The sequence below is a fragment of the Sander lucioperca genome, chromosome 11, assembly GCF_008315115.2.
Source record: "Sander lucioperca isolate FBNREF2018 chromosome 11, SLUC_FBN_1.2, whole genome shotgun sequence".
Taxonomy (NCBI): Eukaryota; Metazoa; Chordata; class Actinopteri; order Perciformes; family Percidae; genus Sander; species Sander lucioperca.
The window spans coordinates 19,870,888-20,159,245 of NC_050183.1; the positions used below are offsets into that span (position 1 = coordinate 19,870,888).

General features: G+C 39.3%; 15 protein-coding genes and 4 long non-coding RNA genes across 30 annotated transcripts in view; 11 read left to right on the top strand and 8 right to left on the bottom strand.

Annotated features, from left to right (window-relative positions):
- The window catches only part of stxbp3 (syntaxin binding protein 3), an 11,390-nt gene extending 4,011 nt beyond the window's left edge, over positions 1–7,379 (bottom strand). The window contains exons 1-16 of the mRNA XM_036007514.1: positions 7,279–7,379; positions 5,990–6,039; positions 5,717–5,798; positions 5,526–5,602; positions 5,313–5,385; positions 5,073–5,173; positions 4,493–4,638; positions 4,007–4,094; positions 3,558–3,682; positions 2,962–3,060; positions 2,807–2,870; positions 2,650–2,715; positions 2,283–2,363; positions 1,353–1,488; positions 374–480; positions 1–97 (exon numbers count right to left, since the gene is read on the bottom strand). The exon at positions 1–97 is cut by the window's left edge and continues 2 nt beyond it. Coding sequence (XP_035863407.1) covers positions 1–97; positions 374–480; positions 1,353–1,488; positions 2,283–2,363; positions 2,650–2,715; positions 2,807–2,870; positions 2,962–3,060; positions 3,558–3,682; positions 4,007–4,094; positions 4,493–4,638; positions 5,073–5,173; positions 5,313–5,385; positions 5,526–5,602; positions 5,717–5,798; positions 5,990–6,039; positions 7,279–7,324 — 1,438 coding nt within the window. The 5' untranslated portion in view covers positions 7,325–7,379. The remainder of the gene's footprint in view (positions 98–373; positions 481–1,352; positions 1,489–2,282; positions 2,364–2,649; positions 2,716–2,806; positions 2,871–2,961; positions 3,061–3,557; positions 3,683–4,006; positions 4,095–4,492; positions 4,639–5,072; positions 5,174–5,312; positions 5,386–5,525; positions 5,603–5,716; positions 5,799–5,989; positions 6,040–7,278) is intronic.
- Positions 7,380–8,232: 853 nt separating this feature from the next.
- Positions 8,233–18,182, top strand: LOC116038173 (fibronectin type III domain-containing protein 7-like). Its single transcript, XM_036007730.1, has 14 exons — positions 8,233–8,379; positions 8,540–8,552; positions 8,715–8,975; positions 9,621–9,881; positions 10,987–11,247; positions 12,702–12,965; positions 13,330–13,584; positions 13,673–13,930; positions 14,147–14,401; positions 14,654–14,908; positions 15,316–15,585; positions 16,740–16,769; positions 16,907–16,944; positions 17,394–18,182. The coding sequence occupies exons 1-13, from the start codon at positions 8,326–8,328 to the stop codon at positions 16,936–16,938; spliced, it is 2,469 nt and encodes an 822-aa protein (XP_035863623.1). The 5' UTR covers positions 8,233–8,325; the 3' UTR covers positions 16,939–16,944; positions 17,394–18,182.
- A 17,892-nt stretch (positions 18,183–36,074) lies between these two features.
- Positions 36,075–48,473, bottom strand: LOC116038228. The gene is made up of 4 exons (XR_004102058.1): positions 48,271–48,473; positions 39,312–39,574; positions 37,910–38,382; positions 36,075–37,206 (listed from the first exon to the last, which is right to left on the bottom strand). It is a non-coding gene; the product is annotated as an uncharacterized LOC116038228 (long non-coding RNA).
- Positions 48,474–53,589: 5,116 nt separating this feature from the next.
- Positions 53,590–79,239, top strand: LOC116038126. The gene is made up of 31 exons (XM_036007422.1): positions 53,590–53,896; positions 55,616–55,873; positions 56,482–56,751; positions 57,698–57,961; positions 58,138–58,398; positions 59,112–59,378; positions 59,962–60,222; positions 60,395–60,655; positions 61,119–61,379; positions 62,146–62,406; positions 62,490–62,750; positions 63,570–63,827; positions 63,916–64,176; positions 64,709–64,758; positions 64,929–65,139; positions 66,872–67,132; positions 67,444–67,704; positions 67,794–68,054; positions 68,650–68,910; positions 69,095–69,355; positions 69,446–69,700; positions 70,357–70,620; positions 70,897–71,157; positions 71,936–72,196; positions 72,769–73,029; positions 75,025–75,282; positions 75,990–76,250; positions 76,672–76,959; positions 77,392–77,628; positions 78,264–78,329; positions 78,453–79,239. The coding sequence occupies exons 1-31, from the start codon at positions 53,590–53,592 to the stop codon at positions 78,737–78,739; spliced, it is 7,716 nt and encodes a 2,571-aa protein (XP_035863315.1). The 3' UTR covers positions 78,740–79,239.
- A 3,806-nt stretch (positions 79,240–83,045) lies between these two features.
- henmt1 (HEN methyltransferase 1) lies at positions 83,046–89,626 on the top strand. Of its 4 annotated transcripts, none has more exons than XM_036007219.1 (9): positions 83,046–83,326; positions 84,637–84,749; positions 85,468–85,602; positions 85,842–86,024; positions 86,220–86,406; positions 86,960–87,131; positions 88,348–88,444; positions 88,810–88,967; positions 89,320–89,626. In XM_036007219.1, exons 1-9 carry the CDS (start codon positions 83,243–83,245, stop codon positions 89,421–89,423), a joined length of 1,233 nt encoding a protein of 410 aa, XP_035863112.1. In that variant the 5' UTR covers positions 83,046–83,242; the 3' UTR covers positions 89,424–89,626. The 4 variants fall into 4 exon arrangements, with proteins under 4 accessions (XP_035863112.1, XP_031138181.2, XP_031138182.2 ...); XM_031282321.2 differs by having other exon boundaries at positions 83,048–83,326; positions 86,912–87,131; positions 88,333–88,444; XM_031282322.2 differs by having other exon boundaries at positions 83,049–83,326; positions 86,912–87,131; positions 88,345–88,444.
- A 53-nt stretch (positions 89,627–89,679) lies between these two features.
- On the bottom strand, positions 89,680–115,071 carry fam102bb (family with sequence similarity 102 member Bb). 2 transcript variants are annotated; one of them, XR_004102026.2, is made up of 12 exons: positions 114,790–115,071; positions 110,019–110,139; positions 108,242–108,271; positions 106,383–106,499; positions 105,804–105,850; positions 103,607–103,701; positions 99,139–99,237; positions 97,596–97,824; positions 96,720–96,856; positions 95,249–95,318; positions 91,630–92,782; positions 89,680–91,577 (listed from the first exon to the last, which is right to left on the bottom strand). XR_004102026.2 is itself a non-coding variant. In XM_031282320.2 (11 exons), exons 1-11 carry the CDS (start codon positions 114,933–114,935, stop codon positions 92,740–92,742), a joined length of 1,134 nt encoding a protein of 377 aa, XP_031138180.1. In that variant the 5' UTR covers positions 114,936–115,071; the 3' UTR covers positions 89,680–92,739. The 2 variants fall into 2 exon arrangements, 1 of the variants encoding a protein (XP_031138180.1); XM_031282320.2 differs by having other exon boundaries at positions 89,680–92,782.
- Positions 115,072–117,057: 1,986 nt separating this feature from the next.
- Positions 117,058–130,715, top strand: slc25a24 (solute carrier family 25 member 24). Its single transcript, XM_031282388.2, has 10 exons — positions 117,058–117,579; positions 120,227–120,353; positions 120,465–120,552; positions 123,212–123,323; positions 126,601–126,759; positions 127,168–127,320; positions 128,014–128,121; positions 128,561–128,728; positions 128,880–129,030; positions 129,567–130,715. The coding sequence occupies exons 1-10, from the start codon at positions 117,400–117,402 to the stop codon at positions 129,746–129,748; spliced, it is 1,428 nt and encodes a 475-aa protein (XP_031138248.1). The 5' UTR covers positions 117,058–117,399; the 3' UTR covers positions 129,749–130,715.
- A 731-nt stretch (positions 130,716–131,446) lies between these two features.
- Positions 131,447–133,964, bottom strand: LOC116038221 (transmembrane protein 69-like). 4 transcript variants are annotated; one of them, XM_036007641.1, is made up of 4 exons: positions 133,781–133,964; positions 132,674–132,715; positions 132,536–132,573; positions 131,447–132,487 (listed from the first exon to the last, which is right to left on the bottom strand). In XM_036007641.1, the coding sequence occupies exons 1-4, from the start codon at positions 133,799–133,801 to the stop codon at positions 131,803–131,805; spliced, it is 786 nt and encodes a 261-aa protein (XP_035863534.1). In that variant the 5' UTR covers positions 133,802–133,964; the 3' UTR covers positions 131,447–131,802. The 4 variants fall into 4 exon arrangements, with proteins under 4 accessions (XP_035863534.1, XP_035863535.1, XP_031138317.1 ...); XM_036007642.1 differs by having other exon boundaries at positions 133,754–133,962; XM_031282457.2 differs by having other exon boundaries at positions 131,447–132,573; positions 133,781–133,960.
- Positions 133,965–134,371: 407 nt separating this feature from the next.
- Positions 134,372–137,888, top strand: LOC116038091. The gene is made up of 4 exons (XM_031282286.2): positions 134,372–134,619; positions 135,945–136,139; positions 136,419–136,504; positions 136,613–137,888. The coding sequence occupies exons 1-4, from the start codon at positions 134,614–134,616 to the stop codon at positions 137,190–137,192; spliced, it is 867 nt and encodes a 288-aa protein (XP_031138146.1). The 5' UTR covers positions 134,372–134,613; the 3' UTR covers positions 137,193–137,888.
- A 2,423-nt stretch (positions 137,889–140,311) lies between these two features.
- LOC118496296 lies at positions 140,312–140,765 on the top strand. The gene is made up of 3 exons (XR_004898839.1): positions 140,312–140,411; positions 140,557–140,606; positions 140,697–140,765. It is a non-coding gene; the product is annotated as an uncharacterized LOC118496296 (long non-coding RNA).
- Positions 140,766–148,470: 7,705 nt separating this feature from the next.
- LOC116038127 (voltage-dependent T-type calcium channel subunit alpha-1H-like) lies at positions 148,471–173,266 on the top strand. 3 transcript variants are annotated; one of them, XM_036007618.1, is made up of 32 exons: positions 148,471–148,736; positions 149,071–149,164; positions 149,709–149,845; positions 150,242–150,330; positions 153,410–153,569; positions 155,643–155,967; positions 156,089–156,181; positions 156,884–157,050; positions 157,571–157,625; positions 157,710–157,838; positions 158,177–158,325; positions 158,667–158,852; positions 159,011–159,128; positions 159,225–159,380; positions 159,500–159,613; positions 159,780–159,896; positions 160,115–160,200; positions 160,626–160,749; positions 161,058–161,126; positions 161,499–161,683; positions 161,878–162,004; positions 162,320–162,445; positions 163,143–163,232; positions 163,429–163,615; positions 165,981–166,147; positions 166,399–166,508; positions 166,612–166,745; positions 166,970–167,028; positions 169,146–169,224; positions 169,352–169,473; positions 169,866–170,024; positions 173,087–173,266. In XM_036007618.1, the coding sequence occupies exons 1-32, from the start codon at positions 148,546–148,548 to the stop codon at positions 173,216–173,218; spliced, it is 4,236 nt and encodes a 1,411-aa protein (XP_035863511.1). In that variant the 5' UTR covers positions 148,471–148,545; the 3' UTR covers positions 173,219–173,266. The 3 variants fall into 3 exon arrangements, with proteins under 3 accessions (XP_035863511.1, XP_035863514.1, XP_035863513.1); XM_036007621.1 differs by having other exon boundaries at positions 173,120–173,266; XM_036007620.1 differs by having other exon boundaries at positions 165,996–166,147.
- Positions 173,267–175,935: 2,669 nt separating this feature from the next.
- On the bottom strand, positions 175,936–177,646 carry LOC116039110 (vesicle transport protein USE1-like). The gene is made up of 4 exons (XM_031283885.2): positions 177,539–177,646; positions 176,589–176,604; positions 176,429–176,459; positions 175,936–176,170 (listed from the first exon to the last, which is right to left on the bottom strand). The coding sequence occupies exons 1-4, from the start codon at positions 177,614–177,616 to the stop codon at positions 175,936–175,938; spliced, it is 360 nt and encodes a 119-aa protein (XP_031139745.1). The 5' UTR covers positions 177,617–177,646.
- A 1,406-nt stretch (positions 177,647–179,052) lies between these two features.
- On the bottom strand, positions 179,053–185,055 carry tm4sf4 (transmembrane 4 L six family member 4). Its single transcript, XM_031283994.2, has 5 exons — positions 184,441–185,055; positions 183,539–183,628; positions 181,747–181,895; positions 180,496–180,676; positions 179,053–180,076 (listed from the first exon to the last, which is right to left on the bottom strand). The coding sequence occupies exons 1-5, from the start codon at positions 184,609–184,611 to the stop codon at positions 180,062–180,064; spliced, it is 606 nt and encodes a 201-aa protein (XP_031139854.1). The 5' UTR covers positions 184,612–185,055; the 3' UTR covers positions 179,053–180,061.
- Positions 185,056–187,290: 2,235 nt separating this feature from the next.
- LOC116039160 (glutathione hydrolase-like YwrD proenzyme) lies at positions 187,291–196,209 on the top strand. The gene is made up of 12 exons (XM_031283959.2): positions 187,291–187,495; positions 187,759–187,912; positions 187,990–188,143; positions 188,898–189,104; positions 190,564–190,716; positions 190,792–190,879; positions 191,725–191,896; positions 192,717–192,873; positions 192,966–193,148; positions 193,504–193,588; positions 193,799–193,894; positions 195,778–196,209. Exons 1-12 carry the CDS (start codon positions 187,396–187,398, stop codon positions 195,921–195,923), a joined length of 1,695 nt encoding a protein of 564 aa, XP_031139819.1. The 5' UTR covers positions 187,291–187,395; the 3' UTR covers positions 195,924–196,209.
- A 2,853-nt stretch (positions 196,210–199,062) lies between these two features.
- On the top strand, positions 199,063–207,306 carry tm4sf18 (transmembrane 4 L six family member 18). The gene is made up of 4 exons (XM_031283857.2): positions 199,063–199,376; positions 203,706–203,774; positions 204,512–204,654; positions 205,194–207,306. The coding sequence occupies exons 1-4, from the start codon at positions 199,197–199,199 to the stop codon at positions 205,390–205,392; spliced, it is 591 nt and encodes a 196-aa protein (XP_031139717.1). The 5' UTR covers positions 199,063–199,196; the 3' UTR covers positions 205,393–207,306.
- Positions 207,307–207,815: 509 nt separating this feature from the next.
- Positions 207,816–221,267, top strand: LOC116039098 (ceruloplasmin). Its single transcript, XM_031283856.2, has 24 exons — positions 207,816–208,115; positions 209,389–209,633; positions 209,740–209,952; positions 210,262–210,435; positions 210,519–210,610; positions 211,283–211,445; positions 211,540–211,678; positions 211,786–211,925; positions 212,401–212,541; positions 212,656–212,700; positions 212,802–213,016; positions 213,184–213,334; positions 213,524–213,736; positions 213,882–214,086; positions 214,317–214,456; positions 214,589–214,717; positions 215,012–215,118; positions 215,235–215,290; positions 215,465–215,536; positions 219,758–219,849; positions 219,995–220,134; positions 220,228–220,284; positions 220,713–220,818; positions 220,915–221,267. The coding sequence occupies exons 1-24, from the start codon at positions 207,955–207,957 to the stop codon at positions 220,938–220,940; spliced, it is 3,222 nt and encodes a 1,073-aa protein (XP_031139716.1). The 5' UTR covers positions 207,816–207,954; the 3' UTR covers positions 220,941–221,267.
- A 53,924-nt stretch (positions 221,268–275,191) lies between these two features.
- The window catches only part of LOC116039155, a 16,646-nt gene continuing 3,479 nt past the window's right edge, over positions 275,192–288,358 (top strand). The window contains exons 1-2 of the long non-coding RNA XR_004102272.1: positions 275,192–275,271; positions 283,963–283,968. This is a non-coding gene — a long non-coding RNA (uncharacterized LOC116039155). The remainder of the gene's footprint in view (positions 275,272–283,962; positions 283,969–288,358) is intronic.
- LOC116039153 (contactin-associated protein-like 4) overlaps positions 279,610–288,358 on the bottom strand; it is a 113,101-nt gene continuing 104,352 nt past the window's right edge. For 2 of the 3 annotated variants that reach the window (XM_031283954.2, XM_031283953.2), the window contains exons 22-24: positions 284,086–284,301; positions 283,331–283,402; positions 279,610–281,693 (exon numbers count right to left, since the gene is read on the bottom strand). In XM_031283954.2, coding sequence (XP_031139814.1) covers positions 281,497–281,693; positions 283,331–283,402; positions 284,086–284,301 — 485 coding nt within the window. In that variant the 3' untranslated portion in view covers positions 279,610–281,496. Of the gene's footprint in view, positions 281,694–283,330; positions 283,403–283,645; positions 283,737–284,085; positions 284,302–288,358 lie in introns of all 3 variants that reach the window. The other variant, XR_004102270.2, reaches the window with a different exon arrangement.
- Positions 286,235–287,389, bottom strand: LOC116039154. Its single transcript, XR_004102271.2, has 3 exons — positions 287,312–287,389; positions 286,986–287,025; positions 286,235–286,382 (listed from the first exon to the last, which is right to left on the bottom strand). It is a non-coding gene; the product is annotated as an uncharacterized LOC116039154 (long non-coding RNA).

Consider the following 288,358-nt stretch of genomic DNA (forward strand, 5'->3'; position numbering starts at 1 on the left):
CCATCACATCTTTTATAACAGGAGTCCACCTGGAAAGGTTGTAAGTCTGATCCTGGGAACGATCCCGTCTGGTTGGTTTGCGAGAGAAGAAACTAGGCTAGAAACAAAAGTACAAGAAACGGTAAGCAGTGTTCAGCTGAGACTAAATGACAGAACTGAACAGATGAACAAGATAAGAAAAAGATTTATTTATTTTTAAAGAAAAGAAAAAAGAAACCCAGAGTGAACCACTGTGAAAATACCAGCCACCAGCTACAATTTATCATCATTATTTATTAATTATTAATATATTTTAACCCATGGGTACGCTCGTCTAGAACCAATTGCAATCAAAAGCATCAAATCAATCAATTGTTTCCTCTTCTGCACATACCGATGTGATGATAGGGACCCCCAGTTCTTTCCAGTTCAGGATAAATTCGCGTTCGTCCTCGATTTTAACATGCTGGATGAGTTTGCTTAAGTTCTCGTCAGTTGTTCCTGTTTAACACACCAAACAAACAAACAAACAAACCAGCTTGAAAATCGTGTGTCACCAGTATTTTCCACCGGGCGCGTCTGCGCTGCGCTGCGCCCCGGAGGCTCCGTGGGCCCTGCGAACAATCGCGGCCATTCAAGTCAATGCTTGATATTCCACCACATCCTTTTTATAAAGACGATGACAGAAAAGAGAACATACGGAGTTTAATTACAGGAGTGCTTGGAGTGGAAGGTAAATACTAGTTTAATAAACACATGATTGTTCTGTAAAGTATATGTAGAGACAATATAATCTGCGAGTCGGGCAGGAAAGACTTCCGAGACGCTCCCGGTGTGGCATGGCGCGTGGCGGAGGACGGAACAAAACCAGACGCAGCACAGACGCGCCCAGTGGAAAATGGCTGTTAGTTTATTATGGCTGCATCCTTTTAGTCAAATAATTAGCAATGAAGATCTTGATCAACAAGGACGTCCACTTTAGGTCCATTTTATGGTCTTTTTGGGGGGAATTATTTTCATTACTCTTAACTGGAAAACGATATCCACATTCCTGTGGCATATTTGTGTGTACTGTATATTTTTGTAATGTGGTCTATACAATAGTGGAAAAACATTATGACAGATTTTTTTTAAATGAAATCAACTAATGGATTAGTCTATGAAATGTTAGGACTAGTACTCCCCGGTGAATTTCTTTCAGGAAAGAGCGAAACAGTTTATATCCTGACTGATTCTCATTGGCTGATTCGGTAACCCTGCACACTGAAAGGTCCCTGGAACTGAATAGCTACAAAGCAAAACACCAGTTTAGAGAATGCTAATGAAAAGACAGTTAAAGGAGACCAGTCTGCGGCAGGAGAAGTTTGCTGTACCGTTGAGGCTGAAGATGTAGAGCAGCACAGCTCTGATCTTGTCATGGGTGCTGTATGGGTTGAGCAGCACAGGCAGCAGGGTCCTCATGGGATCTTTCACCTTCACCCCCTCCACGTCTAATCCCACTGCAAGGTCCTACACAGAAACAAACCTTTTTTTATATTTTGTTTAGGCTAGAGATGGTCCGATACAGATTCTGATACCTGAACTTGCCTATCGGCCGATACCAAGTACTGATCCGATACCAGTGTGTCATATATTTTATTATGTTTTAACAGCAGTATACTACTATCCCTGCATGGTTGTGATATGATTTCTATCTTTGTTGTACGGCCTGGCTCAGGTTAGACCTTTTGTGAAACATGAACAAACATGAACAATGAATGCAAGAACTTTCTTGTATTATCCAGTTTGACAGTCAGTTATAACGGAAAAAGAACATAAATAAACTACTTTAACGTAGATTTTCTTTAGGGCTTTATTATGTGGTATCGGATCGGTGCATAAACTCCAGTACTTTCCCGATACCGATACCAGCGTTTTAGGCAGTATCGGAGGCGATACTGATACTGGTATCGGTATCGGAACATCTCTAGTTTAGGCTGGGAATATTGTGAATGTTTGCATGTTTTTATGTATTCACAAAGCTCCACATATTTCACATTTGGATGCTGACCAGTACAACTAACACACTTCACATGTCTCTCTTAAGGAGATGGCCAGAGGTCAGACTGGGAAAAGAACTACTGGGAAAAGTGCTCTTGAGCGCATTCTCTTGCTCAAAGGCAGAGGCTTGTTCTCATGAAGTTTTCTACCTGGCAAATGTTAGACCTGCTCTCTAAACCACTGCCACCCACTGACTTCAAGGTTGAGTGGTAAAAATATTTGCCACTTGTTCCACCAAAACAGATGATGGAGCACACACAGACCTGTTCAGCTTTGCAGAGTTTCTCCACGTTGTTTGCGAAATGTTGCATGCAGTCCTCGGCCAACTGCAGATGAATAGTTTTCTAGAATTCAGACAGGGAGAAAAGTTATGTGAAAATATGAACAGAACTATGTACAAGTGTTGTTACTGGAGATTAAATAGTATTTCCTTTAATGGAAGACAAGTATATTTATCACAGAGTCCAGAAATGACTTTCTGTTCTGTTTTGCTTCTAAACATGGTGAAGTCAACCCCACATGATAGCAGGCTTTGGAGGCTCCACACCCAACTACAACATAATGATCACTTTACTCTATAATTAGAGATACCACTCCAAAAGCAATTGAATTAATATTGGTACCCCATACCTCAGTGACTTGTTTACGGAATGCGGGCATCTTCTTCATCATCTGGGCCAAATTGCTAATAGTGATCTGGAAAAAAAATTAAATATTTGCACAGTACATTTTAAGTATGAAATACACAGCTCAAGTACGCAGATGAGAAGAAACCACAGCACTGTACCTTCCCATCTGACTTCCCTTCTTTCTTGCTAGCAGATATTTCCTTTACCAACTTGCGGATTTGTCTATTGTGAGAAGAAAAAAAAGGGGTTAGTGTTGGGATGCCGAAGACAGAAATGGGACACTTGGGACATCGTTCAGAACTTGCTCACTTACTCTGAGACGTCAGCAATGTGCTTGTGCCTCAGCTTCACCCAGAGCATGTCGTCCTCATTCAGCAAGGCCTGCTTCTCTGAGCCATCTTTAGCCTTGTACCTGGCAACAAAAACAACCAGATAATTGGTTCTTGGTAGGGCTGCACAATATACAGTTTTTTTTTTTTTTTTTTTGAGAATTGAAAGAAAATATCAGTGGAAAACTGCACTTTAAAATGTAACTCGTTCTTTTTTTAGTGGCGCCTTTTATATTCAATTAAATGTTCAATAAAAGAATGTTGGAAATGATTTACTTTCATTTCTTTAAAATTCAACAAGCAACTTGTTGAATTTTAGCAGAATACTAAGAGCAGCAGAAATGCAGAACTGAGTACACTTTAATATCCGTTTATTTATCGCAAGTAATATCTTTATCACTATATTCAACCACATTATCGCATATCGCATATTTTCCTCATATTGTGCAGCCCTAGTTGTTAGCTAGAAATGTATTGTCTAAATTTAAGAACACCTTGTCTGCCATATGAGCATATGGAGCAGTGAGCATAGTATGTATGTGTGACTACGGTGAGATTCAGTAGAAAAAGCTTGTATTACTTGTAGGTGTCGTTCTGGATATCAATGAGGTCGTAAGCCATGGCCTGGTAGGTCAGCTCATGCAGGATGGGGCTGACGGGGTCAATGCCTCTCTCCACTATCAGCAGCTGGGCCTGGGTCTTGTCCTTGTGATTGGGGACAAACAGATAAAGTGTAAATATTACACCACATTTTCTATAAAAGAAAGGGTGGTTATTGTCTGACAGTGACATTTGGCCTTTTTCTTTGCTTTCTGTGATACTGCTTAGCTGCTACCGAGACGCTTTTTCCTTTTCAAATTTCTGGTGAAGAGCAACAGCTATATACTCCGCTTAAGGCAAAGGAGGCAATCTTTTCTGCTTTTACAGGCTTTCAGTGGAAAATAATACAGTCATTTCAGGGTCACATTTACTCCCTGGGCTAAGATCTTGTGTATTCTGTCAACATTCTTTGTTCAGCAGGTGTCTCACCTTTTTCTTGCCGCTGTCATCCAGCTCATAGTGTTTGGCCAGTTTGTTGTCCACCAGCTCGGCAAGGGCCTTGGCATTCACCATGTTGCTGTTATGATGTAAATTGTTTTCCAGGAGTTATTACAGTTACGTTAATACACAGCAAGGCTGCACCGATACAGCTTTTGTTTCATATGGTCTGACTGTGGCTTTTGCACATGTACGTGTATAGTTTGTATGTATATTGTGGGTGAAATAAACTCTTACTTCATGTAAGATAATAAAAGCCACACACTGATGTTTGGATTCACATTTCAATTTTAGGACGTGTTAAGGTCCAGCAAGGTGAGGTTACGCTTGCAACTGTATTTAAGCTTCATTTCTTTTCTGCCACAGTTAGGTTGCACATTCTATGGTCTCGATTCCAGCTTTTCTGATAAAAGGTCTCACTATGCTTGGGGGCAGAGGTGTGTTGTAAGCTGAGAAACCAAGTCTTCTCTGGCTTACTTCTTGTATCTGACCCCGGGGTACTCGTCCAACGTGGCACAGAGCGTGACAAGCTGGTCTGCGAGTGTCTCCAGTGTCTTCTTTTTGTCCTGACTTTTGGGACTGTAGATGCTTTGGAAAGCCCCCGGATTATCACATGTGAACACCTGAAAAACATTCAACCACCAGAGTCAAAAAAATATTCTTCAAGTCAACAATCTGCATGTAGTCATAAAATAAAGCAACCTGTGGATCTTTGAATGTCAACAGAAATAAATAACTCTAATTTACTTTGTAAAAATTTCAAAACAAGTGAGAACCTCAAGACCTTTTTTTTCTTCTTTTTTCAAAATACAGAGAACCAGTTACAGTTCCCAAGCCACTGGCGTAACACAAAGTTTGTCAAGTCATTACATCATAGCTTAAAGCAGACAACGCCCATTGGAGTCCCTCAAAATACTGCAAATCTCTTTCATGCAGTAGCAACATGACACTGAACACCACGTTAATTTCCCCTCAGTTAACAAGTAACAGTCTGGATAAAAAGAGGAAATAGAGAATTACAAAAGAACCTAAAAGAACAAACTCATTAACCACTCACTTGTGCCTCTTGTGGCATGAAGGACATGTTTATTTCCTTACAGACTCGTATGTACTTTGCACAGTACATCTTCATGTTGTTGAACAGGTCATCGGGACAGTCTGTGGGACCAAAAAGCTTTTAGTTTGTATCTATTCCGTTTATCAAAAAAACAAACATTTTGATCATGTTGGATAAACGATCTTTTTGACAGTTATTTTGCTATTGTAGTATACTAAAGTAGTGATTCAAGTTACTTACAGTCAGTGAAATAAACATATGCTGCTTTATATTTAGGTTTGGTCTTGAAGTCAGCAATGAAGGCATCCACACACTATGAAATGAAATGAGATTTGAGGTATCACAACAGAAATTTGCAGAAAAAAAAAGACATCACCAGAATGAAAATTAATTTTGCAGCAATTAAAAACTTCAATCCAAAAGCAATATCATTACAGGGATATAATGGCAAACCTTAGCGGTTGGTGACATGAAGTAGATGGCCTTCATTTCTGGAACAGGCTCTCTGCTTTTGAACAGGTCCTCCACAACTAAAGAAACAACATATTTATTTTAACAGAGTAGCTACAGAAATCCACCTACAGCAGGTTTGGTTTATTACCGTAATGTATAAGAATGAGTGTTTTACTGTTATGGCAACCTACTTGTTATTTTTTCTGACATCAGATCGGACATTTTGCAGCATGATGAGAGGAGCTTGGTGGTGAAGGGGTCCAGAATCAATACCTGTGAAGAAGATAAATAGGTATTGGTCAGTTAAACGATGTATCACACTGTAATATGTTGCCAGAAATTGCAATTCTATTCCGAGTCACAGTGCACAGGTGGAATCAATCACATAAAAATTGGATCTGTAAAGTGGAGGTTGCGCAATTACAATCTTAGGAATGTATGGAGTACATGGAGGATTGTCCTACCTTCCATACTTCAGATTTCTTGCAGTCTGTAATAATTGTATCTTTTATTCCTGTAAGAGACACAGAACATGACTTGGGAAAAACAACATGACTGAAATCAGAAAAAAAATGACTGTTCATGACAACACTATCTGAGCTGTAGCTTGGTTCTAGTGCAGGGACACTACAGAAATGTAAGTGATTCAAACTTAAACAATGTATTAGTTACATCAGTCACTGATCAACTAAACATACATTGATTGGGCTAGTTCCAGCCTAATGTATACAATTGTTTGCCATTGTGTTTCATATCATTTTAGGGTCTTCAAATTTGTGATGGGCATTTGTCATCATTTTTGGTACTTTACCGACTCCTAAATAATCACTGGAAACACTATGAATCATCAGTTCACAGCAGTTTTCATGAATGTTCCTAAATAAGCTATTCTATTATACTTGCATTATATGACCAACCATATTAGAGATATACTGTACGTGTGCATAGTTTGACAAAACAAGTCATTGTGATTATGCTCTCTGGTTTATGAAATAAAAGAAAGTGTGTAAAAAATCGAGACAGTTTAAGTGTCTGTCTCTTCATTGAAGTACACACCCTATTAGGTACAGCAGGCTAAAACAACTAACCCGCAATACATCCTAACGTTATCTTCATGTTCAGTTTTTAGAAAGATGTTAATTCAACTTCATGGAGACTGTGATGAATATTATAACCTTTATTATATCAGCGAGGTTAGTTGTTTATATTAGACTGGATCCGTTGTAGCTATATAGGCTACATGTAGCGTTGCCAAATAAACCCGACAATTGAGTGTAACGTTATGATTTCCCTAATTTTAACCGCAACCCAAGCTCTTAACCCCAAACAGCCATGTCTGCGACATATTTAGCTAGGTGCTGATGACACACCAGCCTGCAGATATGAGGCATAACATTAGCTAGCTATGGATATGAGGTGGGGCTCCAGGAGACAGAATTTGTTGTTATATTTGGGATAACAACACTCCCTGTCAGTAAAGTTATAATAAACAAGGGTGCCAAGTGGAAACACAAGTGCGGTCTGCTGTGATTACCCTATCGAGTCTCTCTTTAACGTTATATACAGTCTATGTCGAGTCTTATCCCAATTCGGGTTAGTAAACTTCCGTTGCGATAAACAGCAGAATGAAAATGTCCCTCCAAGATGCAAAGTAAATATAATAGCACGTACTCAATAGCACTTTAAGTCAAAGAAACGTTGTTTTACCCTGTTTCACATGTACAATAAACCTCTCCCGTTGGGGTGAACTTACTTTTCCAAACTATTCTTTTCAGCCCGTGATCACAGCCCGTTGCCATCTTGTTTTTTTGCGCCTCTTCCTGTCCCGTGTCCTCGAAATCTGACGTCACATGCGTCAACAAGTGTGTGACGGAGCAATGGTGTAGTTTTTATTAGGCTATGTCAGGCTACTATAGGCTCTTATATACAGTCTATGACTATAGGCCAAACGGTATTTGGTCTATAACTAACGGTTAAGTGACTGTATTATGTAATTTGAACATTTCTGCTTTAGATATATAATTTAATAACTATAACTAAAGCCATCCCCAACTATATTATAAAGGCATCTTAACAAACCCTATCACCTCTTGTCTCCCAATACTTTTTGTTGAAGGCTGTGACTTTAATGAAGTCAAAATTCAAAACAAAACAATTAAACTTATGTTTAGTTAGCCTACATCTCCATACCCTGTATCTCTCAGAAACTACATTTCCCAAATCTATTTGAAAAGAACTATTCACATGTTTAATATTTAAAATTATAACTCCCAAAGCAAAATAAATCCATCCATGATTTGATAAGACAACGATTTGGAATTGAAACCAATAACTGTGTATTTTGTGATGATACTGAAATGACTGATCATTTATTTTTCCATTGTATTCTGAAGCCTTAAGACTGGATACATGAGGGGCTTTGCCCTAGGTTCTTGGACTTAAAAACTTTATTTCACACCTCAATGAAGAAAGGGAGGGATTTGAGGCCAAGGTAGGGGAATCCAATTTCTTTGTCAGACCCCTATCATGCCACATTTTGTGGTATCTTACATCCTTGAATAAAGACTATCATGCCTATAACTACAGAAGTGTTTCCTTCTCCTGCTACCCAACCTGCACCTGCCCTAAGGTGCATCTCTCTGCTTTGCTATGACTGGACATTTCCCTCCAGTGGGAGGGACCAGATGCAGGTATTTCAACCAGCATAGACACCAGCTATGTTAAAGAAAAGGTCAGTTAAGAGTAAAGCACTTTTGAAAATCTAACAGAAGCTGCAGAGTGTGAGAGACAGAAGTGAAAAATGGGGGCTATGAAGTGGCTGGTGATTTTTGCTTTGCTGGGCATATGCTCACAGGTACAGTAATGGAACACCATTTGTTATAATAGATAGCACAAAAATATTGTATTGAAAAAAGAGGAGCACATGCAATGGAACCTTAAATGAATAGCTAGTTAGTAGTAACTTGAATTTATGTAAACTATTGTTTATAATATTTTCTCATCTAAATTTGCAGGCTGCTGCCCAAGGTACTGTATGTTCTCTTTTACAATAAATTCCCTAGATGTTTATATCATTGAATGAAAGCGCACAAAGTCTTGATTATATCATACATGTATGTGTAAAAGAATCTGTTTGTCAGGACGCTGGACATGTGCTATAATGATCTCCACTTTCATCTCTCTCATCAGCTTTCCAAGTATCCGTGTTCTCAGTAACATCCAAGAACGCGATTCTCAGATGGAACAGGTACTCTGGAGCCAGCTCATACAAGATCACTGTCGCCCCCCAAAGCTCACCAAGCAACCCTATTGCTTTTGCCACATTTGGTCCAAACACAGTGCTGGGCTCTGTCAACTCTCTGACCCCAAACATCCTGTATACATTCACAGTTGAAGCCCTGGATAATTCCCAAGTAAGACTGAGCTCTGCAACTGTTGATTCATTCACAGGTGAGGTACACTTGTGTCCATACCTTTAATGTTTAGGCACTTAATAACACAATATTCTATTTCGTGCTAAGTCTGTTGTTTAATTTTCCATTTTAAAATCAAGCTGGTTTTTTTTACTAAACGTTTTGGTGTTGCATGTGTTTGGCTTTGTCTAAATAAAAATCCTTTTTTTAATTGTAAAAGTTTAAAAGTTTTATGCTGCAATATTTAGGCACACTAATTCACTGTCAACATAGAAAACTGAAAAAAGAAATAATGGATCCAGAATGATCACTAATATTACAATGTCAATTTAAACACCTAAATATAACTTTGATGATGGGCAGATGACAGTGACCACAGAAGACCTACTTAGTTGCTGTTAAAATACCGTAAGATGATTTTTTTGATTGTTAATTTCAGTTTCTGTTTTTTTCAAACGTACTCAGGGAGATGAGACAAATTAAAATGTTGTTTCCTAATCCCTGAAATTTGTAGGTTATTATTATTATTATTATAAGTAGATTCCACCGCCAACTATTGCTGAAAAGGTGGAACCCATCCGTCGCATCTCACTACCAAAATCTTCCTATTTGAAGTTAATTTGACAGTATTGTCCTCTTCTTGGATGCCATCTATGATCTGAACTGATTGTGACTATTTTAGCCCCTGAGATGATGGATCCCATCCAGACCTTGAAGCCAAAGGATAGCACTACCTTGATGGTGGGGTTCAGCTTGAAGACCGGGGCGACTCATTACATCATACGAATCCAGAATGATGATGGCTTTTTTAGAGAAGACGAAGTGTCCTCCTCCCCTGCTGAGATTGTGTCCCTCTCGCCATACACTGAGTACGCGCTCAGCATCATGTCTGCGAACAGTGGAGGCCGGAGCCAGCCATCTCTTCCTGTGACTGCAAAGACAGGTACTGTTGTTTTGTCACGTTATCTTTATCTGTGTGCAGAATGTTAGATTTTCACTTCCACAGCTGGGAAACAAAACCTCATAACTATATTCAGTGAGAAAAACAACAACACCCAAGTGATGGTTTATGTTAGAAATGATTCCTACAGTCATTCAAAAACAATGTGTACTGTTCTCAATGTCCTGCAGAATTCACTTGATCTGCCTCATTGTCCCATAGCAGAGCCATTATATACAGGACTGTGAGTAAATGTATACACTCATCATTGTCAGTGTTTGTGCAAATCCAGGTTCTTCTTACCTCATAAATGCATCAGTGCCCCTCAAGGCCTCTCCTGTATCGGTAGTAACTATACCTGACCGTTCTATGTCAAACACAATGGGTTGAGCTTATCCTGAGAACATAGCACCTCTCACCCCCATCCTGGGGGGGGATATGATCCACATAAGTAAAAACAACATGCTAAAAGCAGTTTCACCATTTTTGTTCACTGTTTGCCTTTATTACTCTCTGATTTCATTTCACAAATGTGTGCTACCTAATATGTTAGATTTAAATTAACTATACTATACATAGATTTATTCAAAGATCCTTACATGTTCAAATTCTAAAAACATGCTTTTCAGTTACATTTTGGAAACAAAAACATGGAACAATGGCCTTCACACATCTGAGATGAATTGTTCACCTAGTCAGAAAAAAACATGAAAACTGATTTTCATACAGCAGGCACCTAAAGAGCAATTGGAGGACTCATAGTTACGTATGCAACTAGGCTGACGATCAACTCGTGACAATAATGGTAGTATTGGTGAGTACTAAAAATATCTTGAGACCTGAGACTTGACTCAGACTTAATTCACAAAAATTAGGACTTGAGATTTGACTTGGATTTAACAGCTGTAAAACTTGACTTACTTGAAATTTGTCTCACTAAAGAGCCCCCGAAAACATGGCTTCAAATCGTAAGCATTTCTCTATAACATTAAATATTAACGACTAAATAGGAAACAATCAAAGTAAAAAAGCATCTAGTATTAATGGTACAGCCTCCATTCCCCAAAACATACATGTAAATCTTGTCAACCTTTCTTGTCCTCTACAGTTTTGCCTCCTCCTCAGCTCTCCACCTCCTCTCCCAGCAATGACAGCATCATTGTATCTTGGGCCCCTGTTGCTCACGCTGTCCAGTACAGCATGTCTATATACGACTTTGGCTCAAACACCAACATGAAGCACAATACCTCCAACACCAACTTGACCATCTCAGGCCTGGCTGCTGGCTCACTCTACGCCATCAAGGGTTTCGCCTGGGACCTCGAGGGGCGAGAGGGAGAGGGCAGTCTGTACATCAACCAAACAACAAGTAATGGAGCTTCTCTCTGTGTTTTTATACTCTGTGAACTGCTGTGTACATGTGATCACATACAACAGGAGAGAGACACATGCAAGCTCCTATAACTATATACTCCATGTGCCTTTATAATACTACAGGGTTTTCCCTGCCACTGTAAGGTATAGTTGCAGCACCCAAGCTATTTTGGGCCCCACCTAACCAGAATGAATGTAACTAATAAGACTTTTGTCAGATCTAATCTAATGACTGTATTTGGATTTCTTTAGCAAGTTTTGTCTCTAAGCTTTTTGAGTGTTCTAGTTTTTACAAAGTTTTAGACATATATATGTTGATAATATTGGTCCAAAATGATGTGAAAAAGAGACACAAAACTACCACAAAGGGACACAAACCAACTCCAAAGAGACGCCAAATGACCACAGAGACCCAAAACAACTCCAAAGAAAACAAAAATGACCAAAAAGAGACACACAGCAGAGAACTGTTAAGTGTGTGTTATATTTTCTTAAGTTTTAAGTGTGTCAGGGAACCTGTTTTGCTTTAGCTGTACCTGTACAGGTAGACAAACACATGTTCCCACCTCCAACTCGTACCCTGTCCTTGATAGAGAACAGCAGAAACATTTTCTGACATTTAACCTCTGAATAGTCCCAAATCTAGTCGTCGTAAATAGAACCACAACCTCCAGTCAGTGCATATTATGATGAAAATGATGATGTCATTACAGCCACCAATATAAAGTGAAATCATATATTTGCAAAGGAACGTTCATTTCTTTTTCCCATTTTATCATGGGAATAGAAGTGGAGAATTCCTAACTTTGGCGACCTCTTGAAGTAGTACCAAAATATACAAATCCAGACATTAAAGGGATAGTCTGGATGTTTTGAAGTGGGGTTGTGTGAGGTACTTCAGATAGTCAGTGTATTACTGACAGTAGATGGCAGTCGGCACGCCCCCAGTTTGGAGCAGTCCCGACACGGAAGCTAAGCAATTTACTGCTGTGGACGGGGGCCGACGCAACATATTTTAGTCACTTCAAAAAATCAATATCGGTTTAAATGTAGCTATAGTTAGAATATTTTCACCACTTTACCTTTCAGTCAGACAGACCTTTCCGTCAGGAAATTGAAGCCCTTACGTCCATATTTGCTCTATTCAAAGCCACCAGACTCATTTGACAAAAACAGTTATTACCTCACAGAACACAGGAGTTGCTGGTCGACTGCTGTCTCGATCGGTTAGTTAGTTTGTGTAATTGTGTGACTTTGGTGAATCCGAACTAAACCTTTATAACACCCACGTCCCACAACAACAACACAAACAAACTAACCAATCAGTCGTATCATATGTAAGTCTGTATCTGCTCATGTTTTTGACTGGTCTAATGGGTTTGTGTGTTTACGTGTACTTATGTTTGATGCATCATTGGGCGAGTCTATATGTTTACTTTGTTTTAACAGGACCACCAACGCCATCTTTTGTCAATGTCTCTATTGTGACAAGTAACGGTGTGGCCGGACTCTCTGTCTCCTGGAAACTCGATCAGGATGTCTATGGATCCATCTGGTACCACGTCATGAGTGACCAGAACCGCACCTGTAACTCCACATCCAGCTCCTGCACCCTGTTGGCTGTGGGATGTGGAGAGGTACACACTATCAAGGTCATCGCCTTGAACAACGCCGGACCCAGCTTCCCATCCAGCCCTGTGGTGTTCATCACCTGTGAGTATTTGATATTTTAGATACTGATACTACACAGCATTAAGTGGGATCAAATAGAGTAGTTTCTACCAAGGTAACTTGTGGTTGCAATAGGCCATTATGGGTAATCAATGAGCAAGCCTTATTCATGGAAATAGTATAAATGAGGATTTACTGTATTTATGCATCAATATGATGATACACTTTGATTTGTTATGTATTTTACTACATATTTAGTCAGCAACATTCCCATCTAGTTATTTTCTCCATGAATTACCAGATATTTTACATCAGTGGTAGCTATAGCTATGAAAGCATTAGGCCGCTCTGAAAGCCCTGTCAGTATATGAGTGTGACTAAACTCCCTGCTGTCCTGGACTGTCAGTCCCCTGCCCACCAGAGTCTTTGGCTCTCGTGGAGTCGACAGAAGGAAATTGCACGCTAACGTGGGGCATGGTGCCTCATGCCGACAGCTACGTGGCCTTCTTCAAGAGAGGTGATGGCACCGAGGAGACTTGCAACACCACCAGCAACAACTGCAAATACCACTGCCTGTGTGGCTACACATACCTGCTGTCTGTGTTTGCGTACAATGAGGCTGGCAGCAGTCCTCAAGGACAGATTCTCAACTATACCACCTGTAAGTAGCAGCTGAGACTGATGAGGATCCTTGTGATGATCATTGTATGTGTATGTCTGTTTACTTGTGTATCACCTGTGTCTTTTAGTGCCCTGTTGTCCAGAGGGTGTATCGGTGTCCGTGGTGAGCACTGACACTCTGGAGATCATGTGGATGGCCTCGCGGGGGGCAGAGTTGTACCAGACTCGGGCTGCAGACAGTTCAGAGGTCATCCTGTGTAACGACACAGCACCCGTGTGCGCTCTCTCTGACCTCAGCTGCGACAGTCCCTACAGCGTGTTGGTGACACCCTGCAATGAAATCAGCGGATGCAATCGTGCATGCAAAGCTCACACCAAAGACACAGGTAGAAAACTAATATTCATAGATACATATGTATCCAGCAAATATCCAGTTAAATGTTTCACTGAAACAGCAATAAAATAATTATCCTATTTGACTGAAACTCCACAAGAACTTCAATATATTGCGTACAATACATATATGTGGGTTGTACCCTCAAAGGTACATACTCAGTAAATTCAGTCAACTTTTGATTCCTTCTTTCCTTTGTCCCCATCAGCTCCTTGCATGCCGATAAACCTGATGCTGAATCCGAAGAACTCCTCCTGCGTCAGTGTCAGCTGGACAGCAAACAACAGGGCTGCTAATTACACTGTGAGCGCGTCGGGTGATGACGGCCAACACACCTGCAACACCAGCGGAAACAGCTGTGACATCACTGACCTTCCATGTGGCTCCACTTATGAAGTCAGCGTCATAGCAACCAGCGCAGCCGGCCAGAGTTTACCCAGCTACTCTGACTCTCTGGAAACAGGTTAGTAGTCGAAGGTTTGGATTGATCCATTTAATTTAAAAGTACAGACAGGTATTGAAAAACCAATACAAAAGCATGTTAGTGATGTGTTGGCCACCACAAGCCTCCAGAACAGCTTCTGTACTCATTGGCATATATTTTAGAAGTCTGTTCAATATGAATGCAGATATTTTTGTGACATAAATGGATACAGATAGTAGGTTTGGGTTCCACCCTTATCATCCACATACTGTATATCATCTTCTTTGACAGAACCCTGTTGCCCGATGAATCTAACAGTGGAACAGGTGACACAGGCGGTGAGCAACATCTCGTGGTCTCACGCCAAGGGGGCACATTCATTCATCACTTCCCTGACATCAACGCGTGGCCACGCCCGCTGCCACACCCAGGACTCCCACTGCCTCATGGGATGCATCACCTGTGGGACCAACTACACTGTCACCATGGAGGCGTTTAGCAAAAGCGGACACATGTCCAACTGCACCTATAAGGGCTTCTCATCCAGTGAGTCATGATGTTTTCTACCACTGAGAAGGAAAAAAACTTTATTACACTTTATCACACTTATTATCTTAACCTAAAAGAGTAGTTACTTTTATGTGTTACTTGTCACACACAAAATAAACAATACTAGTCATTTTGTCCACAGACATAATGTGCTGGGGGGAAAATTCACCACTATTAATATAACTACTGGTTTAAATAGAGTCAAATTAAGGCTGCAAGGTATACATGCTGCGTAACACACACACACACACACACACACACACACACACACACACACAAACAAAATATTGTATTACTATTCAATTATATACTATTAATATTAAAACATGTATGTAATACTTGTTTGAAGTTCTGGTGCCTTTATCACTTATAAATCCCCCCCCCCCTCTCTCTCTCTCTCACAGGTGCCTGCTGTCCATCAGGTGTCAGGCTCTATAGTATAGCCGGGAACTCTCTGCGGGTGTACTGGCGCAGCGCTGGCAGCAGCCACAGCTACATCACAGAGATGGTGGGCACCAGCAACAACAGCAGCAACTACACCTGCACTGCCTCTCCCGGAGCGAGCAGCTGTGATTTTGGCAACATCCAGTGTGGGGACGTCTATCATGTAGTGGTGGCTCCGCTCACGCCTGAGGGCAGCAAAGTCCTGTTCTGCCCCCAGAGACTGTACTCAGGTATGACAGTGGGATTTCACAGTAATGTTTGGTGGTGATGCAATATTAGAATTTTGTTTTAAAGCTAATGTTATCTTCCTTTGTTTGTAATTATAATAATTTATCCTCTGATTATGCTGCAATATCTCAACCGATTTTTTCATGATGTTTTATAATGAAAATGTATATAATAACCAAAGCCTGTCTACGGAAAGCCTTTTCACTCCCATTGTACCGAATTTGGTTGCAGTTCCACCAGAGTTCCACTGGGGGTGATCGCAGGCGAGTGCAAAATGAATGGGACTCTATGGAGCTAGACGGCTAAATTTGTCTCTTTCGCCTGATTGTCGTTGAGAAATCTCAGATTTGATTGTAGTTTTTGCAAGTTCAACATGGATTATAATAAGTTGAATGAACGCGTACTTATGTCCTTTTGATTTCTTACAGGTTGAGTCGTTGTTGCCCATAACACGCTAGCATTATGCTAATGAATGCTGATTGGTCAGTGAAGGACTGATTACGACCAGATGTCAGAGTGAATATTTCGGCGTGGTCTTTAAAACATTAGCAAACCTCTTTCTAGCACGTGTATTGACAGGGAGAGCCTAACCTGTCAGCTGTGTTGTCGATGCCTCGAGAGAAAAACGGAAGCGACTCAGAGCTTGCCGTTAAGCAGTATCTCTGGCCGTATATGTGTATGACGTCATTGACATTTTAAAAGGCTTTTTAGAACAAAAAAGCCACTTTAAAAAAATGTAACACCCAGCAGTGTGTATTTTCTTATGTGTCCCCTTTCGAATGCAACATTCAAATTACTAGACAAAATATTAGATCCTGAGAAAAGTGGATTTTGAAGGGTATAGCTCCATAGAGTCCCATTCATACTGCACTCGCCTGTGAGCGCCCTATATATCGAACAAGAGTGGAACTGCAACCAGTTCAGAAGCCGGAAGTGTCGAGAGAGTGAAACTTCTTCCCTTATTAGAAATTCTTTGGTATAACACACAGTTGGTAGTTCCACTATTTCATTTGATATACTTCTGTAAAAGAATTTCATTAGCTTTATTTGGGATCAGAACATCACACAACAGTAGCAAAGTAAAGACAATTCAAACACTATGAATATGGACATTTCTTTACTAAATTTGACTCTTTTTTTGTCTCTGCTCTCTCAGTCACTTGCTCAGGGAGCAACGTTGGCACAGGTGAGTATCTGCATAACTATTAAGAATTTTAAGTCAAATTCACTGAAACCACCCAAACAATTACTGGTAAAAAAAGTTTAAGAAAACATTTTAAATATATCATGTTTCTAATGTCACTTCAACCTGTTCTTCTGCAGTGATTTACAGAGGGAAGAGAAGTGTGGATTAACATACGGTAAGTTGAGTAAATACACAATAATTATAAGTAATTTGTTAATTTAAGTTAATTTAGTTAACACTCCCCTCTTCTTAAGTCAAAATAATTACAGTATATCCATTACATAGGTTCAGGCATAATAATGTGCCCCTCTGCTGGTCACAATGAAACATTATATGCATTTTAAACTGATTGTTTTGCATCAAAATTCGAACACTGACTCAACATGTGGCAATTTTAGTAAATATCCTAGAATATGCCCTATGCCTATGCCTATGCACCACCTGTCTATACTTTGTATATCACATTGCACTTTTCTGCTTTTTTTGCACTTTTGGTTGGATGCAAACTACATTTTGTTATCCTTGTACTTGTACTCTGCACAGTGAAAATACAGTTTAATCTAATCTAATCTAATAAATATAAAATTCCTGCAAACTGAATTTGATTGAATCTATTCTTAACAGATGCAACAAACTCCTCCATCTTCTTCATCCTCCTCTTCCTCCCGCTCTACTGGAATAAAGCCATATTCATAGCTAAACAGAAGAACCTTAACCTGTGGCCATGATACATGGGTGATAACATGATGAATAATAAGAAATACATGTTTGGGATATGATTAAGTGTTTTAAACTTGCCTTTTAAATAATGTTCATGTTCATCACAGCCAAACTAAACCATCACTGTGCCCTCAACAATCAAGATCAAGCACTTAAATGACAAAAACAAGCCAACAAAAAGAGTGCATTTTGCGTGTGCTGCTCAAAATATATATCATGAGATAAAAGCATGGGTTTTGTAAATGTAAGATTTTCTAATGATAAAACCTTTGACTTACAAATAACTATAACTACATTGAAATGCTGTACCGAAAAATTTGTAATTTGGGTAATTGCGAATTATTTTATCCCTGAGTTATTGCGTTAAAATCTAAATAAACTAACAAAAAATCTAATTCACAAAATAAATCAATAAGCAAATCAGTAACAGTGCCCCTCCAGATATTTTTAAACAATTTCACCCCTTTTGTTTTAAGAATTATGAATTAGAAAATGTACCAAATTTAAATAAAAAAGAATTGTAGATGCAGCCCCAAGTACAAAGCCTCCTGATGATAAGTGGCAGACACTGATCTATGTCACCTCATCCTGCTTCACGCTTGTTCTCAGGATGTATTTAACTGTGTTGAATATGTGTCACTGTGGTTGTGAACACCTGATGCATATGTCAGTTAATAAAGAAATTCCAGCATCCTTTTCTTTGTTTTGTGGTTTGTTTTGCACATAGATGCAGTGCTTAACAAAATAAAAGGTTAAATTAAACTATGATTCCTATGCTAATTTACTAAAATATTGTTTATTGTCTGTTTATCTGTGCTGTTTAAATTCTCACCTGTGTATTTTTTGCCATGGAAATTATACAGTACTGCAGTTATAAAAGGAATACCTAGTTTATGATAAGCTGTTATTTATAAAGAAGTCCATTACAAAGAAGATCTCCTTCGACAATACTGTTCTTTCTTTCTTTCTTTCTTCCACATGTTTCACCCTGCTATGAAGAAAGACGCCTGGCTGGAAGACCTTTTGTGTTCGGCCTGTTGCTTTTAGACTTTCATAACTTGTCTGTATGCTCAGCCACCTTGGTAGACAGGTGTGTCCTAGTTTCATTACTGTAACAAGTGAGGTAAGCTTACCTCTCTGGAGGAAATAGCTACCAACAAATCAAAGATTTGGGTACATTACTTAAAATCTCCCAATGACCATAATAACAGCTCAGGATACAATCCTTGAGATTTGAAAAGAGCAGATGGATATACCGATGTCCACCATCAACTGTAAATCATGAACAAATAGGATTATATAAATCCTTAAATTGATGTGAAAAACGTAAAATAAAATCTTAATAAAGATTGTAATCTTGAGGACATACTGTACTCTAGACTTGGTGGGAGTGGTGTTTAAACAATAAGCTTCTGATTTCAGGGGAAAAGTAAATCCCACAGTTTATCAACGTTCCTGGAATGATGAACAACTTTTTGACCATGGCAGACATGACAAATCTGGCTTCAGTGATAACACCAATACTGTTTATTTGTTGCCTATCCTTTAGCAATAGTTCCTTGTCATTGTTTTTGTTTTCAGGCCCATTTCCACCTACAGTATTTGTGCTTTTCAACTGCAGAGTTGTGTTGGGACCTCCACAGATTTATATGATCAACAAAGCAAATGTAAATTGTGGGATTACACTCATCTGAGGACGACTACCAATACAAAGTTGGAGGTCATGAGCATATAGGTTGACATTTACAGTGCACCGCATAGTGAGCATATACACATACATTATTAGACTGCACAACTATAGTTAAGTTCATATACTGTAGATGTTGAAATGTGTCACTAAGAAAGGTGTGCAATAAATAGCTGACTGTTGTCTTACTCTGGAAAATGATTCCAATTTGGCCTATCTTTTTGGCGACACCTGAAGTTATTTAACGTCCTCCTGAAATCATTCTTCATATTTGTTTACAATCAATCTGTTGCGTCATCATCATTGTCTATACTGTAATTCTACTATGTTGGTCTGTTCTGTGCACATGACATCTTTTGCATGGCTGTCCGTCCAGGGAGATGGTCCCTCCTCGGTTGCTGTTCTTGAAGTTTCTTCCATTTTTTCCCTGTTAAAAGTTTTTTTTTGGGGAGATTTTTTTCCTTATCTAAAGCGAGGGTCTAAATTGTATGCTGTGCAGATTGTAAAGGCCCTTAAGGCAAATTTGTGATTTCTGATATTGAGCTATTTAACTACTATATATGCACATCCCAAAATTGATAGTATTTGAATCCGCACAAGCATCACATTTTTTCGGGAATCAATATGGACCTCCCAGTAGTGACGAGGAAAGTGATATGCTCACTAAATTCTAAGTTAACATTCAGGCTATTGCTTCCTGTTATCACCAGAGCTCATGTGCTTGACGACACTGGAGCTCTCAGCTTCTATTCTTTTTTTCTATTCCTCAGTACAGAGGTCAACTACCAGAGTGAGCTCTGGATCTAATTTCATCATTTAAACATTAATTAAAGACCATTTTACAATGATCAAATGCACTTTTGACAATGAAAATATGGCTGCATGTTTCAGTGCATTCTTCCTTTAAAACACACCCTGCTACCAGCTTCACAAGGCACCAATCCCAGAAACATGTGAAAAATGTGCTTCCCCCGGGTCCCTTTTCACAACAGAAGTTTCAGTTGGCTTAAGTCCCTCGAAACACAAAAGGGATGAGTCTGGTATTATCCCCAGTGCTGTATATGTTATCAATAATGATACTGTGGTGGCTCTCAGTGGGGAATAGTTGCCATTTACAGCTAAAATGTGGAACATGACTCAGCCATTAGGTTGTCATTTCTTTAAGACACACAGATCTGGAGGTCTTTTAGCAGCTTACATTAACACCCTCTGGTCTCATACCATCATGGTAAGCTGTGAATTATGTTTGCCATGATGTTAATATAATGAGTAATCTGATTAGATTCTAGTTTTCTGTCAAAGTTGTGTGAAAATATTGACATATTACTTGTGAATATTACCTTTGATTCCAAACATTTTTATCTCAGTGGTAATAGGCAGCGCTTCGATGTGAAAAGGAATAGATGATAATGGGTTTTGTTAGCTGGTACCTGCCATACTGTTAGAGCTAATTTATTTAATTAGACACATGGTCTCAAGAGTGAATTCTACTCAACTCAGTCACCCCTCACCCTCACCTCCAGACTTTTGTCCTTCTACATAAAAAGCACTCAGATATAAAGATCAATATTTCTATGAAGGCTGAACAGTTCATTTAGTAAATGCAATGTATTTGCATATGTATTGGCAAACAATCATGAGTTTAATGTGCCAGAATGTTTTCATACGAGTATATTATTACATCATTCTCTGGTTCCACCTTCTCAAATTTAAATATATTATTATTATCATTGTAAATTCAATTTCTGTAGTTTTGGACTGTTGGTTGGGTTCTGGGAAATGGTGGATATAACCTTGGAGGAGGTAACTAAACAAACTCATCTCAGCTACTTAAATACATCCAAACAAAAACAGCTAAATAGCATGCTGCATTATGGAAAAACAACCTAGAGGTATGCAATGTACAAAAAAAGCACTATACATCTGGATACACTAAGGTACCTTTGAAAGACACCATGCCCACATACTGTACTGTACATAACAGTTTAAAAGCCTCAATTGGCCCAGGGCTGCTTAAAATTTGGGCTACAGTATTTACCTTTAAAAAGAAATCAAATCAGTGCTTCTTCTACTATTCAGCTAGAGAGTCAGTGGCAAACATTCCTCTTTTTTTTCTTTTGAGCATCTGGCATACTCTATTTGAATTTTAATAAGGCTTCCGATGAGTCAGTGGCAAAAAATCAACCTAACAAAGGTGCAAATGGTGATGCGACTCAAATTGCTTGAGAAATTTGTGGGAAGTTGCATTATAAGATGCTCAATACCTGTGACCTGTAACAGTGTCTACGTAAGGACAATATCGCAGCCACATAAAAAACAATGAAATATCAATGTGTGCACATCACTTGTCTCTTTTCACAGCGCATTAAAATTGCTCTGTTGTTTAAGTGGGGCAGCTAAAGTTTCCTGGCACGCTCATGGCCTGTATCCACTTTCATATGAACTTCCTTTTTTCTGATACAAACAAGCAAGTAGGAGGTGATAGCCCTTTATTCTCATGTGATAAAAGATCCTTTTCAGTCCAGCATGTAGGCTTACATAACAGCAGTTTAGGGATTAGTCTATCTAGGAGGAAATTAAGTTCATTTTTCATCAAAATCCATTACGGAACGCCTTCAAACTCTTAAAAGTCAACAGTTTGAGAAAGACACAACTTAGTAACAATGCCTGCATGGGGTGTTTTGTACATCTCATTTAGATGGAGTCCCAATTCCCAAGTTTGCATATGTGACTTTGGTTTCAGTGGTACTTGTCTCCTTTGCCAGTACAGCCCCTCCCAAACCTTTATCTCTTTGCTTCAGGTCATTTATTGGTTCCCATGTATTGTTACAGGGATAGAAAAAACCCACAGAAATATGTGTGAAGTCCCTTCAGATTAGTGATATTTACAGTCACTCGGATTTGGGGGATGGATGACATATACGATGTCTTGATAGTTTTATACAACCCTCTCTTGCTTGGGTTGATGCTATGAGTGATATTGTGTTTCTATTCAAAGGGGCTAATTTGTGTAGGTCAGGACAATTCAAGCTGCATGTAAACTGTGGCCTTTGAATACAATAGTTATGACATGGCTGCGATAAGATCAACGTTGGTCAGGTACCTGTGATCAGTTTATTTGTTCCCTTGAGTCCTTTCCTGTTAGATATCATGATAAATTTAACACCAGAAATTCTTAACATAACACAACCTTTGTTGTCAAAATCCAAAGAACAATGTCACAACAATATACATGGATACAAATTAAAGGTTTAACAGCAGACATTATAAATGCTATTGACCTACAGAGATAACTAGACCCCAAACTGATCAAGGTTGAAAGCTGGATAAAAGCTAGTAAGTGGACCTTGAGTTAAAGGAGCTGTGTTCAGGATTTAGAGGCATCTAGTGGTGAGGTTGCAGATTGCAACCAACTGAATACCCCTCTGCATACCTTTACCTTTCCAAGTGTATAGTCTAACAACGCAAAAGCTCCTCTGGAGCCAGTGTTTGGTTTGTCCTTTCTGGGATACTATAGAGGCATGGCAGTGCAACATGGTGGACTCCATGGAGGACCCGCTCCCTATGTAGAAATGAAGGTCTGGCACTGTGAGACTAGACTTCTTATGCGAGTGTGCAGCTGGATAACAGATTTGCTTCACTGCTGCAGGACCCTGCACCTTCATCTGATGACCTGGATTGCATCTCATCGTTACACAGCAGGCTAAGGACTGAGAGCAATTCAAAAAGTAAAAAGCTAGAGGGAAAGCTAACAACTGGGCCTCAAACTCTGATTGTGGGTGACTCTGCTGTAAAAGACACCAAATACTCTGTTTTCCCAAAGACATGGTGTCTGACTTGGCCCAAAGAACCCAGGATATCGTGGCAGCACACCCAACTGTGAAGAACATTATACTGCATATAGGGTCACATGATGTTGTAAAGCAACTTTATGGAACTGCTGAACACAGTCAGCTCCCTAAACGCAGAGGTGTTTATCAGTGGCCCTATACCACCAGTCAGAAGAGGAGCTGAGAGATTCAGCAGACTGTTGGCACTGAACAAATGGCTTTCAACTGCATGTACTGTCCATTCTCTGCTGTTCATTGACAATTTTAACATTTTCTGGGACCGCAGACATCTTTTTAAAGCAGATGGACTTTTCCTTAACAAGCCAGGAGTAAAGCTGTTCACCTGTAACCTACTTTACTTTCTGTGCCACATATCTGCTCCCTCAGCCAAGGACACGAGACAAGACAAATCTAAACAAGAGGAAGACATAACAAAGCACGGCAGTGATCCACCACAGCCCCCATCTGAGCAAAGATTTGCTTTCACCCGTCCAACACCCCTCAAACTCCCTCAACAACCCTGATATGTCATCACTCTCTCCACTCACCCTTTCCCCTCTTTCCCCCTGCCCCATGTTGGAGTTCACTGACAAGATGAGGCAGCTGGTGGATGCTGGAACCAGTTTTGCCCCCTTCCTTCTCCCATCATTGGCCCCCGGCCAATAGTGGAACGCCTGGCACCACTGCCAGGATGGCAGCAAATTCCTTCTCCCCAGACTGATAAGTATGCTTGTGTACAAAATTCAACAAGCTTTAACTGATATATGCTGGGTCCAGGCTGCACGCCTAGTGGCACTCATGACTCTTTCCAGGACAAGCCCTGTGTATTAAATTCTTCCTCAATTTATGTTGTGATAGGTAATAGAAAAAGAATGGTGAATCCGCTAAGTAAGAAGAAGCACTTAACTGCAAACTTAGCAAATTTAGCATCCATTCCTCGTCAGCCACAGCCTGTCCAAAAAAATGAGACAGATAATTCTTTTAACACACTAACACTAGGCTTACTAAACGTCAGGTCTTTGGCAGGGAACATCATTTTTAATCAATGATTTTATTATTAAGCACAATCTTGATTTTATGTTTTTAACTGAAACCTGGTTAGACCATAACACCAGTGCTGCTGTTCTCATTGAGTCAGCTCCCCCTAACTTCAGTTTTATGAGTGAGAATAGAGTGAATAAGAAAGGAGGTGGAGTCGCCATTTTGTTTAATGACTCATTCCAATGTACGCAAATATCTTATGGAAATTTTGCTTCTTTTGAATATGTGGCTCTTCAGCTGAGGTCCTCCCCTCGAGCTATATTTCTGAATATCTACAGGCCACCCAAATACTGTCCAACCTTCTTCGATGACTTTACTGAACTGCTGTCTATAGTGTATCTGTATTAACTTTGACTGTGTAATTATTGCTGGTGACTTTAACACTCATGTTGACAACCCCCAGGACAGAGGGACCAAAGAACTGTGTTTTGTTTTTGAGAACTATGGACTGACTCAGCATGTGACGGAGCCCACACACAATAAGGGGCACACTCTGGACTTGATTATCTCCAAGGGTCTGAACATTTCCAAGGTTGTGTTGACTGATGACTGATGTTGCTCTCTCTGATCATTCCTGTGTTTTCTTTAACGGCACTATCTCTGTGCACAAAAGTGCCCAAACAAAAGTAATCAGAAAACGGTATATCACTGAAAACACCAGTGAATCATTCATTCAGTTTTTCTCCTCCACACCCGCCCTCTTTGGGGTCTCAGTCACTGAGCTTGTAGATAATTTCAATTGTAAAATTAAAATGTTATTGATGCCATTGCTCCCACTAAGGTCCAAGCTGTCTCTGGTAAGAAAAGATCTCCATGGAGAAATGTCTTACTGGTAAGAACAGAAAAAAAGAGAGTGTCGAAAAGCTGAACGCAGGTGGTGAAAAACTAATCTACAGGTCCACTATGACACCTATAAAGAGAGACTTTGCATTTATAATTTGGAACTAAGGAATGCAAGGCGGTCCTTCTTCTCTGACATTATTGCTAAAAACAATAATAATCCACATGCTTTGTTTGCTACTGTCGATAAGTTAACAAACCCTCCAGTACCAGTAGCATCTGAACTTTTATCCACCAAGGCCTGCAATGAATTTGCCTCCTTCTTCAAAGACAAAATTCAGAAAATTAGACACACCATATCAGTGCCACCATATCAAGTACAGGATATGTGTTGTCACAGTGTCCAGGAAAAACAAATTCCATTAAAGTTGCAAGCAGCGATGGATGGGCCCTCGCGCCTCTGCGCGCGTCGGGGTTACCGGCGGACGCCGCTCCTTGCGACCGTGCATTCACGCGGCACTCAGACACTGCAAATCGTCAACAATGAAAAGGGAACTCCCTGCCGAGTTCAACGATACCTGAAACAAGACTCTACATCATACAGTTCATTAGCTGTGAAAGGGGGGGGGGGGTGGCTAAAGCATATGGGGCGGATCAAACCATCACCAATAAAAATGAAGACTGCTGAGTTCAATGATACCTCACATAAGACTCTATCATAAATGGGTCACCATTTATGAAAGGAGGCGTGGCTTAAGCATGGGGGGGGGCCAAACCATCACCAATGAAGAAGGAAGTCTTTGCTGAGTTCAATGATACCTCATACAAAGGTCTACATCAAACAGATCATTAGTTATAAAAGGGGGAGTGGCTAAAGCTTAGGGGGCGGGTCAAACCATCACCAATAAAAAAGGAAGTCTCTGCTGAGTTCATTGATACCTCACATAAGACTCTACCATAAACGGGTCACCAATTATGAAAGGGGGCGTGGCTAAGCACAGAGGGGCGGGCCAAACAATCACCAATGAAGAAGGAACTGTCTGCTGAGTTCAATGACACCACACACAAGACTCTACCTTAAACGGTTCAAATGTTATGAAAGGGGGCATGGTCTGAGTAAATGGGCGTGGTTAAAGTATGGGGGGCAGCTCAGTAACACATGTAGACCACACATTATAAGTTTCATGTAAATCAGATGATGTTTGTCATATAAGGTGCAAGGGGGGCGCTATGACCAAAAGTCAAATATGGGCTGTAGGTGTCCTCAGGCCTGGACCCTTGTCAATCGTGACAAATTTCGGGCAGATACGACAACGTACACTCAAGTTACAACAATTTATTTGTTCATCGCTAAACACTCAAAATGGCCGCCACGCCACGCCCACACCGTCTGACGAAAAGTTTTTCTTTTAATAACTTTTCATCTTTAAGGTGTTGGGATGATAGAGACCAAGTTTGAGTCCATCGGATGAAATCTCTAGGAGGAGTTCGTTAAAGTATAGCACCTTGACTTTTAGGCCTACTTCCTGTTGCCACTAGGGGGCGCTATGACTTTAAGTAAATATCAGCCTTCATTTGTCCTCAGGGTTGGACTCTTGTGAATCCTGAAAAGTTTCAAGCGAATTGGACAATGTACACTCAAGCTACACCCACTTCCTGTTTCGGCGGCGAAACGCACAAAATGGCCACCCCGCCACGGCCACGCCCTATGACGAAAAGTTTTTCTTTTAACAACTTTTCATCTTTAATGTCTTAAGATGGCACAGACCGAATTTGAAGTTGATCGGATGAAATCTCTAGGAGGAGTTCATTAAAGTACGACGTGTAAATGGCCAAAATCGCACTAATTTCGAACTTTGAAATCAAAATGGCGGACTTCCTGTTGGGTTTAGGGTATGGCTCCAATGACGTTGCTTGACATGATACATATGTGTACCAAGTTACGTGAGTCTACGTTAAACGCACTGCAGGGGCTCAATTTTTTTAACTTTCTAGGGGGCGCTAGCGAGCCATTTTTGCGCGGTTATTCCCGAAACCCTTAAAATACGTACATTTTCACCAGACTTGATGCGCCCGCCAAATTTGGTGAGTTTTTGAATATGTTAAGCCCCTCAAAAAGCCAATTAATTTGGTGTAATAATAATTCCTTCAGTTTCAATAGGGCCTTCGCCGCTGTCGGCGCTCGGGCCCTAAATATGACACAATTTCATACGATCAACCATAAAAACCTGGAGGACATTATACAACATCTGAAAACCTCCTCCTGTTGCCTTGATATTCTACCAAAGGGCGTTTTCAAAAATGTTTTGAATTGTTTGGCTTCTGATTTTCTACAGATTGTAAACACGTCTCTTCTCTCAGGTATCTTCCCACAGGCCCTGAAAACTGCAGTCATTAAGCCACTCTTAAAAAAGAACAATCTAGACACGTCACTAATGAGCAACTATAGGCCGATATCAAACCTTCCATTTTTAAGTAAAATCATTGAAAAAGCGGTTTTCCAACAACTCAACCTTTTCTTGTCACTAAACAACAGTTTTGATGCCTTCCAGTCAGGTTTTCGACCACACCACAGAACTGAGATGGCTCTTGTTAAAGTATTTAATGACATCCACTTAAACACAGATAGTGGTCTTAGTATTACTTGATCTCAGTTCTGCATTTGACACGGTCGACCATGACATATTACTAGACCGACTTGAAAACTGGGTTGGCCTTTCTGGCTCAGTACTAAACTGGTTTGACTCCTACTTAAATAATAGGGATTACTTTGTATCTATAGGTAATTATATATCTGAGTATACAAGTATGATGTGCGGAGTTCCCCAAGGCTCCATTCTGGAGCCTCTTCTGTTTAACATCTACATGCTTCCACTGGCTCAGATTATGGAAAACAACTAAATAAGTTACCATAGTTATGCGGACGACACACAAATTTACATAACCTTATCGCCAGGGGACTATAATCCAAAACAAAAAATGACTAAGTGCATTGAACAAATTAATGACTGGATGTGCCAGAACTTTCTTAAATTAAATGAAGAAAAAACTGAGGTGGTTGTTTTTGGAGCAGAAGAAGAACGATTAAAAGTTAGCGCTCAGCTTCATATGACAATGTTAAAAACAACAGACAAAGCCAGAAATCTGGGTGTAGTCATGGACTCAGATCTGAATTTCAACAGCCATATTAAGACAATTACAAAGTCAGCCTATTATCACTTTAAGAATATATCAAGGGTTAAAGGACTTATGCCTCAGCAGGATTTGGAAAAACGTGTCCATGCTTTTATTTTCAGTAGACTTGACTATTGTAACGGTGTCTTTACAGGTCTCCCTAAAAAATCAATCAGACACTGCAGCTGATTCAGAATGCTGCTGCTGGAGTCCTCACTAACACCAACAAAGTGAATCAAATCACTCCAGTTCTGAAATCTTTAAACTGGCTTCCAGTGCCTCAAAGAATTGATTTCAAAATACTTTTGCTGGTTTATAAATCACTAAACGGTTTAGGGCAAAGATACATTTCTGATCTGCTGCTACACTATGACCCACCCAGACCTCTCAGGTCATCTGGGACAGGTCTGCTTGTTGTCCCCAGAGTCAGAACTAAACAGGGGGAAGCAGCATTCAGTTTTTATGCTCCACATATCTGAAACAAACTTCCAGAAAACTGCAAGTCCGCCACAACTCTCAGTTCTTTTAATTCAAGGCAGAGGACTTTTCTTTTTGATGTTGCCTTTCTTTAAATAATTATTAATTTCTTAATTTCTTATACTGCACTGTAACCTCTATTTTCATATTGTATCTGTTTTTCATTTTTTTTTTTAAATAATTGTTAATCTATAAGTCCTCAGGGAGGCCTGAGTTGGACTTGGTTAACTTGTTAAGTCCTTTGGAAGGCCCAGTTTAGAACTGGTTAAGTCCTCTAGGAGGCCAGGTTTAGAACCTGAATTGCAACATTTTATTCTCATCTTTTATCTGTTCTTAATTTTTTAATCGCTCTTAACCTTAATGTTTTAATTTTTGTTTATCGTTTTTAACTGCTCTTTTTATATAAAGCACTTTGAATTGCCCTGTTGCTGAAATGTGCTATACAAATAAAGCTGCCTTGCCTTGCCTTATAAACAACCTGTTATGAAAGTACTGACACACACGTGTGTGTGTTCCTTGAACTTGAGACAAATAGTGCTGAATAAAATGTACTGAGCACATGAAAATCCACTGTATTTAACCATGTTTTAGTCTCTAAAGAACCAGTTTATGATAAATCCTCATAAAATTAGGAAAGGTCATGAAGTATCAAACCGATAATACGTATGTTTTTTTTTTTTCAATCTTATATATTAAACGTGTTCTCATTAGAGATGTTGTACAATCTGTCTAAGACTACTGTGCGGAAAAAATCAAAGACAAGACTTGTTCAAGTTTACAAATTTCTGAAAAAGAGTAACACGGAAACACATTAGTGCTGCTGGGAACTTACTTTCACAATATAACACTAACTGATCAATTATAAGATCAAATTGCCTTAATGGAGATTATGCAAACTGATAGATGTGTGAGAGGCAGTGTGTGTGTGTGTGTGTGTGTGAGAGAGAGAGAGAGAGAGAGAGAGAGAGAGAGAGAGAGAGAGAGAGAGATGTCAGCTATAGGTACTTTCTTCTCGTAACTTCACCAAACTCTCATCCATTCATCCCGCCCTCCATCCCTTCTTCCTTACTGCCCGGGGCTGTTGGTGGGACAGCCTGTCCCCATTTGGGGCATGTTGATTGGTTCCCACTCATACTGGGTTGAAGCTCAAAAGAACACCTTTTGTATTTGACTCCCTTGAATACTAAACTAATTGTAAACCCGCACTCAATGTCAAAGATGGGATTGTTGGGAGCCATAGGCTTTTCTTTAGCGTTGGTATCTCTAACTCAGGTAAATATCATTTTTAATGTTACAACATGTAAAACTTAACAATATGGATATGATTTAGTGTTAAAATATTTATAGTATGTTATTGATGACTTTTTTGTGCTATTTACAGATACCTTATACTAGTGCACAAGGTAAGTAAACCAAGACATTTTGGGTAAATAATATTTTAGAATAACTGTTAGTTGCATCACTTAGATTTAGTTCTATAAATATTTATAATTCACAATGGATCACTGAAGCTATTTTTTTTATTTACGATGTTTTTGTGTGTATTGGTGATGTTGTTTATTGCTCACTAACCTTTAATGGCACGTTTATTTTCTGTAACCAAGCTGGTGTTTTCAGTTCCATGTATTTCCATCCATTTTCCATTCCATTACAGGATGCAAAATCTTGTCAGCAAAGTCTTCAGGCCCCTCATCGATTCTGGTAACATGGGAAAAATATACTGGGGCAACAAACTATTTTTTGGACCTTCGGGTGAAAAACAATACAAATGTTGCACCGGTTGTGGTGACTCTGGCAGCGACCTCGACATCGAAGGATGTCATGGGTCTGAGACCAGGAACCGATTACAGTGTGACTCTCAAAGTCTTTCAGTTCTACTTTGTGGTGTGTATGGCTACAGATGAGGCGTCCACAGGTAAAGAAAAAGACAATTAATACAATGTTCACGTAGAATAGTTGCAACACCTTAAAATGTTATCAATAGTGATTGGCATTATTGCTATTTTTGTTCAGGCAGCATCACTATGCCATTTGCCCTCAGGGTTCAAATTGTGACATGCAGTCCTACAGTAAATACAATTTTTCAAGAATACATATAAAAAAAGCTCCAAAACTGTTATTTAAAAAGAAATGTATAATATGAGCTGTATCAATTTATAGTCAATGCAGATCCTCATCTTTACGCGCAAAAACGCGCCATTACGCACGGATACAACGCAGCTACGTAGCATCCTAAACAATGTTTTCTCCCCTGCTTTTTCCTCCCAGTCCCGGACACATCACAGATAGTAGATGGCCGGGCACTGTCGAGTACTTCAATTGCGGTAAAGTGGACTTTGGTACCCTCGGCGGTGTACTACGTACTGCAGATATACTCTCAGGCCAGCGGGCAGAGGAACCTGACCTACACCAACTCCAGCGCTGTGGTGGGAAACCTGCAGCCCTCTACTAACTACGACTGTTACGTCATCACAGCTAACCAGGCCGGCCAGGGAACAAGAAGCAAAGTGAGGACCATCACGACCTGTGAGTAAGCCGTTTCTGTACATAGAAAACTTTTTAACGGAAGGTTCGATGTTAGAGTGGGTATTCGATATGAAGACATGTCCCTGCATGTACAAACGCAGAACCTCAAATCCTTGCTTATGTTCACTTAATACAAGTGGATAATTAACGACCAAGAGAAGATATTATTCAGTCAAGTTTTTAGAATGTTTTTCTTTACTGAATCAAGGCTGGAAAAGCTTCATGTAGTTTAGTACTGTCAAACTGTATATCAAGAGAGTTAAGTTATTATGGTTACTGTGTTCAATAGTCAGTGACTACAGCTAGATTTTCAGGGTCAGCCTAAAATATTGGGTCAATTCAAGTCAACTTTATTTATATATCCTAAAATCACAACTATGCCAACACCCTAAATAAGAAGAAATTCATGTTGTATGTCCTGTTGTATTGGGGCGCAACCCAAGTTTCAGAGACAGATATCTTAAAACCTCTGCACATAAAATGAAAACATTAAGCATAACTAGACACTGCTGTAAGTGAATTGGAATATGTATTTTTAGGATTTAAGTGAACTGACCCTGAAATCATTGGCTGTGATAGCAGAATATAAATATTTAAATTGAAAGGTAACATTGGCCCTTTTTGGTTCTTCAGATCAAATAAGATGTTTCAAACTAATGTAACAAAATTAATTAAGTTATCAGATTGAGTGATATCACTCTAACTGCTTATGTTTTTTCTGTAGTGATGCAGCCACCGGTGGGCATCAATGCAACACAGACGGGTCTAAGCACGGTGAGGGTGACATGGCAGCCAGTTAAGGACGTTCTGCTATACCAAGTCACCATCCGGAACAATGATGTACCCACTAGCAAGCCGTCTGTGTACAACGTCACCGACACTAAGCTGGATGTTCAAGGCATCCTCCCGTGTACCACTTATCTGATATCAGTGTCCTCATTCAACATGTTTCTGGTGCCGAGCGAGCCCAGAGACTACATGTACACCACCAACAGTAAGTCGGCAGAGCCAAGCCAATATCAATAACTTGGTGATTATGATCTAGGTCAGCTATTCTCGTTGAGGCGGTCCTTTCAGACATGTAGAATATGATCCTCAGGGTAAAAAGACAACCTACTTGTTGTGGCTGACACGCTAAGAAAAAACAGAAATCTAAGGTGATATCTTTTTTTTTTTGTCATTCAAATTTGTATTGCCTTTTATAGAAACAGAGACAAGAACAATAGTAATCTCTTTCTAAGCAAAAACGAGAGAGATAACAACAAATGAGCAAAAAAAAAAGAAATATACATACACAGGGTAAATGTTGGTTTAACTCGTCTCCATACCTTTCACATATCACACCAGTAGCACAAATGATGAGTATTCTACCAATATCATACAATACCAGTCATCTCTCATACATCTTAGTAGTGACTTATACATACATTAAAATCATTTAGACAAATTCTCCCCCATTAAGTATGCAATATTGCATTCGTGTAGGGGCCCCATATTTTCCAAAATACCTCCTGTCTGTTGTTCAAGTTAAAAATGAATTGTTCATAGCTGGCCATTTTGATCATTTCTCCACACCATTCATTGAAAGGGATGTGTTTTGTTTTCCAATGTCTTAGCACAATTCCTCAACCTGTAGTAAGGGCCATACAGCACCATAGAGTGTGTTGAACTGACAGGCCCACCCCTGCTGGTATTATACCTAATATACAAAGTGCCGGGTTCTGTATCAAGTCTGCTCGTAGTACTTTGTTAATGAATGTTATAATATCTTCCCATAAGTTTGTCGTCATTTGACATCGATATAACATATGCATCAAAGTGTCTCTGCTTCTTTCGCATCTCCAGCCTAAGGTGATTTCTTTAATCTTTTTACAGAACATTAAATGTGGGATATTGATCTTTAAAGATATATATATATATATATATATTGTCAATGTTCCCCTATAAGAGAAAATGTCAAGCAGAACAAATCAACACTCATAAAACGTCTTTTCAATCAGGATTGGTGTAGAAAAAGGGCCGTGGGTGATGGGATACTTATACGAAACGCCATCAGCTTTTCTTACCAGACAGTTTCTGATATAAAATGTATATAAAATGTCAGTCCACTTCTTTTTTTGCTATGTTGTGTACTCACGTACAATAAAACAAAAAAATAATGTGTGTTACTTGCAGAGCTGAAACCCGTTTCATCAGTTTCCGTGGACTACACCTGCACCACTCAATCTGCCATGGTGTACTGGTCGGCCGTGCTTGGAGCCGACTCCTACAAGGCCACGGCGATGGCCAACAATGGCACGTGGCTGATGTGCACCAGCCAGAGCACCAGCTGTCAGATCATCGGACTGAGCTGCGGTCAAAACTACGTGGTGAATGTAACGCCCATGTCAGAGAACTGCAATCACATGGTGAACACCACATCGGCCACTTTTGAGACTGGTGAGAAACAATGATCACAAAGAAGAAAACTAGGATCACTTAACTTATTAGGCAACCTTTTAGACATAAGCAGCAATATAAAGAAGAAAGAAGTCCATTTTGATCAAATGTGTTCAACAGAGAATGTGTGACCGTTTCCTAACCTCCCAGCTGAGCCATTGTTGCAGCCCTTCCTTCATACAGGAGTGGTTGCTTTCTTCTCCAATGACTCAGCTATATCTGAGCCAGAAATGATCCTTCTCCTTTTAAAAGATGGAGAAATTTCAGTGGTTGAGCCCAAGATAGACTCGGAACTGCTTGTTCAGGATTTAAAAAATAACCTGCTGGATATTATTCCAGAAGACTTTTAGTGTAATGTCTGAAGTACATGTACACAACAGAGGCCTCATTTTCTTCACATCTGTCAAAATCTTTCTTGACTCGTGTCAGTTAAAGTATTGAAACGTTTGTACCAGCGAGATACTTCAGTAGTGTATCTAAATCACCATCCTATTGACTGCCATTTATTTTTTTAATTGAGTCAAAGCCCTAGGTTAGAAGGAACTCGGTTAGAAAAAAACTAACAGGAAGAAAAGAGAACAAGCACGGAAACCGGAACAGTTCTAACCATCTGGGTGATGTTGCCTTAAAGGGGTACTTCGACAATTCAGTATTGCACTTCCACAAAATTGGGAAAATTGTGAAAGGCAAATTAAAAAGAAGAATGGTCAAATCAAAAAGAGATAGATAGAGATATCTTCAAAGCTCTGAAAAGGATCCTACAGTTTCCATAATGCAGATCAACAGCATTTTAGAAGAAACCCTTTCTGTCTGATAAACATCCACGTCCTTTAAAGTCTACACTTAAAGTTTGTAACGGAGGCTTTCTGAAGTATGCAAGCCCAAACTGAGATAACCCTGATGACATCACTATGACATCATCATGTATAATGAAGCAGAAATTATGTCTGAAAAAATAGCAAGAATGGTGAGAAAATGTGGCCATAGCACTTTATAAAGATATATAAATACAGCAGATTACACTTGACAAAAAGGCAAATAAAACCCAACTCAAAAGCTCAGATTTTGGTTTCTATTTTCCAGAAGAGAAAGTCATCCAACCAACCAGTTACCAAACTCATCAATGCCAGTCAACTGACTGAATGGCTCTGTGTCTATTACAGTTATGGCTGACGACCATTTTTACTGCGCCACCCAGCCACCTACTTTGTGGCAGGCAGTTAATCCTTTCATCTCACATATCACTCTTTTCTGTTACAGAGCCCGTTCGAGATTTTCTGTCCAACCCCACCCCTGGGTCCACATTGTGCACCGCTAAGCTGTTGTAACTTAGATGATGCTGAATATGATTTTATGACAAGTTATTGTTAGGCTTCATGTCAAGCCATTTAATACTCAAGGGAAACCATTAAATAACTCAATCCAGTAACATAAAACCTGCTTGGAAAAGCCTAAAGGCACAATAAAAAGGTAACAGCGATTGATTGATTTTGTTTTGTAACACTACAGCTCTTATTCTGATAATTCTGTGACACCCCACCTGACAACTGATAGGAGATTACATCAAGATTACATTGGAAAGTTTTAAGAAAAATATTACATATATTGCTCAGGTTTAAGATGTTATAAAGATCAGTTGGTTCTTTCACAGTTGTTTACAATAATACACCTTAAACCTATGAGTTTTTTTTTGTTAACCTTATAATAATGATTACTGAGGTCATATCATTTGGGAATAGCTGTTTACAAAAATTCACACGTTTATTTGAGTGCATCATAGGTGGCTCCTTAGAAAACTGGGTCTCTCATTGAGCTCCACTGTCTATATCACATTGTGTTGTGTTGAGGCTGCTAAGAATGAGCCTGTGTTTGTGGTAAACCTGAAACCTCATACAGTGAAAAGCAACACTGGAGCGTTATCTTCAGTATCAGGGCGTTTTAACCTGAGATGGGATTTGAGACACTTGCCTTTGATGTTGTTATTTAACCCCATTTCCTTTTTTTTTTTTTTTTTTACCTGTCTTGTCCTTTATCATTATGTTATCTCTGTCTGTCTGTCTGACATATATGTAAGATGACATTTAGAAAACTGTTTTTCACAGTTAAAATAATTGTATGAATATCCATTTCCTTTAAGTACCCTGTCCTCCCAAGAACCTGGAGTTGTTGGGAGATTGTTCCAGCGACGTTATCGTCTTTTCCTGGGACCGCACAAACAATACAAACTACTACATAGCCCAGGCAGTGGACTCCCAGGTACAGTACCGTATTCTGGATTAAAAATGTTTGCAGCAACAATTTATTTAGGTAAAATGAATTGATATGTAATTCAGTTTTGTCCTGAATTAAAAACAAAAGTTTGACATTTTGGGAAATACGCTTATTACGCTTTCTTACTAAAAGTTAGATGAGATGATTGATACCACTCTCATGTTCGTATGTTACATTTGAAGCTACAGCCAGCAGCCAGTTAGCTTAGCTTAGCATAAATACTGGAAACTGGGGAACATAGCCAGGCTCTGTCCTGACGTTAAAAATCCTAAACTAAGCTAACCAGCTGCTAGCTGTAGCTTCATATTTAGCATGCACATGTGAGAGTGGTATCAATCTTCTCATCAAACTGTTGGCAAGAAAGCAAATGAGCATATGTCCCAAAACATTGAATAATACCTGTCTGTAATTTAATTACATAGGGAATACTTTGTGATTTCTCTGTAGGGAGTGGTCCAGGAGTGTCTGACTGAAGAAAACTCCTGCTATTTCACACAACCAGTGTGTGGACGACACTATTACTTCACAGTCTACTCCATGGCAGGGCAGTGCAGAAGCCAGATTAGCTCTACTGTTGACATGCGCACCGGTATGACTACATTATCTCTACAGCAGTAGATACACACATACACATACAAGTTTGTATAACAAAACATAACTTTATGTATCTTTTTCTTAATTTGCTTTATCAAGAAAAATAATTTGATAATTTTATCTCCTCAACTCCCAAAAAAGTATTAAAATAAAACGTAAAATCACTCTTTTTCTTTTAAATTGTGCAACCATTTGACAAAGGGTTACAATCAGGGTTCAAAATGAGCACCATCCACCAGCCAAACGCTGCTAAAATATGCAAGTGGCTGGTAGATTGTCTTCACTCACAAGCCAAAAAAACAATGGACATCTAATGAACATTTGGCTGGTGAATGAAAAACGTTAATTTTGAACCCTGGTTATATAGCAAATCAATTTCCATAATTTATAGTTCTTGAGAGTTTTGCACAACACAATTTAAAACATTAGTGAGTAGCTGAACTGAGCTCTGTGACAGTTCATTCTCATGTGAGCGCCCTCTGATGGATTCTCTAAAACTTTCAAAACGACAAAAAAATGTTTCGCTCTTTTTTTAGGTGGCAATTTTGAGTTATTGTCTTTTATAAATTGGCAAAAAAAAACAACTAAAGATTAATCAAAATCACTTTTACTGTCTCCAGCACCTTGTATTCCCCAGAATATGCAAACCTCAGCCGACTGCAACTCAGATGTTCTGCTCAGCAAGTGGGACCTCGCTGAGGGTGCTCTACGTTATACTGTGGAGGCCTTCGGCAACACGGGAAACAACAGCTACTACAACTGCAGCTCAATGTCCAACAGCTGCGCAATAGAGGGCGTCCAGTGTGGAGAGGTCTTGAGCATCTACATCACAGCTTTTGACGACAAATGTGCCAGTCCGAGGATGCTGGGGCCTGTGGCTGAGACAAGTGAGGAGAAGCTGTTAGTGGTGATAGATTAGATTGTTATTGCTGATACATTAATGTGTAAGCAACATTGTTATAATGTAGAGGTAATTTTTACTATATTTACTGTTGGATAGTTCAATCTGTAACAATGTGTCCTTTATGATAAGATGACCATACTGTATGTTTTTATGTCTCCGCCCCGGCAAAAGCTGTGGTGGGAGGCATTACAGTATGTGTAGCTTCTTTAGGTAATGCACTAAGCAGGTACAGTGGTGGGTCTGGTGTTGGCTGAATTAAATACCCCAGATGGTCTTTGGACAGTATTACTGTTGAGCTTCCAGCTTTTCTAGCAATGTATTTCAGCTCTTAGTTTCTTTAGGTTTTGCAATTCAGCTTCAAACTGCCAGTTTTATAATTCAGTTTCCAGGTTTTTCAGCAGTACAGTGCAGTGCCATGAGTTTTCCCTATTTTCAGCAATGCTTTGCAACTTCAGCTGTCAGCATTCATATGCATTTACTGCAGGAAATGCATTTTTTAGGTTATACATTGAATATATTTGGGTTTTGTACCGTTGGTCCGATAAACCTTGAAGACCTCACTTTGGGGTCTGGAAAATATGATTTGTTGTTGTTTTACAGACCAAACCAGTAATCCAATAATCGATAATATGATCGGCAAATACATCAATGATGAAAATAATCTTTTGTTTCAGTAGTTTAATTACTTAACAGAGACAAAGTGTAAGCCATCAATCACGTATGATTGTGAGTCGGGATGGACTGGCAAACTCAACTCTGACCATGTGCAGCTGTGAAAAGGTTTAAAGGTAGAATTTATTCTCATGTTTGATTTGTCCCTTCTCCTCTAGTCCCATGCGTTCCCCAGAACGTATCAGCAGTGAAGGAATGTGGAGGTGACTCCATCACAATGACCTGGTTAATGTCCGGCGGTGCAATTTTCTACGTCGCCATGGCAATGGACAGTGATGGTGTCATTCACAGCTGCAACGCCATGGATTTGACGTGTAAGATCAAGGGCTTGAAGTGCAGCACCAACTACACAGCGTACGTCATTGCCTCCAACTTTGTGTGCAACAGCTCTAACAGTGAGATGGTCGCCATAGAGACAGGTACTGTGAGGCTGCTCAATTTTCTTTTTCTGGGTCATTGTACTGATAGCTGCTTGGGTGTCCTTTGAAATTAAGAAAACTGGGAAAGGAGGGACATGCATATTTTATCTGAAGGAGTCAATATTAAAGTTTAAAGGTCAATAACTAACTGGAAGAACTGAACAAATTTCTATGTATCTATGATCTGTAATATATTAAATGGCAAGACCACATTTCTGGAAAGCAAATGTTCAAATCTGTAAATCTCAGAAGGATATATTGCTGTTATTTACATAAATTTGTGACTCATTCCAGCTGCTTGCCCACCGCATCACGTTACTGCCTCCCTGAACTGTGCAACCAATGAAGCTCTAATTTCGTGGCGTGGCGAGCCCAAAATTAACTCCTACACCGCCACCATCGTGGATGAAAATCAAGGACTTCTCAGCTGCAGCTCCGCTAATACCAGCTGCAGGGTACCCAACTTGAAATGTGACCAGCTCTACACTGTCACTGTCCGCTACCACGATGGCATGTGCCCCAGCATGCTCTCTGAGTCCATATACATGAAGTCTGGTAGGAACAAGCGATTCGTATTTCCCTGCATTTCTCTATATCTCTGATCTCCTCAGTAAATCTTTGAAAAACTTTTAGAGGCTATAAATAGCAGAAATAGAATATAGCTGCTTGGACAAGGCAACAGCCCTCCCCCATGCCCACAAATTCAATGGTTTTGGTTGCAATGGTGGAGGAATATATAAAACACTCTATTACAAGTCATCCTGCATTCAAATGGTAAAAGTACCTCTGTATTATTATAGCAAAAGGTACTTAAAAAGCTGTCATTTTTTCTCCATCCTACATTTGTTTTCTGGTGTGTAATGTGCATTTCAGACTGGCATGTAGTCTTGGTCTCAACTGCCTGCACATTAGCATCTAAACTTTCAAATCTCTGATTTCCCCTTTTTCATAAACAGTGTCTAGATCAACCTGCATGTATACTGTAGGTCTGAGTGGAACATACTTCACCTTTCTCTCTTCTCTCTGTCCAGTTCCTTGTGGGCCCAACGTGAACGCCAAATTAGACTGCCAGTCACAAGTACTGACTCTCAGCTGGAATGCGACGAGTAACGCAGAAGGCTACATAGTTGTGGTCTCGAACGGCAACTGGAACATGTCCTACACCACCACGATGCCTGGGCTGACGATCACCACACTGAAGTGTGGACTCGATTACACACTGAAAGTGATGTCTTTCAACAGTACCTGTGTCAGTCGACCCACAGTGTTATCTATCAGGGAAAGTAAGAGAGCACTGTCACAAATGTGTTATGTTGCTTTTGTTTAGTATTTAAACTTACATGAGGTGTGTGAAATCAATCATAAAAAAACTTGTAAATTATGTATTAGGTAAGTCTGACCTGATATGAATGTGACTTAGTATAGAGAAAAAGCAACTTTCTAGTACTCTTAATTTGAAACCTATTCCCTACAATGTAGCTGAGCTGATCTGAGGTGTTCTCTTCCTCAGCACCATGTGTGCCCACTAATGTGATGGTGACTAAAAACTGTAGCCAGAGTTTTGTGCGAGTGACTTGGAATGCAAGCCAGGGCGCCCTACACTACCAAGCAGCTGCAATGGATAAAGACAGCCAACGCTTGCTGTGCTCTTCAAATAATACTTCATGCATGTTTGAGGGTCTCAAGTGCAGCCAGGTTTACAGTGTTGGGGTGACTGCCATGGACGACACCTGCACCAGCAATCAGAGCTCTGCGGAGACACTACGGACAGGTAGAGACGAGAAGGAATCAATCTCTGAAATGTACGGTATATCCTTTTAACAGCTCACAACTCATACCATCCATATGTTCTGTGCCCTTCCTCTGCAGTGCCCTGCCCTCCCTCTCAGCTCAACGTCTCTGTGAACTGTGCCAATAACTCTGCCATGTTAACCTGGAGCAGCAGCCCCAATGCAGTGTCCTACACTGGCAAGGCAGTGAGTGCAGACGGACACACTGTGACCTGTGACGCAGGAATGAACCTTGGTTGCAAATTGAATAATCTGCTATGTGGCAAGAAATACACCTTCACTGTGTCAGCCTCAGATGGCGACTGTCAAAGTCCTGACAGCATGTCGGTCAACTATACATCTGGTGAGTGAGAGTCGCGTCTTCCTAAACCCTTTCTTACTAATCCTTAACATCTTATTTTCACTGTTGTCTCTAACCCTAACATTACCTCTCTTTATCTCCCTTGCTTATCATGTATTTATTCTCAATTTCTGGATGGTAAATGGTCTGCATTTATATAGCGCTTTTCTAACTTAGCGGACAAAGCGCTTAACAATTTCCCTCTCATTCACCCATTCACACACACAGTCATACACCAATGGTGCTGGACTGCCATCAGGAGCAACTAGGGGTTCAGTGTCTTGCTCAAGGACACTTACATATGGACAGGAGGAGCTGGGGATCAAACCGTCAACCTTGTGGTTAAAGGACGACCCGCTCCACCTCCTGAGCCAGAAAATCCAGCCAAAAAACATTAGTTGACAAAGCAATATCACCAAAAAATCCACTGAGTAGCTGTTCTGGTCTGGAGCTCCTTGACAGATTGGCAAAGTCTTTTTACTGAGGAAGATTGTACAATACAACTGAAAGCTCCAGAACAGCTACTAAATGGGCTTTGTTGTCATATTGTTTTACCAACTACTGTAGGTCTTTATCCACCAGTGTTTCCTGTGCTGTTAGAAAACTGAACGAGACAAGAGAAGCCACTCTCCAAATATAGCTAATCGTCTAACCTGGAAACAGTATTGTTATGTGAGCATACAGTAGTGTAGTGCAACTACTTTATTTATCTTAGATAAGTGCATAACTAAGGTGTCAATAAGATTTCAGCACCGTACATCTAGGAGTGTACTTCTGTAAGTAGCCAAAAAACAAAATTTATGAATGGAGTTTAGCAACTACGACAATTATTCTTTTACATTTGTAATCAAACTACCACTGAGTCCCGCTCTTTGCCTCCTATCAGCCCCATGTGCTGTGGAGAGTGTGCTCAACACCCTGAACTGTAGCACCAACATACTGACCATCAGCTGGGCGCCTGGATCCATGCCATTAAACTACAGCGCCACCGCCCTGGCTGGAGACGGCACTACACTTCGCTGCATGACAAAGGATTCAAGTTGTACGATGCCTAATTTACAGTGTGGTCAGCAGTACAATGTGACGATCAAAGCCATCAGCAGCACATGCGAAGGACAAACTAGTGTGCCGAAAATGGTTAATTCTGGTAAGTTTGTCGGTTGACCAAACAGAAAATCCAGCAAACTGAAGGACGTGATCTCATGATAGTAATTTGGTTCTCTCCTTCCTCCTCTTGTGCCTTTATGCCACCATCATTTCTCTCTTAGTTCCATGTGTTCCTGTGAACGTCCAAGGTGTTGTGAACTGCTCCACTAACACGTTACAGGCGTCCTGGGATGCAGCTGCCGGCGCGGTATCCTACATTTCTACATTGCACAGAGTGGGAGGTTTCTCTTCTTCCTGCACTACAACTGCCAAGAGTTGCCTCTTCCCTAATCTGCAGTGCGCTCAGACATACATGTTGAGTGTGGTGGCCCAAAACGACCAGTGTAACAGCTCTAAGAGTACCATGATCTCAGCGAGAACCGGTAAATGCACACTTTTAGTAACAAAGAAATCTGAGCCTAATATTTATTATTATTCACAGTGTGGAAGCTATTACTGTAGGACCTCTTTTTTTCTTGGACGACTTAGGATGTTTGAGTTTCTAGAGGCATTTACAGCAAAATATGTAATGTACTTGCTGCTGTACATTGTTAGCATTCAGCTCAAAGCACAGCTGAGTCTAAGTACAGCTGACATAGTAAAGCTGATGCTGCAGTCAGACCAGCACTGTTAAAATATATAACAGTTGAATTCCATGAGTATAGTAAATAATCCTTAATATAATTGCAGGTATAATGCTCATCTTTCCCTCCCTTCTTTAGCACCCTGTGACCCTACAAATGTGACTGCTGCCCTGAACTGCCTCTCCGGTGTGGTGACGGTGACTTGGGGGGCCAGCGCTGGATCAAATTATTACACAGTCCTCGCTGAGGCCAGCGGACTCGTCAAGTCCTGTTATTCCAATGGCACTTCCTGTGAGCTGACCCAGCTGCAGTGTGGGGAGGACTACACTGTGACTGTACTGGCAGGGGACGGGAACTGCAACAGCTCCGTACTCGCCAAAACCAACATAACAACAGGTAAAGAAATAGAAGTGAGGAGCCTTAGTTGTTTAATATTACTTGGAAAATGTAGTACCCCTCCCCCCATGCAACCTTCATCACTCTCATAAATTTCTTTTTCGAATTACTTGGGTTTTTTCATAATTCAAAATATTCCTTTAAAGTGGTCAAAATGGTGTTACAATGCCTTCTCCTTACTGCCAGGAATGAATTTTTGGTGGAAACATGCTGAAATGTTGGCCTAAAAGTAGTCAAGCCTAAACATAAGGAGTCAACAATTACTGAATTGCAAAACATCCCCACAAATTCACAAAAGTAAATAAATACCAAGGACATGTCTTCAATGAACCAATCAACCGCAGAAGCTTCCCCTTTTTAATTCTGAAGCCTCTTGAAAATAAGGATTAATTTTATAAGTGGACAGAAAAAAAGGGAAATTACAGATATTTCAATGGTGAAAACGTAGATATTTGAAAAGTAAAAGATTGCTAAAATAAAGTTGTAAAACAAACGATGAACAACCTGTAACTCTTAAGAGTTCTAAAGAATACACCTGTGTGTAAGGAGAAGATGTTTTGTACACTGTATCTCACCCAAAAGATTCCTCTTAAAAACAAATTTGTTATGTATGACAATCCCCTGCTCAGCCCCCTGCACTCCACTGATCCAGAACTACTCCCTGGACTGTGTCTCCAACCGTGCCGTGGTCACCTGGGTTAAGGACGAGGATGCCATTAGCGTCATGGTCAATGCAACCTCCAACCAGGGACAATCAACATCCTGTAGCTCCTCCACCAACAGCAGCTGTGTCCTGGATAAACTGCAGTGTGGAAACACCTACACCGTCCAGGCTGTTGCACGAGGACGCCAGTGTTTGAGCAAACCCAGCTCTACTTTTCAGATTGTCACAGGTATGTTGTCATTTGTGTTAAGGTAGTCTATATCCATGACGTTCCACTTCCGGGATTGCTCTGTTGCTGCCGGAAATCCCAAAGATTTCTTTGTGTTGGAATTTTAAACTCTGGTCGATTTATGAGGACTATGGTTAATTGGTCCTAAGATCTCTGCAGGGTAAATCCAGACAGCTAGCTAGACTATGTGTCCAATCTGAGTTCTGTTGCATGACTAAAACAACTTTTTAACATACACGTTACACCAAAACAAGTTCCTATTTTTAGAGCAGCACTGTGGCTCTTATATATCTTTTTTTGGGGTGCACTATAATTCTTGATGTTGCATGAAGTATTTAGGAGGTATTCAAGTAATGATGTCTTCAGGTACTGATTGTTCTCCTCTCTCACCCAGCGCCCTGTACCCCTGCAAACGTGGAGTATACATACTCCTGTGAAACTGGCATCGCCATCCTGAGCTGGGACGAGACTTTGGGAAGAAAGAGTTTCTACGCCTACGTCTATTCTGGGGACAACATGGTCTCCTGCAGCACCAGCCAGACCGGCTGCCCCCTGTCCTCACTGCTCTGTGGTCGCTTGTACAACGTGAATGTGATAGCTGTGGCTGACAATTGCAACAGCAGCGTGCCAGGTGTAACACAAATACAGACAGGTAAGAGAACGAGGATTGGGTGTTGGGACATCTACAGGGGTGTGTGTGTGTGTGTGTGTGTGTGTGTGTGTGTGTGTGTGTGTGTGTGTGTGTGTGTGTGTATGACCTAAAAGGTTTGGTAACCAGAGGTTCTGGGGGTTTACTCTCCACACCACTCTATTCTGAAGCAGTGAAGTTGTATCTTCTTAATGGTGTTTCTCTCTTGGTTCCCATCAGGCCCCTGTGCTCCCAACAATGTTAGTGCCTCCCTGGTGTGCGAGAACAACACGGCGGCGGTGAGCTGGCAAAATTGCTCCGGTGCTGTTTACTACAAAGTGATGGCACGCGGCAGAGACGGTGATACCAAAGAGTGCACCACAAACAACACAAGTTGTCAAATACCCAACATGCACTGCGCCCAGACCTACGTAATCACTGTCAGCCCCTTCTCTGACTACTGCAAGGGCTTTGACAGCTATCCATATAATTACATTGCAGGTGAGGTGGGAAAAAGCACTTTGACATGCTTTTGATGTGATATGTAGTGATGGCCAAATGAAGCTTCGGGAAGCATTTTCTTTATATTCTGAGCCCACTAGATGGAGCTTTTTTTTTTTTTTTTTAAACCATGTTTTTATTTAAGAAAGGTAAAACAATACAGATCTAATCATTTGGTTACAGTGTCTTGATTTCTGTTTTCTTTCTTTTCCCATCCCACCCACACCACCCACATACTGCCATTACCAACAAAACAAAAGCGAGAGGAAAAGAAAAAAAAAAAGAAAGAGGGGGGGGGGGGGTTGACAGAGGGAGCAGTTCCCACTTCGTGTAAAGCTCACATCAGGCATCAGACAACGCAACTGTGTGTATTGGGCAGACCTGTTAGGGTTCAAAATTAACTTTTTCGTCCACCAGCCAAATGGCAAGTGAATGTTCAAATTTTACCAGCCATTCAATAGATTACCATTGTTTCTTTGGCTGGTAAGTGAAGCAAATCTACCAGCCACTTGCATATTTTACCAGCATTTGGCTAGTAGATGGTGGTAATTTTGAACCCTGCTTATATTATCTGGGGGGAGAGTGTTAAGCCTTTCAAAGTACAACAACAACGGCTCCCATATCTTATGGAATGTATCAGTTGATCCTCTAGAGAAATACTTTTTTTTTTTTTTTCTAATTTCAGGAATAGCATCAGGTCGTTAAGCCAGACTGACGCATACGGTGGTTTGATGTCGCTTTTTTTAAACAAAGGGTTGAAAGCACACTGAGCTGCGATTCCTTGAGTGTTTTTCTTCAAACCGAGCGCGCTATCTAGTAGGCTCAGAAAATAAAGAAAATGCTTCACAAAGCTTAATTTGGCCATAACTAGTGATATGAGCATCCAGTTACAAAATACAAATTATTATTAAATATTAAATATGTTATACATGTTTTAATAATATTATCATATTAAGGTAAAAGATATACAAATGGGAACCCTTGTGCTCCCTTGTTTTTTGCTGGATTGATCATTCATACTAAATGTTGGTGCAGTTCCTCCAGATGCCACCAGATGCCAGTGGTGGATATTTAATCAAGTACTGTACTTCAGTAGGCTACAACTTAGACCTTAATATTTTACTTTTTTCCTTCCTCTAAATTAGCTAAATGCTTTTAGTTACTTTGCAGATTCAAAGTAATATCACAAAATATAATCAACAAATTGATGTTTTATTACTAAGTTAAAGTAAGACCTTGCTCTGCGGAAATTAACAAGCTACCCCGCAGTATATAAGGTTATTCAAATTAGCTCCACCTTTACCAGCTGCAACATTAAAGTGATGTACACATTAATGCATCAATAATTATAATACAATAATATAATATATATGATTCTGAAATGGGCCATTCTACATAATTGGTATTTTAAGTACTGTTTATTGTGATGCAAATACTTTTGTACATTTACCTTTATTGTATGTCTACACTGTGGTATTGCTTATTTTACTGAAGTAAACGATCTAATAACCACCACTGACAGATGCTGTGTCTTGGTGATTTTGACAATTATTATATTAAATACTGGCCGACGACTCAAGTATATTTGCTACATGCCACAGTTATCATAGTTGTCTTATATTTATTAGTATTTATTTTTACTATTTATTATTTCATATGCTCACTCCACTTTAACTTCCCTCTTCACTTCTCCTCTTTCTTTCAGGTCCCTGCCCTCCAACCAATACAAATGTGTCCCTGCAGTGTGTCAGTAACTCGGGCCTTGTTACCTGGACCCCTGCCCTACAAGCAGATCTCTACATGGCCACAGCAGTATCTTCTGCAATGTATGGACGCAACAGCACCTGCACCTCCAACGGAACAAGCTGCTCCCTCACAGACCTCCCCTGTGGCATGACGGCCGACGTCACCGTGGTTACCATAGAGAGGGGCTGCACCAGCAAGCCCAGCCTGCCTTTTACTTTCCAGTCAGGTCAGAGAATGTATACGTGGATATTAAAGGAATAGTTTGATGGCTAGCGAGTATGCGTCTTGATAACACGCCAATAATGGCATACGAATTGGCGTGTCATACATACGCCACTTCATGAGATCAGTCTGCTCCACAAGAAAACAAATACGTGTATTTCCCAAAATGTAAATCTATTTCTTAAAGTCCTATAATTTGCGTTATATCTGCATATAAACCGAGTTAAAAAATAAAAACAATAATTCTCTTTTTAGGCTTTACTTATAATTTGATATTTGTTTTCATCTTTATTGTCAAAAAAAAATCTAATTGTTAACTCTTAAGGTTATAGAAAAAAAACATTGATTTAATTTAATAAATTCTAATGCAACATAGACTTTAATCAATGTGTTAATATAATTAATCTGTTTATAGATTTTTCTTCTACATATTAATATTCATAAGTATTAGACAATTACAATTCTTATCTCGTAAGTGTCACAATCATGTGAACTATTATCACATTGGTTATAATTTCTCTCTCTTCGTCTGTCTCTTGTTCTCAGTCATCTGCCCACCGACCGGGCTGACTGGAGTGACAACTTGCAGGAACAATGACATCACAGTAAGCTGGGATCCGAGTCCGAAAAGTGGTGTTGCCTACATCGTCCAGTCTGAAAAAAATGGCGGAGCCAGTGCCAACTTCTCCACAAACCAGACGTCCTATCTGTTTACCGGGCTGTGGTGTGGAAAGTTGCATACACTGACAGTCGCTGCCAAGGACAATGAGTGCACCAGCGTCTTCAGCAAGGCTATACAAACTGAAACAGGTTAATATCTGAGTAACTTGGTTGCTCACTTACAATAATGCACAGCTGTTCCAGTAAGAAAAAGTAAATTTCTCTAAGCTAACAAAAGCTAAAATAGCTAAAGGTTTCTATATAGTTATCACTCTCAGCTTGGTCTGTAAATGCAGTTGATTTGGTTTATTTCTCTGAGGAACACAGAATGATTTGTTCTTAAATGTCTCTACTGCCAGCTCCGTGTCCTCCGACCAACCTGACCGCCAGAGCCGAATGTGGCACCAACATGGTGATGCTGACGTGGGCGCCGAGTAGCTATGCAATCTCCTACACAGCTACAGTGAATGGTACCAACGGCAATGTAGTTTCCTGTTCATCCAACACAACAACCTGCTCAGTGAAGCTAGATTGTGGAAGTCATTACACAGCGGTTGTGGTTGCTTCCAGTGCGACATGCAACAGCAGCACAGGAGCATCCTTAATGTTTGACTCAGGTAAATGACACCTGTAGATGTCTGGGTTTGCACTTTCAATGTGTTGAAGCTCAAAATCATTAGAATGAATGATTCAATGAATCCCCTCCCCCTCTTACCCCTTCCCACAGCTCCGTGTCTGCCTGACAGTGTAGTAGCAACGCTGGACTGCAATGTCAACTCCTTTGCGGTGCAGTGGAGGGCGAACGCTAGCAATGCCGGTTTTTATACTGCAATGGCCATCGGCAGTGACGGCACCCGTAATACCTGTGACTCCCCTAACACAAACTGCAGCATTCAGAACCTAAAATGTGGCCTCACCTACAGTGTTGTCGTCACTACATCATCAGCCAACTGTGGCACCATCAAGGGCTCCGACTACAAGATACAGTCAGGTAGCAAAAGATCAAGACTCTTAATGTAAAACTCCTTTCCTATCATGAATTACCAAATCTTACACCCTACCTCTCTTATTCATCCACCTCTTTACCCTCAGCCCCATGTAAGCCAGATGGGGTGTTGGTGAATCTGCAGTGCAGCACTAACATGGCATCAGTGACCTGGGGTAACTCGGGGCCAGACCAGACCCAAGTGTTATCAGCGGTGGACAGCAGAGGAATGACCACCACCTGCAACTCCAGCAGCTCCAACTGTACCTTCAACCAGCTGACCTGCGGGGAGAGCTACGATATCAGTGTGGTCGGCAACACAGATTCATGCAGCAGTGAACCAGCTGTTGCACAAAGGATCAACACGGGTACTAATAACTTAGCAAAGAATAAGATACAGCGAGCTATCAGTATTACATGGTCTACACTACAGCAGGACTGAAACTATAGGAACATAATGACAATCACAAGCAGAGATAGTACAATTCTAGGCAGGGCTTAATTTGAGCCGGAACACGCCGGAACATGTTCCAGCACCTCCGACGTTGGATCCGGAACCTTTTTTATTGGATCCGGCACCTCCTGTGTCACTATGAAAAATTAGTCGCCTAAATGAAAAAAATAAACTACTGTTTGTGTAGTGTTCAATGTTGTTATCTGTCTTGTTAGTCTTGATTCCCCATGGGAGTTCCACAAAAGTCTTGTGTTTGCATTTTCAATGCGTTTTGAGGTGAATTTTCAGGGTAAGACAGAGGGGGGAGAGGAGACAGAGGGGGGAGAGGGACGGAGGGAGGGGAGACAGAGGGGGGAGAGGGACGGAGGGAGAGGATCGGCACTTCAACAGCACAGCGCTGCACTTCAAGTGACACAAGCGCTTGTGCTGGTTGAGGATAAAAATGTCAAAAAGACAACAAAGTTTGCTTAACTTTTTCAAATACGCTGGCCAGTCGGATCCCAAACAAGCAAAAATTGTTTCTGCCGATCAAGAATGTGGAGACCACGGTGGGTTTTTTGTTTTAATTGTCCGATGGATAGTTGCTGCTTTTGAAAACGATCGTTGCACTGTATTTTTAATTTTTTTTACATTTCGCACCGATGCAGTGCACGTTCTGAAATAAAAATAAACATTGCCCTGATGTACACACAGCGTTGTTTAGGCTTTTTTAGTCAGAGTCAGAGAAGCTACGTAGGCAGGTGTAATTTTTGTTTTGGTTCCGTTACCTCCAAGCCCTGTTTTGAGTCGCCGGATCCAACCCCCCTCTGCGCTCCGGGACCTCCCACTTTACAAATTAAGCACTGATTCTAGGCATGCCAGTGTGACTTAAAATTACTTTTAGAAGAACAAAAAAAGTGAAACATTATTTTAATACTACTGAAACATTTACAGTGCCTCTAAAATATAGTGAAGTAAAAGTATAAAGTAGAATATTCAACAAGTAACCTTAAAATAGGCCTTTTTCACAGAAGACATTTTGACGTATCACAATTGAAAAAGCAAAAGTGTAAAAAAAAATATGGTGGCTGGATTTTTATTAAGCTGCCTCAGTTTCAGGGTCTTGATATGGTACCTGCTGACTCACTTTCACACTGTCGTGGCTTTCAGGGACACTTGAACAGAACGGAGCCATCATTAATGTTATTAGTAACACCAGTGCTTTTCTTACCATGCCAAGTCAGAATGGCTGCTGTGAAAAAGGCCTACTGTACTTAAATACAGTATGTGTACTTTGTGTTACTTTTCACTACAAACACTTGCATTATCTTACAAGCCTAAGTGATAAAGAAAATTGGGAGAATTGTGTTCAATAGTTACAGAAGACTAAACTGAAAGTCTCTCTCTCTTTCTCTCTCTCTCTCCCCCCCCCAGCTCCGTGTGTTCCCAGTCAGCTCACAGCACAAGTGGACTGCCTGACTGGTATCACTGTGGTTACATGGGACTCAGCACGTGGTGCCACATCTTACACCGTCTACGCTCGGGGAAGTCTTGGCCACAATGCTGAACTTAACAGCACTGACACCAACTGTGATTTCTATGACCTGTTGTGTGGGCAGGTCTACACCTTTACAGTTGTGGCTCGCCGTGACTCCTGCGTCAGTTTGGTCAGCGAGTCCATCACCGCCGTCACAGGTAATGAAACAAAAAGCACATCAGCTGAGTAACAGTGATGTAACACTTGAAGAAACTGACAAAAGCAGCCCTATGTTTCGATGCAGAATTGAAATCGACATTACTGCATCTTAAAGGTGCAGTCACTAATATTTACCGGCTCTCTCTAGTAACATAACCAGAATATATGAGCTGAGTTTTGCTGAATTTTTGTTGATCATTGCCAGTCACGGCTTAGTCATCCCAGTACACACTCAAGCTTTACGAAGAGACAGATTCAGAGCCACCCTGAACTACTCACCGTAAGCTAGAGTATGCACTAGACATAGTCTGTGAAAGAAACTTTCAGACTTTGAAAAACCTGTGCAAACCGGTGCAGAGTAGGAATTACATTTGTTTGACAGGGAAGCAGCCTATGGTCCACTACAATCTAGCTAAGATTACCCACATGTAATGCATTGATGGCCATTTGTCAGGAATAAAATACACTAATGACAGATTTATTACTGTTACTGTACGAGTGGTGTGACACCTCTTTACCTGACAATTTTTACTTGGTGGAGCCTTGCACTTGCCAACATTAAAAAACAATGGGTAGATATGCAGCCTCTGTTTCATTTCATTGTTATTTTATAATTTTATTATCAGTTACCTGTGATAAGCTACAGAACTCTTTAAAAAGCTTTGAGGGTTTTGCAGAAAGACCTATTTGCCAATGTTGTTTTTTCTTATGGTCGCCACTAGGTGTTACAGAAGAGCCATATTTTATAGGGAGCACTTTTTTAGTGTCAGGGGCATGAAACCTAATTTAAAATCCAACTGCAATTCAACAGAAGCAACTGCACTTTTCTGACAGTTTTTTTTAATGTGACAATTAGGGCTGGGTATCGTTTTCATTTTCGATACCGGCAGTTTCTAAACGATACTTTTTTCGATACCAATTTTATAAAATCAATTTTAACAAAAAGAAATTACAACAAAGAGTTCCTCTACAACGTGTGATGTTAGACAGCCAATCAGCAGCATTATTAGATCTTGGTGGAAGCGTGTTGCATGCCTATTGGCTCATTGACGCTGATGAGATTTACTCCTTAGGTATTGGAATTGGGTATTGAATGATATGGCATTTTTTGATACACAATACTATAAAGGCAACTCGGTCTGTGCATAAAAAGTATTGAATTTGGTACCCAGCCCTAGTGACAATGCTTCCAAACATTCTTAAAATTATGTTTTGATTTTACAGAGATAACATTTTAGTTTACACCATGCATGATCCTCTGTCTATGCATTTACTTTTCCCTCTCTACATCCATCTCTTTCTAGGTCCTTGTCCCCACGGTGACCTGCAGTCTACCCTGGACTGTAACACAAACACGGCTGTGGTGTCCTGGACGCCGGGCAGCGGCATCCGCTACTACAATGTCTCGGCCAATGCCCTTAACATCGTACACCATCAGACCTGCTCCACCAGCGGCTCCTCCTGCAACATCAGCTCTCTGCTCTGCGGGGAGAGCTACATGGTGAGCGTCAGTGGACAGGGACAGAACTGCCCCAGTCCTGCCAATGGCTGGCAAAGAATCAACACAGGTAACCTTTCATACTTACTTACTTTTTATAGTTTGGCTGCCATTTACTTTGAGTTTAACCAAATGATTTCAACTGTATATTAACTAGCTCCTTTTCCTATTATCCTATTACTTTTAGCCTACTCTTTCAACAGTTTATGGACTGCATTTTTTAACAGAATAATTCAGCTTTTAAAAAAATGATTTCAACTGTTTCTGAATTGCTTTTAGTTAACTATTTCAACCATTTATAGTTACTTTTGGCCTAACATTTAACTGTTTATTCATAATTTTGACCTTATTTGTCAGCTATAAATTACTTTAGTCTAGTTAGTCTATTAATTTTAAGTAATTATTTCAAATGTTTTTTAGTACTTCTGTTGTTTTAGTACTTCTAGCTATCTATTTTAACTCCTTTGCCTGCTTGCTAACGAATGTCAAAATGAAGTATATATATAAGTATTTTATATATAACATTTGTAATTGTACATCCTCCAGCTCCCTGCCCTCCAACACAGCTGAGGGTAAACTCTTCCTGTGAATCAAACAACATCACGGTGTCGTGGCAGGCATCGCAGGGCTCGGTCTCCTACATGGCTGTGGCTAAGGATGAACAGGGCAGCTGGAGGTCCTGTAACACCAGCAGCACCACCTGCCAGATATCTGGTCTGCTCTGTGGACAGCGGTATCAGGTTTATGTTGCTGGTGTTGATGAAAACTGCATTGGAGCCAAGAGTAACGTTCAAGTTATTCATACAGGTATATTTGGTTTGTTTATTGTCACTTTAAACTGCATACTTATTGTGCAAATCGTGATTAGCTTATCTTATTCACATCGTCTTCTTCTTCAGGTTTCACATTATCTCCCTCCCTCATTAAAGCCACTATAATTTGGATTTGAAAATGTCTTCCTTTGGCATCTCCCAGTGATTGTATCAAAAAATACTGTGCTGCCGCTACACTCTTCAGCTTATTCTATTCATGACATCCAAATCATTTTAAAGATAACCAATAAAAACTTTGACTATTTTAGAAAATACACAAAGTGATGCTTTTACATTTATTTACATTAAGACTGAATCCATATGCAACGTTCCTGTAATTTATTTATTCATTCTGGAAACGTATTATACCGGAATTCAATTGTTGTTGACACTATGTCGGAGAAGCACTGATTTATCTCTTAATATACTTGCTGCTCCATACATAAAGCAGATGGACAAAATATTTGAAACATATTTCAAATATTGGAACAACAATTTAAAGTAAGCCTCAAAATGTGCATTAGAACTGAGTCAACACATGAATAACTTAAAGTAGTAGTTTTAACAATCTTTAAAAAAAATTCAAGGTAGTATTTATTGCGGGGCTACAGAATTACATTGTGGAGGTAGTCTCTTAGTATATGGCATTATTATATCGTTTATATAGTATTATATCAATTATAAGCAAATACAGCTGCAACGCTTGTTATTCAGGTTATATAGTACAATTAACATTTTTTTTAATTTCATCTCCACCTATATTTTTCACTATTGTATTGCCTATGTTTATGCTGATTGTACGTAGTTCAATTCTAATCTTGTTGGGTGATTATTTAAATTACATGTCCTTTTCCTTGCCATCTGCTGTTGCAAAAACTTTATGTAACCTCAAGAATAACTCAAGTTCATCGAAGCAGCTCGCAACAAGTAAAGAGACTAGCAGTTCATAATCTCCCATGGATCAGGATGTTTCCTCTAACCCCTCTCTTTGCTCTCTCTGTTCAGCTCCGTGTGTGCCGCAGAACGTACAGAGCAACCTCGACTGTCTGTCTGCTGTCCTCAACGTTACCTGGCAGTCGGCGGGTGACGTCTCTCAGTTCCGCACCTCCGTGGTGAGCAAAGATCATGTCAACATCTGCCAGACGAATAAGAGTCACTGCGTAGTGCGCAACATGCAGTGCGGTCTGACCTACAACGTCACAGTGGTGGCCCAAGATGAGACCTGCAACAGCTCCCAGAGCCTCACAAAGCAGGTCCTTACAGGTGGGTAAAACTTCAGGTTATTGTTACAAAACATGTGACTACAAACAGATAGAGGTATAAAGGGCATGTCTGTCTTTTTCTCTGTGCCATTTTAATGTTGCTGCTGTATGAAAACCTTGAATATCCAAAATTTTGTCTTTTTAAGTACAAAAAGTTTATCAGATCTAAAAATGATTCAAAAGACTAAACGACAAAGAGTTTTCTCAACTAGGGGTGGGAATCACCAGAGGCCTTACGATACGATATCATCACGATACTTGTGTCACGATACGATATTATTGCGATTTTAAACATGTTGCAATATTCTGCGATATTTTTTTTCCAACTTCAAATTTTTCCCAATTTCAAATGATTTGTTCATCTCACTTCAATGTTATTGCCGCAAAATGGGATTGTCAAGCAGACAAACTGACCAACACATATATAATAATAGATCGATACTTGGCGTCTGTGTATCGATACAGTATTGCCACGGAAAATATTGCGATACTATGCTGTATTAATTTTTTTCCCCCACCCCTACTCTCAACCTTAAAGATCCAGTGTGTAATGTGTTTAGTTGTTCATTATCAAAATCTGTGTTGCCCGTATACAAACTTTTTCATAAATATTTACCACCACCATCAATTTCAAGTATTCCTATTGGCTTGAAATTTTAAATTTGCATTTGCATGAACTGGGGTAGACGCTCCATATTCATGCGGCATCTTGAAATACGTTAGCCTGTAAGGGACATACAGGACATACTGCTCCGCCTTTCGCGTTTTCTTGAAATACGTTAGCCTGTAAGGGACATACAGGACATACTGCTCCGCCTTCCGCATTTTCGCTGTCACATGATAAACTCACAGGTGCTGCTAATGCTGCTAATGGGTATCGTAGCTTCCCGGCCCCGGCAAGTTTGAAGAAGGAAACATGGAGGACCACACGTATTCAAAATCCAAATTTAAGGAACAGGAGTCTTCTTCGCTCAGAAAAAGAAAAAGGATATTGAAAAGAGCAAGAGACTGGCTTTTTGAAGCGTGAAGGCTACCGTAGCTGTAATACGTACTTTGAACTGTGTGGTGCGAGAGAGTTGATTGCGATATATGATCTCAACGCTAGATGGGAGAAATTCCTACACATTGGACCTTTAAAGAAAAGCAGCAAAACATGCATATTAGGTCGTGACTAGGGCTGCCACCTCTTAGTCGATTAGTCGACTAATCGGTCGTTTTGGTCTTGGTCGACTAAGATTTCTTTAGTTGATGAGTCATTTTTTTATGCTTATTCATGCTTAATTACTCATTTCCAAGAACCTTATGAGCACATTTCTGGTAAGCACAAGATTTAAAGTGGTACTTTTGCAGGATTAATTGTGGAGAAACTCAGTTTTACAGATGGTTCATTAACTACATTTATATTGTGCTTTTCTAGTCTTAACCACCTCTCAAAGAGCACAGCTCTGTCGATTACATCAACTAATCAATTAATCGACAAAATCATATAAGTGTTAGACGACTAAGAATTTCTTTAGTCGAGGACAGCCCTAGTTGTGACGCTTTCAAATGACAGCAGAAATACATTCATATTCCAATTTGGGAAAAAAATAAGTGGCCTTGTTTAACTTCTATTTTCTTTTAAAGAAAGAAATTATATGACAAGGTGTTTGTGCATTAGTTTTACGGTCTTCTTTTATCTTCACCTCATCTTCTTCTCTTCTTCAACTCTTCATCTCAGCTCCTTGTCCTCTCCCGACCTTCTCCCCCACTGTCAACTGTACCACCGGCGTTGTTTCTGTAACTTGGAATAACAGTGTGCCGGGGGTCGTGTACATGGTGTCGGCGGTTGACGCCACAGGTCGCCGACAAAACTGCAGCGGCACAAACGGCTGTGATCTTAGCACGCTGAAGTGCGGGAAGGAGTACAACATCACCATCACACCATCCAGGAATGAATGTGTGGGCAGAGACAGCCCCACAAAAATGATCAAGACAGGCAAGGAACAATAATATTTTAGTTTTACTTAAAGAGACAGATGTTCACTTTGTCTACAAATAATGTCCTTTTATTTTTCTTTTATTCCATTTTATCTTCTATTTTAGTTTATTCTTTTTAAATCCTATTTATGCGTCTTCTTATTCGACTTCCACTTTATTTTATGTCTTGTCTCAGTGCTTATTCATTGATTGCATTACAAAAAGGAATACTTTAAATTTGTGTATAGGGACGGTGTGCTTTCACCGCCTGATTGACAAAATATATGTCAAACTTAAAAGATTGTTTAAATTTTAGGCTAAGATTAAAATGTGGCATTATTTTACTTCATGTTATGTTTTTAAATTATACGTAATAGTAGTACTGACTGTAGAAGTAACTGTTCATGAACCCTGCGTTTCTACTATGAAGCCATTTGCCACTGAAATGTTAAAATGTTAAAGTATGTAGTCATTTTTCTAATACACAGCAGTAATGCTCTCATACCCAACTTTTTGACAATGTGAAAGCAGGTGAATAAACTTCACTGTCGGGGTTTAAAGCATACTATGTGTAGTAAAAATCACTACGCACAACTCATTTTCTGACCTGTTGATGTTTACCTCCAGTTCCCTGCGTACCTTACCTGTCCGACGTGGAGATTGACTGCCTGACAAACTCAGCCTGGGTGATGTATGAGGAGTCTGCCGGGGGTGAGGAGTACGTCGTCATGGCGACAGACAGCCAGGGTGACATCCAGACATTTGAGTGTAATTCCACGTCAGATGGGATTTGCGATCTTCCGCCGCTGATGTGCAGCCAAAACCTCACTTTCACCATCAAGGCCCGCGACCAGCAGTGTCCCAGTGCACCCAGCAACGCTGTCACAAATGAGACTGGTAAAGTAAAAATACAAGGAAACTTTAAACACTATAAACAGTATTGATCAATTAAAAAACGAGAGAACAGGAAGTCACAAGTATAGCACAGACATATTGTGCTGTAACTATTGATATTGTCAATGTCCAACCAAAAGGGTCTGCTTGCAGGAAAAGGGGAGATGCAAAACCTGCTCTGTATTAAAGTAAAGCTCTATCTACTTATTTGCTTTATTCATTCATTCATTAAAACATGATGTTTCAGAGATTATCTGAATGCCACATTTTAATAAATCTAAAATGTCTTGTTTTAGTGAATAAATAGAAGAATATTTTTCTCCAGAGCATGTTTTGCAACTCCTTTTTATTACTTGGTGATATGATTACAATGAAATTATTTTTTAAACTAATAAGCAAAAAAATGAGTTGTTAAAATATAAGTTTAAATGACTCCAACTTGCTTGAGTAGTAGCATCAAAAAGGGTGCTGTGGCAGACAGAAAATGCATGCCTCCCTCCATATCTGACCTAGAGACCCTGAGATAAATAAAGGCATCAATTTCAATCAGCATTGTCTAAGTTCTCTCCAAAGAAAAGCTAATGCCATTAGAATAATTTGAAAGACGCTATATTCAAATAGAAATCGAATATATAAACTATACATGTGGCTTTAGTGGTAGAAATGAAGATATTAGCTACTCTTCTGAAAATAATCACTAAAGTTAAACATTTTCAGAGAAATGTAAAGCCAGCTAAATGGCTAAGATCTATTCTTTCAATCTAATCTAGCTCTCATGAGGGTTTTCTAGTGAAATGTTTTTCTAGCCTCTAATAGCAGCCCCATTTGTTGATTTCGTACCTCTTTGTTATGCATTCTTAAGTACACATCCAAGGTTTATGACATAAAAGGGCGATAGTCAGGAAAGTTTATTTTGAATTTGAACCTCAAAGTGCTTCTCCTTCCCCAGCTCCCTGTCCTCCTGAGGACGTAAAGAAATCAGTGGGCTGCGACAATCGCACGGTCGGCATCACCTGGTCAGCTGTTCCCGGTGCGCTAACGTACACGGCCATGCTGGAGCAGATAAACGGAGGAAGCACTTCCTGCTGCACCACGTCAGACACCGGATGTGGCATCCCCAATCTGCCGTGTGGAGAAATGTACATTTTGCAGGTTATGGCAGAGGGACGAACTTGCAACAGCTCCCAGAGCGATGAGGACATTGTCATGACAGGTACATACTGTACATGTCACACACACATGCATACACACTCCTATTTTTATAAATCGTCAGAAGAATTTGGAATCAGCAAATTAAATAATTACAGCTACAGAGGTCAGAACTTGTTACAAACAATTAAAATTGAAAAAATATAGAAATAAATGTCTATATTGACCTCTCCCCCTCAGTGCCATGCGTTCCTCAGAACCTCAAAGCCAATCTGAGCTGCAGCAACAATGTGGCCTCCATGTCGTGGAACAGCAGCAGGTTAGGACAGGTTTACAGAGTGAAGGCTGTGGCTGCAGATGGCCACATGCACGAGTGCAGCTCCTTTGAGGACCAGTGTGATCTGACAGGTCTGCACTGTGGACAGTATTACACAGCTACCGTGGTGGCAGAGAACCAAGACTGCAAGAGCAAACCGAGTGACAGTGTGACATTTAAGACTGGTATGTAAAGACTTTCTCTGTTAAATTATGAAATACTATTTTTTTTGGTTTCTACTTGTAGTGCTCATTTTTGTTTCTTTTCATCTAGAGTAAGGGACAGCTCATGCTATTTCTCCCATTGAAAATATATTGCAAATATAAAGTAAACATTATCACAAATCTTATATTTGCTTTAAAAAAAACCTGTTTGACATTTTGGGAAATAAGCTTACTTTATTTGCTTTGGAGAGTTGGATGAGGAGATGGATACCACTCACATGTCTGTATGGTGAACATAAAGCTGGGTCGCGTCTTGTTTGTTCTATCTGTACAAAAACTGAAATGTGAAAACAACAAGTTGTTGTTAGCACGCCTAGCCGAGAAATAGCCAGGATCGTACTCCTGTAAAACCAATACATTATGTTTATTTGGTGCTAATAGGTTGGAGAGAGCCAGACTAGCGATTTCCCCATCTTTATGCTAAGCTAAGCTAACTGGCTGCTGCCTGTAGTTTCATATTTACCGCAAAGACGTGATAGTGGTATCGTTCTTCTCATCTAACTCTGGATAACCAACAAGAATACTTCACAAAATGTAAAATTATTTCTTTAACTTCAGGTATGATTATAATTATAACTTCATAATCAATTCAGTACTCGGTAATGAAAAACTCTTCAGGGTAACAAAGGAAGCCTTTAGCCCTACACCGCATCTTCTTTATCTCTTCTCACTAGTGCCGTGCACCCCTGCAAACATCTCCTCTGCGGTGGCCTGTAAGGACAACAGTCTGACTGTGTCCTGGTCTAACAGCTCAGGAGCCGACTCCTACATTGCCACAGTGCAGGACAGTATCGGTCAGACCACAACCTGCCAGGGCACGACTGAGGGCTCCTGCAATGTGACAGGACTCGGCTGCGGTCAGATCTACCACGTGTCCGTGGTCTCCTCCGATGGATACTGCGACAGCCCGCCCTCCACTACTGTGGTTGATACACCTTCAGGTACAGATTTTAAGGCATCAAGAGGAAATGGTTTACACTTGGAATAAAGGCTTTCATAGTTTCTCTTGGAGTTGAAGAGATTCTTTGACCCAGTTAGGATTATGAAACCCTTTCAAAATCTTAATGGATAATGTAAAAATAATTCGGTAACACTTTACTTGAAGGTATCTACATAAGAGTGACATGACACAGTCATGACACATGAACCCTAACCCTAACTCTAACCCTAACCATAACTTGTCATGACAAAAACCGAATGACACTTACTAAAAGAAGCGTTATGTCATAAATGTTTATGACTTTTAGTTTATAATGTTTATGACACGTTCATCACAGTCATGTCACTCTTATGTAGATACCTTCAAGTAAAGTGTAACCATACATTTTATTCTAGCTAAAACTAAAATTTAATCTTGCAAAAATCCACTAAATTTAAATGACAATGTGTGCTATTAAAGCCCTTGCTTTGTAATTGTACTAAAAAAGTTTTTAATTTTTTTTGGATTGATTCTTTTTTTTCTAGTTATTTTTAGACATCACATTAAAGTCATGACTGTCATAACTGTCTTACGTGTTCTCTCAGTTCCCTGTAAGCCAACAAATATCAAGGCAGTGATGGACTGCTACACGCTGATGGCCTTGGTGGAGTGGTACCCAAGCGATGGAGCTCTATCGTACATCGTCATGGCCACCACCGCTTCAGGCCACAATGTCACCTGTAAGGCCAACACAACCTACTGTAGTTTGGAAGGGCTGCTTTGTGGCAAGAGCTACTCTGTCTCTGTGAAAGCTGTTGGACAGACCTGCAGCAGCATCGCTTACTGGACAGGACAACTGGTCACTGGTGAGCAACACACAGGGTTAACAAAGCTGCATGCACGCTTGAAGTCTCCCTCCACTCAGTAATGTGTTTATATTATTGTAACTTCACTTGGATGTTTGACCTCCACTGTACAGAATGATGGATAACATAGTCTTATTTACTCATCAACACTTTCCTCCATCCTCTCTTCCAGAGCCGTGCATCCCTATGCACATCACCACTGAGTACAGCATGACGATCGGCCAGGTGCTGTGGGACACGGCCGCTGGTGCGGATTCCTACACAGTTCAAGGGGTAACAGAGCAGGGCCTGATAGTCTCCTGCACCACCCCAGGCACCAACTGTGCCCTGTACAACATGAACTGTGGCCAGACGTACATCATCAACGTGACAGCAAACAATGACGTGTGCCAGGGCGTGTCCACCTCGACCGAATCAGTTACAATTACGACAGGTGAGAAAACGCGTTGATAGAACATGAAAACAAACAAATCTGCAACTATTCTGACAGATGTTTGAGTCAATTATCAAGCAAAACATAGTCAATATCAGTTTTGGAGTAGTGGTTGGACAAAACAAGACATTTGAGAGCATCATCTTCAGTTTAAGAAATTGAAATGGACATTTATCACTGAAACGATCAATCAATTTATCTTGGAAATAATCAGCAGATTAACCAAAAAGGAAAAATAATAAGTTAGTTGCAGCTGTAGGACAGAAAACATGTATGTAATTTAGACTTAATGTGTCATTTTTGGCATTTGAAGTATCGATTCATGTAAATATTATGTTTCAAAGTATTAAAAATATGGAGATTCATAGATAAGGAAGTGTATTTGTTGTTTTTTATCATGCAATATAGATGAAAGATACTATCAGCATCCTTCAACCTGTTCTGCCTCTTTTTCCGCCCTAAGAGCCTTGCCCTCCCAACGATGTGCGGACCAGTGTTCAGTGTCAGAGCGACGTGGGAATCGTGTCGTGGGAGGCCAGCTTTGGTGCGGTGGGCTACGAAGCTCGTCTTGCCGGGCGCGATGGCCACTCTCTGTCCTGCTACACCAACGACACTTTCTGTAATGTAAAAGGCCTTCACTGTGGAGTCGTCTACTACACCCGAGTCATGGCCATCGGAGAGACACTCAACAGTAGCCTCTCCACTACTGTCCTGCTGGTCTCAGGTATATGGTACTCAAACACTGTCTTTATTTTAGTAGAATATTATGCTGAATACTCTTCGCCACACCTTGTACCTGTAGTTTTCCACTATAGTGAATCTATCTGATAGGTATTTCAAGTGAAAATATTAGATATGAGAATACACATAGGTGAAACTTTTCAACCCGTCTCCTACATTTCTCCTGTGTACTAAAGCTATAACTTTATTTGGTTTAGAAACACTTTATTTGGTTTTAAATAGCACACCTCTATTTAGCTTAAATTACCAACTGGGCCTTAGTAAAGAAGAGAGACCCATCTGAGCACAATACAGGTTTCAAATAATAAAAAATCGGCTTTGCAAATATTTTGAGGGAGGAAATGCACTTAACACAACAGCCTTAATACACACAACACTTTTTGGTGAGAAATAGTAAATGTAAACATAACTGTTTGTTTAGAGGAAACCTCCACAGGGTACCTTTTTTAAATTCCGATATTGGATATGGACAGATGGATGTAGAAACTAACCCTTAAGAGCAAAACACAATTTATTAAACAGCAGTGAGCATGCTCTGTCCAAAGAAAGCTGATGCCAGAAAATATAGGGTTAGTGCATTATGTGCAGTCTACTGACATCATCTGGCATGCAGTGTTGCCAACGTAGCCTTCTTACAAGATTTGGAAATTTTAAAACCTTGGAGAGCCTAAGATCAGTGCAGCTTTAAAATGTGATCATTAATAATTGCATCAATTTCCTCTAAGTCATCCCGTCCTTCGTATCTCTAGCTCCATGTGCAGCTGGGAATGTGGCAGCTAATTTGGATTGCTACAACAACACAGCCAAAGTCTCCTGGAGCTCAGCTAATGGAGGAAACTCCTACAAGGTAACTGCCGTAGGAGCGTCTGGCCACTGGGCTTCATGCGAGACCGCCGAGCTGCAGTGTGATTTGACTGTGTTGCAGTGTGGTCAGATGTATAACGTCAGCCTCACAACCATCAGCGAACAATGCCAGACCGAGACACTCACGAATGTCACGTTCAGCACACGTGAGTTAAGCAACATCTCATTCCAGAGTAGTTGAGAGTGGAGAGAAGGAGATCACTGATACTTAACAAAACATATCATCCAGGGCCCTGTAAACCTCTGCGTGTTGGAGTGGACCTGCAGTGTGGGATGAATACAGCCACCATGTACTGGGAGGAAAGTGGGGGAGTGGAGCTCTACATGGCTACTGCCAACAGCAGCATGGGGATGACTCTGAAGTGCAACTCCACCAACTCCACCTGCCAGTTCCCAAACTTGTACTGCGGGAAAACCTACACATTCTCTGTAACTGCATACAGTAAGATGTGTTACAGTGAAATCAGCAGAACGGTGGAGATTCAGACAGGTAGGGCTCATCCTCAATTAACTATTTGGGTAATCGATTGATTGACTGATTGACTGATTAACTGATTGAGAGATTGGGTTTTTTGTTACATAAAGATAGAGATGGAATTATCCTTCTGATCATGCAAGTACACCCTCATTACAGTTTAACTAAATATTCCCAGTGCTAGTCTACATCTGTATTACTTTTTGTAATTTTATTGATATAATGTCAATCTTTGTGGTTCCTTTAATTAGCTTTTTAAGATTTCTCTCGTCTCGATTCATTTTCTTTCATTTTGCATGCAACAGACCAAGAAGGAGCCACAGGTTTAAATGTTTTACAAAGGTTTCCACAGTACTCAAGATCAACTTTATTTCATTAAAACTGTGGAACCAAAACACCCAAAATGTTATACTAGTTTAGTTTTTTTATTGATATTTATTTATCATTTAAAAATATTTCTCATTTTGTCTATTAAGTTGCTGTCTGTCACCCAAATATGTAGTTACTGTATTATGCATTTATCTGGCATTAGTACTTTTTTTTTTAAACAATCCGTTTTTGAGTGAATAATCACTGCAAACGATTCATCGATTCATCGATAGGTCGATTGCCAGACAATCCATCTGCAACAATTTTAATAATTTTTTCTAAAAGGTTTGGAGAGAAAAGTACAACAATTTATTTGTTCCAGAAAATTTAAATATGAATAATTTTTGTGGTTTTACTGTTCTATGATAGTAAACTGAACATATTTGGGTTTGATGAAGTAACAAGCATGTCAGATGCAAAGGTCACATCAGAACTAAAATAAGTGTCCAACTACTCCTTCTCCAGACCCCTGCCGGCCGACTGGCCTGACAGTCACTGGGTCCTGTAACAACGAGACAGTGGTGTTGGATTGGTTGGTGGCTCAAGGGGCATTAGTCTACGTGGTGACAGTCACAGGAGACCTGGGGTACGCCACAGCTTTCCAAACCAATATGACAAGAGTAGAGGCTCAGCTGCCCTGCGGACAACTATTCATCTTCAATGTAACAGCTCAAAATGATCGATGTGACAGCGCTGTGAGCCTGCCTAAAAAATTCAAGACAGGTATGAGTCTCATTTATATTTTCTGTCTAATGTGGTGTACAGTATAGTAAGTTTATGATGATGCAGCAACAATACACCTTCTCCTCAGGTCCCTGCGTGCCTGAGCATGTAAAGAGCTTTACACAGTGTGAGAACAGTCTGGGCTCGGTCAGCTGGGGCAAAAGCGATGGGGCCGAGTCCTACATGGCCATCGCAATAGGACTGGACGGCCACACCCACATGTGCACCACAAACACCACCAGCTGCACCTGGGACGACTTGCACTGTGGAGAGCAGTACACAATTCACGTCATTGCAAACGACTACCTTTGCAGCAGCACGGCGAGCAACAGCACTTCAATACGAATGGGTAAACTTTTTTTTTTTTCAGACTACACTCGAGCGTTATGTCAAAACCTGGAAGTTTTACCTGGGAATTTTTTATGCCACACATGTAAATGAATAAACAAACTACAGACTGGAAAAGGAAATTTTGCATAATCATAGCAAATTAAAGGTTAAAGGGAAGTCCAACAATAATTGGGCAAATCTATCAGGCTTGAGTGCTCTTTAATTTTATTTATTTTATTTTATTGTTTAAGTAATTATTTAAGTAAAAATGCCAAACATTCCCCTGTTCTAGCTTCTACAAAATAATGATTTGCTCTTGCTTTTATTCTGTTTTACATCATTGTAAATGGGTTATCTGTAGGGTTTAAACTGTTGGTAAGACAAAACAAGACTTCATCACCTTGGGCTCTGGGAAATTGTGACAGGCATTTTAAACTTTAACATTTTCTGACATGATTGAGAAAATAATCAGCAGATTAATCGAGAATAAAAAATGATCATAATTTGCCGCCCAAATCACAACTAAACTTTTTTTCGTCTTCTGTTTTTAGCACCCTGTATTCCTCAGAACTTGAAATCATCTCTGAACTGCACAATGAAGGTAAATATTTTACTTTTACAAAATGTTTCTCTCAAAGCTCCTTCTCAGGAAATCAACTATTCCATCTACATTTCTGCCCTGTGAAGCACTTTTGTTTTGAAAGAGGCTAAACAAATAAATCAATTATTATATAAACTGAAAATAAAAATATATTGTCACCTGTTTCGTAGGTGGGATCGCTGACCTGGAATGCCAGCGCAACTGCTGAGTTTTACGCTGTGACGGCAAAGACCAACAATGGCCACCAAGTGCAGCTTAGCACCAATGAAACCTGGACCTTCATTTCTGAGTTCCTGTGTGGCCAGGAGTACTTCCTGTATGTTCAGGCAGTAGACTCTGTGTGCACAAGCCTCCCCAGTCAGCCATCAACGCTCGAGTCAGGTAGATTCCTATTCCATTAAGCCAAAGCACTGGTTTTCAAAGTATTAAACACGTCAACTGTATTTCCGAAAGCTCGACTCTGATGACCCAAAGTTAAAGTAAAAGGGCAACTAGGGCTGCAGCTATCGATTATTTTAGTAATTGAGTATTCTACCGATTATTACATCGATTAATCGGATAAGAAATACTTTTGTTTCATTGAAGAGCAATAATATACAATAGTTTGGTTTAATTTTCGGAAAAAAAGCAACATTTGTATTGCCTACGTTACTTACAATATCATCTCTCAAAAAACTAAACATTAAGTGCATTTAAGTGCCATATTACATTGTTTTTAAAGAAAACATTTTCTGAAATGCAATAACAACCTCAAACTAAGGCATACATTAAACATACATAAACATTACCTTAAGCTGTGCAACTTAACTTTCAGAACTACAAGTTTCAACCTGAGACTGATCTGTATATAGGCCTATATGTAAATATTAGTTATACTCAATCTATTTTCATTTATATATTTGATTACAATGCTACACAGCTCTGTTACACTTATGCTAGTAGATCGTTGATCAGCTGTTTCTCCGTGAAGAGAGAGTGAGAGAAAATGGTGCACAACAATCAGCTGTTTTTCCGAAGAGATAGTCAACAAGTCGGCTCTTTAGATCAAATTGTGGTCACCACTACGTATTTTCTTGTCTTTGATTTTGGTAGTTGTTGTGTTTGGTGTAGTTTCATCGTCCATACGACTCTGTGATTTACTTTTGTTGGTTCCGCTTCGTGGAATGGATGATTAAGTTAGACTCAATGTTTTCTGTTGAGATGCTGAAGCATTGACGTCGTGCTATTATTGTGGTAAGCTAGTTCGATTTCGCAGTAGACACACTGTACAGAGTTTTCATTTTAATTACGTTTGAACTGATTCCAAACTTTGGACACTTTGTCGGTTTCTCCAGCCTGTCTCTTCTCTTAGCCACTCACTATTTACGCTTTCTTCATTTTGTAATCTGCGCCGTCAGTCATGACATGTCGCCAGAAGCGTCAGCTTGGTGTGCAACAGTAATAATCAATCAAAAACACCGTGTGTGATACAACATAACATTGATTAAACGAAGCTTCGAGGCAAATCATTTTTGCATCGAGGATTTTTAGTAATCGAATTATTCGAGTTACTCGAGTAATCGTTTCAGCCTTAAGGGCAACACATATTACTATGTGCAAATTCTGTTATTTTCAAAGTGCACATACAGGTTTAACATTCTTAATTGTAAAGTTACTCTATATTTTGTAACTGTAGGATTATTTATTGCAAAATTTGAATGACTACTAAGTTCTTATTCCTTAAATTCAATTATCTATTTTAATTATTTATTTAACTTCTTTTAGAGTTTCAAACCACCTACATTTGAAAGATATTTTACTGAGAAACTGCAGTTGACAATAACTGGTTAACATTTTTGTATTGGTGTTCAATTTAGCATCTGTCGTGACCCATTATCAAGTTTACTCATATAGACGACCCAAAATTACAAATTAGTCTCAGAAGGATTTGAGAGCTGTACAATCTACAACACCCTCTGTCCTATAGGGAGAAACAGACACAAACTGGTGGATTGCTCACCAACAAAATACACTCTGCAACACTGATATTAACCTTAGATCCACAAACAAGGGCACTTCTGCTTATTCCAAAGTCAGCCTGCATCTAACAGTCTATTATCCTTCCTTACCTCAGAGCCCTGTCCTCCTACCGGCGTCTCCAGCTTCATGAACTGCATCTCTAACATCGCTGTGGTCTCGTGGAACAGCTCGGCTGGGGCGGACTTCTACACTGCCACAGTGACACAGGGAGACGGCCAATCACAAAGCTGCTGGTCTGACAGCAAGCAGTGTGGCATGCCCAACATCAACTGTGGACAGAACTACACAGTGACGGTCGTTGCCTCGAATGAGAAGTGCAACTCTGATACCAGCCAGGCTAACACACTGCAGTCAGGTGAGACATTCAGGACGATGTTATACTGTAAACTTCTTTCATGCCTTTTTAATTCTGCAAACTGCAAATACTTTTGGTCAATAGTTTAGGTGGCTTTGAGGTAAGAAAATGTATATAACTGTCTGCAAAATAGTCCCAGTGGTGTCTTATTGTTGCCTGAACTGTGATTTAGATTTTAGTTTTCTATGTTCAGTTCATTCAATATCAGACATCTTTGAAATGAAGGCTTATTTAGACGATCTCAAACTTCTTGCCACTCCACAATTAGATATTTAAACATACTACAATCTCCTCCACCTGCCTTTCTCCAGTGCCCTGTATTCCTACTGGCGTGGATGTGAAGATGGACTGCTCTACTAATAAGGCTCTCGTGTCCTGGATTTCCAGCAAGGGCGCCCTGTCTTACAAAGTGACGGCTCAGAGCACACAGGGAGCCATGTCCTTCTGCCAGAGTACAAAGCTAATGTGCACCTTGGCCAACCTGACCTGTGGGCAGGACTACTCTGTCCAGGTGGTGGCGCAGGATGATATTTGCTCAAGTTTACCGAGCCAAGCTACAAAGTTCGCATCAGGTAAAACAATTGGATGGACATAAATCACCTTTGGATGTTAAAATTAATTGAGCTACTACAGTCCTCCGTTTCTTCCCTCCCTCTCTTAGTTCCCTGCACACCTAGCATCGGTTCAGTGGTTCTGGACTGCTTCACCAACTCGGCCCTCTTGGACTGGGCCTACGCCGAGGGTGCCCTGAACTACACCGCTACAGCCCAGACCTCTAGCGGCCATGTTTCCACCTGCACCTCCAACTTCACCAACTGCGAGCTGATGGACCTGCAGTGTGGTCAGACCTATAATGTTTTCACTGTGGCCTCAAATGAAAATTGCAGCAGCCCTCCAAGCACCATGTTGCAGGTGGAGTCAGGTGAGCTCTAAAAAAAAGCACCTTTACTCAGTTTAATGAAATTAGAGTTGAGGGGCAAGGATTTTAAATACAGTGGTAATTTAACACCAACTAAAATGTTGTTTTCTTGACCTGTAGTGGCTGAAATTCTCATCTTGCTGCAATAGCAGCATATGGGTGTGTTCAGTATATACTTGACATCAGGTGTAAAGCAGCTACGGGTCATTATTTTCACTTCGTATTTCCCCAAAAGAAATTTTGTGAGGTTTTTATTTTCGAATTTTGACAAATGTGAAAACACAGGTCAAAAAGAATCAATAAACAAAACTGTTGGTGAAAATTAGATTGTAATAAGATACAATTTAAATGCACACATTATTTTAATCATCTATTTTAAAATGTCTTTTTGCAACAGGAAAAAAGTAATGGATGTGTGGTGTGTGATTTTAGCCAGAAGAGGTCAGCCAAATGCATTTTTTAGCTTGGTGTTACCATATTCCGTAAAGTCGGGCAAATCTATGTTCAATAAAAGACATCTTATAAATGGCCCATAGGTCATCCTCTACCTGGCAAAGTACACAACTAGCAATCAATCCTTCTCACTTTCCTCCTCCAGTGCCTTGTCTCCCTGGCGATGTTGTGACCGTGCTGAACTGCTCTACCAACACAGCCCTTGTGAAGTGGCAGGCCAGCATAGGGGCCGATTACTATATTGTCCAAGCCTTCGGTGTGGAAGAACATGAATCTGGCTGTGAGACAGACACACAGTCCTGCGTCCTCCCAGACCTTATGTGTGGCTTCACCTACAACATCAGTGTGATTGCTGTCAATAGCATGTGCAATGTATCGCAGAGTGACATGACACAGCTGCAAGCAGGTGAGGACCATCGAAGAATAGCAGCATGGTAGACGTCTCTGTTACAGATTGGGCTAATTTAATTGTGCTAACCGTGTTGTGTTGTCTTTATTGGCGCTGATATAACTAATAATCGATAATTATTGGACCTATATTGATCCTGAATCATTATGCAAGATTCATATTTCTCTCTGTGCCCGTGCAGTGCCCTGTGTACCACAGCAGGTGAAGGCCCAGGTGGTTTGTAAGTCTGGCGCTGTGGCGGTCTCCTGGGAGCCCAGCAAAGACGCATCATTATACACCACAGTTGCCCAGGGCAATGGTGGCTACGCGTCAACGTGCAAGACCAACGGGACAACATGCCTCTTCAATGACTTGCTGTGTGGCCTAAACTACTCCATCACTGTTAGTGCTTCAGATGAGACGTGTAGCAGCGCTAGAAGCTCTGCTGTGCAGCTCAACACAGGTAGAATCAGGTGTCAGGCATATTGCATGTCATATTAAAGCTCTATTTATACCTGTCGTCATTCATACCCATCTGTCTTTCTGTCTGTAGTGTCATGCGTACCACGGAATGTAACAGCAAAGATGGTGTGCAGTAATAACACAGGCGTTGTGTCATGGGAAGGAGAGGGTGTGTACTCCTACATGGTGCAAGCTTTTGGGCCCGATGGCCACAAGATGCAGTGTAACAGCACCACAACCAATTGCCAGCTACCCAACATGCATTGTGGCCAGCTCTACAACCTGACAGTGACAGCTCAGGATGGACTGTGTGACAACAGCCGTGCCTACCTCAACCTGCAGTCAGGTACGTTTTTCAGTATGACAAGTGTCCTTTTCCATGATGTTATGTTACGGTTTAAGTTGTATTGGTTGTCTGACATAGAATAAATTAAAACAGGTTTATTAACCATTAACAGGGGGGGTCCCATCGCCAGGTCCATTTTGGATGTGGTTACAAGTTGGTAGAATACCCAGATTTTTTAAGGTCAAGTCTTTTATTTCATCGTCTAACTTAACAGCAAAACATAAAAAAGGGCTAACCCACAATGTGTGGGCACCCTTGTTACCTCAGAAATAGAGGTTTTGCCAGACAGAATACATATTACCACTAAAAAAGAGAGATCAAATAAAACTCTGAATTTAAGAAATCTAAATTAATTAATAAAGCATTTAAGAAGTGTGTTGGACTTGTTGGGTTTGTTAAACCCACTTTGGAGAATCAGGAAGGCACGCCAAAGTCATCAAGTAGGATTATAATCTTTGTCCATCAGTTTTCTTTTCAGGCTCCCCTCAGAAAGAACAATTTAGTGTTTAATATTTGCTTGAGTAGACAGAACCCTTCAAACTGTAACTGTGAACTCTGCACTTTGTCACATGCGAATTATCTCATCTCTCATATGGATATTAAGCAAAAGGAACTCTATTGTCTCACTGCTCGTCTGTCCTCTTTTTCTGTCCCAGTGCCTTGCAGGCCAACCTACGTCAAGGCTTCCCTATTGTGCTACTCAAACTCTGCTGCAGTGACATGGGAGCAAGCCAGTGGAGCGCTCTCCTATCTTGCCGTGGGTGTTACAGCAAACGGAAGCTACCAGACTGAATGTAACAACACCATGACCTACTGTACTCTGAGAAACCTGCAGTGTGGACAGACCTACAATGTGAGCGTGTTCAGCCAGGATGAGTCCTGCTCCAGTGTGGCGAGCGACAAGGCTTACATGCGGACAGGTATTGTAAACATGGGGGGCCAAATACGAACTCATTGCAAAGGCTTGTTGTGACTTTCTATATATAGTGATGACAGTGTTATTCATTGTTATGGGGTAGAGTTGGTGGTTTCAAAAGTGCTTTTCTCCTGTGTAAATTTGCTTTTAAAGTTTTCTCTTGATCCCTTTGAACCTCAATGTTTCTCAATATAGCAACATAGAAATTGCCTAGTTTGACAATGCTATATTAACCTGCCTCTTTGCTTTTCTCTGCCTCTCCCCTCTTTCTTCCTCTCAGCCCCCTGCGCACCCCAGGATGTGGCTGTTAATACACAGTGTGATGATGGTGCCATGAATGTGTCATGGTCCCCCAACCCCGACGCCCAGTACTTCCACGTAGCAGCAGTGAGCAACACTGGGGCAAGACTCTACTGTAACTCCAGTAACACTTATTGCAACATAAGCGGTCTACCATGTGGACAGAAATACAACGTGACTGTGCTGTCCGTGAGAGATGACTGTGAGAGTAAGCCCAGTGCTGTGGTAAAGACTTCCTCAGGTAAACTTCAATTTGTTCAATTGCAAAATTGCATGCTTAGCAGGCTCCAGATTTTCCACAAGGGGACGCTGAGCAGTTATTATCAGATCAGTTCTAAACATGCCAACCTGCGCCACCTATAGTAAAGAAGTAGCTGCTACAAACACTTGCGCCAAATGAAGGCAAGGAGTGTTGTTTTTTTTTTGTTTTTTTTTTATTTAGCTGCTGTTTGTGCGTGTTTGCATGTGCTTTTTGTGTGTTTTACAGTTTCAATTTAAACCGTTTGGGAAACACACTTATTCAGTTTTTGGTTTCGAGAAGATTGATATCACGCTCATGTATGGAGCTGGTGGCAGGAGACAGTTATCCTACTGTAGGTGACTACCAACACCTCTAAAGCTCACTACGTAACATGCTGTATCTCATTTGTTTAATCCTTACACAAAATAAATACATTGGGGGGAGTTACATGCTGTAACTATTTCTTCCTATTCTCAAAAAGATGGTGAATAAGTGTTTTTCTTACCACCTGATTAAAAACTCAAATCATTTATATAAATATTGTAGATGGTGCACCTTGGCATGTATACATAAACTGCTGCTGCTGCGTTTCCATATGACACAGGTTATCTGCTGCTGACACAAAACAATTCCATGTGAGATGACATAATATACTGTAGTATAATATAATATATATAATAAAAATATACCAACCCTATGCTTCTGGAGAATGTCTTTAAACAGAAAAGGAAATAAAAAGTAAAGGGTGGAGGTTTAAAATTCTGAATTCCCTCCACAGCTCCATGTGTGCCCAGGAACGCTGAGGGCCATCTGGACTGCGTATCAAACTCTGCTTGGGTGGCGTGGGATGCCTCAGAAGGAGCTCTCAGCTACTTTGTGCTGGCCAAAGGGGTCGGAGGTCACAACTCCAGCTGCACTACCACCACCTCTCCCTGTAATGTCCCAGATCTGAAATGTGGAACGCGTTACACCTTCCACGTCACTGCTGTCAACAAATACTGCAACAGTAATCACAGCACCCCCTTTGAACTCGAGACAGGTATTCAAAAATAAAATAATCTTTACTCGCAAAATACCAATTTTAAAGTGAAGTGCTGAAGTGTTGTCTTTGAAAGGTTACTAGGAAAATGATCTAGTAAGCATCACACCATATTAATGCATTACCAAACACTAAATAAAATGCTAAATCTCTTTCAAAAAGTACTGTGTACTACAAGTACTACAATGTCAGTCAGTGGTTCCCAACCTTTTTGGCTTGTGACCCCTTAAAATGAATGTATTCACCAAACACTGACTTTTCTTTTCATTTGACTCATTGTTACCAGTAAAACTATTCAGTGTTTCCCAAAAAAAAACAAAGATTTGAGTGAAAACCTAAAAATGTCTTTCAATTTGTGTAGCAAAATAATGGTTTTACTTCTTTTCCATCCTAATAATCTTCTTGGGACGCATTGAATTTGACAAGACAGCCTCTCTGACAGACTATAATAAAAGGATACAATGCTTAAGTTTCTCTCAAATTTACTGCCACGGAGAGCTATTTCATTTCATACTGGTAGTGTTTTCTGATGCTAATCTTTTTTATTCCTGTCCTCTTTTCCTGTCCCGTAGGTCCCTGTGCTCTAAACTCCGTTAGTGTAGTGACAGAATGCGACAGCGACACAATCCTGGTTAACTGGGAGATCACGAAGGACGCACCGCTCTACCTTGTGACCGCTGAGGGCCATGACCAAACCCTCATATCCTGTAACAGCTCCTCCAACTCATGTGTACTCCCAGATATCCGCTGTGACATGCAATATAGCATCATAGTATCAGCTTCTTCTGATAAGTGCAGCAGCCTCAGAAGCCCACCAAAGAAGATCCAAACAGGTATTTTTCAGCTTACCAGTACAGTCTGATTCAGTTTATCACTCACTGCCAAAACAACTCTTGATCTCTACATAAATGAAGTGCTAGTTAATCGTGTAGAAGAAGCAAAGCTACTTAGAATCATCTTATACAACAAATGATCATGGGTAAAACACATAGATAACATGGTCTTGCTGTAATCAAGAAGTATCTGACATTTTTGACACAAGATACAGCGAATTTCAACAAAGCTTTAATTTTAAAAACACTGGATTAAAAAATATAAAATACAAGACGTTTCAGTGTTTATCCAAACACCTTCATCAGTTGTTTAGTGTGCACAGGAAGTAACTCTGGCCTTAATACACAAGGCAGTCACATGATCTCATGGCATGAAGTCACATGACTGCTAAAATGTAGTCCATTTGTGTTGCCAGAGAAGATGGTGTCCCAGCAGCTACAGATGATGCCCCTCCCCCTGCTTAAGAGGTGGAGCAGGATGGTGTATCTGTAAAGCGCCTGGGAATGGTTTCCAGAACCATGTTGTAGGCTGAAGACAAATGATGTCTCAACCCACCTCCCCTATTTAAAGAGGGTCGCTCCACTTTAACAAATATGGCCTCCTTGACGCCTCTTTCAAACCACCTATCCTCTCTGTCCAGGATATAGACATCTTGATCTTGAAAACTGTGTTGTTCTTTTTGTAGATGAGTATAGACTTCTGAGTCTTGTCCCGAGGAGTTTTTTCGTCTGTGTTGATACATGCGTCGGCTGAGCGGCTGTTTTGTCTCTCCAATGTACAGATCTTTACACTCCTCCTTGCATTTGATCGCATACACCAAGTTGCTCTTTTGATGTTTTGGAATCTTGTCCTTGGGGTGGACTAGACGCTGTCTCAGTGTGTTGGGACACCCTCTTCTCTGGCAACGTGGTCATGTGACTTCATGCCATGAGATCATGTGACTGCCTTGTGTATTGGGGCCAGAGTTACTTCCTGTGCACACTAAACAACTGATGAAGGTGTTTGGATGAACACTGAAACGTCTTATATATAACGTATTTTTTATTTTTTAATCCAGTGTTTTTTAATTTAATTAATCTCCATAGACAAGATACAGCGAAGCAAGTTATTCTGACCTTGGTTTTATCCCATCTTGATTATTGCCGCAGCAGTATGGTCAAGTACTTCTGCAGGTTATATGAGAAAACTACAAATTGTACAAAATAGAGCTTCTTTTATGGATCTTCGCTGTGGATTATAATCTAATGTTGCCATGAACGTTAAAAGCAGATTACTGTATTTTTATTTAATATATATATTTATTTTTTTATTTAATATATAACTGTCAGTATTGATATGCATAACTATTATACAGTACAAGACATGCAGTAGCAGGGCATTTTATATTATACAAACTAGAAAGAACACACAAGTGTGTGTAATTATGGTGATCTTACAGTGCTCATATTATGCTCATTTTCAGGTTCATAATTGTATTTAGAGGTTGTACCAGAATACGTTTACATGGTTTCATTTTCAAAAAACACCATATTTTTGTTGTACTGCACATTGCTGCAGCTCCTCTTTTCACTCTGTGTGTTGAGCTCTCTGTTTTAGCTACCGAGTGAGACATCTCACTTCTGTTCCATCTTTGTTGGGAGTCGCACATGCACAGTAGCTAGGTAAGCACTGCTAGCCAGTCAGAAGCAGAGTATGAGGGAGTGCCATGCTAGGCGAGCATTATAACGTGTGTTACAATGTGACGCACGTTTGTCACGGAAGTAAAGGCTGGACTACAATAGAGCTGTTTGGAGCAGTTTGTGAACAGTGTTTTCTGTTGGAGATGGAACGTCCCTTTGGGGTGGACTTTGGGCTTTTTCACTTTGGAAGCCTATTACATGCACAAAAATATATACAACACAATAACGGAAAGGGAAAATGCCAAAAAGCATAATATGAGCACTTTAATAAACAAAAACAAATATTTAAGGCTTATATTTGGTCTGTCTCTTTAGCGCCCTGTGTCCCAGACAATGTGACAGTGTTAGCATCATGTGAGAAGAATGGCGCCAGAGTGACGTGGGGACAATCCCCTGTGGCTACATCCTACCTTCTGACAGCCACAGGAAGGGATGGACATGTTGCAAGCTGCAACACTTCAGTAACCAACTGCAACCTGACTGATCTGCACTGCGGACAGACGTACAGCTTAAACATCACTGCCAGTGGAGACAACTGCACCAGCAAGCCCCGCACTTCATCCTTCAGAACAGGTAGAGATAGACATTTTAGTTTATTCCATCAGGATAATCCACTCAGTATTAATACTGCTTTCATTGGGCACATATATCAAACAATATGACAATAAGACAATTAAAGCATCAAACAGATGTTGGATGGATTTTCTGCTTTTCTTGATCTGAATCTCTTCAGGTTTTGGACAGTTTTTCTGACAAAACAAGGGTGAGGTGGACATTTTTCAGAATGTTCTGACATTGTATAGACAATACAAATAATTAATTGGCGAACTATTGAAATTTCAGAAGCCAGCTAATTGGAGCAGAGTCCTCAGGGAAATCGTGCCGACATCTTCTATTTTGATACTGCAGTTTTATCTTTTCATGCCATAATGAAATAGTAATCAATTCCTGGTGTTTGAAAAGTAACTTTTATTGTTGTTCTGTTATTGTACTAATCAATAATAATCAAATGATGCACCATCTAGCTGCTACAGTCTACTGTTTGGTTTCTACATTACCACCAAGTTAAACTGACTGAAGGAACAGTGCAGCATACTGGATTTTACACTTACTAGTCACCAGTCTTGATTAGATTAATGCATCGAGCTACTTTCCTTGTTTAGATTTTTTTTAACTCATAACCAACAAGGATGGGTTAACATTATACCTAAAATGTCAGACTGCAGGCCAGCTTCCTGTCTGATTTTCTAATAGGAGTTGTTTTCTCTCTGTGGTCGCAGTGCCCTGTGATCCCTCTGGTCTTGCAGTGGATATTAATTGTGGGACCAACTCTGCCATGCTGTCTTGGGGTGCCAGTGAGGGCACTGTGGAGTATTTGGGCTTTGCCCAAGCTATGGATGGAGACATGCTCTACTGCCACAGCACTGTCCCCTTCTGCACCATTGAAGGCCTAGAATGTGGTCACGTTTACAATTTCTCTGTTAAAGCCTCAAATGGTGTCTGCAACAGCTCGCTCAGTGCACCTCTGCAGGCGGGAGCAGGTAAATATTAGAGATCAAAAAATAAAATTCACTTTCATTAATGCTCCAATTAGTAAATTGAGCACAAATTCATTTTTACATAAACAAAATATGTGGATAAACAAGTGTACGTTGATGTTAAAATGTTAAGGCTTGCTCAAGTATAATACAAAAATAAGTACACAATAAGTTGGTTGTTACTTCCCTGCCATTTGGTTTAATACCAACAATACAGCTAGTCTAGTGGTAAACATATTGTAAAAATCAGTATATCATACCGAGAAGTCCAGACAGAAAGTTGTAATTCTTTAAAATGTGTTTTCAAAGGACTACATTTAACAAGTGGTATGCTGGTAGACTACACATGAAGAACAAGAGTTAAAAGTATTCTACTGGTCTAATTCCAATGTTAAAATACTGACTTAACCTCTCACCACCTCAGCTCCATGCGCTCCGACTGCTCTGAAAGTCCGAATGCAGAAGATAGGCCAAGCTCACTGGGCCATGACGTCATGGGACAGCGTCAATTGTTCCGACGTTGAGTACCTTGCGGAGATAACCGGACAAATCCAGAACAACCCACAAGCCCTGATGGATGTCTTTTCCTACTGGCTGCCCAGGAGATACTTTGAGTTCCCAATGCCTTGCAGCACAGCTTATAACCTCACTATACGCGCCAGAAACTCAGGCGGGGTCAGCAAGCCATCCACTGCCTTTACTGGAGTCACAGGTAACTTTACACTGTACTCATCCTTAACTTTATACAGATAGTGAAGAGTGTTTTAGGGACCTTTACATAGTTATAGGTGTTTATTAAAGTATATTTCAATAATGTATTTTTCAACAATTGTAGTGGAAGCCGGTGTATAAATAGACAATAAATGACAATATAGTAAAATACAGTTGTAATAATATAATATGAGTCTTCATAGGAAAAGTTATAATTGTTGACAAATACTGTACATTTATAAACACTTAAGTGTCTTAATATCTGCTAACAACTACATTATAGTGTTATAAACCATTTATTTAATGCGTGTGTACTGCTTATAAATGCTAAATGGGGGGAACTAAAGTAAAGTGTTACCTAAAAATGATGATGCATGTTTTAAATACAACATCCCGCAGGCCCTGTTAACAGCATTTTCACACTCTTTCCCAGTCCCCTGTTCTCCACAGAATGTGAGATACAGTGGTAACAGAGACTCTGCTGTGCTTTCCTGGGATGCATCAGTGTTTGCCACAAGGTACACTGTCTACAGTGTGTCGGGGTCAGGCCATGTCGAGCTTTGCAACACCACTGGGCTCTACTGCCAGCTGACCAACTTCTATCCTAACGCCACTGAAGTGACAGCAAGCAATGCAGTGGGAGAGAGCATCCCTAACCGAAATATTACAGGTCAGACGCAGGGTGAAAACATCTGCGGCACAACACACTATTCAAGGAATAATCTTTACATGATTTCATACAATTTTATCAGTTTCTACAAGCCTCAACTTATTTTGTCAGTTAATTGTAGCATTGACCGGCATGAAATCGACATGTCAGACTGCCCTGCCGGTCGCCGGTCATGGCCAAGCACGTGAAAACCGGCCAATTCCGGTCACTGGCCGGTCTATCGGTGCATCTCTAGTAACCGTGTCCTTGTAATTTTGCATTACAAATGGCTCTTATTTTGTCCCATTTCTGTTCATCAATAAATATGATATATGAGGGCTTGGTTATTATATTAATGCATGAACAGTTATTCATTTAGTTCATCTTACATGTCTGACATAAGGGAGTATAAATGTACAAGGTTCAGTAAGGTCCTGCATAAATTGCAGTCAGTCACCTGAATTTGAAACAAATGGGAGATGAAATGGATCACAGAAATCCATCAAAGTATTTGACTGTCCCTCACAGAAAACAATGCTGTGTTAACTAGTAAACAGCTGAAATTATCACTGCTGCCGAATCTAACTAATGTTTATAATTACCTCTACATTTAAAATATATAAATGTTCTGACGAGTATGTTCTCACCTTTCTCAGGTCCAGTACAAGCTCGCAGAAGAAGAGATTTGCGGGCCAGTGAAATCTTTGCCGATTTTGACAAAGGTAATTGTAGTTTTATTACATAACTTAGAGATAGTGTGAATCATGTTAATGAATCATGAATCTGAAGTCATAGGCCTTTACTATGACACCAGTGTTCATTTCTCACACATCTCTCTCTCTCAGATCTTGAAACCCCAGAAGTGACTGTGACAGTAAGTGGAGTTTCCTTGTATGTGAATTGGACGACAGTGAAGGATGCGACAGAGTACACACTTGTGATTGAGGAGGAACAGAAAGACCAGGAGGCCATTCAGCCACCTATAGTGAGAACCACGGAAGGTAATTTTTACAAAGTGACTGACCTCGAGCCTTGGACCACCTACTGCATCAGGCTGGCAGCCAAAAACACCATCAAGCAAAGCAACTACTCCATTAGGCCAATATGCAGAAGCACTGGTGCCTCCAAATGAACCACAGATCCACTTATTAAATAGACACTGGACTCAGCAGAAATAAGGGTTATAGTTTTCTTCACTCTGTAGCATCCATAACATAACTGTTAACAGTTCAATCTCTACAAACTTTAGAAGGAAAATTGTAAAAAGAAAGTAATTACAACTACAAAGCTACAGCATCATTCTTCTGTTTGGGGTATGTCTTACATACCACGAATACATTGTGATCAAACCTGAGGAGAACCTTTAAATTTGAATGCTTATGAATCTTTGTTAGCATTAGCATATATACATTTTCATTATTTTGGCTGGTATCATAGCATAACAATGTATTGCTGAAATTCTATTTATCAAAAATGGTTTTATTTTCGAGATAGGTTATTAAGATTCTCTGGATGATCGTTAAACTAAAAAAGTAGTGTAAACAAATAAACTCATAATTTATCAAGCGATATTTTTTAAAACCATGCAGTATACTGTATTTCCTTTACTGTACTGTATATGTACTATGTGACTTCTCAGACACGTTGACAGATCTTTTTTTTTTTTATTCTTTCAATCCCAGATATGAAGGAATAAAAAAAATCTGTGAAACAATAAAACACCCCTCTGTTTAAACATTAGTGTTCAATGTTTTCTTTTTTTTAAATCAACTGTGTGTGTTTCTATCTAAAGCTTTGACTAATTATTGCAGCCCTAGATAGACACACAGGTACCTGTGGAACACATCAGTAACTCACATTGTTAACATAGACCTCAATGACTAATACTGGCATTCACTCCATTTGGCCATTTAATCGATTAATGCCACATAATGTAGTTTGTTTGTGTTTTCTTTCTTTCTTTGCAACTTAAGGCTACACCTCATTCAAATAATTTAACAGCTTCTCTGAACCAAGGGTGTTAAAATACATTATCTCCACTGGCAAAGGTTGTTTCAAAAGTATAGAGGTTTACATCCTGAATATGTTTCTTTTTGCTGTCCTACCAAAGAAATTACATGTATACAGTATGTCACAGCCTTGAACTTTCACTGTGTGTTCAAATGTACCTCACCATCAATTAGACTGGCTTCACCTTCATAATATAAATCGGTTTATATAACAGTATATTGCGTATCGCTACATGATCTTGGCCCCACGGGAACCTGACCGCAATATCTGAAGGGTGACAATGTCTTTAACTGCTTTTCTAAACCAGGGGTAGAAAAAGGCATGGATCAGAGGAGTAAAAGTGGAGTTACAAAGGAACAACCAAAGTTGAGGTAATGAATTTACACCAGATGAGGTGTCCTGTCCTGCTAGAGAAGTAATGTAATGTGGACCGAGACAAAGTATAAACACAAAAGGGTTATACCACAAGTTCTAGCAGCCCTAATCTCAGATTTCTTAACAGTTGCAGTTGATTTGACAGCTGAAATTTGAGACCGCATGGCACATGGCTGGGTAACAGCCACCACAAAACTCTCATGCTCTCACCGAAAAAGGTCAGGTCTACTGCACCTGAAATGTAGTTCATGGCAACTAAACATTCTTTTTATTTTTTAAAGATTTTTTTGGGGGCTTTTCCACCTTTAATGGACAGGACAGCTAGGTGAGAGAGAGGCGGAAGACATGCAGGAAATCGTCACAGGTCGGACTCGAACCCTGGACCTCTGCGTCGAGGCATAAACCTCTATGTTTATGTGCGCCTGCTCTACCAACTGAGCCAACCCGGCCACAACAACTAAACATTCTTGATAGCAGGAATCAGACAAATCTATTTGTGACAAGTGATCTTTCAGTAATATAAAGCCGTAAATAACAGAACCAACAGAGACACACAGATTTGAACTCTGCTTGGTGTTACCGTGGAAGAATAGCGAAGAGGATCACAAAAAGCCACATAGCTGTCGACTGAAATGAGCACCATGCTCCCAACAGAGGAAGAAGGGAGGGTGAAGCTCAACAGGTAGAAAAGAGCACAAGGGATTTTACCCAGAAATATGCAGGACTGCAGCATGATGATTCTAGCTGGCATCACTGCAAGGCCCACGAGCAGTCGGACACAGCCAGGGAGAGGAGGATGAGATTGGTGGAGGTGTGAAGCTGCCTGGAGGGGAAGATTATGATTAGAGCCTCATATTCAGTGCAAAAGAGTTTAGAGCCCAGCAATTATTGAGAATAGAGACAAAATATGGAAATTTTACTTTGAGAGACCCAGTATTACGAAAACCAAACTACATAGCCTACATGCCAAAAAAAAGCTCTAGAATATCAATCAGACCCACATTATTGGAAATAATTACTACAGCACTTGGTGGTATTGAGTAGCCTACAAGTTTATCATGATTCACTATTATAGTGACACATTTATACATAAAAAGATACTAAAAATGACATTAACATTTACAAGTGAATCTCGGCCTGTCTTAGCTTTTTAAAAACAGTCCAAAAACTTGTATAGAGGGTGGACTAACAGCTAAAGTCTGTCTTTTTCGCATAGAACAAACAAAGCTTCCATCCATGAATTTAACTCATACGCACCATTAGCTGTCACATTTCAAGAAAAGTGTCTGTGCCTGAAGTGGGAGAAGGAGATGATGAGAAACAAGTTGAGCGTCACAGTGAGCAGAGCGAGGCAGCACAGCAGTGTTTTGATAAACACGGCCTGGGGAGTAACAGACGTGTTCAGGGGAGGGACACAGTGGTCAGCTACTTCCAATGTCTCCACTATCAAGAGATCTGAACAGAGAGCTGAACAGGTCTAGCAGCCTCTTGATTAACTTTTTCTTTCTTAAGGTTAGATATTTATCTCTCTTAATTTCCATCATCTTTGCTGTTGCCCTCCCCCCCTCTCTCTCTCTCCTCCTCTTGTGGACACTTCCTCCCATCAGCTTGTATTCCCCATAATTCCTGATCATCAACTCTTCCATTACATTATTCACTCCCCCACATTTCCCTCCCTCTTTCAAACTACCACTATCCACTTTGCATTGATACGCTTTGCATGTGACAAATAGAACCAAAACTATATGGCTGAATACACTTAAATTAAAGCTGCTCTAATTGATATTTTTATATAAAGAATGGCTCAAATGTGTAATGTTAAAGGATGAGTTGCTCTGGGTGTCTTTTAACGCATTGTTTTCATGTTTCAGCCATGACTTTACAGTTTTGGTTCACTCTCATCAGCGTTGTTTTTGAACCACAGCAGGCAGCTTTTTTAAGCAAAAAAGCTTTGATAAACCCACTTCACACTACCTACTGATCGCCAAACAGTTGATTGAAAAAGTGCTAGTGCACGTAATGGAGGATTAAGGAGCTTAGGAGCCAAACATTTCCTTCAGGAGTTGGTGGACACCTAGGAAGGAGAGGGAAAGGAAATATTGGACTTTATACTGTATTCATCAGATCTGTTTTATATGGTGATCAGGGCCCAAAATTAGCAGCCCACCACTCGCACATGTATCTACTGTACATTGATGAATAACATAAATGAGGTCAGCTAACATTGGTGGGTTGATGAAATGGGCCTACTTCACTACAAATTCTTATCAATACATCACAAAAGATGATTGGCCACATTTTCACAAATAAGGAAGGAGGGGAGTACAGTATGTAATATGAAAATATGTATTTTTGAATTTGGGTGAACAAATTCCTAAACCCTACAACTATGAGCACAACAAAAATACATTATTCTCTTTTGTTTTATTTTGTAATGTGCCCATTAGGTATTTAGATGCTCTTTGTACTTGAAGTAAACTTGTGTATTGTTTTAACTGTCTTCATCATTTAGTATTTGAAGGTATTTTGATATGATTTAATTACATATTAGAACAGCAGTGTTTCATAATATAAGGCATTTTCGTGTTTGATAACTAAAGATTTACCCTTGGAACCTATCAGTAACTTCTGTTTTTAACACAGGCCTCAATTACTTTAATTTTGGCATTCATTTTGACTGGTCACTCAACAGATTTATGAGACTGTTCAGCTTTGAAGAACGTTAATAATAAACATACTGACAGGATACATTTAGGAAATAATTTAAACATTTCCATTTTTTATAGGCCAAACAAATAATCGATTGACTAAAATAAATAATACATTTTGACATCCTGCTGGCCATAGAGGAAAAGAGTTTCACCAAAAGACTGTAGGATTCATCCTCTGTACAACATGCATGTCTGTACATTCAATTCATTCTGTCTGTAAATTCCATTGCAAACCTCTAGCATCAACAGGTGTTGAGATATTTTCAGTCTGGATTAAAGTGGTGGACCGACCTATTTTATACAGTCTTTCTATGGAACCGCTCAGAGTAACGTTACAGACAGACTACCATCCCTAGGAGCTAAAATACTTAGGTAAATTCGCCTTTACCTGGACAAATCTACCTTGTGTTTGCATTAAATGGTTTACACTACAGGCATCGTCGTTGTTCAAAAAAATGAATAAAATAAAAATACCGCGTCATCACTAAATAATAACAGCGCCCTCTGGGGTCCGGCGAGGACGGTAGCTGAACGCGAAGATGGATTCAATCTTCAGTCCGCCACTTCACAGACAGAGACATCAGTTTGTCATAGATTTTGTCAAGAGGAACAAACCCAAAAAGGTGGCTAACATCTTAATGAGAAACACACTTCTAACTTCTAAACCAACGTTGGTTTGAGCATGTATGCTAACGATAATTCAAAAGCTAGCTAACGGAATCGCCGCAGCTAGCTAAAGGTTTTACCGAACAAATAACGTCGTAGAGCTAACGTCAAACTTTGGTAACGTTGGGTATATTTGCACAACAACCTAGCTAGCAAGTTGAGCATTACATATTTTTCATAACGTTAATGGTTTGGGCGTTTGCCGTGATAACTTTAACATTGTAAAGAATAACAAACCCGAACCTTTGGGAAACTTGTATTTCTTCAACTTAAAAAAACAAAGTTTGTTTGCTAACGTGACAGCCATAGCTAACCTTTTCACCGTGCTTTTCACCGATCCCATTAACGACTGTGCTGCGGTCAAACTAGCCGTCACTCCGCGGCACTATTTTTTATTTTTTTTATTTTACAGTGTATGGATTGCGCAAGGATACCCCCGGTTTTCCCATAGACTGTATATTATTAGTCTATGGGTTTTCCAAATAAGTTGTTAACACAGAGTAGTATAAAATACATATATGGAAATAATATTAATTGGATTAACAGGAAGTATAAAAATACTGTGTCCATTTTATCAAAAAAATAACTGCTAATTGTGATTAAAAAAAGACTTTCTTTTTTATATTTTAAGGACAACTAGCGTTATAGTCTCACAATCAAGCATTTTATGATTATAATGTTAGATATGGATGGATAATAATAGAATTCCTGCATGTACTTTGAAATGCCTGCCTTTCTGAAACTTGAGTTGCTGTAAAAACAAACTGCTCCATAATTTCTGACAGTGATGATACATTTGAGTTCAGGACATCTCTGACTACATTTCACTCAACTCAAATATATAAGTCACTATCAGATATGATTTGGCAATGTGTTTACAGCATCTCAAGTATCAGAAAGGAAGTCATTTCAAGTTACAAATGTGGTACTTTTACTTTGAAAAATCTCTAAATTGATACAATAAAATGCTTGATTTTGAGTCTGTATAGTCAGAGATGTTCTGGACTCACATTTATCATTCATTGTCAGAAATTATAATTTTTTTCCTCAATTTGGTGGAGTTTTAGAGCTAACGGTAGCTATATTTGCACTAACCTAGATTGAAATCAACTTATTAGCGTTAATTGTTCTTCATAATGGTTTGTGTTTTTTACAGTGATAACCCATTCAATATTTATCTCCCTCTAGCCAATAGTCTACTGAAGTTACTTTAGCTTTTACCCAGATTCCCCAGTTAGCCTACGTCATCTTATTTCTTTCTCCTCAGGTGGTGGACTTGGGCTGCAGTGAGTGCAGCCTTCTTCAAAAACTGAAGTTTCACCGTGAAATTGAACTGCTGGTTGGAGTGGACATCGATGGTGCCAATATAAAAAAAAAGATGTATGTATGTTTAAAAAAGCCATCATCCAGGACTGGGCTCTTTCTCTGATAACAATACATGGTACGATATGGCAGATACAGGGTGCAAAATTAACTTTTTTTGCCCACCAGCCAAACGACTAGTGAATGTTCAAATGTTACCATCCACACAATACATTACTATTGTTTTTTTTTAGCTGGTGAGTAAAGGAAATCTACCAGCCACTTGCATGTGTCACTAGCATTTGGCTGCATTCGGCTAATGTTATACCCTGGGCACAACAGAAACAATTAGTTGATTCATCAATTGAGTATTCAACAGAAAAATAATCAGCAACAATGTTCATAATCAGTTTATTTCACTTGTTAAATCAGAAAAAATTGTGAATATATTTGCTGGTTTAACTTTTCAAATGTGAATATTTCAAAACCATCTTGGGTTTTTGGACTGCCAACCAATAGAACATGTGATTGGAAACTGTCACTGTCCTCTTGACATTGCAAAGACTAAGTGATTAATGGCTTAATCTGAAAAAAGATGAATGAATAATAAAAGTATTGCAGTCCTAGATGTATGCAAAGTCAAATTAAATATTAGTAGTTTCTCAAGCAGGGCCCTCCCCCTGCTTGTTGGATAAGAGCTTGTTCTTTGACTCCTCGATCACCTCGTGCTTTTTGTTGTGATAAGTAATACTGTGTGGATTGATAATGTGTACACTGTGCTTATATGTTCCTTCAGGCATGGATTAGCGCCTATGTCAACTGACTATCTGCAGCCAAGTTATGATCAGCTGCGCATTGAGCTGTACCAGGGCTCAGTCACACAAGAAGACGCCCGCCTCAGAGGATTTGATCTGGTGACCAGTATAGAGCTGTAAGGGGCTGTTTGGCTGTTGAGGTTCAATGTCTTCAAGTGTTCATGCTTTGGCAGCTATCGGTAGAAATATTCGTCTTTTTGTTTCATATTTTGTCAGTTGTCTTGTTCTCTTGTTTTAACACCTTTTCCCCATGTTTATGTGGTCTTTCTCTCTATCAGTGTGGTTTCCATCTTTCTATTTCTGTGTCCCTCTGGACCATTACTTATCACCATGTTTCCTCCCTGGCTGTCTGCAGCATAGAGCACCTCACTCTGGCTGACGTGAAGCGCTTCTCTGAGGTGGTGTTTGGTTACATGACCCCAGTAGCGGTGATCGTCAGTACTCCAAACTCTGAGTTCAACCCGCTTTTCCCTCGACCGGCAGGTTTCAGACACAGTGATCACAAGTTTGAGTGGACCAGAGCAGAGTTCAAGTCCTGGTATGCTGGTTTTTCCATTTTCAGGCTTTTTTCGAGTGTAGTGGAAAGCACAAAGTTGATGGCGTTGATGAACATGATAGAGACAGCGAATGCTAATGGATAAATCCACCCTAAAACACATCAGCAATGTTATATATTCCTCAATCAACAATAAAGATTTAAACTGAATTGTGTTAACATTACATCTTTCCTCAGGGCTCTGAAGGTGTGTTTGGAGTACGGTTACGAGGTGGAGTTCACTGGTGTTGGACAGGCGCCACCCGGCCAGCAGGAGAGAGTCGGCTTCTGCTCCCAGATTGGTGTGTTCCACTGGCTCGGGGGGAGACAGGAGTGTAACATGTTGTTTGGTGATGATGCTGAGGATGTGTTTTCATACACACTGGTGAGTAAACTTCTTTATAGATAGTCATTTCTGAGTCATGTTGGCCCAGTCTTAAAAGACACAACCTGTCGCTATGTGACTGATTTATGGGGATTTTTATTCCCCTCTTTCCCGCTCCATATTTTCTGTTGCTCTCTAGTTTCACTACCAAATAAAGGCAACACTAGTATACACATATGTCATATATTTTTGCTGAAACAACTTAAAATTGGTTGTTAGAATAATGTATTGAATTCAAAAGTTTTTTTTGGGTGTCTGGGGTTGTTTAGAGTTTCCTTATATTCAGTCAGCTGATTAACAGATCACCAAAGATGCTAAGTGCACACAACATTCTCATCATCAAAAAAACAACAACTTTTATTTATTTTGAGTTCTATATTTACTCTTAGAAGACACAAAAATATGTGGGGGCACTCAGGATGCTCTCACAATCGGTAAAGGTTTCTATGATAATCTGATATGTGATCTATGTCTCTTTTTTTTTTAAAACCTGTTTCTGTATCAGCTCTATAGTATAAACTACCCCAGCCTGCATGACAACAACATCTTGCAGAGGGTCCTGGTGAGTGAGGTGTTGTACTGGGCAGAAAAGATGAAGAGAAACTGGATTGAGGAGAGGACTGGTGAGAGGGATGACACTTATACATTGTGTCCGGCTGAGGGTGAAGGGGAGGAATGCCTCAGAGCGTCGGAGCGACACATGGAGATGGAAGACAAACAGACAGGTGAACGTCCCGACAGTTGTTCACAGTTCCTAAAAATTGTGTGTATATCTTTGATTTGATAATATTTTAATGAATTTAAGCATATTTATTCTGTTTTATCCTGATATATGTATATATGTACATGTACATGTCTTGTATGTCTGGTGAGCCAAAGAAAAATTTCCACCCTGGTGGACAATAAAGATTTATTCTATTCTATTCTATAATATGGAAACAAATATTGGAAGCAATAGGGCCAGCACAAAGCGTCCAGGAAATTATTTTGAACTGTCTGAATCTCAGTTCCATTGGTGTGTTTTCTCCTAAATCAAAGGTTTCTCCAGAATATCATTGTGTTTTGTACTGCCAGGTTGTTTGTGATAAAAATGTTCTTGGCAAGTTTAACACATAAGAAGCTTAAAGGTGCACTATGAGTTCCTGCATGGTTTCAGCGCGATTTCATTTTTGTCTTAAATCGTAGGCATCTCTCCTTGATCCGCTAGCTGCCTGCCCCCTGAATACACCGTGAAAAAGCCCGGTCTCGGGTAGGGCTGTGTATTGGCAAGAATCTGGCGATACGATACATATCACGATACATGGGTCATGATTCAATATATTGCAATATATTTCAATACTGTGCGTAAGGCGATATATTGGGATTTTTTTAAAGTATGATTTTAGAAAAACTTATATTTAAAAAAAGACATGATGTTCAAAGTCAAAGAAGTTTACTTTAGGTAAACAATTCAGTACACAGAAAATCAAACTGCCAGTTTGGGATTGTGGTTCACAGGTTCTTAGTGAGCAAATTTTGATATGCTAAAGTAGGCCAAAGTTCAGCCGTAGCTACGTTGTTAGCTTCTAGCAAAACGTCAGGCACTGCTAAATAAAATATCGCGATACTCAAGTGTATCGATTTTTTTCTTACACCCCTAGTCTCGGGAGACAACACAGGGGTTGTTAAACGTCAAACAAACACTAGAGGCACAGGCTGTGCACCAAAATACAACAAACCAATCCAGCCAATCACTGACAAGATGGTTGGGGGAGTGGGTGGGGATTAGTGACAGTTAGTTAGTCATTACAGTTATGGAAACATGGGGGGAGGGGCGAGCTTGCTCTGTTTTGTTTGGAATTTACTTGGAAGGTCAACAGAAGTGACCATGCAGGAACTCATAGTGCACCCTTTAAATGATGTTTCTTTAAAAAAAAAACAACATAGTATACCTCACAGCAGCATGTGGAGCAGAGATGAAAAATCCGGGGGAGCATCAGGAATCAGAGCTGTTTTGGACAAATGGCGAAGGACAACAGGAGTCTTGCAAATTGCGCAGGTGTGTTTCCTCAAAGAAGTTGAGGAGGAACAGTATGGCGATGGCGAGTTAAAAGGCAGTTTGTGACATGCAGATCACAAGCACAGGCCTTGTTTCTGTGGCACCTGTACTTTTGGCTTCCTGCTATACAGTTGTCTCATTACATTTGTATGCTTTACCATGTTACCAACTATTAAAAAGTATCAACGTAAAGTCCTATATTTTTTAATTTCAGTATTTGTTTCATGTAGCTGCTATAAAAAAAAAAAAACTCTCACAAATGTCATTAATTGATCTTTTCATTTGAAAAATATCTACAAAAAATTGGCATCACAGCTAGCATAAAGGTTTCATGTCGTAATGTCACTTTTTGTGTGCGCTGGCAGGTGTGTGTCTGTACCTCTGGCTGTGCTTTGGTCCTGCTGCCCCAAACTCAGTGCCCTGAGTGGAAGTCTCAGTAATCTCAGACATGTCCTGATGGATAACCCCGAAGTTAAACTGAGCCAGGACGGCTCTGCTGTGCTCCTAAATGACCAGGAACAAGGTACTGTTAACATGTGATCACTTTGATGTCTATTATATGTGTAAAACTTAAAACATTCATGATGAGAAGGGGAAGAATATATTTCTATAAGTTGTCAAAGTTAGTAAGTAAGTTACTCTTCTTCTAGTGTATATTTCTTCTCCACTGGTGATGTTCCACTTAAGCAGACTAGTCGACACAGTATTGGTTTTTCAAAGCAGAGGCATCGCTGCAAGACGTATCGATGCCTTGCTTCAACAGTCACTGCCACTTTGACTGTGTCCGATGCTTCTCCCTCCAGTGCGTATTCTATGAATTAAGAAGTTTTTGTGGTTGTGACACTAGTCTTTCATTCGTGTTTTTTTTTTTTTAGACCTTGAAGAGGAAGAAGAGGATCATGATGATTTGGAGGACAGCGGGTATGCAGTATGCTCCCACGGTGCTGAGCCAGAGGAAGACTGGGAGAAAAATGTTTGATCTGGAAGGTGCAGCTTTGTTGTCGGGACAGTAGCTGACTTGAGTGAGCAAACGGTTTTCCTTGGTTACTACTGGACAGTGCAGTTGTAGTAACAGTTCCCAACTGCACTGTAGAAACTAGCTTTTGGATTTATTAGATGGTTTATTTTGACTGCATCTTTGGGTTATAGGTGACAATAAAGCTCTAAATGTGAGAAAAAGTTCACGTTGTGTCGTTGTGCATTATACCCAAATTGAAGCGCAATCTCAAACATGCTCAAGGTTTTTAACGGTTTTATTTAACAGTGCAAGGTACACATTTGAAGCATCCAGTACACATGTTAAAGAAGCAAATGTTGGTCGAAAGCACAAGTGTGGACAGTGTCAGAACAGCGCAGAACATCACTTTACAGGAGAATACATTTAACAGTTTTAGACATAGACAACAGCTTCACAGAAGAGAAGAAGAAACCATGTTTGTAACAACATGTTAGGTACCATGATAATTATACCTGTGTCACACAGGTAAAACAAAAACATCTCCGATAGTTATTTGGTAGCCATAAATCATGCACTTAACACTGTCTTAACTATGTAGTGTTAACCCTTTTTTTGTCTTCACAATAAAAATATTTAGCAAAAATATGGCACAATATCAGCAATGAAAGATTTAAAAACAAAGACGATGATATCTTCACAGATGTGATTTTTCAACATTGGACATTTACACCTTGCCAAAAATAGAAACAAAATGAGAACACTGATTTACAGTTACATCATACACTGCACAGATATCGTTTTTTAACATGAAGTAATGAGAACAAAATGTTTTCCCACATGCTAAATAGGCAAGCGAAATTGTTCCTTCAATGTGGTAATATTCAGATTAAAAGATGGCACAATTAATATTAGAAAAAAAAAAACAGGTTTTAAGTTCTGCAAGCTAACAAAAGGATGTCTTAATCATGCAGAACATACAGACATAAAAACAGAGAACACTGACGTATAGTTAAAACACCATACACTGATAATGCATGTGCAGATATTGATTTAACATGTATATAGTTTATCTTGGAGGAGTTATCCTACCTCTAATATGGCTTATGACAGGAGACAGAATATTACAGATGCTGTACAGTCTGTTTTCACTAGTTATAATGCATCTAGTATTCGCATTATGCATAGGCCTAACAGGCTTCCAGGTAATAACAGTGTGTTGTGTACTTTGGCTAATTTGCTAATAAAATGAATAAATTGTGCACTTAATCTTCTAATAGGCTGGAAATGCAAATAGTGAATGCTCATGACAACATCAGGAGCTCAAAACTCAGCAGATATATATTTGTGTATGTTTTTAGATTATATTTTTGTCTGTAGCACTAATGGTTCATGTATTGATTGCATTAGTCTGGTTTACCAGATGTCTGACATCATTGTCAGTCTTTGTTCCTCCCCTTCCTCCGATTGTGATTGGTGTAAAGAACCCCCCCCCCCCCCCAGAAAATTAAGCAGTGCAGCCAGACCATACTCCAGCACTGACACAGCGCTGTGGAGATAGGTCTGGCAATGCAAGACTATGATTGCATTGGTTAATTATACTAGTTTTAAGACTGTTCTCAAATCTTACAGTTAAGATGTTAGGAGGTATAGATACACGCACAAAACTAGTACTCTAGGCCTTTTTAAAAACAGGTGCTGTTGAGTATTTTCCTTATGGCAGTGGATTACTTAACTAGTCCTCTGTACAATCCTTAAGTGAAACAAATTACAGTATGCTTCAGTTACACATTAATTAAATTGTTAGTACGTCACAGGATCTTCCATTTGTTCACTGATGTAAGCTTCCTGGTCAGCAGGCCAGCTCAGAAAGATGTAGTTAAGTTGCAAAGCATAGGTATACAATAGATACATGGCTGAAACGCTTGACATTAGATATATGCCCTTCTTATAGTAATATTCATCACAGAAGCCCCTTTTTTATTTTCGGTATCAACTGCCCTACAAAGGCAGACAGCAGTAACTTAGGGGGAAAACACAGTATGTACCAACAGAATGTGTTTTTTCAGCTTTCCTGTCCTTTTAAACTATTTTTGTTTACGAAAATAAACTTTTCTCATTATTCAGTCTTTAAATTATGATAATTAAATGTATCTGTTTTGCTGGGTGTCTGTACATCTATTATTAATATTAATATATAGTGAAATAAATATAATTTACAATGTTATACATATAAATATGTATACATGAATGTCACTAGAGTCAAAAGCAAAGATGGAGTTTACTAAAATCTGCTAAGATATGAATTCAAGAAACTGGATTATCAATATCAGTATAGTCAGAAAGTTGGATTAAAAAACTCTTTGAACAAAAAGTTTTGAACATATATGTTGCTGTGTTTTGCCTTTGTAGGGCAGATTACTAGTGTAGGACTTTCTAAAACATAGCTCCGCGAACAAATGAGAACAAGGACCCGTTATGATTACTAGAAAGCAAATTGTCATGTTCTCCCATTTTCTTTTTGCAAGTACCAATATAGCATTCCTTACAGGAGATCATGTCACATCCCTCCAATCATCCAAGATAACAGGATAACGGTTACTACTAATAAAAGTGGTCTTGTCACATAGCGGACACGTACACATTCACACAGTCCACGTTCACTCATCAAGTAGCTTAAGTCTGATGCCTCGTCTTTGTAGTAAAATACTCTCAACTTCAAAACACCAACGGTTGTCAGAGTGCCAACAACTACAACTTTTTAGCAGCTTATAGGCTAATATTAAATACAACGTCCTATTTGAAAAGGAAGTCTGAAACAAACACTGAGAGACTAAAGGAATGTATTGAAAGCGCATTGCATACTCCTCTTCAGTGTAGATTTCCATTTGTTCTGATGATGCACACATATAGCCCTCCCCGGTGTCCTCCATTAGAGAGAAAGACTAATCGTTTTCTTCCAGTTTCTAATAAAGTTGACCTCAAAAGATGAGGCTAATCTACACCCAGAAAGGAGTGGACAGTTTCAGTTATATACATGTTAATGGCCAATGTTTCATTTCACTTAATTCATAGCTGTATGTTTAAACTGAGATAATAACTGCTTACCTCTCACTCTTAAAAATCAAAAATCTATCAGGGAGCTACAGTGTCATACAGGAGATATGAACACAGGAGGGCACTGTTGTAATGTCACCCGCTCACAGAATGATCAGGTCAGAGACGGTGCTGCTGATCAGGTAACGGTTGTGCTGTAGGAATGCAGAGTGAAATTGACACAGCCTTGCCTCCAGTTTTTTTTATGTAAGCAGTGTCAGTCCACCTCTGAGACGCTGCCGGTCTAACGCTTTATGACCACCTGCTCGTACGCTCCAGCACCAACCCTGGGATAACAAAAAAAAAAAAAAAAAAAGACAAAATTAGCAACCCAACGTAATATCTGGCTCACATATCACAAAGAACGGGCTGACAACGTACAATGCATCATCATTGAATCAATCATTCCCGCTTTTTCTAGTAAATAATTCTGCACCAAACCAGGTCATTATTTAAATACAGAAAAGTTGAGTAAGCATTCCTATGGAAGTATGTTACATTATGTTTCAACCTATCACTAGGCACTGTAGTAGGTATCAGGCTGTGCCATTTAATATACTGGGCGAAATGACAGGCGATACCATTTTCTAACCCTGACCTTGTCTATATCCACGACGATCTACTTCCGGGATTGCTATCGTTCTGCCGGAAATTCCGCCGGATGTCACTCTTTCCGGATGTCCATTACCTTATGCCTTCTTTGTGTTGTAATTTTAAACTCCAGTGGATTTATGAGGACTATGGTTAACTGCTCCTCAGATCTCTGCAGGGTAAATCCAGACAGCCAGCTAGACTATCTGTCCAATCTGTTTTCTGTTGCACGACTAAAACAACCTTTGAAAGTACACATGATCCACCAAAACAAGTTCTTTCCCCAAGGCTGTTTTGCAGCGGCACTGTGGCTCCGCTCGGCGCTTAGCACTGCCCAAGATGATTGTGATTGGTTTAAAGAAATGCGAGACTAACCCTGATCTAATTTACTTTTAAGCAACCTTTAAGTCCCACTCCCATCCAAACAAAGAGCAGATACTTGGCAGCTTGACCCGGCCCTATAATCTACATCATCTACATTGTCTGCTTAGTGCTGCTACACTGCTGTGGCTGGCCACGCTGGCTTGATAGGCAGTATCATCTTAATGCCAGGGCCTGCGTCCAGCTGTTATCCCTACTTATCTAGCGCCACTTCTCTTACAAATAGTTACTAGTTATATCAGTAAACGGTTCACACCCTTCTCTGACCTAGTGCCCTTTTAAAGCGTCCTTGAATCCTATCCTCACCCAAGCAAACAGCAGATGCTCTGCAGCATGACCCGGCCTTATATCTACATTAATCTGATTATGTAATGTCATTAGTTTTGCATGTATCTAGTCCATATAAACCAAAGTAGTGGACAAATTGAAACTTTGAGCCGATTTTGGCACTAGATGAGAAGTTAAGGGATCACTGAAATGATTCACCCATGATTGTTCCCACCAAATTCTCAGGAGAATCTATCCAATAGCTGCTAAGATGTTTCACTCACACCAAAGATGGAGGAAAGGTTTATAATAAAAATAGCATGGCAATCCATCTACTAGTCATTGACGTGTCAGTCTGAACCAAAGTGGTGGACCAACTGTTAGACTGATGTTGCCATCCCTAGAGCCATGTGCCAATAAAAGCTGAAACAGTAAAATAACACAATCTCCTAGACAACAGTTATTGTACTCTTATCCAGAGAAAGTTGGAAGCGCCAATAATGGTTGAACCTTTGACAAAAGACTTAATCGACTACCTCCACCCTCTCCATCTACTATGAATGGTATAAATAATTTAATATGAGCAGTTTCGGTTACGGCCATTGGCAACCATTTTAAGAAATTGGCAACTGATCCTTGGCAACCACTTTATAACATTAAAATGGGGACAGCAAACAGCAAAACATGCACCCTAAAATATATTTTTTTAAATATTTAAAAATTGATGTTACAGTTACCAGACATCACCGCACGTGCGCTTTAGAGACAATGGCGAAGCAAATTAAGATGTTTGAAATGGTAAAAAACATTTTAAGGGTCTAGGACACACACAATGCAGTACTACACAGTTTATAGTCTTATTATATATATATATATATATATATATATATTGTATATTATACAAATAATTTTGTTTGGTTATCGTAACAAAGCTTTTAGTCTTCTTTTTCACATTGTTATTATTGAGCTGACATAACTGCATAGTATCTTTTGTACTCAAAATATAAGATGACTAAAAATGGTAACCATATTTTCAATTCTGGCAACCAGAAGCTAATGCCTGGTTGCCAGCCTGGCAACCACTTTTAAAAGTTAGTGTTGAGCCCTAATGAGTTAAAGCTATAGTGCGTAGTTTCTGTCGCCTCCATCAAGAATTCTAAGTAATGACAACAATTCTGTCGGTGCATCCACATGACACAAACCTTCCGTGATCGCGCTTCACCCCCACCCTTCCTCCACACAGTTGCTACACAGCCAAGGAGGCCACAGAGGATTAAAAAAACATGGACTAGAGGTAATTATCTTTACTGGAGTTTCTGTGCCCTTAAGTCGCCGGACGAGACCAATTTCTAAACACAGCCATGCTGAGAAATACAGAGATAGTTTTGTGGAGCCGATAGTCTTCATTAGCTTTGTACCAACTCATTTGGCAATGGCTTGAATGTAACAGACGTTCATTATTGTAAAAAAGTTATGCACTAAAGCTTTAAGTTCAGTGAATATCCCATGCTCACCTGGTGGGAAGGTGATGGCTTCCGAGGGCTGTGCTTCCCCCAGGGCCAACAAACAGACGCAAGCCTTCCTCTGAAACAGACAGAGTTGTAGTCAGTAGTCATACGGTCAGTACAGAGAGCACCCACATCCTCCTGTATAATTCTTGTCATGACGAGCAGCCAGTTGCTAGGCAATCTAAAAATAATCATGTATTGACAGCCGCTTTCTTTTCCTAGCTTTGAGCTGGATGAGACCTTGAAAAGAAAAAACAATGCCATTCTCCTCAAAGTACACAGACTGACTCATGGGGTAGCACAGTACTGTCAAGTTAATTATTGTGTTAGGCAAAGTAGCTGTGCATTTACTGTAACACACAGTCATACTCCAGACTAGGGCTGCAACCAATGATTGATTGATACAAATTTAATGATATTTGTGGTTTGTGATTATTTGATGGTCAGAAAAATTTGTCAGCAAATATTTTGATGATTGATTTAGCTTTTGAGTCAATTTTCAAGCCCAAAAAGCCCAAAATTTGCTGATACCAGCTTCCTCAATACAAATATATTCTGCTTCTTTTTATTTTATATCACTGTAACTGTTGGTCAGAGACATACAAGAACATTTTAACAACAAAATAATTAATAGATTAATGAAGACAATTGGTAGATAAAACATAATGAAAATGATTGTTAGATGCATCCCTAGTTTAATTAAAAATAATGTTTTTTTTATGAATCAGTTTCTGATTAATTTCCTGTTAATCGAGTAATTGATTAACATTTCTGCTACAGAGTTTGAAAATAAGGTTGTGTTTTGTAACTTTAACCTTTCCTTGAAGAGACGATACAAGACATACAACATTGACACCCCAAACAAACCTGCAGAAATGGTGATCCCTATAAAAGACACCTTATGGCGTTTTTCCATTACATAGTACCAGCTCGACTCGCGTCGACTCTACTCGCCTTTTTTGGTTTTCCATTACGAAAAAAAGTCCCTGGTACCTGCCAACAGGTACTTTTTTTAGTATCACCTCCGTCGAGGTTCCAAGCGAGCTGAGGTGATACCAAAAGGTGACGTGAAAACCTGCAGACTACTGATTGGTCGGAGAGAATCGTCACTAATCACTGCGTCATCATTGCTAGTGTCCTGAACAAACCCGCCATTTTTAAATAGTTTAGCCAGCGGTGTTTTTTTTTTTTTGCTGCCTCCAGCTTCTTTAGAAACTACATTTTTCTTGCAGAGAGTAAAAAACAACAAACTTTTGACGTTCTGTGTGTGTGTGTGTGTGTGTGTCGCGTTAGGTCACGGCAGTTTCCTGCGGTATCGCTATGACAACCAGCCACGCTCGCCTCAGGCATGAGGCAGTACTAAATCTGCAATGGAAAATGGAGGACGGGGCACCGCGGTCGGGTCGAGCCGAGTCGAGCAGAGCTGGTACTAGCAGTGGGTAAACGCCATTACTGTTTCTCTGGATGAGTAGCCTACCTTCAGCACTGGAGTCCAGTAGGCTGGGTGTAAAGTCTTGACTCTGGAGAATCTTTTCCACAACATCGTCAGCATCCACCCGCGTGTCGTCCATTCTTTTTAGCTGAGACTCCATGGAGTCCTGCTTCACAGGGTGTCTGAGGAGAGGATAAACGAGAGTCACTTTTATTTGACAACTAATGGCTTTCACCACAAACAGAAAATGTGGTTTGTTTCTCATGGTGAATCTATATTTCACTTAGTGCTAAGCAAGGGTGTGGCCAATCTGTGGGCCAAGGGATTCCATCTAAGCAGCTGGAAATTATGTTTTTAGTCGACTCATTGTCACCAAACTAGTGGTAGCTTCACATTGACATGTACAGATGTGAGAGTGGTATAGATTTTTTCATCTAACTCTCGGCAAGAAAGCAAAAAAGCAAATTTACCAAAACTAACTATTCCTTAAAAAAACTGGAAACCTGAACATTGATAACTGGATGAAGTAAAACACGCTATAGTGTCTGAGGTAATAATGACGTGAGAACTACATGACTAAATGCTGGTCTTCAAAGACTGAATATAAAGTGCACCTTAAGCTATAAAAGTACTTAATACCATCATTCCGCTATGGACACCACATAATGAAACCACATACTCTTCCGCTGCTCTGCCTCGCTGCTTTTTACTGCATGACAGCTGCTTCCTGAAATGTGACACAGACTCAGGTGTGATTATGCCTAGAGTTTGTTAACTTCCTTAAAACAATTGCTACTCTGTTACCTACAATAAAAAGAGATCAACATGACTTGCTGACTGCTTTCTGTATGACAATGATTATTATCTGGATACTTTTAGTAAATGACCTTTCTTGACTTGACAAATCACCTAAAGATTCACCTGTTGAGTCGTTCACAGGACGAGGCGCTCCGTACTGGTGTACCCGCTGGGTTGTTGGTGGTGGGGACCGGGTGTTCAGGCAGAGCAGGACAGGGTCTGGACTCTCTGTCTCGGTCCTCGCTGGGCTCTGGGAGGCTGCCGATGCCCGTTGAGGCGCTGCCCACCGAATGGTTTCTCCGGTGGCTGAACTCTGACATGCTGGAGGAGCGGGAGTGACCTGTGCTGTATCCTGAGAGAGATGGACAAAGATTTGATAATATAATAATACAGTAGCAGGTCTTAATTCTGCAATTGCTGATTTTCTTTGGCCACTCTGAATGTAAGTCCAATAGTCACTCTCTTTAGCTCTGTTTTCTGCAAAACAGAATTTAGCTGCTAAATTCTTCACCAGGTTTCACCATCACTATGATCAGTAATGTTAAGTAGCTGTATGCCCTGAGAAATCGTGCAAATGTGCATTGGAGCATTCAAGAGATTGCAACCACCATCTACTGAGATACATTCATAATATATGCATGCATTTAAACATTAATGAAAGTGGATCAATTTGATGTATGCACATAAAAGTCCAATAATTGCTTTACGAATAAATGACAAGTGCAGAAGAAGATACAGATTTACTGCCTAATGTCTGAATGAAAACATGAATTCATAAATCAATGATCTAGTATTCATATAAGGCATTATACAGTTTTAGTTTGTTTTCTTTCTGGCAAAACCCATTTTGATGTGCTGTCAAGCGGATTTGCAACTTGCAGCGTGTTAAAAGATTTAGCGGTGCAGTAAAGTTACAGTAACACTCACGCCCTGTTCACGTCTGCAGGAAGCCATTTCGAGCAAGAGACATCGGAGGCTTTCAGAATCAGTGACATCCTTAAAATCACTTCTCAAAATGTATCTTTAAACAAAAAATGCATTCTATTACTGCTAGCACACTGTTTTGGTATGATTATTGTTTGTATCTTATGTTATTGTTGGGTATTTTATTTTTGTATTTTATTTTGTCTGTTTTTTTTTGTTTTTATTTATGATTATCTCAGGGCATCAGATCACTACGGCAAGGGAAGAGCAAACTTCCCACACGTTAATACGAGGCAGGAAATACATTTTCAAATTTGAAATTAGAGAGGCATTAGAGCTGTTCTTAGCGCATCTCTCTGCTTCCTCTGATCTTTTTATTACAGTCATCTGATCTGCCTGTAATGGAAACTCAGGCCTCAGGTTTGAACTGCTCTGGTGTAGTGTCACTGGAACATAGTTTTATCACTTCCCTCCTCTTTAGTCAAAAGCTTTTCGCAAAAGCTTTTCTCAGTTTGACACAAAGTTTTCTCCAGAAAAAAAGAAAGATTTATGTGTTGTGTAGTTTACGCTGGTAACAACTAGTTTTAATTGTCACTCACAAAGCCAGCTTGGACAGCTACATATACTTTATATACCATCTGCAAACATGGTCTGTGTGATTGCTTGCCATCCATGTCAGGTCGACAACAGTAAATCAGGAAAAACATTTACACATTTTTTTTTAAATGTTGGGTGCCCTTACCTGAAAGTTTGGACTGTTGGCTGGCGTAGCTGGACGTTCGGGAGTGGCCGCAGCCCCCAAGCTCATCAGAAACAACAGGACACTTCCCTTCTCGACTCTCTGGGAGATTAGAAAGAACAGAAGAAAAGACAAACGGGATGACGAAGGCCTAAAAGCTCTGTTTTAGAAAGAGTCTGTTCTATTGCAACAAACTGCCATAAATGGTAAAAAAGCTACTTGTTCAACTTTTCTTATGCCTCCACATATAGTTAGAGAGGCACGGGACAAACAAGAACCAAACGTGCAAGGCTCATGCTGTGTACTTATTTAATACCATGGCTCATTCTCAGCTCAATACACCAGATTGGTGTATGGCGTAGATAGTTTTTGTGAATGAAAGTAGGTATAGCTGAACAAAGTAATACAACGTGTTTCTGACGTGAAAATATGTGGTCGATTGTACTAATTGAAGGAGAAGGACCGCACACAGACTTGTTCGTTTCACCAATCTCTATTTCAACAACATAGTGCGGAATCAAAAGCCCAACACTTTCGACAGAGATCAGGGGCCAAACAAGAATGCTGGGTTGCAAACCACTTTTTATACATTTCCAAAAGACATTTTAAACATAACATTGGTTGATTGTACTAAACCAAAATTAAAGCAGCAACACAGTAAAAATTCTTTCTTTCTTTTGTAAATGATCAAGTATACAACATACTGTTATTTGCAGATTAAACAGACATCACCAGAGATTGTCGACTAGACAAGTTTCCATTGAGACCACAGAGATAAACCCAGTTTGTGTTACTAGCTATTGATTTGTATCTTATTTCTACCAACGGATACAACAACAGAGAAAACTCTCCTCTGTCTCCCACACACTGTCCCTTACTTCAGCATCCCTGAATGAATGAGCGACTGATCACAGTTGACCAGTATCTGAACACAGCAGTAGCTCTGCTTGGGGTTTGGCAACAAATAAACACATTTAGAGGAATAGTCGTTTAATACTATTACAATACTATCCAACGATAACAACCGTGTCACAGCTCAGGTGGTTCTGCAATGTAAAGGAAATCATCTTCAGTACACAATATCTGTGAGGCTGAAGAGGAACCCCCCCCCCCCCAAAAGGCAAAGAGATTGAACTGTATGTACAATAGTGTCTCGAGTTTGAGCCTTTTTAAAAACACGTGCAGCAACATGAACATGTGTCGAGGCAAAAACGGGCAAAAGGCTGCGCTGCGACAAAGCAGAAGAGTTCAGAGTTCAAATGCCCGCTGGAAAGGAAGGAAAGGGCTCTGCCTCAGCAACACAACAGAAAATAGACACAATTCCAAAAGAGATTAACCCTGAGACGCAGCATAGGTGTCAAACATGACCTGGCTACTGTTTTTTTCCCCCCAATATAATGCACATATTTCTTAACCTTTTCAAAAACAAGCAACTGTCTTTTTTAAATAGGTAAAAGAAATCTAGTGTAGAATTTAAATAATTATTTGGTTTAAAATTGAACATAGCATATATTTGTTATGAAAAAAAGTGATTCTAATACTGATACAGGTCATCTTTGACTCACTTATGGAACCTTGTAGGTTCCAGTGACCTATTCATCCAAGGGTTAACAGAAGATCTCAATCACAGAAATATAATTTTATTTCTATGATCTCAATGAATGATTTGTAACACTCCAACTTGTCTTGGGGGATAATAAGCATTCAGGAATATATTATGACAAAAATCCATCTACAAAATAAAAGGCTACACCATATTTCCTCCTAATTTACCAAACCTCCCATTTGAACTGATACTGCTCAAACACATGAAACTCACCAGCAGCACACATACACTGCAAACTTGCACGATGATGCTGATAGGAAAGATCTTGGTCTTCAGCAGACAAATACATGTGGTGTGCACATACAAACACACAAACCCCCTAGACAGACTTGCACACACTCCTATTTTTAAACACGCAAGAGCCTACAGGGTTAGAGCAGATTGTAGCTAATCTAAAAGAGAACCAGTGTGAATTATACATGAAAGAGCTGCGCTACACGCTTCCATAAGAAACAACACTGCAATTTGTTCACACATGGAGAAACACACACAGAACAAGACAGAGGGGGGTGAAACAGAAATGTAACAGGATTGTGCTGGATTGGAGATAAATAGCTGTTATATGAAGTATGAGTGCACACACACACACACACACACACACACACACACAAACACAAATAAAAAGAATCAGACATCAGTTATCATATCAACATCTGCCTACAGCTTATAGGTCCCATGGCATGAAAATTTCACTATGAGGTTTTTTAATATTAATATGAGTTCCCCCAGCCTGCCTATGGTCCCCCAGTGGCTAGAAATGGCGATAGGTGTAAACCGAGCCCTGGGTATCCTGCTCTGCCTTTGAGAAAATGAAAGCTCAGATGGGCCGATCTGGAATCTGCTCCTTACGAGGTCATAAGGAGGAAGGTTACCTCCCCTTTCTCTGCTTTGCCCGCCCAGAGAATTTGGCCCACCCATGAGAAAGAGAGAGACATCATGGCTTGCAAACAAGCAAAGTGGTAGTTGGCCAAGGCCACACCCCCCCCCCTCACCCTCCACCTTGCCCCCCCTCTCTCCTCCTCAATAGCATTTAAAGCTACAGACAAAGAAATGGTACATCCTAAGGAAAGCTCATTGAGAGACTGGCTCTAGTGGCTGTAATTCTGCACCAAGGCTGAATTTCGGGAAAGAGACTTCAGATACAGTATTAGGGGACCACTAAGGTCTATAAAAGAGACTTCAGATACAGTATTAGGGGACCACTAAGGTCTATATAAAAGAGACTTCAGATACAGTATTAGGGGACCACTAAGGTCTATATAAAAGAGACTTCAGATACAGTATTAGGGGACCACTAAGGTCTATATAAAAGCATCCAAAAAAGCAGCATGTCATATGACCTTTAATTAACTTGTCAATAGTAATGAAGGAAAGTAAGAAACTAGAGCTTAACTTCCATAAAATTTGAATAACTGCGCTTTTCCATGCGACAGCACAGGACGGTGAAATTGATGCTTGTTGTGATGTGTTGGGGGTTTGACTTCAACAACTAACCTGCAATAAGAGCATGTCACCTGCAGCAGCTCTAAGTAATACTGTATGCCAACAAAAAAGTGCGGGAAGTGTGCAAAACAAAATTGGTCTGCACTTTACTGTAGATATAAGTTGCTAAACTCTGTGACAAATAACCTGTGTGAAACATTTAATAATGTGGAGGAGCAGCAGGCAATGGTCAGTTTGCATTAGCCGCAGGGGCTAAGTGCGGTTTCAAATTTGGAACTAAATATGTCGAGGAGGCAGGTAAATCAAAGGTTATGCTATAGTTGAGTTTGTTACTTAATATTTTTACTGCCAAGGGTGTTATAAAGCAATGAATTATTTAATATAACAGAGCACTCTATCAGAAGGTACTACTTACAATTAATTATGCCTTCCTCTAATTACCTACTCGGAATCTTTTTATTTCCACTGTTGGTTAGATCTGCTAGCCACATATAATAGAAATTGATGCTACAACAACGACAAGTGATGAGGTGCGCAGTAAGCTTACACAGCTATCCAGATGGGGATCTAATCAAACTGAAAATTAGTTTCAGCCTTGTGATTACAAGTCAAAATGTTGGGTGAAATATTTCAGCTTTCCTGAAAGTTATCAGGGATGTGTGCATGTCATTCTAATGTAAATATACACCAATTATTAGCAGAAGCTTAACATTGCAAATAAAAGCAGACCAGAAAACAGTGAGGTTGTTGTACAGACGTAAAAGTGAATGAGTGGTGACACACCAACCCGACGGCCGACTTTCAGCAGAAAAGGCAGTCGGACTGACTGTCTCCCCGAGTTGGCCAAAAAAAGTGATTCGGAACACACGAAGCGATGCCGACTGACGCCGGCAGCTGATTGGACGAACGCGTCACGTGGGTCTGGTTTCTCCGGAAATTCAAAGCCAGACTGTCATGGCGGCTTGTTCAGAATACAATTGTATATATTGTACTAAAATAGTTCACCGAAACCTGTTTCTGAAAAAATTTTAAGCGAGAAATGTGCTATGCAGTTGCTGAATCTGTTGTCATTTCAGATCGACAAAGATCTTCGTCAGATTTTGAGAGGTGTTAGTTAGTCACGCTAATCCCGCTCGTCATTTCCGGGTTAGCACTCCACCAATCAGATTGGTCATTTGAGTCCAGTGCCCGCCTTCCGACCGAGCATGTCAGGTTGGCCAAAATGAAGGCCAACGGCCCCTCCGACGGACAACGGCACAGAACACACCAGACTCGAGTCACTGACCTGTGTGTCAGGGGCTTAAGACTCAGCACGTAATAGGATGGCTAACAAGTGTGCTCTATTAGGTGCCTGTGAATGTTTGGAAAACATGGGATGACGAAGCAGGGCAGATGAGTGTAATGTGGCATGATTTGTCTCACCAGAACAGCCTTTCTGTGAGTCCCCTCCCCTCCTCTCCTCCAGCAGGCTCTCTCCATCACCCTGGATCCCGATCACTGTGGCTGTGGAGGGAGGCCTGGTGACACAGGAAAGACAATAAGGCTTTTTCTCCTGTCTTGTATTTCAATGTGTCAATTGTCTAATAATACAACAAGGTGAGAAAGACAAAAAAGCGGGTGAAATGGGGTCGTGATGATTAAAACATTAAGGGAAAGAGCATAAAATATTAGCATTCAGAATAGCATTCAGCTAAAGCCAAAAGTGAATATACCGTAGATGCTTAGTATTTGAATACATGCTGCAATAAAAGAAGCTGCAGCTTTTGGCATTAACATACAGGCTACTGAATAATTTGTAGGTCAAATTTTGCCCTCGGGTGAAACAGCATTTCTCTGACACATACTTTCACTGAAAGTCATATTTCTACTAGAATAACTAGTGCGACAACTTGCAGTATACTTGCAGGATGAAATCAAGCAATGCTTTTGGAATGTGAAATTCTGATTAGCCAACAGTTCTTTCGGCTTGCTTAAAGGAGCCTCACAAGAGTTGGAAAGAACGAGACAGACAGAGGGGCAACAGGCAGATGAACTTGCTGCTCCAAGCGCAAGCTAAAGCTAGCCTTCAGTAACTGGAGGACATAGCCACACCACCGCCGCTCCGTGGATTGTTATTGGGATGATTATCACAGAAGCCTGGCTAAATACACTCACCGGAGGGCAGCTAGCAGCGAGCAGCTACTACCGCACTACTGTTTTTTTTTTAGGGGGGAATAAACTTCAAGACGTGACATGACCTGTCCTCTGGAGGCCATAGCCACACCATCGCCTCTCCGTGGATTGTTATTGGGATGATTATCACAGAAGCCTGTCTGAATACACTCACCGGACGGCAGCTAGCCGCTAACGGCTAACGGCTATCAGCTAGCAGGGCAAGCTAGCTACCGGCAGGATCGAGACAGGGACCAAGGTAGGTGAATTTAAACAATGTCTGAGTTGAAAATGCATCTTGTTGACACGTAAGGGCCCTGTTCATGTGGCACAGACATATTAATTGCATTTTGTGTCTGTTAAGAGGCACAAAGGCACTCTAAAACTTGCCCCGACAACTGCCGTTTTAGCTCAGGGGACGCTTGTACACGTAGCTGCAGCTACTCCGTGTTGCCTGCACTGATTCGGGTCGGGTTTTTTTCTATAGAAAGTACTGGCATAGCTATAGCGATCAAGATTAACATAAAAATTGTCCGGATTTCTCCTTTAATTCTGTTTGGTCTGATTCTCATGAAACTTTCTCAAGTCTGACGTGCAGTGCTGAGAGCTGTCAGTACAACACCTACGGCAGCAACAAGTGCAATGAGCAGCAGATTATAGCAGCAGATTGAATGTCATAACTTTGGCACATAATACACAATCTTTTTTTCTGTTTAGGGTTTTTGCCTTTATGTGATAGTGGTAGTAGAGATACAGACAGGGAATGTATGGAGAGAGAGAGGGGTTCTGATAGAACAAAGAGGACACTGCTTTAAATTACAGTCCAGTCCAGGTCACTGGGTTGGTTTTGGTTTCCCAGGGAGACGGTAAATATTTAAATCTGGGCAAGCGCATAGTCGAGCACAGGCAGAAGAATAGTTTAATTCACAAGCTTTTTTAGTCCAAAAAACGTCTGCAATAAATGGTTTTACAATGGAATTGCAGGTTAAATGACTGAACTATGGCTGGGCAATATATCAATATTATATCGACATCGATATGAGGCCAGATATCGTCTTAAATTTTGGATATTGTAATACTGTCATATGACACAAGTGTTGTCTTTTCCTGGTTTTAAAGGCTGCATTACAGTAAAGTGATGTAATTTTCTGAACTTACCAAACTGTTGTAGCTGTTCTATTATTTGCCTTTACCCACTTAGTCACTGTATCCACATTACTGGTGATTATTTATCAAAACTCTCATTGTGTAAATATTTAGTGAAAGCACCAATTGTCAACCCAACAATATCGCCATCGATGTATTTGGTCAAGAATATCGTGATATTTGATTTGACTCCATATTGCCCAGCCCTAGACTGAACTACAAGTGAGCTGCCACTAACCCTGACTGACTTAATACAGCATGAACTGCACACCAAAGCAGATTTGGCGCCATACAAAAGGTGAAAAATATCAGTTTAACTTACGTTTTAAAACAAGGATCCCCTGACATGAGCTGTGTACTGATGATGACCTATGAAAAGAAAGAAGAAAAAAAAGACTTGTTAAATGATTCACATTTGACTTGCATTAAAGGTTTCCATTAGCCTGGATTCTTAGTTTAAAGAAAGAAAAGGAAAAGTGTTTTTGGTTCAAGCATAGTTGTACTTTATTCCAACTTGATGAGAATCAAGAAAGAAAACTAAAAAAGTAACTGGAGATCAATCAACTGATCTGAAAGAGCCATGGGGAATCAGCATACCCTGACTAACTCAAAATGTTAGGTGAGAATTTCTTTTCTTTTTGTTCATTAGCTTTGTCACAAATTAGGAAAGAAAATTGTACATGAAATAAAGCAGATAATGGCTTAATTTGCCTCTTATCTTCCACAGTTGACACCGCTTTCTTCAATGGTTTATTTCTGGCTACAATTTAACGGACTACCTGGTAACCTAGCAATTGTTCAATCCTAGACGTTTATGCAAAAACCTTTTTCCGCTCCTGCTTCCTAGTTGAAGAAGTCAAATTAGACTGGTGTGGATGCGTTACCGTAGATTCAATGTTACCTTGAGAATGGAGTTATCCTGGCGAGTATTTTTGGTATCGTAGCCTTCCAGCAGACATCTGCGGGTTGTATTCCCTGAGCCGGCAAACTCTGCTAAATTCAGATCTGCAAAACCAAGCTGAAGGAGAAAGAATGACAATGGGTGAACTTCGTTTTCTTTTAGGAGAATGATGTTTGGCCCAGTCAGCACTCTGACAATCTCGGGATGTAAAATGCCAGCAGTCATGACATGGGAGAAATTTCAGGGAAAATTAACAATATTAAACAAGTTGTTTTTTCTTCAATGACAAGCTGGTGATTTTCTCCAATTTGTTGAAATAGGGTTATTCACCGTCTCCTCTATTTTATATAGGTGGGCAAACGCATTTTTGTCTCAGTGCATGCATTGTCTTAGTCGGCAGCGCCACCGCTAGCTTAGCTTAGCGTAGTGAATGGAATCCTATGTTGCCGGTTAGCATGTCATGAGTAAAAGTGAGCCAAAAAAAAAACTAATTACTTCTTGTGGCCTGCGTATTCACAACGAGTACAAATAGCAATTCAGATTAAGACTAGACTATTTCCTAGGCAGGTATTGATTTGGGACTATATTGGGTGGAAGTACAAGCACTGCTACTTGGGCGCAGAGATATCACACAGCAACTCTGTGCGAGTACAGGTCTAATATGGGTCGATCTATCCCGTAAAATAACCATGCGTCATGTTTACAATAGTCACTTACTCTGTGGACAGCTGTTTATTGGGTCCATTCGCCGTTTTTCCCAGTTGACTTTATTGCACCGGAAAAAAAAAAAGTCAAGGACTGCAGGATGGATCAACGCCGACAAATCCTCGGTAGCTGTGACACAACTGCGGGCACGCTCATCTTGATCTGACACGTTGAGCCTGGTCATCTATGGCAGTACCTTGTCCCACTTGCCACAGCACAGACACTCTATTTCAGTCGGCATATGTTGGCATATTCCCCCAGACTCACACCACCAGTTCGTGTTGCTCTCATCCTCACGTCCTCGGGCTGTGGAGCGATCTCAACCTCCTCCTCCTGTCGTTGTATTTCCAAAGCACGCAGCTCCTCTTCTGAAAACTCTGGTTCGTAGAGGTATGGTTCTGGAGCTTGACTGTCTGAGAAGTCATCCTCTTCGTCTCTCACAAAATCCGCCATGTTCATCGCCATTCACTGTCTACTGTAGGAAAAATAGCCAGCTATTCACGCCGGTATGTTGACGGAAGTTGGGGGGTTTCAGGTGCAGCGTGATATCTCTGCGCCCAAGTAGCAGTGCTTCGGCTGTGCTTCGCCCCAATATAGTCCCAAATCAATACCTGCTTAGGGAATCGTCTAGTCTTAATCTGAATTGCTATTTGTACTCGTTGTGAATACGCAGGCCACAAGAAGTAATTTTTTTTTTTTTTTGTTGGCTCACTTTTACTCACGACATGCTAACTGGCAACAAAGGATTCCATTCACTACGCTAAGCTAAGCTAGCGCCGGCGCTGCCGGACTAAGACAATGCATGCACTGAGACAAAAATGCGTTTCTCCACTCTTATAAATATAGAGGAGACGGTGAATAACCCTATTTCAACAAACGGTGGCGTATTCCTTTAATATGTACAGGGAAAAAAATCTTTCATCCAGTCTAGAAAGTCCACAGGAGCTTTAGCCTGCTCAGTAAATAATTAATTGCAAACAGTAAAAGCGATAACATATGACATAATGAGCCAACCCGCAGGCAGCAACGGCCATCTGTTTGTTACGGGCTCACATGGCGTTCTACATAAATATGCTTGATTACTACAAATCTAGGCGAACTGGAGGTTGGGTTAGGGGATGGGGGTTGGATGACATAAGTATGTGAGGAAATACCTTTGCATATGCCTTCCCACCTTTCAGCTCCTGGAAAAGAGAAGCATAAATAGCTAAATTAAACTGAACTCTAAACGTATGCTCCATTTTAGAATGATTCAATTAAAAAAAAACATTGCATTAGTGATCACGATCTGCCCGTCAAATGTGTTTGAAATGGATTTGAGTTTCAAAATTCTAAAATAGGAAAAGAAAGTTTAATTAAATGTTTCGGCTCCATACAAATCAAAGTGCTCTCCAGTCCTGGTACTATTAATGGTAACTTAACAACTTCATTCTGGTCTGGTAAACTAATATTATTACAAACATGCTACTTCTACTACTACTATACATCAAAACTACTATTTTGCTGTAGCAGGGGCAACTGTTTGACATTTTAAAGTTCAAAACCAAAAAAGCAAAACAACAGTACAGTTCAGTTTCTGAGTAGTTGACATGCTCTGTGTCCTAAAACAAAGGGCACACCAGAAATAGCTTGCAGCTACAATGTGGAAACACAAGATGCATTTCACCAGGAAGGCTTATTCAGGCTTATCCATTTCTTTGATTTTACTGCTGTTTTTGGCCATTATAGCCTATAAACTGTGATTAACAGCACAGAGCACACTCATGTTTAAGGTTAAATGTTAAAGGACAGAAAAAGGATGGTTGGCAAAAGATTTCACTGTGTGATGAGTCTGTTTTCTTAAGAATGCTGTGCTTGCTAAATGCGTTTTATAGTTCATATTTCACTCTCAAGTTTCAATTTGGCACATACATGTGAACGTACAGTAACTAATACCAGAATTTAAGGCAGGTAAAGCAAGTCTGTTAGCAAGGATGATACACTTCTCTTTATTAACCCTTGTATCGTCTTCCCGTCGACCATGCAACGTTTTGTTTTTCTGGGTCAAAATTTAAAATTAAAACTTTACGGTTGTCTTTTTCGACACTTTGGTCGCTTTTCCCGATGTTTTTGTCACTTTTTTCTGGGCTTTTTGACATTTTTGGTTGTTTTTCCCCCACGTTTTTTAAGCTTTTTCTGACATTTTTATCACTTTTTTCAATGTTCTTTTTTTTCAAATCCTATAACATTGAATTAAACACCCAAATTCAATGAAAGTAGTGAACTGATCCTTTATTTTATTGGGAAGAGCATTGTATGGAACCATCCACGTGATTTTTTTTTTGACAATTTGGTTAAAGAAAACCCAAAAATGGGTCAAATTTGACCCGAGGACAACAGAAGGGTTAAGCCTGGTTTTTACACTGACAAGAACAACAGCCTTTATTTTTGCATAAACCCCTGGCCTGATGCATCTTTAACCTGAACCCTGTACGTTCACATGCAAAGCATGAGATTATGAATCAACACTATGTAGGTTAGGGCTGGGCGATATGGAGAAAATCAGATATCACGATATTCTTGACCAAATACCTCGATATCGATATTGCGGCGATATTCTAGGGTTGACAATTGGTGCTTTAACAAAATATCTTCACACTTAGATTTTAGATAAATAATCATCAGTAATGTGGACATAATGGCTAAGTGGGGAAAAAGGCAAATAATAGAACAGCTAGAACAGTCTGGTAGGTTCAGAAAAGTACATCACTTAACTGTAATGCAGCCTTTAAAAACAGTAAAAGACAACACTTATGCCATATTACGATATCCAAAATCTAAGATGATATCTAGTCTCATATCCCAATATCGATATAATATCGATATATCACCCAGCCCTAATGTAGGTATTACTGTATGTGAAATCTGGAGCTCAGTAGCCACATACTGTACCTTTCTGACAGACACACGGCACATACAAGGGTCCAGTACACCTGTCCCTGCATTGGCACTCATCTTGCAGGGGAAAGAGAACCGTTTCCTCCATCGAACACAGTTGGCCTGCACTGGCTCCCTGCAAAGGGAAATCACAAACACTTAGACCATCTTTCAGCACTCTGTAATGTCAGAAATGCATTTGTTGTGCATGGGCTGCATTTTGTGGTCACAAAAGCCAACTTACAACTGGAGTAATTATGTAGCTCAATCATTTGAACACATCTCTGTACAATTGAAAAGCAGGTTCTTTCCTTTTGCAGTTTGGAAAACTCACATTATAACCTCTGATTGTATTTGGCTCCTTACCAGAATCATAATGCATCATATCTATACATGGGAAAGAAGGTTTCTTACAAATATGCACAAAAGCTAGGGATCGACCGATAGTGTTTTTTCAAGGCCGATACCGATTATTAATAGTTAGTAAAACCGATATGCATTTACAGTGAAAATGAAAATCTTTAAGTCAAAATTAAGATTTTGGAATGTTACAAACTCTAACACAAAACTTTGTTTAAATGCTTTAAGCAATTATTTAATAAATTAGACACACAGAGGGACAGACACAGAGCTGTAGCGGAGCCAAAGTAGTACACTTCTTAATTAACTTTATCTGCTTTCAGCAGATACAGATCATCTGCAAACGGCCAAAAATGGCCCTATCTCTAACAAAAATTAAAAAAACAAGAAAGAAAAACTGGCATTGAATATATCAACTGTTCTGTAGTCTTGTTTGTTTACTTGTTTTTTTTTCATTAAAAAAAAAAAGTTACAGATTTAAAATTTAAAGCAATTGCCAATTTTTGACTGTATTGCATTTAGAAGAGGTTTTTGTAACGCTGCTTCAGCCGCATATTTAACATTTGAGAATGTTGGCTTCTTTTGTAAAATGCAAAACAGTTATGGAAATAAATGTATATATTCTTAAAAGCAAATGATTGAAAAAGAGGTTTTGCATCAGTAACAAAAGGTATTACATTGGCAATAGTATCAAGAAATTTCAAGCAACACCCCAACCCTACTCATGCAGCATTATTCACAACCATTCAAACAGTATTGAAAAAAAAAAAAATGAACAAAGATTTTTTTAGATTAGTATTGACTTCTTGCCTTGTCACTTGTTTTTGTTTTTGTATCCCTAAACTGCAAGAGCAAAACTTAATTTCATTAAGTTTTAATATCATTATTACATAACAATGAAAGTCACTAAGGCTGAATGACTAATGGATTAACAATCCTCACATCTCTCCCCCGTTTGATTCAAGTTGCCAATACAAGCTTATATGCTTAGCCTCAATTTCTTCAGGCCACTCATTAATCAAGCTAATTAATTACAGTGCTGTTTTAACCAATTGATCTAAAGGTTACGGTGGCAGGTGTAGCTCGTTTTGGCATGAGAGTGAAAGAGAAACACGTGCACACATCCCCGGTCAATAACTAGAGAGTAAATGAGAGTGAGGTGTACTCTACTGAGTGAGAGAATGAGATGAAGTGAAAGAGAAAAGAGCGTGTATGCGTGGGCAGCATTACGATACCCCAGATGGCCTCTCTTTCACTGGCATCCTCTCCTCTCCCACTCACCTAACCAATTCCCTTCTGTCAAGATAATCCACATGCCATTCATTTGGACCAATTCTGCTGGATTTAAATACAAGCAGAGCTGATGGGTTTCCTCTCAAATACAGTAAAAATAACAATGATGCAGTTTACCTCCGAAATAGTGACAAAAAGAGACAAAGACGAGGGATACAAACAGAACATGTTGCAATGCAAGAAATTTATGATGTAAGACTTAAACGATCACCACGGTGTGCAGATCCCTGTTAAGACTGACTGAATATACAGGCCCGAGTCGTGCACTGCATCCCTGCCTCGCAAGAAGAAGAAAAACGTGCGTGACTATTGTTTTACAAACACTGACTTCATCCTGGGGTTGATACATTTCCGAGAGTGAACTCCCAGAGTCAGAGAGGGAACTCCCAGCCAGCTGGACACTGTGTGCTTAGTGAATTCTGGCTTGATAGCATGTACTGTAACTCACAGCACTTCTCAGTGCAGCAAAAATCCTATTATATGTGAGTGTGAGTAAGTCTGCTTTTAAGCACATGCTGAGGTTGTCACTTTCATCTCTATACATGGGTCAGATGTCTTGTTAAACTACAGCTGCTCTCCTTTTAACAAAGCAGCTGCCGTCAGGCTTCAGGCATAAACTCTCTCATTAACACATTGTTACATAGAAAACTAAAAATGTTGATATATAACAAGGAAAACTTGTTTTGGGCAGTAACGATGGTGCAGTCCTCCTGATGACAAAGCCACACCAAAGGAAAAGAAAGGCTCAGAAAACAACAATCCTCACTTCCCTTACACTCACAGTTGGGATGACTCAAAATAGTGTCAGGGGAAACAGTGACGTTTGACTGCTGCAAAAAAAATGTAATTTCAATGACGCTTGAGACTCGTGACTATGAATTATGTTAGTTTAAACATTTCAGAACCAGAACACAATGTTTTAATTAGAATCTGCACCGTATCAGCTTCATAGTCTGGGTAATGGGACTAAAAGCCTCTTAGTGTTTCTTCGCTTTGATTCAGCTGCAGTGGCTGCTCATATGTAACAAAATGTACAAAGAATACATTACTTAATTGTAGCTATATTAAAATAACCTTAATGTCATGAACTTAGAAGCATCCTGATTCGCAGAGTCCGACACACTGGGCCTTTCTAGCAAGCCGTTTTATAAGAGCTACTTACTGTAGAGCAAACAGAGGGCTTGTTATATAATCCGGGTGAAGCCATCTAATCCCTACAGCCTCACTCTTAAACAATGCTATTCTCTTAGTCCAATGTTGGAAGCCAGTCTAATTTATGAGCAAAAACCCAAAACAGGTTAAAGAGGAGATGACTGTCTTTGCTTGTCTCAACTTGCCAGCAGTGTATTGATAGTGTGTAGTCTGTATAATTGGCACAGGGTCATGTCATTTCTTTTCATGACTATGTTATTTGATGTCTTATCGTCTAGTTCCTTTTCACAACCATTTCAGTGTAATTATCATATCATATTAACATATTTTGTACCACCAACATTATCACTTTGTCCATTCTGCTACGCAGGAAAACATTTCTAATTATAGCTGAAATAATTAGGCATTTAATCAATCCGCCTATTGACAGAAAGTAATCGTTACATAAATTCACTTTTTTTTTTTTTTTTGTAAAAGCAAAAACACAAAATAATCATAATAATGCATTGGCTCCAGCTTCTAAATGTGAATATTTACAGGGTTTCTTCTTCTTCTTTCTTCTATGATAATATTTGGAATATTTTTGAGTTTTGGATGAAAACTGCAATGATGTAGATGGTTAATGGATTGAAAGAAAAATAAATCTGCAACTATTTTGATATTTCATGAATTGTTTAAGTTATTTTTCAAACAAAAGAGCCTAACATTACCATGTTCCAGTTCCTCAGTTGCAAAAATATGCTGCTTTTCTTCGTCTTTATGTGACAGTAAATTAATACATTTATTTGGGTTTAGACTGTTGTCTGGACAAAAAAGCTATATGAAAACATCACCTTGCGTTTTAGGAATTTTTAATAGGCTTTTTAAAACGTTTTCTGGCATTTTATAGACGAAATTATCAAGTACTCAAGAAAATAATCTGAGCATCAATCTATAATGAAAATAATTGCAGCCCTAAATGCTTTCCCCTTTGTAGTCTATAAGGGGCAGAATGATAAAAAGCCACGTTAACTGTAACTTATAAATACGTAAAGGCCCAAAACAGAGTGAGTCAAGTAGGGCTGGGCAATACATCGATATTATATCGATATCGTGATAAGAGACTAGATATCGTCTTAGATATCGTCATATCGTTATAAGTGTTGTCTTTTCCTGGTTTTAAAGGCTGTGTTAAAGTACAGTGATGTAACTTTCTAAGCAGACTAATAGAATAGCTAGAAACTAAATTATTTGCCTTTACCCACTTATATCTACATTACTGATGATTATTTATCTAAAATCTCATTGTGCAATATTAAGTTAAAGCACCAATAGTCAACCCTACAATATCGACATTGATGTATTTGTCAATAATATTATGATATTTGACTTACTTCATATCGCCCAGCCCTAGAGTCAAGAGATCTGGGCACTTGTAAGATGAACGGAAGTTTAACATAGTTCATTTACACATATTACCAACATTATTATAATACAAAGTTGGTTGAATATCGGCAAAGTAACGTTATCCCTTCATCAATAGACAGAGGAGTCGTATTTAGCTGTGTGGCAGTTATGTGACAAGTCAGCTGGCTACTCATAGCACAGTTAAATCAATACCACAACCAGCGAGGAAGTGAGCCTCTGAAATGTAGCTAAATACCAACTAATTTCAGAGCAGTAGCTAATTGTCACACATGCTAAAGTTTGTTTTCTCCAGTCGGTGCTTAACTACATGGCGTTTACAATTCTGCCTCGGTTAAAATAGCTTGGACTGGAAGGTAACGTCAACGTTACATTTGAACAACCACAAACACCGTCACAGTGGCAGACAACTCTCTGACGTTAGCTAGTTTCTAACGTTAGTCATGTAGCATGTTAGCTGGTGAGCTAGCTAATAATGTATCATAGTAGGCTAAAGCTCCTCAGCTATTTTAACCTGCAAGCTTAAAAAAAAAAACAATCAGTGTTTGAATGACTGTATAACACCGCACATCCTCACCGAGAAGACTCCTCGGAGAACCCGCCGTCCAGCAGCCTGACTTTACAAAAAATGACACCGTTGACGAAGGGGACCGACGAGAGATCGTCCAGCTCAAAGTCCACCTTGAACTTAAATTTCTTTTTTTTCATCATCATTAAATCCATACACAGAATCAGTACTCTTGAGAAGATGTTCCAAGATCGCCCCTCACTGACATTACAGCCCCATTGTGTTTAGTACCGATACTGTTGTAGTGTGGGAGGATGGTAGAGCTGCTGTTGACACAACAGTTACAGTCAGTGAAGCTAACGATGAAGAAGAGCTACTTTCTGTTGTGAATTTTCTAAATAAATTAAATATGCTTTGAACCCATTAACAATCATTAATAGCAGTGGTGGAAGTATTCAGATAAAGATTATTAGGGTAGCAATACTACAGTGTAATAATAAATACTTAGTAAAAAAGGGGCTCATTTTAATTACTTTGGATATTGATAGATAGATAGATAGATAGATAGATAGATAGATAGATAGATACTTTATGCATCCAGAGGGAAATTTTAGGCATCCAGTAGCTTAGCCTTAGACAACCATAACACAACAAACACACACACACACACACACACACACACACACACACACACACACACACACACACATATCTCATATCATACATACAAATCACTCACAGAAATTGAGTTAACAATTTGTGAAGTGATTACAAAGGTCTGGTATGGACTGACCATGTGATGCAATGACCCTGATAAGGTGCTATGGTAGAGTGTGTGCAATGGTGGTAGTGCAAAAGTGAACAGTGCAGGGATTGAACAGTGCAATAGCTTATTATTAAATATTAACTATGACTATGAAAAGACAAGAATGTAAACATAATAGAATTGTTTCACAAACAAGAAAATAAATAATATACTTTAAGAACAAACAATTTCTTCTCCCCAGGGATCAATAAAGTATTATTTTAACCGATAATCACACATAATTTTGGATTATATTTTGTATAATTTAGTATAAAGTAGCATACAATTGAAATACTGAGGTAAAGTACTACACTGCTTTTATTTTGAAATAAATACGGATTAAACGGATGTACAGTAATAACAGATGTTAGCTTGAATGGAGTTCCTTAAAGCCCGCCTCCTCACTCCGTCGCCCCCTGGCGGTCAGTCGGAGCAACAGCAGCACCGATTGGACAGATGACAGCAACAAAGTGAAACCAGCTGCTGTTATGTAACATGTGTCGCCACCTCGTGGTACCTTAAAGGCATTGCCTTGGAAAACATATTAAACTTCACTTTTCAAGCCAGTTTCTTTTAATCTTTTAATAATATTTTATTTGTTACAACTTTTTTTTTTTTTTTTAAATCTAATCCATGATTCTTACTGGCTTCTGAGTGGACTATAATCTTATGCTGGTTTTGAACATTACCATACCCACTATAACCAAAGTTTTCTATTTGCACTTTAACATATATTACTCATATGACACTGGTATTGCACACATAGTCTACCCACTATTACCTTGTTCTATTATTTCATTGACTACTTTATTGTTTTGTTTTATTCTAACTTAAAACTTAAATATGTGAATATTTGTTTATACATTGCTGTGTGTGTAGCGAGAAGGGGGGTTACAATATATATAGCCTACTTTTATGTAGTTTTCATAAAGTTTCACCTTGACATTTTTTGGTTGCACAACATGATTTTGTAAAAATGGAAAAAACTGAATGTAGCCTAAGAGATGAATCCGATTTCCAATTTTCCTCCCTCCTCCTCTCCATATTCATCTCTGCCTTTTTCGTCTTCATTGGCGCCTCAATGAAATGGTTCTGGGGATATATTTTTGCTTTGGCCACCTGCCAGATTCCTGTCGGTATGACTCACCGAACTGAATCAGACTGTATATGTCGACTGGAACACCCATAGCCTGTATGGGGACTAGGACCGTACGAATATGCATATTTCCCGTGCGTGTGTGTGTGTGTGTGTGTGTGTGTGTGTGTGTGTGTGTGTGTGTGTGTGTGTGTGTGTGTGTGTGTGTGTGTGTGGGAAGTTACGCCGCAACCACAACAAAAGACAAGACAAACTAAGTTACTAAAAGCAGAAACTAAAAGCTTTGGGAAATAAATAAGAAAGGGAACTATATGAAGGAAAAGCACGATCAAAGTCTAGGCTGTATCACCTGTGTAATCAGGCACTTAATGGCAACACGCCATGAAAAAAATGTGTCAGTGTTGTTACTGCTGAGGGTGTGTCTCTGTATGTGTGGGGTCAGAAAAGAGGAGGTCTTCTAAGGCAAACTAAACCGAGTATCCCCACCCTTCTGCTCAGCGCTGTCAACCTACCTCATCCATAAACTGCTTTTAGTAGGCTAAATCTACATTACGTTGTCGTACATACCGGATTATTTACCACATCGATTTAAAAGGATTTTTTTTCTACAACTTGAACTCAACTGCGGAAATCTCGTTGAAACCACACGGGGCGATCCTGCTGCTTCAAACCAGAAGTGCCAGCAGCCACAGGAATCGGTTTGTGTGTGTGTTTCCAGTGCAGTTTAATTGGCCAAGTTGATGTCTGCGTAGAGCTTGTTTTCATTCTCAGTTCAACAATGTATCAAGTCGTAAGGAAGCTGTTTTTTACGGACTGCCGGTGCGCTGAAGATGCGTCGAAAACGTACGATGATCTGTTCGCCAAGCTGGACACCAACAAGGATGGAAAAGTAGATGTGTCCGAGCTAAAGGCAGGCCTGGCTGCTATGGGCATCAATTCTGGGAAAGATGCAGCTCAGGTACAGCCATGGATACATACTATAGACATACAGTCTATGATGCATACACAGGACACATAAACCTCATAGGGAGGGACAGTAAGTTGGCACAGATAGGCTGCTTTATGTAGTACTGCATTCCTGAAGGAACAGACTGCAATTACTCATGCATTAACAACCCTAACAATAAAGTGGAGGCCTCAGGGGAAGTATCCAAGTACATTTACTCAAATACTGTCACAGAATACAGTTTTTAGATGCATGGTACTTTATTGTGAGTTTTACTTTAACAATTATTTTCATTATCAGTTCATAATCTGTTGATTATGTTTTTTAAACTAATTTTAGTGAAATAGGCTCATCACGATTTCCCAACTGACATCTTCAGATGTCTTGTTTTGTCCAACCAGCAGTCCAAATCCTTCAGATAATCACTTTATTTTGATATAAAACAGAGAAAAGCAGCTTTTCTAAACACGTGAGGAGTTGGAACCAGAAATATTTGTAAATTTTGCTTGAAAATTGAATTAAATGAAAATGTGTCATTAATTCAATCCCTTTAGCACCGCTTTACTTGACTGTGCTTTGTACTTTGCACTACATTCATTATTTCACAACAATATTTCCAAATACTGCAGCTTCTGATTTTCAATCAAACCTAAGCTACTGTAAATACGGCCCCTGTCCAATAATAATCTTGTGATGTCACCTCTTCATAGACAACACAATGCATTTTCAAACATATTCTAAAGAGATGAGAAAACTCACCAGTAGGGGTGCACGAGTCAGAATATGTCACAATTCGATTCGATATCGATTTTTGGGCTCAAGATTCAACTCAAAATCGATTTTTGATTCAAAAACGATTCTCGATTCAAAAACCGATTCACAGTATGTAAATGTAGTTACTTTTCCCATGTGATTGCAGTAGACATACAATTTATATATATATATATATATATATATATATATGAAAAAATATGAATCGATTTTTGGAATTCTGTGAATCGATTTTGAATCAATAGAGCTTGAATTGCGATATAAATGTGAATTGATTTTTTTGCACACCCCTACTCACCACCAGCTCCAAAATTTGGAAGCTCTTCTGAAACTTTTGATTATATCACATTGTCCAGTTGTCATAGCTGTTCCTTTTTTTTACTGATACAGTAACATTTTGAATGCAGGACTTTTACTGAGCAAGTAAATCTGGAGTATTTCAACCATCTGTGATAAACCAATCCTAAACCCAAACTCTAGTCATAAATCTAATCTAACAGAATTTTCTAACACGTTTATACCCTAATAGTAACAAATCACCTAGAGCATATTTACCTAAACAATCTGGCTTCTCTAGAAATCTGGATTCTCTACCAAAAATAACAGCAGTCTGAGGCTTGCAATGAGCAGGGTGGGCCGAGAAAAGGTGGGCCAGCATGTTTGAAACTGTCTCATAGTTTAAACTGTAGGTGCAGTTGAGCTTTTATTGTGGGCTGTGACTTGAAGAGGAAGGTCCCACCTTTGTTGATCAAATAATATTACATTCGTCACGCTCATCAGTCTGATAACTGTTAAAGTGTAGAGTCAGGAAAAAAAGGTTCAGAGGTCACTGCTGTGTGTGGCCAGGTGTTGTAAAACAGGAGCTTTAACTATCTGTGATACTGATATGATAAAGAGGTAATCAATATGAGTAGGGATGCATCGATCCGACTTTTTCAATCCCGATACCGATGCCTGGGCTTTGTGTATCTGTCGATACCCGATACCGATCCGATACCGTTGTTGAATTAATAATACACTGTATACCTTCCACCTTATACCTTCCTTCCACCATGTGGAAGAGACTAAAGGCACCAGACATTCCTAACTAAACATTACTTTCCTACCTAAGACAAAATAACATAGATGGAATGTATTGAATTCTTATTTATTTGTACACTCTTCCAGCATGCGACACACGTGCGACAGAGGGAAAAAAACTAACAAAACTGGATCTACCCGTGGATCTGTTCATTTTTCCGATCCCCGATCCAGCTATTTTGTCAATATCGGGACCGATATCCGATCATAAAATGGGATCGGTGCACCCCTAAATATGAGCACTGGCTGCTTTTTAAACTGCCTCATTCAGTCAGTAGCGTCCACAAGTTATCTCTTAAAACTTGACTTTTCCTATACTTTTTTCCTTTCCGTTAATTATTTCCATGTAGACCATGTTGCACCCATCCACATGGCTTGGATGGCCACTTGACTATCTGGGAATGTTCAATAGTAACACAAGGTCCAGGTTTCAGTTTATCCTCTGATCCCGAATCGGCACACTGTTGTGCAACATTGCGCACCTACAGCAAGACCGAATGAAATCCCTTCTTGATTATAGACCATCCCTCTACAAACAAGGAAAGTGTTTATTTACATAGCACTTTGCAAATGAATAAAAAGTGATCCAATTCAGATTTAAATGAATAAAAGCAAAGCAGGAAATATAGACTCAAAGGAGGATTTTGCTGTGTTATTCTGCCACCAGCTGGCAGAATCAAGCAGCTGCTGTATAAAAAGGAGATGACAGACTTTACCAAAAAACCACTCCCACCACCCAGTGAGACAGCCATCAGACTCTGATACTCTGAAATGAAACTGAATTTCTAATATTCTGTGTTTCATTTAGGAAATAATGTCCTCTGGAGACGAAGACAAAGATGACGGGCTCGACTTCATCGAGTTCTCCAATTATCTAAAGGAACATGAGAAGAAGTTACGACTCACCTTCAAGAGCTTGGACAAAAACGATGATGGTATGGTGTAATTATCTTACCTATCAAACTTTTAAGTTCATAAATGATGAAAATGTACCTAAAAAGTCAAACCAAATGCCAGGAATTCTACTGTGTTTTTATTTTCAACAGGTCAAATAGACTTAATGGAGATACAGCAGTCACTTGCAGATCTGGGACTGAACATCAGCAAAGAGGAGGCGCAGAAGATCCTTCAAAGGTATTTCTGCTTATTTTAGCTTTAATTGAGGAAGGTCACGTTGCAGTATTCGTTCTACTCTGAAGAGTTATAGTGTTTCCTTTAGGATGTTTTTTAGCAGTGGGGGCAGGTCTGTCTGAACAACAACCCCCCTACCCCCCCCACCCCCAACAAGGGCGCAATAACCTCTGAATAGTTCTACTTGTTGTTAAATTGCAATGTGAGCCAGCAGCCAATGGGGGGTGCATTATGTCGGCAGGATCATTTAAAAGGCAACCGCGACTAGATTGTGCGTCTGCCCTATTTCTGATACCGTGGCGGCAGAAATTTTGCCATGGCGGGCCGCCACTACAAATTCAACATAGAGGAAACATTGAGTTAGTTGAGAGTTAAACATCTTATTCCAGATAAATATGAAAATATTCTGTTACTCTTACTTATGGATCCAAGCCAAAACCCTCATGAACCTTGAAGTGGAAGAAAGATGTCAAAGGTGGGGACCAGTGTGAGGGAGTCTGATAACCAGTTCAGTCTGTAACTTGGCTAAAAGCTGACAGCACTTGATAAAGAGCTCGCAAGATGTCTGACTGTGTTAGAGAACGCATCTAAACATGTTGATCAATAATAGGAGAGTTTTACCTTAAAACAAACTCTGATAAAAAAAACCTGTAATTTGGAATTTTCTGGGACAAATGGGTCCATGTCATTTTGTTTCTCAAGCACTGCTGATTTGGTCACATTGCCTTTTAGAAAGTATGTTTGTATGTTGTTTTTTGGTCTTATTGCAGCGAAAGTAAAATGATGCAAACGCTCATAAAGATAGAATAGGCTATACATTACTTAAAGGAACTTATATAATAGAAAACGATGCAAGTTGTGTAAATAACTAGGGTAAAAAAGCTCCTTTTTGTGCCCATAAATACGGTAATGAGAAAGATAACAGCTGCACATTTCTCAATATAGTTATGATGGTACAGTAGCCTATTTAAATTGTTGTAGAATATTTCTCAGATTGCATGGAACCCTCAGCAATACCGGCATCAGGGACTCCTGAAACTTCGTCAACACACAAAGGCCTATAAAGGTTATAAGATATTAAAAGATATAGGAGCAGCTCCAGACTATAGTTACTGTCGGTATAACACACGTCTTTGGTTCCCTGCTTTTGCTTTGGGTTCATAAATGCTGATTGAGCTACCTGATGCTAAAATAATATGATGTAATTTAATGCTTTTGTTATTATTATAGTCTTCAACATTTTTTAATAAATAATAATAAGTCAAAGCTCTGGGACCTACATGTATGTATACCCTGTTTATTATGTGTCTTTCAGTCAGTCATACTTGGAAGCACAAAAACAACAGACATTAATATTACGTGGTAACACTTTTTAAGTAAGCAAATTATAGTATAGAGTAAAGCAGTATAGAGAAAAATCATATTTAACACTTATGAAGAAACAAGTTTGAAATGTTACAATTGAATTGGATCCTGTTTAGCACTTGATATTGTTTGCTCTGCAAGTCAGGCCAGGTTTATGCAGTGCGCTCTACAGTATATGTTCTGACTTTGCATAGACAAAGTTAGAAGCAGCAGATGTACAAGAGCAGACTTGACAGTGAGACCTAGAAAGAGAAGTAAAGCAGGTTGTGCATGACTATGAATCAGACCGAAAGATTAGTTTGAAATCCACAGAGAGTAATTTATGAGTGTGTATGTGTGTGTTACCCTGCCCAACTAAATTGGAGGAAGGAAATGAAGGACAGATGAACATTTAGAGCAGATGAGGACATAGATTGATTATAGAAGAGACCAAAGGAGAGATGGAGGAGACACACAATGTGTTTCTAGGTATAGAAAGATAAGCACAGACATATATCAGTTATGCCATTTTTGTTTGCTAATTTAATCTGAAATTAGATTTAATGTAAAATGAAATACTGTTATAGTTAATGGTGGTTTTGATTACCTCAATCTTCATAATCTGACCTATTTCTTGTTTGCATGCTCCCTTACCACTATCTGTTATCATTAGGCAAATCTCTCTCTCTCTCTTTTTCTCTCTCTCTCTCTCTCTCTCTCTCTCTCTCTCTCTCTCTCTCTCTCTCTGTCTTTCTCTCTCTCTCTCTCTCTCTCTCTCTCTCTCTCTCTCTCCCCCTCTCTCTCTCTCTTTCTCTCCCTCTCTCTCTCTCTCTCTCTCTTTCTTTCTCTATCTCTCTCTCTCTCTCTCTCTCTCTCTCTCTCTCTCTCTCTCTCTCTGACTGAACAGAAGTAAGGAGGAGCCTAATTAGTCTAGAAAGTGAATGGGATTTGGAATAGAGTATCAGCGTTGTTCCTAATACAGTAGTCCATTTATTTTAGTGGAGGGGGCTCGGATCACATGACGTGAAGTTTACAAGATAAATTGTGACCTTTATCTTGAAAAATGTGATGGTAATGATTTTAGGAATATAAATTAGTGCCTGATATTTCATTCCATTTATGTTTCCTGTAATTGAATACATTAGATTTATTGTTTAGCCTAGTTGGTGGTGTTTGCTTGTGTGCTTCCAAAAATGTCCACAGTTGTCTCCCTTCAACACTAAAATACAAAACTTTTCTCCCGACATTAGGTTCAAATTTTAGATAAAAACAAAACATACAAAATGTGAAAAAATGTCTTCTTCTTTTCCTTGTGCAGTATCGATGTGGACGGCACCATGACTTTAGACTGGAATGAATGGAGGGAGCATTTCCTGTTTAACCCAGCCACCGACCTGCAGGAGATTATCCGCTTCTGGAAGCACTCTACGGTAAGGGGAGGGCATGACTTGGTGACTGTGTCTTTGTCCATATGTTGTGGACCAAACTTCAAAGCTTTAAAGTATTTTAAACTTATTGTTAATGGGTTTTTGGGGTTTTAAATGAATGGTGCTGGTAAATATGTATTTGTTTTGTTCTCCTGTGTAAGAGATTCCCTCATGCCAAGCGTAATGACGGAATTTTTTTTTTTTTATACAATCTTCATTTTGCTCTGGCGTCAAGGCCAGTCTGAGCAGGTTGAGAATGCTCTCACATTAGAGGGTGGATACCCGAACCGAGCCCGTCGGGACCAGACGGTACCCGACTTTATCCGAAGGTATCCGACGGTATCCGACGGTACCCGACGGGCCGGGTTCGGACAAATATTTAGAAATGATGTTCGGGTCGGGCTCGGTCACATCAGCGCGATAAGGCATTGAACATTTTAAATTTAAAAAAGCTTATTATGTAGGTGCGCGCCTGTGTTAATGTGAGCTTGTTGCCCCTGTGTGCGCCCCATCTGTTGACATTTCCGAATGCCTACAGTTGCTTAATAAAAGCGGGCTTTCCACACAAACAAACGTACATGTGTCATTAGTATGAGAAAAAAAATAGATTTTAATTGTGTCGTTTAATGTGTGTGTTTAATGTTAAATATCTTAATGCCTGTCCGACGCGGGCCGGGCTCGGACAGAAAAATGCGGCCCGATCCGCACTCTATCTCACATAGAAAAATAAATCACTAGTTAGAAACTGTACTTGAATAAAAATGGAAGAGACATGGAGGCCAAACAGTTAACCATCTTTATGTCCTTTTGACTGTCGTAAGCGCCACTTAAAGAACCATTGCACTCAAAGGGAAAGTTGTGAAAGAGAGGATTTGGCAACAGATAAGTACTTCAATGTCAATAGATTAGACTCATTCATTTCCAGAGAAGAGGTGAGAAAAGGAGGGAGAGAGGAGGAGATAGAAGCTTGACCTAACTTTTGAATGATGGCCTTTTCTTGGAAAACAATATTTAACAAATAGATTTATTTACCATACTGAGTGAGAACCTTCTGGTCCCGTTTTAAAATGTAGTATTAATTGTTGATGTACATCAATATCAAACACATTATTTCACCTCTAAACCGTTTGCAGCTTGTTAGACAAATAAAGAATATTCAAATTGCAATGTTTTAACTGAAATTTCACATGTAGATTGTTGGCATTATAGAAATATACTGTGACTTGTACTATGGTTGCATGACAGAGACACAGCCAGGTCCAGTCAATGGCTAATCTCTGACGTTTGCTGCATCTGTTCACTGGCGCAGCCTTCGAGGTTAAATAAACCTGGTAACCTGGCTGCTAAATTGAGGCAGAGATAAACTAATTTCACAAGGATTATCTTGTCAGCGGGATTGGGACACGTCACTGAGAGAGGACGGGAGCGTAGAACAGGACAGGATTGGAGTCAAGTCACTGAGCTCAGGCATCAGTGAGACTAAAGCAGTGGTTGGTAACTTCTATGGCAGTGACAGGGTCCCACTCCCGTATTCACGTCGATGGTTACTGGCCACTCGGGATTCAGCGTTTCTCCACTTGGGCTGGATTGGATCTGAGACCCTCAACGTCTGACGCGGGGAACTATGTAAATGATCCTGATCAGTCTGAGAAATAGAGTTTAGGGGGGAGCTTGTACAACACTGGGACAATATTGTACTGGATGGCCATGGCTCTGCTGCACCCTCAGCAGCAGCAACAGGGAAAGTGTTTTTTCAATGACTTTGAAGATGATGGGGGGATCTATGTGGTGGAGGTGGACATGGTGGGTTTGTGTATTTAGCCTCACAGTCCAGGTTGTCAACTGGTCATGAATGAAAACTTGGTTTTGATACATTTTAGCTTCTCACAAATACTAAAATATTCAGTATGTCAGCCCATAAATTACAATAAATTGCAGTCATGATATGTTTGCGGTAATTTAGAAATAGTGTTGCTATTATGTACTTTGTCCACTAGAGTGTTTGTTTTCTCAACTGGAAAACGTCCCGCTCAGTACATATCTTTGTCACAATTCTTTATTAACCAAATGCAAGGGTTCCTTGTGCTTATTTTATCTTTCCTTAGTTCCTTAACTTATGTATTGTATTAGCATTTTTTTTAAACTCTCAAATGTTGAAAGGCCATAATGCTGGGTGTGGAAACAATAACATAAATACTTGAGCTATTCTGATGCACTCCAATACAATAGCTTATAATGTTCTGTTTTTGTTGGGACTGTGAGACAAAGGTGTTCAATCAGCTCCGGTTTTGAAGGTGTAGTTGGAGGTGGAGCAGTTGCATTGAATTCAACTATATTGTAAGGTGTCCTTAATATTTTGTCCTTCCATTAAATCACCACATTTCTAACAAAGTCTCAGTTAAACAGAACATTATATTATACTGTAGATATATATTATAGAGTCACAAAAGCGAGTTGTTCATTGCTGGAATATTACTCAATATTTTATTACACCATGCAGATGTTCATGTTGTTTTGCCCTGTGTCTATATGAAAACAGATTTTCCAGTCATCTAGTAAAAAAAAGAGCAGAAAAGAGATGTGCTCCATGTTGCCTTTAAAAATGTCAGATTTGTGGGTTGACAGAAAAGACTGAAGTACTAGTAGGCTGGACTAGGCTTTGAACAAGACTATATGTTACTATTAATAAATCCCTAATATCAATGCGAGCCTTTATATCGCAGGATGATTGGTCCACACTTTTTTTTTTACTTAACTGTTTAAATTAGATTGCAGTTGCAGAGTGTTGTGTTTTTTTTTAATGTTTATAAATTTTTTTATTTTAAACAACCGTTTTTTTAAAGTGCAGTGCACTGATGTAATTGATCTCCCAGCATGGAGCTGTAGTTACAGTATATAAGACTTTGGATAAAGGCATGCAGTTTGTTCCGTCATGCCAGGCATTAAGTTGACGGAAAAGCTGCTAATTGTGTGGTTTTGAAGCTGAGGGATTCACATGAATGACACATGGATCTCAAGAGCATGGGTTTGAAATTACACAAAGCTTAAGTGAAATTCACACAGGTCTATTTTGGCAGCCAACTCATGTTTTGGTTATACAGCAAGTCGGCATATCAGTTTGAGAGTCTACGGGGCCCTGAACAGGTTTTGAAGAATTTGAAGAACTTTAAAAGAATTTCTTTTACCTCCCTGTTGATGTTTAGAAATTAAACACAGTTCACACAGTATTTAACAGGTGTCTCTGACTGACTGTGATTTAATTGTATTGTGTTGTGTGTAGGTGCTGGATATTGGTGACAGCCTCTCCATCCCAGATGAGTTCACAGAGGAGGAGAAGACGACTGGTATGTGGTGGAAGCAACTATCAGCGGGGGCCATGGCCGGCGCCGTGTCCCGTACAGGAACCGCACCGCTGGACAGGATGAAGGTGTTCATGCAGGTGTGTCAAAACGTTTTGTTTTTTTTTTCATTATTGGTTGTCTGTCATGTCCACTCTGTCAGATGGTTTTCTATATTTTGGTATGAAATGTACTCCTTAAAGGCCAACGTAACTTTCAGACCAAACAAAAACATGGTTCAATCAAAGCATGGTTCAGAGTCACTGAAGAGTGGAAGTTGTAGTATGTACACAGTAATATGATGTGTGCCATTATAATAGGATAATCTCATAATACAACATACTACAGAATTACAATTACAATAATTACAAAAGTAAAAATAATTCCCTCGTTTAGGTGCTTAACCTGTTGGTAATTGTATTTTATGCATCTTAAATGCTGCCTTTAAGACTACATGCATGTGTTAACTTTTTAAAGTAATGGCTCATAATGCAAGATTTTCTGTACAGGTGCATTCCTCCAAGAGCAACCAAATCAGCCTGGTTGGTGGTTTTAAGCAAATGTTAAAAGAAGGAGGCTTGATGTCTCTGTGGAGAGGAAACGGTATCAACGTACTGAAGATTGCCCCTGAGACTGCCATTAAATTTATGGCCTATGAGCAGGTAAATCCAAACTGATTACGCTATACACCTCAGGTTATGTGCTAGAAAGATTATCATTCTGCAGCATGTCACTGTTGATGTAATGTTTTAATACCAAAGATCATAACATTGATGTAGAGTAAAATTATGCAATTTTCAGCTGAAGTTGATTGCTACTGATACCGGTCTTCAATAGTCATTGAGTTTTAATGCACTACTCCCTTATCAAGCCCTCCTCAAGCTATTGTTTTCTGAACTCCGTCAGCCTTACACTCCATCCCGAACTTTCGGATCCTCCTCTTCCTCACTGCTTTCCACTCCTTCTGCACGCCTGTCCACAACGGGGTTCAGAGCCTTCAGCCATTCTGCCCCTCGCCTTTGGAACTCCCTCCCTCTATCCATCCGTACCATAGAGTCTCTACCCACCTTTAAAACCTCCCGCAAAACCCACCTATTCCGAAAAGCCTACACCACATAACTCCACTCTCCATCGAATTCATGGATAGATTGCTTTCTTTTAATTTTCTATCTCAATCTTTTAAAATGTGTTTGTTTTAATTATATTTGCCTTTTTAACTGTATTTTTGCTTGTTTTAACTGTAAGGTGCCCTTGAGTCCTATGAAAGGCGTCCAAAAATAAAATGTATTATTATTATTATTAGTATTATTAGTATTATTAGTATTATTAGTATTATTATTACTGTGTTTCATTAGTTTAAGAAGTTGCTGTCAAGTGAACCAGGGAAGGTCAAGACCCATGAGAGGTTCATGGCTGGATCACTGGCTGGAGCCACAGCACAAACTGTCATCTACCCCATGGAGGTGAGCAGAGGTGGAGGCATTTACAGGTGTACCTGTGGCAATGGCTAATAATTAAGAGTGCCATCAGGTTAGAGAAAATGTATTTTCAAAAAATGTTGATGATGTTAGTTGTCTCTGTTAGGTCTACATTAATTGTCCTATGTCCCATATAATTTTCATCCTAAATAAGCCTGTACCCTGCCTCTTTCAATCTAACCTGAAAACAAAGGGCAAAGTAAAAAGATGTGAGTGACATTACAGAAGATAATGCAGATTTCCTTCCTTGCTTGTTAAGGTTAAATAATAACAATGTATCAATAATGACAAATAAATCATTCACATATTGTTTAGCTTTAATCAGACTGAAGGCTACTATTGTTAAGCCTCAGCTGCTGACTGCTCCAAAGTAGAAGTGCTGTCAGGTAAAGAACAGCCTCCAGTTAAACCTATGTCCGTGCAGGTGATGAAAACCCGTCTGACCCTGAGGAAGACCGGACAGTACTCAGGAATGTTTGACTGTGCCAAAAAAATCCTGAAGAGAGAGGGAGTGAAGGCTTTTTACAAGGGCTACATTCCCAATCTTATAGGCATCATCCCTTACGCTGGCATCGATCTGGCAGTGTACGAGGTATGTGGAAAATGTAGAAACAAAGCTCTATTTCCATATGCAACATTAAAACAGTGAAGGGTTTTCACTTGGCATGTTCAATAGACGCCACTTAAATATGATAGAACTAATAGTCCTTTCTCATACACAAACACTTCCTCATCCTCACCAGAGCTTGAAGAACCTCTGGTTGTCCCGCTACGCCAAAGACTCAGCCAATCCCGGGGTTGTGGTGCTGCTGGGCTGTGGTACCCTGTCCAGCACGTGTGGCCAGCTGGCCAGCTACCCCCTGGCTCTGATCCGCACCAGGATGCAGGCACAAGGTACAGAGAACCAAACCTCATTCAAGATTCTGTCAACTTTTAATTTAGCCCAGTTGGCATTTACGCAGTGCTCCAAATGATCTTATCCATAGGGATTAAAATGGTGTAGTAAATAATTTCAAAATCGTTCAAAATTTAAAAAAATATATATATAGAAAGTAGTTAATCAATTAAACTGTGAATGTTGTATTATTGGTAGAGAAATATCCCCTAATAGGCATGGCACTACTGTAGCCAAAGTAAAGATTGAGTAAATATTATGTTAAAGCAGTAATAATTAATATTTTTAAATTAACAATGGATCGCATGACTATTTGTATGTGAAAGATGTTCCTTGTTGTGATGAACCTACAGAGAATTATTACCTGACATGACATGTGGACAAAAAGATAGATATATAGAAAGTATATACTTTTGGCATTACCTGGTTGGTTGGTTACTAAATGACAAATGAAAGCACTGACATTATCTGATACTAGTATGTCTGCTTTTATCAAGAATCCAGCAGTTTTAGATCTTTTTTCTCTTTTTCTCAGCGTCTCTCGAGGGATCAGAGCAGCTGCCCATGAACCTTATGGTGAAGAAGATTCTGAAAAATGAAGGCTTCTTTGGACTTTACCGTGGCATCCTGCCAAATTTCATGAAGGTCATACCGGCTGTCAGCATCAGCTACGTGGTGTATGAGCACATGAGGTCTGAATTGGGTATTCAAAAGTAGGCAGCAGAGTCATTTGTGACTATGTGTGTTTGCGAGAGTGTAAGAGGATGTGCAGCAACTTTTTTTATTTCAAAACCCATCCCTTTTAACATATTAGGGAAACTGTTATGTAAATAATTTGTTTACCCGTAGGTCTCCAAAGTCTCAAGCTGCCGCATATGGAGCCATTGTAGACGTTTTTAAAGTGATTGCAAGACTTTGGGTGAACTGTTGAGCAATTATAATGATTGTAAAAGAGTTGACTAATGACTAATACGACTTCTACAATGTTTTCAACTGTATGTTGTTTGTCCACAAATTTAAGTGCACTGTCAGTTTCACTTTCAGTTGAATCAACCAAAGAGGTGGATATTAAGAATGAATGAAAACCAAAAACACTTGGAGAGGTTCACTTTCTTTTAATTGTTGATGTGGATAGAAATGGCAATATTTTTTGTGTCAGTCATTTTAAGTATGGGTCCAGTTATGTTGTATGTTCTTCTAACATTTTACCAGAAGGCACCAGCAAGTTCCAAAAAGTGGAACACTTGCTGAAGTGGGATAACAATAGACTGTAAAATAAGGGGATGACACATTTTTGTTCTTTTCTTGCTATCTTTATAGACAAACTGTTGTAAGAAAATTTACATTTTACATTCATTTAAAGACACTCGTCCAGCTTTATATTCACTTTCCAAAAATATTATTTGAGTGGGGAGCTGTTTCACCTAGAAATCTGAGGGAACTTTTGAAGTGCAATACTGTATTTACACCTTGGTGATTCACATTATGGTATGTTTGAGACAGGTATGTCCCTTTGGGAATGGATATGTGCAGATTTGGTGAACAGGGGAGTAATGTGCCTTATGTGTTTTTTCTCAGATATCTGTTGACTTTTACACCCCTCATTTTTTTGCCTTTATTTTCAATATTTGGTTCATTAGATGCTGGTGTTTACATTAATAAAAACATTGGAATACAAAAGTGAGACGTTTTGAGTGCATTTATTTTCAGCTTACTGTGGTTGAAATGTATTTTAAAGAAAACATTTGATGTTTGTCATAAAGGTGTGGCACAACATAAAGAGGCAAGTAATGAATCACTTGTGATCTGAAAACTTGTTCTGTGATCCCAGATGTATTCTGAGTGCAAGCTTTCACTCAAGCCTTATGTGTTGTGCCATTTGATCCCTGAAGCTTTAAGTACAGATTACTCCACTTTAGATCTTGTGTAATACTCTTTTGCCCAGTGATGTCAATACTTCTGACTGTAGCTGTCTGATCTTGGCCAGGACACAGTAACAGGGGTTCTGCTCATTTGTAGCATTGCCTGGGGCATAGCACAAAATTCTGGGCCCTGTAGAAAGGCATTTTCTATGGATCCCTCTCCGCATCCACAGCTATTCATTCTAGCATCTTTTTGGGCCCTCCTCACATGAGGGCCCTGGGTACTCAGTCCCCTTTTATCCCCCAGTCCCACGCCCCTGAGCATTGCACTAAAGGAGATTACTTCCCAACGTATCCAGTTCCTGCTTAATAACTCAAAACATGATTTTGATTTCTGAATAATCACTTAAGTCAAGCTAAAATGTTTAACGTAAACATTTTTTGGTCACAGCTTCTAAAATTTGTTTATTTTTACTCTTTTCATATCATATCAAATCAAAGATCTCTGGGCCAAAAATAGAAAACAATTAGCTCAAGACAAAAGACCATAGTATGCTGAATGGTGAAAGTGCATTTATTTGACATTCATTGAGCAACAACTTCCACATTTCAGTCTTTTTTGTTCTTTTAATGTGCTGCATTTGAAAAAGAATGCCTTTTTTTTGCTAGCTTAAAAGAAAAATCACTAACAAGTTTTTTTCTTCAGAATAATTTGAAAGATGGTACACGTACATACAAAACTTCTATACATTAGATATAGGCAAGTTTTCATTCATTCAGATCATGACCAGACTGACAGACAGACCTGTGATTAAGACAGAAGAGGGGCAGACAACTTTATTTTCAAGAAATAAGATCTCCAAAATAAAAATATTGTGGCTCTATAGTTTATATATATATTTATATTATTTAATCTGAGAATAGCTTCTTTTCTAGGTATATTCCATTTATTATGAGTGTACCAATAAGAGAAAAAAATGCCACAGTGGTCAGGATGGAGCGCAGGGCTTTAAACCAGCTAGGGTAAGTGGGCAGCAGAGACAGATCATAATGCAGCGATATTCCTAGTCCCATGATAACCATGGTGGCTGCAGGAACAATGCTGTCGCTCATCAGCATGGACACCCAGGCTAACAGGAAGGGAACCACACTGTTGGCCAGGTTCATCCAGTCAGGTTTTGCTGGGCTGCTCTCAGGAAGAGCGAATCCCCAGCGAGCTCCACCCAGGAAGGAAACAATGGAGGCACCGTAAGCTAACTGAGCATAGGCCAACTCCGGAGAGTAGCTCTCAGTCACAGCCATGAGCAGAGGAGGGGCGACAAAGGGGATCAGCCCTGCAAACCCCAGGTACAGGGCAGGTTTGGGACCTTTCCACAAGTCCTTCATGTCATAGCGCAGCAGATCCAGCTCTCTGGGAGGAGGTTCAAGTTTTGGTCGCTTCTTCAGCCTCACAGCAGAAGAGTGGAAATGCTGGCTCCTCACTAAAAATGGAGCTGCATGACTGTTGGTCCTCTTGAAACCGAGGACAGCAGGAGGTTTTACTCGTCCGGCATCCCTTTCTGAAAACGGCAGCCTTGCTGTTGAGGCACAGAAGGTCTGCAGGGAGATGGATCCACCTTCAGAAGCTCGTGTCAGGACTGATGTCCAGCATCTTTGTGGTGGACCTGCCCAATGCCATACCTAAAGACAAGACATTTACATAAACATTTTTTTTTAAATGATACATTATTAAAATATGAGCAAAAGAGCCTTTGGAGCAAGTAAATCACTGGTCTGTTACCTTCTGGGCTGCAAAGGTTGTTCTAAACATATAAGAGAGCATCTGATGAAAAAAGTAAACAGAGATCAGGTTAGACAGAGCAAAGACACAATGAAAGCTGATTCACTCAAAATGAAAAGAAAAAAAAATATGAATAAAAAGGATAAAATGTAAAATGGGTTAGGGCTGCAAATAATGTTTATTTTAATTACTGATAAATTCTGATTATTTTTCCTGATCAATCATTTGGTCAATAAAGTGTCAGATTGTACAAAATAAATTTCCAACACAAGTTGTATAAATATATACACAAACACTGTTCTGCCGAACCTCCCAAACTAACTAAATGTAACACACAGGAAGATGCATGAAAAATAAAACAGAACCCAAAGCATCTAAAAAGATGGCACACTTTATTGAACCCAAACCATTCTGTATTTCTTTATCCCTCTGTTGTCCTCGGGTCAAATATGACCCATTTTCACATTTGAATTTCTTTCAACCAAATTGTCAAAAAATAACGTGGGTGGTTTCATACAACGCTCTTTACAAGTAAAATAAATGGTCAGTTCACTGTTCTCACTGGATTTGTGTGTTTTATTCAATTTGAAAAAAACAAAAAAGGTAAAACAACGTTGAAAAGAAATTGACAAAAATGTCAAAACGTTGAAAAAGCGACAACAAGTTTTTAAAAAGCGCAAAAACGTCGGGAAAAGTGACACAAACGTCAGGAAAAGCGTAGAAAAACAAAAAGTTGCATGGGCGACGGGAAGACAACATATAATACATAGCTACAGTATATGGGTTCACCTTCACCGGTTTAGAGTCCTCTCTCAGCTAACGTTATACCAACATGTAAAAGTGTCTGCGGCCGCTAACTACAATATAGCTCAGACAGATAAGCATCATAAATAATGTGAAAAATCTAAACGTATCTTTATAGCGTTACAGCAGACTTAGAGACTGACTAACGGCATGCGAGACCGCGACACAACAACGACTTTACGGAGTTAACGGCTAACGTTACACAGCTTAAGTAGGCCTATGTCTTAGCACTTAATATAACCGCATTCCTGAAACACGGACGAGCGCAATAATTACCTCTGTTTTAGGATAAAAACATCATACTTTAAACATGTATAGGCTCATAGACTGTATATAAGAAGTATAGGCTCGGTGCAAGACTCTACTTCCGTTCTACTTCCGCTCCCTCGTTCTGTTAATACATCTGTCATCTGACATCTTATGTCGGTACACGATCCGTTCTGCCTGCACATGCGCAAAATGTTCGCGCATGCGCGGTTGTACGAGGATTTACGACACTGCACGATCTGTTCCTCGCTTCCGGTCGACAGCCAAGATCCAAGATAACGTTAGTTTAGCTAACAGCTAATTCGGCTAACTGCTAGCTGAGACAGCATGTAATAACTTTAAAAGACCCTCAAAATAAAACTTGAAAATAAACGTTGACATATATAACAGCTGTTACGTCAGTTCTACTTTACTTGTGCTCATTTAAAATACAATCACTCAATACTTGTCTTTATTGTTATTACTGTGAAGTCTTAATTTAGCTGTAGCCTGCTTTTCCCATTACGTTTGAGTTAACGTTATTTTAGACTGAATCTAGCTGTCAGCTAGCGGTTAGCCGAATTAGCTGTTAGCTAAACTAACGTTAGCTTCCCGGTGGAGGCTAGCGTGGAACAGATCGTGCAGGTCGTATGGATACGTAAAACAGTATTATCTTGCGCATGTGCAGAACGGATCGTGCACCGACAACATCCATGGTGTGTGGGTGTATACTTCTGGTAAGATGGCGATGTTTTACACCAGATGTCTCCAAGACCTGCCCAAGTTAACGATATCAGACGTCCACAGACTCGTCCGAAAGGGATGCTCTGCCCCCCGGAGTAAACGGGAAAAGGGGTACAATATGTACTTTTCAAGTTTTATTGACAACTATGAAGGTAAGTTTGAAATTTACCGCAAAACACATTCACATTGTGGTATCGCTAACTAGCTAGTAGCTAACATTTAGGTCCGTTGTCCTGTAGATATTTTATATTTGTTTAGATCGGGCGCAGAGAAAACATAACCTATCGCTATCGGATACTACGTTTCGACAGCTGTCAAGTTAGGATTAGTATGAGATTGTCAGATGTGGCACTACCGAATAGTGGTTTGAGTATTTATTTTTGGTTAGTGTTGTAATGTATTGGTTCAGAAAACTAGAGACAAGTAGCGCAACCGCTCACCAATGGCCACGATCAAGATTATTTACCACCCTTGTCCGTTCATCAGGTTGTTAGATCGACTGTACTGTGTTGAAAAGAAGTCCAGTGTGTTTTGTCTAACATTACATGAATGATGTTGAATTCCCACAGTGTCAAACAAAGACCCTGCAGGGAGGGTGACCGTCAGGGCTGTATGTCATAGGTCCATGAGGAAGCATGAGAAGCCTCACGACCTCAGAGTAGGGAGGAAAACATGTGTTTAACCAGTTCAAGTCAGATTCTGGGGTATTTGTGTGACTGTAGTTGGTGACGTGGATGTAGAATAACAATAATAAAACTTAAGTCTGTTTATTTGACTTAAACCTGAACTATACTTTCATGGACACCCCAGCAACTGGTTGTTACTGCTCCCGTTCTTTGGAGCATAAGTTTAAGTAAGTAATAAGTTTAAGTATGTAATAAGTTTAAGAAGGCCTGGTCATGATGGGTACATTAGTCAGTGTGAGGTAAGAGCTGATTTTGTACCCTCAATCTAGGCTATACTAACCTGTTCAACGCTTTACTAACACTGTTGTTCTAACTGTATTATAACTTCAAGACAATATTTTAAGAGATTAGTGAGGCAGGCTTATATGTTTTGGTTGTTCTGGTAGCCTAATGAATCATACTAGGGTGCAATTATTGAACTTAAAAACAGTGGGAAAAGTTAAATAAATCAACAGTAAAAAAAATTACAACTGTGAACTTTGCCTTAATACTTTTTCCTATTTAAACTATTTTTTTCATTCAGAACACAAGAGAAAATAAGAGTTTACTTACAAAACGTAATGAGCTAAATTATTTTTTCTCTCGATTATTCTGTTTTTGTGATCATTGGGAGCCGAAATCATAATCACAATTAAATTTTGATTAATTGCACAGCCCTAAATCATACAGCTACTATTTGCTTGAACGGTTAGCCTGCTCTCACCTCTCACCTTTTAGTGTTTTTTTTTTTTTTTTATAGTTATCTAATGACTTAGTCTAATTGTAATACTAAAATCATGTTTTATTCATAGATTACTTTTGAGGACAGCTCACCAATTCAAATTGCTGTGGCTGAGTGCTCCTGTGTGGCTGGAACCGCTCTCTGCAACCACAGTGTTGCACTACTGTATCAGACCACGAAGTACTCTACGTTGCAACTGAAAGCGGTACCGCCTGTCCTCAGCTGCACAGAAACTGAGCAGCGATGGCATAAACCACGACGACTAGTAAGTATTTAGGAACTTAGGCTAGTTACAAATTGTTAATGTTTCATTTATTTTTTGGATATAAACTCTACCCATCTTGTTTAAAAAGCACAATGAAGACAAAACAAGCCCATCATTACCACATCTATTACAGTTAGCTATGGTAGCGCTGCCAATCGCATTAAGAGGGCATTGGAGAAGCCTGTCTGGTGTATTAGTGTGGTTAGCTTGTGATGGTATGTTATGGTGGCTAACCAACTTCTGTCCTTAAGTTTTTTTTTTTGTTTGTTTACTTGATAGGGTGTGAAACCAGGCAGAGTGAGTAACATGGTCTTCATCTCAACAAAGCCCAAGTCAAGACAGTACACAGCTGCTGATGGTGTAAGGTAATATTCACTGTCAAGTAATAATGTATTCTGCAGTCATTGTCAGATTATTTTTGTTTTGAGTTATTCTTTTGTTTTTCTCTAATTATGACATAACTGGTTTCAAAGGAGCAAGCGCTACAAAGCAGTGCGGGGGGACTTGCCAGACCCAGATGTCCTGAAGGTCGACGAGGCATACCAGGACTTCACGGCAGACCTTGCTCCGCTAATTACAACACTCTCTATAAGTAGTGATGTCCCCCTCGTCGATTCAGCCTTTGGGACCGTTCAAGAAGGCAGCCCCATTTCATACCAGCACCCAGTGCCAGTGAGTAGGATAATCATCCACCACCCAGACGCACCCCCTCCACCACCCCTGCCGTTAGATGGTCACAGGCTGGACCCAACCACATGTTCCTTTGTGTGCACTCACCAACAACACCTAAATGTGATGTCGCTTAACATCACTTTCGACATGGCAAGATCCATCGAGATGGCCACGAGGGAACAGAGTGGCAGCGCAAAGTGGCACAGCCTGAGGAAGATGAGGCTCACCTCCTCCAGGTTCCGGGAGGTGTGCCATGTCCGAGGTCACAGCTCTGCAGAGAACCTTGCAGAAAGCATCCGCAAAGGTGGGGGTTCAGACAGCCTTGATGAAGAGGGGGCTGGCACTGGAGCCAGTAGCTATTCGGGAACATGCCCACATTAAAAACATCAACTACTGGCCATCAGGATTTGTCATCCATCCAGATGCTGCCTGGCTCGGATCCTCTCCAGATGGTGTCGTTTTTGAGCCGACGGAGGCACCACCATTCGGGCTGGTGGAGGTGAAGTGCCCTAACGTGAAGAGCTATGTGGACTGCGGGTACCTGCACACGAAGAGTGGCGCCTTGTGCCTGAAGCCGGGCCACAGCTACTATTGGCAGGTGCAAGGCCAGCTGCTTATCACCGGAATGCAGTGGTGCGATTTTGTGGTTTTTGCAGAGGAGGACCTTCTTGTACAAATAATTTATAAGGATGCGGAGGTCGCTAGCGTTATAAGGGAGAGGGGGGATTATTTCTTTTTCTATCATTAGTTGATCTGATCTTTTAAAAACCAATGGTTCATTCAATTAGTTCTGTTTCAATCAGTTGATAAATGTTATTGTTCTGGTTTTATTGTTCATCTTTACAAATCTATACATAACCTGAAGTGATAATTGTTCAATAGGTGTTGAGATTTCATTGTTCAGTTTAATAAACCTCTACAAAACCAAAGCCAATGTCACTAATGCAGACCTACAATTGACCCGAGACCATATCTTTTGTACTGATTGAATTGAGAGTCTGAGTGTAAAAAGCTATGTGGTTTGTTAAGTGGATCATTGAATAAGTGTTGTTCAATATTTCCTTATTAAATTCTACATGTTCTAATGTCATCTCTGGTGTGTTTTCATTTTCATTTCAAGTCAGTAAAATCCCCAAGCTAATGTAATGATAACAATGACACAGAATGGTTTTTAAGAAGCAAGACAGATATTTACTGTTTTCCTGTTCAAATGCTAACACACTGCTGTCAAAACTGTTAACCACACATTCAGAACAGAATAGATTTCAGTCTGGTTCCTATCAAACACTGCTGATTGAAAGCCTAAGCAGATGTCTTGTTTTAGACTAGTTAGTGAACATATATGGTATTTATACAGAGAAAGCTCAGAAAGACATTTTTTGTACACAAACACCAAATAAGAATGAGACAATTATACACTGTACCGTTTGAGAGAAACAGGTAAAAGAGCAAAGATACCAACATGTCCAGGTAAGATGTCTGAGGTTATGTACACACCTATAAAAAAAAACAAAAAAAACCACTATATCTTTACGATAGTAAAACTGTGTTCTGTTTTTCAGAAAGTAATGGAGGTGAAAGCACTGGAAACACCACATTCATTAGTATTTAGAGATGATGCAGACATCCAATGTGATGAAGAAAACGTGCCACATGATGCTGGAGAGAGGCAGGATTAGTCACACTATTCTTTGTTACTGTTAGGCACCTTTCCATAAATTACTAGAGACAAAATACTATATTGAAGCAAACTGCTGATTGTCATTCCTTCTGGTTTACCTTACGTAGAATTGGTATATTATAAAATCTATATCTTTTCTTTAAAGAAACTATTGAGTAGTGTGAAGTCACTCAAACTGTAAAGATGAAAAGTTTGTGATTTCTGTATTGGTGTTTGATGCCAGTGTTTTTATTCTCAGTGTGTTCTGAGTGACACTGTGTATGTCTCAGTGTGTTCTGAGTGACAGTGTGTGTTATCTCAGTGAGGATTGTTCATAGTGTTTGGCTGCACTGAGCCTGTTTTGAGACGTGTGTTAAGAGTTGTGTTGCTGTGAATGAGTTTAGCAGGTAATGTGAACTGTTTAGCTCAGGTGACTGGTGGTAGTGCAGATTGTAGTTAAGAGTTTTGCACACGTGGCTTCAGTTGTCCCCACTGTCGTTTAGCAGTCAAGAAAACTAATTCATTGCTGAGTTGCCCATGCCTTCACTAACGGCCCATTCTGATAATTGACCAGGAAGCAGGCCACACTGAACAATTCATCAATGTTTCCACATTCGAACAGTTTGTTCTCTTTCACTCTCCTTATGCACCTCTCCACATGCACTCTCAGACGTGCAATTGACTGTGTCTGTCTGACATCCTCTCGACTCATTTGTTGTTTGTTGCTGAGAAAGGCAGGCCGGTACACCTTACAAGGAGCAATGTTGTCCACAACAAACCCTTTGTCTACCATGATCGCCATACCTGGCTTCAGCAGCTTTACAATCCCAGACAGCTTGAAGATCTCGCGATCACTCATAGAACCTGCATACAGTCCAGACACAAAGGTGACAGCACCGTGGGGTGCCATGCCAATCATGGCCTTGAATGTAGTGTGTGATTTGTAGGTAGAGAAAACCTCACTCTGAAGGAGCAGAGAGGATGGCGTCTGACAGAATATCTCTGTACAATCAAGGACCACCTGTGTATCAGAAAAAGCTGCAAACTCAGGTGGCAGGTGAGCTCTCACTGTCTCTGGAGGAATCCAAAGGCGCTTGCTTCCCAGCAGGCAGTACAGGAAATGAGTCCATGTGGAGATGATCCGACTTGCAGTAGTGCGGTGAATGCTGAACCTCTCTGCAAGGTCCCTGAGAGGAAAACCCACGGACAGGTACATCAGGAACAGCAGACACTCTTCAATGGGTCTCAGTTTCTGTTGAGATAGAAAAACAAAAGTCACTGTTTAGTTACCTTGACATTGTTATTACAAAGTATAAATCAGAAGATAATACCAACATCAGCTGGTTGGCTTTTACTTTTTTAACACCTCCCTCAGAGAGGCACACACTGTAATCATCTCATCTCAAATATGGACAATTACTTCTCTTTATTTTACTGCACTATAATCATCCCAACATAGACAATCATTTCTCTTTGTACATTACACTGTACATTTCATATTTCATATTTATTTATTATTACTGTATATTTGTTTTTATTAATATATGTTATGGATAATATATGTTGTTGTATACCTGGAGTGGTAACAAAAATAATTTCCCCCTGGGATTATTAAAGTATTTCTGATTCTGATTCTGATTTTAGTTAGATGTAGTTAACTCCACAAACCAAAAGGGGCAATTACGAAATAAAACAGTTTGTATCCAATTTCATAGTTACATTAGGCCTAGCTACAACTCTATGCACGTCATGTTACCACATTTATTGTTACCTACCGTTGTTGTTGTAATATTACACAGTGCATTTCAACAGTTAACTGTTAAAATTGGTAACGTTACACTTCACACTTTAGCACTCAGTTTCCAGTTTATTAGATACATCTAGCTAACACTAATGCAGTGTTATACAACATGCCTGCAATAAATCCTACCTTCATGAAGGTTATAATATATGTTGATTAAACTTTATGCAAAAGACAGAGGCAGCTTGGCATCTCTGAAGTTCACGTCTGTTTAAAACTAAACAAATCTAAACAAATGTCAGCTGACGTATACAACCACTGTTTGTGTGTTTTCTCTCCACTAGTATGTTGGTGCCCTGGAGGAGATGCTGGTGGCTCTGAGGAAAAGCCTGAGGTAACATCTCTCATTACGGTCGTGCATCTTAATGTTTTATTATTGCTCATATGTAAAACCCAAGTCAATAACAACCTGTGCTTTTCGCAGCAAACCCACAGCGGAAATGCTGACTGAATACACAAGAAAAATAGATTTTCTGAAAGGACTTCTTGAGGCAGAGAAACTGGTCAGTGGCAATATTTTACAAGTTCATCATTTTCAAGATTACTGGCATTTTCCACATTATTGCCACTTTAATATTCATGGCAGTACTTTCTCCTGTTCAGACAGTTTTTTGATCTCATGTCGTTGCTGTCCTCGTTCACAGTCTTCACCAACAGAAAAAGCTTTAGCAGTTCCTCGCCCCCGGACGAACACCCACAATAGCCAATGAGAGGATGCCTGTCTCTAAAACTGTCCACATGCAGACGAAGGCCCGGTGTACAGGAGAGATGAGGGACAAGCTGCTTGGCACGGTAGGATGAGATGTACACGGTTGAGCTAAAATGCAGAGTGGTCAAGATATAAGGTTCACTACTGAGATTTAAATGCTGTAGAAATAAAAGATGATGGATGACATCTGCATTGTTTTGCTCACTACTTTCCTCGCCACTGTCGCACTAAATGCTTGCTCTTGGGGGATTTACTAGAATTGTTGGGTCCTTCTTGTATGTTATAGAGTGTGGTCTAGACCTACTCTATCTGTAAAGTAACTTGAGATAACGCTTGTTATGATTTGATACTATAAATACAATTGAATTGACTCCACCTCCAGATAGTAGTCCATTTACAATTTGTTCACCATTTCAAAGTTGGACAGTTTAGCCCCTAGGCTGCACTGCATTGTAGAGTTTGGCTTTCCAAATGAAATACTTATAATGTTTGGTAGAAAAACTAGATTTAAAGAATAAATAATTAAGGCCCTGTTCTGTCCAATTCACACATGTCCTTCTTTTGTGTCCTGTCCTTACAGGGGGTATCAGGCAAAGGTAAGAAATAGTTTTAATACAAAGGCATCTTAAATTCAGTGTCTTGACTGAAAAATGATACTTGATATTTAAACAGGCTAATCTTCTGATTGAGAGTGATATGATGAAGTTCTCCTTTCCTCTCTATAGACATGTCAGAAACCGACTTGCGAAACAGAAGGTAAAGCTGCACATATTATTTCTTGTCTCAAAGAACTAATGTATACTGTATTTATTTATTTATTGAGATACATATAGGGCTGTAACAAACCGTGATTGCTGCTGTAAAGTTCAGGCTCGTTCCAAGCTCTGTTAAATCATAAATCCCTCCTCACTGCCAACTGCTTTTCAAACGATAGCAAACTAGGAACTTGTATCACTTTTTGTTGTAACTGTGCCCAAAATCAAAATGTTAACCAGGCTGTCCCACCTTGTGCAGAGGTCTTCCTCTGGATGAGCGTCAGTCTGCTGCAGAGCTGGAGGCCGTCCTGCAGCACCACCACAACCTGCAGGAGAAACTTGCTGAGGACATGCTTCACCTGGCCCGCAACTTGAAGAACAACACTCTGGCAGCACAGAACATCATCAAACAGGACAACCAGGTAACTGCACAGACACTATCGCAGTATTCATCACGCTGTATTGACAACATTAGGGTTACTAAAATAACTTGACGGTGGAAAAAAGAATCACTTATATGAAGATGATTAAAAAAAAAAAAAAAAAGCTTGATTCAAATAGTTTGTCTTTAACCCTACCAGCCCTAAGGTCATTTTTACAGTTCATTGTCCGTCTGGTTTTATTTTCTAAAAAAGCTTGTAAAACATCAACCCTGTTGTCTACAGTCAATTTATGAACATCATTTTTTTCAGGAAAAACTGGGCTATTAGAATATTTGTGCTGCAGTGAGGTCACTTGAATGTATAAAAAGGTTGTATGACCTTAAAGACAAATAAATAAATAAAACGGAACATGAATCTCACAGATATATATTGATATCACAGACAGATCAATAAAAGCGAAGCCAATCTCCTGTCTAAATCAGTTCCCATATGTATTAGGAGTCACACTGTGAAGAAATAAACATTGTAACTTATACAGTTGACTAAATATATACAATTTTTTTAAGAATTTATATTTAATCCAAATGTTTTAGCCCGTTATTTAACCATAGACTGTTAATATTTACAGTAAATGGTTTTAACCTTTAATACGATTCACAATCTTGTTTTCCCCTCCAACACTTACTCAGTCTCGTATCTGCAGAAACCAAACACATTTTTTAAACGACTTCTTCTGTCTTTTATTTTTGCTCCTGTTGCTTGTGTCGTTCGTATGGTTTAGAGCTCTTACATTATATTCGTGCGGTTGCTGAGCTGAAAACTGATACATATAAGGTACCATGTACAATAATGAGAATAATCTGGAAAACATAACTAATGCTATAACTCTGGTTTACCATGGATATATGCATATATTTGCTACCAAACTTGGAGGCTTGCAAATATCCATGTTAACAGACTGGCTAGTGTTTGCTAACTTAATGCAAGCCAATGTTGCTGATAGCTACATTTAGATTTTGGTTAAACCATGGTACCAATCCTATTTTCTTAAGGTCAAATAACAACTGGTAAATATAAGGTAGCATGCACAATAAATGACAAGAAGAAAAATAAATAAATATGAAAAAAATATATAAATATTTAAAATACAAAATGTGAATGTAATTTCAACAGCAGCACGACCTTACTGCATAATAGTTGTCTTATCTGATGCCATCACTAGGCTGATTTAAGAATTGAATTTAGGCTGCTAGATTTAACAGTGAGCTCATTTCATTGATACCACTTGATACCAACAGATTCATTTCTTAATATTATTGATATGGAAAAACTAATGAAAAATCTATTACATAATGTTTGTTTGACAATATGTCTTAGTGGAGAAGAACACAGGCAAGGAGTGAATGAGACAGACATGAGGTCGGCGATGGCATCACGTAGAGATGAGACCAGTGATGACATCAGGTAGGAGTTCTGTTAGACCACACAAAACTAAATGTCCAGTATGGTTTGAAATTGTCGCTGCATACCCCTCTGACACTGGGTAGTTGCGCCACTGACCGTGACTGATATTGGTATGCAGCTGTGTGAACACTGACCTTATTGAACCAGCCAAAGCTTTTTTTTGCCAATAACCTCAGTCTTACTTTATAACTGTCATACCTGCTAGTTGAAGTTGAAGTGTCATCTTGTTGCAGGTATTGATGATACTAGTGTGACTTGAAATAATTGTACACCCTGACTCAACCATTCTCCAATTTAGAGGAGATTAGGTATTCCTCATCTGACTCTTATTGGAAATGTGTTAAGATTTGGGGTCCCTTTATTGATTATATCAGAAGGCAAATAAACTCAGCTGTAACTTTATGTACGTGGATTTGCGTCCTTCTGACAGTGTAGGAAATGTAAACATATTTGGGGAGCAACTTTTGCGTCAAGTATCAAAAAAATCTTGGGGGACACTTTAAAAGTCGTCATTAGTGCACAAAGTTAGCTGTTATATGTAACCGCTCTGTTTAAGTGAGTGTCTATTAGACACTGAGATGGAAATTGAATAAAAATAAAATGATGGCTTAAAGCAACACTATGTAACTTTTCCTGCTTCGGCCCTCCTACAGGTTGTCTCATTGGAACTACAGCTAGTTGGAACTACAACTAGCTGTAGTTCCAACTACAGAACTACAGAACTACAACGAGCTGTAGTTTCTTACACTGTGACACCCATCCGGTCACAGCCTGCCTGAGCCAACTAGACCTGGACCCTGTGGTTATGTCCCATTACACACACACACACACACACACACACACACACACACACACACCTACTTCTGTTTCTCACACTCACTCATGGATTTATACTCACACAGATTCTGAGAGCTTGCCAGGGTGTGTGTATATTTAGAGGGGGGTCATGTAGTGTTGGTACAGCAGCAGATACAAGTGGTTTTAAACACTCGGACCTCCTCTAATCCCAAGCATGCTGGTTGCTGTCGTCATCATCACTCGGGACTGGCACCACGCTACTGGCTACAAGTCTGTCCACACGTCTAAGCAGCCAGAATAAATAAATAAAGGCAAAGGTGAAGGCCTCTCACTACTTCCTGCCAATCTACATCATGATCATCATTATGTGTAATGACTTATTAACCTCTCACCCAATAAAATCAGGTGTGATGACTGTGGCTAATTCTTTTTTACCAATATTATTGTAATTTCTCACCCCAAAACATGTCATTTTGGCAAAGTCTATCATGTTACTGTTTTATCAACATCAACTACAGTATAGACCAGACTGGTTTCATGTTTTCATGGTTCCACTGACCCATCCTGCAATAAATGTGATGGTAGAAAGTGAAGCACATAGAAAATTAAATGCAGAGCTCCCTGACATCTCTCACATATTACACATTTGGGGATATATATAAATGGTCTGCAGCCTATGAAGGAGGTCCAGCCCTTTAAAACACTACAGTGATTAAGGACTATAAATATAAACTTCACCTGACTTTGAAGTGTGTCATACAGTGCATGTTAAATTGAGTCACTGGATAACATGACATGGAGGCTATTGAAAAAGAATTAGGCATTTTCCATACAAATATTTATATTAAATTGAAAAAAAAAAAACATAAAACCCATATAAAGATGTGTGTCCTGTGTAGTGATACAATTTAGTGTTAAATTTGTCACTGTGTACAATAGATGGAAGTTATTGAAAAAAAATCATAATGTTTAATTGAAATAGCCTATTTATGTAAAATAGAAAAAACACTCAAATACTATATATATATATATATATATATATAATTATATTAATGAAGAACCACACCTTCCTACAGGCCACCACAGCCACTAACTCCTAGTGGTTGGAGAGCCAGCTTGGAGGTGTATAATCTCCCCCTACTGGACTGGATATGGAACACTAGATTGACAGTAAAAAGGAACATCTAAATTGTCTGTTAAATCTGTAGGAATTTTAACATAAAAGACTTTTTTTTTTTCACTTACTTATAGAGAGAACAGAACCATTATCAAAGGGACACAAAATAAGAACTTGGAAATGTATTTTGATCTATTTCTGTCTATCCTAATGTCATTTGTGTCTTGATTTGTGTCTGAAAGTGTAAGATATTACACTAGAGAGTACCCTTAACATTTGTCAAAATGCCACAAAAAATGATAGAGTCAGATAGCCTACAATACCTATTGCTGTTAGTCCCACAATGCAACACTTCACCGTTGATAGATGCATACATTGCAGTTGTAGGCCACCATTGTGCAAATTGATGATGATTCAGAAGTATCTAAAAATGGAATTTACTGCTAGTTCTCTTAATACATCCATGGTTCTCACTAGACAAATGAATGTTTAATGAGTAGTGAAAAAGTGGATGAGGGACCACACTAACCGTATCCTGTGTTAGTATAGGCTATTTAACTTTATGACACAAAACTACAATGTTGCTAATTTTATTTTCATTCCTGAATGGTAGAAGTTGAACAATGTAATTAAAAGGTCTATCATGTAAAATAAATATCACTTCACGTTAAAAATGAAACATGTTACGGAAAACATGTACCGACATTGATTGACCATTAAAATAGTTTTAAATGACACGCTCCAATCTTATCACACTTCATCACGTCATCAGTCTACTGTCACCATGGCAACGACTAACCTACTCTGCCTGAGTTAGCCAGCTACGTATCAAAACAAAACAGTATAACGTTCATCAACATTGCACTCACACTACATGCCTAGCTACATAAAACAGTTACAGCAACACTTTTCACCTTTTAAAATAATCACACCAAAACCAAACATATGTAGAGATAAAAACAAAATTCAGTGTTTGACAAATGTTTTATTTACTATTACCTTTGCAGTGTAACGTAATATCGTTTAAGTTCCCACACAAGTTCCAGAATGTGAAGCTCAAACTGACGCAGTATATTATTCGAACTAAAACAACAGTTGAGCTTCCCAGACATTTATATTTAAATTTTCAACTAGCAGTTGAAAGCCAGACGTATTGCATATTACGGAGCTGATTTCAAGTGTGAAGGCGGCGTTAACGACAACCAGGTAAACTCAAAGGTGATAACTAAGACATAATACAGGTGGACAGCAATTTAACCGTAGCCAAGTTATACTTGTTTCTCTTGTAAGTGATTTTGCCACAAAGTTGAAGTTCCTAATTGGGTCACATAATCGGACGATCTGTTTAACGTTAGACGCGTGAACGTTGATGTTAATGAGTTTTACTGCACCAATTAATTTTACTGAAATATATCTAATTTTAGTTTGGAAAACGGGCAAGGATGGCCTTGTATTAGCTAATGGACTGTACAAGTTTTCTTAATTGTAGCTAACGTTATAACGTTACAGTAGTCCGACGCGCGATGCAGCTGTTTGAACTGCTAACCCTAGCTAACGTTAATGCTAGCAAACGTTATTTCAACTTGACCAGTTGTCTAGCTAACATTATGGGCTAGCTAGCAGCCGAAAAGCTATGTGCGTTACAGTAACGTTAACCAGCTAGCTAGCTAGTTAATTAACGTTAGCCTTCAAAGTCGTATAATTACCTTAACGTTACACGTTTTGGTTAGCCAGGACTTAAAACTAGCATTATAGTAACGTTAGCTGACGTTACTTTGTCCTAACCTTAACTTATTTTTGCTCTTCTGTGAGTTCAAAGCTGTTTCTCTGTAAAAATTAGCAACGTTACATTTCAATGGGAAATAGTGTACTTTTTACTACATTTATTTTACAATTTTAGCATACCTTAGCTAGCTACATATTGAGATTCAACGTTAATATGCAATAAACCTGATGAACTCATGAAATATGATGCATACCAGTAAACTTAAAATGCTACTTACACATTGATGCATGACTGAGTAATTATAATCTAAATATCTAATATCATATATAACAGTGTAAGTTTTCTGCATTATGTGACAAGTAATGCATTACTTTTTACTGGTAATTAAGTGTTTTTATATTGCAGTATTGCTACTTTTACTCAAGTAAAGAATCTGAATGCTTCCTCCACACATAAAATAATAAATACATATTTAAATGAAATAAATAAATGTATTTCTCACATAACCTGCTGTCTAACCATACAGATAATTATCTTTTGTGTTGAGGCTTTTAGCCAACATTCGTTGATATGATGGTGTATGGAAATTTATTTGTAGTTCCCACATCACTGCCAAATTGCATTTTCGAAAACAAAACAGCAACATATATTTTAGAAACAATAATGTCCCAGTTACTTGTTTTATTTGTGCATTTTTTTCTTGTCTGTCTCTCCGTCCCTTTCTCCTTTCTGATTGTCACCTGCCTGTTTTCCCTCTGTTTATCCACTTCCTCTCTGCACCTCTGTTTGAACTCCCTATAGTGCAGTGGTTCCTAACCTTTTTCCTTGGCGCCCCACCTACTTATGTCTAAGAAAAGCTGAGCCCCCCCTCTGAAACCAAAGTTGAGGTAACTTTCCCTTACTTTCTTTTTTGATACAAAGGAGTTATCAGCACTTTTACGTTTCTCCGCCATGTTTCGTTCATAAAATAGTGATGCCGTGGCGGCAGGAAAAACGAGGATGATAGCAGCTAGCAGCTAGCAGCTGACCTGATGACAGCAGGGTCCCAGGTTAAGAGGTCCCGGAGGTTTGGCCTACTAAGTAGCCTGCCTACAAGTTTAAGCGAGACCAAAAATATATAGTTTTTATACAGACTTTTGTATACATTATATATTCTAGTGTATTATCATAATTTGTTTAACATGTGCAAATATTTTTTTTTTACCTCAACCTCAAACCAGATAAAGACTTGCGCCCCCCCTGTGATCTTTGCCGCCCCCCTTAGGGGTCCCCGGACCCCAGGTTCGGAATCACTGCTATAGTGTATCTGTGCTTGAACATCATGACTGACTTTGAGAGACAGAAGGAGGAGCAGCGGCGGGAGGTGGCAATCGCTATACCATTACAAGAAGTTGCCAACCCACACCCGCAGGAGGAGCAGCTGCCCTACCCGACCCTGGCCCCTGTAGCTGTCACCTGCTTAAAACCGTCCAGAAGACTCCGTAACTGGTGTCTGCAAGTGGCCTATAGCCCATATCCTTTCCTACTGCTTGAAGTTTAGCCTTGTCTGACACCAAAGACCAAATATGTGTTGTAATAATAATAATAATAATAATAATAATAATAATACAAACTTGTGTAGATATCATACCAATATATTTCTGAATGTATCTAGAGGACATACTCACCTGTCTAGCTGTGGCATATTACAACATTACAAGATTGTATAAATTGATTTGGTCATTATTAGTTATTGTGTCCCTGTGATTATAGTACGTAATCATCTATACTCTGTTGATGAATAATATGAATGAATGAATAAATATAATCTTATCCTATGTGTTTTGACCTTAACCTCTTCCTCCACATGGTTTGTGTATTTGACTGTAGCGATGATCCTCTTCAGGTGTGCAAGTTTGTCCTACTACAAGCCAGGTGAAATGAAGAGCACCATGCAAGAGGTTAGTGTGACCCTTGGTGTGGATTTTCCAAATCCTTGCAAATCCTTACTCTCAATGAAAACATACAAACAACATTGGTTAATACTGATGACCTCAATTTATATTATTGCAGTGTGGCTAGATATCTGTGCTGTGAATCTTTCATTGAATACATGGTATATTTTTGTGTGGAAAATGGTTGTCTAATTTTTAAACAGATTATATTTTTAACCGAAAGACTAAGGTTCAAGTTCAATAGGTTTCACTCCAGTCCTTCAGTTCTGGCCTGGTTGAGTCACTTTTCTGCTCTTGAAACAGGTCAACTGGGCCAAATATTGGACAGAGAAAGTGGCCATATCACACCATATTTGAGATCACCTAAATTACATAACATAAAAGGCGAATGATAACCGATTGTATATAAAATACCTCTTTTATATACAATCAATTGAAAATGTCCCTCTGTATTGATGAGTAAACACAATAGTACTTTTGTATGTTAGAATTAGCATTGTTGTTTCTACTCTGTTTAACTGTATGTTTTTCTTTTATTGTGTATGGCCAGATAGTGGATGCCTTGATCTTTATCTACTTTATTGTGGAAATGCTCATCAAGATGATGGTCCTGGGAGTCTTTGGCTATAGAGGGAGTTACTTTAGCAACAACTGGAACAAGCTGGACTTCATCATCAACTGTGGAGAGTTAGTATTCCACAATGCCTTTCTGTTTTTTCTTCCATCTGCTGATAAACAACAGCAGTCACCTTAGGGAGACATCATATTTAATGTCTCAGTTTCTCCTGTGTTTAAAGACAACATACATAATAATTCACTCACAAATACAGCAAGGCTCTTAGTTTAAAACCAAAAAAAACCCCAAAATGTTTGGACAGCTTTGGTCAGACTGGCCTGACTTTTGCTTATATTTTAGAGAAGGAATTCCATAAAAAAAAAGTTTTTTAACCGTCAGCATCTCATGGCTTGTTTATGAACAGTTTTCATATTTAGCATTATAATGCTGTACATTTTGATTTTTGTAAATGAAATAACACAAAATGAAACTGTTGTCCCTGTTTCTGTCTGCAACTGTCCCTTCAGGATGTTGGATTTTATCTTGGAAAACTGTGGCATCCACTTCCAGTTCTGTCAAGTGCTCTCTCCGTTGCGACTCATCAGCAGAGTACCAAGTAAGTCGACATTTCAACATTTTGCATTGGTCCTCAAAACTTAGTTTTCAGTGTTTCCAAACATACTACCTACAACAAGTGCAATATGTAGTCATTTTAATATTGATAATTTTATGAGTGAAAGCTTTCACTGTGAATCTTTCAACAGATGAGCACATGGTAGTCCTCCATCCAGATATCCGTTGTCATTCCGATCAAATTCACCTCAGCCAGAATGTAATTTAGCTGCTCAACCAGCTTTGTGCGTTTCTCTGTTGCCAGCTCACGGCACCGTTTTGACACAGTGGTGGGTGGGGTCAGGCAGGACGTCTTTCGCTGCCACTGAACCATATGTAGCACCGACGTTAAAGGGGTGATAGAATGATTATATAGGGTATTTCACACTGTTCCTTAAGGTCTCCTAATAGGGTATGTAAAATTGGTTGGGCTGAAAATTGCCCGAATGCTATTTTATTATATTAGGCCCTTAACTACCCTGTGAATATGGCTCTATTTGGAACAAGAGCTTTTCTTCCAAAAATGGTATGCTCATGAATATTTAGATTAGGGCTTTGACTTTTGCCCAAAAATCATATTCGAAGTTCGTTTGTTTATGAATATTAATATTCGAATATATTCGAATATTTATTAATAATATTTTGACCATTAAATGCCTTCAGTAAGGCTTATATTGGTTTCAAACTTCCTATATGTTCTGCCCACCAGAGGGCAGTGTATCAGTCAGTAGGTGTGCAATGATGTTGTTAGAAGAAAAACACACTGCCACCACTGTTTTTTTTTTTTAAATTAAAAGTCAGACCCTGGATTAAACACAAACAATATGCTTTCAACAGGAAGGTCGGATATTTCACCGTAGCCTACGTAAGTGGTCTGATGTTCATACTTTTGCGCTGGTGTGTGCGTCGAGCCGCGTGTGTGTGTGTGTGTTGTGAGAGAGTGACGGTGAGTAGCGACTCTATAGTCTTAGTGAGAGAAACAAAGTGTCTCCTCTGTTCTTTCTGACCACGGTGGGAAATCTGTAGCAGGAGAAGTTAACCCTCTCCTTGATTTTACGTTGTTTATGGAGAAGGAGAACCAGGAAATGAGTCGGGGGAAATGCGCTACCAAGCCGCGGCCGAGCGACGTGCGTCGCCGCGACGTGTTTACATTTTGAAATGCGTGAAAAAGCGTCGGAATCTGAATTGAAAACAAGGTTTACAAGCAAACACATTAACAAAAAAATAATGCCCATAACAGGTTCGAAATTCGAATATTAAGGGCTGCCTAATATTTGTTCGAATATCAATATTTTTTTTAATATTCGAATTATATTCGAATATCGAAGTTCGGCGTCAAAGCCCTAATTTAGATGAGCTGCGTGCTGATTGGTTTGAGTGAACCCCATAGAAACACATTGGAGACGAGACAGCAGGTCTCATATTTCAGACACTGCAAAGTTATACGTTGTTTGTCGGGCTATTTCGTTATTAAATTCACTTCTGAGACTTTTTTATGCGAGAAATCAACTATATAATGCTCAAATATGTCAATATGTCAGACTTTAGGACTACTACTTTTCTGGACTACTGGGGCTCGGGGCTCCGCGGAGCTGGCTGGCTGCCAGCTGCCGGCATAACTAGAGTATACTTAGTTTGAATTTCGTCACGCCACTTATATAACATATACCCAAAGGTCTTATAAAGCTAACAATGGTGTCCGATTTCAATTGAATGCATTTTTGTGAACATTAGCTAGGGATTTCGTTAGCTGCTACTGTCCCTTCAATCCTATGTGTACAGATCGCGGCTAGTTAGCTTCACTTTCGGCATAATTAAAGTGTATTTACAGTTTGAATTTCGTCACGCCACTTATATAACATCTACCCCAAGGTCTTATAAAGCTAACAATGGTGTCCGATTTCAATTTAATGCATTTTTGTGAACATTATGGATTTCGTTAGCTGCTACTGTCCCTTCAATCCTATGGGTAAAGATCGCGGCTAGCTGCAGGCCCTGGAGCTCCATCAGGGCCTCTGCATTTTGTAGTCCAGTAACCCAGAAACGGTGACTTTGCGCGGGTATGGAGCGCCGCTGGCTTCCCTTCGTGACGGAGATCCAGCTAGCTCACAGCGAGTCTATGAAGTAGGACACGCCGGGTGGTGAGGCAGCACCGGCCGCTTTCACGAAGCCCGCTGAGCTCCTGCTGAACTGCGACACACAGTCGGACAAAATTTGCAATTAGCCATCAATTTTCATAAAATGGCCCATATTTGACCTCTACATAGTTGATTTCACGCATAAAAAAGTCTCAGAAGTGAATTTATTAATTAATAATTAATTAAATAGCAGACCTCTGGAGATCTGCGTGACCTAGCTAGATTCAGAAGACTAAGCTGACCTCAGGTCAGTGGTGTAGCCTATGCAAATGTTGGGGCGTGACAGAGACTAGGAGTTGAGATGCTTACGTCAACTTTTAGCTTTGTTCAGATTCGCCCGTTTTCAGCGGCAGTTTCAAAATGTGAGATTTGCAGAGGATAGGGGTATCAATGGGATTTTGACATGTATGTCCTATTTAACCACGAACTGTCGTTATTCAACTATGACAAGGCAAAATCGGTTTTGCATTCTATCACCCCTTTAAAAAGCTGCTGGGCCAACTCAATGAATGAGTTATCGCGCTGATGTGACCGAGCCCGACCCGAACCCGAACATCATTTCTAAATATCTGTCCGAATCCATCCTCTAATAAGCATATATTTCAATGAGATGGCTAAAGATAGATTGATGTTGAACAGACAGACACAACTAGCCACATAAATTGTGAGTTCAAGTCCCAGAGGATAAAAGTATTATTAATCTGTACGTTATGCTGGCCAGTATAACCAGTATGTGTATGTAAGTGTACCTGTATGATCCAAGTTTACCATGTCAACAGAGTTTGAAACATGGTCAACTATCTGTCATGTATGTTTACTTTACACAAGTGAACAAGTCATGTGTGTGTGTGTGTGTGTGTGTGTGTGTGTGTTTGTTTGTTTGTTTGTTACAAAGTTTCAGTCAAAATAACTTCTGACGGCATCTTTTTGTGTACATCTGTGTAGGTATGCTGGATGTGGTGACAGTACTCTTAGGCATCGTGCCCATGCTGGCAAATGTTCTGGTCGTCTACATCTTCGTCATACAAATCTTTGCCGTTGTGGGAGTCCAGCTGTGGGCGGGGCAGCTGCGCAACCGCTGCTTCCTGGGAGAGGACATTCCCACGTAAGGAAAATGCTTGTTCTGCTTTTGCAGCATTTGCATTTTATCTCTTCTCTCTGAGCTGCACTAACAATAACCAATTGTCAAATAATCTGCCAATTATTTTCTTGATTTATTGATTATAGTTTGGTCTATCAATTGTCAAGAAATTGTAAAAAAAAAATGCCCATGCTAATATCCCAGGACCAGAGGTGAATTTTTCAGAGAGCTTGTTTTTGCTGACCAACAGACAATATATATAGTAAATGTAGAAATAGAGTTAAAGCAATATCATGATATTGATAATAATGTGTTTCCTTTTTTAATGTATTAAAAGGCTTAGCAAGGCACTAACTAACATCAAATAATAATTATTGTCTGATATCTCACTGATATCAGGTTTTGGTATGTCTTCAAATTTCTCAATTATTTACTCTGTTGTATATGTATCATATATATGTATATGCATATATCAGTGTTGTAGTTGAGTCACCAACTGTTGAGTCTGAGTCAAGTCTCGAGTCCCCAGTGTTGTCCAAGACCGAGTCGAGACACCATTACCTGTTACACATAATTTAAACATAAAAGTAGTCGGAAACATCATCCAACTTCCGAGTCCTATTTCATGAATTTGAGTCCGATTTTATAAAATCCTTTTATAAAGTCCAAGTCATTAGTGCTGGAGTTCAAGTTGAGTCACATGTCCAGAGAATAGCGACTTGAGTCCGAGTCTTGGACTCAAGTACTCCATCACTGGCATATACAGTACTGTGCACAAGTCTTAGGCAAGTGTGGAAAAAATGCTGTAAACTAAGAATGCTTTCATAAATATAAATAATGATTGTTTATTTTTATCAATTTACAAAATGCAAAGTGAGCGACCATAAAAACATCTAAATTACATCAATATTTGGTGTTACTACCCTTAGCATTCAAACCAGGATCAATTCTTATAGGTACACTTGCAAAAAGTCAGGGAACGTTGAGCATCGTAGACACAGTGGTCGGCCAAGGAAACGTTAGTGCAGCAGATGAAAAACACATCAAGCTTATTTCCCTTTGAAATCAGAAGATGTCCAGCAGTGCCATCAGCTCAGAACTGGCAGAAACCAGTGGGACCCAGGTACACCCATCTACTGTCCGGAGAAGTCTGGCCAGAAGTGGTCTTCATGGAAGAGTTGCAGCCAAAAAGCCACACCTCCGACATTGAAACAAGTGCTCAAAACAACTCAACTATGCACGAAAACATAGGAACTGGGGTGCAGAAAAATGGCTGCAGGTGCTCTGGACTGATGAGTCAAAATATTTGGCTGTAGCATAAGACAGGTTGTTCGCCGAAGGGCTGGAGAGCTGTACAATAATGAGTGTCTGCAGGCAACAGTGAAGCATGGTGGAGGTTCCTTGCAAGTTTGGGGCTGCATTTCTGCAAATGGAGTTGGAGATTTGGTCAGGATTAATGGTGTCCTCAATGCCGAGAAATACAGGCAGATACTTATCCATCATGCAATACCATCAGGGAGGCGTATGATTGGCCCCAAATGTATTCTGCAGCAGGACAATGACCCCAAACATCCAGCCAAGGTCATTGAGAACTATCTTCAGCGTAAAGAAGAACAAGAAGTCCTGGAAGTGATGGCATGGCCCCCACAGAGCCCTGATCTCAGCATCATCGAGTCTGTCTGGGATAACATGAAGAGACAGAAGGATTTGAGGAAGCCTACACCCATAGAAGATCTGTGGTTAGTTCTCCAAGATGTTTGGAATAACCTACCAGCCGAGTTCCTTCAAAAACTGTGTGCAAGTGTACCTAGAAGAATTGATGCTGTCTTGAAGGCAAAGGGTGGTCACACCAAATATAGATTTGATTTAGATTTATCTTCTGTCAGTTTACAGCATTTTTTCATACCTGCCTAAAACTTTTGCACAGTACTGTATGTGTATCAAATATAACATGACCCACTGTATGTACATTTTCTTTTTTTCAACACATAGCACAAAAAAACTGTCGTGAAATCTAGTAACCATGTCATGTCATGTCATGATGTCGAGTGTATTAATTTCTAGCGTGTAAAAACTGTTGTTCTTTTTTCTATCCAGAAAGTACAACGTGTCCTTAAATCCATATTACATGAACAAGTATGGTGAAAAACTCCCATTTATCTGTTCGCCTGATGGCAAGAGCGGGATGCAACGCTGCCATGATGTGCCACCTTACAACATAAATGGGGAAAACTGCTCATTGGCTGCTCACCACTATGCTTCAGCTGTAGATGAGCTTGTCTCTACGGTGGCTGGGGCCAGTGCTAACGCCTGTGTCAACTGGAACATGTACTACAATGTCTGTCGGCCCGGGGACCACAACCCTTACATGGGAACAATTAGCTTCGACAACATTGGCTACGCCTGGATAACCATATTCCAGGTAACAAGGGCTTTTACTGTACATGTTCAGAAACATTTTAACTAAACTTTTAACTAGGAGCTTATTAAAATGTTGCCACATAATAATCATTTATTTTTTGTCACTCTCTGTCTACCTCCAGGTTGTCTCACTGGAAGGATGGGCGGAGATCATGTTTTATGTTATTGATGCTCATTCTTGGTGGAGTGTTTTATTTTTTGTACTCGTCACTGTTGTGAGTAGCCACTTGTCTTTGTTTTAGTTAACAACCATAGTATTTGACCGTGTTCCTATGTCTCAAAAAACAACTTCAGAATTATGTTTTGGTATTCTTCCATACTGGTAAATCTGGGCTACATAATGATCTGTAACTCTGGTTTAATAATTTCAGTAGCAACTATAAAAATCCAACAGAGGCAGCAAAATACATTGAAACTCCATTTTGATTTGGTCCTCAATATCAGTCCCAATGCTACACGCACTAATGTGGGTCTTTTTTTAAATAGACCCACGCCGAACCCCTGTAGCATTCAATGAACCTACAATCAATGAAACACACATTTTCACTGTAAGCCTGACTCGCTGCAGTTCTTAAAATAAACTGGAGAAAAAGCCATCTGTTAACTACAGATTTTAGTTAGATCCTCACATGTTTATGTAACACATTGTTTTACATACTCTGATGTAGAAAAATAAATAAAAGACAGACATAACCACCCTTAACTTGTCAACTTGAGTTGGGCCACTTGTAATGCTGTCATTTAGACAGAATTGTTTAAAAGCTTGTTGCGCTGCTCCTGAAACAGACTTATTGTTAACACTTAAATTAAGTAGCTAAATTAAATTGAGGGCAGTAATGGTTAAATCGATGGTACAATTATCTCAAAGCAGTTTTCGAACCCTTGCTCTAAATAGCAACTTGTTACTTCCCCACCAGATGGGCTCCTTTATCATGATGAACGTGTGTGCAGTCGTCATCGCCACCCAGTTCTCGGACAACATGAAACAAGAAACAGCAGAGCAGAGTGTCGGTGCTGTGGCTATCGCATGGCTCTATGGCAAGTTAACTGGATGGCTGCAGGGGATCTCCCGTAAATTCAACAGGTCAGTCACTGTATAAGATCTATATACAACCTGGAAGTCTTTTAAAGTAGCACTTACAACACTTTGTTGTGTTTGTGGTCAGATTTGTAGTTTGCAGTAATATCTGTGTGTATAACGGTAGAAGATTATGTCAGATGCATTATTCCCTCATGCTCAGGATGAAAGTAGATATAAATGCTTTCTTATGTTGTAGTACATGTAGTACTCGTTCAGGCAAAAGTTGGAAGCCTCTAGGTAGAAAAATGCCCTAAAACCTATGCCCCGAGTTTGAAGTTAAACGTTCTCTGATTAAATCTTCTTTGATATTATGGGGTTCCATGCTCTGAGCATGGAACAGTTGAGTTTGCATTAGTTAATTTGTGTTTCTCACAATTGGACACCAAAAATGTTGAGAGCCCATTCCTAAAAGATGCAGATTCAAAAGCAAACACACGTCACACGCATGGACATTACCAGAGCAAAACATGTCTTAATTTAACCTGACAATTGACAATTGTTATTCATGTCCTTTTACCGATAGACTTCATAACAAGGTGCATCCTCATGGCGGCAGCAGCAGGATTGATGACCCAGTGGTGAGACTAGTCAACAACTTTCTACAGAACCGCCAGCAGCAGCAGCATTGTTGCCTATGTTAACTGACTACCTTTCTGTGACAGATCTTTCAGGTCTGGAGACCATTCATGCAAAAACTTAAGAGGACTGTCAACAGTAAACTCTTCGACCGATTGATCATGTTTGCTGTTTTCCTCAATATTGTCACCATAGCCATAGAGCATCATGACCAGGTGAGGAGCAAAGTGTTTCTGTCTGCTTACTATTTGTCTACGTCTCTGAATTTAATTTCAGGTGTGTGAGGTGAATGATAGACTGAGCAATTAAAAGGTTCAAAGCTTAACAGCAGTGGTTTGATGATAGTATTTTGTTATGCTGGGGATTAACAAAGATGCTTTTTAAATTCTGCCCTAATCTTCCAACATTAAGAACCCCAAAGGGAATACTAGAATAGTAACTACTTTACTTTTCTTTCCTTCCTTCCTTCCTTTGCATTTCCACTTTCTTTTGCTTCTTCTCTCCATCTATACCCCTTCCTCGCTTTATTTCTTTCCATCCTCTCTTCCTACAGCCTAAGAAGTTGACAGATATGTTACAGATCAGTAACATTGTCTTCACCATTATATTTGTTGTGGAGTTGGTCTTAAAGCTGCTGGCTCTCGCGTGGACATACTTTAGGGACTGGAACAACAGCTTTGACTTTGTCATTGTTATCATCAGGTAATTTGATCCCATGCAGTCTGACTTTATTGCTTTGTCCTGTAATACATGCCATTATTAAAATCCACATTATATCCCAATTTCCTTGTTTGGGGTTTGACTCTCATTGGAACCATGACACACAAAAACTGTTCAGGTATCACACAAAATTCATTGTTTCTATTATACTTAACACGTAATACTTAACACTTAATACTGAGTCAGTGGACAACACTGACTCAGTATTGTGATACTAGTAACTTGTGTTAGTTTCAGACTAGATTAAGTAATATAGTGAACACAATATAACCTATAACCTCAACATACACTATATTAAAGACATGGTTGTTTGTGGTTTTCAGTTTGTGGGAGATAATATCTAACGCAGACGGCCGGTTGTCAGTTCTGCGTGCATTTCGTCTGCTGCGGTTTGTGAGGCTGCTTCACTTCCTCCCTTACCTGAAGAGACAACTGCTCGTGCTGAAGAGGACCATGAAAGAGGCATCCACACTCTGCATGCTACTGCTGTTTGTCATCTTTATTTTCAGGCATGTACACACACAAATCCTTCCTCCCCATGTGTCTGTCTGTAGACATCTAATGTCACAGCTAATTCCAAATGATGCTGTTCTATTACTATTATGATGATGATCACCCACAGGATGCATCTCAATGATTGCGCATGCATGTTCTTGGTACTCTGCAGTGTAATGGGTATGCACCTGTTTGGTGGTAAATATTACTACGAGACGCAGCACGGAGAAGTCATCGTTGAGCGAAAAAACTTTGACACCCTGCTCTGGGCCATGGTCACTGTGTTCCAGGTTAGTTTTTGACTTTATTATTCCATTCCATCATCATACAATTTGTGCCTCAATCTCTGTCTGTACTACTCTCTTTTAATAAATCTCTCAATCCAGATTCTGACTCAGGAGAACTGGAATCTGGTGATGTACAATGCCATGGCAACTACCTCCGAATGGGGCTGTATCTACTTTGTTGTGGTCATTATATTGGGAAAACATGTTCTTCTCAATATACTTGTGGGCATAGTGGTTCAGAGTTTCCAGGCTAGGGTAAGGACCTCTATCTTAGTTTTCTCCAAGAGCTAGCTGTTTTACACCAAACGTGGCTTTTAAGTACGGCACACTCAAACACTTACACCTATGCCAAACTCTATTTCCTGTTGTTGCAGCATTTCTCAGGTATGGATCAAGACTCTTCTCGCCCTTCCTGTGAGTCTACCAGTTCCACTCCGGAAATCTTGATCCCTGAAAACCCTGCACAGACAGATAACGATGACAGAAACGTAAGTTCCTAAGAGTGCAAACTGTGGTTTTAGAATCTATTGAGAGGTCTCTGAGATATAGTACTTGGTGGTGAGCGACTTGTTTGCTAATAGTTACAGTTTGGACACTTGAGGTGCTGTACTTGCTCAAACATACCCACCTTTGCTGTATTTCATGTTGACACAGGGCCCCTCAGGACCCAACCGAGGCCTCTCTCTCTCTGCTTGTTGGCCCAGCAGATTCAATGCGATTAACGCTGCCCCAGGAGAAGACTCTGCACCTACAGATACCAATGGGGACAATGTAAGTTCCTAAGAGTGATAGTTTAAGAAGTCTGGTTTGGGACGTGAGAGATTTTACAAGTGACATGATCAAAGCCACTTTGGTCTCTTTACCTATATTCTGAGCAGCATTTTGCTGGTATACCACCCCTCTGTAATGTTGCTGGTGGTTCTTTTAAGTATTTTCTTCATGCTTCGGATAAAGAGAGCCGGCTGATGTGTAACTCTTCACCCATGCAGAGATGTTTGAACTTGATCCAGAAAACGGTCAGCTGGTGCAAAGAACATGAAGAGTGGTCGTTCTATGTGTTTTCTCCACAGAACAGGTAAGCCCCCCCCACACACACACACACACACACACACACAAATTGCATTCTATGTGTTATGAAAAAGAATTACATTTACATGTAACTTGCAGAAACCATGTAACATGACATCTGATTGGATACATTTATATCTATACCAACGAGTTCAAGATGAGTCATCAAAATATTTTACTTTTTTACAGGAAGGGAAAGAGAGAGATTTTGATATAAAACACTCACAAATGTTACTTTGATACATAAGTTGCATACAGTATGCCAAAAGATGACTGAAGGACTATTACAGGGACATTTCACTGTCTCTTTTATTCCCTTGGTTTTCCTCAGATGTTTAACTAACTGTAGCTATTTTAAGTGTGTGTACGTGTGTGTGTGTGTGTGTGTGTGTGTGTGTGTGTGTGTGTGTGTGTGTGTGTGTTTGTGTTCAGGTTCCGCATCTGTTGTCAACGCCTGATCTCTCACAAGATGTTCGACTATATGGTTCTGGTCTTCATTCTCCTCAGCTGCATCACCATCGCTGTGGAGAGGCCTGAAATAAACCTTAAAAGCACGGTGAGACACCTACAATTATTGTTCCTCTGGAGAGGGATATACAGTAAACCCTTAACAAACAACCCTATCCTATCGGACACACACAAGCATTGTACGATAAATATTGACAGATGCACACACACAGTATGACCATACTACATGTAATCTGTGATGAGAGATGGCAAATGCAGTCACTGCAGACTTAGAAACACAAACTTACACAGTAAAGTTGGATGCTTTGCATTTCATGAAACAAATAATATGTAATGAGTTTGATTATTTGTGATACAAACAGGCACGTTAAAAAGGAATCTCACTCTTCCCTTTAGGAGCGTTGGATCCTGAATACGGCCGGTTACGTATTCTCTGCTGTCTTCTTTGTAGAGATGCTCTTTAAGGTAAACATCAGATTTTTGTAACCGTAGAGGTCTACTGTGAAATGGCGTTTATTATTAACTACAATGTTTTCTTTGTTCTAATGAATACAGTTACTTCATGGCTTCTGAGCTGTTGAATGAACTTTCCAACCCCTGCTGGGTTGAGATCAGATACGAAAAATAAAGACAGATGTATAAGAGAAGAGCTCACATTTATTTAACCGACACCCTGCCTTTGACAATTCTTATTATTATTTAGTTTAGTTATAATTTTGGACCAATCATTTTGTATCTTAAAATCTATTTTGTACGTCGGATTTTCAGGAGAATTTTAAAGAATCTGTAATACTGTATATTAAGTAATATGTTGGAATTGATGTGTTGTTACACCAGGTTATAGCTCTTGGTTTGCTGTTTGGGAAGGAGAGCTACTGCCGGTCTGCCTGGAATGCTGTGGATGGTTTTTTGGTGATTCTGTCTTTAGTCGACATCTTAATCTCTCTGGCCAGTACAAGTGGAAAACATGTGCTGGGCGTGCTCAAAGTTTTGCGCCTGCTACGCGCAATGCGCCCGCTGAGGTACATCATTAATTTGTGTGTGTGTACAGTACCGATGATTGTTTTCTGTTTGTGTGGGTTGATACCAGTGCTTATGTACGTATACTGTTTTTGTGTCAGCATCCCATCTTATTTCATATTTGGGTCAGTTTGTGTTTGTACGTACATTTGCTGGTTGTAACAAACATCGGTTTGTTTATGTTTGTGTGTTCCAGGGTGATCAAGCGAGCCCCAAAACTGAAGCTGGCTGTGGAAGCCCTTCTCGCCTCGGTTAAACCCATCGGGCACATCGTTCTTATTTGCTGCACCTTCCTCTTTTTCTATGCCATTCTTGGGGTGCAGGTACTGTGGGGATGCACACTCACACACCCATGGATGCACGCACACACACACACACACACACACACACACACACACACACACACACACACACACACACACACACACACACACACACACACACACACAGCTTTCTTATACGCTGACTGACAATCAAGCTGTGGAAATTAACAACGTGACCCCTGGCCAGCACTCATAGTAAACACCTAGGAATTCACTCTTGTTATTCTTGGCATTGATAGTGACAGCTTTGATGCAGTTGGTAAAATAACACAACAGACATCCTGTCTCTGTCTTTTTCTTACACAAACACTGTAGTTGTTCAAAGGGAAGTTCTTCTACTGTGTGGGTCAGGACACAAGAAACATCACCAACAAGACTGAATGTCTGTCGGCCAACTATCGCTGGGAACGAAAGGTGTACAACTTTGACAGCCTGCCTCAGGTATGGACTAACGCACAGAGGATGAGACAGGGAGAGGGATGTAGGATGGATAGGAAAAGATTAGCATTCATGCCAGCATGTCCAAAAACAAATTAACTAGGTAGAAACTAGGAATTAAATAGATTCATCATGCTATTGCCATATTTTCAATTTAAAACAGAGGACTGAATGTTTATGGAGACATTGTACATTTAAAACAGTTTACATACGGTGAATCTGCGTACTGTGTGTTATTTACTGTTCCCTCGCCCTCAATAGGTTTTTCATCCAGAAGCAGGTTTTTGCAGACGTGATCACAGGGGTTTTGTTTTTGGGACAACATTGGATCACTTGTTGAGACTACTAAATATGCATCTGCTTTTGAAAACCACAGATTATTACAGAGAGAGAATTGTTTGCTAACATCGCACTAGCCAACGTGTTTGACTCTATGTTTGTTAGTTAGCATAATATCTCAAAAACTGCTTATCAGATTGCAGTAAAATTTGGCTTAATTTTCCCAGGTTCCTTGGTTCTCGCCTTCTTGGTACACACAATGTCATTTAATCGTCACCCAATATGGTTCATTTACCATATTAACCATTTTCGACTAACTGTAATGAATGTGTATTCTGTAACTAAACTTGAGAGCTAATTATATTAGGACCTGGATAATCACTTTGTGTTGACTTAACAGTTATTTCTGTTTCCCATTCAGGCTCTGCAGTCCTTGTTTGTAATGTACTCTAAGGATGGCTGGGTGAACATTATGTATGATGGCCTGGATGCTGTGGGAGTAGATGAACAGGTATTTTTGCTGGCAATGTGCCTGATTTATACTGTTTTACACTGTTATGTACATTGGAAAGGAAGCGAGAGATATTAAACGCAGGGGTTGTTTTGCCCTCTTAAGATGGCAGTGTAATAAATTTGTTCTTTATTTTTCATTTCTTATACACAAGAAAATAAAATCTGATCTCTCTTTTCTTCTCTTCTCCTCTCAGCCTGTAACGAACTACAACGAATGGATGCTTGTTTATTTCATCACCTTCATGATTATGAGCTTCTTTCTCCTCGACATGTTTATTGGTGTAATGGTGGAGACCTTCCACCAGTGTCAGCAGGATCAAAAAAAAGCAGCTTTACAAGTGTTACCACAAGAGGCCGAAGTATCACAGGACCAGTGCGAGGGTAAGGAGAATTAAGTAGGTTGTTAGTGATCTATTTTTCCAAGCATCACATTTCAGAGTCTACTGTAAAAAATGAAACTGAAAGCCTGGTTAGGTCACGCAAACAGTGGCTGATCACGAAGGTTTGATGCATGTATTGGGACAGGTCGTGTACAGTCATCAGAGCTGTATTGTTATAAACAGCTGAGAGCTGCAGCTGGAAATAATGTTGATGAGAGCGATGAGAATGAATCAAAACAAAGTTAATTAGCTGAAAGATGTTAAAATGCTGCTTAGGCTTTAGGGGAACTGCAGTATTGTTTGATAATTATCTGTGGGTGCATCACAACAAGCGACTCCTTTCACATACACACATTTGATCATTTTTTTGGGCATTTTTAGGCTTCTATTTTCACAGGACAGATGAAGACATGAAAGGGGAGAGAGAGGGGGAATGACATGCAGCAAAGGGCCGCGGGTCGGAGCCGAAACCCGCAACCGCTGCGTCAAGGAATAAACCTCTATCAGGGGTGTGATTCTTCGGAAATCCGGCTTTTCCGACCTGAAAATGAAGCTCTCGTAAATCATGCAAATCCGCAAATTTTTCGGGTCGGGGGTATTGGTAAACATAATGACCGGTCACTGCTGGCAACGTTTTTTGTGCCTCTGACTCATGTCTTTATATCACTCCACAAGTGGTCCATTAATTTGTCACGATGTAACTTCATTCAAAGCAGAGCTCCACCAAAGAGCCTGCAATCGTTGCGGAAGGTTATTTGAATACGAATTTTGGACGTGTGGGGGCGAACTCTCTTCTTACATACCTGCAAACTAGCTTTTCGGCGAAAATTGCCGTTTTGAATGGGAAAATGTCATCCACGTGAATCATTTTTCGTGTTTTTTTTTTTAGATCAACTTTTTATTGTTTTATATTTTTGAACAGACAAATACAACTGAACAAGGTGCTCCTTTTCAAAAAAAGAAAAAAGAAAATTATATATATATATATACACACACAAAACGGTGCTATATATTATATATATAGCACCGTTTTAAAAGTATCGTTTTAGCACCGGGAAAATGTTGTTTTCCCTTTGGGGGGGAGGGGGGGGTGTCACCTTTTTCAGCCCTTCTGAGTTTGCAGTTATGTTCTTAACTGAAGCCGTCTTTCTGCTGTGCTCCATTCACGTAGTAGTTTTACACTATGTAGGTTAAACTCTGCAATTAATCCACGGTTCACATGTATGTATGAACTGTGGTGGTCCGTTACGCTGTAGGCTATATTCAACATCACTGATTAAGTAGCCTAAGTCAATCCTACATTTTTCAACTTGGGAGCAAAACATGCTCCTTGGGGGAAAAAAGTTACCATAAAGCCCTGTTCATGCTAATTAAACAACTGGACCTTGGGGTAAAGTGTTGTTGTATCTGGCCCATGTCCCGGATGTGAAAGCCCCCTTACTGGACTACTGAATATAATAATATTCCATTATATTTTGTATTTTGAATTGTTACCAGCCATCAGAATTTAGTGATTTCCTTGCAATAAATATTGATATTTTTACCATAAATTGGTGCCTAAAAATGTATCAGAATGCAGGAATGGAAGTCTTTTACCCTCAGACCCCAGACCCCCTCCCCCCCACTGCTTTGTGTGTTCCCGCAAAGACAAATTCTGAGCAAGGAAAAACCCTGAAGTATAATCACAGACAGCCATAAAAAACACGTGCGTGCGTGCGTGCGTGTGGTACAAAGAAGAGAGAATGGGAGAAGGTAGTTTGTGTGAGGTGGACCTGGTCACCACAGACCCAAATCTTCTCAGCTGTTGCTACTGTCATATGCTGCACTGTCTCTTCATGTGGCACATTATTTATATTATAACAAGGTAATGCAATGTGTAATCAAGTGATGACTGATTAACAGTAATGTAAATGCTAAATGCCGTAATATCTGTTGATACTACAACAATGCAAAGTGTAGGCTCTTAACCTTGTAGTTTTGCACATATCATGTAAGACTCAATTTCTCCATTTCTTTGCAAAAAACTCTCCAGAAAGTGCCATTTAATGGTTTATTTTTCAAAAAAATGTCTTTTTTCATTAATGATTACTTTAATTGAATAGCATTTGAAAAAAAAATGGGGGGGGCTGCTGTCGCAGCGTCATGGGTGCAGCGTATATTTTTTTGCTTTTTTGTCCTTTGCCAATCACACCTATTCTCTATATATGTGCGCCTGCTCTACCAACCGAGCTATAACCCAGCCACGATTTTGATCATATCATATTTGATCTAAATGTTTTGAGTGTTTGTTACAAATTTCTCTCCCTTTCTCTGTCTGTGTTTATCTGCATATGTGTGTGTGTGTGTGTGTGTGTGTGCGCGCGTAGACATGCATGTTTCAGAGTCTGAGCAGATTCCATATTACGAACATTACTCCTCTACTCGTCGGTCTATCCACACTTTTTGTACCAGTAACTTCGTGGAACTCTTCATGGCTGCCATAATTTTCCTCAGTGTCTTAATGATGGCTTTCCAACATTATGATCAACCTCCGGTAAATACACACACACACACACACACACACATACACATACACATACACATACACACACACACACACACACACACACACACACACACACACACACACACACACACACACACACACACACAATCACTGAGTACGTCTTATAACTGATACCAAAAACAAATTTGCATTGACTGTGTGAGGGGATAGAAATAAACCTGTGTGTGTGTGTGTGTGTGTGTGTGTGTGTGTGTGTGTGTGTGTGTGTGTGTGTTTAGTATGTAGAGAAGATTACAGACTATTCCTACTATGTGTTCACCGTCATCCTGATCATCGAAGTCCTGCTAAAGCTTGTGGCGTTTGGCTTACTGAGGTTCTTACAAAGCAGGTAACACACTAGAATAAGTGAGAATTGAATGTCCTTATTTGCTTTTGAATGTTGGTATTGCTGGTGCCTAAAGTGTTGCATGACTTTGTCTGTATGTGTTTAGATGGAATCTGCTGGACATTGCTGTCGTCTTGATTTCCATAATCAGTATTATTTTACAAGAGATGGATATGTCAGACTCAATTCCCATTAATCCCAGCATCCTTAGAGTCTGTAGAGTACTCAGACTAGCACAAGGTATACACATACACACACTCGACAAAGGGAAATCTTTTTAGCTGTAAAGGTATCTTTAGGTGTCAAATGTCTAATTAAGTATGTGTGTGTGTGTGTGTGTGTGTGTGTGTGTGTGTGTGTGTGTGTGTGTGTGTGTGTGTGTGTGTGTGTGTGTGTGTGTGTGTGTGTGTGTTGTGTATGCTCATATACAAAGTTATTCACACAACTCCTGTGTCTCACTTCAGTGCTGAAGGCCAAAAAGATACGAGTTCTGCTGAAAACCATTATCAAGACGCTGTCACAGGTAAAACACTTTTTGTCCGATTCATTATAAATATAAAGTGACTATGAATGATTTTGTTTGCAGTATGCAGATTGTGACCATAATGTATCTGTTCATGCCCTGTTTGCAGTTACAGTGTTTTTTTTATTAAATTTGCATTTAAAGGAATATTTGACAGTGCTTTACAACTAAGGGTGTGACCGAAATTAAGTCACAATCTCCAACTTCGAATTAAAAAATGGAATCGTCGATGCTGCCACGCCCCCATGTCATGTCCAGTCGGCTTGCCAAGCGGAAAATAACACACGTGTTGAAGTGCTGTGAGTCAACCTCCTCTAATTTAGCTAGAGCCAGTCAAAAGATAGCATGGAAACTACAGATGCAGGAGACCCATCGACAGAACTTGAAACCCCTCTTTCACGGTGTGGAAGTATTTTGGATTTCCAGTGAGTTATGTTGACAATGTTCGCGTTGTCGACAAAAAAGCTACAGTTTGCAAGCTCTGCTATGTGCGTGTAACATATTCTTCCACTGGCAGCACGACTAACATGGCAGCTGTATTCTCAGTAACGTAACAATCTGCTAGAAACAGGTTTGCTTTAAACTGCTAAAATAGCAGTGATAGGCAGCACAGTTTGGCTTAGTTATCAATGCCGTTAGCATCGTGGCTAACACTTTTGTTTTTGCTAGCACCGTTAGCCTTTAAACAGAGCTGCTTCAATACACTTGTTAGATAATTGTTTCATTACAGAGTTCTCTGTTGATTTGTGTTTGTCACTGTGTGCTCGTGGTGGAAAATGAATGTAAACAGACAGTGGCGTGTCAGAAATGCAATGCGCTGGGACGTAGGTCCCCTTCAAGGCCAGGCTAATGTTGGTAGTCCCTCTAGTGGACAGAACGTGTAACAACAACCACATGCTTATAGTGGCATTGACAATGCATAAGCCTCAGTAGTGTAGTACATATTAATAACAGGCTGCATTTGAGCATTAAATCTTCGAATATTATTCAAATAATGGCATAGCAACCTGTGCTTTAAAAAAAATTGTGACCTTAGAATCGAAAATTTAAGCAAATCGAGGATTTGTAGAATCGTGACACCCCTATTTGCAACTAAACAGACACATTAAAGGGGTGATAGAATGATTGTATAGGGCATTTCACACTGTTCCTCAAGGTCTCCTAATAGGGTATGTAACATTGATTGGGCTGAAAACTGCCAGGTTGCTATTTTATGGGCCCTTATGCATCCCTGTGTTTTGGCCCTATTTGGAACGAGAGCTTTTCTTCCAAACATGGTTTGCTCATGAATATTTTGATGAGCTGCGCGCTGATTGGTTGAGGAACCACATACAGATACATTGGAGACGAGACAGCAGGTCTCATATTTCAGACACTGAAATGTTTCGTTACTAAATTCACTTCTGAGACTTTTTTACTGACGTCAAAAGGCCTTAGTCTCGCTGGCGCGCCAGGATTTGAGGTGCGCGAGCAGAGGGCGCGCACCACTCTATTTTTTTCAGCGGCGCGCGACAAAGTGGAAACAGGAGGCCTGAACGAGTTCGCCGACAACCGAATGCCAGGACTCTCAGAGTGACTGCAAGTCTCTCTTGTAAACTTACTGGGTTAAGATGAGTTCTTTTATGGTGAATGAAAGGCTTGATCCGACGAAGTAGGTCATCGAATCAAATCAAAGCATTGCCAGTTCTGCCGTTGTTTACCTTTTTCTTCTTCTTCTAGTCCTTAGAAATAGCAAAGTCGGTAGCCTTTCCTCATTAGCGCCACCTCTGTTCAGGAGAATAATGCAGAAAGACTGCAACTAGTGTCGCGACCACCACGTGCGAGTATAAACAGTTACGGTGATCCCATGACGTCACATTTGCACGCGCCAGGTTGGGAACGGCCAGCGTACTGAACGTTTAAGTGTCTTGCTCAGGGACACATTGGTTGATGTATCGCAGTGCAATCGAACTCAGGTCTCCCACACCAAAGGCATGTGTCATATCCACTGTGCCATCACCACCCCGGCATGGCATGTCTGTATTGATAGCCTGTCTCAAAAAAAGGCTTGTAGTTCCATCAAGTTGAGGTACATAAAGTTTGCTGTGTGGAGGATCTAATAGGCATTTTGATTTCAGGTTGGAAATATTTGTCTACTTTTTGCATTCTTCTTCTTCGTCTACGCTGCGCTGGGAGTGGAGCTCTTTGGCAGGCTAGGTCAGTCACACTACTAGCATAACATACACATACATCTAAAGGATTTTATTTGAAAATTAAACAACATGTCCATGGTGCATAAAAATCACTTCTGTATGTCTGTGTTGTTTGCCTCTGTGTCAATCAGAATGCACCGAAGATAACGTTTGCCTGGGTTTACATCGATACACCAACTTTAAACACTTTGGGATGGCCCTGCTCACGCTCTACCAAGTGTGCACCGGAGACAACTGGAGCGGGATTATGGCAGTATGTCCACACTCATGCATGCAGATACACACCAGCTCTATACATTTATTATACCCAAACCACTGAGAAAGCACTTTTATATGAGATCATCATAATGGCATATTTCAGTTAAATGCTTTAGTGTAACATTGGGAGTGTTTTAGTCACAGCAGGAAATTATTAGTAAATTACAGACCCATTAAATAAAGTGTTGCAATAATATTGTATCCCAACTTATAAGAAGTTGTTTGTTTTGTTTATTTTCTGAATGTTTTAATAGACATATTTTAAGTTTCTTATTGTCAGATTTAACGGTTACCGGTCAAGATTTCAGAGTAAGAAAGATTTTGTAATGGTGCCTCAGTCTTTGTGCCTCTTTTTTCATTTCTGAATCTTGATCTGTGCTTCTCAAGGACACATTGAGGCAATGCCGTCCAAACGATGATGGCTGTTTGAGCTACTTGTACTGGGTCTCTCCGATCTACTTCTCCACTTTTGTGGTTATGGCCCAGTTTGTGCTGGTAAACCTGGTGGTGGCAGCGATCATGCAAGCACTGGAGGACAGCCACGAGGTACAGTTCTTACAAATGCACAGACCAAGAAAGCACACAAACATATAGCCATCAGTTAATAACAACAGCTGTATAGCTTTGTTTTACGGGTCTGTAATGCCCCTTACATTTTATCAACGATTTCATGAAGTTTCCTGGAAAGAGCTATGTAATTTGGTACTAATTATAGGGAAGTATAGGGATTGTCTTTATTTTTTTCTACATACAATTAATTCCAAATTAATAGTGGTGCACAGAAGGTCAACTGAACATGAAAACATTTAAAATGTATAGTCATGCATGCATATATGAAGAGTAAAGTTTTCAATAATAAATGAAAAATGAATAAATAAATAAAAATGTAGCTTTTCTTTCAAGGAATTTCCTCTTAAAATCAACTCCAGCTTATAGTAAGTAAAAGTCAAAACAAGTAAGCACATTCTATTTTTTCTATAATAAGTACCAAATTAAATAAAAGAGTATTTTCTTGCTGTAACGTGTTATACAGACAGCATTGAGGACACATTTGCATCAGGATCAGTCAGTCAGTTTCAGGGTGAAAAAAATTAAACAGTGGGAACAATGTTGTTGTTGTTGTTCTTGTTGTTAGTCTGATTAATCCACTGAAAACATAATCCCCCCCGAAGACTGTTATAGGAGAACTCTGGGCAATTTTTACGTTAATCTTGATCGCTATACGTAAGTGAGTATTGTCGATATAAAAAAAAAAAAAACGAGCCGAATCGGTGCTAGCAACATGGAGCTGCTGCAGCTAATGCCGAGTGCTCCCACTTAGCTAGAACAGCAGTTTTGGGGGCATAAGATAAAGAGTGCCTTTGTGCCTCTTAACAGACACAAAATGCAATTAAAATGTCTCTGCAACATGAACAGGGCCCTTACATGACAACAAGATGCGTTTTCAACTCAGACACTGTTTAAATTCACCTACCCTGTTAGCTGCTATCTGCCGTCTGGGATGAGTGAGTGTGTTCAGCCAGGCTTCGGTAATAATCATCACGCAGCAGTTCTGTGTGTATTTGTAGCATATATATCCATTTTGTGTGCGATCCATCTGGCGTTGGTGAATAGTAGTCTCTGTACTGTGTGTTAGTTTATTTCCCCCTCAAAAATAGGTAATTGAGCACTGTAGTGGTTATGATCATATCAGTGACTATGTAACTACATGGAAACGGGCCAAATGATGCCTGTTTCTTGTAAAGTAATGGCGTTTTTCCATTACATGGTACCTGCTCGACTCGCCTCGACTCTACTTGCCTCGACTCGACACACTGTGCGTCCGTTTTCCATTGCAGATTTTAGTACCGCCTCAGCGTGGCTGGTCGTTATGCCGTATCGATGCACACACCAGCGCACAAGTATAAACATCAGGCCACTTGAGTTTGTTTTACAGTTCTGTGGAGGCTCCACGCAGAGCTTTCGCCGTAGCCTGTGCAGCCTATGTAAAAGTGGCCTGATGTTTATACTTGTGCGCTGGTGTGTGCGTGGAGCCGGCCATGTGCGTGTGTAGTTAGGCTACGGCGAAAGCTCTGCCGGAGCCTCCGCAGAACTGTAAACAAGCGGCTCCGCAGTAAACTACTGTGACCTAACGCGACACACACACAGAACGTCGAAGGTGTGTGTTGCCAGAAAACACATTTTGTTTCAAATTAAGCTGGAGGCAGCAAAAAAAAAAACAGCTGGCTAAACTGTTTAAAAATATGTTCAGGACACCCCCGTCTGACGCTTTCACGTCAGCTTTTTGGCTCGCCTCAGCTCGCTTGGAACCTCGACTGAGGAGGTACTAAAAAAAGTACCTGTTAGCAGGTACCAGGTACTTTTTTTCGTAATGGAAAACCAAAAAAGGCGAGTAGAGTCGAGGCGAGTCGAGCTGGTACCATGTAATGGAAAAGCGCCATAACAGTGTTACAGAAGGCTAGCTCTAGCTCCATAGTTACCTTACTCCAAGCTTCTTCCCTTGTGAACACCTCCGCTCTTCACTCTTCACACACTACGCTCCGATCTGCACACTGCTGTTTACCTTTTCCTGCTACAGCTGAATTCCCGCGGGACTTCAGCGCAAGACTACAGCCAGCCTTCTGTAACGCTGTTACTTTACAAGAAACAGGCATCATTTGGCCCGTTTCCATGTAGTTACATAGTCACTGATATGATCATAACCACTACAGTGCTCAATTACCTATTTTTGAGGGGGAAATAAACTTTTTTCGCCGCAAAAATTTCACCGCAAAAGCATGAACTGTCCTCTGGAGGACATCCACCAGACCAGCGGGCGCCCGTGGATTGTTGTCGGCCGCGGCAGGCGGGGAAGGCGGGGAGGAAGTAGAAGGATGCCGGTTGGGCCTGCTAGCCTGGCTAAGGCAACTAACACACAGTTCGCCACTGCAGAGACTACTATTCACCAACGCCAGATGGATCGCACACAAAATGGATATATATGCTACAAATACACACAGAACTGCTGCGTGATGATTATTGCCGAAACCTGGCTGAACACACTCACTCATCCCAGACGGCAGATAGCAGCTAACAGGGTAGGTGAATTTAAACAATGTCTGAGTTGAAAACGCATCTTGTTGTCATGTAAGGGCCCTGTTCATGTTGCAGAGACATTTTAATTGCATTTTGTGTCTGTTAAGAGGCACAAAGGCACTCTTTATCTTATGCCCCCAAAACTGCTGTTCTAGCTAAGTGGGAGCCCTCGGCATTAGCTGCAGCAGCTCCATGTTGCTAGCACCGTTTCGGCTCGTTTCTTTTGCTATCGACAGTACTCACATATGTATAGCGATCAAGATTAACGTAAAAATTGCCCGGAGTTCTCCTTTAAGTGCATTCAGTTGATTATCAAGAGTAACAGGGACGCTGATTTTTGAAATGTAATTGATCAAACTGACCCTGTACAAACTCAAACCGGCTAAATCCTAAACTTCTAAAAACAGTTACAAGACAAGATTCTGCAAAATTGAACATAATAGTAATGTTAATGATAATAATAAACCATCTTTGATTTCTTATTTTGAGATTGAAATACAATTAAGTAATAGAAGAATATTTTAATGTTTCAGAACAAACCTACTAATGTCTGTCTCCCCCTGGAGGAGGAAGAAGAACTGGAGCGTGAGCGGGCCACGCTGTCTTCAGGCCAGAGTGTCGGAGCCAGATGCAGCCACAGCATCTCCGAGGGATCCTCAGACTAGAGTTTAGATTCTCGGCCTGAGCCCGGGCTCGGGCCGTTATTTTTTATATATTTTTTTTTATCCATTACCTTATTATCCTATTTGGGTGGGGAGAAAGCTATGCCATAATCAGAAATATTATAAATATATATATAGGCTATATAAAAGTAACAAATGTGTAGCCTACAAAAGTTAGGCTGCAGTTACAAAATGCAGCACTTCATGCTCGGAGTCTCCTCCTCTCGCACGCATCACACCGGGAGCTTGAAGATGTAAAGAAAAAAAGAAAAACAGGAGAATTAACTTTGAGCAAGTGTGGAGGAAAGTCGGAGGTATGGAAGCAGTTTAAACAAGTCGTGGGCAGTGACAACAATATGTTGTTCATCATTGTTTCTTTTTTTTACGTTTCTTCATTCAGATCCATTTGCGATCCGTTCCATTCTAAACAAACAGCGCAGTTTACATGCTTCGTCCTTGTTGTATTATTCTAAACAGATTTCTGTAGTTCAAACAACTCTGAATTGTAGTTGAGAACGTCAGTTATAACGGCCCACGTATTAAAAAAATTGTCGGGTTTAAATCGGGCTCGTGCTCATAATTACAGTTAATGTGTCGGGCCGGGCCGGGCTCGGACACAACGTGCTCGGGCTCGGGCAGGTTCGGGCTTGATTCTTTGGGCCGATCTAAGCTCTACCTCAGAGTGACAGACAGACCTAAATTTTGTTATAAGCAGTTGTTCTTGTGTTCATGTGTTCTTTTGTTTGTACGCCACGTTTCCTTTTGATGGCTGTTTTTATTTTAATAAAAGTTGATTAGAGATGTACTTATTTTGATGTAATATGTAAATAAGATAGCAAATATGTGTATATTGTATTGAGGTTTTTATCCATATTGGCAAAAATTCAACATTGCTTGGTTAATGTTGAAGTCTGACATAGAGCTGGGCAATAAACCAAAAATACAATACACTTAACGAGTAATCGACAGACACTAATTTTGCTCTTTTTGAAATGTTAGGTAAACATTTTTTTAAATCTTTCTCTTTAATAAAAACTACAACACCCATCCACCATCCAGCCACAAGCCTCGAAGCATAGTGCTTATAAAGTCCTGCCCCTCCTTCACAATATCATATTATTACATAAAAAACAAATAGATATGCACATACAGCATACACAATTTTAAATCATACAATAATCCAATAACTTAAACAACATACAACTATACACTGTGTATAGAATTCCCACATATATATTCAGGTTACCTTTCTGTGTTGGTCAAGCATTGTTTTTCTGAATCTATTTTTGAACTGTACATATATATATATATATATATATATATATATGTATATATATATATATATATATATATATATATATGTATGTATGTATATATATGTATGTATATATATATATATATATATATATATGTATATATATATATATATATATATATATATATATATATGTATGTATATATATATATATATATACATATATATGTATGTATGTATATATATGTATGTATATATATATATATATATATATATATATATATATATATATATATATATATATATATATGTATGTATATATATGTATGTATATATATATATATATATATATATGTATATATATATATATATATATATGTATATATATATATATATAATAGTATGGTTCTGTTTGATCTCATTGTAGACCATTCTACAAGGTCAAGGACTCCACTAAACTGAAATACACATGCTTTTAAGAGTAGTTCAAACAAGAGGTTGTTTGAACATGTACCTCTTAGAAGATATCCCCCGTCTCTATCGTTAAACACTGTTTGTGTGTTATATGGTAAATCATTTTGTTTAACTCTAAACATATATTGTGCAGTTTTAAATTTAATAATGTCCATAAATAAAAAAAATGGTGAATTCAAAAACAGATGATTAGTGTGCTCGTGATAGCCCGTGTGATTTATTATCCTGATTGCTCTTTTTTGCAATGTGCAAATATTTTGTAAGGTGCTCTTGTAGGGGTTTCCCCAAACTTCCACCCAATATAACAGATATGGTCAAATGAGCATGCAGTACAAAGCATGTAGTGTTTTCTGGTTGTAGGTACATCTGGTTTTGCTCAATATACCGATACTCTTGGCCATCTTCATGCACAGATATTTGATGTGGGGCTTCCAGCACAGCTTGTGTTCAAGTACAACACCCAGACTTATAGACAAACTTATTTTCATAGACTCTTTCAATTATTTTGTTATCAATTACTATTTTAACATCTGTATGTATTGTGTGATTTCCAAATAACATGAATTTAGTTTTGTTCAAGTTTTAAAAAGGTGCTGTAAGTAGGATTGCGAAGATCCAGGACTTAGCCAAAAAATTTGAACATCGACAACTTCTCAGTCCCTCCCCCCCTATCCGCTAAAGCCCAAAACGGTCTCCTAAGCCCCTCCCCCCACAAGCGAGAATGAATGCGTATGCATGAGCGGTGATTGACACACAGTTAGATGATTGGAGCATCTGAACAGGAAGCTGTGGATTTTTGCAAATTGCACTACAGGCTGTAGGTGGTGCCAGAGGAGATTTTTTTTTTTTTTATTACCTGCTTCATGTAGTTCTGACAGAAAGTTAGTTTTATAAATCTTACCTACTCCACCTTTAAAGACAAACTATTTGAATCAAGCTTTTTTTTTATTTTTTTAATCATCTTCATATAAGTGATTTTTTTTTTCCACCGTCAAGTTATTTTAGTAACCCTAATGTTGTCAATACAGCGTGATGAATACTGCGATAGTGTCTGTGCAGTTACCTGGTTGTCCTGTTTGATGATGTTCTGTGCTGCCAGAGTGTTGTTCTTCAAGTTGCGGGCCAGGTGAAGCATGTCCTCAGCAAGTTTCTCCTGCAGGTTGTGGTGGTGCTGCAGGACGGCCTCCAGCTCTGCAGCAGACTGACGCTCATCCAGAGGAAGACCTCTGCACAAGGTGGGACAGCCTGGTTAACATTTTGATTTTGGGCACAGTTACAACAAAAAATGATACAAGTTCCTAGTTTGCTATCGTTTGAAAAGCAGTTGGCAGTGAGGAGGAATTTATGATTTAACAGAGCTTGGAACGAGCCTGAACTTTACAGCAGCAATCACGGTTTGTTACAGCCCTATATGTATCTCAATAAATAAATAAATACAGTATACATTAGTTCTTTGAGACAAGAAATAATATGTGCAGCTTTACCTTCTGTTTCGCAAGTCGGTTTCTGACATGCCTATAGAGAGGAAAGGAGAACTTCATCATATCACTCTCAATCAGAAGATTAGCCTGTTTAAATATCAAGTATCATTTTTCAGTCAAGACACTGAATTTAAGATGCCTTTGTATTAAAACTATTTCTTACCTTTGCCTGATACCCCCTGTAAGGACAGGACACAAAAGAAGGACATGTGTGAATTGGACAGAACGGGGCCTTAATTATTTATTCTTTAAATCTAGTTTTTCTACCAAACATTATAAGTATTTCATTTGGAATGCCAAACTCTACAATGCAGTGCAGCCTAGGGGCTAAACTGTCCAACTTTGAAATGGTAAACAAATTGTAAATGGACTACTATCTGGAGGTGGAGTCAATTCAATTGTATTTATAGTATCAAATCATAACAAGCGTTATCTCAAGTTACTTTACAGATAGAGTAGGTCTAGACCACACTCTATAACATACAAGAAGGACCCAACAATTCTAGTAAATCCCCCAAGAGCAAGTGTGGTATCTGACTATTTACCATTGTGATCTAAGTTTTTGGTATAAGGAGGATGCATGAACTTTACTCTACATTTACTGAGAACATCTGGAAATTGTTAACATGAGTAGAGGTCCCCCCAAGACAGAAGAGACCTTTTTTGGAGTTGTGCCAGATAACAGGCATTGATTGGCTAGTTACCTGATCCAATCATATACTTACAAAATTACGTCCTATGTTGATACAATGCATTGAGATATAAGTTTTGTCCACACAAAGAAAAGGCAGAGCGACAAATTTTGAAGATTGGGTCGGTCGTCTCTCCAGATATCCATGGGTCTGTAAATTGATGCTGAAAACTCTGATGTAATAAATCTTTTTATACCAAGAGCAGTGTCTACGAAGTTCCTTCTCCATACAACGGCAACACAGTGCTGCAACTAAAATATACCACACAAGCATTTAGTGCGACAGTGGCGAGGAAAGTAGTGAGCAAAACAATGCAGATGTCATCCATCAGCTTTTATTTCTACAGCATTTAAATCTCAGTAGTGAACCTTATATCTTGACCACTCTGCATTTTAGCTCAACCGTGTACATCTCATCCTACCGTGCCAAGCAGCTCGTCCCTCATCTCTCCTGTACACCGGGCCTTCGTCTGCATGTGGACAGTTTTAGAGACAGGCATCCTCTCATTGGGGTCACACCGTTGGTACGCGGTTTATTTCCTTCCGTGTTTGCCAAGAGGCGTCCTAATCTAATGGTTCCACTTGAATACAGTGAGTCTAAATAGAAGCAAGCTAGCCTGTATATATTTATTAATAATTTGACAAAAATAAACTTGCTACAAAAACAGATGTCTTTCTCATTTGTTTCAAACTGTCCGCCAGAGACGGTTATAGATAATCTTTGACTGATTAACGAGCATCATTCAGTTTGTCCGTCCCAAAGCAGATTAATCTCATCTTTAGCAACGAGGAGTCAGTTGAAAAGTTTGTCGTCTAGAAAAATAAAATACTTTTCCAGTAAGGCATTTACTCAAGTACTTTAGGCCTACTTAAGTACAATTTTGAGGTACTACGACACTCTGCACTACAATACTGCACTACAGTTCAGCAGGAAATGTTTTAAGCCTATTTAGGCTACATTTATTTGACACATAGAAGTTGCAGATTAACATTTTACATACAAATATATTTGAGCAGTTGTTATATATTACTATGTACATGATTGAGGTATTTATTATATAACATTACCATGTAGTATTTTAGCAGGTTCAAGTAGAGCTAATTGTTTAATCGGTAACAATTTTAATTTATTTATAGTATCAAATTATAACAAGAGTTATCTCAATACTAGTAAGAGTTATTGATATATAGTTATAGCAATGCATCATATTTTATCTATAAGGTGAACAGATGCTTTGTGTGCAAAATATTGATCTGCAAAGTAACCAGAATCTACAGTTGTTAAAGTGAAGCATAAATTACATTATCCTCTGAAATTGTCTCTAATTATAAGTCTTTTCTATGCGTAAAAGAAACCAGCAACAGAACAGGCATCAGACACTAACTAGTCTAACTGAATGTAGTGTTCAGGCCTTCTCCTTCATCTCATCACACTCATCTTACAACATAGAGACAAACACATTTACAATTTACTACAAATTTAGGCTACAGTAAATTTCACCTTAGTTTCTTTGCATTATACAGACTATTCCACATAATATTGTCATATAGGTTCATATATTACTGTCAATTTTCCCTTTGAATAAGCAATAAGGACCAAAGAAGTCTGTGTGTTTTCTGGCAGTTGGTGTACTTGGAGTGCGGAAGCACCATTGATGGGCTGTCCCAACACGATAACATGCTGTCAAGATGGCTGTCATCACCTGAGACGGTCTGGATAACTGGGAGCTCCAGTAAGAAATTTTTCACTTTGTTATACAAAATATGTCAAAAGATGTAGAGGAGGTGAAAGTGGCTCCATGTTAGGCCAAGTCTTCAATTAACAGCCAATTTATTTTTTATGCTGTATCATAATACTGGCAGAGGTTAATTAAAAATAACAGATTATGTTGTAAACCCATACACAGCATGAATTCAGATCAGTCATTCACAAATGTACAGAAAGATGTACTTTAATAACACATCACACAAGTTAGTGCCTCGTCATAAAAAGGCCGACATATGTAAGTCTGTACAAAAGAGCAGTGAAAAAAGCCTAATGACAGTTACATCCATGCCTACAGTGAGTAATATTTTCCCGTGGCACACACTGATACAAGAAAACACCTCCATAACACATTTGTCATGATCATAGATAGATAGATAGATAGATATACTTTATTCATCCCAAGGGAAATTTTAGACAACTGTACTAAAGTCCGTTGGAACAACATTTTGAAATAAAAGTATTCTGTTGGAGTACTTTTGATTCTAAGAGCAACATTCATCATAACGGGGTGTCCATGTAAACACACTCATTGAGGAGTACATGATGTTAGATTTTATTGATGGTGTTGATACCATAGACTGTAAACATAATTATATATAGTTTATAGTTATATATATACATATGTAGGTCCACCTCTATGACCTTTTAACCCCCATCAAACTCATGCTTACTACACCAAATACCCAACAGGGGGCAGTCATGTAACAGAAATATATTATCTCAAGAGAGAAACTCTTAAGAATTATTTTTCTAACAGGTTGCTGCCTTGTTTAAAGTAGATAAGAAAAAAACAACAGTATTTTAAGCAATACTATGACCCTATCCTGTGTCATGGTCCCATCTGCTTTTCATACATATACAAAAATAGGATCTTTATTCACTGATTTGTGTATAGCAGGATTAAAATTGTTAACTACAGTACAGTGATTAGTGCTCACAATCATGAGAAGATGGAGTCATTAGTGTTTGCTAGAGAGTAAATGGGAAACCCTTTAAATTAGAGCTCTGTCATTTCAACAGTGTTGTCCGATAGTACGCACAATGTAATCAATGAGCTCTTATGCAAAAATGTACAGCTATGGTATAAAGCAAGAAACCACTGTCATCCTCTAAAAACAGAAACCATACAGGAAACAGCTGCCTGGAGACTCTCACAGCTGTAGGACGTGCTCAAACTTCAGGCTCCATCACTCTGAAAGACAAACATGATCAACATTTTCATGGTTTACTCTAAAAATGTAATTCATCTCTGTCAAGCTGTAACCAGTTAAATAATTCACTTTCATTCACCAGCCAAGTATCAAATCTGGTATTATATGGGCAATATACAGTTTATTAATTATATTATTAGAAAGTATCTGGGTAAGAATATATATATATATATTTTTTTTACTTCCTGTGAGATCCTCACTAGTATTCTTCTTTTCCTTCATTTAACCAAGTAAATGGTTCATTGAGATCAAAATCTTTCAGTCTGACAAAGAAGCTACTGAAAAAGTGTTACAACAATGCAAATTCTATTATAACCTATAAACTGTCTATTATCCCTTCAAATTTATCCAATTCTTCTCACAAATAGTCTTAACTGAACTCATCTCATTTCATACTGACCCCTCCACAGCAGTCCCCACACAGACATCCCAGCAGGCCGTTAACCACCTGCACAGCACACAGTGCCATCTGGATTATACCAATGACCAGCAGCACAGAGAACAGAGAGAGATGCCAGGACACCACGCCAGCCGGCTCTAAGCATACCGTTGACCAGGCAGTTTTGTTGGACAAGTAGTCACTGGAGAGGGAGGGTGAAGAAGAAGAGACAGCAGGTTTTTAAAGATTATTTTTTGGGGGCTTTTTTTCCCTTTATTTCAGAGTGACAGTGGATAGACAGGAAAGGTGGGAGAGATGGGGGATGACACGCAGCAAAGGGCCGCAGGTCGAATTCGAACACGGGCCGCTGCAAAGGACTCAGCCTACATGAGGGGCACGCTCTTACTGGGTGAGCTAGAGGTCACGCCAGAGACAGCAGGTTTCAAAAGAAATCTGTAGACACTTTAAACCGGTGAAAAGCAGGTTCATTAGTGAGTGATCTCAGTGGATTACAGTCACTTTAATAGTCTGGTGGTACAAGCTACCGTGCAGTGAACTGCAGCAGATGTAGCACCAATAAAAACAGACTAGAATGTCGTTAAGGGATGTTAAAATGTTCCATTTTAAGGTTTGGTTTACATAAATTACAAATAAAATCAATCTATCAGATTATTGCCTCTGCCTGGACAACAGAAGTGAATGGCGTTTGTTTTGCCAAAGTTAGTATGATTATTTATAATCTTGGAAATATTAGTTTGTAAAATACTCTTGACTAGACTCAAGGTCTATTTACAAATGGATTTTTATGAGTGTTTTTGTGTTTGTTCTACTGTGTTGTAAGACATCACATGCATCACATGGTGAAATGGTAATCACCTTGGACGAAAGACTGGAAGCAGTCTGACACCAGACCAAAACTGGAACTGACCCTTTAAATGTGTTCATCATTGGATGGTTACATGCTATTCTCATTCTTTTCCTTTTATATCCACAACCAATATGTTAAACGAATAGTTTGAGACCTTATGTGTTTTTTTTTTTTTGCGGAGACATTCCTTTAACAAAAATTATTCCAAATTATAAAAAGTAAAAATCACATTTTTAACATCAACTGATAAATTTCCAAGCAACTAAAAATCACATTTCTAACATAAACTGATACATTTCCAAGCAACTGAAAGAAACTGCGTGCCCATCTTTACACTTGCAGTTGTGCACGTAATTTTGAATAAGAGGTAAGTGTTTTATACTTAATAGGGCTGTTTGTCTCACCCATCTGAAAAGGGAGTGTTCCACTGCTTGTCTGTGCCATTAATGCTAACCACACACTTAGGTCCGTGGTTTATGGCTACAGCAGAAACAATAACTGAGTAACCAGCCCCTACAACACCCACAGCTGCAAACAGTATGGAACTCAGCATCTAGAGAGAGAGAGAGAGAGAGAGAGAGAGAGAGAGAGAGAGAGAGAGGGATAAGTTAACATATTGGGAATCAATACCTTTAACTATCTCGCTTTTAACTTCTGTGACTACTGTACAATGAAGTTATTCTCTCAGTGTGCAGAGAACAAACTAAGTATATGTGTATCTGTGTGTGTGTGTGTGTGTGTGTGTGTGTGTGTGGTAATCTTACAGACTTGTGTTTGCTGATTCTTTCATCTCACACACATACACATTCCTAAAGTATCGACCACTATGTGTGTCTGTACCAGAACGATACCAGCTCTGTGTGATAAAGTCATGCGAAACTTCTTGTTATTGTACGGGGATCAAAATCTCATCAATTTTGTGTGTGAATGTGTGTGTGGCGTTTTACTTGGCAATTGTTGCTGTGTAAATCATGAAGGGTGTGTACATAGTGCCATTGTGTTTGTTTTACAACTGATAATGCAGGTAACAGTTCAACATACTGTAGTAGATCCACTGGTAGAAGTGATGAACATAAAAACAAGCAACACCCTGCAAGCCTTAATGCTTGATTCTCTCTTATTTGTTTATTTATTAATCTTTGGCCACTCATGAGGCTTATAATTTTTTGTACCTATTTCTTACCAAAAAAAGTAATAAAAGGGACTATAATAGAATATAAAAGTTGTGTTGCGGTGAAAAGTTGTCTTCTTTCTGAAGAAGTTACTACCGGTAATTTAGGTCCTCTTGTGGCGAACACAGCTCAAGATATTATTACCTAATAGAAAGACATTAATGTGGAGCAAATGCAAACAAATCTATACTGATCATACACAAAAACACAATAATAGAAAAGCTAAATAAGCCATAACAACATAATGTTGTGCTTACCTTTTTGTGCTGTAAATGGTATTTCATAATCCGATCCATCACATTTTCAGTATTTCTTTTTAGAATTAAAAATGAACACCAATTATTTGCAAGTTTTTGCAATTCACATTATATTCTAGGTTGCAAATATCCAATACCACTCTGACACAAGGAGTAGGACAAACATGGCAGTCTTTTCACTCCAATTCAAGCTGTTTAAGCAACACATTTGGGAAAAAAAATGCTTGTTCTTGTTCCTGCTGCATGGGTCGTTCTCTTTCTGACTGCCTGTATGCATGAATGGCCGTTTTAATGGATCGCTTTTGTAGGATACAGAAAAATTACTTTCTAGGTCCTTGGGTGTAGCGTGATTTGCACTTTCAAGTGTGGCCACTACACCAAAAATTGCCACAGAGCCTGATCTACATGAGCAGCAGGCCAGTTTAATAGACCTTCACCGAGAACATTTTGATATTTCACAGTGGGAAAAGCACAGGTGTAAATAATAAAATGAATGATGGCTGAATTCCATTGAGCTGCTTCAGTTTTAGTGTCCTGGTATTGTGCATACAACAATCCCAGCTGATTGTTGCTTAAATTTATGATGTTGGTTTACTTTCTAGTGTTTTATTGAGCCTATATAACCTATATATAGATACTTGGGCATGTAAATACTACTTCTAATCTTTCTGTTCCGTGGGCCTAATTTGAATCTGCGCCCAGCTTCACACAGCTGTGAATAATTATTTCATTATGGTGAGAATTTAAACAGTGGAACATCTCATCACCGCAAATCTCCGCCCACAGCTTTCGTTGCCACAGCAACCACAGCAGTCATTGTTCTTCAGACCCAGGAAGACCAGAGCCGGGAAGATCATCTGTCGCCCAAACACATCCCAAGTTCACACACACACACACACACACACACACACACACACACACACACACACACACACACACACACACACACACACACACACACACACACACACACACATCTATAAAACAGATCATGGATCATTGAAAGATGCTAAAATCACATACATCATTCTACACATGGCTTTAAACGGATTCATAGATTCGTAAAATTTTCCAGGCGAAGGAAAAATGTACGTCTTAAAACTGAAACAATTAGTTGATTAATGGATCTATTAATTAATTTCTTTGTTTAAGACAACATTTTAAACATTCCTCAATTCCAGCTTCTTAAATGGGAGGATTGTCTTTGTTTCTTTAGCAATAGGCCTAGGCTATATATAGCAAACTGAATATCTAGGTTCTGCTGATCAGATAGAACAAGCAATCTGAAGACATGCACCTTTGGATCTGGAATAACAGGCATTTTAAACTTCGCTATTTGTCTGACTGATTTTATAGAATAAACAATGAACTAATTAATTGAGGAAATAATTGGCAGATCGATCTATAATGAAAATAACTGTTGAATTAATGAATTTTTGGTTTGTTATTCATAAACTACTGTGTTCATGACTCCACACAGACACACGGATATCATCATGATGACAAAATGCCCCATGTATCGTACTTAAGTAGCAACATATTAAATTTGAAAAACATCTGAAGAATGCAGAAATGTGTCTTCAGTGATGATAAAAGCAGCCGATATCACACAGTGAGCATCCTTTATTTTACCAGCTATTACTGAGTGTTGAAATTTTAATGTACTCACCAGCACTCCAGATCCCAGAATGCCTCCAAAGTACCAGACTTGCTCTGTGATGTGTTGACTGTCGACAGATTTTCCACCGGGGAAGAAGAGCAGGATGTTACACAGCACACACACAATCGCCAGAGGCATCAGACTGATCCCCAGACACTTGGCAAAGCCACCTGAACACATTTTGACACTGGTGCTTCAACCTCCTCTACGAGTAACAACTCCTAAAAGTACCTCAAAACTCTACTTAGGTTGATCTTTCAACTGAATTATATTAAAACTGTCAAAGCAAGGATGTCTTGGTTTTAAAAATAGAGTGGAGGCTTAAATTTGGTCCAGTTTTTGTCTAATTCAAGTCAGGAGAATAATTGTTGCAGCACTCCACCTGTTGGCTTTTATGGCTGAATATTAGGCCTATATTTATCTCCAATTGCAGCCAACACCTCCTAACAGTTTCTTCAAAAAGCTCTGTCCACCTTTACTGAATCTTCTGAATGATCCTGTCTGCCTCACCTGTCCTGATCTTATTTGGTTGATGCTATATTTATGCTTTTATAGCCCAACCCACACTCTGCTACACTTTTATAGCAGCCAGCTATAATATGGCAGGCACACAATATGGGATTATACCTGTGTGCGCACACACACACACACACACACACACACACACACACACACACACACACACACACACACACACACACACCATGACACAAGGGTTAATGTTCTACCATGTGTTTTGTGTACATGGAGAGAGAAGGGGGAAGTGACAGACAGTTGGTCGATAGGGCAGAGCCCTCATGGCTGATCTGCACCTACCACTGGTTTAGTGAGTAACTAGAAGAGACCTCTGTTATAAATAATGTTTCAGAGAATGAAAACATGATTTTGAGCAATGCCTTTACCACAGTTGTAACTAGTTTGGCCAATCAAGGGGTTTCAACTGTATATCATCTAAACTTGAGTTAGATTGATTAAAAATAAAGACATCCATCGTAAAATCATTGATTTTAAAAGGTTTATAATCCTATTTGCTCTTTGTACTGTGAAAAACAAACACACCCAAATGAGTCATTAATCTGTGGACATTTTAGAAAGGGGCTTCGGATTGGCCTCTTGTTTCACCATCTCACGCAAAGAGGTCTCTATAATAAAAAAAAAACTCTTCTCACCGTCTCCCAGACTGCTCGATGTAGCATACTGCTGTCTGGCAGGATACCTTGTATAACAGCTTATAATGTTTTGTTCTGCCCCTGTTCTGTAGAAATCATCAGAAATCTAATTTCACATTTTTATTTATTTATTTTTTTTTCTTTTATAGATTGGAGTGACATCCTTGAATTTCTTACATCCCAAATGTAGATTGTCTTGCTCTCAGATCTTGGATTTTAGTTTAAGGGAGAAGCATTTTATCCAAATGCATCAATGTTTGTGGTTATGTCTATTTGACTGTTTTATGGCCTCATGCATATCAGTGTTATAGGAACAGTTGTTCATAGTGTTAAACAGGCAAAACAAATGTCATCGAGAGTAATGTCCAAAACTGCACCCACGCAACTTCTCAGATTCAGATTTAGATTCAGATTCAGATAACTTTATTCAGATAACTTTATTAGTAGAATTCAGTTTTACAGCCAACCCATCCATTAAGGGTTAAACTTAAAAAGTGCATTAAAAAGTGCATTAGTCCGCAATGTATATAATGTAATGTTATAAAAATAATAAATTAAAATAAACAATAAATAGTACTGCAGCAGTCATACATCCCCCTGTATACAGATGCTTCTCTCTCTCCCGTAACATCCACACATTTACACATGACCCAATCATTACACCCACCCACACACACCCAGACATAGTTTTCCGTATTGGCACATAGTACCGCCACCGATTGTGTCCTTCAAGATCTTTTCAAAGCACTTCATTACCAGGGAAGTTAGTACAATTGGTCTGAATTCATTGAGGTCTTTAGGAGATTTTGTTTTGGAGATGGGTATTAGTGTTGATGTTTTCCATAAGTCAGGTATATCCCCACTGTCAGCACATTTTTGAAAGATAACTGTAAAAGCCTCACTAAGCTGTTCCGTGCGCCCATAGCCTTTCCTATTTTTGTGTTTTAAGTAGTGTTGTGACTTTTGTCTGTTGTATTTCTATCCCTCTATGAGGCATTAACATCTCTCTCAATGTGACTATACTATCTGAGAAGGACCTTTCAAACCTGCAGAAGAATTGATTAAAAGCTCCGTCGTCTATACCATTCGATTTTATTGGTTGCCCTGTTCTGCATACAGGCTAGTTAATGGCTGCCATAGTTTTGATACCTTGCCAGGCTGCTTTTAGTTCCCCACTATTATATTAGTTTTCAATTTTATTCTTATAGCCTACTGGATTTTTGCTTTCCTTATTTCTTACTTCTAGAAGGGACCCGCCCTTCAACAGCATTCACACCCTAGTAATGGCTAGGCGTCCATAGGCCTACGCAAGGTAACGGAACCCGATTTGTTCAGATCCTATCATAGACTGTATGGGTCCTGTCCCCTGACCAGTCTGGGCTATCCTAAACTTAACCAAAGATCAATGCCTAACCCCAACCAATCGGGCTGCTTCGTCAGGCGGGACTTGCCTAGAAGTTGCGTGGGATCAAAAACCGTCTCTGATGGGATCCATATTAACGTGTTTCTGGTGGGTCCCCCACATGACAACCTCTAACTATCTCATTCCATCATAAAATGGGAATATCAACCTAGAATAAAAACAACAGGCTGCGGGACTGACATTATTATTTAAGTTTTCAATTTGCCAACTGTATATACTTCAACATAATTCCTGCTGAAGCCTCAGCATCCATCGATGTAATCTGTCATTCGTTTCTCTGCTGGCCAACCTCAATCGATACCGGAGTAACTGATCGGTTTCATTTTTGCCTTGTTGTTGTTGTTGTTGTTGCCAACTAGTCGCTAAAGCGCAATGGAGACCGACTTGCCTTTCTCATCTCGTCGATCACCTGTGGTGTGTTTACACGGCTGCGTGGCGTCCAGCCAGCCGCTAGCTTCCAGTATAGGAGTCGGTGAGTGGGAAAAAGTTGCCATAGAGATCTAAAACGTAGGCAGACATTGGGGGACACTTGAGCGGAGTGTCTCAGAGTTGGATAACGTTACCTCGAAAACCTTAAAAATATAACTACAACTGTTTGCAAATAGAACTAGGGGATAGTGAGAATGATGTTTGGTTAGTAATATGCTGTGGATGACCAAATATGTAGCAAATTCACCTAACATACTCAGGGTCTAGGGTTACATCAATCCCATATGGATATGTGTTTGTGTCCAGACATCCTGAAGCGTGGTGGTAATGCAGCAGATGCTGCGGTTGCCATTGCAGCAGCGCTCTCGGTAACAGAGCCGTTCAGCACCGGTCCAGGCGGAGACGCCTTCTGCATGTTCTACAACGGGAAAACTGGAGAGATCAGAGGGATTAACGGCAGGTGGATATTCTTCTTTCGCTACTGTTGTTATCTTCATAAAATAGAATGATTAACTGTGCCTCTCTCTGTGTCCTCAGTGGCCGTTCGCCCAAAGCTCAGACCCTGGACTTCCTGGAAGGACTTGGTTACACTGCGGAGACCCCCCCTTCACCTTCCGATGCCTTGAACGTCACAGTACCAGGGGCCCCTGCATGCTGGTGCGACACCCTACAGCTGTTTGGTAGTCACAAGGTTTGACTTTGTGTGTGTGTGTGTGTGTGTGTATCTATCTGCGTAGAACTGTGTGTGCTGTTATAGGTTTTATGCAACACCCAGGTAGCCAAGAGCCAATGTAACATTATCATTTACATGACATAAACAACCGAAATGGCACACACCACTAACACACTTGGAATTAGGACTGTGTGTGTTTTAAACAGTGGTGTTGAAGTTGACAACCTATCATCGGGGTCTGTGGATAATCCTTTTTTGTTGTTGATCAAAACAGGAGTAATTTAGCCATCTTTGGTAGGGTTTCTACAGGTCCATGAAAATGTGAGGGGTTGGATTAGAGCTATGTTTCACAAATCAATGTCATCTTTAATCATTCAATTTAAAATACTTTCACTACACTACTGTCACAACAACTGAGCCTACATAACATGTGAATAAAGGAATGAGATACATGCAACAAGTTCACTAGTTTGTTTTGTGTTGTCAGAATGTGTCTTGGAAAATTATTAACTAAAGTAGAAGTGAATAGTCAATACTCAGGGAATTTTGGCACATCATAAAATCATAAAGTAACTGTAAAGTAGCCTCTCATTCGCATACATTTATAACAATTATTAGCCTTCGTGTTTTTCTGACTGGAAAAAAACCCTCAGAGGAAATTACAAACCAATGATATAGTGTCCACATATTTCTTCTTAAAAAAATGACTCACACACTCAGCGAGTTTTCCTGTGAGGTAATAAGTGTGTGTTTCCTCTTCCTGTTTCCTTAGCTCTCCTTGCAGGAGGTGCTGAGCGGGGCGGCACAGCTCGCAGAGGTGGGGTTTCCTGTTGCCGAGGTAACAGCTCACCACTGGGCAAAATTGGTGGCTGCTCTGAGAGATGCTGGGAAGGAACTAAGTGGAGACCTGCTGATTGATGGTCATGCGCCAAAATGTGGACAAGTATTCAGAAACCCTACCCTGGCCAAGACTCTGAAGGTAAATCCTTGAAACTAAAACGTACACAAAAACACACGAGTCACGTGATGGAGCACTGGGACATTTTTCTAAAATCGTGTTATTTAGATCACAAGGAAACAGAACAATGTGGAACCCGCAGGAGGAAACCACTGTGCTTGTTCCTCATCCTCTCAGAGGTTGTTTTCTTTTTTTACATCTTGACATAGTCTTCTACATGGGAAGACCTTGCATCAACCTTGGGGCATCGTGGGTAATTAACCCTGAACCCATTAGCGTGATGGACTCAATATGAGAGGAAAACAAGGAAGATGGAGGGAGTGAGGGAGGAATACAGGGGACGGTGTAGTAGGATTCCAATGATTCAAATAGAGAGGGAAGGGTGGAGAGGAGGGAGTGAAAGCAGGACAAGGAAGGGAAGGCACGGAGATGGATCAAAAGAGAGGAGGAGGGATGGAAAAAGAAGAAATGTGTGTATTAGGAGAGAAGTATAAATGAAGGTGGAGGTGGTAAAAAGAAAGAAATTATTTATAAAAATTTGAGCATAGACATGAAAAGTAAATGTATATCCATAATACAATTAAAGAAATAATTCAAATGTGTTGGTTTCCACAGTACTATGTGCATCACATGTCAAACTGAGGTCAGTCCGACTGTTTACCTGGCCATCAACAAGTTCTTCATATTTGAATGCACTTTCCTGATCTTAATTACAGTTTATTTACTGTTGACAAAATGTTGACGAGATGTCATGGACGGTTGGTCCGCCACTTGATGCAGACTGAAATATCTCAACAGCCACTGTGACTGGATGGATTGGCACGAAAACCCTTATGTGAATGTACGACCATGATTGTGTGTGGACAATGTAACATTTATAAAACCAAGCTCATTCTGTAGTTTCCTGTCAATGAGGCTTTACTAGAATGATGGCAGCCCCCATTTGTGTGTCACCATTAAATCATGTGCTGATGCTCCTCTGTGTAACTACATCAAACACTCAGTCTTTGGTAATTCAGTAACGCAGGAACACTGCCGAGTACGCCCATGATAACCCCCTACACACACACACACACACACACACACACACACACACACACACACACACACACACACACATATCCCGGAGACAGTAGAAACAATAGCAGTGACCTCAGCCTCATTGATGGATGGTTTCCATGGCATTATAGCGGTCATTCCTCAGCGATGACGGTGTGTGTTACGTTCTTGTGGAACAAACAAAATCACACATTCACACACACCATCCTATTCATTTGCTAACATTGATTGGACTTGTAGATACACACAATAGTGGACATTTCACCCGCATATTTTCAAACTCTAGACTCATGTGTGGCATTACATCATGCAAAACATCATATTTTGTATGTTTTTGTGTTTTGTACAGTGATTTAAAAAAAGAAATAAGCCCTCTTATATGATGATTGATTGAACAGTTGATTGATTGATGTATTGACAGGAACTGGGTGAGCGTGGCAAACCAGCTTTCTACCAGGGCAGAGTGGCTGAAGCCATCGTCGATATCATTAACCAAAATGGAGGAGTCATGACTCTGGATGACCTCAGCAGCCATGAAAGTGAGGTCTTCACCCCCATAAGCACAGACTACAAGGTGAGGTCAGCGCCTATTCTTGTCTGTATTTTGATAACATGTTCAGCAGAAGGAATGACTCCATTGTGTGTTCAGGGTGTGCGTCTATGGGAGCCTCCTCCGAACAGCCAGGGATTGGCTGCCCTGCTGCTGCTCAACATTCTGGAGAACTTCCCTCTCAGAGGTATTTACTGGCCTTATAATAAGATCAAATGTAGATATTGGTCTGGTAATGTGGATGAGTCACAATTTACTTAAAAAATAAAAAAATAGCATACTAACGTTATTAATCATATTAGTCTCGGTTTTATTGGCCTGGAATTCGATATTCTCCTCTTAAATCTCAGCTCCCATAACATTACACCGGAGGTTAATGGAATTATGTTTGTGTTGCTCAAAACATTGAAAAATGACACTTGGAAAAACTGCAGCAGTTTCTCTGCATAACCCATACAATTTACTTTAGTTTTCATAGGGACTATTTCTTTTGTAGAAAGTGGTTTCAGTGAAAACTGTTCACAGTCTGTGGATTATATAAAGCTGTTTAGATGCAGCTTCTTCTCTCACACTAGGGTACATTTGAACCCAAATGTACACTAGTGAAAACTGATCGCTGGGTAGAGCAGTCATAACCAGCACAGCAGTTAGAGCTTAGGATAGAAGACCTGGCGACCTGTCCATGGTGTACCTGGCCCCTTACTCAATGTCAGCTGGGAAAAGCTCCAGCCTCTGTGACCCTTTCTTGGATAAGTTATAGATGGTGGATGGTTGGATGCTTCTTGTAGCTTGCCACTTGATCTGTTGATGGGATAATTCCTACAATGTCACATATCTTTCGTGACAGCAAGTTAAAAAAGAAGAAGAAAAAATGGGGTTAACATGTTGATTTTGGAAATTATACTCGATTATGTCCACTTTGTATTTGTCTGAAGTTGCTGTCATCCTTTCATCTACTTTTTCACAGTCACCCAAAAAAATGAAATGTTTGTGGATCATAGAATTTGATTTGCACTAATCTGTTGTGTGTAGCTGCAGGCCACAACAGCTCTGACTACATCCATGTACTGGTGGAGGCTGTTCGCTTGGCACAAATAGACGCCCTGTGTTACCTGGGCGATCCAGACCATGTTACCATCCCTCTGGAAACCTTACTGGACAAGAGCTACAGTCACCAGCAAGCGCAGCACATCAGCATGGACAGGTGTGTGTGTGTCTGTGTGTGTAAGTGTGTGTGTGTGTGTGTGTGTGTGTGTGCGTGCGTGTGCGTGTGCGTGTGCGTGTGTGTGTGTGTGTGTGTGTGTGTCTGTGTCTGTTAGTACCACCGTGTACCAGTCATGCTCTGTTGACTTTAGATAGGACTGTTCCCCCCCGACCTTAACTTCCCTTCATGCCTCCGTCCCGCCTCCACTGCTCCATCTGCTGTGTGGCAGTGTGTGTATGTTTTGGCAACAGTATGTATTTACTGGTCAGAATGGTGAACTTTGAACTGTAGGCCTTAATCAGTTCTAAGACAAATAGACAAACAGACTATAAGTATAAAACAACATAATAATACTGTATCTTAACACATATTTTTGAAGCAAGGCTGGCCTATGGTTTATTAGTGGTATATGATGCTAGAGGCTGAAGTTTGGGCCTTGTAATACTACTTAGGACCTTTATTTTCCAATTAAATATATTTGATAAAAATATCATATTTATATTCCTTTTGAAAATAAATCAGCATGCAGTAGTTGCCACGTTTGCCTCATTATGTATCTTTCAGTGCATTTTAACATTAGGAATTTTAAAAAGTTAGTTTTTGCTGCACAAACATGTTTAGCAAAGACTTAAAGGTATATATCAATGTTTTGGGAAATACACTTATTTGCTTTTTTTTTTTGCTGAGAACTGGGTGGCAAGATTGATACCCTCCTAATGTGTGTATGCCAAAATATGTAGCTGGAGCCAGCAGATGAAAACCATAACAACTATAATGGCTTTATGTGTGTTTTTAATTGATGTGTGTTTTTTAACTTTAGGACCATGGAAGGAGTGGAGCCCGGCTTGACAGCAGGATGTGACACAGTCTATTTCTGTGTGATTGACAGTCAGGGCAATGCCTGTTCTTTTATCAACAGCATATATGCCGGCTTTGGAACTGGGCTGGTCCCTAAGGATTGTGGATTCTCACTTCAGGTCTGAGGGGTCAAAAAAAGGATATGAGTTTGTGTGCATGTGAGGTAGCGATGGATAGGTGTTTTCATGAAATCCCTTTTTCCCGGTCACAGAATCGTGGTGCCAACTTTTCTCTGCATCGTAACCACGTTAACTGTGTTGCTGGGGGGAAGCGGCCATATCACACCATAATACCTGCACTTCTCACTGACTCTGCAACCACATCACAAAAACCACGACTCCTCGCTGCACTGGGGGTGATGGGGGCTTTTATGCAACCTCAAGGACACGTCCAGGTATGATCAAGAATAGACTGAGTTGGAGCATAAAGTGCATAAAATTTGCTTTAAGATAACGTATAAAAATGTCCCTATCACTGTTTTTAATTAATTTTTATATCTATCTTGTTTGTGAACATTAACTTTTGATTTGTCTGTTTGTAAATAAGTTGTTATTGGTTATTTTATAGTCAGACCAGGTCAGGCATTGGAGAAATCGTAATGAGAAAAACACAAATTTTTGTGTGCACCAGGCTAGGGGGACTTCATTACATCGTCGACATGACTTGAATATGCCTTGCTTTAATTATGATTCAGACTTATAAGTTGAATGTGTTAATGAGTTAATAACTGATGTTGCTCTTGTGTTTAGGTGTTGTTAAACATGTTGGAGTTTGGGATGAATCCTCAACAAGCTCTGGATGCACCAAGAGTCTATGTACACTATGACCGCACAAGTATGCCCTTCCCCAAAACACACACACACACACACACACACACACACACACACACACACACACACACACACACACACACACACACACACACACACACACACAAACATCGTAAACTGTAACTTCATTTATATACAATTTTGTGAAAGTAGACAGTGTATGTGTCCTATGCTTAACAAAGTCATATTCTGATGAAATATTCTGTATGTCCAGCTGATCAGTGGTCGGTTAATCTGGAGGATGGGGTCCGCCAGGAGGTAGCCGAGGAGCTGAGAAGACGGGGCCACAAAGTCAGCTGGCCAATCACAGGTACCTTTATTTACACAACTACTGTTGGCAGTGGCTGCATGCAGGGGTTAAATTGGGATTTATTATGTCATGGGCCCTCCCTAGGGGGGTCCGGGGGTATGTTCCCCCCCGGGAAATTTTTTTGAAAAATAAATCATTAAATGGCACTTTCTGGAGAGTTTTGTGCAAAGAAATGGAGAAATTAAGTCTTACATGATATGTGCAAAACTGCAAGGTTAAGAGCCTATACTTTGCATTGTTGTAGTATCAACAGGTATTAGGGCATTTATCATTTACATTACTGTTAATCAGTCATCACTTGATTACACATTGTGTTACCTTGTTATGATATAAGAAGTGACCCATACAATGTGCCAAACATAATGTGCCACATGAGGAGTGCAGCATATGACAGTAGCAACAGCTGAGAAGATTTGGGTTTGTGGTGACCAGGTCCACCTCACACAAACTTCCTTCTCCCATTCTCTCTCTTTACTACTACTACAATACACACACACACACACACACACACACACACACACACACACACACACACAGACAGACGCGGCCCGCAGCTCGTGAGATTTTTTTTTTCAAGGCAGTAGAAGGTCTTCTCGAACTTTTGCGCGCTTCCACATCCCGTGCAACTAAGGATCTCCCAGGAACATTCATCAAATAATATAGCCTAAGCCTACCTAGATGCACATGCGCGAGCGGTGCGCGATGGTCGACTGACGACATTAAGCAGCTGAACAAGAATACGGCCGTGTTCTGATTGTTCTCATCTCAGCTCCGCCGAGACAAAATAGACATGCCATTTCAAAAATCTTTAATTTATTGTCAGAAATATCATGTTTTCAAAAGCATCACTTTCATCAAATTTCATGTGACATATTTCCAGTAGGCAACTGACTGCAAGCAGGCACATCCGGACACAAACGAGCAGGCTTATGTGCCGGGGCTGAGCCCCAGAGAGCCCCGGCCCAATTTAACCACTGGCTGCATGGTATTTTATACATGATAAGGATGCAAGCGTCCCCGAAAGTAGACCATTCTCCCATTCTCAGTTTTTTATTCGTCTCATTGATGAAGTATTTTATGATAAATAGGTGCTACATGTAGCCTACTCAAACATTAATGTGTTACATTAATTGTTATATTGGTGTCTATTAATGGCCATAAACAAGACCATGGCTGAAACAACTGGTAGTCTTATAACACTGGTATTAGACCATGCTTCCCATAAACCCTGTTGCTTCCTGATGCAAACAGGATCTTTTTATTTGTTCCTCTTCCCTACCCTGGCAACATTATGGGTGTGTTATCTGTTGCTCTCTGGCTTTTCTGAAAAGTGTGATCATGTTTTGTGTGATACTGCCATCAGCCTTTGTTTCATTCTGGAAGAACCAGCAGCCACTTCATGATTGGATCAGAGAGCAATCTCCATAGTGGTGAAGAAGCTCTTATCTGCCAATCCTCTTGGCCATTTTTTCCAGGGCAACATTTAGAACATAGAAATAGAAAAATACAACTTAAAATAAACCTGTTCTTCCTAACTGTCTTAGCTATTTGTATTGGCCTGTGTGTGGACTATTGACTAATGGTCTTCAGTGGGTTTAAGTTATGACACTCCATACACTCCAATTATTCATTCAGTAACAAAAGAAATCACATTTAAGAAACTAAACATCTAACTGTTCATCTCTGTGCTGCTCATCACTTGAGAAAAAAATCTGTTCTGTGTATCTTCCTTACAACCTATCTGCCACCTTCATCTCATGATCTTATGCTAATGAGACATGGGATATTTTGGTTTACAGTGCATAACAAATAAATATAATAAAGATGGGAGAGTTTGGGCTCACTGCATTTCTTTTCATTTATCTTTTCATTCAAACACACAGGCCACAAGAGGTCTCAGTTTGGGCGGGGACAGATCATCACAGTAGGGGATTGGTGGAGCCCATCTGTCAATCAAGCTGATTGTCCATGCAGGGTGCTGTGGGCGGGATCAGACCCCAGAGCGGATGGATGTGCTCAGGGATATTAAACATACCTGACCTCCTCTCCTCTTCCCTGCAGATGTTATAGTATTCTGATAAACTGATTACACAACTTTCTGAAAGCAAAATCCTTTATGTGTAGAGCAAAAGTACTATAAATATTTGGTGGTAACATAATTTACAGTAACCTTTTTCCTTTGGTTTCTTTAATTAGACGATTGTTTTTATGACAACAACTTAGGTTTATAACACAGTCATAGCACCGCATCATAGCATAGCACATAAGTGTCTTTATTCATCATATGTCCCTCCACATCCTCTTAAGTCCAAGTTACATGTATAAGTCTGTGCACTACAAATCAAAAAACAAATTTTTGTCTGACATTACATGACATACCAAAGATGCCCTTCTTCAACCCTGGTTGAGATAATTATCTGTTTCAATGTCTTTAATTAGTTGCTGCCGGTCTAGAAACAACAACAATATTATACACATAACCCTCTTTCCTCAATGGAATGATGATCAAATGATAGGCTATAGATATAATCTTTTCTCTGGGTGACTTTTTACAAAACAAATTCAGTTTAGATAATGTAATATAATGTGATTCAATTCAGTGTGATATCTTCTTTCAAGTTCCCTTTGCATCATTTTCTTGCACTTTAAACTAAAATATATTTACAGATTTAACAGTCTGCATTTCAAATGATGCTGAATCTATTCATGATTTTGTACATTTTTTAACAATGACAAATAAATGTCATTTATTTTCAAGTGATGCTTAGTTCTCTAGTTTGTTCCTGGGGTTTATAATCCTCCATAATCCCAACATATCTTCATTACAAATGTTCTAACAGGAGTAGTTAATACTGTTGGGAGTCCTTGGGGAATTATAATTCAGTTACAGTTTTTCGGATTCAGCACCTGCACAAGTTGGTCTGTCCAAAACTTTGGTCCAGAGAAAGATGGCTCAAAAAGGACTTGTATGTGTGGATATACTCCATGAGATATGGTCTGGTATCAAAATGTGCACAGAACATGTTTTATATATAAGAACAGTTTATAATGCAGATATCCATGAAATTAGCTAAGTCTGTTCCAACTCCCCAAGTGTGTCTGATGACTTAAACACTGCGTATGATGCATATCTTTTGCATTCCATGTTTCCATGCAGGCTTGATGAATTGGGTGTTTTGCCTTGTGTATGTGTATGAGCTTTATCTTTAAGTGAATTTTTAGCTGCCGGGAAACGCCCTGCTGCCCCTCAACATAATAATAATAATAATAATAATAATAATAATAATAATAAATTATATTTGTGTTGCACTTTACATTTACAGCAATCTCAAAGTGCTACAGAGCATATAATAATATAAATTAAAAAAGATCAAGGTCATACCACAGACATGATATACAGTGACTAAATCATATTACAGTATACTGTATGCAGATGCTTAGGTTGTGTGAAAAAAAAAGGATGTTGAAAATATGAGTGAGTTGGTAAACAGCTTGTAAACCATGTGTACCCTGTCATGTGTACAATCATGATTCCGCTTCAACACAAATCTCTTGATGTAGAAACTTGATGTTGGACTTTGTTTCATTGTTGATCTCCTTACAGCTCCAGCCCCCACCTGGTACTAACCGTTTAGTCCTATAAAGAGCCATGTGTTCTGTCACTCAAACATTCTCTGTTTTACATAATCTGTTTTAAAGGCATACTATGTAACTTTTCCCTCTTCGGTCCCCCTACAGGTTGTCTCATTGAAACTACAGCTCATTCCAATGAGACAACCTGTAGGGGGACCTAAGCAGCGGGACGCGTGAGCTGTAGTTCCAATGAGCCAACCTGTAGGGAGACCGAAGAGGGAAAAGTTACATAGTATGCCTTTAATTAACACTTGCTGAAACATCTTGTTAGAGCAGGTCGTTAGTGGTCAGTTCCATTTTACTTATCTTAATCCAGCTGGATTATAAAGCAGCTCACAACAAGCTTTAAACACACATATGTACACATAACACAGTCTGTGTGGCTTTCTGACACAGCACTGTTAGAAATCACGTTGTACCCTATTGCCCCGCATAGACCTGCTGAGCTTTTGTATAATTCTGACCTAGAAAGAAGCGGCCTTGCCTATGGGCACTACGATGAATTTGGGAACACCTATGAGACATTTGGATTGGATCGGTTCTTGTAAAACTGATCTACAATGCTGATGTCTGCTATATCCTTTAATCCAGATTTAATAGACAATGTTGTCATAAAGGCTTGTCTTTATTTATTTTTCTGAAAAGTTCACATTTTGGAGAAGGCTGTTTCACTTATTTTAAATGTATCAACATCTAATTAATACGTCAGCAATTTTCTTGCAAGTATTTAAAAGTAACTGATTACATTTTCTCAAGTACTGAGATAGTTGTACTTTACTTTAGTATTTAAATTTTCTGCTTCTTTATATCATCCACTTCATTGTTACCAGTTAAAATATTTATAAATAACACTAAAACTGGGTCACAATAACCCATTGTCTTGGGTGTGATTGGTGACCCAGTGGTTTTTATACCCATGGGTACTGGGTTGACACTGTGATATACTACTATTGGTATAGTACAGATTAGTATTGAAATAATTAGTCCATTAGTTAGTTGATCACAAGAAGATTTGCAAATGTGAAGATTTGCTTCTTTTTTCTTCTTTAATATATATATATATATATATCTTATAGACTTAATGATCAATAATTGATAAAGTGAGGAATGTAGTATAATATTTAATATGGTACATATACTACAAATGTGTTTACCATGTAGAAGAAAGGAAATAAGAAAAAAATGACTGTTGTAATCGAGGGAAATTAATACTCCAGAGTGCTGTGTGAGGCCTGGCTTACTAAGAGGCTGTGGGAAACACACACCCACTCACACGCACACACACACACACACACACACACACACACACACACACACACACACACACACACACACACACACACACACACACACACACAGATCAGATTTTCATATTTCTGGCTGAGCTCTGTCTAGCCATTGGTCAGCCCCCTGCCTGTGAGTGTGTTTCCACATTATGTCATGGCAGAACTAACCCTAACCCCCCACTAAACCCCCCCCCCCCCCACACACACACACACCCCTAACACACACTAACATACAGCAGGCTCTTGTCACTTGTTTTTGTTTCCTGGCTCCCCAGCTGGTCTGACCCTTCCCTCCCCTTTTGCTCTCTTTCTCTTGCTCTCCTCGGCCCATTCCAGTTCTCTCCTCTCCTCCCTGCGGTTGTGAGTGTGTTTTTGGTTGAGTGATGTGTTGTTCGGTGGGTTTCGCCAGGTCTCTGGGTCTGGCCCTGCTGCCTCTGGCCCTCTGCTGTATCCTGGCCAACCTACTGCTGCTGTTTCCCATGGGAGAAATCACCTACATCCAGCAGGACCGCCTGGCCAGCTACATCTGGTACTTTGGTGGACTAGGAGGAGGTGGATTGCTGGTGAGTAACAAACTGCCTTCATGTTTTAATTAGATGATGAGTATTTGTTATATTTCTAGGGTTATACCATAGGTTTTGGTAAAGTCAAAATATTCTGATCCCAATGTTTTCAGCTTTGGTCAGATCATCAGATTTCTTTAGAAACTTTTGTTTACTGGTGAACATACACCAAACATTAGGTGCTGGTCATTGCAGTGACGTATTCTGAAGAAAGGACAACCACACACTCAGGTCCCGTTATTTTACCTTGACCAAACAAAGTGTGGTGTGGTTATCCTCTCTTTAAAAGTTCAACTTTAGCGTCATGAAAATAACTTTCCTTCAACTTTATGCAGTCCAAAGTTTTTTGCTTTACGTTAAGTTTAAAATGTGTATAAAAATACTTTACTTAGTTTTTTATGCCAATCAATAATCAAAAAAGATCTTAAACTATATTTTAATCTTTGTGTGCGACAAGATTTTAGATAAAACCCTGATCATCTTATCATTCAAAACTTTAAACACAATAGCCCTTTTTCCCACGTGGGACACATCCTGCCATCCATTTTCTTGAATATGATATTTACTCAAAGTTTGGCATCTGTATTTGTGGCAGGTTTTGGTCTTTCTTTTCTTTTCTTTTTTTTTTTTTTTACATGGTATGAGTGTGGACAATAAAATACTGTAATAAGCTGGTACAGAAAGCTGTGAAACTTCCGCGAGTAACGAGTTACGAGTTACGAGTCTGTATTATCTGACTATAACTTCTGTACTTCTGTAAAATCGTCATTCACCATAATTGATGAAAAGAAGTTGAAATGTTTGGTATCGGTGCAATGTGGCAGCCACTTTCCAAATAAAAAATCTGATTGGATTATTTTGCCTGGCAGAGGCGACTTAAACAATGTGGGCGTAGGTTTAATTGAGGTCACTGGTACCACGTGGTGGAACTTATCACTGTCAGTTGCACTGGTGAGGGAAATTAATTGAAACTAAAAGTAATGAGATACACTTTTCATCAGTAACATTCTTTAAAACCATGCTTTGGCCGCAGTTTTTTATGAATGAGATTCTTTTACAGCTTTTTAGCAAAGCATACATAAAACACAAAAACATCCGCCCTTATTCAGTGGTATAAAGACAGACGCTGATACATGTAAAGTAGATACAGTGTGCTATTATATAGGCTGAAGCCTTTTTTTTTCTTTGTGTTTATTATATCAGACTGATGCTAATTCAGGCTCATTCATGCTTTTAACTTACCTTTCTTGTCCATTGTGATTTATTGATTTGTTTTGTTGCACTTATCTGTATGCAGGGTAAGCCTTTGACTCATAAAAACATGCTGTTTTAGACCAAATATTATTACATGTCAATTGTGTCTCCTTCAGCACCATTCAGTCTGAGTGTCTGCAGTTGCCAATTGAGAACAATGGAGTGTTATGTGAATTCACAGTTAATCCGTCTGCTACATGCTGCTGATCTGTTGGGTTTATGCTCCGATAACAGAAAGGAGCTGTTCTTTTAGTTTGGTTTTAAGGAGAAACAGAGGAGAGATTGTATTTTCCCAAACAAGATTAACCTCGTTGAACAGCAGTGCACTTGTGTTGGGCACACGCAGCTTCACTCTGTACAATATTTAGATTATTTTTTTGTTTGTAAGTAAAGAAATGCTCAGAACATGCATGTAACTGTAATATATATACTGTATTCTACATGACAAAAGACTGCAAAGAAAATGGTTAGCAGAAAAGTAAATTATATACATGACCAAGCAAGTGTGTGTTTCCACTACTTTTGACCATTTAAAGGAGACATTTCTTAGCTGCTCATTTAATGCAGAAGAATCCAGAGGTTCTGTGCAAAGCTGTCAGAACAAACCAAAAGGTACAACAAGTTTTAAACATTTTGGTGCTGCATTTTTTCATTGTTAAAACACTTTATTTATAGAGGTGATGAATTAGCACGGGCCATGCATTTCACAACCGGAAGAGGATGCAGAACAATGAGCAATGCATTTTTAAGCCCAGTCAAGTTATGAGAGAGAAAGGTTTGAATCTTAAAATGTTCCTTTCACTTGCTGTAAATGACCCTTCCTGCGGATGTTTCACAATAAAAATGAGGCCCCTTGAACTGCTGGAAGGTTCTTAATGTGAACTATGGAGGAAGTTAGTATTAAAATCAAACAGCAACAAATGGGAATGGACCACAAAACAGGGTTCTTACTAAACAATGATGACAAAATGGGGAATTTAGAAATAAAGGCCTCTAGTAAAACCCAGTTGAGGGGAATAAAGGCTCACTATTTTAGGAATATACAGTAGTTCATCTGTGTTTAGGTTGGCCTGTATATTCTTGTTGCATCTTAGAAGAGAGAACATTTCTGCAAGCGCAGGGAGTTATTTTTGTTATTTCGGGAGATTTTCATACATGACTATCTTCATTTATGTTTTTTTTCCTCAGGTCTGAGAATACTTTTGCCAAGCTGTCGTCTTTTCCTTTCTTTGTGGAAATGACAGAACGTTAAAGAGTCAAAGAGCAAACTAAACCCCTCTGAGAGAAATCTATCTTTATCTCCCTCCCTTCCTCTCCCTCGCTCTTCCTCCCTCCTTTTTCCTCTTTTCTCTGTCTTCCTTTCTTGCTGTGCACTTCCCTCTGTATTGTCAGCCGCTCTCTCTCTCTGCCTCTGCTCAAAGATAATCTTTAGGGGGACATCCAGGATGTGTATGCAATGATGCCTATGATCTTTGGGACCTTGGGAACTTCCCTCCCTCTGTTAGGACGTGATTTAAAGTCCTTGACTGCTGGGAGAGAGACAACAGCACAGGAAAGAGGAGGAGAGGAAAATAGGAGGGAGGGATAGTAAAACAGTAGAACCCTGAAACAAACAAACAGATTGCCATTATTTCTCTCTTTTCCCTGAACTACGTTTGTACAACATCTGTGGCCGTAGCTCTTGTTTGACCACTTGTATTGTCACAACTATCAGATTTGTTGTCATTTAATTTGGTGTCGATGTGTATTGTCCGAAAAAGATGAACCCTAATGACTTTAGTGATCTCCTGACCTTTCATGTAGCACCAACAACAGTTCAAAAGTTTCACTTGTGCAACCTGTGAGGATACTTTTAAATCTCATGTCTATGGTAATGCTAACAAAGCATGCTAACAGTCAAACGGCAAATAATTAGCTGATTACTGTATAGTGCACCATATTTACCCTTCGCCATGTTATTTAACATGCTATATACTACGTTAGCATGTGGTAGCATTCCGTTCAAAGCACAACTAAGCCTACAGCAGATTATGACAAGGTACTTCTTGAGTTAGGCCTACTTCCTAGATGACGGGTCTTTTAGGTAATATCCATATAAACAGTACTGCTTTTAACAAGGATGGTGATTGACCAACTCGAAAAGGCAGTCGGACTGATCAGTCGGCTCCCCGAAGTCCAAAAAGTACCTCGGAACACGCTGAAGCGACGCCGACATGAGCGTACGTTCTGCACCTGCGCGAGACGTAATACATCTCCATAACAGCAGGCAGTGCTAATCTGTATTGTCGCCCAAAAAATGAAAACCAGAAATGACCAACGCGTCACGTGGGTCTGGCTTCTCCAGCCGATAGTAATGGCGGCTTGTTTGAAATACGATCTCGTATTTTACGAAAATAGTTCACTGAAACGTGTCTCTGAAAACATTTTAATTTAATATATTTAATTAATTAATTTTCATATCGACAAAGGTCAGTTTAAAAGATTTTCGTCAGATTTTGAGAGGCGTCCGTCACTCATCCCGCTCGCCATTTCCGGGTTAGCACTCCACCAACAGATTGGTCATTGAGGCTGACTGCCCCACCTCCGACCCAGCGAGTCAGGTCGGCCAAAATGAAGGACGACGGCCCTTCTGACGGACGACGGCATGGAACACACCGAACAGACTCGAGTCACCGACCTTGCCAGACTGTCCGACGGCCAATTATTGGGTTGGTGTGTCAGGGCCTTTAGAAGGGACTGTAGGCTGTGTGCTTTATAAATAAATTTGACTTGCATTGACTTTACTTGACTTGTAGGGCTGTAGTGATATGGGTGATGGTACAGGTGGTGGTGTTAATATTATGAAATGCTCCCAGTAACTGCCAGCAAAGAAAAACAAGAACAATAATCTTCTATTGTGGTAAAATATGATAATATCTTATCTTGCATAGCTTTAGCATCTCTATATTTAGGCCTACTTTAGGCTACTATTATACTACTTTCTTATCTCAAACATTTAATGTGTATCATTTCCTTAAAGAAAAAAAAAAAGAATAAGTGCTACTGTTTTAACAAAACAATTAACTGTGTTTCCAGATGCTGTTTCCAGCTGTGGTCTTCATCACTCTGGGGAAATGTAGCTGCTGCTGGAATGAGAGTTTAATGGTAAGGGACTTACCAAACTACAGTACACTAGGCCAAGCTTAGGCTGCACCAATAACTCCAGGAGTAATAACACTGACGCTAAGCTAATGCTGTGGTAGAGAAGCCCCATACTTGTTTATGCTATATCTGCACAATACTATCTCAAATGTCTCAAACAATTCCATGTATTTGAGAAAATCCTCAACGGATGTTTTCTAAATATATAACCAAGACTTCATTTTATGTTCATATATTTCTGTTTGCTACACACAGAACATTATTTATGAACTATTTAACCTTTTTTAAATAAAAATATAAGGTTGTTTGGTCTTTTACCCCTTGTAACTCTTCATAATGTTCCCATTTTACTGCTATTTTGCTCTTTCTTTCTCCCCACTTGGAAAATAATACTGTACAGTTGTCATTAAGCCAGCCAACACTGTGTCCTTATGAGGTGGAATGCTAATGCTAATCCAGCTATGATAATTTAACAAGGGTCCCATTGTTATTCAACACTCAACAAAGTAAGCTCAAGCCACATGCACAGCTGCAGTTGTGTATGTATGTATGTGTGTTTGTGTGTGTGTGTGTGTGTGTGTGTGTGTGTGTGTGTGTGTGTGTGTGTGTATGTGTGTCTGTCGCAGCTGCCTCTGTATCTGAGCTGTTAAACAGATAAATTAAACAGTCACACACATATTTACAAAGGCATCCAAACATGTGCACGTTAAATCACTCTGTCTGTTTGTGTTACTCTCCAGATGTGCGGGTCAGTGTTGGCAGCTGTGGTCGGCATGGTGGGGTCTGGCTACTGTTTCATCATGTCAGGATTCGCCTTGGTGCAGGGCCCCCAGTGCTTCACCTCTTATGGATGGTCGTACCCCTTTGCAGACCAGGGGGGCAGGTATGGAGATACTGTGTGTGTGTGTGTGTGTGTGTGTGTGTGTGTGTGTGTGTGTGTGTGTGTGTGTGTGTGTGTGTGTGTGGTAGCATTCATTCATATTCATTCAATTTATTAATTTGTTAAACATTTAATCTATAAAATGACCATCTCCATCACAATTTTCACAGTTTGCTTGTTTTGTCCAACCAACAGTGCAAACCCAAAGTTATTAGATTTACAATTATATAAAACAGAGAAAAGGAGGTAATCCTCACTTTTGAGATTTTCATTTCTTACTCATTTCTCATTTAAGTCATCAGCGTGTGTACTCAGAGACTACTTCCCCCTTAGTATTTCAACATTTTAGGAATGTAGTCAGTCACTCAGAGCAAGGTGTGTAACCGATGCAAAAATGTTGGTAGAAATGCAGCTGCTGACTGTGATTGATCGTCTCTCTCTCTCTCTCTCTCTCTCTCTCTCTCTCTCTCGCTCTCTCGCTCTCTCTCTCTCTCTCTCTCTCTCTCTCTCTCTCTCTCTCTCTCTCGCTCTCTCTGTTCCAGGTATCTTTTACAACCAGAGACTTGGTCACGGTGTCTTCAGCCGGTTCACATCGTAGAGTGGAACGTGACTCTGCTGTGTGTGCTACTGGGCCTGGCTGTGCTGGAGTTCATCATCTGTCTCTTACAGCTGGGAAACGGTTTAGTCAACGCCGTCTGCCGGCCCTGTTGCTACAAGCAGGAGTATAGTCTTAATGCTTAGATCTAAACACACATACGTACATATATGTAGACTCACCTGCTGAGAGTCACACACTCGACAATGTATGCATACATACAGGACATTATTGGACACATGCAAACGCGGAAGTCTGCACACACAGCCTTATTGCCCAGCACCATTTATATGTGTGGGAGTACAACTCAACCTTACTTAGACAGACTGACCTACAGTACACATGCAGTATCATGGACACCTGACTGCCATATCAGTATATTTGCTATATTTTCAAGCTTTTAATGTGCCTGTTAAAGTGGCAAAAATCTCTATTCAGTCCATGATGATGATGATGATGATGATGATGATGACTTTTTCTGGTGCAGCAAGTCTTAACATTTCAAAGGCAACAGGTTATTAGGACATAATAATGTAGATGTGTGTTTGTGTCTCGAATACTCATACTAAAGACAAAGTAGAGCATCCTTGATAAAAATAATAATAATCATAATATTAGGTATACGGTTTCACTGAAGTAAGTCACAGTGTGTGAAACTTTCATATGCCCTTTTTGGTTAAAAAAAGAAGAGGATAAAAAGTGACAACTGCTCACTTTCTTCATAAAAGCTATATTCTCAATGTCGAGGTTGCTTGCTTTCTTTATTAACATTATTGACTATATATTTTGTATACCTTCATAAACACAACAACTACACTACCATTTTTATTGCATGAACAGATGAAACGACAATTCAAATCAATGTCGTTATACTAGTATACTTAAGATGGCAGGCATGTATAAACAATACATGCCTGCCATCTTAAGTATACTATAATAATATAATAATGTTGGAAATGGCATAAGCTCTTGTGTCATTGTTGACAGAGGCCTTGCAAGAAGAGATGCTCATTTCCATTATTTAGTTGTTCATTAGCATCTTGGCTGACATGATTATCTTGATGCACCAGGAAGTGTCCTTTCTGTCCTGTTTGATACTTGTGGTTCCAACATTTATACACTGTGTTGGATCACCTTACATTACGAGCAGATTTTTGTGTGTTTGTACATTTGTTTTAATTTCCAGAGCATTTTGTTGTAAATTGTTTTCTTTACATCTTTCGGATGCTAGATCAGTGTTAATGGACAATTTATATATATATTTTAGTGACATATTTTTATAATGTATGTTTGTTTGTGCTGCCTTGAATAAATAAAAAAAAGACTATTTCCATTTTAAGTTTCCAGTGAGTCATTAAGTTTAAGCTGATCTTTGTCCACCCAAAAACCACATTCAAATTCATAGTTAGGACATTTAGCAATTACACTCAGCCAAAACACTTTACCCTGAAATCCCCAAAATGTCAGTGGTAAACAGTATGTCTTATGCAGCACAGATAGAGATATGTGTGTCTGCATGCTTGACTCCCATCCTCCACTTCCTGCAAACTCTTACGGTAAATGAAATGTTTCCATCAACTTATCTGGCATCCTTGTTACTTTTGGCCTCACTCTTACGCTCTTACACAGGAGGAGTGTCTTGACACTACGTGCAGTGTTAGCTTATGTGTGATAGGTCAATCTGGTCAACCGGTTTGTGTACAGTATGTGTGTTGTAATCACTTCACGGACTAAAGTTTCTCTCCTGGAGTTTCCAGAGTTGCCTGTTATTGATCCATATCAGGACCCAAACTGAGTAAACGTGGACTCTGATCCTAAGAGCCAAGCCCATTAAAATGTTTTAATGACATATGATGAATAGCCTTGTGACAATGTTATTTTCTTCTTCCAGATAATCCAATGAGCTGGTTTATGTAGCTTCAGAAGTAGGATACTTTTCTTAACACCTTTCTTTCAGTTTATCTGAGAAAATTTCAGAGATGCATAGTTTCCTTTGGACAGTGATTCTGTGTATTATTTTTTAATGTGCTAAAACAACTAAATAAAGTTTCTATTACAAGGTGGCTGTGGGGAGAATAATTCCTTCTCTGTCCATGTCACATTATAAATTCAAAAACTTTAAAACAATAATAAACTGGTCTTAAAAGAAGCATTTATTGGCCTTAATTTAAATGAGTGTTAAAGTATTTAAACTATTATGACACTAGGACGTGATTGTCTTTTTCAATCTTTTGCAGTTAACTTTGGACAGCAGTATTGACTGGATCAAAAGTCAGTGTGTTGCCGTCATTACTGCACTCAATTTTTGGCAGATAAACAAAAAGAATGTATGCGGTACACATCTGGCTTTCTATGTTCGGACTAAAAGGAGATATGAAGTCTAATGTAAATGTAACTTATACCTGATCTCGTTATGTTTGGACTATTAAATGTGGATGTTGCATAGAAAAACGTGTTCTTGTGCAAGTCTAACCTTTTGATTGTGACAGGTTGGCTCAAACCCTGTTTGTTGGTCAGTGACCCCTCTACTCCCAGCAGCCAGCTGAGGGAGTATAAAGATACACAGAGGGTCTAAAGTCTCTCAGATAGACTGACTGACAGCTGTCAGTTGCATGCACTGTTTGTCTTCATCATTATTATCCTCTGGATCACTGAACAGAAATAAAGACTCATCTTCCTCCTTGGCAGTTTAACTTGTAGTTGGTCAAATGCATCGGTTGTGGTTAAGTGGAGTGTTGCTGCTGTGTGGGGCAGCAGGATGTGTGTCTGGGATGAGGAGAGAGTACTTCCTTAGGATAGAAGAGGTGTCTTGGAACTATGCCCCAAGCGGGATGAACTTCATTCAAAACCGTACTCTGCAGGAGGATGAGTAAGTACATGCACAGTACATTGTCTTGTCTCGATAATGTTGGAGTCACTCAGTCAGTCAGCCTTCACAGAGTTGGTCCAAATTCTGCAGCAAGACTCCTTGTTGGTACCAAGAAAAGAAACCATATCTCTCCTGTATTGGCGTCGCTTTAAATGTTAATATTTCTACATTTTAAAATTAGGATCATATTATAATCCCCAATTTCTCCAGTACTCCCTCCACCTCAATTCCATGATCTTATTTAAAATCCATGGATATTTGATCATTTTCAAGTTTTTGCCCTAGGCTGCTAAACAATTTACCCCTCAATTTCAAGTCTTCCCATCTACTGTTTATCATTTTTTAAATCCCACGTGTTAACAATTGCTTTATAGTTCAATCACAATCATCGCTGTTGTGTGAAAACCTTGTAAGTTCAAAAGGTCAACTTTTAATGTATACGAAAAATAGCCTTGTGACAATGTTTTTTTTCTCTCTCTAGATAATTCAATGAGTTGTTACATGGTTTATGTAGCTTCAGAAGTAGGATCATTTTCTTAACATGCAACACGTATTCTTTCAGTTTATGTAAGAACATTTCAGAGATGCATCCTTTGAACAGCGATTCTGTGTATTCTTTTTAATGTGCTTTCCGTGCAAAAGGCCTTTTACGTTTACCTGTTGTTTAATTTGTATTACTTAGTCCACTTGCTTTAAGATTTACTCTTAAATACATTGACTTGATTGGATGCATTTAAAAACATACATGAATGAATACTTGTGCCTGCACAATCACCAATGTATACAGAACCACCTTTACAGACACTTTCCTTCGTTTACAAATACAGCACATACATGCAGAATTCAGTAGGTACATAAAGGCCTAACAAAAACTGGCCAAATATTGGTTAAATACAATGACATGAGACAAGACCATCAAAACACAATATGACGCTTTGACAAATAGAAAATCACAATGAATGACTACATTCCTGGCTGGCTACATTCATCAATAATCTAGGAAGACCATTTGTGGTCAAAATGGTGTCAAGACCATAAGGAGTGTGCGGGTAAAAAAGGTCTATTGTGCTGTGCAGACTCAATAAATGGACTAAATCCTTTTCTGATTCTGATTCTTAAAATGTCTGATGTGAAAAGCCCTAATCAGAAAGTAATATATATATTTTTAAGTATCTACATTAGGATTGCTGCGCTCTTTTAGTTGTTTTAGCCAATTACAGATTTTTTAAATATTTTAACTGTAATCCATAATCATCCTCATGTTTTTCCGTAGACAAGCCGCAGTGTTTTTAAAGAGTGGCCCCCAGCGTATTGGCTCCACCTACAAGAAGGCTGTGTATAAGCAGTACAGCGACGCCACCTACAGGACTGAGGTGATAAAACCAAACTGGCTGGGCTACCTTGGACCCCTGTTGATGGCTGAGGAGGGAGACACATTGATTGTCCACCTGAAGAACATGGCAACCAGACCTTACAGCATCCACCCACATGGATTGAACTATAGCAAGGGCAATGAGGGTGAGGAATTAATGATCAATGCACAAATCAATCGGCAGACTTAATAGACAGATAACAGATTGATGTGTGACTTTGTGACTTTCTGTTTGTGGATCTGTCTTTTCAGGAGCCCTATACCCAGACGGTACTGGTCCAGAGCTGAAGCGTGACGACTCAGTGCCTACTGGTACAACAGTGACCTATGAGTGGACCCTCCCAGAGAGCCACAGCCCGTCATCAGAGGACAGCAATTGCATGACCAGATTCTACCACTCCCACGTGAGCCCACCAAAAGACATCGCTGCAGGACTGATAGGACCCCTCATCACCTGTAAGACAGGTACGGGAAGCTATTTAACCTTACAGTATCCAGTGGTGGAACTAAGTACATTTCCTCAAGTGCTGTACTATTTTGAGGTACTTGATTATATTTCTCTATTGTTACTTAAGAAACATTTTTAATGCTGCTTTGTAGTATTGATTTGACAGGAATTCAGCAATATTTCTTACTAGTTTTATTAGTGTTGAAACGATTAGTTCAATAATGGATTAGTTGATCGTAAGAAGTTCATTGACAAAAGAGGTTTGTACTGCCTTTAAGTAGGTTTCCCCTTTAAAACATGAATGCATAATATCTTCTCCTCTGTAGGAACTCTGGACTTGCATGGAGACAGGTCAGGAGACTATCTGTATGCTTTGCTCTTCATGGTGTCAGATGAGAACTTCAGCTGGTACCTGGACGACAACATCAGGACGTACATTAGGGCTCCTGCCGGAGGCCTGAAGGAGGATGAAGATTTCATTGAGAGCAACAAAATGCACGGTGAGGGGGGAGCATCCTCGTCCCCAGACACGTACCCATATACAGTACATACACCTACCTTTAACTCTGAGTGTGGATTGCAGGTATAAATGGTTTTCTGTACGGTAACCTGCCTGGACTGAGCATGTGCCAAGGCAACAAGATCCACTGGCACATGATTGGCTTAGGCAATGAGGTAAATATTGTATATTATAATTCTTATTGCTAACCAGAATATCTGATGTAAGGATTCTTTAAATATGTTATTGTAATGTTCAAGTTTTATGTCTAATATATTTTTTTCCGAACATTGCTCATTAAAATCACTTAGTTAAGGAACATAACTTATCAAAATTCAAAATATACAATTAGCCCTTTTAATCTTAGACATTTTGCATTATGTCGGTTTCGTCTTTTTAAGTACATTTAAAAGAGGCTAAATATCTTTTACAAACTTTGTCAGCCTTAATGCCTTACAATATGCTAAAGTTTTCTGACAAGACCATCAAGTACCTTTAAACATTTCACACATTATATATAAATATATATATATATATATATATATATATATATATATATATATATATATATATATATATATATATTTATATATAAAACCTTTTAAGAACGCAAGTCAGTTTTCACATTTTGTAGCTAAAAGTCTGTTGCGGTGTCTTTCGCCAATGATTTTTTAAATGATTTGAGTTCAAATTGTCAAAAAGACGCTCTACAATTAAATCTTGCCTCTGTTGATGTGAACGTGTTACTTTGTCCAAAAATAAGTTTATTTCTTGCAGTTCGTAGCCTATATCTCGGTGTTAGCTACAAGCACCTGGTCTGAACCCAGTTTGAATGTCCTCAACCCCAGGTGGACATGCATTCAGTTAATTTCCATGGCCAGATTCTGACCATTCAGAACCATCACACAGACACAGTCAGTCTTTTCCCAGCCTCCAGCACTACAGCTGAAATGATGGCTGACAATCCCGGAAACTGGCTGCTGACGTGCACCGTTAATGACCATTTGATGGGTGAGCTCACGCACGACGTTTTGTCACCCAACTGGATACTTGTCTCATTTGTTTAGTATTTCTTTGTGACTTTTTGTTTCATGGTTTTGTCCAGCTGGAATGCAGGCTATATTTGAGATCAAGAAGTGTTTCCCCAATGTCCATAAGCCCCGGCCACACGGTGAGCTCAGACCGTTCTTTATTGCTGCTGAAGAAGAAGTCTGGGACTATGCTCCTACGCCGCCTACTGATGGGTTAGTTACTATATACATAACACATATGAAATGGTACAGTCTGGCCTTGATGTTTCTGTGAGACACATTCATAATTTGTACTTGTGTGTGTGTGTGTGTGTGTGTAGTGAAGCAGACATGTTTGTAACCAGAAGACAAAACCGCATTGGAAGCCGCTATAAGAAGGTCCGCTATGTGGAATACACTGACATCACCTTCACAACAAAGATGCTACGCAGCCCAGAGGAGGAACACCTTGGAATTCTGGGTAATCCAGGCTGGGCTAAGGTTGTTAGCACTTTTTCAGAGTCCGAGATTCTCTGTACGCAGAAGCCAAGCGCTCTTGTTAATAAATGAATCAATGGTATTTCTATGTAACTAATTTGCCCGCAGGTTTGTATTGCGCCCCTTTAAAGTTAAAACTTAAATTTGCTTGTTTGGTCCAACCAACTATCCCAAACCCCAAGATATTCAGATTATATAGACAGAAAACAGAGAAACTGCTTTTTGGGTATGTCACTTGTCTTATCTTTTGACCTTCATCATCATTGTTGAAGGCATTAAAGTCTTGATTCATATTTTGGACAGACTTCCTCCTTTGCTTTAACAGTTTGCCAGTTTCAACACAAATGTTGGAAATATGTCTGCAGGATATTGTTACCGTGATGAGATGTCTCCCAACAAAATTCCATCTAATGGTCCTTTGTCCTAACTTTGTGCCTGTGTGTTGTTTTTGTCTCCAGGTCCTGTGCTGCGAGCTGAAGAGAAAGACACCATCAAGGTGGTGTTTAAGAACAAAGCCAGCCGGCCTTATAGTATACAACCACATGGTGTTCAGTACAGTATCGAACAGGATGGGACGCTCTATCACAATGAACTAGAAGGTTAATACACGCAAATACATAAACACTGTTATCAATGAACTACATTATTCATGAAACGCTCCCTCATCCTTTTTTGTGTCTCTGTCTTTCTTCCCCTACACTTATTCTCCTCAGAGTCCCATACAGCGAAGAAACTGCGGGAGCTAAAGAGGGAACCAAGTAACCTGATTTATTACTTACATCACTAATCTAAGTCAGCATGTGTTATTGTTATTATCATTATAATAATTCACTTTCTTTATATAAATCTATGTAATCAGGAGTGGTGACCCCTCCCCCAGCTGCTCTGGTCAGACCTGGGACAATGCACACCTATGAGTGGACGGTGCCAGTGGGTGCTGGTCCAGTAGAAGGGGAGGCTGACTGTCTGTCCTATCTGTACTACTCTGGAGTGGACCCTGTTAAAGACACCCACTCTGGACTGGTTGGACCGCTCCTTATCTGTCGACCTGGATCACTTAAAAAAGGACAACAGGTGAGAAGAGAGCGTCAGAAACTACACAAGTTTTTGATTAGGACACATCCCGATGTGTGGGATATTGGCAAAAGGATGGAGGACAGCTCCAATTGAATCAGAGCATAATTAAAATGTATTGATGAAACCACATTTTTGACACCTTTCCTCTTCTTCTCCTCATGTAGAAAAACTACGACAAAGAGTTCCACCTCATGGCCACAATATTTGATGAGAACCTGAGCTGGTATCTGGACGACAACATTAAGTCCCTAAGCACTGTTCCCTCTACTGTTAACAAGGAAGATGAAGGCTTTATAGAAAGCAACAAGATGCATGGTGTGTAGCATACACATATTCACATACTGATCACTGGCAGCTCAGATCACTCACTACATATGAATTTGTCATGCTTAGCAAAAAAGTTAGATTTTTGATTCTCTTATCATAGGAGAATTTGTCCCTGAATAATTTTATCATTTTTGAGATAATCACTATATGTTTTATTACTGTGTCTCTCTCTATTAGCCATCAATGGCTTTGTGTATAGGAATCTCCCAGGCCTGACCATGTGTAAGGGGGAGAAAGTATCGTGGCATGTGTCAGGACTGGGTTCAGAGACAGATATCATCAGCCTTTACTTCCAGGGAAACCGCTTCATCTACCGCCAGAACAGACGAGACACCATCAGTGTCTTCCCTCACATCTCACACACTGTCACTATGGAGCCAGACAGCATGGGTATACAACTCTCTCTCTCCCACTCCCTCTCACTCACACACACACACACACACACACACACACACACACACACACACACACACACACACACACACACACACACCACAGTATATTTCTGCACACATGATTTTTGTGTGTGTTTCAGGTCAGTTTGAAGTGGTGTCAGCCACAGTGAACCATTATCGGGGTGGGATGAGAGCCAACTACACGGTAAAAAAATGCAGCCTGCTTCAGCGTCAGGGTGAGATTATGCTTCACTCAAAAACCTATTACATCGCTGCCATGGAAATGGAGTGGGACTACTCTCCAAACCGCACTTGGGAGGCTGAGATGTTCCGCGGTCAGGAGAGGTACAGTACCACTGCATATGTAGTCATTGAGTAGTATATAGTCATTCGTGCAGACATGTAGTCTGCACAAATAGTTACAAAGTGTTCGTACAGAATATCAGCAGAAAATTGCACGCACGCACACACACACACACACACACACACACACACACACACACACACACACACACACACACCAAGCCTCAACCACTTATTCCTCTGCAAAATAAGCCGGTCCTCTCCCTGTGCAGCCCTGCTCATGCCTTCCTGGACCAGCAGGGTGGGTTTATAGGCTCCCGTTACAAGAAGGTAGTCTACCGCCAGTTCACCAATAACAAGTTCACCAAGGAGGTGGAAAGAACAGCCGATATGGAACACCTCGGCATTATGGGTAGGCTTTCTGGCCATTAAGAAATGCAGAAAAACTGTGATTGTAAAATAAAAGCCACACATATATGAAACATCATGGATTTATTTTCCAGCCTGATTGGTCTTGTCAATAGAACACTTTCCCTTCTATCAGGTCCAATGATTCATGCTGATGTGGGAGACAAGGTGACAGTGGTTTTTAAAAACATGGCATCCAGGCCTTATTCTATCCACGCACATGGAGTCAAGACAGAAACCCCAGATGTTCATCTCACCCAACCAGGTAGAGACAGAAAGAATATCAGCTGACAGGGAGGCAGACAACTAATAAAGAGACAGATAGAAAATCACAAAATGCTTTTTTTTATTGTGGATTTATTTAATTATCATTGTGTATTACAATCGAAGCGTGTATGTCTTTAATTTTCTGAGAATATAAAGGTTTCTGTGTATGCCCGTGTATTAGCTGACCTCAGTATTATCTGTCCCTCCACCCAGCTCTATTAGACTCTGTGTAACTTTAAGTTATCGTAATATAGCATGGAATTCAGTAGCTTGAAAAAATGTCTTTTTCCAGGTGAGACTCACTCCTACTACTGGTACGTTAATAAGAATACAGGACCAACCCCAGAGCAGGAACAGTGCACTGTGTCAGCATACTACTCCACTGCTGATGTTACCAAGGTGCGCTAACACACACGTGCACGCACGCACGCACACACACACACACACACACACACACACACACACACACACACACACACACACACACACACTTATGTTGTCTCCCTGCTTAACAGGACCTGTACAGCGGTCTGATTGGTTCGTTGGTGATCTGTCGCCGTAGCTGGGGCAGGTGAGTGGTTTTGCATCTGTAAATGAATAAAGAACTATTTATGTAGCGTATACAGCGTGCTGGTGTGATTTCCAGATCTGCGGTCTAAGGCAGATATAATTATTTTGGTTCTGCATCACGCAACGAGTATAATAGAGTGCTAATGTACAGTTGTTCAAACTGTGTTGCTTCCAGGACTCTTGGTATGAAGAAGGAAGTAGAAGAGTTTGCGCTGCTTTTCCTGGTTTTTGATGAGAATGAAAGCTGGTAAGTAGAGTCTAACCGTTTTAGACGTTTAGTAGTTAGTACACTTAAATACAAAAACAGATTTAGTCCATTTAATTCATGGTATCTACAATGCAAATGCTGTTTTGGTTTTATATTTACAGTTTTTCCTGATCGCTATGACAATTTTTTCAATACTTTTAACAACTTTCCTAAACTCTTAACTTACGGTGGCCGACAGGGGCAGACGCCCTGCAACTTAAGAAAACACACGCAAATAGACAAAACACAAGCAAATTAAGAAAACAACTTCATTAACTTGACAACACATGTGCAGCATTCAGCAAACGCACTGCAAATACACACAAAACAACCAAATAGATAAACGCGCTGCAAATACACACAAAACAACCAAATAGATAAACGCACTGCAAATAAAAAACGATGCAAAAAGAAAAACACGCAAACCCCGAAAAAAGAAGCGATGCAAAAAGAAAAACAACTTCATTAATTTGACAACACATGCGCAGGATTCAGCAAACGCACTGCAAATACACACAACACAACCAAATACATAAACGCACTGCAAATACACACAACACAACCAAATAGATAAACGCGAATGCAAATTGTTGCATTTGTTTTCTGGGTTTGTGTGCTTTTCTTTTTGCATCGTTTCATATTTCCAACGCGTTTATCTATTTGGTTGTGTTGTGTGTATTTGCAGTGCGTTTGCTGAATGCTGCGCATGTGTTGTCAAATTAATGAAGTTGTTTTTCTTTTTGCATCGCTTCTTTTTTCGGGGTTTGCGTGCTTTTCTTTTTGCATTGTTTTTTATTTGCAGTGCGTTTATCTATTTGGTTGTGTTGTAATATTTGCAGTGCGTTTGCTGAATGCTGCACATGTGTTGTCAAATTAATGAAGTTGTTTTCTTAATTTGCTTGTGTTTTGTCTATTTGCGTGTGTTTTCTTAAGTTGCAGGGCGTTTGCCCCTGTCGGCCACCGTACTTAACGCACCAACACACCTACAACACACAATTGACAAAACTGTTAATTTCATGCTCAAAATCACACATTGAAAACTAAACTCTAACACTAATTTTCAAAATACAATAATTCACTAACACAATACACTATGTCCACCAAAACAATGCAAACATGTCTCAAAATCAAATAATTCTTCCAAAACACTATCACATGTTCTCTCCCAACAGGAACATTTAGTCAATTGTAGCACAATGTCATGCAAAACACTAACATCAGATGGAGTTACAGAAACTGCATTATTTTAAATGTGTCAGGTCTACCCTTATACAATAGACAATAGTATATTGTATTGATCCTAGATTGTGTTTTACACCGCAGTTTCTCTTGAAGCCTCTCTACATTTTTGTTTTGATGGGTTTAGTAAATGCATGTGTTTGGTTTCTTTTGCTGCAGAAATTCAATAAAAAAAATGAATGACCCATCTCAGAGTAGCTTTATAGAATGTACGGTTTATGAAAAAAAGAAGAAAGAATTGTCTCGGTACTCGTCTTCCCCTCCCTTGTGCAGGCATTTTTCTTACTTTCTTTGTGTTCATCTATATTGTTCAAATAGGTCCTCTTTTACAGTACTGTATGTACTACCATACGGTCATGCTGATTGATCCATTTGCATAACTTCAATCAGCTGTTTCTCAATACAGTTTTTCACAATCGCTATGACAATTTTTTCAATACTTTTAACAACTTTCCTAAACTCTTAACGCACCAACACACCTACAACACACGATTGACAAAACAGTTAATTTCATGCTCAAAATCACACATTGTAAACTAAACTCCAACACTGATTTTCAAAATACAATAATTCACTAACACAATACACTGTGTTTACCAAAACAATGCAATCATGTGTCTAAGTCAAATAATTCTTCCAAAACACTAACACATGTTCTCTCCCTACAGGAACATTTAGTCAATCATAGAACAATGTCATACAAAACACTAACATCCCATGGAATTACAGAAACTGCATTATTTTAAATGTGTCAGGTCTGCAGACAATAGTATATTGTATTGATCATAGATTGTGTTTTGGACTGCAGTTTCTCTTGAAGCCTCTCTACATTTTTGTTTTGTTGGGTTTAGTAAATGCATGCATATTTCTTTTTTTTTTAAAGATTATTTTTTGGGCTTTTCCGCTTTTATTTGACAGGACAGCTAGTTGAGAAAGGGGAGAGAGAGAGGGGGAAGACATGCAGGAAATCGTCACAAGTCAGATTTGCGTCAAGGCATAAACCTCCAAGTATATGTGCACCTGCTCTACCCACTGAGCCAACCCAGCCACCGTTTTGTTTCTTTTGCTGCAGAGATTCAATACAAAAAATGAATGACCCATCTCAGAGTAGCTTTATAGAATGTACGGTTTATGAAAAAAAGAAGACAGAGACAGAATTGTCCTGGTACTCCTCTTCCTCTCCCTCGTGAAGGCATTTTTCTTATTTTCTGTGTTTATCTACAGTATATTGTTCAAATAGGTCCACTTTTACTGTACTACCATATGATCATGTGATTGAAAGAACCTCAACACCTGAGTGGTGTGTTTCCTAGAAGGGAATCAGCTGTGATTGATCTATTTGTATAACTTCAATCAGCTGTTTCTCAATAAATGCATGTATAAAATGCAGGGATATATTTGTGTTTCAATTTACAATATGAACAGCTGTTCACTTTGACTTTAGCCTATAAGTTAGGTTAAGAACATGTTGTTATCTGTTCTGACATACAGTGTGAAAGCATTTGTAAATTGGTCAGTAAAAATCCATTGTTTTGGTCTTGGTGGAGCTTGTGTGTAAAAGAAGTTCAAGCATTTAAAATGTGTGTTAACTGTATGCATTTTGTGTCAAAGCTACAAGAAATGTGTTAATTGTATAGCCTACACAGACAGATGTTGTGCTAACTGTGTTAAGAGTTTAGGAAAGTTGTTAAAAGTATTGAAAAAAGTGCCATAGCGATCGTAAAAAACTGTAAATGCATGTATAAAATGCAGGGCATATATTTATGTTTCAATTTACAATATGAACAGCTGTTCACTTTGATTTTCGCCGATAAATTAGGTTTAGAACATGATGTTATCTGTTCTGACATACAGTGTGAAAGCATTTGTAAACTTGGCAATACAAATCCATTGTTTTGGTCTGGGTTGAGCTTGTGTGTAAAAGAAGTTGAAGCATTTAAAATGTGTGTTAACTGTATACATTTTGTGTCAAAGCAACAAGAAATGTGTTAATTGTATAGCCTACAAAGACGGATGTTGTGCTAACTGTGTTAAGAGTTTAGGAAAGTTGTTAAAACTATTGAAAAAATTGTTATAGCGATCGTAAAAAACTGTAAAGGTTTTGTCTGAAACTTATGCCCAATTTGTTAATTTTTAACAGGGGGAATGGCCCAGTGGAAACACCTTAGTGATGTGAAGGCCAGTTTATTTAAGTAACCTGCTATATTTTAGAGAATATTATACATCCAAGATGAAACTGACAGAAGGGCAGGACTGAGAGAAAAAGTCGCAATTACAAATCTGTCTGCTACCTCAGCACCACGGACAGCGCCATGGCAAGGCTTCTGATATTTCAGAGCCATGGTCGGGGCCATAGATTCTAACTTGCACAAACCTCAGTCAGATAAAGGATCAATGAGTAGGGCAGACTAGAAGACTAGACTAATATATTCAACTGAACAAACCCTCTGCCCCTAAACTATCTCTGCTACTAGGCCCTAGTAGTATGGGATGGAGAGGGATGGCAGATTAAGAAGGGGATGTATTTTGCTTGTGTTGCTAACAAGTGGGATGGCAACCCGCCCTCACCCCCCTCCAAATCGCCTACTGCTGCCATCCCAATACAATGGAATTAAATGGAATTTTGATTATGCTAAAACAAAAACTGTATACTTGTAAATTGACTTTCTAGAAACAATCCCACAGGTAATGATGACAATGTGCGGATTGTACTGTCAACAGTTTCCATTGGGAGTAGTTCATCAGTAGAAGTAGTTTAACAGTGAAGTGTACATGTGCCAATTACAAATTTGACAGGGTCCCACCTAATATTTTGACACTATGTCATCCTCCTAGCACACTTTCTGTACACATCACTGTCGGAATAGACTGTACATCATTGTTTGTGGTGTTTATGTTCTTCTGCAGCAATGCCAGGAAGATAAACTACTGTATATCTATTGTACAATATTTGGCAAATTATTACTGTTATTATTATTCCAGGTATCTGGATGAAAATATCAGGACCCACATCAGGAACCCTCGCACAAACTTGAAGGATGATGAAACCTTTATAGAGAGCAACAAGATGCACTGTGAGATTAACACACACACAAAATTAACTGCATGATTTTGACAGATGGGATGATATTTTTGTTGCTTTGTCTAGACATCTAACAAAATGTCCTTAATGTATTTCATATGTATGTTGTGTGTATGTGTGCTTTTCTTTGCTTGCAGCCATTAATGGTTATTTGTATGGCAATCTCAATGGTTTGAATATGGAGGTGGGTGATAAGGTGTACTGGTACCTGATGGGAATGGGCAATGATGTGGACATACACACTGCACACTGGCATGGACACAGTGTGGAATACAAGGTATATAAAACATACAAACATGCAAGACCCCCCTACACAGTTACACATTACACAAGCTGGTACACACAAATACCAACTCTTCTTTCTCTACAGCTGGGTGGAGGTCCTCATCGAACTGATGTGTATGAGCTGTTTCCAGCTACCTTCCAGGTAAAACCTGATTTTATTTGTCTTTTGCAACATTAAACATGCTGCAAGTTACATTTCATTGTCAATACATACTCATTGGTGTAAGTTCTAGCGATCAGTGTAACCACAGAAAAAGGTGTTAATCTTATCCGTTTCATGGTAAAATCATCGTATCAAGTCATTTCCTTGAAATATATTTTCTTAAAACTGGTCAGAAGAAATCTGCAAAATGGGGCAACAAACAAGAATTATATTACATTATATCAAGCTTGAATATAAGTGAAGTGTTCCTTTTCCAATCCTTCCATCTTTAACAAATACAATAGATATTAAGATTTAACATTTTGCATGAGTAAGTTACAGTGGCTTGACATTGCTGTCAAACATAATTAAAAATAAAACTTGTGACCAGTGAACCATGTTGGCATTGCCTTCTTTTTCCTGTTCAGACAGTAAAGATGCGCCCTACGTATCCTGGTACCTGGCTGCTCCACTGTCACGTCACTGACCACATTAAAGGGGGCATGGAGGCAATGTATACTGTTACGGAGAAAGGTAAGGAATCTAATTGGGCAGGAACACAAATTCAGACTAAAAGCAGGATAATGAGGATGATGTACAGGTACTAACAAGTGTGTTTCTCTTCAATAGCAAAGAAGAAGGGATTCTTTGGCTGAACAGTTGAGAAAACTCCAGAAAGAAAACAGCAGAGAAATTGAATTTCAGTACCTAATTCACTAAACGTTGTTTGTAAAATCTGCTAAATATAAATTACTGAGATAATTACAGCTCAGAATAAAACAACAACCCAAAAGCCATGTAATATAAAAAATCTGCATTTTAAATTGTCTAACTGCTTTTATATTTTCCAAATGACACTGAAGAATGTAAGAATACAAATGTAACAGTTTTATAATGACAGCAGGCAGGCAGCAGGGGGCTCTGTAGCCTGACAGGACATTGCCACTGCATCCTGTGTGGAAACAAAATAATTTGTCACACTAGTGAACATTGTTGTTTGCAGCAATGTAACCATGAACCTAAAACATCTGTAGGGGAAACCTGTATACTGTGGAATAGCCTCTGACTGATTACAGTCACAGAGGTAGGGATGTACTGATCAATTTGGCCCTAAAATAACACACTTTTGGCTGAGGTACCCGTGCGAGCTAATTCAACCATGGTTTGAGTAGCGAGTGCTACAAGAAATTTCAGTAAGATCTGGCACTTAACAGGTCATTCATGTGTAGCATCATTTGTAACTCAAAAACCCTTGTGGACTGATCAACATGTTACTGAAAAAGTCAGCTGTAATTGCTCTCTAGATGGCTTGGGTTGAAAAGAGAAAAGTGACTAATGTTAGTTTATTGACATTAGTCATGTTTGGGATTAACAGGAATGTACAAGTGAAGAAAACCTGCAATTGTATGGTGGCCCTGAAGTGCAAATCACAACAGCAATAAGAAAAACGCGACGGCAAATATGAAAACACGACAGCGAATATGAAAACACGACAGCAAATAGGAAAACACGACGGCAAATAGGAAAACACGACGGCAAATATGAAAACACGACAGCAAATATGAAAACACGACAGCAAATATGAAAACACGACAGCAAATATGAAAACACAACAGCAAATATGAAAACACGACAGCAAATAGGAAAACACTTCAATAAATCACAAAACACAACGGCATTAACTTCTACCGGAAAAGGTAGGGCCTATCTAGCAGTGGACGGACCCTCCTGATTGGACAGACGCACTGTCTGTCTTTCGCGCTCCCAAATCACCCACAATCCTATGCGTGCGGCTTTGCCGGCTCGTTAAAAAAACAACAACAATGGTGGACCTAAGTGGGAGTTGGAGCGGCATCGCTGATGGCACAATTAACATTTAAATGTAAGTATATTTAGTGTTTGCCGTACATTTGTTATCACCGTTAATGTGTTACATCAATGTCAAGTGTTATGCATTAATGCTGGTACAAATTGCTATTATAATTAGGTAGATACACCCGAGCTAACGTTAAGCTAACTGAACCTATCATTTAACATTAGGCTGTTAGCTAGCTAGCTGTGTTGCTGTCTTTTATGCCATTTGTGTTCGTAAAGTTTAATGTCCGGTGGCATTTTCATCTCTTTTTGTAAGCCGTTACTGTATATGCGTAATGTTAGCAGAGATTTAGAAATTGGTTTGTTTATCAGTTGTAGCTGCAGGATTGGAGGTAAAGCTGCACCTTGTTAACTTCACTAGCAATGTTAAATGAAAGCTAAAATGTATGAGTAGTTTCCCATGTAACAAGTATAACATTCCGTTATAGCATTTATAATGGTAAAGATCTTTTTCTTGTGTTTGCTGTCTTTTAACAGGGACTAAGGAACAAATGGAGGCTGCACTACAACGCTGAAGTTGGCATCCGATTCGCAGCTTCCGATTCGGCAGTTAAGGGGAAATTTAAGTGGAACTTAAAACTGTCCGATTCAGCAGGGAAACATAATTTACATTGCTAAGTGACTGATCCTCCGTTTTTTTAACCTCTTACTGTATTGAATGAGTGTTAGTCATTAAGGTAAATTATGAATTATGTCTAAAACACACTTTTAGATTTGTGAAAGCTTTATTGTCTTTATGAGAACACAATAAAGGGAGATTTTGCTGTATTTTTCACATATAGACTACATTGGACCAGGTCCAGATCCAAAACCACAATACTTAAGACTTGTCAAATCAGGACTAAATTATCCCAGAGAGGCTAAATAAACTGTTTTATTTTATTGCCACAGCATGGCCTTTGCTAATTGACATTCAACGTACAAGTCCACGTCTCTCCATGTCATTTCTTATATCCATGAGCAGGTCTTCCTTCTCACTTCAAAAGAAAAGTAGAAAAAGTTATTTTTACCTTTTGGAAATCAATCCAAATATCGTCATAGATTTGCCAGTGGTTTAAATTACTCTTCAAATCCTTCTCCTTCAACATAAGTGTTGTTTTCTCACCTTTCCTCAGAAAAAGAGGCAGGACTGAGTATTTATTAAGATTTTTTTTAATTCATACTTCATAGGCCATTGTCTCAGGTGAGGAGCAACCCCACTTCTGGGGAACGCTGGGTCCCGATCTTCTTTGATGATGAAACCCAGCTGGACAGGATTGTGAAATACCTGTCAAACTTCCTCGACAGCTGTGACACACTCTCTGATAAAGTGTGCACCATGGTGTCTTCTGACAGGATCAAATACATCCTAAATGTGTTGCTGTCAGAGATAGGTCCACAGCAGTTCCACATTATATTCATGAAGACATTTTTTTCTATGACTTAAAGTGGCTATATGTAACTTTCAGTTTGTGTTAATTCTAGCGGCCACTTTGGACAAAAGTGGTAGTATTTTCACCACACCTGCTGTCGTAAAGGTCTTTTCTTTACGGTGCTGTATTGCCCACTGTAGATTACCAAGTTTGCGTTACCGTGTTTACACAAGTACAGGGGAAGACCTGCTCATGGATATAATAAATGACATGGAGAGAGTGAGTTAATTCTTGTCCAGTTTTGACAAGTTTAGGTATTGTGGTTTTGGATGTGGACTTGGTCCAATGTGGTCTACATATGCAAAAAACAGTAAAATCTCCCTTTATGGCATTTTCACAAATAGAATAAAGCTTTCACAAATCCCAAACTGTGTTTTTAAGACTCCTTAGCCTCTCTGGGATAATGTAGTCCAGATTTGACAAGTCTAGGTGGATCTAGACCTAGTCTAATGTGGTTTATATGTGAAAAAAAACTTATTTTCTCATAAAGACAATAAAGCTTTCACAAATCTAAAAGTGTGTTTTAGACATAATTATAAATTTACCTTAATGACTAAAACTCATTCAATACAGTAAGAGGTTAAAAAAACAGTTTTAAGTACCCCTTAACTGCCAAATCAGAAGCTGCGAATCGGATGCCAACTTCAGCGTCGTGGCTGCACTAGCATCACCAGAAGGGAGAGATGAGGAGGAGAGGGAAAGCAAAAGACAAGCAGGGAGACAGAGGCCAAAAAGAGATGTTGAATAGATTATTTGCTATATTAGAGATTGCCATTCAAAAAATAAATGCATTAAATTAACTAGTTTGTCTGTGTCTTTTAAGTTTTTGGGTGTGTATATAATATAAACTGTTTTTCAATGTTTATTTTTCCATCAAATTATGACCTGGACACAGGAAACTTCTAACTGAGTAATTATATTCAGATGCTACCTGTTTTAATAACTAGTTAGGTATACAAGCTCTAAAAAGACATTAATGAAACATGTATCTTTATTATAACATTTATTCAAACATTACTATATACTGTACACAAGTATATTCAACATGAAGCGGCGATCAGACTCAGCTCCCGATGATGGTGTTGCTTCCGGACTGCAGACAGAAGGAGAAAGATTAGGTTAGTCCAGTAGTTATCCAACCTGTCCTGGTAAGATTAGAATTGTATCACAAGTATATTTAAGCATACTGAAACATGAAGGTACTTCATGTAACTGTGTAGTGGTGTAGTTTCTTCATCATGGTCTTAACTGACAACTGTTGACCATTTAACACACTTACACCTACCTTTACTGTGTTAGTGGGTGTTTATCAATGGAGGTATTATGACTTTTCATATGTTGGTTGTAGCCTTGTAGCTTGTGTGTTTACAGTACTATTTACCCTTTCTCACTTACAGTTTAATGCATATCATACTGCCTGTGGTAGCTCATTAGCTGGTAGCGTTTACCTTGTAGTTGCTGATCATATTTTGCACTGCATTTGTCTGAAAGCTAGAAGCTACTGGACAATGAGCTAATGTTGCATACATGCAGTAAACTACAAGCTAATGTAAACGGTTAGCTACTGCAATTCTCCTTACCGGTAAGTGTTATGACTACTGTACAAACATGAACTCCCACGAGTTTTTAATTTATTGACATGGGATAAATAAGACAAAACGACTATTGCTTACATTAAAGCCTATCGGTGTCGGTAACGTTACCTACCTTTGCACGTTGCGAGCAAAGTTCCTGACAGAATATTCTCCTCCTGCAAGCAGACTGACGCCGATTCACCAACAGCACAGTTCATAGTTCCACATCCATTTCGTCCAGTGTTTTGAAATGAGAAACGGCTAGTCCGTCTGTTAAAAGCATAGACAGTGAGGCACTTTTATTTTTTCACCTCTCCTTCCTGTCAAAAGACAGACAGTGCGTCTGTCCAATCAGGAGGGTCCGTCCTCTACTAGATAGGCCCTACCTTTTCCGGTAGAAGTTAATGCCGTTGTGTTTTGTGATTTGTTGAAGTTTTTTCGTATTTGCTGTCGTGTTTTCCTATTTGCTGTCGTGTTTTCATATTTGCTGTCGTGTTTTCATATTTGCTGTCGTGTTTTCATATTTTCTGTCGTGTTTTCATATTTGCTGTCGTGTTTTCATATTTGCCGTCGTGTTTTCATATTTGCTGTCGTGTTTTCCTATTTGCCGTCGTGTTTTCATATTTGCCGTCGTGTTTTCATATTTGCTGTCGTGTTTTCCTATTTGCTGTCGTGTTTTCATATTTTCTGTTGTGTTTTCATATTTGCTGTCGTGTTTTCATATTTGCCGTCGTGTTTTCATATTTGCTGTCGTGTTTTCCTATTTGCCGTCGTGTTTTCCTATTTGCCGTCGTGTTTTTATTTGCAGTCGTGTTTTCATATTTGCTGTCGTGTTTTCATATTTGCTGTCGTGTTTTCCTATTTGCTGTCGTGTTTTCATATTTGCCATTGTGTTTTCCTATTTGCCGTCGTGTTTTCATATTTGCCGTCGTGTTTTCATATTTGCTGTTGTGTTTTCATATTTGCTGTCGTGTTTTCCTATTTGCTGTCGTGTTTTCCTATTTGCTGTCGTGTTTTCATATTTGCTGTCGTGTTTTCATATTTGCTGTCGTGTTTTCCTATTTGCTGTCGTGTTTTCATATTTTCTGTCGTGTTTTCCTATTTGCCGTCGTGTTTTCCTATTTGCCGTCGTGTTTTTATTTGCCGTCGTGTTTTCATATTTGCTGTCGTGTTTTCATATTTGCTGTCGTGTTTTCCTATTTGCTGTCGTGTTTTCATATTTGCCGTCGTGTTTTCATATTTGCCGTCGTGTTTTCATATTTGCCATTGTGTTTTCATATTTGCTGTCGTGTTTTCCTATTTGCTGTCGTGTTTTCCTATTTGCTGTCGTGTTTTCCTATTTGCCGTTGTGTTTTATGATTTGTTGTTGCGTTTCTCTAATTGCTGTGGTGATTTGCACTTCAGGGCCACCGTACAATTGTGGTATTAGTCAAGTCAAGTTTATTTTTATAGCACATTTAAAACAACCGAAATTGACCAAAGTACTGTACAAATTGAAGTGCACAGCACAACCACTAAAATCAATGCAAAAGGTAGAAAATACAGTACAATACGTTATTAAAATGCTACAAACCTCTAAGAGCAACCAAAGGCCATTGAGATCAAATATGTCATGAGATGTGTTTTAAAACTGTCAATGGAGGAGGAACATCTGAGACAAAGTGGGAGACTATTCCAAAGCTTTAGAGCTGCCACAGAAAAGGCACGATCTCCCTTACCCACTAACTTCGATCGAGGAACAGTTAAAAATAATTGATTCGAGGATCTAAGAGGCCTGGAATTGGAGTAGGGGCTGAAGAGTTCTAAAATATACTGGGGAGCCTGACCATGAATGGCTTTGAAAGCAAATAAAAGAATCTTAAAATCAATCCTGTATTTAATAGGTTTTAACCTTTAAGTTAAGTTGATCATACTTTGACACAAGCAAGTGTTCAGTCTGGGTGGCAGCATCATCACTTTAATGGACAGGGATTTCGCAGCGCTAGCAGTCTGTGACCTGCAAGGCTTGATCACTACAGTCAGAGACCAGTGTGAAGCAGCTCATATGTCGCTGACACATATGTCTGTCTGTAGCTGCTGGACTGTGTCTGTTTTATGCAGTGTGATGGTCTGACTTGGTACACAATAACACTTTCAGTGCAATGTCTGGATGCAGGAGTAACTTGCTTGTCTTGATCAACATGTGTAGATGAAATAAATTTATAAAAGGGACTTTGGTTTAAAGGCAGACCTCACGCTGCAGGAAAGTTGTCTCATGTTGCCACAGAGCTGACAATACCTCTTTTCATCCAGCTGATGTCACTGTGAACAAGGCAGTTTGGATCCACATTGACTTCTGGGGCTTCAAGGTGATGCAACTATGAGCCTGTCAGTGTCCCACAGAGGGACCTTTTTTGGGGAGTTTAAGTTTGCAAGTACTGATGAGAAATTGAAGCACTTCAATCACTCATACCACTCTTCTGAAGGATGCTACATATCACACCAGTACTGGAGTCTAGTGTCACAATAAAAGTGCTTGGAAATTCAGTTTAGTATTCTGGAAATAATTCCATAAATAGAAGATGCAATGAGTCACTTTAGATTGTCCCAGACCCTGATAAAAGCCTCTGATACATTTTAAAAATAAATATGCAGTTTACCAGGCGTGTGAGGAGCTACTTTATTCAGATTTTGCCCTTTTTTATTGTTCAAAGGGATCTGAGATTGTGAGGATTAGCTATCATCACCCCACACACACACACACACACACACACACACACACACACACACACACTGAACTGAGTACAGATCAGTGTCTAAGCAGCCACCTGCAGTCCTCCATTAGCTGGCAAGGAAATGGAAGATTCAGACCATGAAATGTGGCCAATAATGCCAGCTCTGATCTAAATGTGTACTGAATCTCAATGATGCGCTAACAGCTCTGTCACATTCAGCTAATGAAACCTTACCTGACACTCGCTCTCACTCTCATGGCTTTGCCTGAGTCAAAGTATTGTGTATCCTTTCTTAGTTTCAGTTGAAGCCAGCTGAACAACACACAGCTGTCTGATTGATGGAGCCAATTTAAAGGTGCAGGTCAGATTTGTAAACAAAAAGTATGAAAGTCATGCTGGCAACATTGGAGGCTGTGATGTTCACTTTTAGGCACATTTTTATTTATTTATCTTTGTCAGCCATGGGTTAGAAAAAATAGTTTTGGAAAGTTTATGGCAACCCCAATGATAACAAAATCCCATAAACATGGTTAATGGTTAATGTTTTTTCTTTTTAGTATTTTGCACTATATTCACAGTGAAAACCCATCATTTCTTGCACTTGCATTGTGCCCTACAGACAAAACAGGTGCAGGAGTGAAAAAGCATTCTTAAATACATCCTGGGGCCCGTTTCAGAAAGCAGGTTTAGTGAAAACTGAGTTTGTTAACCCTGAGATGAGGGAAACTCTGGGTTTTCTGTTTCAGAAAGAGAGGTAACTTAACCTCAGAGTCAGTTACTATGGTAACAGTCTGTGAACCTAACCTGTTCGGGAGGCGATATTACGAATCCCACTATGGCCACGCCAAGACCTGCCCTTCAATAGTATTCACACACTACTATTGGCCAGGCGTCCATGCCTACATGTACAGGTCCAATCCCCTAACCCTGACCTTAACCACTCGAGGTCAAATGCCTAACCCCAACCAATCGAGCTGCTTCGTAGGGCGGGTCTTGGCGTGGCCATAGTGGGAGTCGTAATTTTGCGTTCGGGAGCAGGTTTTCTTCAAGAAACCTGGAGTTTCTCTCAGTCTCCTCCCTCTGACACAGCACTCTTTCATTTCCTCATTCAGTCTGTATCAGGCGCATTTTAGCGCCGTTTGGTATCTGCATGAATAAAAAGTGTTTTATTAACTGTGTTAGGCAGACTATGTTTTTTTTTTGTGAACCTACTCTGAGTTGATTGAACCAACTCAAATCAGCTGTTCTGGAACTGAAAACTCAGTTTCCCATCTCAGGGTCACTCAACTCAGAGTTCAGGGTTAGACTGAGTTTGTTAAACCTCCTTCCTGAAACGGCCCCCTGGTCAAAACCACCTTCATAATTACAGGGGTGTAAAAAGATAATTAGAGCAGTCAAGATACATAGTTTAAATTTTACAATATTCATTAAACTGTTTAATTTATATCAAGAGCATCATATTCAAGCAATAGTTAGTATTGCTTGAGCCGACAAAAAAAGAAAAAGAAAATACAAAACACAGATGGAAGAAACCAAAGCTTCCTCCCGTCCTTTAGATTCCATCCATGTTGATTGCCAACACCTGGCAGAGCACGGGGCGTTAATGTGCAAGTGTTCATTAAGGGAGTGGACCTTGAAGAAAATCGTTTAGAAAGCAAAGCCAACAAGATATCAGAGACATACTATAATGAAATCATCCAATCCACAAGAGGATCCGAAATGTTTGTCATACAACATTGCCAAAAGACAGATGTGAAATTAAGCTTTGATTCAGAAGTGAAGCTCACTCAGGTTAGGCTCAGTTCTGCCTTGAGGTTGAAGGATAGGTTCAAAGTGTATGTTGTAATGTTAGTTAACATTAGCTAAGATTAACTGACAGTGTCACAGAAGCTCTGAAGACTCATGTTGCTGTTAAATACCAAAGAAAACAAACTCTGGCACTCAGATGCAGACCAAAACGGAATCTGCATTTTTACTTTTAGTTTTCAGCAGTGATCTAGTATGAAAAGCTTTCAAATTTAGCAGACAGTTTTTCTGCTAGGGGTGGAGCCGTCTTAACATTCCGAGTTTCAAAAACTTTAAAATCTCCAGATAATTGTGCAGAACTTAAATTGAAACCTAAACAAGAAACTAGTTTTTCCTTTATTGTGGATTTAAAGGCATACAATCCGCTCCCATGAAGGCTCATTGCATGTTATTGTGGCAAGCCGGGAGTCACCCCCTGAGTCTAACTAACCAACGCCACCTGAGGACTTCCACCCCAAGAAATGTTTTCTACTTCAACAAGCACCCGAGTTATATAAAGGATACACAGGTTCACTAACTGAAGACGTGGTTACAAAAGACATTCATTTATTGATGAATAATTTATGATGAAGTGTCTGTAAAGAGGGTGGTTAGAAATGAGGATGTTTAAATCAAACTGCAATAGAAAATGTAGAAATGGTTTTATTACAATATATATTTAGAACAAATGCACTCCCAGTTATGGCTTACATTAGAGGAAAAAGGGGGGGGGGAAGTGGGCAGAGGCCAGCTGTGGAGAGACCGTCTAAGGGTGTGTTCCAGGGGTGCACCAACTTACCCACCGCAATCGATAGCCATTGCAAACCGGTTCACCGCAAATTGTGTCACCACAAATCGTGTCACTGTGCAGTTATCACTACAATCTGTGAAGGGAACCACACTAATGTACCTAGCCTCTACCACAAGCTGGCTACTAGCTCCACTGGAAAGCAAAATAACAATTTAACACAATCAAGAAAACAACCAGTTGATAACCTAAAATACAAGCACACCAAACAGGGAGAGTGTCCTGGCGGCACTAATAAAGATGTACTGAAATGATTAAAATCCAAAAACAACTAAACTAAGGCAAAACAGCAGCTGACAACCTACAATTCAGACAGAAGATTGCATTAATGACAAGTTTAAAGGCAGTGATCAATGTGTGATAACATTTGGCTCAGGTAGTGAGCACACCCGACTTGCTGCTTTAAGTTACTCATACCTTCACTCAAATGTACTCAATAGGCTAAGGGAGAGTTCATCACACCCCTCCAGGCATGGGAGCTTGGAATCCCTTCAACAGTCAGGCAGCAGACTGCTGCAAAATATACAACTCAGTATGTAAACAGACTTAACACCATTTCCTACCTAAATGTCACAGAGATGGTCCCATGTGGCAACCAACAGACAGGTAGAGACAAAGCCAAGAAGCAGCCATGATGATACAGGTGTTTTATATAAGCTCAGCTAACGAGGGGGTTTGGTCTGGGTGGAGCTAATTTGGTCTAGTTGAGGTGCGTTCAAGAGCCAACAGGGTGCAAAGCTTACTGCACACACCACTACATTATGGTATCTGTACAATTGCTTGTCATCTGTGCATCTACTTTTTAGTGTGTAGTTACATTTCATGGAGGTGTCTCTGTCATATTTTATAGTGTGATGCTCTCTGATGCAGACTGCTCAGTATCAGGCACTGAAAAAGCCCTGTTAGTGTGCTGCTGAAACGAATGCTTATTCTGGCTCTGCCTGGACAGAGGGCCTATGGACCTTTTTCACAGCAGACATTTTGACTTGTCATAGTAGGAAAAACACAGCTGAAATTGATAACCTTAACAATGGCTCAATTCCATCAAGTGTCCCAGTAAGCTATTTCAGTGAGTCAGCAACAACTATGACATGTCAACATGTCTGCCGTGAAAAAGGTCTATTAGGACTGATCGCCTGCGACATCAGCATGTTGGGAGCAGATGGCTGGCGGTGCCTGCAGTCGTAGCTCTCTTCCACACCAGGCTCTCTGGGCAGGTTCGACATAAGCTTAATTAACGATTTGATAACTGCAGAGGCATTAAAAAGAGCATGGAGACAGGCGTGAATTCCAAATGTAAGAGCTAAACTGGCTGGTAATACGATGTGAAGGGATTTCTTTTACCACATGCTCTCTCCCTTTCTCTCTCTGTCTCTCACACTTACTCAGATCGGCCCAGTGTGAGCTCTCCAGCATGCTGCGTGTAAGAAATAAGTTGCAGATCTAAGAACTAAACAGAGCAGATGTTTTCTGATGTGCTGTTCTCCCTGTGAGCTTTTACACTACAGGGAGCAGCCGGTTGTTTGAGATGTAGTCACCCATGTGTAAGATGCGCAAGTCAATTTGGATGATTTCAGTAGTTTGAAGTTTGTTAGTCGAAAGAGATGTTTTTATTTGTGTTTGTTGTCCTTGCTTTTCTCACTGGTTTGAAGTGGACAGGGCTCATTGGGAAAAGTGTGTTTTGTGTGACATTTGAATTGAAATGTGGTGACAGTTGTGGGATGGTTTTCTTATGCTAGCAGCCCTATCAATCAAACCACACCCACACAGTCTCGATAAAGTAGATTGACCGCGATTAAGCATTATTAATACTGAACTTAAATTAACTTTAATGTTTGCTCATTTAGTCCTGAATATGTGATGTTATAGAGAAATATGTCACTTTTATAACCTCTTATATTTTAAGGGGCTTAATGATAAAATACATCACCAAAAACATAACAAGAGTAAAATCAGGAAATTGACATGATGACAGTCATGTTAAAGTATGTAGGTGCAGCACTACAATCAAATTACAAACAACACACCTGCAAAGTTTGCGGTTTCAGGGTCACAGACCAAGTGAGACAACCATAATAATGATGGTGATGACGATTCACTTCCCAAAAGCCTGCCTGCTTAAAAAAAAAAAAAAACTTTCTTGCATTTTTGCACCATAGAAGAAGAAAGGTCCTGTTTCCCTCGGCCAGGCTGGAAGAAAACATACCTGTGCACTTGTTTTTATGGAGCACAGTGTAAATTCCTTCAGGAAGACTTCTAAACTTAATCACTTTTCTCTCTCTTCTAAACTGAACTGAACAGCTGTTAGAGGCATTCACTTTTCTTTTAACCAATCAGAAGCGGCCATGAATGTCACAAGCCAATCACAGCATGACATCCCGGTTTTAAACTTGTCTTCTCTCTGCTGCTCAGTTGTCATTTCAGGCTAAGAGCACAACCCTCCTCCTCCCCTTGCACCTCCGGTCTTCATCATGCACGACTCCCTGGGTCCTCCTCCGGCAGGCCGTTATCGTCGGCTCCTCGGTTTGGTCTTCAGGCTCCTCACATCACCACCAGTGTCTAGACTCCATCAGGGGATTATCTTTTGGTTTTCTACCCCTTTAAAAATAGCATTTCATAACGATGGAGTCTAATCTCCAAAGACTGTACATTTCATATTATGCATATGTACAATAAATCTTTTGCATATCTGCAACAAAGTCTCTCCTGATTGAAATAGAAACAGAGCAGGTCTGGTGTCAGGGGACTGAATATGTGATCTCTGGGACCCTCGCACTGAATATATATATAACCCTAATAAACAAACCACATCAATTCCTTGCTCTCCCATGAGGAGAAAAACGCCGCCTGTCAGCAAAATAAAAAATCCCCCTTAGGCCAGGTACGAGTCTGGGTAGTCCATGAGTAAAACCCCACACCATAGCAGCAGCAGATTAATGTTAATGGTTTTGGAATAAATTACCAACCCTGTCTGCTAACATCGTGTATACGTTTATATACTGTTAAATGGTATATATCATATAATTTAAGGAATACATTTAATTGCTGTCTAGATTATGTTCACAGGAAACAGTTCCCCAGTCCTGGAAGCGTTACATTGTATTCTGCACACAGGGTTCGCTAGTTGTTGTCGGGAGGTCATAGAGGTAGATGGTAACAGTGAAAAAGCACAGGACACCTGAGACTGGGGTTAGCATTCTGCAATATCATGGTTTAGATTATAGCTTGACATTTTTATTCTTGACCTGAAACCTGAAACAGGTGGTTTTAGTTCAATATTAATAAAGAAGACCAGCGTTGACTTTTTAAAATATTCATGCACCTTACCAAACTTTGAGTTGCCACATCCATAAAAACATAAATCATGACTTGCCATGATTGGATATTGTAGGGAAACAAATTAAACACAGCACTTTAACGGAGAACACTATGCTGATTCTGTATGAAGATTTTACAACTTTGCACATTATGTTTTTGGATTATGTTTTTGTCAAAGTCCATTTCTGGTTCAGATGAAATAATTGTTATTTTTGGGAGACAGGTTGCAACCACCCACTGGTGTAATGTAATATAAGGAGGTCGACATACTTTTGACATGTAGTGTGTAGGTGTATAATGCATGTGATTTGTCACCTTATTCACACAGAGTGCTCTGATAAATGTAAGATGATTGCAGATCATATGAGAGTAATTTCTCTTCAGAAGAAATGTTAGCCAGACACTGGCTGTGAAGCAGATTGGTGCAGATGTACTCAAACCAGTGTAATCTAAAGATTTAATTTTAGATAAAGACCAGAGCAGTACTTGTAGCAACAAACATGTTCACATAGAGATGTTATTTTTTTTTACAGTAGTTGGTGCCAGATCATTACCATGAGACTACATCTTAATATATAATAATAATAATAATAATAATAAGTAATAATAAAAGTACTCAAATATTGGGTGCCTTAGTAGCTCACCTGGTAGCGCGTGCACCCATAAATAGAGGATCGGTCCTTGCTGCAGCGGCCGTGGGTCCGGTTCCGGCCTGTGGCCCTTTGCTGCATGTCATTCCCCCTCTCTCTCCCCTTTCATGTCTAAGATGTCCCTACAAAAAAAAGGCCTAAAATGCCAAATAAAATAATCTTTAAAAAAAAGTGCTCAAATATTGTTTAAAGTGCCTCTTAAGATTTCATTCTTGTTATCCAGAATTTTATTAACACAACCAGAAGGAGAGGCAAAATGACAGTCATGGGAAATTCAGTCCAGCTGGAAGTTCAAAGCTTGTTTTTTCTTTCTTTTTTAGTGCCAGCTGGTCATCTTGTCTAAAATGAAACAGTTCGAGTGGAGTTTAGCCAAGGACATCTATGCGCTCTGACGTTTCTATTCTCTGTAGTCGACTCTCCTGGTGACAAAAAAAACAAAAAACACCTCTTGTGTGTTGTTGTGATTGAACGACCTTGGGTTTGTTTGTTGCTGTCAAACTCTGGAACAATGTGCTGTTGAATCTGGGGACTTTGATTCTTAAGAGTCAAGTTTTTCAGAACATTTAACAAGAGCAGATTAAGACTCCCCGGAGGACTTGAACATCCACTGCTGTCAGATGTCCCGCTTCTCTTCCATATTTCCTCTAAAAGGCTACACATGCTTTATATTGTTCAGCCAATCTGAAATGCACAGACTTCATTAGCAGCTTTCAACTTTCTCTAACTACATGTTTAAAAGGCTGTTTTATTGTAGGCTTTGCATGCAACACCTAATATCCACTCAACTCCCCATCAGCTTCAGCCAGTTTCTCCAGAAATTGTAACTCTGTTTCGGGTCACTTTCAGGCCACCTTAAAAGTAATTATGAATTCTTTGTTGTGAGCAGCTTTAGGTCACTAAGTCATAAATAATTTCTGTTCTCTGCACTTAGCCTGATCAAACTGAATGGAAACAAGTTGGTGCAGATGACCTCCCTCTTTAAATCCAGTGATTAAAAAGGATTGAATGAAGAATGAGCAAAGAAAATGACTATACAGCTGATTTAGTCCGACTGGAGGTGTAGAGTGTGTTGATGGCAGAGTGGCCGTTCGGATAGAGAGAGACTCCCAACTGATTTCACCCATAGATTGCATGTCCATCAACACCACTCTGAGCCTCAATCTGAAGATATTATATGAGGCTCAACTAGAAAGTGAAAGTGAAAGACCCTGCAGCATTAGTCCTCAAACTGAAGCATACTTTTGATACTGTTTTGATTTGATGTAACTGCATTGGTGAAAGTTCTCTTACATTCTGCTTTTATTCCTCCATTTCTGCTATTTCTTCCCGTTCTAATTTTCGCCATCACTTCTGCCTTCCCACACTGTCATTCACAATTCCGTGACACAATATCAGACCAATGATCTTTCTGATTTCGCGTTCCCTCAATCCAATTTCATTCTTTGAATATCATTAAAATGATGCAGCAACTAATCTTCATCGAGAATCTTCAATGAGATATTGGAAAATTAAATTGAATTGACCTACTTTTGTTCAGGTTTAAACATGCCTAACCCAAAGCCAATAAAAACCATTTTACTTTATGCTAAAACCATCGCTATCTTCAGAGTTAAACCCTTAAAACATTACAGATGACAACCAGCTTGTACAGTTTTATTTTCAAACTACCTGAAACTCCTCGATGATTTGTGGTTAAGACATGGGCGATTTTAGACCCTCAGCCCCCCCTAAAAAAATTATTTCAAATTAAAAACAATTTTTAAATAAATTTTAGTGCTTCAAGTTAGAGTTTGCGAACTTGTCTGTTAGTGACAGAGGACAAATAATTACAGGTTCAAAGGGATTGAAACAGGTTTAAGCACTTTTGCAAGGCACTGTATCCGTGCCACATTCTCATTAGGGGCTGAACCCCCCTAAAGGTCTGATCCTAGAATCGCCCCTGGGTTAAGCTATTCTGAGAGGAAACGCTCCCACTTTGAAATCACAGCCTTCTCAAGTTGTCCTTGGTTCATCCCTCAAGGTTCTTCTTTCATTAAAAAGCTCTCATCGTTGTTCTACTAAAGTTGTCCTTAACTCAAGAAAATCTATACTAGAGTATTGTGGGGAATAATTGAGAAGTAATTTTTTTTGTCTCAGGGCGAGCAAAACCTGACAAAATTACTTTTGATTTAGTTTGAATTAAAACATGACACTAAAGCAAACACAAAATGTTCTGACGCAATGTTGACCTTATTGTTTACTATTTTATGACTTTGTTGAATAATTAGTTGTGATTGGTCAGGGATGATGTCTTAACATATGTCAGGGTAACAAATGGTTCTTCTTTGTATGCCAATGTAGTTATTCTGATCAATACGGTTCCTATGACAACCACAGCACACACACACACACACACACACACACACACACACACACACACACACACACACACACACACACACACACACACACACAAACCATAGCTCATGTGAAGAAATCATAGTCACATGTTTATCTTGTATATTTCTAATGTTTAGTCAGTGTCTCACTGTTTCAGTTGAGTATCCATCGAGCTAATTGTTGAGAAATGTCAGTGGTTTCGATGTCGATCAGCAGAATGGCCTTTATGGATTGCTCTCATTAACTCAGTCAGACACCCATCCGCTGTCACTCACCACGCCAGAATATCAGCGAAAATTGGCACCTTTGCTCCAGATGCTGAGAGAATTCAAATGAGGTGATCAAACATTTGGAGAGCAGACACTTTTTGTTCATCGTAATGTGGAGCGGGAGTTTACTATTCACTGCTTGTTTGCCTCAACCTGGCTCAATTCCCAAAGCTGTGAATCCCTTTCTCAGTTGGAAAAACACAGAAGTGGCGATTGTTTTTTAAGCAGGTCATGTTCTTCAATTAGAGATAGTTGTAGCATTTTCAGCATCCAAAGATCCCTGTCAAATTAATCGTGATGTTTTAGGTTTAATTTGAATTTAAATAGACATAATTACCATAAACAAATCAAACCTTGGTCAAGAAAGTAGCCTCTGTTCCACACCAGTGGCAATAGCTGGTGGTAGTGTTTCTGAAAATAAAAAATGCCTACAGTTCTTTAAATAAATGGGCTATGAGTTGTATTTATAAATGCCAAGAGCAAGACATACTTGTGTGATGATTCTAACATATGTCATGATATGCACTGATATATTATTACCACCCCTACACAAATTAAAAAAGCACATTATTCACACTTCATACACAAGGCAGGGCACTGTTTCCTGTTTTTGTTTCACTGAATGCAGCACATTTCAAAACCCAAATATCGACAATTATGTTTATAATGCAGCTAAAACAAATATTTATTTTATATTTTATTTCAAATGTTTTAGCTGCTTTAATACATCCAAGAGTTTAAAAATAAGAGAAAGGTAAAGCAGGAAAAAGTTAGAAAGTTTAAAGTTTCTCTACTTGATCTTGATTATATTCAGCAGACAGTTTGCTTAAGTAGTGGATTTTTTTTCACAGAACAGCAGTCCAGCAAGTTGAAAACAGATTACATACAGATTTTTGTAGCCACTCGGCAGTAACAAAATCATAGATCTTGCTCTATTTGCTAAACAGAAAGCAGAGTTTATGTTTTAAAACTCAGACAACATTAGAGTCTGTTCCTTTTCCATTCAATTCAGTGATTCACGTCTCCAAAGTGTATCTATGTGGATCAAAAGATGGCAAACAAAAAGACCATTTCTAATGTAATGTGAAATGCAGTGTTTACATAATGGTACAGCTGATTTTGAAGTATTTTCAACATTCATGTTTGGAGTTAAATGTCCTGTGCAGGAACATGTATAATGTGCAGCGCAGCAATAATCCACAGATATTCAGACCTGTATTTGCAGTAATTATGTAGATCACAGCTAGAAGCAGAGTACATGAACAAGTCAGACTCATGTTTCATACTTCTGTAGTTTTCTGATTCTAATGAGACAATATGTACATAAAACGTCCTTAGATCACAGAATAGCACTCTAAAAAGTCTGCTTCGTTATTTTTTCAGACTTTTAGTTTTAAATGGTTCCCATCAGCAAAGAGAGAGAGAGAGGTAGCTCAGCACTTGGGACTGCAGTTCCCCTAAACTACAGTCTTAAAGGCAAAATGAACCTAGCGGTTAATAACATATGTGTACCGAGTCAAACGTTCTCTGGGACATGTTTTCATGCTAATCGAATGCGTCTCTAGCTTTAAACAAGCTACAGCAAACCGGTGGTTAGCTGCTAACGCTACCTTTCGGGGCACAGGGTAAATCACTATTTTATACCACTAACAAGGCTCAAAATAGCACCACACTTCAACGGTAGCATAATGAGGGTCCCTACATGTAAACCGAAGCATTGAGAACTATTAAAAAGATAGATTATAAAGACAGTAGCGTTCGTGTTTACATGCGGGCACCATCTTGGAAAACAGTCATGAGCAGTTGAACGACAAACGCCGTGCAACCAGTAACCAGTAACATAGCTCAAACACAACGTTCGTGATTCCACTGCTCATGACTGTTTTCGACTCGGTACACATATGTTATTAACCCCTAGGTTCATTTTGCGCCAGAATTGTCCTTTAATAGAGATCTCCATTAGTGGTTGAATAAACTGTTAATTATGCCTCAATTACACTTCTAATGCAAAGAAAATATCAACATTCTAAATTCCCACCTAATGTAAACACTCATACACTCAAAAACACAGGTTTTCAGTATTCAGAATAATCTGAAGAACTCTGTAATTCATATTTATAAATGGTATCTCTTATTAAAGCTATAGTGCATAGTTTCTGTTGCCTCCATGAGAAATTCTAAGTAATGACAACAAAACTGTTGGCGTGTCCACATGATACAAACCTTCCATGACCGCGCACCGCCCTCCTCCACGCAGTTGCTAGTAGCCAAGGAGGACACGGAGGATTAAAAAAAACATGATGGACTCTTCAGAATTATCTTGACTCGAGTTTCTGCGCGGGAAAGTCACCGGACGCCACAATCTTCTGAACATAGCCATACAGAGAAATACAGAGAGAGTTGTGTGGAGCTGATAGTCTTAATTAGCTTTGTAGCAACTCATTTGGCAATGGCTTGAATGTAACGGATGTTTATTAACATCAAAAAGTTAGGCACTAAAGCTTTAATCTAAGCCTACCATAAACCGGCAGCTCAGTAGATAGAGTGGTTGTTCACCAATCAGAAGGTCAGTGGGTCGATCTATATGTTGAAGTGTCCTTGGGCAAGATACTGAACCCCAAAGTTGAATGTGCATGAGTTTGTATGGCCACCAGTGTATTAATGTGTGTAAATGGTACCTACAGTGTAGAGCTCTTTTAGAGGTCGCTAAGACAAAGACAAAAAGCGTTCTATAAATGCAGTTCATTTACCATAAATCCATCTACAGTAGTAGTGGTAAGTCAAAGTAATGGTGTTACTGTCAACTTTCCACTGTAATATGATGTCATGTTTATACTCATACATGGATGCATGTGCATGACAAGACTTCAGTGTAGCAAGATGAAAGAAAATCTTTCATGTAGCGATGCTCCCTTGTATTTTTTGTTTTATTTCAAAGTCTGACTCAAAACTGAAACTTAAAAACCTCAAAAAAAAATCTAGACGTCTAAATAAGTCAGTTTCTTTCCACCAATTAATATTTGAGTATTTGTAAAATTCAGACACACTTTAAGTACAAAACTACAACCTATTGCATACGACAGTGCTACAGTCTTGTCGTCCCATTTCCTGCATAACCCGTTTCTTTTGAGCATGTAAACGTTGGTTCACTTGAGGTTGAGACAAACTTTACTTTAATTAGTTTAGGCTTCAATGTGTACCTTTTAATTACTTGGCGTACCCAGACTTGGCTTGTTAGCTAGCAATACAGTCTTGTTTGCAGCAGAAAGTAGAGCTGGGCGATATGGACATGGGCGTAAATCTGATCTAACAGTAGGGGGGGACAATAAACATAAAATTTCTGAAGAGCAATTTTTGAAGGGGACACAAATAATACAGCAACAATTATACTGGTAGAGGACATGTGTACACAAGCCACAAAAATACCTTAAAACATAATGACTTATTTTGAAAAAAAAAACATATAAAAGAAATACAATACTTTTGTACACTTGTTAAATTAGCGAGCCACTAGTAAAGCTCATCAAATATGAATTAGGTTCATAGGTTCACCACGCGGTCATATTAATTATAAAATGATCTTGCGTCCTCCGCATAAATATTAGGTTTCGTCTGGGAGAGAGGATATATATTTAACTGCAGCAAACCCACTGATCAGCCACTTCAAACACAACTGTAGATCTCCAATATTAACCCTAATATCAGTTCACACACATAACGTTAGGCTTATCGCCGTGGTAACGTTAGTTAGTGGGTGCATTTCTATCCAACAAGCTATTAAACAAGCTAGCTAACGTTACATTATATTACATTAACATAGCGAACTTTTTGTCATGACTAATTCATTAATTACTCAGCATCATTTCTATTTGAGAAAAGAACAACTTCATCCGATGTTTAATGTGAATAAAACAGCCTTGAACCGCCTACTTAATACATTCCTGTCACTACCGATGTGACTGTGAGTGAGACGGGTGCCGATCTGATTCCTAACGTACAGCAGGCAGTGGACCAAACCACTGTGAAGCAAGGGAGGGGGGACTCAAAATGTTTCTAAACTTAAAAAGCATTTTTTGGGGTTTGTATTGTTTTACTACTTACACAGATATTTTAAGTATACATCATTATATTATTTACAATAATATAATTAATGATATTTCTAGGAGGGGACAACCCTTAGATGGGGGGGGGTCCTGACCCCCCCCGACCCCCCTGGAATTTACGCCCTTGGATATGGAGAAAATCAGATATCATAATATTTTTGACCAAATACCTTGATGTCGAAATTGCGACGATATTGTAGGGTTGACTAATGGTGCCTTCACAAAATATTTTCACAATTAGATTTTTGTTAAATAATCATCAGTAATGTGGATATAATGACTTAAGTGGTTAAAGGCAAATAATCAAACAGCTAGAACAATCTGGTAAGTTCAGAAAATTACATCACTTTAGTGTAAAGCAGTCTTTAAAACCAGAAAAAGGCAACATTTACCACATTACAATATTACGATATCCAAAACTTAAGTTGATATCTAGTCTCATATCACGATATCAATATAATATTGATATATTGCTCAGCCCTAGCAGAAAGTGACCATAACAAAGGTGTAAAGGGAGTCATGAGCCAGATTCAGGTGAGGCAAAAACTATCTATAACATTGATGCTGCTCTGTACATCTAAAAGCAACCCTGTTGACATAAAGCAGAAGCACTGTGATGTATGAAGGTAACCCATGGTTGACATGAATTAAAGGCCTGTTTGTCACATCCTGCTCCTGTGTCAAGTTTATGTTTTTAGCTCCTTTTACGATTTCTGTTTAGTTTTCCACTTCCTGTTTTATTTTGATACTTACCGTCTTTCAGGTTTTCCGTTTCAGGACTGTTTAATTCCTGGTCTTTGTCTGCCTTCCGGGCATGTGTGATTACCTTCCCCTGCCCCAATGTGTTTTACCTGTGTCTCGTTATCTCCCCTGTCCTTGTGTATTTAAACCCACCTGTTCCCTACCTCATTGCGAGATTGTCTGCTTCCATTGTGACAGCGTTTGAGCGTTATTCACAGTTCCCAGTGTTTCCTGTCTTCCTGTGTTTTAGACCTCTGCCTGTTTTTTTTAATTTTCCCCTACCGCCTGTTTTCTGGATACCGTTGCCTGTGAGTTTCTCTGTGCTCCAATAAACCTGTTGGATTTCACTTACCTGAGAGTTGTGGGTCCATCATTCCTGTGAGCGTGATATGTCTGTTCTGTTCTGTTCCTCCATGGAATGAACCCCATGGTGGTCTTAACTGAATGTCAACACATTCAACCCATCTGGCTATTGGCATTTCCCAATGGGTTAAGAGCAGAGAGGTGTGCTGGTGAGCAACACATAAATCACTGGAGTATGTAATCATCATGCAAAGCTGATCGCAGGAGTCAGAGGGGAGGCCTTGTTTGAGGACTGTGGAGACAGTATGTGAGTGTGAGAGTGTCAGGTTTTCCTAGGGTGGCTACAGACCACACACACACACACACACACACACACACACACACACACACATACACTTCTGACTATCAATGTCTGCCTCCTTATTATTGATGCTCTTCATATCCTCTCATCCATCGTTGGCCTGCACTGTATATTATAAAGCTGTTTAATGAAACATAAATGGATGTGGTGGAATTACAATAACATACCTTTCTCTTTGTCTCTGATAGTTACTCCTGATGGTTTGAGGGCCAAGCTGCTGCAGCTCAATGCACGATAATAACTTATCACTAATATAATGCAATATCTGTCCGAAATCTCCAAAAGCCTCTTGAGCACTGAAGATATTAAGATGTGAATCATTCATTTCCCCCCAATATGATTGAGACTCCTTAAAAAACTTCCATTATTTATGTTTCTGCGAGCTGTGGTCAGATTTCAGATAGGCATGGGAATGCATGGGAATCCAAAGATCTGTGTAATTAAAGCATGAGGAATGGCCAACTGAAGCATCAGACAGAAGTGATTTTCTTCCCAAGGTTCTGCGTATTACTTTGCTCTTTCATTCTTCAGCCTCCCCTCCATACCAGGTACCTCGTAGATCACACAGCTACAGTATTACTCTGCTATTACAGAGCCTTACCTTCAATAGGTTTCATTTTCAGAATAACAATGGACTTGTGGCTAGATTCAAGTTTCCAATGCACCCACAGAGTAGAGGTGTAATTAAAGTGTGTCTATTATCAAAACTTGTTTTACTTGTTAAACACAAACAAATTTGACAAAATACTTTGGGCATTTTTGGAAAATGTGGCTGCAGAAAAACAGATTCTTCTAAAAACTAAACTTCTAAAAAAATACTTTCAGTCAACTTTGGAACAGTCGTGCTGCACCGTGGCACAAGTAGAATACGACTGCAGCCAGTGGACATCCAAGGGTGGACTTGCGTGGCAGTCCAACAACATGCTACTTCAACCCTTCATATGAACAAACATCCAATGCTGCTATTTTCTTGGAGAGGACAATCATTTTAAACATGTTAAAATTGATTAGGCACTGCACCAAAACAGTCTTCTCTTTCCTCAAACTGATGGTTCATTCATCATAATCTGTTACCTTTTGCACAAAGGCACAGAGAGAAGGAAAAACTGTCATCGTCATCTAAAAAACTGTCTCACTGTCTTTTTGATGGATGAGGCTATTTGATGGTCTGCTTGCGTATCAGTTTCTCTTTGGCTGCTGTCTGTCTGTGTGTTTACATGTATGTCTCTATTGTTTTTTACTGGCCTGTCTTCCCGTCATCTTACCTCACTGTCTTTGTGGTTTCCTGCTTGTCTTGCATTCTGTTTGTTGATCTGCTCCTATGTGTATCTGCCCATTAGTCTGTCTTTGCCTCCCAAAAGAGTAAGATCCCATGTCAAAGGAATTCCCTTTGACAGGTAGACGGCTCTGAAATCCTAACGACCCTCCTCTGCTCCTCCATACTGCTGACCTTTCACATCTACAGTATCAGCACTTATTCTGTCAGAACAGCATTTTTGCTCTGAATCCTGTTTGGTCTTGTGTCTGAAAGAAGAGGGAAAGAGACAAAGGCTACACAGACACTGCTTCCGCCCATAAACAAGATTTGTGGCAGCTTTTGGTTGATTAATAAGAAGCAAACCTGAGAGAGATGAGCCTCAAAATCAAAGAGACAGGATAAAGTTGACCTCAAGGGGGGGCTTCAGCGTAATGTCCTGCTAATCCATGTCTGAGAATAGACAGCCCTCACAGAATGTCAAACACAAATAGCCAGGATGTGTACAGATCCTCAACAGGATTTCATGACGCTACCATCACAGGTTCCTGCTGAGCGGCTACTTTTCTGCATGTATTCATTTGATCTGAGTGTCTTATTTCACTCATATCTCGCACCCTGAGCGCTCTAATAGAAAGTGTCACACCTGTCCTATACCTGAATTGGTCAATCGGCTTGCTGCAGATAACACTACATTTTTAAATCATGTTGGAGCCTATCAAGGTTACCATCGAAATATTTATTTATTTATTTTTAAAGATTACTTTTTTGGGGCTTTTCCCTTTATTTTGAAAGTGGATAGACATGAAAGGGGGAGAGAGATGGGGGATGACACGCAGCAAAGGGCAGCAGGTCGGATTCGAACCCTGCGCCGCTGCAGGACTCAGCCTACATGGGGCGAATGCTCTTACTGGGTGAGCCAGAGGTTGCCCCACCATTGAAATATTTTAAATGAATTACTGTCTGCACTTTTCTTGTGACTATGACAGTCTAATGAGCAATGTTGGGCAAGTTACTTTTAAAAAGTAATTAGTTACAGTTACTAGTTACTTCTTCCAAAAAGTAACTAAATTAGTTATTCAGTTACAAATTATGAAAGTAACTAGTTACTTCAGAAAGTAACTATTGCGTTACTTTCAAATAAATTTTTAAATGCTCAAATGTGACCCCACCTACCCCTCTTTAATCGAACTTAAAATACATGTGCATGTTCAATTATTTATGATAAATCTGAATATTATAATGAAAGGGACACTTAATACAATACATTATTAACAGAAACAATTTACACAAATCTAAACTATTTTAATGTTGCTGTGGGACAAAGTGAGATTAGCCTCCAATCAAATGCCATGTATGTAGATATTATGTTTATATAGTGGATTGATACAAATAACACAACACCTCAACAGGCACAACTGGGCAAAATTAAATGATGCTTGTTAAGCATGTTCCCATCACTGATAATGAAGGTATCAAAAAATCACCCATCACTTTTTAAGTAAAAAAAATTTAAAATAAAAATTAATTGTCAGCTTTTTGGCAGTTGAGTTCCAATTTCAACAGTCTTTGCGCAGAATCACTTACTGTACCTTTAAGGTTTGGTTAGGGAATTATCATTGTTATGGTTAAATGAAACCAATGCTGACATTGGACAATATAGGATACAAACAACAGTCCCTGATCTTAAACTATGCTTGATGGCATGAATAACAACGTCATGCTACCTCCGCCTACACTACCAAGAGACAACAGTCATTATTCAGGCAGAGGTCCTCGTCTGGAATACGGAAACATATTGTGGGTTGTTTAAAGTGCTTGAACAAATGAACATTTTTGTTGTTTTTCTGGTGAGGACAGTCTGGATCATACAGCAAAGCAGGTGCCAAGGTGGCATGATTGCCATTATACAGCTAAGTACTGGCTGTTTCCTGTCTTCTGTGTCTGTCTCTCACTCTGTGTCACAATAAAATGTGATCCCCATGCTTTCGTGAGGAAAACTTGTCGTGCCATGCAAGCAAGGAAAATGTTGAAATTTAAAATCTATTTTTAAAGCATCAAATAGTTAATCACAAGTACAACTTCATTCTCTGAGTATGCATGGATGCAAGGATACACTCTCCAACACCATATTGTATGTTTTATCTGCATTCAGTCCGTATGCTTCTTCATTTCTCCAGTGGTCAAGAGGATAGTCAGTAGAGGTCTCAGAAGAATTAATTATAAACCCGTAACAAAACAATCTAATGAAAACCTGTCAATCTGTCTGCTCGTCTTTCTGATTCGCTGCCCGTCTCTGCTCCTCATTAGAACAACACACAATTCATGCTAAATCCTTATTTTAGTCATGTTCATGTTGAGAGACATTTACCATATCGTTGACCACAGTCAAGGGCTGGAGCTCAGGGAGAAGTCAGAGAGAGAGTTCACCGAATTATCATGCTGTATCAGGGATTCTGTAGTGTTTGATGATATTCTGTACATCAGGAAAACACACACAGTCTGCCGTCCTCTGCAGCCTTGAGCTACCACTTCATATCACTTTCTCATTAACATTCATTCACATTCACGTTCAAGGTGGAAAACTTTTGCTTGATGGTTTCACAGCTAAAAGCTTATGAATGCAACATCGGTTTTACAGAACGACTCAAACACTGTAATTTTGTCTCTGCGATTTGAGAGTCTTTGGTTTGCTGTTTGGAGGAACCAGACATAAAGTTACAGGAATAGTGATGTGTCAAAACAGCGTCTGGTACATCTCCATTTACTCTAAAATATGGTGCATGTGTTGACTAGTGATCAACTTTGCTCAGCCAGAAACACTCCTATAAAACTCCCTATGATGAAATTTAACTTCCATGCCGTAAACTAAGCACCTCAAGGCATCCTAATTGCTCAGGGTGCCTGCATCTCTGTGCTTTCCTGGCTTCTGGCTAAAAAAAATATGATGAAATTGACTGAATGCAATTACAAGGAAGTCAAAAGGCTGGTGCTGGAAAATGCAACATGAATTATGTGGAGTAGAAGGGGTGCAGAGAATGTGAGAGGCTGTAGGTTTGACTGCCAGGCAAGGCTTAGCAATTTTCTATCTGGATAGACTCCCAGGAACTTTACCACAATTTATGAATATTTTACTTTTCATTTTTCTCTGTATGTCATGGCCCTGTTACATGAGGTTTCTGTTGGAAGATGCCTACTAATGGTCATGCTCTGGTCTAATAAGCAGGTCAAGTGTATTTTACTGGGCCACAAGTCACGTTAAAGGTCCAATGTGTGGGAATTTCTCCCATCTAGCGTTGAGATCATATATCGCAATCAACTCTCTCGCACCACGCAGTTCAAAGTACGCATTACAGCTACGGTAGCCTTCACGCTTTTTTCAGATGACGCCGGTCTCTTGCTCTTTTCAATATCCTTTTTCTTCTTTTGGGTGAAGAAGAAGACTCTTGAAATTTGGATTTTGAATACGTGTGGTCCTCCACGTTTCCTGCTGCAAACTTGCCGGGGCCGAGAAGCTACGATACCCATTAGCAGCATTAGCAGCACCTGTGAGTTTATCATGTGACAGCGAAAACGCGAAAGGCGGAGCAGTATATCCTGTATGTCCCTTAACGTATTTCAAGATGGCACATGAATATGGAGCGTCTACCCCAGTTCATGCAAATGTAAAATTTCAAGCCAATAGGAATACTTGGAATTGATGGTGGTGGTAAATATTCATGAAAAAGTACAAGTTTGTGAAGGGGCAACACAGATTTTGAGAATGAACAACTAAACACGTTACACACTGGACCTTTAAATTCAAGGTTTTGTTTTAATACAGTATTAACCGGGGTTTTCATGCAGCACAATAAAATAGAGAGATTTGATTCAATGTTAAACATTGTTTTATGAATAACAATTGTATCTAGGTTACTGAATAATGTTGTGGTTCTTCATGTGAGTGTTCTTTACCCACTCTGCCATTGTACTCGGTACAAACTGTATATTAATTCCTTTTATGTTAGGGCCTCACTGTGCAAGTCATTGTACAGGCAGATGTTTCATTGCAGGGTTACATAATATGTACATATTTATAGTATATTCTGTTTATTTATGCACAAAGCAGAGTTAATATATATGTTTACTGTAATTGTTGACCGGACCAACAGGATGTAGATGTGAATTCTCAGGTGCCGAAGTCCATTTACTTTCTTTTCTGGTAAACGTGCAACACCAGTAGCCAGTAAATTATTCAAGTTAGTTTCAAGTTATCAAGGAACTTTTAATTAACACAGAAGCTACAACTTAAACACTGAAATACCAATTACTGTAGGTCTTATACACATGAATATACTTTTTTTGGGGAAGACAGTGCACGTGTCAGATTTAGACTAAAGGTTATTTTTCAGCTGTTGTCCCTGTATTTGTGGAAAACGGTTCCTCTGCTTGTCACTGTGCTTATTGTGCACACTTTCTTCTAACAAACCCTATTTTTACCCTGTCACGCTGAAACCAGTTTCCATATAACATGCTAAAGAATGCTCCTGTCAGGGGAGAGACACTGGCATTGTGTTTAAAAGCAACGGCTGCAGGCAAGATCTGGGAGCTCTGAGAGTATCTATGAGGAAAAGCTGATGGAGAGGAACAGAAAATCTTGTATTTCCTCTTTCCTCGGCCACAGCTGCTCCATGCAACATTAGGACAAAGGAAACAAACAGGACCCTACAGAAGCAGGTCAATAAGGAGCAGACATTTAATTTCTGTCTCTTCCACACCAGTGAGCGTGGTCAGAAAAGTTATCTAAAAGATGGGAAGTAATTATTGGATGAATGAAGCTGTATTACCTAAGTGTTATAGGAATATGCTGTTTTTCTACAAATGCAAATGATTTGAAGTCACTATGAATATGAGATTTATATAAATAATGATGCTTTAAAAGTTGTATGTTACGTTGAATTTCTCTCAGCATAAACTTTCAGAATAACAAAATGTTGGCATGTAAATGTATAACAATAGTTTGTGCACTGCAGACTTTATTCTGTGTAGCATTAAGTTAACTTGGTATTGTGGTGAAGCAGAATTTTTCAACAGACAGTTAAAAAAGCAGAGCTTTAATGACCTCTGTGTTCCCGGGGAAATTTTTATCCTTCCTTTTTTATAAAAGGATATTTGGACTTTCTCCTGCACATCAGAATTATGTGTATCAGACCTCACCCTTAATTTGTTTCTTCTTGTTTCCCTCCCTGAGCTCTGCACTGCTGAGGAGACCAGGAGAAAGCTTGACCTTTTTTTAAAGAGTGGGAAAGATTTAGCTGTCTTGGAAGATGAGCTGACCTTTTATCATGAGATCTCCCATTTGAATCTCAGGCTGTTGAGTCAAATTTAAAATATTTTGGTGACTCATTCTGCAACAATTGAGTGCTGTGCTTCCTGTTTCTGCTGAGTGTGTGTGCATGTAATGGGGTTTGGGGAGGGGGCTCCCAGATGGAACAGACCTCTAATTACTCCGATAGGGATTAAACCAAACCCCTACTGTGTGTGTGTGTGTGTGTGTGTGTGTGTGTGTGTGTGTGTCACTGTCAAAGAAAAAGTCAGAGAAGCATGTTATTGTATTTCCACCACATCCATTTATCTTTCATTAAACAGCTTTATAATATACAGTGCAGGTAATAGATGAGGGGATATAAAGAGCATCAATAATAAGGGAGCATACGTTGATAGTCAGACATGTATGTGTGTGTGTGTGTGTGTGTGTGTGTGTGTGTATGTGTGTGTGTGTGTGAGTGTGTGTGTGTATTCTAGATTAAATGAGGGAGTTGGATTTTCTCTTTTTCCCTGACCTCTATAAAGGTTTTCTGACTTTCTGAAACAGGCTGGATGTAAAGGCAATAAGTGGACACTGTTCTCTTTGTACAAAGATGAAAACAGTGATGGAATGTAACTAAGTACATTAGGCATCCACTGTACCCTACTGAAGTGCCCTTGAGCCAAACACTGATTTCTTTCCAGTTCTGGGATGCTGATATCTTACCCTGACTTGGACTGCTGTAGGTAAAAAAAACAACTATACTGTACTCAGGATATGAAGCATCATGTTGGGCTGAATAAGCATTAAAGATCAAGATTGTAATCACACTTACTAAATCTTGCTGTTGCTGTCTTAGCCAGGTTTTTTGTGGTTGAGCTTTTTTTATTTTAAATCTCAGCAGGACTAAATAAAATAAAATAAAGGCTTAATCAAAAGAAAAGCTATTTAAACAACAAAAGAATCAGACAAATCCATGCTGAGAAGTCAAAGGATTTGTTGTCCAAGCTCTTAATTGTTCACCGTCTGCGTGTTCAGACAACTGTTCGTAAACTCTGCTTATCAGAACCTCCTGGGGATGGCACTGAATAATCTGCCTTCCCACAGTGAGTTTATCTGTTTTCTTCGGGGGTCATTTCTTATCTTGTATGATGGTGCTCTGAATTATAAGGGCATACTGAGGGCAAGTGGACACTACAGTAAGTCATATCAAGTTAAATCATAAACACCAGTTTGATAAATGTTGAGCTATCTTTTTAACACTGATCTTTAAAGTTCTTTGGTTTGGATCATACCCAACCAACATTTGTGTTTGGATCTCTTTCCACTCTATCTATACATTCTATTTTTGAAAAATTGTCCATATTAACAATTTGCTATGAAAATCAACCATTGTGGATGATCTGGCATGTTTAATTTGAAGGAGTTGTGTATACATCTACTCAGCTTTTGGAGATTAAAAACGCAATTAAGTTTTAGTTTAAATCTCTGTCGCTTTTGTAAAAATAGGCTAACAATTGTGTCATAACCACGCGATTTACTGTCGCATAGTAGAGGAATTACCGTATAGTACAGGAGAAGCGTGCAGGCAGTTTCGTCTCACATTAGCTGTTTAAGGGTAATTACTAATGTTAACTAGCATTTTAGTTAGCAATAATTAGCCTGTGCCTATGTTATCTCCTTACATATACCTACGCTCTCCGTCTCGGCAAGATTGGGAATGATTGAGATTTATCTTGGCACAGCTACCAGAAGACTTACAACTTTCAGACACTTTGCTCACGGCACATTTACGTCGTCTCTCTCAGTTGGAGACTGCGCAGTAACACTCGGCGCTCACCGGAAAAGTGCTTCTAACGGCCTTCACTGGTCTCCGTCCAGAGCAACGGGATCTGTTGGTCCATTCTTATATACAGTCTATGGTTTAATCCAGCTACTAGCTAGCGGTAGGCTAACGTTAGCTGCTGTCGAGTATAGTGTTAACTAGCTAGCGGTAGGCTAACGTTAGCTGCTGTCGAGTATAGTGTTAACTAGCATCACATGCAGCGGTGTTTGTGTTGCCTGTATCGTCTGTTTCAGAGCACCAGAGAGAAGAGCAGACATATCAGTGGCTCCAGATTTCGGTAGCCAGGGTTGGCAGGAAGAAGATTTTTACAAGTAAATGTTCCAGTTAATGATCCAGGCAGCACATTCTCGTCTCCCTCCTTCATTTTACAGTCCAATGGTGGCTAGAACGGCTCCGGGTCAAACGTCAATATGGAATGGATTAATCTGCGTTATTTTTTTTAATGCGTTATTTTTTCTCAGATTAATTAATCGAAATTAACGCGTTATTTTGACAGCCCTAATATATATATATATATATATATAATATTTCAGTTGGAATAGGAGTGATATTTATCAGTTGTGGAAGTTAAACTTTGGCTTTCAACTGCATCTCTGAGTCTTCTTCAGCAGATGGAATTTTCTCAGTGCAAATTGTTCCTCTGGAAAAAGTAGATGAGTGGACCTTGAGTTTTTTTAGGCTAAATTTGCCTCAGGTTAAGGAAAATAATTTAGCTTTAGGCTAAATTAGTTTGTAGTTTAGGATAGGGTTTTACTTGATTTAATGTAACAAAAAAACTATGTATCTTCCCATGAGGTCAGACTCCATATTTAAAATATTTACATTTAAAATTTCCGGACAAACCAAAAGATCAGGAAGTCGTCTGACAATGCAGAAAATACAGTAAAATCTAAATAAACAAATGCAAAGAAAAGTATGGGAAGCACGGTCTCTTAACTGGAGTTCATAGAAGCACTTGATTCTATTTGAATAAGCTCCATGGCACAGATGGCTGACACTAACTTCACCTGATGTAGCACAACAATAACCCTTTAAAGGAAGGCCTTCAACTTCAGTAACTGTCCATAAATCCCCAGATTAACTTCACAAATGGTCCACACCGTTGCCTTGAAGCATTTATTCCAAAACATTAACCGAGAGAGCGTGCTTCATCACCGTAAATTACTTGTGTTACTGCCGCTCCTTTTCCATGGGACTCTGCTTCAAGCACATCAAGCACAATGGTAAACAATGCTCACACCTCCCCACAATGCACCTCTCCTCTCATAAAGCGGTGCACCATAACATCTTGAAATATGTTTATATAAACTCAAGCAGTGGAGAACATAAATTCTGGAGCCAGAAATGTATCATGGTGTGAAAAGTTGGGAGTATGCACAGCTATGCAAAACCCATGTGGGACATAATGAATAGGATGGTGATAAATAGTGACCATAGTCAGCTTTATAGTCAGACATATTGGATGAGAAAGAACATGCATGCATCTTTGAAATTTGAACTGGGTTTATCTACGGCTTAATCATTTTATTTAAATTCATGTGTAAATGCATAAACAAAATCATTAATGCACAAGCAGAAATGACAATACCTTTGTACTCATTGCCTCATTTTTGGATAGCAGTGTCCCTTTTGCAGCATGAGAACAACAGGCTTGTGGGTTGTTTAACAGCATCCACACAGAGACAACTCTGTTAGGCTAAATGGCAAATGTCCTGCAATTTCCAATGGACCAGAATTACCTGGGGACCGGATATAACTGAAACGTAATGGGTCTCCATGCTGAGTAGCTATTAAGACTCTTCACTTTGCTTGCAAAATGCAAATCCATGACTAATGATTTCCATTGCAGCCTCAAGTAATAAAAAAATAAATAAATAAAAACAAGCAACAAACAATTCCTACAAAAGACAAAGTCCCTTAGGGCCAGATGTATTAAGAAAATGATGAGGCGTGAATGTGTACTGCATTTTTCATTGGGATCAGTGCAGTTCAGAGGTAGGATTTATATGAGATCACTGAGCTCAGAAAAGAAATGATAACAACTTCAAATTTAAGTTTGATGAACACATATCACAACATCTGTCCATGATTTGTTTGTGTTAGTAATCAGGTTTTGTGTTCATTAACAATAGCCTAATTGCTTCACTATTGTTTCCAATAATCAGTTTTTAGTGATAGACAAGCCTATATTTAATGCATGTTTCTTCATCTGTGACGTAATAATTAGCCTCTGTTAACGTCTCCTCCTATTACTATATTTGCACAATTCTCCCTTAAGTGCATATGCAATAAGGAAAGAGCACCTTGCAGACACTCGCACAAATGACACACAAACTCCATCCTGGTGCATCTGCTTGATAAATACTGCACAAAACTGGGGCAGAATATGTCACATCTGCACCTGAAAAACACAAAAGCCTTTGTAAAGCAGAAAACTAAATGTCCTGTTTAGATAAAAATATATTAAGAAATGTAGCCATTCTGTCTATCTTCCTGAACCTTCATTATGACTGTAGCTTTAGGACACTATAATATGGTCATCAGCCACTAACCTTAAATCAATACATGGAGTCAAGTTGCTGATCACCCAAAAGAAAACTGGCACCGAGACACAAGAGAGAGCGAGAGACAGAGAGCAGGATTTTGTAAAGTTGCACGGCAGATTTTGATAAAGCTGGCTGAATGTGAGAGGAGCTCATGAATATTGCATGGGATCCTATGACTCCATTAAGTTTTATATATTATGCAACTTTAAGCCAGCCAGCATGGAATTATGCTGTTTAATGCAGCTTCCAAAGAGTATTTATCATGTTCACATCAGTGCGGCCGCCTATTAAGGTGGGACTGTTTAGTATAGTAGGTAGATAACCACCAAGGAAAAGCTTTTCACGCTAGATAAGAGATAAGCCAGTTAAAGGCACATTTCTAGCAACACAATAGGAATTTGAACATCTTGGTAAGAAACTGTGGTAAAGCGTTGTGAGTTTACATTAAACATCTGCATCTAACAGAAATTTATCAACACAAGTGGAAACTGGAAGTGTGGAAGTCTGTAAACATTTTTTACAACACTTTTAGGTGAAGATGACTCAGGTTACATCAAATATTTAAAGATCCCCTCCACACATGATTCAAGACATATAAAACTATTCTGCTTGGAACAATCATTTGTGTGTGATAGGGTTTATCCACACAAAAAGTTCAAGTTAAAATCTGTTAAAGGGGAACTATGCAGTTTTTTTTTAGCTTAATTTACCTTAACTGAACAGCTTTGGAGTCATTGGAATGGTTATATGACTTTTTTCGAGTTGAATGATGGTCGTCTTGCTCCCCCCAGCGCCTTTGAGCGGAAAAACCACCCTTGCAACTTTCAGCTGCGATGAAGTTTTTCACACTATCGTCATGGCTGAGCTCGAAAAAAAGAAACAGAAAGCTAGGAAAGCATTGTCGGAGGAACAGAGAAAGAGTAAACGGCAGACTGACTTAGTGAGGAGTCAGACACAAGTAAACATTGGAGCTGCCAAATATCTATTCCGAAGCTGTAGGGGGAGCTCTATAGAGAAACCTGCGAGGAAAAAGTGAAGAAAACAGCGAAGAAATGACCAAAACTGCAAAGCGCCCCTTTAAACATACATATACCTCTTCTTCAATGGAAAATCCAGAATCTACGAATATGCAAAAGTTTAAGGTGAGAACAGCCCCCCCCCTCCGCCCTCTCTCTTCAGCAGCTGAATGTGAAAACTTCAAGTGTCAAACTACATCATTCTGCTCAGTGAATGTCAAACATCAAAGTGAAGTAACAATAAGCAAAACACATTTTTGAGTTAAGGGGGACTTTGATGTTGACGAAAGAGGTAAAATGTACATTTTAAATATGCATGGCTTTAATTGTTATTATTAATAATAATCACATAATAAACCATGGCTCTATATACCTTTTACACAGCACATTTAAATGCACACCCTGAGCCATTTTGAAACGGTTGATGTATTTAGCTCATCCACACAGTAGCTCAGTCAGTGGTCTATCAGAGCAAAACAAAACAAAAACAACTGAACTGTACAAACTGAGTAATTAAAGTTAATTTCACGCATCTGCAGTTTGCGATCCAGCAGACACCGAGGCATTAATCATAATTAGTTGAGATGCTCAGATGCCCTCTAGACTTATCAATCAGCAGGCCACCTCTGGCCCTGAAACTGAGCTGCAGAGTGTTGTCTGCACTGCTGAACAGGTCATAAGCTGTCAGCAGCCCTTCATTGACGATTCAAATGCCACCGGCGGGAAGAAAAGGGCAGCAAGGACTGTCACCAACCTTTTCCACCCAGGCAACCACCTGTTCGAAAAACCTTCCTCTGGGAGACAGGACCCGTCCGTTAAGAACAAGACCACCTGTTGTCTCAAAAGCTTCTTGCCAGGAGCTGCCACCTAACTGACACCTAACTGACACCCAGCCCGCCAAGGATTCACCCAGTGCTAACCCACATAATCCTGCCAGTTAGCCTTGTTACAGTCACAGCATATCACATATATATATATATATATATATATATATATTATTACCCCTTATGAGAACAGCCTTGCATCACTTACTGTACACAATCTTCACGAAACTGTGTATTGCCAGGTAAAATAGCTGATAATGAAACACGCCCCGGGTGTGAGGATTGAAGTCAAATTATATATTTGTGCTGTAAAGTACTCAAAAATAATCAGCCGGGTTGTTTCCTTCTCTTGTTTCTGCCTGTCACACATGTCTTAGCTGTATTTTGTTCTTTCCACTGCTGTGTGGGTTCTGTCATTCTCCACACTCAAAAAGAAAATATGTATGTATGTTTCCTTGGTCTGCTGCTAACAGCCTTAAAATGAAATGCACTAATTGCAAATCAGCAGATAGTCTGGTTAGCAAGACAGGAACCAGTGCTAAGCATCATGCTAACAACATGCAGTATCAAGGATGACAGTTTTTGAAACTAAGGGTGACAGAGCGCTTTGCCACATCTTTTAAGTGTGACGTCTCTGTTGAAATCTTTAAAAAGCAGCTAAGGACACATCTTTTTAGTCAGCCGTTCGTTTAGCCTCATTGTTGACTGCATTACAATGTATCTTAGGCTTTTGTGTTTTCTATGATTTACTATGATTTATTGTGCTTTATCAATTTGTTTTAATGTATTTATTTATTTGGTCTGTGAAGCACTTTGTGACTCTGTCTGTGATAAGTGCTATATAAATAAACTTTACTTACTCACAAACATACTTATCAGAACGTTGGGAAATCCCATGGGAAAAGTAAATTTGATCTGCTTTTGAGGTAGATAATTAGCATCACTTTGCATGCATTTAATTTGTAGGTAAGCAAATTTCCTTTCATTTTATAAAAAAGTAGATTCATTTTTGCTGATATTTTCTCCACTTCTCCTAATTTGGAAGATGTGATTCCCTGTACACTGCAGTGCTTGTCACCACTAACACTACTGGCCAGGGGAGGTTGTAGACAATTATTGCCATAACAGCGTCAGCTGCTTCTCTTCACTAACTGATGAGCTTTACCATAAGATTCATGTTATACTGTAACCCTAGGTATAGTCTCCACACTCCAGGTAGGAAACCAGTATTAAGTCACTGGTGCAGTAAGGGCTAGAAACCTTATTGGCTAACATTGTACCAGAATTGGGCTAGGTTCATTTCTGGATGGAAACTTCCAACTGTGCACCACCAAACGCATTTTTATTTTGTCGGAAAAAAATGCATTAGGCTCAGTGTGCATGGTTACTGGGATTTTTTAAATATTGCCTGCAAAGAATACCTAGTTGATCTGCAGATGTGCTGGTCCTTGCAGGCAGGCAACACCACAACATATATCATAACTTTCCTATATCAACACTGGAATTGGCCTGGGAAATGGCAGTGAGAAAATCGGGGGAACATCAAATATACATATATAAACAATCCCACTGTGAAGTCATCCACGCCTAACCTCTGTACCCTGTATGCATTTTCCCCTCATCACATGCAGAATACTGATTTGAGAGAGGATTTTGGACCGTAACACAGAACCACAGTGACTGGGAAATGCTGATGTGCTATTAAAGTAATTACATATTGTTTAAATATAAGCATGATTCAGAGAAAATATGTGTTACTTCTTTATCTTACAAAAATGAAACTGATTTTCTCATTCATTTTCTCAGTTCCTCTTTTTTTCTCTAAACCGCATCCTCCTCTGCTCACAGCTAGTCTCTGCAATACTCAATATCCTTTAAATTCATTTCTATGTTGTTTATTGTCTTTCTCATATAAAAATTATTTTTCAATTCTGACAATGGTTTATATTCTTGGTATATCTCATTATTATGCCCCATTGCAACAGAATTGCAATGGAAGCACAAAGGAATACTGTGCTGTGCTGCACACCAGGAATACTGTTTTGATCTTGCTTCACCTGTGGATTTAAGCACATTTCACAATAAAAGAGTTGAGTTATATCTCAACAGGGAGTACTGCTAGTGGATTCGATTGCAGATACCTGCTGAGGCCCATCCCAGTGTTATATTTGGCGGCCTAGATTGAGGTTCTTGCTGTCATTAAAGCAGCCATTGAGGGGGAAACTGAGATTCTGGTGTGAGCAATATCCCATGCCCTAATGGTGCCATGCTAGGTTTATATTCCACTCTGGAAACTACTTCATCTCTGTCTCTCTTGCTGCCATGCATCAATTTTGCAACAGTCACACTTGTACTGTATGTCACACTGCAGACGTGATCTGGACCAAAGATCTCTCTACAACAAAATGGATCTTTAAAAATCTCAGCATGCAGAAACAGCCGTGGGTAGAGATACTCAGATAGGTGGTGATATATGTTAATGAGACATAGGAAGGGTAGCCAAATCTGAATGTCTCGTTGAATCCAATGTTTTCTGATTGGCAGCTCACAAATCAAAAACATCATAATTCACAGTCTGTGGGTTGATAGGCACTCCAAATACCTAAATATATGTGCACAAGCAATGAAAAAATGAGTTTTCATGATATGTCCCCTTTATTAATACCCGAGTGGATGATTACAGGATACATCTTTTTCTTCACCTTTTTAGGTGAAGCAAAAAAACAGTGAAGTGCAGGACATTTATGTTTGGATTAAATTATCCTTCTGGTACCTTTAGGATTGTGTCTTCTATTAATTCTAATTATTCAGATAGGTTTTCCATGAGTCAGGTCATTCATTCAATTAATCTGTGAAGACATATTGATGGAGGATAAATGAAAGAAGAGGCATGGTGGCCATGCAGTTTGGAGTGCACATCGACAATGATAGTTAAATGAAGATCAACATGTTGCTAAGGACATGCTACTTTGATCAGCATGATGAATGCAGAGCTAAATGTTCATATACACTACACATGCAGCTTCTGTGTTGCATGGACAGATACATCAGTCAAAAGCAAAATAACCACTCTTTCCCAAATTGGTGATTCAGTCTGAATATCACAAGCAAAAGAAAACTGTTTCACAGACCTCTACATTTAATACTAATTCACATACAGTTGAAAAAAAAGAACCAAATCATGAACAAACAGAAGAGCAAACTCATCTCTTTTCTCCAGGCAGCCATGATTACACTCAGAGAAATCTTCCTGAAATCTTCAGCAGGGAAGACGGATGTACTGTGTGTGAAGGCGAGAGCAGGATGAGCACGGTGTATAGGTATCTATGGATTTCATGAAAACTGTCTCAGCCCAGTCATTATTCTTATAGGCAGGTCGGTAGAAAAGCCGTATCCACACCAGTGACAGAAAGGGGTATATCTTTTGAAAATGTGTTTATATTCTTCTATGACTCTTTGTGTGTGCATTTCTTACCTGTCTGTGGCCTGCTTTTGTGTTAGTATTTTTGCTATCAATCATCCCAGTTTGCCACCTCTCCAGGTCTTCATTTATATGTGTGGCTCAGTGTTTGACAGCACAATCTGTAATAAATCTGTTCCAACTGGCTTTTGTATTTTCTATCTGTCTCATTGACTAATTTGCATGATGCAGCCATATTCTAGTTCGCTGACAAGCGACTCAGAAGCGTGCTGTGTCTTGTGCTGTGCTCCATAGATTTCCAATGTAATGCTTAATTCTGCTAATGCAGAAAATGAACACCAGGAACATGTCTGCTGTTCCACAAGGTACAGCAACCTGCTCCAAATTAAGTTTACCAAAGTTGAACATTTTCCAATTGTGCTCATGGCTTTAAACTTCTGGACAGAGCAGCAACATTAGTTGAAACTGCAGGTCAGTAACCTTATTTTGTAGTAAAAAATGTCTAGTAAATGTCTTATTTTAAATGTCTTACAGTTTTAGACAATTTTGCAGCTTCAGTATCGCCTGCACCAGGAAGAGAACTATCACCACTTGAGGGGCTACATTTAATATGTATAAAGCAAATTTCCTTTTATTTAATAAATAAATATTCATTTTTGCAGCTATTTCCTCCACTTCACCTAATTTGGAACATGTAGTGAGGGTGTAGACAATAATGTGCACACGGTAGTGCCCCAGGTCTCTGTGGTGGTGGATGGAAACTTCACTCATGTTCCAACTGTGCACCACCAAATACCAATTTTTTCAAAGACACCATGCATTGGCCTGACTGTTTATGGTTTCGTTGCCTTCAGAAAAATACTTATTTGATGCGCAAATACTTTTAATGACTCATAATTGGGCTGAAGCAGAACCTGTTTTTGAGACTTTGTTGATGCATGACATGCAATGGTTTGCTCAGAGACTCGGGTGTGTTCGTTACAATAACTCACCGCTAACATTATGATTATGAAGCATTATACAGAAGATGATAAAATCATAGATCTATATATAGTTCATTGTTGACAACATAATTTAAACTTTCAAAACCTACAAAATGATCTCTGTGTTTAGTGTTTCTTAAACACCAGGCTCAGGCCTGCCATTGTGCCATTGTTACAGACACACCTGGCATGCAGGCCCTAGATGGATTTGGCAAGTGCACATCAGCCTGAGGTGTTCCCTGTTTTCAGCTCGTTAACAGTACAGACATGTATTGTCTGTAATGTTTTTAACATAATTAACAATTTATGAAAGTTATAAGGTTAGGGTTATTGTACCAAAAGTAAATGTACTAAAGTGTACTGTGTTTAGTGGACATCCCGGATAATAGTTCATTCCATTTGTACTCGGAAGTCGGATTTTCCGAGTTCAAAGTCGGAAACACGCCCCCTGACCTGGATTTCTGAACTTGGACCCCCATGCATCAACAGTAGTGAAAGCTGTAGTAACATACAGTTACTAGCACTTCTGTCTTATTTGTGTCTCACTAAATCAGTCATACACACAGCCCTGTCTAACTTCTATCTGTGGACAGGTTGCTACACTGTTTGCATGCACAAAAAACACCGTAATGAATAATAACAATAAAAAAAAATTGCTAACAATGGCTTACCTGGCTAGAGCTAACCCCACAATGAAAAATCCCAAATGTAAAATGGAACGCATTCCCAGCTCCGGCTTCCGAGTATCGAGGTAAATGGAATGCACTATTAAATGCTACGAGTCCCAAACTTAAGCAAAAGCTTGTTGATACATGTGTCAGTATGGCAGATGTCTGTCAAAAACCTCTGCATCCTTATAAGATATAGAGCTCAAAAGAGGAAAACATGAAAAGTTGAAAAAAAAACTTCAAACCTCAAAATTATTAAAGAAAACCCAACTCCTGTCCTGAAACCAACATCAGCTCTCTGTCCCAGCCCAAACTCTCACATTGAGCTCTTGCACACCTCCACTCTTTAGTCTGAGGCTTCTGATCAGTCTTTTCTTTATTCACAAACCTCCGTACTCTCACAGGTTTCTCCCCAAGTCCCAATTTCATCTTGTGACCTAGTCATACACTCAAACCACTCAGCAGGAACTCATACAGTCCTCACTGCTCACCATATGTTTTTATTTTCCTCTCTTTAGCCACAAAACACTCTAGGAGATGGTACAATAAGTGCGTTTTATTTGACCCTGGATTTGAAACTGAAGGGTTTTTTGTTCTTTGTTTTACAAAAGCTATGGTTATCCCCCTGTTTTGCTTTGTCTGTACCAAGTTGCCTTTTTCCTCAGGATCTCAAGATCCCACAGAGCAGAGATGGGGCAATTGAAGGTGATTCAGGCTTCCTGGACATAAAATTCTTTATACCTAATGGCAGGGGCGGACTGGGACAAAAAATCAGCCCCGGCAATTCCGTCCCTTACCGGCCCAATTTCGGCCCAAAGTAGCGTGAAACGCCAGTATTGCCTCATTTTTTTCTTTTTTCCAACGGCCCAAATCGGCCCACGAGTGCATCGGTTCTTCTCGCATTCACCAGAACTGCCAGATTACTACAGGTTCATTGTTAGGGCATACAAAAGCTTTTGGTTTGCTGTGGACAGGTGTGTCAGCAAGCCTGAGGTAGGATTGTTTCTGTATTTTCTATAACTCACAGTATTGGGCTATGTAGACGGATGAAGAGAGTTTTTAGCTATGGTGTATTACATATTATTAGATCTGTACTTGTTCCTGAGTTTCAAAAAATTTATCCGTTGATTTACATGCATGATGAAAACTGCCATGCAAGTCTATGGGAAAAAGCCTTTTTGGGCCACATGGCATCACATATAGGACACAGAAGTTGTAATTCCACCGTTTGACCACTATGTCTTACTAGTTTAGCTAACTGTCCAGGTCCACAGGCAACATCCAAAACCTGAGCTACTTTTATTATTTAAATCATTTTAATTTATATTTAATTATTTTGTCAAGGAGTCACTTTGGGCTCTGAGTAATTGGAATAGCATTTTTGGCTACTTTCTAAATTTTTACAAACCAAATAATCAATCAATTGATTAACAGAGAAAATAATCAGCAGATGAATCCATTGTAAAAATAATCAGCAGTTAAAAATAAGCTCCACTTCAACCAACTAAAACAGTAAAATGCTGCTTTTAATGAATAATGACCTAGTAAAGATTTTTCAGCATTTAGTACTTTTTATTTTATTGTTTAGTTATATTTACATACCTTTACTTAAGTAACATTTTAATACAGGGCTTTTTAGAGTGTGGTTTTAGTACTATTACTTAAGAATCTGAATACTTCATCCACCTCTGAAAACTAGAACAAGATCTGAAGTGAGAAAAAGCTAAAAGAAACACAACTCGATTTAACTTTTAGGTAACATCGAAACTTAACTCACTTTTTCACCTCTTAAACCACAAAATGAATAATGCGTATTGCCTGTAAGAACTCGCAGCTGCTCTGCTCTACTTATACTGTTGAGTTTCTGATGCAGTTTTCCGTGATGCATACTGTATCCAGCTCATCAGGTTAGTCACACTGCTACGCATACTGTACTGTACTGTACGCTGTATTTTGCCAGGATACCGTCATATACAGTATATCGCAGCCCTCCCCTCAACATCACTTACAGGTAGTTGCCAAAACAAAATCCACTATGGCTGCTATTAATGTTGACTACTGGGATAATGGGAGGAAAACATGCAGGTAGTAAATAGATGTTTTAATCCTAGATATTCTAATTCTCTGTTTTTTAATTACACATTTAATTCCCTAAACTGTGTGGTATGCTACATGTAGCCACTAAAATGTCAATACTGGCAGTAATATAATCATATAAAACTATGTCAGATGTTGAAGAGAAATCTGATAACTGAACAACAACCCTATCTCCCTCAAAAAAATGTTGTGCAGAAAATTGTGCAATGCGGATGAAATTAAAACTGATTTGAGCAACCTCTACTCATGTAACAAGTGTGGTTAGTCCCACATATTAAACAGGAATTTTACTAATATTAAATTCACATTTGAGGCTGACCACTTTGTTGGTTAAACATTTGAGATTTCAATTTAACAGCAAGGTGGACCCTGGAGGGTACTCAGGAGATTGTAAGTGATGGCTCTGCGTAAAGGCAGCATGGCAGAGGTTCTGCTCACAAATGAAATCTATAAAAGACAGAGGGTTAAACTAGACGCAAAGGAAAACGAATGCTTACGCTGTACAGTCCTCATGCAAGACCTTTTCGTAATCTTATCCTAAACCTGTCTTATCACAGGTATAAGATTCCCGAGTTGGATAAAGCAAAATGTTATATAAGCGCAGGGTTTTGCTAGAAACATGTCCAAACATGTCGGAGGTCAAAAGTGTTTATAACTGTTCCGAATGACCACACTCAAAGGCGGGGTGAAAAGCCGTCGTAGAGAGGGTGGAGGGGGGATTATCATTTAAATATAGGTATAGTGGTGCACATTTTCAGCTAGTCACTAGTGGAAGGCATTCAGAGTGTTGCACTTTTGTGTACAGCATGAATTTAAGATTGACCGCTTCCAACCTGTAGGGGGACCAAAATGGGAAAAGTGCTTAAGTGTTGCTTAAAAGCTACCTGATCCGCTCCATTTGGGGGCAATTAGTTTAATTTACAAGAATGGTACCAAAGACCGAAAAGGATTTCACACAACTGCTGATTTCCAAAAGAGCTCAGACAAAAAAAAAAAAAAAACTTAGCAGTGTCAGTATTCAAATTAGTGCAACCAAAACAATTAGAAAATATTACTATACAGCTGCCAATGACATGTCATCGGAGCAGCGCTGTACAGTGACTTAGAGGGAATCTGACTGTCATGGAAGAGAATATTACACATCAGGTGAAGTTAATGTCAGGTGCAATGAAGGACAATACTGGACAGCAACTTGCATTAAGACCCTGCATCTGTCGGAGTAAAACATTTTTTCAACTGAACTATACGTATATAGAGAAATCATGAATCACTTCATTCAGTTCGGTTCAAAGACTTGTAGTCACTGACTATGTTATAGTTTTTTTCTTAAGATAAGCGGTTGCATCACAGTTCAAATGTGCTTTGGTATGTACAACAGCACAGGACGATCCATTTCTCCTTCATACATCCATGGCTAACTGCCTGTATTTTCTGTAAGCAGTGAAGTAATACAACAAATTATTTTTTAGTGCCCACCCATATTTAAGTGCTCAGACATTGAACCATTCAAATTACATTAGCGATATTGTCAGTTAGAACAAAACAATCATTCCACCTGGAGGGCATTATTGTAGGGGGTGCTATCACTATAGAAAGAATAACACAAATTAAATTCCCCTTTTTTGGTAACTTTAACCAAATAAATCCAGTAGTCAAAACAAACACACAAACACTTATTTCTTTGCAAAAATTGAATTTTAATTTAGTTTTTATTCTTCAGTGATTAGAATGTGTGTGCATGTGTGTGATAAATGGTCCCCAGGAATGAGTCTCCAGAGATTTAGCGACATACATATTTCTCTTACATCGCTGCTCTTTGCAAACCTTTAAGGATTTGACTACAGACTCAGCGTGGAGATTGAGGGGGAGGAATTATAATACTGCAAAATGAAGTTTAAGTGAGCACTCAGAGGCAGAACACAACCTATGACCCCTCCATCCCTTGTGGGTTACAAGAGGAAAAGGACCCGAGATGAGGAGGCTAGTGAGCGGTAGTCAAAGTGAAAGAGACACTTTTCTCCATCGTTCTTTCTACAGGCTGCCTTGTGGGCTTCCCTGATCTCCCTGAATACTTGATATTATAAGCTTCACAAAGGTACACTGATGTGCAAATTGATTTGGTGGTTTAAGCTGTGTCTCATGGAGGCTTATGTCTTCTCACCTAAGCTGGTGAGAAACATGTTATCTTAACAACAGGAATGAAAATTACGAGAAGAAAACCCCGTTTGTAGAAACCTTTCCTTTAAGAGCCTACACTGTATACTTGACTTAGAAATCTAATGTGTTGGTTGAAGTGGCATTGTCAGTGTTGCATAACACAGGGATACTTTCTGACACAAGCTAATATTTGCATCTCATTTGGTGACATTATCAAAATATGTGAATAAGCAGGTTTAATTCCTTTTCGATGAGGCTTTTCAATGTAACAATTTCTTCTTTCCCAGTAAGATCATGTGAGCTGTCATTTGCATATCTTCTTTAATGTGTTATTTGATAATGTAAGTGATGTTAACACTTTTTGAGGCTGTAATTGTAACTCATAAATAAACAAATAATTGACAAATATTTGTTTATTCAAACTTTTTTCCTAAAAAGCTCATATTATACTCATTTTCAGGTTCATAATTGTATTTAGGGGTTGCACCAGAATAGGTTTACATGGCTTAATGTTCAAAAAACACCATATTTTTGTCATACTGCACATTGCTGCAGCTCCTCTTTTCACCCTGTGTGTTGAGCTCTCCGTTTTAGCAACCGAGTGAGGCATCTCACTTCTATTCTCTTTGTTCGGAGTCAAACATGCATGGTACCTAGGTAAGGACTACTAGCCAGTCAGAAGTGACAGTTGTGGCTTAAAGGTTAGAGATGCGAGCTTGTGACTGGGAGGTTGTTGGTTCAATCCCTAGACTGACAGGATAAAGTCTGGGTGGGGAAAGTGAAAGAGCAGTGCTTATCCCTCCCTCGTTTCCACCACTGAGGTGCCCTTAAGCAGGGCCCTTAACCTCCAACTGCTCCAGTGGCGCCCTCTATTGACAAGCTGGTGATGCGTATGAATTATGTTCGTTCAAACAACAATGGCGGATGTAATAAACATATGGTTCATCCAATCATCTGCGAGGGAATTTTTTTTTTGAAAGTGCCTGCCCTTTTCCAAACAGTTTCCATTGACAGCTTCTCAGATGGTTCTGTGTTAGTCTATATCCTTGACATTACACTTCCGGGATTGCTTCATTGCCGCCAGAAAATTCGGGATTTCACTTATTTAGGTCGGATATCCGCTGTCTTGGGCTTCCTTTGTGTTGGCATTTTAAACACCGGTCGATTTATGAGGACTATGGTTAACCTTTTCTCAGATCTCTGCAGGGTAAATCCAGACAGCTAGCTAGACTATCTGTCCAATCTGAGTTTTCTGTTGTATGACAAAAAAAATTTTTAAACATACACATGTTCCACCAAAACAAGTTCCTTCTGAGCCTATTTTCGAGGCTTTTCTCCGGTGCTTAGCATCGCTCAAGATGATTGCGATTGGTTTAAAGAAATGCCAATAAACCAGAGCACGTTTTCCTCCCATCCCCGAATACTATGTGGAGTAGCCAAACTCTGCTCCAGCTTGCTTTGGAGTTTGAAGGAGGGTCTGGCAAAGCAAGACTAGTTCTGTGTTAAACCATTTGGCATGTCAGGTTACATTCAAGATAGCAATAGACCAAATGCAGATGTATGATTAAAGTACATACAGTACCTCGAAAGCCCTCAGGCTTATGCATCTCCTGACAATATACAAATTCCTATCTAGTTAAATTATACATTTAAGAAGGAAAGAAATATACTTAATTCAGAAAAGTTTGTCCTCCATCCTATCTATTGAGTTCACCAAAACTCATGGCCACGGAACATTCTAGAAACTCCAAAACCCTGTTCATCTGTTCCTACCAATCTGTCCATAGAGATAAAAGCCCTGAGGAGCACTGAACTGTGCCAACTTAGGTTAAAACCCTGGAGACTGCAGCTGCAAATGACAAATCTAAACTGTAGCAAGGCCATGAACCACAGAGGGAGATGTTGGAGGCGGGGGTAACAAGCTCCTTGGTTTTGTATGTGCATTCAACCGAACCATGGATGAACAAGAAGCCCAAAGCAAAAACAACTTTCCTTTCAAGTTCAAGGTGGATGCCAAGATGCACATCTTTTCAGGCAAAATGAGGCTTAACGGCTTAGTTGTGAGTGAAGAGGAACGCAAACAAGAATTAATCTGGATTTTGAGATGGAACAAGGCGGAATGATTAGGTGTTTAGTTGCAAATGAAAAGAAGTGCAAAGCAGAATCACTCATGGATGAATTTCATCAATGCCTTAAGCCCTCAATCAGCATAACAATGACATTTGAATGAAAAGTGATAACTAGTTTTACAAATTTTCTTATCAAAAAGTTACACCTGTGAAAACACTAGTTTTAATTCATTTGAAGGTAATCACATGGATTTTGATTCCTGAAAAAGTTACAAATCTGAAGTGGATATGTTGCCTCTCACACATAATTTACCCTGCCTTTTTAACATTAGATATGCGATTTAGCCTTGTGTGGTTGACGAGGGTTCAGATCACGATACAACACTTAGAGAAACACTGAGGCCATCTTTTCACCCCGCTCCTCTCAAGTGTCAGGGAAAAGGAGTCTAAAAAAGGGGGGCTTTTTGATTTGCTAAAAACGTGTCACTGTCTTAAAGAGTTCAAAGCCTTGGAGACTGTACATTTACACTTTCAGAAATAATGTGCACATTTTTTAACCTTTAGGGGTCCAATGTCTCGTCACTGGGGCAGTGGTACACCTGTTGTACCTTTGGTGTACACACACCAAGTTTGTAACTTATGGGGACAAATATGTACCCCTGGGGACAATAATAGACCTTAACAGGGAAACTACCGATTTTTTTTAAAATTTCCCATGCATTTGTGTCTAAAAGACTGATGTGATCAAAAATCTTTGAAATTGGTCCAGTATTGAGCGAGATCGCAGTGACCAGCCGACGCAAACCGAGCTGCCATGTAACCTAATGGGGCAACTATGCAGCCTTGATTTTTGTCCACTAAAAGTGCTACTGACAGGCTCAGACTGTTACTAAAATGATCAATCTCACGAGGTGACTTCTTGTCCGAGGACAGCAGTGTGGAGAGGGTAACGGGAGTCAAATATAGGCGTTCTGGGAGTCTGTTGTTTCAGGGGAGGGTACAGAAATGATAGGCTCCTGTTCTATCTAAAAGGCAAATCTAAAAGATTGTCAGTGCCATGGCTCAATATTTAAATGATTTCGACCATGTGGATGAGGTCGTTATACAGTAGCTCGATGACCACCTGTATTCATTTGAGCCAAAGTACAACGTTATGGACGGAGAGAGAGAGAGAGAGAGAGAGAGAGAGAGAGGCAGCGGGCGGAGGAGGGTGAAGCAACAGCTGGGATATTGGTAGTGCTCCCGTGGGTGCTGTGCCCCTATATATGGAGGATATATTTATTCATAATTCAAATTGAAAGTCCAAAGAGAAAACAAAGCAAGACCAAATTAAAAATATTATTTTACTACGCTACTAGGAAAAATCATGCCATAATTGAATTTAAAAATGAAAAAGGAAAAAGGAAAAAGCAAAGTTGAAATGTAAAATGATTTATCTTTTGAATTTTCCATTTCGATTCAACATTTGGCTTTTCAATTTCGATTTAACATTTGACTTTTCAATTTAACATTTGGCTTTTCAATTTAACATTTGGCTTTTCCCATTTCGATTTAACATTTGACTTTTCCACTGACAGATGTCAAAAGTGGAGGCATGGCCCAAAGGCTGGTGGGAGGGTCTGAAACGAAACGGGTGCAGACGAAAATTTGAAAAAAAAAAAAAAAAAAGCAATTGATTCTAGAATCAAGATTTTCGTCTTCTATTTCACTTCTAAATTCACTTCTGAGACTTTTTTATGCATGAAATGAACTGTGTAGAGTTTGAATATGGGCAGTTTTACAAAAATGTATGGCCAATTGCACATTTTGACTTCGATGTTGTTGACTCGAGAAGCTCCAGTGTGATGTGACAGCCAGCTGGTGGCGGCCGGGATCGCTTGGTCGCCGGCCGGCCAGTATTGCTCACAGACCCCGCTGTCAGCTGGAAGTCTCTCAATAGAATCATGGACAAGTTTATTTCCTGAAATATGGCTTGTTGTCCATTTGAACACATTGTCGTCAATATTAACAAGGTTTAAAATTACCCATTTTTCAAATTTGGATATTGTTTCAAAATCGGAAATCAAATGAATGAAAAAGTACACGGGCCCAATTACAGTAACTACATGAAAACTTCACTGTTGTTGCATGAAATGTCGTTTGTGTTTAACCTACATCATCAGTTTCTATCATCTAATGTGAAACAAGAGGCCAAGCCAGCCTGGTAGCGAAGCTGCAGCCAGATGCTCCTCAACTGTGTTTCCCAGCAGTCAGCTCCCCCTGCTGTCCATAAGGTGCCTCTGCACCCTTTTTTGTTTCAGACCCTCCCACCAGCCTTTGGGCCACGCCTCCACTTTTGACATCTGTCAGTGGAAAAGCCAAATGTTAAATCGAAATGGGAAAAACCAAATGTTAAATTGAAAAGCCAAATGTTAAATCAAAATGGGAAAAGCCAAATGTTAAATCGAAATGTAAAATTCAAAAGATAAATCATTTTACATTTCAACTTTGCTTTTTCAGTTTGCTTTTTCTTTTTTAAATTCAATTATGGCATGATTTTTCCTAGTAGTGTAGTAAAATAATATTTTTAATTTGATCTCGCTTCATTTTCTCTTTGGACTTTCAATTTGAATCATGAATAAATATATCCTCCATACCTACGTATATGCCCAAAGAATATGTTGTCAGGAGTGGGATCATTGCTGCCAGATATTTGTGGTCTGGGTGTGTTCAGTGACAGTTCGGACACAACACTGTGTCACCACGTCAGAGGATTCCCCCTTCTAATCAACAGGGCTGTGAGACGTGAGCAAATACTAACCATTGTTTTTATTGAAAATCTTTTAGATAACACAAAACCATGGATGTATATTAGCCTATTGACCGCACGAAACACTGCGCAACTGCAGCCTCTCTCTCTCTCTCTCTCTCTCTCTCTCTCTCTCTCATCCATAGCCTATACTCTGGCTCAAATGAATACGGCCATCTGTGTTATGTTGCAGGGAAGATAGTAGACCCAAATGCAAGGAGAGGGCAGGCAGGCAAAAGGTTGGAGCTCAGGGATTTATTGAACAAAAAACAGGAAACACTGAAACTAACAGGAGCTGATGCAGACACATACAAACTGACACAGACTAGCAGGGCAAGGACGCAAAACGGACACAAAACGATCTAACAAGAGACAAAGGGAACACAGAGGTTAAATACATGAGGTAAAGAACAAATGAAGGACAGGTGATACAGCAGGTGAAACACATCAGGGCGGGGCAGGACAATCAACAAAGGCGGGAAAACACAGAAAGTAAAACTAGACATGACAAGACAGAAAACAGACTATCAAAATAAAACAGGAAGCAGAACATGAACAGGGAAATGCACAACAGAAAAATACACAACAAAATATACACAGACCACAATACACAAAACGGGATACATCAACACAACAGGGAACAGAAATATACAGAATAAATATACAAACACAGAAAACATACAGAAATCAATAATACAGGTAACAGAAATGGAACAAAATTCAAAGCAAAACACCGAAACCATGACAATCTGATTACCTCATCCACACTGTCGAAATCATTTAAATATTGAGCCATGGCATTGAAAATCTTTAAGATAACACAAACCTATAATTTCTGTAGCCTACTCTGAAACAACAGACTCCCAGAACTCCCACTCTCACACCGCTGTCTTCGGACAAAAAGTCACGTCCTGATAATGTTGTCAGACACTTTTAGTAACAATCACTTTTAGTGGACAAAAATCAAGGCTGCACAATTGCCCCATTATGTTACATTACAGCTCAGTTTTTGCTGGCTCAGCACTGCAATCTCGCTCAATACTGGACCAATTTCAAAGATTTTGGTCACATCGGTCTATTAGACACAAATGGATGGGGAAATTCAAATTCAGTCCAGGTTGAAAAAACGGTAGTTACTCTTTAAAAGCTAAAATGTGACCTTGGAAATTGTACAAATCTGTACTTTGGAGGGTACTACCCCAGTAACAAGCACTACCTTACGATGGCAAATCTGAACTCAGTACAACATGAGAAACAGTCCAATTCTTATACTGCCAGCCTCTAGCAGCCTTCAGCCAAATATCACATAAAATTGTGCATGACTCAGACATAGTTGTCTGAAAATGGCTATAACGCAAATGTTCTTGACATTATCTTATCAGGCTAGAAAAAGTACATATTAGTACCTTATGGATCAACTACCACCCTTTGAAGATACATCACCAGCAGTTGTACCTTAGAGAACATGGACCTCAATCACACCCTTTATCACAGACTAGGCTCCCTGTCCCCTCTGCTTTGACATTTGGCCATAAACAGCATTACCAATGTATTACAGGATTAGAGACTGAATAATTACACGGAGGAGCTGAGGGAATTTGACGCATAGCACGAGAGGCTGGATATTCCAAGCATGGATGCGTATCAATACTGCATGTCATTTGAGTCGAGTTATGCCTACATATCTGATTCTGTATGGTGTAAAATCAAAGTGTGTGTGGTGATCATGATGAGTCTGTTGCAAAAAACTGGATGGCTTAGGATGCAGAGATATCACATTGCAGAGAAACAAACTGCGTTGGTAAGCCTGGGCACATTATAACAGCGACTATCCAGCAACACTCCAGCTATTGTGTATGGCAGCCTATTGCTTCCATCAAAAAAAGTAGACATTTCTCCTTATAATAACACACCAACTTATCATAATGTAACTGCAAATGTTTCTTGTTTTTGAATAAGTAATAGCCTAGTAGTAAAGCACAGTCTATGTGCATGTTCATTCGTGCATAAAATTACCGATCCTTTCTGTCTAATGAACACAATGCTGTCTACTGCTGCCGTGGCCATCTGTGCGTGGGGGTGCACTTAAGACATTTTGCGTACCGTACCTTGTCTTTCGAGTGAGCGTCTTCTGGCTAATTGCAACATTTAATAATATTTCTGTTGTCCCAGGCTATAATATTCTCTGAATTTAAATATATTGATAGTATATTTTTGCACCTATATGTAGTCACAAATGTGTATGACTTCTTCTCAGTTCACTCTGTGATCATGGGCAGCGTCTTGGATTATTTGCAAGTGATCCCTATTATAAGGTCTGCTGTTTGTACACAAAGGATGGACAGTTAAAACACCATTAAATTAGCAAAATACCTTATACTTGGTTCACTCCTCAACATTTTCATCAGCAGCAAAGCAGGTAATTGTGCTGCTGTGCAAGGAAACATTAAATTGCAGCATTTTTGCATACGCATTGGTGTGAGCTTCTTCCAGGGTGAAGGAAGAGGAGCAGTTGCAGCATCTATTGTAGCTAAGGTTTAATCTGCTTTAAGGGGGAAGTTAAACTGTATTCTTTAGCCCCACCTGGGCCAACCTGCTTCTACAGCTGTGCCCCATGTCTGAACAAATGAACCAAAGAAACTCATATTGACTTATATATTTATTCATGGATTTATCTGTGCCTCCAGTTCTGCAAATATTTAAATGTATAGTAATAATACAATATGGAGTTCAGAATTGTGCCACTAAATGTCAGTAAAGCAGGTATGATATCAGTTATTTTAAAAAAGTAATAGTCAAGGTATTGCAAAAAAATGACCTTTTTTTAATATGGGTGATGCTATGGGTGATGAAAGTCAAACATTGTTAGTTAATCACTTTATGCCCATTTCTATCTATTTGCACCCAATTTGGGCAAAATTTGATTAACCTACACCTGAATCTGTAGCTCCCCTCTTTCTCCCCACTTTATAGCCAATGTACTGTTTTAGTTCACTCTCACCCATCTCATAACGTTGTTTTTGGCTGTTTTAGGCAGCTGTTTTCAGCAAAGAAAAGCTCTAAAAACACTCTGTACACTGCCTGCTTAGCACTAAACAGCAGACAGACACAGCAAGAGACTAGCCGGTGAACATGGAGTTGGTAGAGACCAAAAACAGAGCTAAAATAGATGAGTAATGGACTTACTGTAGGTTCGTCAGGTGGACAGAAACACAACTCCAAATAAATTAAAGTTTTGCCCAGTAACTGTCGGAAGTGTAAATGAGCAGCTGCTTGCTAAGAAGTTCGCAATATTAACTTAAAATGTGATATTATGTCAGTGTTATGTTTACAAATTATATCCGCTATCCCCAGGTGGCCAAAGAAAATTAGTTACTGCAGGTCTAAGATATAATTCACCATCCAGCCTCAAATTTAAGGTTGTACTTTTAAGACTTTAAACTAAAACTTTATAGAAACCCTCCAACCTTCCCTCAAAAGTGCAATGATTGTTCACATCAAGCTGTCCTTAGAGCTATGGAAAACTTGAGAAGCACTGAACTGTGCCAACTCAGGTTGAAACCCTCATGGATGGAGCTGAAAACAACAAATCACACCACAGCAAGGCCACGACCCACAGTCGGGGAGGGTGGAGGCAGAGGTAACAAGGGCTTTTTATTTTGTACAAATTCAGCTATAGATTATGTGTGTATTCAGAATGTGGCTCAATATTTGATTCATTAGTTAGAAATATGTATATTGACACGTACAGCAGGAGTACAGTGCCCTACAGCTTCCTTTTACGTCTAACTTTTGTTTTGAAACAGATTCCAATGTAAGCCATCTTGACCTCTTGTATGTATTGTAAGCAAATAACCAAGCAGGTTCCAACATGTACTGTACATGTTACTGCAAAACATCCAGTTTCCATCATCTGTCAAGACACTTGGAGGTTGAACAGGTGATACTGAGGTCCTGCTGACATCCTGTGAGATGAACTGAAGCGGTAAACGATCTGAGGGATGAACGCCGACTGTTTGCGTGCATAATATCAATAAAACATGAGGTGTTTAGAGACTTTGTGTCCGCTAGATCGCTTTTATTTATGGAGCTTCTTCTGCATAATGCTGCTGAAGATGTAATCAGCGGTGCCGCAAAGCCCAGTGATCTATGTCTATACTCTTATCTGATCACTGAAGGGTTGAATACTGGCGGGGCAGGGACGAGATGTAGCAATGTTCTGAATTAATAGTCTATGTGTAGATGTTGCGGTGTCAAAAACCAACCACTGCTTCTAACCTCAGCCCTATACGCCTTCTTCCTCACACATATTTGCCCTGGTGATAAGAGACAAAGATGATATTGAAAAATGTTGAAGATAAATCAATTTATTATCAAACATTGAAGCCCCAAGGTGGCTTGGTAGTGATAATTGATATATATCAGGAGAATTATTAAGTCCCCAGAGCGGAAACTGTGGAGGTGCTTAGGGAGGTGGGCAATCTTGAAACCCCCCCCCCCCACCTCAATCTCCAGAGTACCATCCACATGTTCCTGACCATTGATATGTCTCCAAATTAGGAAGACAACAAAAAGTAGCAAAGCCAAAAACAAACTCTTGCATTGTTCTGGCCGAGCAATCTAATCATGATGCCAACGCTTAATGCTGACACTTTTGGAACCATACATACACACTGTGCACAGTGAATGATGCCAATAAAAAGTTTGATTTTTAGACCTGCTTGTTCAATCTTATTTTTCAACTCGACACAATGTTTTGCCACCGTTAAAGCCACATTGGTATGCCACATACACTTTCCAGTACGGTTATGATAAATACAAACTGACAATGGATGTCCGTGATGTCGTTTATAATCAGGTGGGTGGCGATGCCGTTCCTGCTCGCAGCGCTGCTGTCTCATCAGATCACTAATCAGGGAGAAGGCCGCTGGTAATTATCCAGGCCACCTCTAGAATGCAGCAGGAAACAGCACCAGAGAGTCACCGCAGTCTCAGCCCGCCTCTTCTCTTACCACTGATTGCTGCTGTTTCATCTGCATGGAGAAGCATTAATCAACTCTTCATTCAGGTGAGAGCCCATTTATACATAACACTTGACACCAACCTTGAGTGGGCAGTGAGTTAAATTTAATTATCATTCCAGTGAGCCATGGAATGTTTTTGCCCACACGTTACATTAGAGACAAGCAGAAATCCTAATGGTATTTAGGTAATTTTGAATCATGTACGCCTGTAATGATAGTGATACAAAATGATTATTAAAAATTGACAGCAACAGACCAACCTTAATTAACAATACCATCGCGCTTGCTGCATACAGTAATTAAAACAAGTACAGCAACAAAGTATCTGTTAACATACTGATCTCAAATGAGCATCCAAACATGCATTTAATATGCTTGTAAAAGTGATGTGATGCAGTGCTGGTGTAAGAGTCTTGACATGATGATATTCTTGTATGTCCTTCATGAGTGTGTTCTGTGTTCATGTACACTGCACTTTTACCGGCATCCTGTGTGCAACAAGATGTTAAGCTCCATAGACAATTCCGTCTGCCAGCAAACAACAGAAAAATGCCTAACAGTTGCTGTGTGGTAAAATTCACTACTAACAATGTAAAGAACTCATAACTTAATTTTTTGTAAGCTGCCAAACCGCAAAAACTGAGTTTTTATGAATACAAAAGTGGATACAGACGTGAGGAATTAACAGAGAGAGTGGGGAGACTGTGGGATCCTGTTGGATATAACGTTAGCTTAGTGTCAGAATGGTTCATTGGTTATTTACCGTGTTGGTAGTGAATATCACAACACAGCAGCTTATATGCATTCTGTTGTTTGCTACCAGACGATTGACGAGGAGGCACCTTCATGCAATACAAGTCAATGGAGAGCGAAGAGTTGTTTTCCCCTCCGGTAGGCATGGCTTTCAGAGTATGACGCGATGCACTCTGTCTCTATATGATGCACAGTAGCCTATTCGCCAACATATTTGGTCAGTGTAGTATATAGGTGGATATACAGGTTGCTACATGCACTCAACAACAAAGAGTTAATGAGACTTTTTTAAGTCACACTAAATGTTGTCGAGCCACCACTTTGGTATCTCAGAAATACTGGAAGTAAATGAATAGAAAGCATCGAGATGCCCACTGTTGACGGCTCTGTTGGAACGGACTCTTGAAAAACTGTTGTTGAACTATGCTCTTTGTTGTACGGCATCACTAACCACAACATCAAATATGTCTTAATTTCCAGTTTCTGAATCAGTCTTTAACCTCCAACATTTGGAATTCTGAGAAAATTTTGTAGTCATAAAAAATCACTTTGACATTTCCATCTCCTGGATGCTTTAGTCATTTAGTCAGCCGTCTTTATCTCCACTCCACAGACAGATGCATATAAATACCCATCAATAATGTCATGTAGTGCATAAAGAGAACCCTCTGCTGAAAAGTTTAGGAGGAACAACAATCTGGGATGTAAATTTATGTTAATTTAATTTCGAGAGAGAGAGGGAAAGTGCTGCTGTGTTTCAGCTTCATTTAACAGGGAAACAAAAGACCTCAGCCGCCTCTTAACACCACATTTTCTGCTACTGTTATTAGCCTTTTTCCCCACAACAGGATTTGAATTTGCACGTAATCCGTGAAAGTTTACTTTGAGGCCATCAGCGAGGATTATGGGTAAATCCAACATTAAGGCCGGTCAAAATGTACAGTAGCTTATGTTTAGTGGTTGGATATATTGGCACATTTTGAGTAAAACAACTGAACAGGTACACAAAAATGACTCAAAAAGCTCAGCTGGCTTCTAAAGACATTCTTCATTAACATCGAGGGCAGCCCCGTCAGTCATAATGGGTGTCACCAGCATACTAGTGCAGATAAAAGGATGCACATCACTTCAATCTGATTAACGACCGAGAGATAGAGAGGGAGCAGGTTAAACCTGTTTATGCCAGTGAAAAGAAAGGTTTGCACATCTCATATTATCTCATTTCTTCAGTTGGATGAGGACATTTTTTACCTTTTACCCTTCAACTCAGATGTGAAGTATACTGCTAGACTGATGAGGAAAGTGGGAACAGGTGTGCAGGTGGGTGAGGCAGTCAGGTGATGGGGAATGACGGGAACAGGGGTTAGCCTATAGAAGGTGAAAACAAAACAAAGGGTTGATATTAATGATAATGCTTATTCTGTGAATGCTGATTCAGCAACATTCACAGTATTGCATGTGTAACTTTTGGTCACCTACTACTAATGCACACTTACAGCTAAAAAAAATCATTCAAATATAAAAATGTTCAGCTCTTTAAGGACATTTGTGCTTGTATTCAACTTTTTTCTACCATTTATACTTTTTAAAATATTAAGCTTTTTTCTTTATAATTTAAAAGTCAATGGAGCAATCAACAAATCCTCTTCTTGACATACTATACTATGACTTTTTTGCGACATTCTATACTAGACTTTTTTTATCACTTTTTTCGACATACTATAATATGACTTTTTTTCGATATACTATACTATGACTTTTTTTATCACTTTTTTCAACATACTATACTCTTTTTGAGTTTTATTGACATACTATACTATGACTATTTTTAACATACCATACTATGACCTTTTATGACTTTTTTGGTAATACTATACTATGACTATTTTATGACTTTTTTCGACTTATTATATTTTTACTTTTTTCGACATACTATACTATGACTTTTTTCAACATGCTATACTGACTTTTTTCGACAAACTATTACTTTTACATCACTGTTTTCGACTTACTATACTGACAATTTTTACATACTTTTTTGACATAATTTTTGCGGCGTTTTAGGCCTTTATTTGATAGGACAGCTTAGGCATGAAAGGGAGAGAGAGAGGCGGGGGGCTTTTTTTGACATGATATACTATGACTATTTTCGTCATACTATACTATGACTTTTTTGATGTACTATACTATGACTTTTCCATGACTTTTTTGACATACTGTAACTATTTTCGTGAACATTTTATGATGTTGTATTTGGTTTTATTGTAATCCTGGATCATCAAAACATAGGGGTAGACATCACCTATTCTGTGTTACCTGTGTTACTATACTATGACTTTTTAAGAGGCTTTTTAAGGCTCAGTGGTACAACTGTCACCAGCAAATAGGCACTGCAGACTCTGACCCTTGGTTCAATCCCCAGTCTGGGCTGGGCTCTTTTGTGTGGGGTTTGCATGTTCTTCCAGGCTTTCTTTGACATACTATATTATCACTTTTTTCGACGTACTATACTATGACTATTTTTGACGTACTATACTATGACTTTTTTAATTACTTTTTTCAACATACTATACTATGACGTTTTTATCATTTTTTTCTACATTGAATAATATGATTTTTTCGATATACTATACTATGACTTATTTATTACTTTTTCAACATACTTATACTATGACTTTTCAAGTTCAAGTTTAAAGTTCAAGTTTATTGTCATGTGCATTTAAAAGTACAGAGTACAGAGAGAATCCAATAAAATGTGTTTGCACTGGCCCTCTCTTCTCATAAAAAACATAAATATAATTTGAATAAATATAATAAAATTACTTGAATACTTTTTTACTTTTTTATGACTTTTCTCAACATACTATACTATGATTTTTTTATTTTCTTTTTTGACATACTATACTATGACTTTTTTCGACATGAATAAGTATCGATATGAATAAGTATAACAAAATTACCTGAAAACTTTTTTACTTTTTTGACTTTTCTCGACATACTATACTATGACTTTTTTATCATCTTTTTCGACATACTATACTATGACTTTTTAATGACTTTTTCCGACATACTATACCATGACTTTTTTATTACCTTTTTCGACATACTATACTATGACTTTTTTCAACATACTAAACTGACTTTTTATCACTTTTTTCGACAAACTATACTATGACTTTTTTCGACATACTATACTTTGACTTTTCAAGTTCAAGTTCAAGTTTATTGTCATGTGCATTTAAAAGTACAAAGTACAGAGAGAATGCAATGAAATATGTTTTGCCCTGGCTATCTCTTCTCATAAAAACTATGAATATATAGATATAATTTGAATAAAATATATAATATAATGACCTGAATACTTTTTTTTCGACATACTATACTATGACTTTTTTTATCATCTTTTTCGACATACTATACTATGACTTTTTTCAACATACTAAACTGACTTTTTATCACTTTTTTGACAAACTATAATATATAATAGATATAATTTGAATAAAATATATAATATAATGACCTGAATAGTTTTTTTTTTTTTTTTTTTTTTACGTTTTTATCACTTTTTTGACATACTATACTATGACTTTTTTATCATCTTTTTCGACATACTATACTATGACTTTTTAATGACTTTTTTATCACTTTTTTGACATACTATACTATGACTTTTTTCAACATACTAAACTGACTTTTTACGACAAACCATATATTATTATAACTATATAACTATATATGAATATATAGATATAGTTTGAAAAAAATATAATGTAATGACCTGAATACTTTTTAAAACTTTTTTATCAACTTTTTTGACATAGTATACTATGACTTTTTAATGACTTTTTTCGACATACTATACGATGAGTTTTTTCGACATACTATACTATGACTTTTTTCTACTTATTTCGACATACTATACTATGACTTTATTACTTTTTTTGACATACTATACTATGACTATACTATGATAGAACATTACTTAAATGTTCTCTTTAACTTTAAAAACCACAATTCTTACTTCTTATATATTGTGCACAGCTGATTGAGATTTCTTAATTTGACCCACCCATTTCCTATTTTACCAACTCATTCATTACTCTTTCTGTTACTTCTTCATCCACATTAAAGCCGGCAATTCAGTTTAGCATCAGCTTTTACAAAAACTTTCTTACAATATTGGTATTATTCAGCTATTTTAAGACTTTGTTATTGATTAGAACCATTTCCACATTTCCACTTTCCACAAGTAAAATCAACCACATTTCAGCATTTGAAAACATTTTTATTATTATGCAGCAGAAGTTTTCAGTTAACCAAACCATCCTAACAGAGAAAAAGCTAGAAGAAAATCACTGAAAGTCACTCAAATTACATTTATTCACAAAATATGTCACATTATTGTAGTTACGGCTGTTCAGTTAAATTAGGCAGGCTCAGCACAAAGTAATTCACTTCTAACCAAGAACATGACCTTAAACGTTCAGAAAACAGCCGCTCAGAAACCACTTTTAATATTAAACTGTTCCTACATCTTTGACCTGGCTTTTGACAAGGGTTTGACAGATGACTACCAGGCTGTGATTACATGCACACTGGTTCTGGGATTCTGTGATTGAGGCATGTGTCTCGTGTAAACACCATGATTTGTTTGTTACTTTGTAGTGTTAATGCTGTCAATAAGACATGTAGAGTCAGATACTAGTCATGTCATCAGAGGACAGTTTGAAAAATGTAAACACCATATTCTTGCAGATATTCCCCAAAACACAGATTTTGTTTATTTTATTTAGCCAACTTTATGGTTTCTTAAAACATACTTTGAATACGTTTTTACAGGCGAGCAACAAATACTGTATACAAGAAACAACACTCCTAGTGCTGTTTAAACACATCCTGTAACTAGTTGTAAGTGTTGTCTCGCTATTTTTTTTACACAGGCATTTTCAAAGGAAGTGCTGCCAAACAGCAGGTGTTTAGAAGAGCAAATGCTTTCATGAACTGTGTATCATTATTGCGTGGGATTATTCTGTGCTGGAGTATCAAACGAGATATTTGTTTATATGAAAAACCATTAAAAACATCTTGAAGACAGAGCTGGGTGAGAGAGACAACAATCAAATACTTAGCTATAATGAGGTAAAATCATTGGGCCTGAAGCTATACTAAGATGGGGAAGCATTTTCAACATGTTTTCCTAAAAGTAAAGTCCCACACATGATTCAAAGTATTCCAGAGACAGGGTAGTATAAATATCCAATATTAATATTTGGATGGCTGGTTTTCATTACATCATTTATATCTCATTGTCAGCATCTAATTTCTTTCTATTTCCGTTTCTGATGAGTTGAGTAGTCTACCTGTCAGGCAGACATTGTGCTTCAGCAAAAACACATTAAATGTCTGCAGAGCGAAGAAAGTGACATTGTCAGTGTTTTAAAGTCCATGCTGCTTTAAGCTTCACTGTTGAAAGATGGCTGTTCACTGTTGGTGGTGCAGGCAATAAGTAAAAGTACAAAAGTCTTGTTGTAAAGTTTTTATTTTTCTCATGATATAAAGAAAAAGCTCAGCGAGTAACATAAAAGCTTTCTGACTAACTCAAAGACAAGACAGTGTGGACAATACCTTTTTAAAGTGACTTTCATTTTGTATTCCTATATACAGCAGGTGTTCAAATTATGTTCACTTATAACTTCTGAGACTGTGCTTTGGCAGAGCACTTATGAAACACGCATGTCAATCCTCCAGTCATTTCTTTTCTATTTTGACACATACTGTATGGCTCTAAAATCTCAAATTTCACAGAAGGTTCATCATCCTCGTAGAAAAAGTGCTTTTTATAAATTAACACCAAGTCCAAAAGTTTAATTTAACTGGAACAAAGTTGTGGTGTTTTGATCAACACATCACTTCTGCATGTTGACTTTTAATAAATTGTTTTTAATATGGCAGAGAAATATTGTTAGAAGCACATAAATTCCCATTTACATTTTTAAATATTTACATTCTTAAAATGACAGCACAAAGGAACTAAAGAAAATCATAAATTGGACTGTTATTTACTTCACATTTTATTGATCCACTGGTAGCAGTGGCTCAGGGGCTCTGTGTGTCTAGTTAAGCACTGAGCCCTTGGTGAATCATACCGCTATGTCCTCTCAGATCAGTGGGATGTTGGGGCTCCTGCTAAATGAAGTACTCCTTTTGGTTTTCACTGGGAGTGCTCAGACAGTCCGCCTGGCTACTGAAGGGGAACTCGTGGCCGTCTTCAGGCTGTGCTGCTTTGACTTGTTGGTTTCGACACGTCTCTTTCCTGCTGCAGATTAATCTGGCCATTATTGCCAATGCAGACACGGTGACGAAGATCCCAACGGCTATCACCCCTAAAAACACAAAAAAAGACCTTTGATTTAAAATCACATGCATGAACATAAGTAACCTGCTTTCAGCAGTAAACTGATTTCTTCAAGGAATAGTTAATCTGGACCACTCGTTATCTTGCCAACAGCTACATAGATGAGAAGATCGATAACACTCTCATGTGCGTTAAAGGTATCCTGTTTTCATTGTCCAAGGCACACTCACAAAGGTGACGACATGATACACAGTCAATGGTTTAACACTATTTTACCGATCTACAAGTAATTGGTAATGCCAAGAAACACAACCATGCACAAGCAAAGAAAGGGAAGAAGAAGAAGAAGAAGAAGAAGAAGAAAAATGGCTAAACATGGATGTAAACCATGCAGGATTCAAAATTGTCTTTGCAAATGTTCTATGAGGAAGGACATTCAGCATGTTGGTTTCAATCACAAGGATGCATACTGTGTTTTGGTAAACAATGTAAATATAACTTTTGTTTGTTTAAATGAAGCAAGAAGAAACAGTAAGCCTGGCTCCCCTACAACGTTAAAAAAATTAGCAACACCTCTGAAGCTCACTAATTAACACATTACAGTATATCCCACTTGTTTTATCCGTATACAAACAAATATGTCCAGGTGCCCACATGATCTTGATTTATTCGAGCGCAGTACCTTGTATACTTTCTACAGTATGTTGACATTGGCCCACGTGATGATTTTGATTGTACAACCACTTACACTAACAGACAGCACACAAAAACATCTAGCATGCCTGATAATAATCGGAAATGAGACCATGATTCACGATCACTTGGGTACTTATAGGTATAGTCGTTTTTAGACATTTTAATGTAGAAATATTACATATTATATATATTTAAGGCCACAAGAAGAGGCAGAGTTAGGAACTCTTTCAACTTGCTGGAGGGATTTTTTCCTACGAATGTGGTCATGCTGTCTGATCCGCATCCCTATCACAATGTGTTTTGCGTACCTTGCATCAACGTGTTTTTCCTTGATGTCAGGTGTGTTTCTTGGCTAACAAAAACCCTATTTCCAAACTTTTTCCTGCATTATGTTAACAATAAATCCAGTGTGCTAGATTTCTTGCTTGGTCATGTATTACTGGCCAAACAATTGTATTACTGGGTTTCTGACAAGGTCTTTCACATGCTCACATTTGCATAAGATAGACATCAACGGGAAGTTTCAATGAGGCAGCAGTGCTAAAGGATGAAAAGAAGATGGCTACTATTGAGATATCAACATATATCTTGTATTGTTTTAGGTATAAACAAACCCAAATATATAATCACTCAAACTTCTGGTTTTATTTGTAAAGCAAACTTAACTTGAGGCACAAAATACAGCTTGACTGAGTTGAACGCTGCACCAAAAGAGTTTTAAAATGGAAACACATTGCACATTGGAATTCAGACCCAAACTCTTCTCATTAAATAGCCAACCCATTACTTCTCCTCACTGCCTCTTTTTTTCCTCCCCAGCAAGATCAAAATTATTCTCCTCACTTGCATCCAGCTCAAAACCGGAGAATTTTATCTTTGCCATCCGTCTTTACAATGTCACAGTTTTTAATCAACTGTTACGATATTTTAATGAATTGTTCTTACTCCTGCTGAGATGGATTGCATTACCTCCGATTAGAGCTGAGTCACTCTTGATGGCATTGACTAAAGGTTGACCTGGATCCACAGGACCAGTTTGGTCTGTCAAGAGAAAGACAAGAGAAAAATTTTTAAATAAAATGATACAAAGATATAAATAAATAATGTAGTGCAAAGATGAAAGGGGGAGAACAAAAAGTTAAAAAACATGAAATAAAAAAGAAGAAAGATGAGGTAAAGGAGTGTATAGGGACAGATAGTCACTGTGAGATAGTCAGAACAGACAGTGCTTATTGAAAGCTTCAGCACAGCCTCAAAGGACTTCACTACAGTTGTCTGACTAACCTCAGCTGTCGTAGTGCCATCACTTTATCTGCTTACCAAGGAGGATGGTTAATGAGCCCATAAAAAAGTCTAATGAACAGCCTACAGAATACTATTAAAAAACATACCAGAAAGGGAGATGGTGGGGTGGTTAATGTTGTATACACTAACTGAACGTGTTAGAACATATAAACGTCAATATAAACTCAACACACCCAAATACATATCTATATATGTTTATACCTGTCTACTCACGTGTATGAACACACACATGGATGCATGACTCACAGACTGCAGCTAGTACAACATACAATATCCAGATGTAATCCTCGATCCAGGGCTCTGTGTATCGATGTAGTCGTATCTGTCATAATACAACTGGATACCGATTTGTATTGGTGAATCTTTACACCCCTACTATATATACTGTATATATAGGCCTATTAGTCTGCATCTTGTACCTGATAAGGAGTGGGTGGTTTCTGCCGCGTAGGGATTGGCTGGAGAGGAGGTACCACAGCTTGACTGGACCAATGGACCGCTGACAATAACAGGGCTGTCAGGGTGCAGCAGAGCAGCTTTCAGAGGACTGATGGAGTTAAAGAAAACACCTGACAGACAACCGGTGAACCCAAGAGAGGCCAAGCCGGCCAGCTCTGCATCTAACTCATCAGACTCTGAACACAGAGAGAGAAACACAGAGACAAGAGAGGCTGAGTGAGAAGACACATTTGTTATCCGCAAGTTCCAATTACACATTTGAAATGCAGGAGTGATAAACATTTATCTTGACGAGGTTTCGGTCGCGATGATAAGTGGTATTTGTCTGTCTTAATCATTTTAATATCCATTTTAGACGCTGATAAACCTGCTGGAAATTATTTTGCTGAATAATACACTCATACTGGATGAAAAACAACATATCATCAACATCATCATCATCATCATCATCATCATCATCATCATTGAAACAATTATTCCTATCATTTTCATGCATGCTAACTTCAGTATGGTTATGGTATTGGAAGGTTAGGCAACTAAAATGCTTTGTTAGGTTATATGGTTACATATAAATTACATATAAAATATAAATTGTCTTTCAAACACGCTAGACATAAATCATGTCCTCCAGAATCTACCAATATGAAAACTAATTCTGGGGAGACAGGTTGATCCTTCCATAGGCTTAATACTCCTTCCGCCACTGCAAAGGTTTGAGTATTAGGTTAAAATAAAGCAAGGTGCTGTGTTGGTGGGGGCTTGTTGCTTTGGGTACTGGTGAGACAATATACAATACAGAAAATTCAGTTTTCGTAACAGATCCATGAGATTGAAGGCCTATAAGGTGCCAAAACACAGCACACAGACATTTCTAATATTATGAGGAATGATTGTACAACTCTGTAAAGTTATTACAGATGCAACTGTTTTATCACAATGACTATTGCGAGAGAAACAATGGAAATACAATGCCTTGCCAGATAATGTTTGCATTAAAAAAAAAAAAATAGCGGAAAGACTCCCATTCAAAATGAATGAGGAGGGATGTTTGTTTTTACTGTATTGTAAAAAAAAAAAAAAAAAAAATGACCCGTTTTGTTGAAATGGAAGCTACCTTTTTATTGTGAAACTCCACATGTAGCAATTTTAATAAACAAATGGTAAGCAACAAGTCTATAGCCACACTAGTGGAGACAAAAAATGTTAATTACACTGTTCATTATGAAAGTACCAGGTGAAACAAATTGCAATACAGATGCTTTTCTATTTTTAGTCTTACCACTTATGGTGGTGCTAGAGGTGTATGGGATTATTTTTGTGTCTTTAATTCCAAGCAAAACTTCTCAAGTATCAAACAAAAACACTAACTCAAGCAAAAAAAGTGTCACCTCAAAGGTAAAACTTAAAACTTGCAAACAAAACATTTGTGTAGTTGTAAACTATTGGTCTTTTATTTGTTTGATATTGTGTCCTTTTGTTTCCAGTTCCCTCTGCTTCTTTCTCAATGATCAGTCTTTTGCTCTCTCCATCACGTTTGCAGTTCTGCTCCCAGCTTTCTCGTTTGCGCTTCCAGAGTCTTTGTTTGCGATTCTGACACAAAGCTGCTCAAGATGCTCTCCCAGGTAACGTTAGGTTAGTAACTATATGTAAATATTATGGTCTATTAGGAAAAATTATTATCCAGCTAACTACAAATTATTGTGGTTGCTATTGGCCTGATAATACACAGAATACTAATATTGGTTAAGTTGTACAATGTAGAAGCTGTGAATATAATGTATTATATCTAGAGGTCGACACATACAGTACATATGCAGTGTTAGCACTGCTTAACTGGTTTATCTTTATAGTTTTGTGCTCATCTGTACTTTCCTAGTTATGACAAAGACTGGCTATCTTAACTCTAATTACATGTCTTCTGTTGCATTTGCAAGCAGGTCAGTATAAGGAAAATGTTCATAGTGTTTTTAAAGCCTACACATTTGCTAATGGATACTTAAAAGCAAGATATTTTAATTGTAAATCACCCAACCTTGGAAGCCTCAGTTATCAGTAAGGCTTCCAAGGTTGGGTGATTTACAATTAAAATATCACACACAACTCCTAGACGGCTGGGATCATCTGTTCTCCTGAGCTCACTGATGGCCCACTGCTCCAGTCTGGACGACAGCCTTTTCTGCAGGACAGTTCTCTGAAGGGCTGGGATGTGGCTGTAGTCCTTCACTTCCTTGACTTCTTATTGTAAAGCTTGAAGTACCTTATTGGTTGATTAAAAAAAAGTGTTTGAAATTAGCTCAATAATAAATAATTGTAATAAAGCCTCCACTCTAGAAACATTTTTCTAGCTTTCCTGAACACTACTGGAACACTTATTTCTGGAATATTATTGATCACACTTTCTAGATCCCTACCTCCACGTTGACTACATGTGTAAAGTAAGATATGGCTTCATGTTGAATTTAGCCAGCCACCAGGACACATGCACATCACATTAAACCATAAGGATCACTAAGCAAAGTATTTGTCAAGGGCCTGGTGTGTTAGTTAAAGTAACAATATGCATTAAATCTAAATATTGTTGACATTTACAGCGCTAAAATATACAAAAAATACGTCCGTTATCTGCCATCTTGAAGTAGTGCAAAGCAAGAAGAAACAGTGTGTACAGATGGAACATTATCTAATGTATGTGTCAACCTCTAGATATAATATTACATTCACAGCTTCTACATTGTACAACTCAACCAATATTAGTATTGTGTATTATCAGGCCAATAGCAACCACAATAATTTGTAGTTAGCTGGATAATAATTTTTCCTAATAGACCATAATATAGCTACGTTACTAACCTAACATTACCTGGGAGAGCATCGTAGCTCTGCTCGGGTCCTGCAGGTCTCTACAGAGAGAAGACAATAATTAATACAGCTCCATTGAGTAAGGCCTCACGAAGAATACATGATTCCCATGGCAAATTAGCCCAGTAACGTAGCCGCTGGCTACAAGTTTTAGATAACTTTAGCAGTTAGCTAACGTTAAATGCTAACTTACACAGCTTTACTAGCTAGCTAGTAACCTAACACAACGAAACAACAAACGTCCAGTAACCATGCTTGCAACGTAGATCACAGACTATATATATATATATATATATATATATATATATATATATGATCAATACTTACACTTTATTAATCTTGCAGTAATCCGCTGTGGAGTGGCTTGTGTGTCCTCAAGACCAGACTCAGAGTCTCTAACGTTAGTTTACCTGAGGCTGAGCTGTCACTCAAACTTTCCCTTAACACTCGTTGGGGACACACCCCTGTAAGACCCGCCCACGCGAGAGCTTTGTGTCAGAATCGCAAACAAAGACTCTGGAAGCGCAAACGAGAAAGCTGGGAGCAGAACTGCAAACGTGATGGAGAGAGCAAAAGACTGATCATTGAGAAAGAAGCAGAGGGAACTGGAAACAAAAGGACACAATATCAAACAAATAAAAGACCAATAGTTTACAACTACACAAATGTTTTGTTTGCAAGTTTTAAGTTTTACCTTTGAGGTGACACTTTTTTTGCTTGAGTTAGTGTTTTTGTTTGATACTTGAGAAGTTTTGCTTGGAATTAAAGACACAAAAATAATCCCATAGAAGTGAGGCAATTGGGTCATTAAAATCAAAAGGATTTATTCCGTTTTGTGCAGGAAGATTCATGGTAATCTGCCTTTTACATTATTATATTACCTGGTGCAAGTGTTGTGGAAGGAAAAGGTCTAAGGGGTCAATCCTCTGGGGACCATGACTATCTTCAAAGTTCAATAAATGTTTGGCCAAGAGTTTTCAAGCCTTCACCTTCATGGACTTAAAAAACTGCCACCGAGTCTTACTTACTTAATGTGCTTGACAGCAAGTGCTACATAAAATCTTCAGTAGCTATAAATGTCAGTGTAAACTACAATTATTCCTGCAGTGCAATTTGATTGCACAGCACATCATTGCCACTCATGTAAGTTATTATCAGAAAGGAGATACTTTTCACCACATACTGTAAATGGGACACTGCAGAGTGGCTTGGCTGGAGAGGGCTGTTTATCAGCTGTATATTTGATCAGGCTTTGATTAAGTTTTAAATTGAATGTGATCCTCTGAGCAGCAGGGAATTATTTGACTTTGAATTATAAATCTCATGGTGTGTGTGCAAATGATTGAGATGGGAGAAAAAGTTAATAACGCAACA

Bases quoted from the DNA above. Each gene is read 5' to 3' on its own strand.
- LOC116038173 (XM_036007730.1), top strand. From the start codon at position 8,326: ATGGGGGCTATGAAGTGGCTGGTGATTTTTGCTTTGCTGGGCATATGC. The intron at 11,248-12,701 runs GTAATGGAGCTT...TTGTTTTAACAG, and splicing joins GTACATCAACCAAACAACAA to GACCACCAACGCCATCTTTT. The intron at 16,770-16,906 runs GTGAGTATCTGC...GTTCTTCTGCAG, and splicing joins AGGGAGCAACGTTGGCACAG to TGATTTACAGAGGGAAGAGA.
- LOC116038126 (XM_036007422.1), top strand. From the start codon at position 53,590: ATGGATCAGGATGTTTCCTCTAACCCCTCTCTTTGCTCTCTCTGTTCA. The intron at 68,055-68,649 runs GTGAGCTCTAAA...TTCCTCCTCCAG, and splicing joins CATGTTGCAGGTGGAGTCAG to TGCCTTGTCTCCCTGGCGAT. The intron at 73,030-75,024 runs GTATTTTTCAGC...CTGTCTCTTTAG, and splicing joins ACCAAAGAAGATCCAAACAG to CGCCCTGTGTCCCAGACAAT.
- henmt1 (XM_031282321.2), top strand. From the start codon at position 83,243: ATGGATTCAATCTTCAGTCCGCCACTTCACAGACAGAGACATCAGTTT. The intron at 83,327-84,636 runs GTGGCTAACATC...CTTTCTCCTCAG, and splicing joins AGAGGAACAAACCCAAAAAG to GTGGTGGACTTGGGCTGCAG. The intron at 87,132-88,332 runs GTGAACGTCCCG...AAAACAACATAG, and splicing joins GATGGAAGACAAACAGACAG to TATACCTCACAGCAGCATGT.
- fam102bb (XM_031282320.2), bottom strand. From the start codon at position 114,935: ATGGATTTAATGATGATGAAAAAAAAGAAATTTAAGTTCAAGGTGGAC. The intron at 105,851-106,382 runs GTAACATTGAAT...TTCTTTTCATAG, and splicing joins AGGATAACTCCATTCTCAAG to GTCATCATCAGTACACAGCT. The intron at 95,319-96,719 runs GTAGGCTACTCA...TGTCTGTTTCAG, and splicing joins ACTGGACTCCAGTGCTGAAG to AGGAAGGCTTGCGTCTGTTT.
- slc25a24 (XM_031282388.2), top strand. From the start codon at position 117,400: ATGTATCAAGTCGTAAGGAAGCTGTTTTTTACGGACTGCCGGTGCGCT. The intron at 126,760-127,167 runs GTGTGTCAAAAC...TTTTCTGTACAG, and splicing joins GGATGAAGGTGTTCATGCAG to GTGCATTCCTCCAAGAGCAA. The intron at 128,122-128,560 runs GTGAGCAGAGGT...ATGTCCGTGCAG, and splicing joins CTGTCATCTACCCCATGGAG to GTGATGAAAACCCGTCTGAC.
- LOC116038221 (XM_031282457.2), bottom strand. From the start codon at position 133,801: ATGAGCCTATACATGTTTAAA. The intron at 132,716-133,780 runs GTATGATGTTTT...TTTTTTCATCAG, and splicing joins TGAGCCTATACATGTTTAAA to ATGCTCTCTTATATGTTTAG. The intron at 132,574-132,673 runs GTAACAGACCAG...TCTTGTCTTTAG, and splicing joins CAACCTTTGCAGCCCAGAAG to GTATGGCATTGGGCAGGTCC.
- LOC116038091 (XM_031282286.2), top strand. The intron at 136,140-136,418 runs GTAAGTATTTAG...TTTACTTGATAG, and splicing joins GGCATAAACCACGACGACTA to GGTGTGAAACCAGGCAGAGT. The intron at 136,505-136,612 runs GTAATATTCACT...CTGGTTTCAAAG, and splicing joins ACAGCTGCTGATGGTGTAAG to GAGCAAGCGCTACAAAGCAG.
- LOC116038127 (XM_036007618.1), top strand. From the start codon at position 148,546: ATGACTGACTTTGAGAGACAGAAGGAGGAGCAGCGGCGGGAGGTGGCA. The intron at 149,165-149,708 runs GTTAGTGTGACC...GTGTATGGCCAG, and splicing joins TGAAGAGCACCATGCAAGAG to ATAGTGGATGCCTTGATCTT. The intron at 159,897-160,114 runs GTAAGTTCCTAA...TCACCCATGCAG, and splicing joins CAGATACCAATGGGGACAAT to AGATGTTTGAACTTGATCCA.
- LOC116039110 (XM_031283885.2), bottom strand. From the start codon at position 177,616: ATGCCTGTCTCTAAAACTGTCCACATGCAGACGAAGGCCCGGTGTACA. The intron at 176,171-176,428 runs GTAAAGCTGCAC...CACCTTGTGCAG, and splicing joins ACCGACTTGCGAAACAGAAG to AGGTCTTCCTCTGGATGAGC.
- tm4sf4 (XM_031283994.2), bottom strand. From the start codon at position 184,611: ATGTGTTCAGGTGGCTTTGCCAAGTGTCTGGGGATCAGTCTGATGCCT. The intron at 181,896-183,538 runs GTGATGAGATGT...CTCTCTCTCTAG, and splicing joins GCTGTGGGCGGAGATTTGCG to ATGCTGAGTTCCATACTGTT. The intron at 180,677-181,746 runs GTGAGACAAACA...CTCCCTCTCCAG, and splicing joins AACACTCCCTTTTCAGATGG to TGACTACTTGTCCAACAAAA.
- LOC116039160 (XM_031283959.2), top strand. From the start codon at position 187,396: ATGGAGACCGACTTGCCTTTCTCATCTCGTCGATCACCTGTGGTGTGT. The intron at 190,880-191,724 runs GTATTTACTGGC...TGTTGTGTGTAG, and splicing joins GGAGAACTTCCCTCTCAGAG to CTGCAGGCCACAACAGCTCT. The intron at 193,589-193,798 runs GTATGCCCTTCC...CTGTATGTCCAG, and splicing joins TGTACACTATGACCGCACAA to CTGATCAGTGGTCGGTTAAT.
- tm4sf18 (XM_031283857.2), top strand. From the start codon at position 199,197: ATGTGTTGTTCGGTGGGTTTCGCCAGGTCTCTGGGTCTGGCCCTGCTG. The intron at 203,775-204,511 runs GTAAGGGACTTA...GTTACTCTCCAG, and splicing joins GCTGGAATGAGAGTTTAATG to ATGTGCGGGTCAGTGTTGGC. The intron at 204,655-205,193 runs GTATGGAGATAC...TCTCTGTTCCAG, and splicing joins TTTGCAGACCAGGGGGGCAG to GTATCTTTTACAACCAGAGA.
- LOC116039098 (XM_031283856.2), top strand. From the start codon at position 207,955: ATGCATCGGTTGTGGTTAAGTGGAGTGTTGCTGCTGTGTGGGGCAGCA. The intron at 211,446-211,539 runs GTGAGCTCACGC...GGTTTTGTCCAG, and splicing joins CGTTAATGACCATTTGATGG to CTGGAATGCAGGCTATATTT. The intron at 211,926-212,400 runs GTAATCCAGGCT...TTTTGTCTCCAG, and splicing joins GGAACACCTTGGAATTCTGG to GTCCTGTGCTGCGAGCTGAA.